General features: G+C 33.4%; 6 protein-coding genes and 1 long non-coding RNA gene across 15 annotated transcripts; 4 read left to right on the plus strand and 3 right to left on the minus strand.

The window, feature by feature from the left end:
• Positions 1-2137: 2137 nt before the first annotated feature.
• LOC126810728 (pro-neuregulin-1, membrane-bound isoform) lies at positions 2138-73479 on the plus strand. 3 transcript variants are annotated; one of them, XM_050535951.2, is made up of 8 exons: positions 2138-2264; positions 41634-41799; positions 45707-45816; positions 60593-60698; positions 65776-65846; positions 68550-68652; positions 70286-70442; positions 71637-73479. In XM_050535951.2, exons 1-8 carry the CDS (start codon positions 2243-2245, stop codon positions 72672-72674), a joined length of 1773 nt encoding a protein of 590 aa, XP_050391908.1. In that variant the 5' UTR covers positions 2138-2242; the 3' UTR covers positions 72675-73479. The 3 variants fall into 3 exon arrangements, with proteins under 3 accessions (XP_050391908.1, XP_050391907.1, XP_050391906.1); XM_050535950.2 differs by lacking the exons at positions 2138-2264; positions 65776-65846 and adding exons at positions 15201-15732; positions 62604-62668; XM_050535949.2 differs by lacking the exon at positions 2138-2264 and adding an exon at positions 15201-15732.
• Positions 73480-79847: 6368 nt separating this feature from the next.
• On the minus strand, positions 79848-81713 carry LOC126810739 (uncharacterized). Its single transcript, XR_007675284.2, has 3 exons — positions 81579-81713; positions 80711-80795; positions 79848-80235 (listed from the first exon to the last, which is right to left on the minus strand). It is a non-coding gene; the product is annotated as an uncharacterized LOC126810739 (long non-coding RNA).
• A 2314-nt stretch (positions 81714-84027) lies between these two features.
• On the plus strand, positions 84028-111936 carry LOC126809639 (TATA element modulatory factor). Of its 5 annotated transcripts, none has more exons than XM_056098500.1 (25): positions 84028-84140; positions 86679-86902; positions 87260-89284; positions 89947-90023; positions 94329-94361; positions 96502-96605; positions 96773-96890; positions 97243-97298; positions 98714-98784; positions 99333-99429; positions 100190-100275; positions 100445-100506; positions 101181-101245; positions 101596-101752; positions 102604-102696; positions 102969-103023; positions 103253-103354; positions 104166-104358; positions 105102-105171; positions 105539-105631; positions 106035-106145; positions 106715-106870; positions 107393-107518; positions 108292-108402; positions 109102-111936. In XM_056098500.1, the coding sequence occupies exons 2-25, from the start codon at positions 86770-86772 to the stop codon at positions 109123-109125; spliced, it is 4218 nt and encodes a 1405-aa protein (XP_055954475.1). In that variant the 5' UTR covers positions 84028-84140; positions 86679-86769; the 3' UTR covers positions 109126-111936. The 5 variants fall into 5 exon arrangements, with proteins under 5 accessions (XP_055954475.1, XP_055954474.1, XP_055954477.1 ...); XM_056098499.1 differs by having other exon boundaries at positions 84036-84175; XM_056098502.1 differs by having other exon boundaries at positions 84036-84175; positions 87260-89050.
• A 706-nt stretch (positions 111937-112642) lies between these two features.
• Positions 112643-116780, minus strand: LOC126810737 (ATP synthase subunit d, mitochondrial). The gene is made up of 5 exons (XM_050535969.2): positions 116611-116780; positions 115126-115222; positions 114645-114722; positions 113399-113461; positions 112643-112956 (listed from the first exon to the last, which is right to left on the minus strand). The coding sequence occupies exons 1-5, from the start codon at positions 116730-116732 to the stop codon at positions 112795-112797; spliced, it is 522 nt and encodes a 173-aa protein (XP_050391926.1). The 5' UTR covers positions 116733-116780; the 3' UTR covers positions 112643-112794.
• Positions 116781-116785: 5 nt separating this feature from the next.
• On the plus strand, positions 116786-135352 carry LOC126810736 (BTB/POZ domain-containing protein KCTD5). Its single transcript, XM_050535967.2, has 6 exons — positions 116786-117237; positions 125506-125614; positions 126295-126386; positions 126598-126693; positions 128077-128202; positions 130806-135352. Exons 1-6 carry the CDS (start codon positions 117031-117033, stop codon positions 130833-130835), a joined length of 660 nt encoding a protein of 219 aa, XP_050391924.1. The 5' UTR covers positions 116786-117030; the 3' UTR covers positions 130836-135352.
• Positions 135353-139611: 4259 nt separating this feature from the next.
• On the minus strand, positions 139612-159733 carry LOC126810732 (3-phosphoinositide-dependent protein kinase 1). Its single transcript, XM_050535963.1, has 15 exons — positions 159613-159733; positions 154624-154812; positions 152343-152385; positions 151483-151620; positions 150336-150480; positions 149531-149628; positions 148805-148907; positions 148152-148220; positions 146310-146406; positions 145776-145952; positions 145262-145314; positions 144417-144531; positions 143718-143815; positions 143190-143244; positions 139612-142903 (listed from the first exon to the last, which is right to left on the minus strand). Exons 2-15 carry the CDS (start codon positions 154744-154746, stop codon positions 142811-142813), a joined length of 1407 nt encoding a protein of 468 aa, XP_050391920.1. The 5' UTR covers positions 154747-154812; positions 159613-159733; the 3' UTR covers positions 139612-142810.
• A 6-nt stretch (positions 159734-159739) lies between these two features.
• LOC126810726 (myocardin-related transcription factor B) lies at positions 159740-239547 on the plus strand. 3 transcript variants are annotated; one of them, XM_050535942.2, is made up of 12 exons: positions 159740-159790; positions 162733-162788; positions 165356-165420; positions 210674-210916; positions 215269-215334; positions 215565-215620; positions 227007-227082; positions 228641-228835; positions 229269-231330; positions 231486-231636; positions 231857-231959; positions 232116-239547. In XM_050535942.2, exons 4-12 carry the CDS (start codon positions 210778-210780, stop codon positions 232913-232915), a joined length of 3648 nt encoding a protein of 1215 aa, XP_050391899.1. In that variant the 5' UTR covers positions 159740-159790; positions 162733-162788; positions 165356-165420; positions 210674-210777; the 3' UTR covers positions 232916-239547. The 3 variants fall into 3 exon arrangements, with proteins under 3 accessions (XP_050391899.1, XP_050391898.1, XP_050391900.1); XM_050535941.2 differs by lacking the exons at positions 159740-159790; positions 162733-162788; positions 165356-165420 and adding an exon at positions 190121-190514; XM_050535943.2 differs by lacking the exons at positions 159740-159790; positions 162733-162788; positions 165356-165420 and adding an exon at positions 212613-212653 and having other exon boundaries at positions 210780-210916.
• The last annotated feature ends 18422 nt before the right edge of the window (positions 239548-257969 follow it).

Genomic DNA, 257969 nt, shown 5'->3' on the forward strand with positions numbered 1-257969 from the left:
TCAACCAATAATTGTACTGGTAAATCGTGTTGCTTATTTCGTGTTATTGGTAAAGAAAGGAAATGCAATGGGGTTTAACATTTTACTTCCCTGCTAGCCAATAAAGGTGGGTTTACGCCGTGCTGTATGCTAGGGGGTAAATTTTATTTCGATTTTCAACCATCAGAAAACTCAGGGGCGTAAATATAGGGGTGGGGTGGGGGTGGTACGGACCACATCAGAATTTTCCAGATGATTCATAGACCATGGTCTGTGACGTGCCACGTGCGTAGGTTACACTCGTGCATAATTCTTGATAAATAACATGAATTCCCATGCGTACTCATGTTATAAGTGTTTTCTGGCCATCAGAATTCTGCAAAATCTTCCCCTAAAGTCCAGGAAATGGCATTTCTGGACTCAAGATTCAAAAATTTCGGCTCGGTTCAACTCGTATTAGTGGCCTGTCCATCAGTCGATCTCATTTTTGCTACCCCCCCCCCCCCCCCCATGCAAAATCGATATGTACGCTCGAGTTCCGGCTTTGTGACATTCGCCGTGAGAAAATTTTGATATTTGGATTTTATATAGTGCAATGTCAATGTGCGTGGGACTCAAATTTTAGTGGAATAGTTTGATAAATAGATATAGTTTTCTATTTCAAAATGAATTATCCTTCATAAGACCGGCGAAACAATAAAATAGGATTGCAAAATCTGATCTACTATGTATTATGTTGCCTTTCTGAAAAAAAAGATTTATGAGTAAGTGCAATGGTACTTTCGAGGGATGGTACAGGCATGCATTCGAGAAAACATGGGTATTTAGGAGCTTTATTTGGAGTCTTCTCAGACGGTGCTCTAGATAACTAACTATAAGTTGTATTTTCATTTAGACATAGGTAACGAACACAGTGTATTTCGTTATCCGCGGCCTTGTCGTTCACTTTGACATTTCGTATCCGTGTACTTTCTGTTGTTTATTGCATATTTATTGTCTATTAAAATCAGTCGGTGACCTTGAGTACGGGTCCTGAATAAAGGTGTATGTATATGAATGTATTTATGTTCCTGGCCATTACAGGAATGGGGTGAAATTGGGTTTAGCGTCCCATCAACACAAAAGCTCGGCCATTTTGAGACTAACGTGTGATTAGTTAGATTTCAAGACCATTAAAGGGGACGTTTAAGATTTTGAGACTAACCCGTGGTAATTTAGATTTAATACTATTAAAGGGAAAGTCCCGGCTCTTGGCTTAATTTTCTAAGTTACAATAATATATCTTTGATGTTATGCAATTAGACATGGTATAAGACACGTAATATACAGTGTCCAGTAGTTCTAAATCTAAGTCGATCAGAGCTTTAGCAAAGTTTTATATAAAGCAACGTGTAACTCAATTCTCGGCTGTTATAAATAAAATGGTTCCAACTGGAAAAGAGGGCCAAATAGGTATCGAGCTAACAGTAACACGTGCCCCTATCAAACCGCGATACAGGTTCCCACATGTCAAAGTTAACGCTGTTGGGGCTGGATGACATTCGTGGAAATTACGTTTTGCATAGAAAATTCGAAGAAGTGTGTGAATCGTGTCCTGACAAATATACACGTATGCTGGTCTCAAAAACATAGTGTTTTCGACTACACTTTTCCTAATAGAGCACTCGTAAACAACTTTCTTAGTAACAGACTCCCGGGGTTTAATAATCTTATTAGCATTTATGCTGAATAGCCACTTAATTGCTCCTTATATCAGATTGATATGAATTAAATATTTATGTTGATAGAAAAGTTCCAATAATCGAATAATTACTGACGATGTCTTACTATCGTGACTATGGTCAATCAAATCAACAATTATGATCAATGCCTTGGTTGCTTCGGGAATTACAACATTTTATAAGGTCTCATGTGATCAAAACGTCGATATGATCTACATAACGGTCATGTATGTAATCCGTGTGAGGTTTACATATTATTACATAATTACCTGTATAAATAGTTTACATTATAATATACTTATGTACAGTATGATGATATGCACATATACACGGATATAGATATTATATACATTGCATGCAGAATATTTAACGACATCTGTAAAGGGGGTCAAGGATACACTCTGTTGCACAAGACGGATAGTATCTCCAAATTGGTATTATAGTTTAATGGGCTGGATATAAAAAGGTTTGGCTGCGAAGAAATTGTTATACAGATAAGAAAAGCCACACGTTTCAGTTACATTATTTATGTATAACGTGTTATGAATATGGATATATCTAAAGGTAAGTGATGATACAATTATATTAAACAAATATACAGTAATAGTAATTAGTCGACATATGAATGGTGATGAGTCTATTATTAATGTTAATGTGGATTCATTAGATTTACTAATTCACTTACTGTTGTACATGTGTCTTTCTAACACGTGCGCTTTATATCTGTCCTTAAAACACGTGTCGTGGTTACGATCGTAGCTACCAGCATCGGCGGGTTTCTCCTGCAGATTGTCCAGTCCACCCCACTGCTAAATGCTGAACAGTAGGACATAAAACCCCATTTTATTTTCTTTCTGCTAAACGATCACCGCCCTTCCACCCCTCCCTCTCTTTCGATCTCTCGATCTCGATGGTTTGACAGCTGGGTTATAACAACATCGGACTATTGGGTTGTCGGGAATTTAGTTATCAAGGGTGTTTAAAATAGACCGGTGGTCCCGAAACTTTCTGAGTTGCAGCTCAAAATAAATGGGTCATCCCTTTAAATCAAAGGGTTACCCTAGACTAACCGAGTTTAACAGGAACCAATATGGCATCATATTAATTCTTTTAGAGATTGACTTATAGAAAATATAATCTTCAAAAAAAAAAAGAAACGCACAGTGAAATTTCGTCGTCGGTATACCCTCGCTCTACCATCGCCTCGTTGCAACAGGAACCGCGACTCGTCACTGGACCAAACTGCTCCCCGTGTTACTCTGGTCATGCCCTGTGTGTCTGAACCCATTGAAGTCGGATTTGACAGTATCGGCGTATTAAAAACAGAAGCGTTTACGGATTGTCTGGTCTGAGATCCTACGATGTCCAGGAATTGCTGCTGTAGTAAAGTTGTAACTGGATGTCACAGCCCATGGCAGATGGGGTCGCCGAGATGTAAATAAGGTTAGGGCACGTGACTGTTGGCGAGATTGTGGGTTAGGGTTAGGGTAAACATTGGGGCTAGGTCCAGGGTAGGGTTAGGGGTGGGATTAGATCTAACCCTGTCAGTGCCTATCCCAAAGGCGAGAAATAGTACTCTGGGAAACATTCAGCAGTCTGGCTACATCTGTCTTGGATTCTTCTGCTTGTAACCGACTGATAGCGTTGTTGCGTTGGTCTTCGTTCAGATGTGACATCACTTGGCTCGTTGAGTGTTAACATGTGCAACTGATTTTGAAACCGAGAACCCCAGGATTTAAAAGGCCTTAGATTTGGGTTTCATGCGAAAAGCTTGCGAAATTGTTAAGCCCGTTCAAAAAAAATGATTAAAATTGGGCTATGCGTTTCTTTTTTTTTTTTTTTTTTTTTTGAAGAGTATATTTTATTGATACCAGTAATATCGCAAAATTAATAACGCCAACGTTGTGATGGGTTTATTATAGATTTTACTCAAATCTATAGACGTACTTATGTTGCCATGGTCTGTTTAGTATTCAACATATTTCACAAATATTACATCTCGGTAGACCCAGACGAGATCTGGCCAGTCCGATTTATTAAATGATTCATAAAAAAGATATGACAATGATTATATTTCGTGCGTAGATTTGGCCTGGCAATTCAGGCATACATTTTTTAAAGATCGCAAAAGAAATCCTCGAATTCTTTTAAAATCGTTATATTTGGTTGTAATTATTGGAATCGCCATTTAAATTACGTTTTAATTTATCATGTAACTCTCTTACACGTGGTAGAATTTGATCGGAATTATGCCGTCCTTACTGCTAGCCATTCTTAACGACGATATAACAAGCGCGACTGTCCATCTTTGGAAAAAAACCGAAGCCGATCAAATTGGTATTTTAACGTAAGACAACCACTTTTATAAAGCACCCTTCTTTAAATTTTCATAATATGTAAGTAAAAAATGACTTGAAGATTTAAAGAATGTTACGGTATTCATATCTGATTTTACTAATATAACCAGTGAGCAATGGTGGCTCGTTGATGACGCCACTGGCGCTTTAATCAGGTCCTCAATATTTTCCAGCCTTGTTTCACCATGTCAGTGGTGCATGCTGGAGAGCCGGACAAGAAGATACGTCTAGTACAGTTTGATCTAAATATTAATGTCACCTGCAGAATTCGTCACGAGATGTAATCAGGGCTAGGGCTAATCCTAACCCATAATCCTCGGCAACAATCACGCGCTCAAAGCCTGTTTACATCTCGTGATCTTGACGAAATCTGCAGGTGACCATTATATTTAGTCCCGTGTGTGCGATATCACCCTAGGTGGAAGCGGATGTTAAGTCCAACATAAAGACAAGTCAAGGTCCCGTACCTTAAAGATCCCTTGACAGTTGGAAATCGAAATATCACTCATAAAACATGGCATGAAGTGTACCAGTCTTCAAAAGATACCGAGGCATTCAAATTCTAATCGTGGTATCTAGTATATTTATTTATGCTCCCAGTCACAACGGATCGCGACACTCATGGTTGTGGTATGGAGATACTTATCAGTAGAAGAAATTAATATACAATGTACACACTTAATGTATTGCATAAAGGGAAATTACACCCACCTAGTTGTGTGTATATATATACTGTATATCAACCAACAAGTTATATTTACGCGTACACTATTGGCTTTTGCTTTAAATGTAGTACGTGGATATAATATACCAGCGGTATTGAGGCAAAGGTTAGGTATCCACTCAGGAACATAAAAAGGGTTAAAACGTAATACGATACATCCTACTTTTCTGCATGGACTGGTCAAATGAAGACCGGGCAAACGCCATATGGGCTGTGAGGGAAATATTTGCCCTGACAGTGGTACTACGGCCTACTCTTATTTCGAATTGCATCTGTCCAGGGTTCTTTTACGTGCACGCCAATGTGTACACAAGACCTCCGTTTTGGATCCCATCCGAAAGACTAGAAACTATTTATTGACAGACCCTCCGTCCTGCACACCTGACAAGAGGAAATCATGGTTTATGTTAAAATACGAGCGGTCTATTAATTTCAAGTACATTTAAATAACAATTCAATTTGAATCGTCTGCTACTAGACAACTTTGCCCAATCTTCTTTGACTATAGCCATTTTTCTTCATTTATTCTTGTATTATTAACTATATATATATTTCAAAGAGAATATGTAAAAGAAATTCTAGAACAAATGGTAAATGACTGATGATATTTCTATTCAAGAATACGTAGGTTTCCTGAAATATCGGTTTTTATTGACCTGTGTGACCTATGTAGAAATAATCGATCATGCTAGAGACAATATGAACACTAGGATTCTATAACCCAGTATAATAAATAGTACTATATGAATATCGTGTAAATAGCGCCCTTGGTTTTATTTCTTGTACTGTAATGATGGTTCTTATTAAAGTAACTATTTAGTTATAGTTCACTGGTCTCGGGTTGAAGAGAAGAAATACAGTATTTTAGCTGACATAATTTGGCTGGGTATAGTTAATGTTTTAATCGTTCAAATTGGACAATGCTATTCATACTATGTTATATAACCATGTATCCTTTCGGGTCCGAGGTGCCGATTGTGGTGCCAGGGGCTAGGTGAGAGGGACGCAATGACGAGCTTTGCGTCATGGTTTTGAGTTTTTGCGCCTCCTTGAGTTTGCAAATGGCAAACAATCACGCGGTTTCAATGCGGTATTCAACATTATAATCATAACCATAATGCTTAACCAGTGTCAAACATGTATCGTGGGTCAGATATGATACAAATCGACTCTAGCATGTTCCACACAGCCCAATGGGATCTTGTTCCTCATGCAAAACCATGGGTCACCACGCCCCCGTGTGGTGCTGACAAGAAAAGTGTATCTAGCCGTCTAGTGGGACGAAAACTAGACCATATGTATAAAATTACAGTGGTTTTAAAGGACAATAAAGGACAGAATAATTTTCTATCTCGCATTGTCATATCCTGTCTCAAAATGACCGAAGTATTGTGATGACCGCAATTCTGGCTTGATAATATTAAGAGCCCCCACCCCCCCCACCCCCCGACTCCATTAAAATAGGCCCTGGCATGAACACCAAAATAATGAGGGATGGGGTATTTTAACTAAAAATATCATTTGTTTGCGTTTGGATGTCTCCCTTTAAAATCTCCAGATCAATCATCTCGGACCGTTGATGAACACCCCAATACGGTGACGTACCCAGACGTATTTTACACAACTAGTCTCGCTAGATATCGAATACAAATAAATTCTGTCTGAATTGTCAAGTTTACTCTAGAACTACTATTAGTAATCTGATAGGTTCTATTTGACCAGCTTCTAATCGGTGTTTGTTAGTATAGGTTATAGAACAGTGATTGGCAGAAATGCAAGATTTCTGTATACCAACGTCAGCAAACCCAACCGCCAATAAGAAAGATTTAGCAACAAAAACAACCAAGATAAAAGAAAAAAAAACCGCTTAACTTCTGATGATTTTGAAGTTCCACAAGGAGCATAACCAAATACAATATATCGAACGATTCACTATCTTGGGGGGTTTTCATATTCCTGAAGCTACGGCCCGAGAAATCCCTCTCTAGGTCTAATTCAGTGGTTCTCAACCTTTCTTTGCCAACGGCACACCTTGGAACACATGAAAAAATAGCGGCACACCTGGCTAAATCTATATGAAAAATATTTAAAATTTTGCAAAATAAAACCATTGCAAGTCATACGGCATACAACCGTAGACGGAGACTAGTCATAGACATATAGAATGAACCAACCTACATAAAGAAAACACTTATCAGTAGACACCAGTGAATACTCATTTGGAATCACTGGTTTTCGCATTTTCATAGGGGATGCTCGATTCACAGTCCAGAACGTCCCGAATTGACAGAATTGCAATCGAGTAACGCGGAATTCAGTCCTGTCACAGTTCTGTCACACTGTTAGAAATTTTTGTAAAATTACAGTAGTACAAGTAGTTTTTGTACCTTAATTATCGGTATGTTCACCACAATGTAGTAGTTTTACCAAGTCTGGCGTATTTTAACGGAGTTTCGTGTATGTTTACAGAGTTTCGTGTCTTTTTTTACAATAGACGGTGATGAAATCAAAGACACATTCAAAATCAGTAAAAATACATTCTTACATATGTAATATTTCCAAACTGAACTCAAAATAAACAAGCATGCATGTAATTTTACAGATCTTACGTTTATTCACATTATTTTGTAAATTTACTTTTAGGTTAGAAATATAAATAAAATTACAGCAGTTCTCACTATAATAGTTAAAAACTAGATAATGTAAAGGCAATATGCTCAAAATTTCTGTCAAATTGATCCACTCGGAATCGAGATATTAGAGACTGAATGTTAGGCCTAGCCTCGATCATCATTACTTATTAAGTCAGTACGATAAAAAAAACATAGTCTTGATTATCTATTTTTGAATTTAATCATTAATGAGCGTTGAGCCCCAGATCGGACTCAAATCCAGTGAAAATCCAACACATAAGATGGCATCCATGAGTTGATTATGGTCTTTTCATGTTAATAAATGTCTAATTCATAGTTTATAGAACATATCAGGCCTAAAGAAAGACCTGCAATAGGCAGATTTAGCTCTTGCATAATATATGTTTAACTTATTGGTAGTTATCGTATTCGGTAAATTTATTGTCTCTTAGCAAGCAATTTTAGAGATTTTACGTTTATTTACATTATTTTGTAAACTTTCAGGTTAGAAATATAAGTAAATTTACAGCAATTAAATTTTTACCAAAAATGTTCGGAATGTTTACCAAAATGATGTATATTTACCAAGTTTCATTCTTTTTTACAATAAACTTTGATGAAACCAAAGGCACATTAAACCCTGGTAAAAATACATGCGTAATATTTCAATATTAGGTAATATTACAGATTTACGTTTATTCACATTATTTTGTAAACTTACTTATTGGTAAATTTACTGTCTCTTATTTTATTTTAGTATTCCATAGCAACGAACCATTCCTAATAATTATTTTCTTATAGTATTCATTCTAATTTATTAACCATAATATGGACAATCACATTTTGTGAAATTTGGTATATTGCATGTTATATATATTTAATTTTCTTTATTTATACGATCTAAAACGTGTATTATTATTCATCGTACGTTGATCAGATTGTAAGTATGTTCATTAACGTATAAAAAAAAAATGTTTTGACTTTCTTGTCATAGATTGTATTATCTCGTAACCAAGGTCAATTGAAGACGGTTAATTAAACCGATTGGCCAGTGTTAGCCTGACTGTCTCTAGAGCAGAGTTACAATGCCTGCAGTAGACAGTACCACAAGCTTACATCTAAAATCCTGGAACGGAAGTTAAAATCATTGTGGGTTTTTTTAACATTTGTCTGTAATTTTTCATTTACTGCTTTTAGGTAAATTTACATTGGGAAGTTTAAAAACAAACTTACTGTAACCGTTCATTTACTGTGTTGCGGTGAATTTACAGTCCAAAGTTAAAAAACATTTACTGTTTTAAGGTAAATTTACTCACAAAGTCAAATTACAGAAACTCTGTAATATTACAGCTGAATGTTTATTTACAGTAAATTTACTGGCAACTTTTGCTGCCAGTAATTTTCATGTAAATTTACCAGATTTTTTCTAACAGTGCAGTCCCAACAACGGAGGTGGTGTGAGTAGAATCGTGACGTAATTAAAAGGTTTCGGCAGCACGGTTGGTTGAGATATTTACTTATTCAGTCGACGCATGCGCTGAAGGCCGAAATCCACCTTTTCACTCGATTGTCACTATTTTTGGAATTGAACGAATTCAATTCTGGAACGTTCAATCGAGTACCCACTTAGTGTGCCGTTCAAAATTTCGCGGCACACTTAGGTAGATCTCGAGGCACACAGGTGTGCCGCGGCACACTGGTTGAGAATCACTGGTCTAATCAAACAAAACACTGGGACGAGTATGGGGAGTTTTGTACTTTGCAATCTTATCCATATTTTATTTCAACGGGCTTGTATATCTTCATAATTCTTCATAGGTAAAAATATGTTGTGTATACCCGAGTGTGAAATAATTCAGTTTGTTATGGATGCCAGTCTTAAGATACGGATGCATCACGGCCTTCTTAAAGGGTCGAACCACGGTGGCTCAGTAATTAAGGCGCTGACTACCTAACCGGGAAGTAGCAGGTTCGATGGCGTTGGCCGACAAAGTGCTGTGGATTTTTCTACACGGTTTCCCCTTTTCAGTGGTGCAGGAAGCGGGGTCTAGTATGGAACAGTGTCTTATCACTTAGATGGGATTAACACCAAGGTCCTGTGTATACTTTGTCGTGCACATTAAATAAAACTTGATAGTTGGAATTCGAAAAGTGCTACATTATAATCCCCATTTGATTGCATTTCATAGTACACTGCATGGTGTATGCCCGTCTTCATAGCCCGGTTGGTGCAGAACAGTAAGGTGTAATACTTTTATTTCATTTCATTTGTTAAGAGGCTATAAAGCGATTGTTTGAGGTTTTGTAAGTTGCTCTTCGTTGTATGATCTAGGATGTTATCAAATCATTTGTATTGAAACTGCGTGTATATTCTATAAAAGGTGTGAAAGTTTCGGGTTAAAGATGATTTAAAGGTCATGTGGTGTGGACAAGTCCATAAGAATTGACAAGCCTTTATTTAGTCTTATTTATGTAAACAGTTTTAATTTACATTATACTTGGCGTTTGGGCGTTAATGTGGTTCTTTCTTGGACAGGGCGCTTAGTAAGCCATTGATGAACCAATGCAAGACTTAACAAACACTTGACGGTCCCGCGACAAATACGGCTGTACATACATTTGATCTTACTATTTAATAGTTTGTCTTTTAAGTGTATATATAACGCTTCCGTCCATTAGCTATTCAACACTTTGTGGTTTTTTTCCTTGTAAGCTTACATTTCAACCTCTTAATGGCTCCCAGGGACAGTATATTGGAATGTCAAACAGACTAAAATTTGTTCTTGAACAAAATTGCTTGTCATTTAATCAGATTTCTGTCTTTTACAAGATATTAGTTTGAACAAACTGTTTTGAGTAAACGTAATAAAAAGGAAAACTGGGGACAAAATAAGCATTACAAAATATATATGCAGCATAAAACACAATTTAATCGGGAACGTGTTAGTTTCGTATTCCAGCCATGTAAATTTAATTTGCCAATAAGTAAATTTAGACGCTTAAAATATTTATAGTTAGCAAAGACGACCGAACAGAAACCCGTAGAAAATGTGCTATATATATATTGTATAGAAAAGGTATGGGATTTATTATTACTTTATTTTCTCAGAAAACAACAATGGTGTTAAAATATCAACAGAAATAAATGTAAACTTCAAATGGCTATCTTTTAAATTACAATTGATCGAATTTGTTAATCTGTCCAGTAATAGTAACAGTACTTCAGTCTGAGTATTGACTCTGTGGACTCCATACACAACAGTACTGAAAACGTTTATTAGCTATATGACTCCTCAATTGAGAAGTGGTATCAGGTATTCTCAAAAAAATAAGCATATACTGCGCCATGCACTACACTATACGTATAACTAATTGAAGCGTTTGACTTTTGTTGTACATTATGTAACTATGCCTAAATAAAAAATATGTATAATTTAGTAATTTTTTTTTAATTTTTTTTTTTGAAAAGAAAACCTTGACTTTTTATTAGAAAATGTAGAAGGCCGCGTCAATTTGACCTTCAAATGTTGTTATACGTAACTAAGATGGAGGATAGAACCTACATACATGTATACCACCAAAATAATATGACTCATGTATAAATGCAGTGTACAATTTGTTTAATTATACATCATTCGGAGTTATTATATGCATAATAAAGTGTGAAACAGATACTTTAATTAATATCGGCCTTTATATTAAAGTTATTATATCTACACATATGTAATATAGTATTACTTGATCGTGACGTTATTAAAATAGCATAATTTTAACTAATTACTGAAGTCCTCTGTAAAACATGGTTAAAACGGATGAGATTTAGCGTATGTTCAGTGTCAGTCGTATCTAGATGTTAACGTTATATTTGAAATAAACTGGTTTGTACTCTAGGACCGACCTTTCCACAGCCTCCGGCCAGGGGATTGACTGTCATAATAATATTTTAAATACAGGCTTACCACTCCAAATCCGATTATCCAAACGGAGTTATGGAATTGAACAGGAACAGTTTTTCTGGGGGGTGTTATTTCTCGTAAGGGTCTGGTTTAGTTACGCATCAGATACAACACTAGTCACATAGGTGTGGCAAAAAATGTATCACGAGAAATTTTAGAACGGTATTCGTTTTGACTGACACCTAGACAGGTCTCGTTATGCCCTTGCAAGCGCCCACCATAATGGAAACATTGTCGATGTTGATCCTGGATCAAGTAAAAACATAGGCTTGGCTTGGCATTCCCGATCAGGCGCCCACAATAGCGACAAAATCATCGGCACTGGTCCTGTCCGCCGATCAAGTTTTAAAGCCACACCTCCAATTTTACACAAATTCCTGCAATTTGACCTCTGTCCTGTGTATTTCGTTCACAAACTTCAAATGTTAAAGCGTAACACTCCGGGATCGAAAAGTTCTGAATATTGATAGGGTCCCCCGAGAACGACCCCTGTGTATTTAAAAATAACAAAACGCGAAAATAAAATTGTCCCGGGCGTCTTTTATCATTCATTAAGTTAACTGGAGTGGTTTCAGTTCCTAGCTTGTACGTGAGAAAGAGTAGAGTCGCCTGTCCAACCTCTTGGGTTTCCCCCGGGTCCTCTGGTTTCCTCCCACTGCTAATAATACGCGCAAGCTATGTATTGAAATGTGTCGAGTGGACGTTAATCCCCTATTTCTTTGGGTACATGCCCAACCCCCAGGGACAAAGCCACGCCCATTTTCTTTTTTTTATGTCTGTGTGTCGCCTACAGGCCACAATTCTTAATCAATCGTCTTGAAAAATTTTCTCTATTGCCGCGACAGAAATACGAAGTCGGCTAAAATTGCAACCCTCGAAGCAGGGGCGTACATAACGATTTTGTTCGGGGGGGGGGGGGGGCGGTAGCCCAAATGCTACCGACTGATACACATGCCCCTAGTACGAGTGACGCAGTACAGTAGCTGATCTAAAAGCTGGGAATAGGAGGGGGTGGGGCGGTTCCAAATCTAGGGCGCCTTCCACAATCCCACCCCACAATAAATGTCAACAAAATACTGGCTATAACATCGAACGTCCCGGTAGAACATAGATAGTATTGTACACCGGTAATTATATAGTACGTACGTTGTTCGCCGATCGTTGCCTCGCCGGATAGCAGTTTTATTTAAGTTGACATAAAAGTTCATGTCATATGATGATTGTGGCTATAACACTGAGAAACCTGAGAAATTTGGAAAAATTGAGTCAATATCCTGGCATAGCGGGTCATTGCTGGGAGAAATTCTTGTGGACCAGAAATGTGAGTTAATGGGACAGAATCTCGAGATCTGTCCCTGTCCATTTCGCCTGTTTTGCAAGAGTTGACAGAACATTTGTACAGTCTGACGCCCCACGACCCACACACCAGTGGTACTAACTGGGCAATTCACTATAACCGTGAATATGATTGTGCTAAGATAGTATAAGACAACAGAGGAGAGGAAAAATGTTATTATGAAGGAATCCAGCGCCAAAGGCTCGAAAATATTTCAGATATGTAACTGAGCTTTTAATTTTTGGGGACTGGGCCTGAAAATTTTAGTCAATGTAATGGCAAATGGAACCAATTTCTCGTTAACGAGAGGATAAGAAATGGGACAGAATTTTGAGGCCAGTCTGTCAATTTCGCCTGTTTTGTGAGAGTAGAAAAAACAATTCTACAGTCTGTCGCCCCATAGACCGGGAGCCAAGGGGGTCAACCTAGCTGAAAAGTGTACCAATTTTCTCCTATATGGTATCAATGTATGTATATCTGGTATCATCAGAATGTAAGTCTGCCGGGTTTCTGGTAGTGGGTGTGGTATTTCACGCCCTAAATGCCATGATCCCCAACTAGGCTAGATTAGCTCAAAAGTGTACCACACGAAAATCTTACTGCAGTGTACCGTACATCTTCAGGTATTACAAAAACACTCATTTTTTTTTTGACAGACATTTCTAGTGGTGGGGTACCCCTGACAGAGCTATGTAATTGCCAGACATTTGTAGTGGTGGAGTATCCCTGACAAGAGTTATCTAATATTTTGACCAAAGCTAGGCTAGATTAGCCGAAATCTGTACCACCTAAAACAGCTTTGGAGTTGTTCAGTACCACCACAGGTGTTAGTATTCTACGCATCCTGGCACAATTTTTAATTTTTTGGACCACAGGAACAGTGCCGACTAATCTATCCTAGTTGGGGGTCGTGTTATTTTGGGCGTGTCTGTTAGGGGCAACCCACTGCACAAACTGTCTGGCAGTGGTCATTCATGATTCCTGTGGTGGTACTGAACAACTCCAGGACTAACACATGGTTAAAATTATATTTCAATAATACGCTTGCGCGTAGGGGTCTTTAGCAGTGGGAGGAAACCGGACGACCCGTAGAAAACCCACGAGGATGGATAGGCGATCCTACTCCTTGTCAAGTACAGTCGGGGAATCGAAACAACGCTAGATCATATGATACAGCGCGCACGTCCTAACCATTCGGCCATCTAACCACCCTTGATTTCAAAAGCAAATCATTTCAGAACGGTTTCGTTTCACTTTCGTCTGCCCCCCACCCGCCACCTTTTAGTTAAATGAAGGCTAGCTGACTTTTAAAAGAAACACATTGATATTAACATGCTCGTGACGCTCAACTGCTATAGTATTACCTAATACAATATCGCCTCGCTTTGTACCCCCCCCCCCTTTCCCTGCACCTCCCCTTCTCAACTTTGCGTGAGTAAATAATATGGGGTACCAGAAAGAAACCAAGGGCACTTATATACCAGTATTCATTTTTTTCTTTTCTGTATAATTATTTCCATATAATACAATTTTAAAAAACATATTATTGTTAAAAATAGTCGGGTGTCCAAATTCGAGTAAGTCGGCGATAGATAATGCCGCTGCCCTGTTGATGTCACTCTTGCCAAGGCTGCGGTGGTATATAAAGCTTACAAAATGAAAAATACCCTGCGTGTTGTATTCCATTGTAGTAAAACACGAGATCTCATATTCCATTGACTTTATTTTAATTCATCTTTCTGCATTTTGAACAAACATCGTATGTAGGTCGATATTCTCTGATATAGATGTTAACTAACATAATGACTATTTGAGTGATTGATATTATTACCATTATGAATAGAAGCTTGCTTTAACTTGTATCAAATTAATTTGGATTTTAATTTTAGTTTCCGACGCATAAGAAGGCATTTGATATCTATTCATATAGTAATAGTTAAACCAAATTTGTCGCCATACGGATGGTCTTGTGAATAACACTATATATAAAGGTGTGTAAGAGATTATGTCGCTCATCGTTCATTCATCCACGCGTTCTCTAATTATATCGTCCGAATAACCACATGTTCTTCCCGTTACAATTTTTACACTACAGTGCCCTAAAATTTACAACTTTGGGCTTATGTAAATTCCTATCGTTTTTAGTATGATAAATACATCAAGTTTTTGCCAGGTATAAGTATGTAATTCATTTATAAAAATTGTAGAAGAAAAGGGACGTTTTAATGATTAAATTTATGTTGTCGATTACTATAGAAAAAATAATATTCTGATGGCAGTAGCCTACTATAATTATTGTCCATTGTTATATATTCTTGATATTAAATTAACAATCAATTAATAAATGAATCGACATAGTTATTACATGGATAAAATTATTAGTTGCTTATTACATGGATAAAATTATTAGTTGCTCATATATGTATACTAATAATGCCCGGTCGACCAATCACTTGAAAGCTATAATGCGCAGGCGCTAGTAGGTATACTACAGTCGCTTCTACTCTCACACATCGCCGACATGTGATCGCCTGAGCATTATTCGTCCAAATGGTGAAACTAAAATAAGGACATAGTTATGGGTTGGTGCCGCTATCGCCTCCTTGTATTGGGGCTACTATTATTAATTGTTCATATGAATTGTGACAGTTGCGGGACTAAATTTGACGACGTTCAGTCCAGTGCGATATTTGCAGATGTCATCTTTGAAGGCACACTGTCAGGTAAAAAACAGCCGGTTGACTCGAGTAATAGGTATAATATAACAGTTAAAGTACACAAAATTCACAAAGGTAAAACATTTTTAATGACAGCGGAGTCTAAGAAGAGAAGGAGATATGTGGAACTCGGTGTATTCGGACCAGAAGACAAATATCTGTGTATCACGGAAATTGAAGAAAAAGTTAAATACCTTTTCTTTACACGGAATACTAGCAGTGAAAGATATTTTGAAGTGAGCGCGTTGCCTATTAAACAAAGTAAAAAATCGAGTCGTGCTGTTCGGAAAATATTGTGTAAAAGATGTGGTAAGTGAATATGTTTGGGTATTTATTTGCATAATATTATTATCTACATGGTAGTTAAGATTGTAAGTAAGGCAGTGCTGTAAAGGAAAAAGTGTAAACCGTGTCTTTTATACAGGTGCGAACTTGTTTGGAACCCCCTGTCAAAAAGACATTGTCGTATTTCTTAGGCTGTGAATATTAAATTTATAAATCATAATATACCTATATATTATTAGCCTTTCAAAGTCAACACTTCCTTGGGTAAACATACTATTCATTATTAGGCTTCGTGTGTGAGTACATTCATTCACTGTCATATGTACACATTTACTATTCTACATGTACCAAGTCTTTATCTAATATGTCTATCTTAGAAGGCATACTTTGATCTATGTTAGAATTATATTATGTAGGTGTAGTTTATCTCCATGTGTACTACTTGTACATACCTTTTACACAAATTTAAGAACACGTGATTACTATTGTTTTTTGCTTCATGCGCGTACACCTTCTACATTTCGAAACCCATGCCTGGGTTTTTAATAATTATTCACGCTAGTGTGAATAACGGTATATTTTCCAGGTACCCTTACTACGTCTTTCAAGACATGAAATAATACCCTACTAATATTCGTGTTGAAAGTTAAGTGTGCATTGCATGCACCCTTTCATTGATCTTTGCACCGACTTTATTATACCATAAAGCACCAAACGTTGGTGACCGGTGTGTATTATAGCCATCCATATTCCACGCTTCCTTGGTGCATTTCTTTTGGAATCTATTTATGTTAGTATTTCTTTTTATTTCTACATCATGTATAAATAGGTAAAATCAATTTTAATCATATTTTACCAAAAGAAAATAAAAAATATTTGGGATATTTCATGTGATTTATAACATTAAAAAAGAAATTACATAATAAAAACCACACAAAAATAGGACACCACAAGACTAAAAAATACAAAGAAACTTAATAAGCTTGACACTTTCTAATAGACACTAATTAAAGATTAGTTTATAACCAATTGTCTTTGAACATTTAAATGTTAAAGACACTCCTTAAGAGATTACATCAAGTACATTATTATATGTAAATGTTTTTATTAAAGGTAAAAATCTTGTGATATGCTAATTAAATAGTTTGTTATTTCTCAAGGCCAAGAGAAAGAGAAGTATTAGATTATAGATAATTAATTATATATTGTTTGATAAATCAAAATTAATCTCTAGATTTCAAAAAATCTGTTATAAATATGATTGTCTTTGGGTTTGAAAGGACATAATCTGGACATTAATACTTAATTTATAGTGGAATCAGAACTAATTTTACCAGCTTATTGGGGCTCAAACACTGATGTCTAGTCCTGTATGCGAATAAAACATCAAATTTGACCTACCAGTGTTTTTTCGGTTAGGACACTCAACTAACGAAGAGGAGGTCCTGGGTTTGAATCCCTGCGTGTGATTTTTCAAGCCCAATTCTCACTTGCCATCAGTGGCATCTGCTGGGATTGAAGTGCAAAGTGTGTCTGGTCAGGCAAATGATACCAAATTTTAAGCCACATGTTTAAATTAATAATAGATTTAAAAGGTCCTTGGGCAGTTGGAATTCAAAGGAGAGTAGGGGGAATCTGGAAATGTCACTGTTAAGGCAAAAAGTCTGATAAATTTCACTGCAGACTCATGAACATAAAATTGGATTAAAAAATGGGTCAAACTGCATGCAAAAGGAGCTTTCATTTACTGTACTAAGCCGTGCAGTTAACTTTCATTGTCTGATTCTAAAATATGATTTATTACAGTGTGTTATTAATTCATATCCATTCAAATATTTGACAATTTGTATTGCAAACACAAAAACTTAGTTCTATGTCAATAACTATTGGTTCTAATATCCATAGAATGGTTGGATATCAACCTTGTCCACATATATAATCCAATATTGAGATCTATTCCTGGAAAGATTAATCTGTAATGAATATCAAACATCATGGCAGCAAGTTTTACTAGTGATACTTGATAACAGAGAGAAAGAACTTGACTTGCTTTACAAAGTCCACAAAATTAAGTTAATGTATTGGCAAATATTGAACATGTTTAGGTTTATTAGTGGAGTTATTGACTGGAATGTTAAGGATTATGCTTGTATATATATTTATCCTAGCACAAAGACACTAATAATGTACTGCATGTACATGTATTAATATACCATACTAGAAGTCTAATAATGACTGTAATATTTTCAATGTCTTGGAATTTATTTACGACAACGGCTTGTTGCGTTTTCGCTAAATGTGTACTCAGATTGATTATATAACATTTTATTAAGAAAACAAAATCAAAATATTAACGCTAGATAATCTCTAGACTTGGATTCAGTTGGATTTAAACTAGGCCCATCATGTTTCTCCACTACTAATAAAAGATGGCAGTGTCTTGTTATAGCAAACAGCATACCGTAGATCAATGAAATTTCAATTTATCATAACTTTGTAAATACTGAACAGAATAGAACCAAGGTATTCATATAGCGCTAAATGATGCATCAACCCTTAAGCATTCTTTTAGAAATTTCATGAGAAACCATGACTTTGTTCAATTGTGCATTAAGACAACATTTATCTGCCAGTTTATATGATGAAAATGTGTGTTTTCTGCTGAACAGGCATTTTGTGTGGGTTTTGTTTTTTTTTCAACCAAACCAAAACTCTGATATCATGACTGTAAGCTCTACTATATACTCCCACAACCATTTGACCCTAGCATACCTATCCTAAATCAATATTAAACTGTTGAGGATATCTGACTTAACCGCCCAAAACCGCTCTAAATAGGGCTCCTTAGATTGCCCTGTTACGTTGACGCCCCCACAAACTAGTAAATGGTCCTATAATACGGAAAGCTATTCACATATCTCAAGCGGTTTGGGGCAGCAAATGATGAGTGACGAGAATAACTAACTTATCACGAAGAGAGCAACTGATCTAATCGCAGAGTGTGCGGGTTTTCACACCGGCTATGCTACAATTAGCTGTGATGTGCGGGTTTTCACACCTGCTATGCTACAATTAGCTATGCTACAATGTGTGAGCTGAACCAATAAACTGCCTGTGTTAAAATGTTCCATACATTTATACATTATACTCCCACAACCATTTGACCCTAGCATACCTATCCTAAATCAATATTAAACTGTTGAGGATATCTGACTTAACCGCCCAAAACCGCTCTAAATAGGGCCCCTTAGATTGCCCTGTTACGTTGACGCCCCCACAAACTAGTAAATGGTCCTATAATACGGAAAGCTATTCACATATCTCAAGCGGTTTGGGGCAGCAAATGATGAGTGACGAGAATAACTAACTTATCACGAAGAGAGCAACTGATCTAATCGCAGAGTGTGCGGGTTTTCACACCGGCTATGCTACAATTAGCTGTGATGTGCGGGTTTTCACACCTGCTATGCTACAATTAGCTATGCTACAATGTGTGAGCTGAACCAATAAACTGCCTGTGTTAAAATGTTCCATACATTTATACATTATGGATTTTAAAGATAAAGTATCAAGAAGATTAACAGGTTTCCAAAATAATATGGAAGGATGCATACCTTTAATTTATGTTATTTCCACAGTAAATCAAGATTTGGACTTAAAAGAATTGATATGATTTATGTTACTGATAACTGAAAATGGTATTATTTGTAAACAAGATAAAAATATACTCATTATCAAAAAAGTTTGTTTTGATCCCAGCATGTAGACACATATTTACATGTTTTATATAAAATACTCATTAGAAGACCCATAAAATAAAATCTCTATGTACATAAATAAGCATGAAGTTGTCATTGCCAGACAAACATACTTACTGCTAAAGATATGAAGCTATTGGCCACAAAACATTAAACTGTGTATTTATACATGTGTGTGTTACATAGTACTTATTTATAAACTTAGAGATTTTTACAGTAATAAAGTATTTGTGGCTGCATTAGTTTTGATTCAGTTATGGTATGTAATGAATGAAAACATTGAAGTCAGTGGGTGGGGTGGTGGTGGTAAACTGACTTCAAGTCGTCTGAATAATTATAATGAAAATACTGCTATTTCCAACAATTATTTCACCTGTGATTCTATTCAGTATAATTTCACTTAGCCCATTACAAGAATTCACACCTCCATTTGCACCCATTTCTCAAAGTATTGCTAATTGACCTATCCCTAACATTGCATAGACTAAAATTTCAGAACATAGCAAACACGAAATGAAGAAACATTAAAATATCTTCCAAAATCTTTCAGGTCAGCCAGATGCACTATTTCTTTTTACAACTTTTCAAAAGTTTTTATTAGTGGAATCTTAGCAGACACAAGTACGCCCCCCCACCCCCACCCACCCTACATTCATCGAAATAATGTCAGACATACGTTTGAAGTATTGCCACCATTTTGGCCTTCCTCCACTCAAATTCTATATGTGTGTGCCATATGCACCAAAAAGAGCAGAAATATTGTCTCAGAGCTTATAATTTTATAAAATTTTATGGTAATCCTCCAGACCTCACGCCAAACTTGACATTGTCTCCACCCCAGATCCGCCCCCTCGCTGCTCAAACACACGAACACTTCTCTGCTACTATTCTACTTCTTGGATCTGTGTAATTTCTAAGTATTTGGTTAATGTTTGATTGGTTATATTTGATTGTTTTAAAGCATTTGAAGTAGAATATAAAATGTAATATAAAAACGGTTTGAATTGTTCTTATGTTAGAGAGATTGACTGAACATTAGTGCTTGTAGACACTAAATAGGCTGCCATTTCCAAGGAGATTTCCTCTTAATGCTTACAACAAAATCTTGATTGCTTGCTTTAGATTAAATGGTTTTCTCGCATGTTCGGTCAGACATGATTAGTTACTGAGCCTGACTGAAAATGGAAAAAATATAATTGTGATTTATCTTCTTTTTGAATTTTTAAATTGTGGTTGACCACACTCAGCTTTTGACTTCTTCTATTTAACAAGTATAGTCTACAAGTACTTTAGGATGTAATGGATGAGAAGACTTGAATGTGGGTTGTGGGTGTAGTAGGCTAGACTCTTTACATTAAGTAGATTTATGTCGAAATGGACAAGAGTCCACCTTAAAACTTATTAAGAAATACAGGTATTTACATACCTTTTCCGTTACACCAGTCTATAATGTTACACCCTATGTAACTAATATTGGATCAGCTTTGTAAGATTTTTTTTTAATCTGTTGTGAGAACATTCATCCCAGTTTCAAATGAAGATTGATTTTCATGTCTGTAGAACAAGAATTTCTTTCTTTGACAGATCTTAGAAAGTTAAATGAGGTATTTTCTCCTCTTTGAAGATAGACAATTTTCACGCCACAAGTGTCATGCAATTTCTGAGGTTATTATATATTTTTGCTTTGTTTTCTTGATTGAATTGTATAAAAAAGAGATTTAATGCCAATCTTCCATTTATCAAATTGTCAAAAGTTGATGTAAAAGACATTTTAATTCAATCCATTTACATTGATAATGATTTCTAACCCCCAAAAATAGACCTCCCTAAAATTCACAGTAGAAAACATTTATTATTAAATGTTTCACAGAATTTTGATTGATCTATGTTCTTAATGTTCTTAATGCCATGGTATTCAAGATACAAAATGAGTTTTGATCATGCTAATGGTTAAAAAATTGATGGAACTCTGTAACTTGAAATTGAACTCTTCTCATGCATTTAAGAGAATTAATTCAAAAATGAGTATGTTCCAAAATAATATTATGAATAATGTTAAAATTCACCCATTAGAAAAGTTTTTATTATTATTTCACAACATTTTTATAAAGTGCACATCCTTCATTCAAGTGTTCAGAGGTGCTGTACATGTTACAATTATAGGCAAGGCAAATCAGTTTATGTCTACATCAGAAATTGTTTCCATTCAATTTAAAAACACATCTTTGGAGTATATAATTGTTATTTATAGATGCAAGATAGAAATATGAAGTTGTTTCATAATTCATGTTTTGAAAACCTATGGTCTTGATAATGTATACAGTATTCTATTTCAATGCACCTTTTGACCAACTACAAACCGTTGCCTGACAGTTTGACTAACATTAAACATTTTATTAAATATAAGGCAAGGTGTTTTTTCTTTTTATGTACAGGTTGAGATGAGTACACACTGAATGCTACTGATGATGTTTATTCAGATAGGAAATAGTAAGCCCGTCGTTATTACTAGACTAACTAGAAAAACAACTGCCCTGTTTTTCCCATATATATACTTAGCCAAAAATAAACAATTTCTACGTCATAATTCCCATATTTACATCATCTGATTTTATGCCCCACTCCTTAGGCCCCCCATCATTTTTCTCAGAACAACATTATTAAGAAACAATTCGATATTTATAGAATATAGATTCTTTCCAGTATTTTCTTTTCTGGTCAAGTGTTTGCTGTAGAACATATTCTGTATTAATGATCCTTGTTATTCATAATTTACACGGAACAAAAAAAATGAAGATTAACAAGCTGTTGTTAAAAACTAACCGAATCAAAGTAATCGTAATTATCAGAAACATACATACCAGTACATTTACTTTAGATAAAGAAAAGATTTGGCTTGTTTTCATTATTTTCCGGGTTTTTTTCTCACTAGGTACTTCTCTTTATCTTTTTTTTTCTCAGAAAAAAGTCAAGCGTATTGTTATATAATTGACAATTATTGCTCATAAACTGTTTATATGACAACTTCAGACGTTCTGTCTATTTATTAATAGATCTACATAGTAAATCAAATATATATAGATTGTGAATGTAGGTGTTTCTTCTGTAGTGCTACTGAAACTATGGTGTGATCACTCTTTGAATGATGCCTATAGTAGCATCTAGTAATGTTAGTTGATTTTAAATGAAGTTTAAGATTTAATTTTCAAGATTTCAACTTTATTTTCTCTGAAGTGTCAGGACTATACACAAAAGTCAGACTGAACTTGGGAATGTAATCATATTATTGTTCTGCCATATAGAAAACGTAATACTCTTGTAATTATATATTTGCACTGGGTGTCTAGAATTTAAAGTTAATTGTTATTCTGAACGAAATTGTAATAAAAATCGTGCTTTGCTACTTAACTGAGAAGACGAAGAACATCTGTTTTCTTGAATAAATGTCACTAGTGGTTATTAACTATGAATTATCAAGATTTGAAACAGAAGAGTTAGACTAATAACTATAGCAATTATTTGTGTTGCTAAATTTAAAGATACATTATCACTTTCTCGAAGATATCTGTTTTATGTCTAAATCATCAATAGAATAACCATAGACCCCTGTATTATAAAACTCCATCTTTACATGTACAACAATTGATATTGTGAATGCATCACTTATCTCAATGAATAATATCATTCTATGATTTTGACCATATACTGTAGTAGTATAAATTTGCGGTTGTATTTTGAAATAGATATCGCGCACTATTATAACAGAAATAGTTTGTGCACAGTTATGAATCACAATTGCAAATTAATAGGACTTTTTTAAATTGCAGATCTTTAATGCAAGGTACATGTATAAGAGAAATGAAATGACTTTTAATATCTTACTTTTCAACACCATCTAAGCTGATGACGGCGGTGAAAATTTGGCACTGACAGCATCGTTTCTGTCTACTCGTCTTCGATTTGTTAGCGCCAAGGGTTATTTTGCATGCACGTCAACATGTACATTGGACTTTGGTTTTTCGTCCCATCCGAATGATAAGCCGTTGTACTGAATAATCTGGTGGAATATATCTCGACCAAGACTGGAATCAAACGCAGGACCTCCTTATTAGTGAGCCAGCGGTTTACTCACTGAGCCACTCAAGCACATGACAGTATTTATATAACATCTATGTAATGTGTGCTGCAGTTGAAATTGTGGAGTAATCATGGTGATCATTGCAGATCTTATCATATATTGAGGCCATCGTAGCAATCGTGTTGATCGTATCGAAACGTAAACGAACGTATCTGCACGTACTAGATCGTGGACTCAAAAGAGACAATTCTATCATAACGCATCATATGGTAGTGGGAACATAGCATAACTGTATGACATTGTATTCCATTGTCAACAATAAAATAACCTTTTTTTTATTTGCTTATCTGACAAATTAAATTTAAGGTATTCAAAATATTTTTGTAAGACGTAGCATTCCTTTTTAGATATGTATGTTCAATTGATTAAAGCAGGGGTCACCAAACTTTTTTCATAGTCTGCCAGATATAACTAAAATAATGCTGAGCGCGGCCGAATAAATATTTTGTTCAATACAATACAATGAATACAGAATACACTGAATGTACACAAAGAATAAGGATAGTCATTCTATTTATTTATCAATACATGAAATACACAAAATAATAAAAACAATAAAATATTTTAATATTACCAAAATGTCACCAAGTTAAAACATTCATTATCAACCTTTCCCTTCTTGTAGCCATAATGGTGGGTGAAAAAAACCAAAAGCAGATTTAGACGTACGTGTCAGATATTCTCATTTCAATTGTTGTCACTAATAATTGACTAGCTTGAGCCGCACATAGTTTCTGTAGTTAGTATTGTGGCGCACGAAATGCATACCAGCCAATCATAGGGCAGCAGTGTCACTGGTCTGTAACAACCCTGCACATAAATAAAACCTTGGCCTAGTAATAACGCACACCCACAGCATGTGACGTTACTGACTCAGTGTACGATATGTGCTATGTAAGAAGTGTAAGAAGCTACAGCATGGGTTTTTTTTCAGCATGAAACAGCAGGTCGGACAAACTGACATCACAGTCCTTAGTTTGATGACCCCTGGTTTAAAGCATGTGTCTTTGAAATATGATTTTTGTCACTGAGTTATTCAATCTTTTTATTGAATGTATTACTAGAATAGATATATTTATCAATTAGTGACATGTATATGTAGGTTCATATCGATTTTGTTTGGGGAAGGGTGTGTTTAGCAAAAATGAGACGACTGATGCACAAGCCCTTAATACGAGTGACGCTGCCACAAGCTGAGCACTAAGGCGCAGGCTTTCTAGGAGGGTCCAGGGCATGCACCACCAAAGAACCCTTAAAATCTGGATTTTGCAGAATTCTGATGGTCAGTAAACACTTATAACATGAGTAAAATTGAGTACTATGCATGGGATTTCATGTTATTTATTAAGAATTTTGCAAGAACATACAAAGTACTCTGAATCTGTGACAACTTATAACTTATGAAAGTGATAATTACATCATTTACATGGACCTATATCTTCGATCATTGTTTTGGTGAATATACATAAATTAGCAAAGATATGACTATAACATCATATTTTGACCACTGATCGGCGATTGTGTCAATATCGATTGTGTCCGTCAGGTCAAGCTCACACGCAAGAGTCAATAGCTTTTTGAGGATTTCCTATTTTATTACTGAATGCATAACAGTTTTTACTCATTTTAGCTTTGAAAAAAGAACTGGCACGTATTGTGATATTCAATTAAACATATACACAGATATATTCATACATATATAAGTATTTGGGATTTTTCCGTTCTATTTTGGCATTGTTTGTTTACTTCATTAATTCATTTAGTCGCTGATGCATAATTTTGAGACCGACTATTATTTTTCCTGGTACACAACTCACACCCCTCCACATTTACGCCCCTGTGTAGGTTGAAGGTATTTTGAAAGGTGTGCATGTATAGCAAACTATTCAAACTATGTGAATTGAAGTAAAGGATCTATTGAGGTATGTCAGGGTGTTTCAAGATATTCTTAAGTGTAGGTGTAGTAAGTTACTAAACAACTAGAAAAAAAGTCCTATAAATAGGTGGGAACCAATATGACCTAAATAGAGCCCTGTTGAACTGCGATAAATGTCTCCTCACCCACGTTGTCTTACCTTGTTCATTCACTCAATAGAGTTTTAAAATAGGTCTTCCAGTCCATTCATAGATAACATATCTACACTAAATGCTTGTAGTGAGTTAGTCAACCAACATGTATTTGAATGCTTTATCAGCAAATATAAAAATATCAGAGAGCATACATTTGATATTTAATCCTGTCCTGTTTAAATATCAAGTTAATGTTTTTAAAGGCTGTAAGACACTACTCAGTATATGATAAATAAGTAAAAGGGGCTACATGCTTTCTGTCTCGTAAAAATGATATACAAAATACAACAATAAATATATATTAATATATAGACCGGTATATATTGAAACTATTGAACCAAAAAGCAATTAGACAGCACTTCAGTACATAAACACGTTGAGAACTGGTGACAACATTAACCTTTACACCAACTTTAACTTTAAGAAAGGACTTAACATAAAATATTATACAGAATAACACACATAGATTATATTCTCTATGTCTTTGTGTTAACAAAAACACAGATATATGTACTATAAGATAAGTCAAAATTTGCATTAATTAAAAAACCAACATTTAAGATTAATATCAGATTACATGAGCTCTGGACTTTGAATTTAGAATAAACTCTTCAAAAACTAGTATAAAATATCCATTTTACATTAGATTAAATAAGAAAGGTCAGCAAATTATTAGTATGCTCAAGATATTGCAGGATGTTGTACAACTCTTTCATGATAAATGAATGAGGTAATACTGGTATGTGGGATATAATCCTGATTTACAATCCAACTAGTGAATCCTACACTGATTCTGTGTGCTCCAGGTTCACACAAGGCATTTGTCTAAAAGTCAAGGTGGTGTCTCACTCAGTGAAGCTGGTGGTTGGCATGGGATCACACTCATTTGCCCGTTATGAGACCCTATTTTATCACTGTAAAACAGAATCAATTTTCATGATTTGTACTGTACATGTCTGTAAACTATCATTTAACTTGAATATGAATGTAAAACGTTGTTAAAATTACAATCTGTGGCTTAATGTTAAGTGTAATTAATATTCGATTACTTTTCCATTAACAAATAGAAGTGATTGACATTTATGTATGTATGTTCTACCAATAGGCCCACAATCAACGGGGTATTCCTTACTGACTAGATCGTGACATTAACATCATAGTACAAAGGCCAGAAGAAACACTCGTTTATTTTTCTATGTTGGTAATGTTTAAATCTGCAGCCATCTTAACATTTTAACAGGTTTAGCCTAATACAAACTACACTAAATCACCTTGGTTTTTGATAAGATGGAGAGACTAGAAATCTAATCTTCTTATTTTTAGAGAAATAAATTTAGTTTGATTTATTATTAAAAGTACATGTTTCAAGACCTGAACCTACAAATCCAGTATTTATAAGCAAGGGATTGTAATACCCTATTAGATCAAGATTATTACATATACACTACACCTATATAGCTACATGCCTAATCGTCTGCTTAAGATTGGCCAAGCATTGGCAGATAATCTGACAATTTCCACTTGAGAATTGTACCTTAAAATGGAAACATATCTGACTACAAATTATGCTATTTTTTTTTTCATCCAATATGTACGTTTCAAGATTCCTTTAGATTTGATTCTGCTAACATGTACGGCTGTTCGATGATCTTCTGACAATCAGCTGATCAAGCATACAAGTAGGAGTGTGTAAAATGAGGATCCACTACAAAGTCATTATCATTGAATTTTATCTATTAACTGAAATGTTTATCCATAGCTAATTTTATATTTTGCTAAGATTATGAGTTGCATGGATCAATAGGGTAAATCTGTAATCATGCAAGGTATTTATTAACTCATTGATGTTTCTTGCATAACACAACCAACTTCTGTCGTTCTGAACAATAATATATGATAGTATGTAATGTAGAAATAAAATGATAAAACAAAATAAAGATATGATTTTGATTAGTTTATATAAACAAAAAGAAGTTAGACTCCTCATGGTTTCCAGTGAGTTTTGTCTAGTGGCAATCATAACCGTTAAATGCGGTCAAACATGACCTGTCTCAAGGAAGAGAATAATATAGATGTAGATCTAGCTTTTTTAATATATATTGTCCAATGTTGGTTTCACACTATTTTTTTTTTATGACATTGTCACAATGTCAAACACTTGTGTTTGATCTTTTCCAAGCATGTCTTGAAATGATTGACAGAAACTGTTGATGAATGATAGGGTAGGGTAGTGGTTAATGCATTAAAGTACAAGCTAACTAAACACCTTAGGCATAAGACATGTATGATTTAATTTATTTGCTCTTACAAATTTCATGCTGTCACAAGAATAGAAAATTGCCCTGGAAGGAATAGATCTTTCATATTTGGAGGAGTTCTTATAGTGCCATTAATATAGTTCCAGCAGCATGTAAATAGATATCTACGTGCATTCATGCTTGATAAGACATCCCAGATTTAATCCTACTCTATCATAGGTTTATTGATTAATAACATGAACACGATAAAACTCTGTTACAGTCAATCTCTATTAAAGGTTCTGTTTGTTCTATAAATTAGTTTTATGCTTTTAATTGAATAATCATTTTTTACCCATCAGCATTAGTGCTATATTGATTGAAGTAGTATTTGAAATCGATGAAATAAAATAGAGCGGTAAATAAGAAAGATAATACAATAGACATCGATAACATTATATATTCTGACATTTCAGCCACATACTAACCAGAGTCGAGTATCAATATTTGGAGAAGATGTTTTAGTGACAGGTGGATCAGAATAAACTTTATGACTGATCGAAACGGGTCAATGAACTCTTTTCTCAATCTATGGTTAGCTAGGTGTGATATTACTCTTAAAAAAAATTACAATGAATTGATCCATATAAGCAACAAAAAAAAAAAAACCCACATAAATGTTATAAATGAATCTCAAACAATAATGAAAGTGTTGATAAAATCTTAGTTTTCATATCATTGTAGGATGGAGAACACATCTGAGTATGTCAATCTATTAAGTTGAGGTCAGAAGCTGATCAACAGCAATCCATTGATCAGTCAGGTTTCTCAATTCATTTTGGTTAGTCTGGTGGATCTGTTAACACAGAACAGTCGGTTAAAATCTCTTGACCTTCTTCATTAAGGCATTTTATTTATTCCTGTATTTCCTGATCAAATAAGTTGATGGTTGTTTGCAAAGAATATTGAACTCTCAGAAGAAGGGAGAAAGCGAAATATGTATATATATACACTATTTGTCTAATCTTATGTTTGATGTGTTTAATGTACATTTCCTGCGCTTACTATATGCTATGCATCTTAAAACTGGGCGATGGGGAAATGTAGGTTAGTTAGCAAACAGGTTAGAAGCTTGTCAAAAAATATTGCAAATTAGTTTAGATTACATTACATATGAAAGAAATTATTTAATTACATTTTATGATTTAAAATCTACATGTCATGTCACATATTTATTCTGTTTAAAATGTGTGAGGTGTTTATATACAGTGTCCGTATGTGAAGATAATGCCAGATAAATACCAGATACTCATCATATGTAGATCATTATTGATTTATTGATATTACCATGATAACCAAGTCACAAATTATTGTAATCTATGCATGGAAGCTGTTTGATGTCACATTTTTGTAACACCTAGATTTGAAGAAAAAACACCCAGTCAGGTCTAATTTAACAGACAGTGAATGGAAATGATGCAACCACAATTAAAGATACATTATCCCGAAAATATTTATCAGGTGGTTATTTCCAATAAAAGTTTGGCAAATTTGGTATATGGAAAGTATATATAGATAATTAATGCACAGACTTTAATGTTACTTAACTACCATCAATTTTTATATTTTCCCTCAGTACCCACCCAACCTCCTTCTCTTCCTCTTTCCACAACATGCACACAGAGTCACCACTTTTAGACTATGCTGCTATGTCATCTTGAATATGTAACTGTTGAAAAGATCAAGTTCCACATGTTCAAACCTGCTAAATTATAATTTTGCCTGTCATAGAATAATCGTGATTGTCAGATCAGTTTAACCTTTTCAAAAGCATTGAGTGGCAAACAAAAAGTATAAGTGCAAATTTTATTTCTTGCTTGACACGCAGTGATCAAAGAAATTCTTAGAACCGGTGTTATTGAGCTATAAATCAAAACCTGTCATTATTACATAAATCATATCAAATTCTTGCATATTTCTTCTTGTATCTAACAACCAGTAAAATGAGAGGGTCAAGATTCTCAGCAGTTTTTCATTATAAATCACAGCTATTGGATAATTAGAAGTGATCTGTACACCACAAGTTCCAGATTAGAAGGCTCGCATTATGATTAGATGTCTGATTTGCTATTAAGATTACTTATTGCTTTAGAAATGATTAAGCAAGATAGCAGATATGAAACTGTGGAATTTTGACTTAATATTGTAAATTTTCTTCAAGTTTATTACTGATTTATGTTGATGCCAAGGTTAATCTTAAAGACTTGTTGAATACATGTTTGCAACTTCAGCTTGAAAATTCTTGCATAAAGTTATTATCACTTTGTATGATATAGCTAATTTAAACAGCTTAGTATTTTATTGCATTAAAAGCCCCTGATCATCATTTGCATTTTTCTGACAATTTTTAAGTTTTCACAGATATTCCGTGATAAAATATACTCAAATTGATTATTTATTAGTTAATTATGAAAAGAAAACAACATCAAAATATTAACAGTAGATAATCTCTCAACTTGGATTCATTTGCATAGAAAATAGACCCTTTAAAAGATAATCCTTTTAAAATTAAATTGTTATGGACAAAAAAAGATCAAAAGTTTTTTGGGGGCCATCGATGTGGATTATGTATTTATATTAGCATCTCATGTTACTTTCATGTCAGCATTGTTTATTAATAGACATCCACAAACACATTGTGGTATATTGATCATGCCTACCTGTCTTGGTAAAGTAAAACTCAATCAAAACAAAACCTATTGATTTATTACACTGTACTGTCTATGTGTCTATACTTACATTAGTAAAGAAAATCTCAACAAGTTTGGCCTAATTACTGTAGTTTTGTTGATCTTACAAAGAAGCACAATCATCTTTGCATGTTATTTTCTTTACAATATTTTTAATCGAGGGAGGAGAATGAGCCACCCAGTTTTGCAACCCTCTTAATCAACCTGATCATTAATAGAATACAGCTGGGGACGAATTTCTCGAAGATCTGGCTTGTTTTCACATCCCAGATTTATTTATTTATATTATGTAAATATTTATTAAATATTATCAGTGTTAAAACAATTCCAATGAAATGGGTTCTCTCCTCCAGAACTGCCTGCCGTCCAAGATTAATACAGTTATCACGTCATACATTTAGATTCTCTTTTGCCTTTTTTTCCGAAAGACTGCAGCAAAAAATCAGATTTTGGATTGAATTTTCCATGATATAGCCTATGATTGATAGTCGAGCATGTCACATCACATAGTCACGTCACCTGCAATGTACCATTTCAAGGTAGTAAAAAGAGATTATATTTTGTTAGAAGCAGTTTGCAATTGGCAAAAGAGTTGACCTTTCGTTCAGACATACAAATATACAAAAGGTATTGTCTTCAGGATAATACATATAATACCGTTGAGAAATTAAAAAGATACAAAGTATTAATTTTGATATATTAAATATATGTAGGACTGTAGACAGTTTACATCGAAATCTGTTTTCATGTATACTGTTCAGTCATTTGACTGTCAGTTATTAATAAAACCTTCATAGCCAGACAATCTTTATACATAACATAACCCAACAACCTTTTAACACAATCAATCAACACTACTGATCATCATTTCATGCAATTTGATAAAAAATATCATATTTATTTTAAAGGTTAAACCCTTGCTAGAAAATTAATGATTTGTTCAATATGCCATGGTCTGACTAATCAATAAACCGCCAGGTAAAAGTGTAAATTCCTGTAATCAACTAAAAACTTTCAATGAATTATTCAGCTGTGATTGGAAATCCTGATTTCTAAAATGGAGCATTATATTATTCTTTCAATTCACTGATTTTTTTTTAAATAGCTCTGTTTTATGGACATCCATTATTTATTTTTTAAATCTTGCTACATGTATACATGTATGTGAACATCATTTTATTCATGTTATTGTCAAAGGTTGCTTAATGCACACTGGCTGTAAATCATGACACACTTATAAGGAGGACTAATGTCTGCCAAGCCAAGAAGCAACGTGTTCCTAGTCATTCAGATAGTACCCCAAAAAATTGACGTACTAGCAAAAGATAGTTCTTCATTCATTCATTGCTTCTACATTTGTATCATATTATCACCAGAATATACATGACCTTCATTTCCAGGATGTTGTCAATGCCACCATATTTGTGGTTCGAAACATTCTGAATATCCTTCTGTGGGTTGGTTACTCTCCTCATTTTATGTCATTGGTCATCATTGATCAGTCTGCTATTTATTAGTGGTAACTGCATGGAGTAATTCTGGTTGCCAAGCACAGAGTATAGTTTGAATCACATGATTTAGCAATGAGAATGATGTGATCCATAATATGATTGCAGTTCAGTTTGGTGAACCTGTGAACTCTTTTCTACAGCTAGTTTACACAATGATTAAAATCAACTGCACTATTTTATTGGTTTCTGCCAAGCAGCAGTCAAAATACAACCATTTCTTATATCCTTTGACTACAGTGTTTGTGGTCTATTAAATTCATGAACATGAAGATAATTTCCACTTCAAGCAGATCAGATAACAAACATGCATATTAGAAAGCTATGAATGCAAGTACAACACATTTCAGGAAATGCCATCTGGGATTGTGTAATATTTTTCAGTTATAGAAAATCATATGTTTATATAATGTTTGTACACACCTGCACTTTTACTATGTACTGCCCTACTACATTTGTTAAGTATTGCATGTTAGGCAGATTGATCTATCCAGAAATGAGTTTTGTACTTTATATTTCTTATATATGTACATTACATGTACTTACATTTATGTGCACTTAGCAACAGCAATTAATTAAGAAACTGAGTTTCTGATCAATACATTTAGTTTGCCTTTATACTGTAATTAATAGGTTTACAGATTGGTTCATAATTTTAATTTTTTTTATGATGTTTGAATAAAACAAATTATTCTTAAACTCTCAAAAAAACCATGACTAATCATTGGACTTATTTGTAGTGCCTCTGCAGAGTCTTTACACAGGCAAAATTATCCTCAACACTTTGGACTTTATGCAGTGCCATATATAATTAAAGTACATATAACAGTCTGGTTTGTCATTTGGACAAATTAGATAAAAAAAGATGAAACAATTACCATTCAATGACATTATTTTAACACTGCGAAAAACAGAACATTGTTCATGAAACATGACTGACTTATGTAACAATTATGAGATAAGTCTGCAATTAAAAGGGTTTTTTTCAAAATCGTTTTAAACATATCTTTCCAGGAATTGTTCATAATCATCTAGATGTTTAGACTTTTAATTAGCTGTTATGTATTTAATTGTTCATTTACAGCTTGAATCCAAGAGAGAGAACTTAAATACATAAGGTGTATAATTATCTATTCATTATAATCAGTTTTGCCATGACCTATAAATTACTCAAAAAAGGGAACTTGTTGACGGAATTTTGATTAGAATATTTTCTCACAGTAACCGTTATGGTAATTGATAAATTGAAAATAAGCTTTGACTGCCAACTTTCTGATAATCTCCAGTTCTTTAATACAATCTGTTTCGTTCATTCAGAAAATATCTAATGATAAGGAATACCTTTGAGTTGGCTCGGTTACTGAACTAATCTGAAGCTTGTTATCTTTTGAATTATTTGCAATTTGATTAGCAGGAACTCGTTAGCTAATTATATTGATTATATTCATAACATTCAGATTATTTATTATAACCAGTAACAGATAATGCAAGTATAATCAATTACCTGTACTGTATCCTTGTCCAGTATTTCATTGGCGTTATCAGTGCGATGATTGACTCTTATTATGAAATGAATTCTTACACCTAGTGTAAGTTAATGAAATAAGACCCTCCATTCTTTAGCAAGTTTGTGTGTTTACAGAGCAAACTTAATGTCATTCCCCATTATAGAAAATTCTCCTTACTTCAACAAAGTATTGTAGCTGTAGTAACTTAATTCCCGGCTTTAATTATTTTCTCTCATGATGTTCTTAGCAACATATTGGTCCTAACTGTTACTTGCAAATTAGGAGGAATGATATAAAAAGCTGAGAGTTTCTGTTTAACAAGCTGTTCAGGCATTTACTCTTTGAAGTAGTCACATTTTTAAAAATTTCTCTCAAGCATTACCGGTACATGTGAACACCTCTTATCCTCCTCCTCCTTCCCACACATAGTTCTCAACTCAACTCAACCAACCAAGCAACCAAATATTTTCCAATAGCTGCAGTCTTGAGTTATAAGATGTTGTGCAAATGAAAATGTAATGTTTCATTTAGTTTGTATGCTTATGTAAAGATACATTATGGGAGATTCGATAACGAGTTGGCAGTTCTCACTATAATAATTAAAAACTAGATAACGTAAAGGCAATTTGCTGAAAATTTCATTCAAATTGATCCACTATCAACCAAGAACTAAGCGAATAAATTTCTGCCTAGCCTCGGTCATCATTACTAAAGCCAGTACATTAAACAGCATTGTCTTGATTATCCATTTAATCGTTTAATCGAAAAGGAAAGTTATGCAGTAAATCGGATCACAATCCACTTAAGATCACAGGCTAGCGATGCCATCTAGAATTGATTATGGTCTTGACAAGTTAATTAATGTCAAATTAATAATTTTGATAACATTTTAGGCCTAAAGAAAGACCTGCAATAGACAGATTTAGCTCTTGCATAATGTATGTTTATGTATTTAGATATCCGAGCACTTCAAAGATATATATTGATAAAAATGTCACCTGTATACTACATGTACATTCTTCTGTGAAATTAAACGACCAACCTGGCTAATAAAGTCGCACATATGACATTTATTGTGCTATGAGTGATGTTTCTATCTTCTCTGCATTAAATTCCTTCTGTCAAAGAGTTCTTTACCAGGAACTCTGGCTTGCACCACTGACAAGAGGAATCCGGACAGGAAATATTCCGAGAACCTTTCTTGGTCAACACCAGAATCCAATCTGGAATTAGTAATTAGTTATAAGCTGTCGCCTTACTTATAATCTTACTATAGGGAGGAGTAGGAGGCATGTGTTACCTAGAAAAAGGTTCAGGTTCACCTCTGATGTATTTAATAATTGACAATCCCTTCCTGATTGGCCTGAGAGAGAGTGTAGAAAGTTTGAGTTTTAAATCCTGTGTTTATACATAAAGACTTTATTTTGGTTGATCATACACTGAATGTGAACCTGTTTTTTTTTTAATTAGCTTGCATGATTAGTGCAGAAGAGTAGGACGTTAAACCCCCATTTTATTTACGTAATGGGAAGTATGTAAAATGAGGGACTAGTATATATATTTTATATATCTATTCTTAGATTAATTTTTCTGAAATAGTAAACATGTTCTTAGAAAACAGTTGGTTAGAGTATATAGTACTGGTACACATTTTCTGAAGAAAAAAAAAAGTAGGTTATGCACTTGGTCAAACCACAGAATATTTATCAAATATGCAAAAAATATTCTAGACTTCCAAACTTGTGTACATTATCTTATATACAAGAAGACTACCATCTGTACAAATATTTTCATTAATGCTATAATTTACTTTACACATTCAAACCAGACTACATTCACAAGTAAAATATCTCTTTAATAACAGAATTATGAATGTCTGTTCACTCTAAAGGAACTGGGTTACGATCTAGAGATCTATCAAATATTCTAGAAGAGATTATTCAAGCTTCATATAGCCGTATTATATTGGTACTTGTTCGGGGATTTGATGAGATCAATATTGACATTTCATCTATGGAGTTGATTTCTGATGATATCAGGTTGTTCTAGAAACTATTTACAACTAATCTTGTTTATGACACAATCAACAATATTTGATCACTTCTACACAAACTGCTTACAGGCTGTTGTAATGTGTATATTTCATTGTTGATTTATTGTGGTTCTGTCAGAGGCTAATAATGGTTTCAGCCTTTATCGTATATATAGGTTTTATATTCTTTCAGTTCAAGCATTTGCAATATTCAATAAATATTAATTTTGGTCCATTTTCTTAAAAAAAATATATATACCACCACTTCCAAATGATCCAGTGAAAAATTATTTATTGCTTTGTACAATTTGTCATATATTATATAGGCCATTAATGTCAAACACAAGAGTTAAATAAAATGTAATTCCAGTTTCAGACTAGCTTATTCTAAGACATTTCTTGATCTGTGTGAAATAAGTAAGCCAACAATGTAATTCTCTCAGGGGATTAATTTAACCTGGTATAACCATGTTTTTCTGTGCCAATTTTTATAGAACCTGGATCTAACCATTCTAACCACTGTGATTAATTCTCTAATCTTCGATCTAATTAGGTGTCACTATACATGTAAGATCATAGTCCAGAATAAAAATAACTTGCTGGTTCTTGGCCGGTGTTTCTTCATCTGTAATAGACAGTGATAGAGTATATAAAGCTAGTATTAACTGATTGTTCTGTCAAGATTTAATGACAATGGTATGTTACTGGAAAAAGAGACTGTCATTCCATAGTCTTAAGGAAAGGTTAAAGGTTGGCAGTCAAAACTGTCATTTTATAATAGAATGGGCTTTGACTTTGATATGTCCTTGATGCTGGAATTAGAGACATTGTGGATGAGGATCCGGAAAAGATCATAGCAATTCTTAGTACTCTTCATAGAATTACAAGTGCCAAAGGATTTTGTATACGGTAAGCATTGTCAATGAGTTGCTTGCCATAACAGCATACATTAGACCTACAAGTTGATAATTAGTGGCATCTTTCTGATTAATTATCATTAACTAGGCTTCTTTCTTTTACAATTGCATGATAAAAATTAAAGAATCCTATTTGAAATTGTATTCCCTAGAATTATGTCCTGTGATATACGTTAGATCCTTTATGTGTCTATTCTCCGGAGTTCATTATTCAAATCCATAATTATACTGATCTGATAAAAAGCATCTAATGGCTTATTATGACTATTCAATAAAATCAATTTAAAATGAGTTCAGTTTTTAAAAATGATATTTAATAAATCGTAATGATTTATGTTAGTGTATTCTATAAAACAGATAATTATGTTGTTTGAAGCCATTGCTTGTTAATAACAATATTGGTTACAGAATTAATTTGAACTGAGAATTATATTTCCATATACGTTAAGACTAATTGTACCAATTTGACTGTAAAATCCAATCCAAATCAGTATAATTTAATCATTCTGTTTTAATCTTAGCTACTTTTTGACCATTAAAATAGGATTAGTTTAGCTGTAATCTAGATATAATCTGTTTGGAAGATAATCAAGTGCTATAAATGTTTTGTTACAATGAAATACTATGAATAACACAGTAATTACAAGTCTTGATAGTGTTAATGTATAATTATTGAACTGGACTTATATATAATAATCTATTTCTATTTTTAATCTCATAATTTCAGGATACTTTTTAGCCACTCAAAAGAATAGTGCTATTGTTGAGCCTGAGGGGTTACCATAAATACATTGGTTTCCAGGCTAGGAATAGATTTATTAAATGCTAAAATGGTCGATTGAAGCAAAAAAAATGTATATGTAGCACAACTAGGTTGAAAGGAAATACTTATGACATTGTTATTTTTACTTCACAAATAAAAAATATATAAACATGACATATTGGAGCAGAATATTCTTACATTCCAAATTCCATGATTAATAAACAGCAATTCCATCTTAGTTTTGATGTTTCCCTGTCTGTTCAGACAGAGATATAAGCTAGTTTAAAACCACCATTATTTTTAAGCCAGGAAAGTGTCATGTTCATGCAGACTATGTATCATGTTCACACAGACTGTAAGTGATGGAAACTTGCTCAACTATTGTGACATCTACAGTTAATTACATACACACATATAATAAATGCAAATTTTATATTTTAAATTGATGTATATAGACAGAAAAATACAAAAGAACATGATAGCTGTGTGAACTCCTCAAATAAGATGTGGTATAGGTGGTCTAGAAAGATTAAGCATACCAATCATTGGAAAGAAAGTGCTTAAGAGCATCTTCTGCATTAGGCAAGAAAACATTAAAAATAAATTTGTTCAGAAAATTAAACTTGGAACAAGATTAAAGTACCTATTAATTATGATAAATTTGTGGAGGAGTTTTCACCTGCTGAATTCTGTGGTTCTTATGTTTAACATAACTACTAGAACCTGTCAGACATTCAAGAGGTAACTGTAGACAATATTATCAGAGAAGTTTAGAATGGTAGCAGGGACCTTTGGCTTCCAGCCTGACCTCACACACTTACTGATATCTAGATTATACATTCCTAGACAGTCATTCAGCACATGGTTGAGAGGAAGATTTAAGGCAACCTGTAAAATACTTGCCACTTTTCTCTCATTTACAAGGTTTAAGATTTCCTACATGTTGAAAACGCCTGTCACTTTACAACATTCTTGGTGGGTTGTAATCTGGGAAACAGCACATATTATCAAGGGTATTCGTTCTGTTACCGCTACTTTATACTGAGCTACAGAAGCCAAGTGTCATTATTTTTTCCTAACCAAAATAATGATTCATTCAACAAAGTGATTTTTTTTTTTAAAAGACAAAATATTAAAAAAAAAATAGTATGAAATATCATTGGGTGGGTTACAAAACATGAACAGGTGTCATTTTATGGCATCACCAAATGGAATTGTTAACACCCCTTTTCTCTTTCTAATGTTATACATTAAACCAGTTTGTATTTTTGAGTATTCATTAGATGTTTAGAAAGCAAGGTACAGAACAAGCCTCATCTATGTTTGTCAGAACTAAAATACAACACATCAAACTTATTTGAATGTCATGACTTTTATTAGGGAATGTGCTTGCCATATCTTTATTCAGCTGTTTCAACCAATTAAGAAGTTGTAAAAACAATAAAGCAGACCAATTATCTCTTTAAAAGAACCACAATATACATGTTAATTACAAAGAAAGATGAAAATTGTTATGTGTCTATTCATTTCAAGATGAAAGATGAATATAATACAGCATCATATACATGCAGCAGCTGTTTATGGTTGGGAGTATAAATGAAGGGAGAAGATACTCTCGTTAGCATCGTCTTTTCTTCTTTATGTTTTCAAAACCTTATTACATATTTTTTAAGTTCCTTCAATGGTAATAATTGTTAAAAACACTTCAAGAATTCTGTCATATAAATTAGACTTATTTTAGACATTAGAAAAATAATAAAACATATAAATTGTTTAAGTATAAATCAGTAGTTTATATCCAGGCTTGTTTTTATAATATTATGCACGAAAGTAGAATTATATTTATTTTTATCACAAATGCTGTGCTTAACCTTTAATCACAAAATACTAAAAGTTGGACTGGGATAGTCAACTCCCATATATCACTATCAGCTGTGTTTTAATATCTTTCTAAAATACATATTTGAATATAGACCTACACAAGGTAAAATACATATACTGTTGAAGGTTTATATCAGGAGTATCTAACTGCTTCAGTTCAGTTTCGCTTACGAGTCTGTTTATTGTGAATAATTCATCATTCGTTGTCTTTATATCATTTTGATTGATATGAACAGATATTTTATTACCCCAAAAATTCTTGAAGAAATCGGACCATTGTCTTACATCACTGTCAAAATAACATTGTCACCTGATATCTGGTATATTATATCTTGAGGTCATGAAACGGAGAATGGGTTTGAAAGAATTGATTCCGATTTCTGATGGTTTAAAAGAAATAAAACAGTTGTTGTACAATTAATAGAGTATATAAAGTTATAAAATTATTTTATTGTGTACCGTTTGTAAAAGGATGGAATAAAATGGTTAGTGAGCTATGATCCAACGCCTTACTCGTTGAGCTCTATGGCTCCCATAGGATATCGTAGAAAAACACTAGGGATGAATGTAGGGAGCAGGGAGCATTTTTACGACATTGGGAAAATGACCTATTGAAACATTATATATGTAGTACACCTTTTAGAAGATTTTATTGCAAGGAAATGAAAAGAATGAAAACCTAGATATATTCTGGGTTTTGCACTGCTAAAGACTCCTACACTTTAAGCACAGTCACGCATTTTTTAAAGTAAAAATGTTCCAGATTTTAGTCATTAGAAGTTAAAGTCCCCCTCTTTCTCTCTTCCTCCCTGTCTGTGTGCAATCACAGAAACCACATGTTGAGTCGAAAGTACATAATTTTAATTAGAGTGATATAACAGTAATGTAATTAGAATCATTTATTAGAAATAGTCATATAGTCATGATTTACTCCAGTCTTAACACATTATCTAAAACCAATTATTAGTATGTCCATTACATACATATAGTAAATTAGATTCTTTTAAAATCTAACCAGTCAACTGGTGTAGCTGATGTAGATAAAATAACAGGAAATTGCTCTGGAGGAGACTAAGGCTGTGTTCACATAGATATTATACAGACCATACAGGTGTAAATCAATGTTTTTGACAGCATTACAGTATCATCAAAATTTGTGCGGTTGACTAAATGGATTAACCTGTAATATATCATTCAATCTCAAATGTTCTAGCTCTAACATGGATTAAGGATTTATTGTGCTTACATTTTGTTCTACTCAAACCTTTTGATCAAGATCTTACTTTTTTAACCAAAGTATTTGGTATTCAAAGGTAATTCAGAAACAAATCTAATGTGATGGCAGTCTCAATCTACATCCTTTATCTATTGTTTTGGAATTTCAAAATTTTTTGTACCAAAGTGTGGTTCTGAAACCCTTTGCCCCCCCCCCCCCGGAATACACTTATATATATATCGGAACATTTAAGATGGAGGTATATATTTATTCTTTAATTTAACAAACCCCAGACATCTTGAAATAGAAGTAGATATAAATCGTTAGGGTGTCAAGTTTCATTAAAAAAAACTAGTTTTCTTATCAAATATTGCTGATTATTCAGTCATTTGTAATCAGCAGGAATTGTTAATGGTATTTATCTGGTGTTGTATGTTGAAAGCTGAGAATATTGTTATTGATATCAACAGATATTCATGTTACCATGGTATTAAGAAAAAAACATGATTTATGTCATGAAATATTTTCCTATTATTTCTTTTTCTATAGATATTAACATGTATACTTAATAACTGAAGCATTTACATAACAATATAAATAAAACAGTTGCTGTTAATATTACAAGGAGATCTGAGCTGTGATATTAGCTGTTTATAGATTATTTTAGCGTTTTTTTTAGATATTAAAATCTGCTTAACATCTTCTCTGTATCAAGTTATTTACATGTGTTTATTTAACTTATGCATGAATCTGAAAGGTGATGAATTCCTAAGTTATTTTTCATGCCATTAATGCTATCTGAATATGTCAATTTTTTCCTCTTTTATTGCTGCAGTGTTCATTTTATGGTTGTTGCGATCAACCCATGTGGTGTTAGGGAACATTTTTACCTTATTGTTTAACAACCAGAAAGATCTCACAAGATTGCCATCGATGACCCAAACATTGTAATTTTGACCTAATTTCTATTTTGATAGGAGAGGAAAGAAATCTGTCATGTTTGTTAATTTCTCAGTTGATACTATCTGACTGTTCAGATAAGACTGGTTTGTTGAACAATCTCACAAATATACAGTTTTTAACACACCATCTTTAATTTCCTCCTTTATTATCTGTTGAATAAATTGAATTTCTTTTCTATTTACAGCCAAACAACCCAAAATAAAAACAATAAAAGACCAAAAAAAGAAAGAAGGAGGCAAGGTTAAATTTAGATGTTCTGTAAAGGCGAAACCACGAGTTATCAAGTATACATGGTATAAAGACGGTGTAGAACTTAAAAGGCGGAAAGGTCTCACTATGAAATCGGGAAAGTAAGTGTACAAGTATTCAAATGACGAAGAATAAGCTAGATTAAAAGGAAGCCCCCTGATTTCTCAGGACGCCTTGAACATAAATGGGTTTAAATTTTAAATATATATATCAGTCATCAAAATGTGACAATTAAGCCCATTTAACTTTTCTGAAAATTTTAAGTCCAGATATTGAACTGTTTAGAAATGATCACTACTAGATTTCCATCAAGAGTTTATGTAAATCATTTAAATATTTTATTCTTCATTGGTATATGTCACTGGATTTTCATAGAAAATCACTTATCACTATAACTTTGGCAAGTATATAGTTGTGATTATCAAAAGACATTCACACATTAATTATAGGGATCTATATATGACCAACCCCACATGAAAACTGAAAGTTTGTGTTTGTTTGAAAAAGTGTAACAGAGTCCAACCTTCAGGTAGCTGCACAGGACAAGGATGAAGTTTTTTTCAAGAGACTTTCACCCTCAAATTAACCAGTTTATTGCTTGTAGAGTTATGGCCCTTGTTTCATCTGATATGTATGAAATCCATATATACATTATTTAGATTAGTAAAACGAAGAATCCTGATGAATTTCAGCAATTTCCATTAGTTACTTCTAGAGTTATGGCCCGTGTTTCACTTTGTTGAACTCCTTGTCAATGCTCTAATGACAAAAGTTATCATCCAATCTGTATTAAATTTTAATGCATTATTGAGATTAGTAAAACTAAGAAGCCTATTGAATTTGAGTAATTTCTGTCAATAACTTCTACAGTTATGGTCCTTATTTTACTTTGTTGAACATTCAATCTGTATGAAATTGATATCAATGTCTTGTAAATGCTCCTATGACAACCCTTGTCGACTGCATGGACGATTTAGCCTCTGTGGGTGTATGTTTCGGTGTCTGGCAACCTATCTTTTTCACTAAAATATATCTTCGCGTTTTCCTTTAAAATTGTCAGCAAACTGTCCCTTTATGCAATCTTACAAAAGGTAATTTCCTTCTTAACATGTTATACTTGGCTGATAATGGTGCAATTCCTTAAGGTATTGTCTTAATTATCTTTAAATTAAGTGTAAATAGCTGTAAGAAGATCTTAGCTTGGTATGGCAAATGGAAAACAATTGTGATCTAAAGTAATCTGTAGTCATTACATTCATTGTTTCTTGATTGTTATCGTGGGTAAATTGAAACAATATTGTCTATGGAAACTTAAGTCAATTAACAACTTTTTAACTTTTTTAGGCCAATTTGTTACATCTGTAGCTATGGAATTAGTTTGTTGATCTTGGTGTGGTCTCACAATTCCATTCCCTCTTGATTTTTAAGAGTCTTTTTGCCAACAATGATGGCCATTATCGCCTACATCTCAATACCACAGACTTGAGATCATGCGAAAGCAATTGTTACCGCCAAAACATCTCATTAAGTAATGTCATGGTGGCTATATTCAGATAGTTAAATACTTCAACATAGTGAAAAAAAATGATGTAAGAATACATAGAAATTATGAAGTTGATGATTGCACTAGCATTATTTTCAGTGTAGTTTTATTCTGGAACTGATCAAGACACAGTGTATAATATAATTAATGTTTCAGTATATATTAGAATACAATAAAAATTGCTAGCTATGTAATCTTTCCAAACCCCACAATACACTGCTTTATACACCTAGAGCTATAGTTGGAACTTGGCTTCAGAAGCAAAATCATTGTATTATAAAAAAAATGTCATTTCATTTTTTTGAATCGCTTTAAAATCTGTATGGAGGGTGGAAACCCTACTTTAAAGAAACTTGTACTTATTGAAATGTTAAATGTCAAATTTAAGTATGGCAGCGCTTTTGGAACCAGGTTAAAAAATAAACACCTTATAAATAATTGCTGAATGTCAAATACTTATTCGATTTAAAATTTTAATATTTATAAATAAATGGTCATGAAATTTTTAAATGAAGAAATTCCAAATCCTGAAGTTGCAGACACCCTTAAGTGTTTTAATTTCTAGCAATACTTTGTGTATATATAGATACTTATATGTAACCCAGTAAATATTGATTGTTTGATATGTCTACATGCCGATTTTTATTGCCAATAGCAGACATTTGTGTTAATTTATTGTTACAGACCTCAAAGTACTTGTATTACACTTTCTTCTTTTCATGTGTGATTTATCGGTAGTGTTTTCTTATTACATAAGAATATTAATAAGCTTGTAAAATAATTACTTTTCTCCAATGTCCTCATTGCTCCTATTTTTTGTGGAACTATTTTTAGAATATTACATTTGAAACTATGTACAGATGTCTTTAGTCTACTTTATTATATGTTAAAGGAGAAGTTCCAGATACATTTTGCTGAACAAAATTTGTTAATTCGATTCTTATAGTACTTTGCAACTATAGGAAGCTCTGTGGTATATAATGAAAGAAATACAAACTTCCAGTTTTTATTTTTCACTAACGGCTAAAACACAGTATTTGTGACAAAAGTGTCTGATCAGAGTTAAAAGATAAATTGTCTTGCAATTCTAAGTATCAGTAGTTCAAAAATTTATCCTTTTTTCACTTCAGTTCACTTCAGCAACTGTTGCAAATACACTTTTGTGAAGCTTTTTAAGCATGGGTCACTTTATGGTTACAGACACTATTCAAATGAATAAAAAATATTTTAGATTTTCAGGGAAGATAAATGGGCTATATCATTTGATACATACTTAAACCACCGTTGTTTAAGGTGCTGTACGTCACATTTTGCCTATTGAATTTACATACTTAAACCCATTGTTTACTAGGTGATTTACATATTATTTACTAGGTTTCCTGTGAAATCTGTGACTTCCACTTTAATAAATTCTGATGATATTTCCATACCAGACATTAAACTATTTTTGGCATCAAATCAAAGTTCATAAAACTGATAAAATTGACTCTTTCAGAAATGTACCTTCAGACATGCATGTGTGGGAAATTGACACAGAACATGTACCATTCATGTTGCAGTTATCTTGGAAAGTTCATTTTATATAATATCAAATATGATTAAAAGCAAATATTTGAACAACATTTTAATGATGGGCCACCCAATGTCTACAAACCTTAAAAATTACCCTGGTACATATGTTATTCTCCCTAAAAAAATCTCTTCTTCAGTGATGTTATTTTAACTTCGCTTTAAAATTACTTTTTGGGGTTAATAGTTACAGATGTTACCACACAGTAGAGATGGAAATTTCCGTTCTAATCAAAAATATTTCTATTCTTTTGCTAAAAAGTTACCGGTAGATAAACTTATATACTCTTTTACCTGTGCGTCTAAAATACCAACCAACACCTACGCATACATGTATGGGAATTAATTAAGTACAAGTTAATTTCATGAATATGGCTGATCTGTATCAGAGAAGACAAACATAAACATTGACATGTGAACAGGAAGAATCAAGATTTCCTGTTAAAATACTCTAAGGAACTCATTTCCATACCAAAAATATACAATAACAGCTTTATACATCAACAGAGGTTTGGAGATAATTTGAGTGATATTTCTTCTCTGTTGTATGAGTGGCAGATTTGGGATCATACTACCCCCCTCCATCCATCCAATTCTTTACAAAAAAATAAGGTTCTTTTTACTCTTAATCAATTAAATATGACCTCCAACTTCTTAGAATTCCAGTGTTTTAAGGGATTTGACCCACTTTACCCTGACAAAGGCTTATTTTCACCCTCACCACCTCCCTCCCTTTTTTCGAAAGGGTAAGTACAATAGATATAAACTGTCTTTTTAATATTGTATAAGCTGTTTGGATCTACCAGAAAGTTTTTCTTTAATGCACTTTAATCACTATCAGAAAACAATTGAAATGAAAAGTTGTATTATCGCAATATTTTCTTTCCATATTCCAGGAAGTCTTCTAGTTTACAAATAAGAAATTTAAAAAAAAGTGATGCTGGTCAGTATAAGTGTATTGCTAGCAATGCAGTTGGAGAAGATGAAAAATTTGTTCGTCTTGAAGGTAAGAATTTTGTAATGATTTACCTGTCCTTACAGATGCATTGTGTTTTACTTATTGCAACAGTTTTACAATATTTTCTGATCACTCTTCAAATCAGAGTTCTTCTTTTTTTAAATTTTCAGGGATTGTTCATTGCAAAGTAACACAATGATATAAAGTGTTGTCAATAGAATTCTTTTAAAGTGGGTGGGAATTTTTCATTGGGGCATAAGTCAGAATTTTTCATTCACATTTTTACTGTTAAGCCTACAGAAGACTGATACAGGAAAAAGTTCTCAATGGAAGTTTTTAAAAACCCCGGTGGGATTGTCCTTTTGGACATTGGTAGGAAACTTGTTGAATTTTAGAACAATTTTCGATTAGAAATTTCGTAGTTAATTCCTTGTGTATTGTTAAGGTAGGGTTGACAATGGAATTTGATCAAACCTTGTGAGTTTGTTTATTGGGGCTTAATGAAGAACCCTATCAAATTATAAGAGGGACCTGACAAGCCCCAGTCTATGTTTGAACCCACCCCACCCTCCAAATTACTTCATTATCCATATTCTAAAAGTATTTTAATAAAGAAACACAATCATGAGTTCATTAACCTGGTTAGTACAAACACATATTACCTTATGTCTTAGAATGCATGTGCTAATTAAATTCATCAAAGCTTGTCTGTTTAAAATGGTTTTAAAAGCAAAGTGGAATAAATTAGACTTTTTTAAATTTGTTTAATGACTGGTTGAAAAAAGCTTATTCTAATAGACATTGAAATACAGCCAAGATTGGCAGACATACCACCATTACTAATCATTGTCATACGAAATAATTATAATACAGTGTATAACTTATTACTCTGCACATATAGTCCTTTTGTATGCTATGAGAAATTGGCTATCATGAGAAATTGGCTATCATCAACATTAGAGAATCTCAAACTTTCACATTTTTAAGTCACAGCTAAAAACTTATTTATTTAAACACTCTTATACACATTAGAAACCGACTACTTTGTGTTTGTTTTAATTGTAGATAGACTCGTAAATGAATGGATTTCAGTGCACTATACATTTATTTATTTTTTGGTACTGCATACTAGCTGTTATGAGGAAATATATCCTTGTTGGTGCCAAATTTACCAAATGTATATAAAAAATATATATTCTCAACTATAAGCTAAATTGATTCTTAACAAGGATAACTGAATCTATAGATTGTCATGATGACGTAATTCTGACTATTACATGTAAATAAGTACATAACTAATAGTATTAGTATTAGTACATTTTGCTTTTCTCTAAAGAAAAACCCTGGCATGATTCTTTCTTGTTGTTTTCATGGATCTTAGTCTTTCTTACCATCAAAATCAGATGAAGATCAATATGTTTTAACCAAAGGACATCTTTGAGAAGGTTTACCATTCATCAGATACTCTTTAAAACTATCGACCCTAGCTAGATTTGTGTTTATTCGTGAAATGGCCATTCATCCTGAAAACAAGAACCATGAAATATGATTAGAAGAGAAGGAAGGAGTCATTTTTTGTTTCTCATTAAAGGTTAAATGATGAGATATAATTTACGTTTAGCGGATCTGAAGACAGGAATTCAGGAATTTAGTATCAATCAAAATGACCTTTTACGATTTTTCAATGCAACTCTATTGAAATTAATCAAACGTATTAAAAAGCGTATTTAATCAATCATTATAATGTATGGAGAAGCAGAGTAGCTCCTTGTTACTACAATGCCTCATGGGACATTTTCTTTAAGGAGATTTATTAGTTCAAAGCTACTTAAGTGTAGTTGGGGAAAAGAAAGCCTTTTCCTATATTTGGTAATGGTGGTTATAAGCAGCTTATTTGTGCTTAATGCTTCTATTGTAAATTATTCTTGACTTTCTAAGTGAGGATTTAATTAAATCCTCCCCTGCATGGTTTGGATATTTTTCTACAAGTTATCTTTAAGCATAGGGTGATGACCCATCACATAACTAAAGATTCAATCCTGGGTTCTTAGTTTGATTCTCAGAACCTTTGGAACTTCCAAGTCTGGTTTGGGGAGAACGCTTGCAAGGCTGGCAGGAAAAGTGTTCAGAACTCCAATGTACACTTTATTAGTCAATATAAAAGATCTTGTGACAGTTGGAACTTGGAATTTGAAAAAGATGAGATGGTATCCACCCTGTTGGGAACACATACCTATTATCACAGAAAATGACCCAGGTCATTGTTAACAAGTGTTTTTAAATCCCATTCCATTCTATTTACAATGTGTGTTATTGAAGCAAACATGATTATTTGAATGGTGGGAAAACATGAAAGTTAAATTATTAAAGTTGTTTATAAATTTATAATGCTGAAGAGAACAGGTGGTTTTAATTGGGAAGAGAGAAATCACTGCTATCAGCTGATAAACTATCTAACCTTGTATGTTAAAGGCAACCCAGGTACAAATACACGAACATATTAACCTTACAGCTAATTGAAGGCTATATCACATAAATATTGTTAACATATGATGTAAATATTTAATGATTTCTGATTGGCATCATGATTATAAGACAGTTGTCTTATGTTCCACTGATTTATCCAAACAAATAACAAAGTAACGAAAAGCTATAAATCACAGCATTAATCACAGTTGGTTCCATTCATATTGAACACTATTATATTGATTGATTGAAGTTGTGTATGATGACATGGGGTTAGTCACCACCTAGGTTACGTAAAAGTAACAAGATTGGAAAACCTTGGTTATTGTTATGAAACTAAAGTCGATGTTAAGACGAAGATTAATGCAAGTAATTGGTTTTAAAATAAATAAAATCCAGACGCATATTTTCTTTGGCGAGTCGTGAGGCGGTGCACGTAAAGTTGGAAGGGATTCAGAAGCTGAGTCATGCCAATTGAAGCGGTTTAAGGAAAACAGATCGCAGAAGGCCACATTACCGTGAATTGGCCTTAAAGTATAATCACACACAGATCAAAGTCGAAAAGTGCAGCAATGAATAGGAGTCAAGAGATTTACTTGAATACAAAACAGATGCTTCTCTGGTTTTCTCTTAGTTAATACTTCTATCAATTGTTAACATACAGTCATTATAGGTCGTCGATCTTATAAATAAACACCTGAAATTGGGTTAGAAAGGGCTTCAGGTAAATAGGTAGTATATATAATAGACTGTACATCTCTATTGGTACTATATGATTTGTCCTTCTGGGTACTCTCTGTTCAATTAAATCTAAGATTTACACTACAGTACAAGATCTTTATGAGGCCAAACATGACCTCTGATTTGATGAAGATTTAAAGTAAAATTTCCCTCATAGCTCACTGCCTGGCATGTCACTTTAAACACAAATTTATATATTTCAGGAAAAGAAACATTTGCTTATTATTTGGTTTAGAAAATATTTAAGGTTTTAATAAAAGGTTATAATTATATTGAATTATAAAGTCTAAAAGGATGGGGAAACTTGTTATGGCATTTATGATCTTTTGGTTATATGATTCTTTGAAGAGGCATTACAAGAATAATATCATATTCAAAATAACTCTAGACATGATTAATTATTGAAATTCTTAAGAACTGGTCTATTTAGATCAAAACATATTGTTCACAGGCATCTGTTGAATGTCAGAAAACCACTATAAACGTTAAAATTTATATAACATTGATGGATTGAGAGATATGTCTCAAATTTTGAATGCAATCTAATTTGAATACGTCTGATATAACTGTGTAATGAAATCACAGTGTGTCAACCAGCGACGATCTCAAATGTCTCTTTAAAAGATATTGTCCTATAATCAGTTTTAGTTTTTAAAATAATTAATAGAATTTGAGGCATTGCATCAAGTAAAATATTAAATCAGTAATTCCACTCTATAAAATATTCAGAAAAGCAAAGCTTACCTGTATAACACTATGACCAGACATGACTTGACATATTTACTAGACTATAAAAAAGAATTAGCCTATGTGACCAATAAATGTATACACAGCCTTCATTTTCTTTTCAACAATAAGTTGATATCAAACATTATTTGAAAGAAACTCTGGGGTAGTAAAGAAAATAAATATTCCATTGAATTATTCCTCCCTTGTAGGGGGGGGGGCAAATGGTTGGTGTGTGCGCACTGTATCATAAGGTCTGTCATTGAGTCAACTGGCGTGGTTTTGATTCCCCGGTTGTACATGACAAGGAGGAGGGTCGTCTGTCCAACCTCGTGGGTTTCCTCCGGGTCCCACTGCTAAAGACTCCTACGCGCAAGGGAATTATTGAAATAAAATTGAACCATGTGTTAGTCCCGAAATGACCTATTTGTGTCTAGTGGACGTTAAACACATTTCCCTCCCTCTCTCTCCACACTCGAAGATTGTTTAGTGAATTTACCGAAAGTAGTCCTTGTGATATTCGAGTATAAAATGAATTGACCAGAATTTATTGAACAATGCCAGTTGGGAGTAATTATTATAAATCACAGTCCCAGAAATAATTAATTAAAGTGGGCAAACTGTTCAATGGTTGAATTCATTAGTGAATATAGACTATTAAATCATATAGAAATCAGCTGAGAAACAGTTTTGTACTTTTGTATTTGGCATCCTGTAACCATGATATGAACCTTTTATTTGTAATCCACTTGTTGCTTTACAACACATTTAACATCCATATTAAATAACCCAGACAAATCTAGAATGTGTTTTAATTCGGTGACAGACATGTCAATGACACATTACCGACTTTGATGTTTTCCACACACCAATTCTTCAATCATTATAAGCTGATACAACAAGTTAACTCTTATTTACTTTAAGATGTAATGATATAGATGTTGGTAGGTAATTAGCCAGAAATATTTGCACAACATTTTGTAACTATTGTCGAGTCACAGTGCTAAATTGCAAATCCTACAGTTGGTTGACAAACAAAATAATGTGTTTCATTATATTACAGTCTCTGAAGGTCTTTTGAGGGATTTTTAATCCCTTGCAAATTACAGTTTTGTGGAGGTTGAATCTCTAAAAGGAATATTAATTAAAGAAATGTCAGTATATACACAAAGATATGATAAATTCGACAACCTCTGCAGACAATATAAACAAGATATGATTAGGATTTGTATTATATTTTATTTAAATTTGACTTCCCTATAACTTAGCAAGATTTTATGTTGGAGCTATGCTATCGTAATGGAATATTGTCACATAGACTCTTGGCTTATTATATTATTATCATGAATGTTCATTTTCATGTCATTTAGAAATAGATTTATCTCAAAGTATATCATCATTGGCTATATGCAGTCACAACATGTTGGACAGAATCGTAATTTATTGTCTCCAAACCCCCAATTCCCAGTGATTATCAAGAGAAAAGTAGAAACCATTTCCAATATACTTGCTTAATATTCCCAGAATGAAAATAAAGATGTGTTAGTGTCTAGAGACATGATAGATAAGAACAATGTTTAAGACAGTTGAATGTAATTAACAAATAGTTCAATGGTCTGAGAATTGTGTCTCATGTCAGGAGAAAAATGATTTGATATAAATTATGATTAAGAAAAATAAGGTTTTATTAAATTTATATGTGGCTTTTTTTTTCTGATCATTGTCTTTAAGAATTAATTTTGATTGCATGGCTAGGAAAATTGGTCTAGTTGTTTGGATGGAAAAAAACTGAGATCTATGTACTCTTGACAGTTGATGAAAAAGGCACTGGTTGGGCAAAAATTCCCCCTCATAGCATACTCCGTCTGGGGGGGGGGGGGTTGGATGGCCGAATGGTTAGCATGTGCGTGCTGTATCATACGGCCTGACATTGAGTCAATTGGCATGGTTTTGGATCCCAGGTTGTACGTGACAAGGAGTTGGGTCGTCTGTCCAATCTTGTGGGTTTTCTCCGGGTCCTCCGGTTTCCTCCCACTGCTAAAGACCCCTACACGCAAGCAAATTATTGAAATAAAATTAAACCATATGTTAGTCCCGAAATGACCTAGTTTCTGTCGAGTGGACGTTAAACCCGATTTCTCTCTCTCTCATACTCCATCTTGTATGCTCATCTTCATAAGCACCGTTATATAGTGCTAAAAATTAAACTCATTTCATTTAAGTTGAAGTTGACAAAATATTTGGTTGCTGACCTATTACCCAATTTGTGACTGCACATAATTTTAGCTATTAAAAGTTGAGGGCTAACTGTAAGAACAGGAGATGAAGCAGTCCTAATATCACTTGATGAAATGTTCATAATGATTCCTTCTATTTGCAATCATCCGTGAACTGATGCTGATGAAGCTACATTGTATCTTGCCACGGTTTTATTTATTCTGTCTTGGTGCCTGTATATAGTCAATTAAGTCACCATGGTATTTCCTCGTTCAGTCCCATAAACAGACTCTAGGTGCCTATGTTATTTATTTTAGTTCAATGTCTCTGTGGTTTGAAATTATTTTGTATTGTGTTGAAGCAGTAGATGATTGGATTATGTAAATAGATGTTTAAGCTTATCAATTACACTTAGCCGTTAATCAATCACTAATCACTCTGTTGCTATTTTAGTTTAGTGGTGGCTACAGATACATGTAGGTCCTGGAAACCAAACACCAGCGCTACACTGTGGCAACAAGATATAAAAAAAACTATTGATCATTCCAGAGGGTGCTAAAAGTATTCTGTTAAAATATCAATGTAATGGATTAAGTGTTAAGTATCATATTAGTGATTTGGTATAAAATCACCATTGTTTTGGGTTGTGAACAGAATATTCATTACCCTAGCTGATCTAAGGCTTGTGAAATGAGGACATGTTTGGTTTACTGAAATAGGAAAGACACAATTTTCACAACAAATGGACTTCACCATAAGAGTTTCTATTATTAAGAGCAGTTAATGAAGTATATAGCTGTAAAGGTATGTCTGGCGCATAGCATATGAAAACTATGCCACGCATACGCCACAACTGTTGGCCTAATATATGGAAACCAAATACATTCATTCAAAATTGTTTTTATTTTTAGAAAACCTGGCCTAGGTAATATATGAAAGTACTAGTTCTAGTGTCATAGTCTGTTTTAGAATAATACATAGATTAATGGTTAGATTCAAGGTAATATGTAATTAGTGACTGTCATTAGCCAGCTAGGCATATTAATATCATTTAGATTTATGTGAAAAACTAGGAAATCCTTCTTCCTGAGGCTAGAATTTGGGCAATGGCTCTCAATAATTAGAGATACATAATCTTATATGTTTGGTGTAAAGTCAGATCCAATAGATGAAGCTATAAGCAGGATGTGCAAATGTTTGGTATTTACAGAAGAGATAGAAATCATTCTAGGAAGAGATCTAGAAATAATACTAAGAATTCTTGCCTGAGTTCAGTGTATAAAGATCATTCTAGAAAGAGATCTAGTAAAATAGCAAGCAATTCGTGGATGAGTTCAGTGTATTTTCTGTGCATTAATAGCAAGAAGAAAAATACTGTTGATAAAGGTGGTTGGATTGGTTAACTTTTGATCATTTAATACATTTCTGAAAGTGTTTCTTGTGTTGCTAAATGTACCAAGAATAATAGTTTGTGTGTATGTAGATCACTAAATTACAGTCAATTGTCATACCAAATCAAGGGGAAGCCATTTATACATACATGTATGGTTATAATGAAAGTTTATGATAAATTAGTCTTTGTATATGATGTTTATTTTAAAAAATTTAAATTTTGCATTTGTCATAATGGAAAGCGTCACATTTATTTCTATTATCAAACATTAATATAAAAATATCACACATTAATATATTATTGTGTGCAAAGTAAAAGTCACAAAAAAAAACCATTTTATCAAGATAATGTCATTCCACTTTTCACGAAATGCTGAAAATATGATTTATTATCGTACTGCCTTTCTAGAACTAGAATATATATATGTCGAAAGATACCAAAATAAACAGATAAGGGAGTTGAAAATATGAATATAAATACATGTGATATTAATCTCAAAACTTATCCATTTTTCTAAACGCGTCATGCACTTGTAAGTTATTTGTACATGAGAAATTTATCTGGATGTATGTTTAACGATACTACTTTCATGTGTTACTATAGTTGTAGCTGTCGAACGGGTTACGTAGTACATGTCATCATAAAAGGTGAATCTTGGTTTTTCAATATCTTTTGGTAACACACTGTGTGTTTTATGTGCATTTTTAGTATTTATCTTAAAATTGTTATCCTAGTGAATCGTTTATCAGTGCAGGTTCTCATCTGTGTAATATAGTAGATAAATACATTTTATTCAGAATAGACTGCTCTGCCAGGATGTTTGGCATAATTATTAAATGAAATGAATGGGACTATCAGAGATCTTTCTTACATAAATTATTTAAGTTTGATAGGCAACAAAAACATAAATATTTTTTTAAAAAGGTTATATAATACGATAAATGCAGTCTGTATAGAGTTCATAACTGTAAACAGCAGACGGAAAATGCAAATAGGATGAATATCAATATAAAACTGCAAAATGTGAAGCTTAAAAAAATGTTATTATCATTATGGTAAAGCTAACCATTATTTCTTTAATTACCATACAAATTATTTAAATTCATAAAAAATGACATTGAAAAATAATCATTGCCTATTTATTTTATCTTTAACTTGAAAAATAATTAACCATTTACTAATCTCAAAATAACCAAAAATATTTCTCTCCTATCATTTTGAAGAATTAGTCATCATCAAGCGCATATTTAGGTGGTGAGCTGAGTAAGCACCTCTAAGATTCACAAAAAATTAAACAAAATCTGTAACAATCATAATATGACATGAACTTGTTTTCCGGTGAGATAACGATAGGCGAACAACTATATAGGCGATACGTTTTATGCATTTGATTACTTATGTTGGAGTGTGGATGGGACCCTAGATTTGGAAATGCACCCACCCCCTACCCCACCTCATTCACAACTTCTAGATCTGCTACTGATCATCATGAATAAATGTGAAAAGACACAGTTACAGATATGATTTGTGTTGAAAACATTTAAGAAAGGGAGTAGAATAAAAAATTAACTAGTCAATCGAGGCTGAATTAACAATAACTTAATTCTTGTGTGTTTGATTGGTAGTTTTATTTGTTATAAAATGTTAAAATTGTTTGGATTATTGGCGCCAAAGTTCAGTTTGTCTGGATTACCAACAAACATAAATCTGGCCCTGCTTTTAGATTTATTATGACTAGTGGAGTAACTAGACTACAGGTGTGAGGAAGATTGAGATGTTTTCTAGTTAATACTATCAGTTGTACTAGCTGTAGTTGTAGTACCCGTAGTTTTATAGTAGATGTTGTTATGGCTTAAAGTATGGTTTTCACATTTACACGTTGATGTGCCTCAGAGACCGGTCATCATATACAGATTAATACTTGGTGGTATTTAATGGTTCTTGTAGATCTCCTGATGAGCTTACCTAAACAGACATAAGAAACATTATGTCTGCTACCATCATTTTCCAAGAAATTGATCCCCATGAATTTTAACATATTGTCAGTAGTTTGTCTTAGAACTGCTTTGAACTTGATGCCTCCTGGAATTGTCAGGTTCTCTGCGATATGTGGTTTGACGCTTGTACTCTTACTAATGGCAGGTGAACATCAACTTTGTGCCAACAATATAGTATTAAGTATTTTGTTGCTTTTTACAGTAAGGCCGGTACTTAAAAGATCTTTTATGGCCCTAAATTGCAATTGATGAGCAAAGTGAAAAAAAAGTCTGTTATTTTTGCTAATGTTTATGAATAAAGCAAGAAAGAGAAAGTCCGTAAAAGATGTTTATTGTGACATTTATCTTGACTATAAAACACTCATAAAATATTCATGTACAGTAATTTTACAACTGTTCACACAATGTACAGCTCATGTTTTTGATATTTATTTCATATGTATGTTATTTTCACATGGTTTCTTCATTTATATATAAAAGATTTTCATTTTAGCAAAAAAGCAATATTTGCTTTAAACAAGTATATAAAATGTACATTACCAAGAACTAAACAATATACCTGAATGGACTTAATATAAACATATATTAAGTACTGGTAATTGTTATATTTTTATTAACATTATATAATAATAACTGTAAATTAATGATGTGTAGTTGCTTTTTACTCCAAAATAAACATGCTAACAAGACAAACATAAAAATAAAATGTGTGTTGCTTGTTTTCCTCTTTTAACATTTGTATCATAGTTTGTTTTTAGGATAATTGTGCATTGATACCTTCTTATTTGAATTCAAGAAAAATTAATCATTTTAAATAGTTAAGTTTGGTTGGATAATATTACACAGTTTTATCATGGAAATTGATATTTGGATATTCAGTATGATCTTATTAAAGTCAAGTATAAATCTAAGGATACAATGACTTGGTCTGCTGATTTTCTTTTTGCTTGTGTAGTATGATTTATACACCCGTATATATGAAATAGATATAAATTAATAATTGGTAATTGGGAACATACAAAATAATTTGAATATTATCATACTTATTATCAATGTTTGATATCCTGCAGGCATTTTTGTTTCACATATAAAATAAATAATGAAAAATATTATTATATAGATAAGGTCACCCGTTCTACAGATGGTGGAGATGACTATAAGTTTTACTCTTTTTATATAAAAATTGGGAAATTGTTAATGTATCATCAAGTTGTTGTAATCATCTTATAATTAAGGATGTGTAATACTACTGGTGAGTTATTAAACTTCTAATCATCAACTTATGGTTTTATCTATGAAGAACAGATGTAGAATTACCTTCTTTTATTGAATTGGTTGAGGCTGAGTTCACAAAGTAATATGATTGTAACTTTCGAGTACATTCAGCTTGTATAGTCATTGCACAATGTCCTCATGCTTCTTGAGAGGTTGGTGGCTTGCAGGTCTAAGGTAAAGTTCTACAAGTCTTAGGTATTTTACCTATGAATATGGTATTTACCAAGATGTAGCTTTGTTAGCTATAAAAGAACATGAAATTAGTTGATATTTTGGTCTGAAAATTGACCTAGCTGTGATGACTGAATACTATTTCTCACTCTCCTTACGATATTCCTTAATAAGTTGTATTTATCAAATTTATTTATTTATTTTGAAAAACAAATACTGGGGGTTCACAAGAACACTTGTTGAGAACCCACTGTCTATAACTAACTAAACCCCTGCAGTTTTTCTAGACCATTACAGCTTTCTGAGCGATAAGAACAGTAAAGGTGTACACGTTTTACAATATATTGGCAAAATTTGAAAAGATTAAGTTGATAGATTTGATTTATCTGGTCTAAACATCTTGAAATTCAAGCAATATTTGTTATTACACACTCACAAAAAATGAGGATAGTTGAATTTTGAGTTAATTTAAATTTTGGGGTAGGATATAGTTGATTCTGTTTTTTTAAAAAAAAAAGATTTTGTTTAGTCTGGAGTCAGTTTATGATTTGTGTGTGTAGTGAGGTATTACTTAGAAATATACATGCATGTAGACATGTTGTGAAAGGAGGAAATCATTTCATTAACTTTTTACCAGATATCTAGACAGATCATCTGTCTGCTTCACAAAGCTTCAAAAATCTGTTCTGTGCACCTTTTGATGTAATTTGAATAAAATGGATACAGTTGATTACTCTAGATTATTGTTCCAACGTATATAAACTTCAAGGTATGATTTGATACCAACCATTAAGCATTTACCTTTTCGCTCCCAAAGATAATGTAAAAAAAAAATATTTCAATAAGTGGCCTATCTTTTTACTGAGATTTTATCAATTACGAACTTAATTCTTTATATTAAAGTGATTTTGATTGCTCTTTTTGGGGAATGAATTTTCTCTAATAAAACATTATTATTCTGATATCGAAATTCCTGACAATGGTCTCTTGGGAAATTAAATTTGCCAGACAATATTTATAAAATTCCAATTTCCTCAGTACAAAATTTACAAACTTTTCAAGTTGAAGATTTTATGAATTTTTTGTCACTTTTATCTAACAAATATGAAGTCCATTAACATATCAATTCCATTGAAGTTTACTTTTAAGTCTGACAAAGGTGACAAATGTTGCCCCAGACTGTGTCTGCTTATTTGAGTAAAGTGCTCCATGGAGATTTAAATGGTGAGAATGTTTATAAGTGAGTCAGGCTGATTTTTTTTTTCAAAATAAAATTGATTATTATACTGTATTCTGTCTGTTAATATTAATTGATAAATCATGTTTATCTTGCATGATAAGTAATTTTAATAAACATTATTGTCAGATTTATTCGGAAGAATTATATAATGCTTTTTTGTTAATCGTCATATCATAGCAGCTTCAGCATTTTTAATGATTTATTTATTATTTTTGGGCTTACGATTTCATGGAGAATGTTTTTTGTAGGCAGAAGTAGAGGTAGTTATTAAAGCCACATGTTGTAAAATTGGAAAAAATGATTCCAACATGTTTATCATATCAATATGTTAGTTTGACCCGAGACTTGTTTCATTATGGGATGCTGTGGTTTGAATTTTCTTTTACCTTGTGTTTTTTGGCTCTCATAAAACATACTGTGTGGTTGCCTTTGGTGGGTCTTGGTTACCATGAAATCTGAATGTTGGATTAAAAGTAGACAATCTTCCGATCAGGTTTCTCAGTAAAATAGGAAGAACCAGATCAGAACAGCGAATAACAAGAGTTTGACGTTGGTGGTTTAATTTGTACTCTCTGATCTCCAGCTGTAGACTATCTTATAGCACCTTACCATAATCAACAAATATTTTCCTTCAATCATATTTATTCTCTATCATCACTTTCTGATGTCAGAGGGACGTTTTTAAAAATCTTGTTCCTAGAAAATCTGGTTATCAAAGAACAAAATAATAAAGCAATCTTTTAGAGTTAGATATGAATGATGATGATATGCACGCTCTGTTCTTCTTCATTATGAACATATGTTCATTACTGGTAAATGTCATTTGTACAATTTTCCCCACTTACAGTAATGAGGTTGAAACTAAGAACAATGTGATCAGTTTAGTATCATGGAAATAAAATTCAAGGGACTTTAACAGACCCTCAACTTTATTTTTTTGGTTGAACTTAAACGGGGATAATTTATACTCTTTTGTTAAGGTATCCTATCTTTGAAGGGCACTTTAAGGATCTGGTGTTTTCATTTTAGTATTAAGATGACTAAATTCATAGGGTTTCAACTAGTCCTTTCATCCAGAAAATATTCTATGAATATTAGTCTGGATGCATTGTCAACATTTGAGAATAATAGGTCATTGGCTGGATTATCCGGTATTTTACATTATTATTAATAAAGTCTAAGGGAGCTAACTAGTCCTTAATAAGATATGTTGACACCCATGAAATTAATTAAGAATGCCATTTCAGAAAATCCATTTGATTGCATTGCCAGTTCAATATCCAACACTCTTATTTTTTTATTGTAAAATTTCTCTCTTCATCTGCCATATCAATGTTTTTTTTTAATTAATCCTAATTCTTCATCACGATTCATGTTTGTTTATATCAGTGCAAGAATTATGGGATTTATTGCGGGAAGGGGCACAACTCTTACTTGACTTGGCCAAAGATACTGGATAATCAAAAACATAAAAAAACAAACTCCTAGTTACGCATGGGCAGTGGAACTTTTCGTCAAATATTGACAATGGTCCCAGACCCTTCATACGTTGAAGACTAGGAGGTTCTGGGTGACCGAGGCTAGGTTTTAACAGATTCTCAACGCTAATTTTTGACTATTTTTTTTTAAACTTGTTTTCTTTCGCTCCATGCATTAAGCTGAGGCTAACTTTGTATCCTATCTTTGAAGTGCACCTAAAAAAAGCATTATGTAAGATTTAGATAGCTATTCTTGCTATAATAGTTCAAAAATAGATAATGCAAAATGAATATATTGAAGGTTTGACAAGATGTGTGCATTGATTGTAACCATTGTACTAATTGTTCAAATCTTAGCCTCGCATGTCCATTTTTAAATTAAATCATTAAATGGCCGAACCATTTGAATCTGCTTAATATCAGAGATATTTGATGGTATCGAGGGTTGATTATGGTCTTGTCATGTTAATAACTACATGTAATTAATAGTTTATGTAACATTTAAGGCCTAAAGAAAGATCTGCAATAGGCAGATTTAGCTCTTGCATAATGTCTGTTTAAGGATGTAGTATGATTTTGCTCTGATCACATAGTTGAAAATGTTCTATTTTGGTTAATGTATATAAGATGAATTAAGGTGATTTAATGTGTTTCAAATCATGGATTCAGAATTCAGATCAATATGTACAGGTTCTATTAATTGAGAGAAATCGCACAGTTTAACCAATTGGCTTGCTTCCCAAAAAAAGTGTAAAGTCAGTAACATTGGTGAGTTATCTTTGCTAGAAATGTTAGTTCATTTACGAAGCAACACAACCTTTTGATATGGAAAGAAGTTTCCGATTAAGCTACAAATATGAAGTTAATATGTTTGATAAGCTTCAAATGTAGGAACGGTTAAATGTGTTTTGTCAAATATAATTGAATTAGTTTGTGATTTACAGACTATTTTGATAGAGAATGGCTATTTCACATAAAAACAACGCCATATCATTGTGTTCATTTGTTTTGGATTTTAAAAACCACTGCTACATTTATCTCATGTTACAATATAGAATGTCAGATTTTTGTCAAAGGCTTGAATAGATGAATAAGAAATGAGTTATGTTTTATATTTCAGTTAAACCAAAGCAGATGGAACATTTATTGTGTGATATTCAGACATATTGTCTCAATGGTGGTACCTGTCGATACATACCAACTCTTAATAACACCACATTTTGCGAGTAAGTTAAAATGCATATCATAGTGCTTTATCATGTAATATACTGAATAATTACCACAGCTAGAAACAATATTTAGTGTAAAAATAATGTAACGATTTTTTTTTATTGATATATACATGTATATTTAAAATTGGACATTTAACTGTCACAATTTATTTTCCATTAAACTTCATATTTTTTGTTTAATGTTGAAAAGTTATGATTAATGATATATATAATAAATGGTAGTTTTACTGACATTTAGATGATAAACTCTCATGTAGGTGTAGGTTAAACCAGCTGTCCCATTTTACTGAGCATTCCTTATATAAAAGTCTTTGAATTTTTTGAATAACCTACTTGGAAATTAAATCCTTTATGGCCAATTTTGCAAATTTTAATTCTTATGGAGGAATGCCTGTAAATTTCAATCTTGAGACAAAAGTGGAGTGGTTGTTTTTATATGGCTTCTACTAATCTTTTAAAATAAAAATGCTACTAGTCATACATGTAGATATTAAAATATAAGGTAAGTATAGTAGACCATGATCACTTTCCAAATACATCAATCCACGGATATCCTCTACATGTCAATTTTATTATTCTTCAGTGTTCAACTGAATGCAACTGAAAAAAGTTGACCTGAGCGCCTCTAAACTAGTTCCAGTCAGTTGAAACCAGTTGCCCATGTTTAACTTTCTGCAACTTTCTTCAACTAGTGGCAGCTAGTTGCCATGGACATGAGCGCTTTTACAACTGGATGCAACTCGTTTCCATGGAAATAACTTCACATGATAAGAGACATGTGTCATGTGACTTTATAAACAGGCAAAATGGAAGCGAACAAAGGCATCAACTTTTGAAATGTCAATTATGTTGACAATAATGTAGTAATAGAACTGTGGCAAGACTGACCATGTATTTTGGGTTCTTCTTCTAAGGTATTCGTTATTTTGTTGATCACGTGATAAATAACAGTCACATGCTAAGTCCAATTGCTATCATGAGCGCTCCTAATTCAGTTGCCCTCAGTTGCTTTTTTGATGGGCATAAAACCACTTGAAACTGGTTGACATAAGCCAGGCTTTATATGGTAATACCCCCGCCCAGTATAAAATTTCGTTCTGAATGGTGGGCAAGGCATTACACAGACAAATAGGTTCCACAAGTTGGTGTGCAGATTATAGGCTGTAATAAGCATCAACATCAATGATCCATGTAATGTTTTGTTTCTGGTACAATATACCACTGTTATTTGAATACAGTCTAGGAGATATCATTTGACGTGTAGAGGATTCTGGTGAACAGTCCTAGTTGACATAGACATAGTGGTTCCCAAAACCATTTAACAACCTTATTCTTTATCTTATTTAAGCAAAAAACATGATAATAGGAAGATAGAAATGATCTCATATGAAGCTTCGAATGTTGTAGATCAATGTGATTTAGTCTATTGACTGAGTTTCATATATTTGCATTTGTATTAAAATTTTCAAAAAGGGTGTTGTAAAATTAATATTTCAGACAATAATTTCACTGGTTTTCAGTTGGCATGGCATGTCAAGGGATGGAATATTAAAATTTGGGAACCACTATTATTTGTATAACCAAGTCTGGAAATAAGGCAGCTGTCTGGCACAATTTCAGATTTGTCTTTTTTCTGTGTTTTTAATGATAAATATTGGCTGACATTTTGTCAGGTATGTCTAAAATCATCATTTCCAGACTTGTATATGGCCTTAGAGATTTGTTTGTAGTTTGGCCTTTTAAGGGTTTTTTCCCTGTCTATTTTGCAGGCACTTTAATACAAACATTATCAATATTATAGATAATAAATTTGATTAATGGGAGTGGGATTTTTGGTATCTTATTCTATTTTTGGGGTTTAATGTTTCTGTCTTCTAATAATCACTATATCCTATACAGATGTCCAAAGGATTTCATAGGTCCACGATGTGAAGAGCGTGCTCCAGACGCTGTTGAGGATTTTGGTAGGAAGCAACATTATTTTCAGCATTATCGTTGGACCAACTCACCCGTTATCATCTTTGTGCATGGCATGCTAGAAACCATTGATCACATACATGTTTTATGGCGACTTCAATAAGATGCTAATTACTACTGCAACAATTCAATTTTCATGTTAATAGTGAACGTGTAGTCTAACTCTACTGAGATTCCAAAACACAGAGAAAATGTAGATTTTTTTTCCATTTCTTTATCTGAGAACTTGATTAAGTTGGTGAGAGAATAGTTTGTTGAAATAAGTTTCAAAAAAGAGCAGGCAAAGTTAATTAATAATAAATAGCATGTGAGTTTACAATTTGTGCATGGTATTTTTACATTTTGAGAAAATTTAAATTAAAAAATAAATGACATTTATAAAATTTTAATTTTTGAATGATTAAATTTGCTGCATGAATGTTCAAATAATTCAATTAATAATACATTAATTTAACACCTACCAATAGTTTTGGGAGAGTGGGTTGGTTTTTTTTTTTTACCTTTTATTGTTTGTGTTTTGAATTGAGTTTTTAAAAATTGATAACTGTATGTGATATGGTGATCTGGTGTGCCATGAACAAGGATTGGGCGCTCTTTTTGGAAGCGCAAAGTTATGCATAGCGTAGTTTAAAAAAACCTGGCGCGGCTCACATTTGTGTTGTACTAACCACACTATTAACAGCTTTCTGGCACTGCACAAGCAGCGTCCTAATAGTTTTAAACATTAATGGAATGATGGGTTGATAAATGTACCGTAGATATAAAAAATTAATGTCAGTAATTGTATAACATTGATAGTAATTAAATAGTAATGATAGAAGCAGATCTAGATGGGAATAGAAATTATACCATATCAGTGTATATATGTACAGATTAACATGTCCCAAATAGATTAGTACAAACAGATTAATGATTAATGATGATTATATGCCAACATTAATAATATTGGTCATGTGTTATTATAACAATGTTCAGTAATCCTGCATATCGTAGACTCCTTGTGTAGTTAAATAATGGTGCATGGTTTTTGATTTGTGATGGAAATTTATGTATTAAATCATTTGAATTATCATTTATAGATTTAACGATCATCATTTATACCACCATTAAGTCTCATATCATTGTCACCTGATGTAAGCTGATTGCTAATGTTATAATGATTGCTCAAGGACATTGCATATTGGATATAATCCAGTCCAAAAGAAGTTACATATTATTTATAAAAATTCAGGAAGTGAAGTCATTTTCTAATGTTATCCTGATTGCTCATGGACATGGTGTATTGGATATGATACAGTCTAGAATAACTGGCATGTCAATTATGAAAATTCAGGAAATGAAGTCACCTTTGTCTTTCTGAGTGAACAATAGTATCATTGGGCAGCATATTCTTGCTTAGCGACATTTCAGCTATCAAAACACTTCAACATCCTGCCAATGTCATTAATGCCATGCTTTGAACAAGAAACTATTCTCTTGTAAAAGCAGACTGAAATCAAAATCAATTGCATCATCAGTCAAATTATTGACTATCCAAATGGGTCTTTTCAACAATCTGGAGAAATCAGATGAGTTAACATTCTCTCTGAATCCAATTTATTAATTTTCTGAAAAGCATTTACGTTTGTTCCACAAAAACATGGTTAACCATTATCTCTTTCAAAAGAGAATTGTTTGCTAAAACAAAAATCTATAATATAATCATCAGGTAATGGCGGATGAAAAGGCACTTTAATATTGCACTCTCTGAGTCCTTACACACAAATAAAAACATGGACCCGCTATACCGTCTCGAGAAATATATCCCGTTTTGAGATCACAGATGGGATATAAAAGTCAAAATTTAAATGGGGAGATGCTTTTGAGGTTTGAGGATTCACCATTAAAAAGTTGGGTTCTGTTTTATGTCCTGGGCTGTTGAATGCAGATTCGTCTCACACACTGTAGAACTTAAAACCTGTTATCTATGCAAGTCATGGGTTTTATCCCAGTGAAGTATGTGGGTTGCCTGCTTAACCTCTGGGTTTTTCTGGTTGGTTCCCCCTTATCAGTGCTGACCGATGTAGGGCTTGACAAGTACAGTGCCTAGTTGTTAGGTTACAAAAACCTAAGGTTCGGTGAACATGTTAGCATGCACGTAAAAGAACCTTTTATTTTATTCATTTGAAAACTATTGAACAACAGGCAAGGCAAGTTGACAGTTATATTAATTGCTGTACATGTATGCTGTATGCCCGTTTTCATTATAGCCATGTATATGCAGAAAAGTTGCATGTTAAGCCCCATTAAGCCCCATTACATTCATTCATTCTATCTCTGTTTCCATGCCACAAATTTCCATAAATGTCTCCACTAAATGACTCATTGAGTATAGCACTTGCTTGCTAACCAAAGTTCCCGGATTTGATCATGGTGTTGACAGAGAAAGTTCCTTAGGATTTTCCAGCCCGGTTCACACCAATCTCAGTGGTGCAGGACTGAGGGATTGGCAAGGAAAGTGTCTAGTCATTGAGTCTGGACAATAAATAGAGGTCTGGTGAATACCATAGACAGGACGTCCAAGATCCCCTGACTGTTGAAAGTCAAATTAAGAGTAGGCATTAGCACTATTGTCAGGGCAAAATTTCATGAATAGCATGTGGTGTATGTCCATCTGCAATAGCCCAGTTAATATAGAAAAAAGAAACATGTTAAAACTTTTTTCCCACCAAATTTTTAAAAATGTCATGCTCCTTAAAACAGATGGTAATTAGCAAAAAGGTGACATGATTTATAAAGATGTTAGTTGGTGGTATATATGTATGATTGATTTATTATTAAATAAAAGTAAGCTATCAAATACAGACCTATAAATAATATATGATTTATGGTAAAGATTTATTAAGTATTTTCTCAACCATCATTCTTAATGTCTAGAAATATTATGATGTTGTTTTAATCACTCTCATCTTTTTGTAGGTTTTTTCTAGCTACAAGTTATTTACATGGCTTGTAGATTCCTCCCTTATTTATTTCTATATATGGTGTTAGTTAAATTTTGTTGTAATGTCACACTGTATGTACATGTATCATAGCCTTGCGATCTCAATGATAGGTGCCCTGTTGAGTGGGGAGGTAGCCGATGCGAACGATGGGACAACTACAAGCTAACCCGAGAAAGCAACCGTACGTATATAAAATGTCTGACTTTAAATCATATGAAGGATTTCTACTTACAATGAGTTTGATCTTGCAGAGTTTTTCTTGCATGAAGCAAAATCTGGACTTACAAAACTATCCTACAATAATTTAGGGAAAATCCCTAAGCATGCGTCAACTATAACTCACTGTCCAAACATTCAATATTGCATGAACAACGAATGGCATTTAAGCCAGTTCTTTATGGTAACTTGTACCCAAATACCTAGAAAAGGCATGATTCCTAACTCTCAACTCCAAAATATATATTTTCATCATTTCATTTTGACAATCTATCAATGCTTCCATCTGTATATCAGTTCTTATGAAAATATATATAATCTGCTTATCAATGTTTATTGCAGTTATACTAGGTATTATTAAGACTTTATAGCACTTTTTTTTACTAGTAAACTTTGAAATTACAGAATCTTTTAACATTCACTTAACTTCAAATAGATATACTTAAATCCACTCTGAAGTGGGAATTTAACTATTGGATCTTCACATCTTAAGATATTCTATTTTACACTTTAGCTTAATAAGCTTCTAATTCTTGCATATGAATCACCTGCTAATGAAGACAAATTTAAGTACCTTGACCATTTTGAGCTTGGCTGAGGCAATCATTTTGTCTAATAGATTTGGATGGTAACTCAGGTTAATTGCCAATAGGTACAAACTGAATTAGCACAGTGATATCATGTATATCTTCTAAAAGCGTTTGATTGACCTTACAAATAGAGATTATTTTTTCTACACATTAAACTTGTTTTTGGCGATTATACAAAAAGTATTGGAATACAATAGTCTTTCCTTTTTATATATATAGTACATTTCCGATTAAAAATACTAAAAAGGAATTATAAAAGCCTCTCTTCTTCGCAGCACTTTGGTCAGGCCTATAATAATTACCTTTTGTCACCAGAAATCCATCAATGGTGCAGTCTTGTAATATTATTTCTGTAACAAAAAATTAGTATATTTGCATCCAAACTTGTTGCATGTTTGCTGTGCTGTCAAAGTTTTACATGGCACATTCTTTTTCCATGTTGTGTATTTGTAAATTTACATCAAACCCTTGTTGATTTCTAATTAACATTTTTATTGTGTGAGTGATATCTCTTTAATTATTTCAATAGGCCTATTTTTATATATTTATTGTATAGTCCTAACTGATAATTGTAAAATTGCATCAATTGAATCATCATCAGATAGACTTTCAGTTCATACAAAAAGTAGACTTGCCAAAAAGCAAATTTGACCTCATCCTTTTCTGTCTTATAACTTCAGTCCTGCACGGAAGGATAACTCATTTTTAGCCATAGACATGGAAATCAATTAAGATGGCACCAAACCTAGTTTTTATTAAAAGAGCACATTTTTGCCCACATTTTTGTTAGATTTAGATAAGGAAAATGCCTTTTAGCCTGGAGGCTTTAATAGTTCTTCTGTCTAGAAATAGCTGTGCTTGATGAAGCTATTCTCAGATGATGACATTTCAAATAAATATTCAGATATACTATCAACTTAAATTGCTGTGATTTGCTGTTTGTATAGCAATACAGTAATGATACAGTAAGACAAGCTAAAAGATTTCTCCAGATTGTTCAAGCAAATAGAAAGATGCATATCCCATTTCTTTCTTGTTGATAACATATGTTGATCTTGGAATAAATTGTTAAAATATAAAATAAAAATCCAGTTGTTACGAGTGTGTTACTTTCAGTTGAAGCAGAATGTGTTTAGATAGGATTGGGGTGTAGTAAACATTATTATGTCCGGGTGCTATGAAACGTGCTTGCCTACAGACAAATAAAAGATTAAGATGGTTAACTGGAAAGTGATTTAGACCCAGTCAGACTATGAAAGTTAACCTATATTTATTCTGAAGAATAACATAAGAGGGGATCTGGTATTTTGTTTTTCATAAAATAAAGCCAAGATGGAAAAGGATAAAATCAACTAAAATTACTGGGTCATGATAAACCTAGACATCTTAAATACAAATACTACCTGTATTACATGAGCTGTTGTACTTTAAACTCTTTCACAATCCAATATCTAATCTATCCCTTATATTATTATAAAAACACATTCATAGATAGGATGTCATCTGTGCATTTTAATTACCTAATTGCCTCCTGAGGTTACCCCTGTCTCTGATACAGATTCTGTCCCATTTATTTGTTCTGATTTAGATTTAGTAATGCTTGATCCGTAAAGATACTGAATTTATATACTTAAAATGACTAAGTTGCTTGCCGCTTGTTTTGCTCACTTCAAAACGCTTCTCAATTATATATACAAAATTATTAAAGTGGGGACTTGTTGTTTAAGGCTACATAAAAGCTCTCTCACGATTGATATAAATGCAATGTACTTTATTTAAAAAATTGTTATTTAATTGAATATGAATATTGATAAAAAAAGGGATTATTTATTTAAAAAAGTAAAAATTGTTAAAGAATAATAATTGTCAAGAAATAGAAGTAGAGTAGATAGGTTTCAATGCTTGAGGATTGATTTTTTTGATGCAATTTAACACTTATTGATATTATTACAAAGTGAACAGAATTAAAGTAAATTTAAACTGTTGAAAATAAATACATATGCATTGTATAAAGCAATATAAATTCTTATTAGACATGGTTTTAAACTCTTATTTATACATTTTTTTCCCCTTTACAGGACAAGCCAAGATTTTACATGATCGTACTCTCATCATCGTTGGCATTGGCATATCCATATTGTTTTTTGTTATCATCTGTATAATTTCCTACTTCTTGTCCAAGTAAGTTACCATTGTATCACACAAATTCAACAGGAACCATGGTGGCTGAGTGAGTAAGACACTGGCTCACTAAGAAGGTTCCTCAGGCTTTACGGATGCGGTTTCCCCTTGTCCGTGGTGCAGGATGGATGGCCTGGCAAGGAAAGCCAAAGTCCTGTGTACATGTTGGCATGCACATAAAAGAACCATTGATCTTTGGAATTCGAAATAAGACTAAACCGTAGATCCACTTTCCAAATAAAAATTCCCTGATACATAGTCCATAAGCCCAGATTTAGCAGAAAAGTAGGAAGTTAAACCCCATTTCAATAATCTGTCATATACCTTTATATTTTTATACCCTGGCGTGGTTCCCCCCTTGTCAGTGATGCAGGACGGAGGGCCTGACAAGGACAGCTGTCTAGTCCTTCGGATGAGACGAAAAACCGAGGTCCAGTGTATACATTGGAATGCATGTAAAAGATCACTTGGCAGTTGGAATTCGATATAAGAGTAGGCGATAGTGCCGCTGGCCGGGCAAAATTTCCCTCATAGCCCACTGTATGGTGTATGCCCGTCTTCATTAGCCCAGCATAGGAGCAGAACAGTAGGACGTCAAACCCCATTGCATTTCATTTCATTTATATTTTTATACAGAAGATAGACATTTGTGTGATCAGAGATGTATTTGATCAACTACATTGTTGCTGCACAGATTAGGTTTTTTTAAGGATGTAGGTTAGGCATGCAGAAGTTGCAGGGCTCACGCTGTCAGTGTCAGTCGCCAAAGTCGCGATTTGCAATAAAGATATGAAAGTGGCGATTCAAATTTGATTTTTGGGTACTAGCGATTCTTTTTGAGAACTGGCTGCAAAAATCCTCAATCACAATCAGGGGGGGGAATACTATAAATTAATCAACTCGATGATAATCTGGATTGTGTCAAAAGAGTAATACCAACCAATTGTCTTGGATTAATGATTAGTTGATTGATAATTGCCAATGATATATATATAAAGCCCATCTCAAGTCATGCTACCTGAAAATAACCATAGGCCTAGTGTACACGCAAAACATAAATTTATAGAAAATTGGCAATACTTGAATGAGATTTTACGTGTAAATACTGAAAATATATTGTGCAATACAGTGTGCTAAAAGACTGAAATCACCAAAAATAAAATTTGATCTTAGTAAATCATCTCAAAACTGGGTTAATGTATTATGTAAAGACGGATTTTGTAATTTGTTGGATATTATATACCGGTAATTGTTTTGTAACAGACCTACCTGAGAAATAAAATTGTTACATGTTGTCTTTTTTATCACACATTTTTGACAGATAAAATATTCCAGTTGGCGAAAAACAAATATTACCTTTTTTTAATATAAAAATTATTATCCATTTTGCCAGAAAAAAATTGAAAGCCAGCGTGAGCCCTTGTAAGCTGGCATAATATCCAAGAAACATGTGATTCTTCATTACCAATTTTTACTCACTATTTGGTACATCTTACTCACATATGCCTCCATTAATTTTAAACATGTTAAATATGTCTATCTATGAGATAATATCAGACTACAGCTCTATGGTTTCATGATGACTATACAAAAGTTTGATTGCATTTTAAATATTACATTCTTTATTTGGCAGACGTCAGCGTAAGAAGTGGGAAAAAAGACAGCGCTTGAGATCATCAAAGAAGAACATTCCAGATTCATCTGTACCATTACTGGATGATGTGGATAGTAATTTACCCCGTCAACCACCTAGAGCCTTTCCCCCAAACATGCGACCAACAATTCACAAGGTCTGATTATTATATTTTTAATTTAAATTTAAACATGTCATGCCAGTTATACAGAAGGAGAATTAAGTCCAGCTAATGCTGATTGTTTGTCCAATATCAAAATTGTCTCCACATAGAACCCAATGACAACATGTGATGTTATAGGGATAACTGTCAGACACTGTTTATAAATAAAACCATGTGCACATGCTATAATAGCTATTCTTGGTACTCTGTAAACATGTTGAAGCTGAATACACCAAGAAAGTCTTTGTATTCAAGACTAATATAACACATGCTTATTGCTTTTTATACAGAAGATGACAACTATGATTTTTGATTTTTAATTGACGACAAAAGGATTGACAACAATCTTAAGCATTTTATCTGAGTGTGCTAAAAAAAATTACAAACAATATGTATGTTGTTTCATTAGGGGTTCCCAAATATACTCTTCAAAAAAAGAAACACAGCCCATTTGTTTTCGTTTGATTGCACCAAGACATGCAAGTTAAACAACTTTGCAAGATTTTCGCATGAAACCCAAATCTAAGGCCTTTAAAATCCTGGGGTTCTCGGTTTCAAAATCAGTTGCACATGTAAACACTCAACAACGCTATCGGTCTGGTCACAAGCAGGTGAATCCCAGACAGATGTAGCCAGGCTGCTGCAAGTTTCCCAGAGTACCATTTCTCGCCTTTGGGATAGGTACCAACAGCGAAGATCAACAATCCAAGCTCAGGCCAAACAAGATTTATCCAACCTGTTCTGGGTCATCACATCCGGTTGCGTCATTTGCGGAAACGGTTCATAACAGTGACTTCTACTGCAGCAGTAATTCCTGGATGTCGTAGGATCTCAGACCAACAGTCTGTAAATGCCTACGTGAAACCCGATTTCGAGCCAGAGACTATCCTTTAGAACTGCTGTTTCGAAATACGCTGTCACCGTCAAATCCGACTTCAATGGGTTCAGACACACAGGGTATGGCCACAGCAACGCTGGAGAATTCAGCGATGAGTCGCAGTTTGTGTTGCAAAGAGGCGATGGTAGAGCGAGTGTATACCGACAACGAAATGTCACTATGCGTTTCTTTTTTTGAAGAGTATATGATCAAAGGAATTTTGAATACTCAAAGACAAGAGCATATTTGTCTTTTGCTTTATTAAATATTAACATGACAGACATATTTATTTTCTTATTTCCTTATTTCAGAACACACAAACTGGGAATTCCTTGGCACAGATTTACCCCTGTATAGAAACGCACAATGAAACCAGTTTGATTGAGACCCCAGTAACCAACTCAATTGAAAAAGTTCAAGCAATCCCACTCAATAATATTCCACCTTCCAACCGCAGCAGAGCAGCTCGTGGTTCTCGTTCACGTCTTAAAGCTGTGTCTCTGGATGAAGCTCCAGAAAATGAAGCAAAAAGGTCATCTAAAAATCAGCCCACGAGATCTCGATCTGAACCAGATTCCACATGGAGTAAGGGTCTTGAGTTTTCTGGGAGCACACCCACTGACAGGGAAGCAAATATAACTATGCAAAATCCACCACTTTTCTCTGTTCCCAAAGAAGCTGACATGTCCTTGGATGAGATTGATTATCCAATGGAGCTAGCAGAAGAGGATGCTGATACTAATTATGCTGATCAAACACCAGGTGTCATTGATGTTCACGTCATGAATGACTTTCCCGATGAAGTGCCGAGTCCCATTACTGACCGAAATCCTCTTCTACAAAGTGATTCTGACAGTGATACTGAGGATGATCAGAGTCCGTTACCTGTTTTATACATCAGTGAGGAAGACGTACGAACATCATTAGATGACTTGCAAAACTTAGAAGCTGACTCAGATAATGTGAATGATACTCTCAGTGACCAGGAATTCCTGTATACAAGTGATAGTAATCGTTTTATGAATGGAACAGACAGTGATGTTGGTTCTCGTGCTAGTAATAGTAGTGAAAGTGCAACATCCTCTAGTGCTGCATCTGTTCGTTCACCCAGCTATATAATGTATAACTCTTATCAAGATCCCAATGTTGCTACAAGATCTTGGGATGAGCAAGGGATGCCAGTAGCAGACCACTTTGCTTACAACTCAATACCAGGTTCTGATTCAAATGTAATCGAGGATCAGTTTATGCACAAGCCTCCTGTTAGTCCTTCAAAGACCGATAATAAATATAATGTATATAAAAAACTTAAAGACATTCGTGATGATCAAGATGCCATACCTATATAAATATTCATTTCACATCTTTCAAATGTTGATTATATAATAAATAAACATCAGATGTTATATTGATAACATTGTGGTGCTGTATCAGTGAAATCCATCACCTGTGTAGTGTGTTATTATATGTACATGTATTGATAACAGCAGTTATAATTCTAGAATAGAATTAGTATGGTGTCAAATTGTGCGTTTAGGCTTATACTGCCATGTCATTTGTTTGTAATATTAGTTATATATTGTTTGTATTATTGTAATGCTTGTAATAAAAGACAAACATGTATACAGATATATGCATAATAATAATGTCATAATTCCTTCTTTAAAGTAGATAGCATGTTTAATAACTGATTTGATTCATTATGTTTCAGTCTTTATCTATATATAACAATTTATGCAAGTCATTACTTCATATTTTATTGATATATTCCATTCGAATCAAGATATTGAATTTGTGATTAGAATTCCAAATATTAGTCATTTATATCTGGCTATATTTGTTACAGGCATGTATAGCTAGTTATGAAGCAGCTGACTTGGTAAATATTTTGCATAAAACAAAATTACATAATTTTAACTTCTTAAATAATGATAAAGTATGACATTAATAGTATATGAAGAAGGACCACACTATACGTAAAGCAAAACGAACAAGATAAACTAAAAAGACATTGCAAGAAATAAACAACATAAATCAAGTGAATAGATCCAGGGTCAGCTGTAATCGTCCACTGCACTGTACAGTCCTGGGCCTGTAATGATACAGACTTCACTCAAAATGAAAAAAAAAAGAAACGATTTACAAGAAAGACGATTTACAAGAAAGACGTAACAGAAATAATGCGATCGATCTTGACAGAGATATTCTCTTGAATGGCGATAATCTGCCTGTTGACATCATGAGTTAGAAAGTCAAACAATTTTAGCAATAATCCAGATAGAATCTTGGAAAATGCTAAAAAAAAATACTTAAGTGAAGGTATATTGTCTCTGCTAAATTATTCTTTTGGCTGATATTTAGACAGCTATTATTAGAATCCTTGGTTTTATGAACAAATTACCTTTGAAGGAATATATCTTTAATGTTTCATTTAATGTACATAAAATAGTAATTGTATCATATCTAAGGATCAGTGCCAAATTATATTCAATATCTAATAGACTTGAATGTATAACTGAATAAGGAGAAGAGGTTATCTTTTTGTCTCCTTTTTAAAAGTACTTAAGACATTTAATTTAATGAAATTATGTCAACCCTTGAATATTGAGAATGGGTTATCTTTTTCTTTCCTTTTAAAAGTACTTAAGACTTTCAATTTAATGAATTTATATACAACCCTTGAGATTCATCAAAACCTTTGTTTAATATTGAATATAAAACAGTAATTGGCAGTGATCCTTTAAAATGAATGTTATTAACGTTTATCATCCCTACTGATTGAATTTATTATTGTAATATAATTTATTTAATGATTATTATGTGTATCAAAAATGACAAAAGATGTATTAATAAAATGTATATACTGTACCTGTGTTATTAAACTTGCTACTTAATGATTTCTTATCTTATGTTTGTTGATTGTTTAGAATGATATATCTAAACTTTATTATTGTACAGTACATTGTATATATATAACATGTTGGATATATTAGTAAATTATTTATTGTTCTGATTTATTGATTATTAAATTTGTATATTATTTATCTATGAAATAAAACAAATCAAGTGTGTTTTAAACTGGCATTTTGTTCTACAGTTTAAATGTTGTAAATGTTTTGTTATAAAAAAATATAATTGAACTGTTATGCATAAATTATACATTTTTTTGTTGATTTTTAAATATTTTTCTGTTTGATCATCAGAAAGTCAAAGTGCAAATGTACATATATTATGATTGTAACTTCATCTGTCAGTTTAATGTTGTAAGGGTATCTAATGAAATGTAGAATTTCCAGTGTAATGTATAATATCCTACTGATATTAACATGCTATCAAGGCTGTAATTGTATCAAATTTTCCATTTATTTCTATATATGTCAACTAAGAAATTTTTATATGCCTACATTTTCATGTGGACGTATTATGTCGTCACTGTTTGTCTGTCCGCTGTTCCCATTTTGTTTGTGGAGATTCTACAGGTCAAAATTTTTATACGATTTTGACGAAAATTGAAATATAGGTTTATATCCCAAAGTCTTGTTTCCTTTCGATATTGGCATGTATCGGACGGTAGCTTCATGGATTATGGCCCCTGATTGTATGTAAAATCCCATTTTTAGCTTGTGGACCCTCTTGCAAAATATGGGCGTATTTTGCATGGCAACCACTTGTTTATTGTGCGAGAGTGGCAGTTGATATGACAGATGATGAATTTGTCTAAATATTTCAAAATGTAAACAAAAATTACAAGTATCTGATATATTTAATAATGTAATATTAATCATGGTAATTTTTCATGAGCTGATATTATAAGGAATAAAACTGTAATATAGCAACTTAGATTAGAGAGTGCATAGTTACATGTGATAGCATTTAGCATTATATAACTGTCTCAAGCAATTACATGAATGAATGCAGAGAGGGGAAAGGGTGGGTGTGATGAAATCATCATGGGAGACTGTCATGGAATACAAGAGAAAAACAGTTATAAAGTTTGAAATATTTTGAATTTCAATGATTATTTTTTGAAAATCATGATCAATACTATTGAAAAAATGGGAATATGTAGAATATTTTAGTTTATCATGGTGTAACTAATGGTTTTCTTTTATTTCCTTAAAAAAATACAAGTGAGTAAGGATTATTTTTCTGCTGGCCGAAAAGAATTCAAATTTTGATAATGTGCATTAACTGATCTAAAGAATCATGTCATCAAAGATAATAAGTTAAGATGTTTTAACCTAATATAAGAAACATTGTAAATTATTCTAAACACAGCATTTATATTAATTGTTAATTTGGATAAAAGCTTTCCAGAAACAGGCTCCTTGTAAATTATTATGTGTACATCACTGCCTTTCAGTTTATATTTCAGTGTGCATAATTTTAGATATATGTGACATTCCTATGAGTAATTAAAGTTAAATTGTAATCATGCTCATTATTATCATGTATATACTATTATTATTATTTTTATTTTATATTTTAATCATTATCATCATCTACATCAGAATTAGCATGTTAAACATTTAACCACAACTAGAAAGATCAAACCTTACGAAAACATATATGAAAATTATTTAGGCATATTTTTTAAGTTTCTTGTGGAACATTTTAAAGTTATTTATTAATAAATTATGTTTTATAAGTTCAACAATATTTTTAGAGTTTTAGTGCCTTTATAGTTTAAGTTCTTAGTTAAGTTTTATTTAACAAGATTTATTGTAAATCTTTTTTAAAGAATCAGATCTTTATTATATCTTTAGGATTGAATTCGGAACAGTTTTTATTTTAAAACTTTAGAGATAATTAATACGATATATTATCTATTAACCATTTCATGTCTATATATATAGATAACTGAAATTAAAACATAATTTACCAACAATTTTAAAGTTCATGCTTTTTATTGATGAATATAGTAAAATGCCCAAACAGAGAGCAATGGGGTGCTCCTGATTTTGGTGCAAGTTGTTGTTAGATTATTGGATCTATTATTCAATCTGTCTGCTATAAGAAGTGGGGCATTGTGGCTGAGTGATTAACCCAGAGATTCCAGGTTTTATCCCATTGATAGCTAAACAGAAAGTTCCTGGAAAATTTCTAGCCTTGATTGCCATTGTCAGTGGTGTAAGACGAGGGGCCTGACAAGGAAAACATTCTACTCATTCGGGTGTAATGAAACACACCCATATGCTCATTGGCATGCTGGGGATCACGTGGCTAAGTGGGTAAGACGCTAGCTCGCTAGCCTGGAGGTCGGGTGTTCGATCCCTGCATTGGCCGAGAAAGTTCATCCAGATTTTCCGGCTTGGTTCTCCCTTGTCAGTGATGCAGGACGGAGGGGCTGACAAGGAAAGCTGTCTAGTCGTTCGGATGGGACGAAAAACCGAGGTCCCCGTGTACACATTGGCGTGCACGTAAAAGATCCCTTGGCAGTTGGAATTCGATATAAGAGTAGGCCGTAGTGCCGCTGTCCGGGCAAAATTTCCCTCATAGCACACTGTATGGCGTATGCCCGTCTTCATTAGCCCAGGTTAGGAGCAGAACAGTAGGACGTTAAACTCCATTTCATTTCATTTCATTTCATTTCATTGGCATGCTCATGAAATAACCTTCGAATTTAAGGCTAATTGAGCAACATTTTCTTCATAGAACACTACATCGAATATGCAGTATGCTAAACCTTACTTCTTTTCAATCTCTTTACCATAAGCAGAGTTTATAATTAGGCTACTGCAGTACAAGTTTTGAATTATTGAAACTGACAAGTCGTGTATCACATGTACGTTTTTTTTAACCATGCTCCTAATGTGACTTTTAATATTGAGTAATGGTTGACTAAACAAGTTTCTTGTAGATGTTTTCCATCTATTCCAGAAAATAGAAATTAAGCATTTTATCTAATATGGTAACAGAACAGAATGCAATCCTTATCATTTGGTGTAAAATAAAGAAATTCTTGGGGCCATTTTAGAACCTTTCCACAGCCTTCTTTTAACTGCTGTCCCATAAACATGAGCCTTCTTCGTGAAATACAGGTAATTGGACGAAATCTATTCTGGTTGTCATGCAAGATACGCTCATATTTTGCAAGAGATAAACGGAGAACAGTGACATTAAATAGGTCGCATTCATTGTGTCAATGCTTCATATCGAATTTGAAAAATAAATCAATTTAAAAACTGATACAGGATTTACCATTATAATCTATTCTGTCATACTTATAATCATACACATTCTAACAAAGGCTCAGGTGTGTCCTCATTAAGCACGGCTACTGATATAAACATATATTTTAAGGTTCATCAAAATCGGATAAAAAATGTAACCTCATTGCAGAGGGTCCACAACCTTGGTATTGCATACTTTAACACTATTTCCTTACACCGGTGCGGCCATTTTGTCGGGGTGTGTCACGAAATTCGAACTCAACCGTCAATATGGTGTAACGGTGATATATTTGAATGGTTTATATAAGGGGGGTCCACAAATTAAAAACTCGATTTTCCGTACAATCAGGGGTCATAATCCATGAAGTTACGGTCCTATATACGCCAGTATCGACAGAAACCGAGATCTTTTTGAGTTATAAACATAAATTTTAAGTTGAATCAAAATCGGATAAAAATTGTGACAAGTAGAAAGTTTACTTGCTAAATTCGTACAATAAGGATCAATAATCGATGAAGTTAACTCTCAAATACGTGCCATAATCAAAAGGAACCAAATCTTTTAGATAAATAGAGAATCTCCTACGAGTCTTTTTTGATATAAAAAAAAGAACGAGTCTTTCAAAATAGGATAAACATTTGTGACCTGTTGAGGGTCCACAACCAAATGAGAACGGGTGGGCACAGGGACGGACAGGGGCGACGACATAATACGTCCACGGGAAAATGTTGGCGTATAAAAATGAAATGAACCTAGCCTAATTTGATTTTTAACTGGTGCAATCTTTAGATTCTATCACTCAATCTCAAGATCCCTACATTACTGACCTATCCAAATTAATATGACAAAAAAACCCAGAACATTATACATTCTCTAATTTACCAATCGGTAGTATTCCCTGTGTGGTCAGGGGGGTTGAATGGCTGAATGGTTAGCGTGCGCGCGCTGTATCATAAAGACTGTCATTGAGTCGACTGGCGTGGTTTCGTATCCCCGGTTGTACGTGACATGGAGTAGGGTCGCCTGTCCAAACTCGTGGGTTTTCTCCGGGTCCTCCGGTTTCCTCCCACTGCTAAAGACCCCTACGCGCAAGCGAATTATTGAAATAAAATTAAAACCATGTTAGTCCCGAAATGACCTAGTTTGTGTCGAGTGGACGTTAAACCCCATTTCTCTCTCTCTCTCTCCCCTGTGTGGTCACCGGATACAGAATTAATTCCACATTATATACAGTTTAGTAGAAATCTGTAAAATGCAGCACTTATTATGCAATATAAACTTGGTATTATGTGGTTAAAACCCGATTGTGTTACATGTTACTCTATGTAAGTTACAGTTGAAAAAAAAACCAATGCGTCCAATTTTAGATTGTGTCACACCTCATGATAAAGCACACCTGTATGTATCTCACCTCAGATTTTCTTATTCTGGTTTTTAAAACTTTACCCCAAGCATAACCAAATAGTTCTGTGCAGACACACTGGACGATTGTCGTTAAAATACGTGTTTCTCTTTCCCAAACTATGTTTTCAGCAGGAATTTCATTAGTTGACTGGTTTCCCAGAGGTCCTTTTTTCTCTTTTTTGAATAAGTCCAACTATATGCAGATTCGAAAGCCAGAATTGTCTGTGCTGTCAGCATAGGCCACACATATTAGCCTGCTCAAAAGTGCTGGCATCCTCCTTCTTTGTACCTGTTTGATGTCTAAAACGTGAAATTAATTTTGTTAGCTACGCGAATTCCCAATAATGTACAGATGCATGTTGAGATGAATATGATAGCGGGTTGTAAACCTGAAGTATTACTTAAAAACAATTAATATGTGGCATATTTATATATTTACGACAAAATGGCAATTTACAAAATCTGCTTTCTAGAAAGGGTTTTTCTTTTACAGGGGTAGTAACTGTATTATTTACACCCGATCGCAAAAACTCATTTCTTACGTTGCTTTTGGGACTGGTTTTCCTTCTTATTTTTCTCGAATCGTGACGATTGTTGTATCGTGGCATATACTCAATCTTGGACATTCGATATCACTTTTAAATGGGCTTATTAATCAGAGAATGTCGTGTGGCAGGTCCACTTATTTTGAAATTCGGTCTATTCTGTTACTTCATCAATGTGTTTTATGTTGTTCCAGATGGCTTTGCCAATTAATTTTGTAATTTTGGATTGTCTGTGCTGTTCTGGGTTGTTTTTGTGTTTGATCCGTTTCTTCTGCATTGTCTAGGCCTATTTATAAAGAAACCAAGTTCGAGTTTTGGGGATCTAAATATATATTTATATTAGAAATGGGATACATGTACATATTTTTTTATTTATAATGAAATAATTTATATACAAAATTGAAGAGTTGTATCATTTAATACACGTAAAATCACGTCTTCATATTTTTCACAAACCGTATAAAATAGCCTAATATGTCACTTTAACGGACACTTTCGTCATTTTGGCAGTGTCGATGCCCATTTTTGATTCCTTGGCACACGTGGGAATGGGACATGTTGTTTCCTTAAGAAATGGTTATTCTCCTTGCCGTCTCCCAAATTAAAAAAAAATGTGTAGGGTTTATGTACACAGTCTAATTATAATATTTAATTTCCCGTCGCTGCAGCGAAACAACAACATAAAGTAGCATAGCAACAGGCTAACAAACAACATGAAGCAGCATCTTCCTCGTCACGGTGATGGTCATGGTGGTGGTGATGATGATCGTTCTCTTTCACAACATATCTGCCAACAGAAGATAGTTAAATTGTTTAATTTATATCTCCGTATTGTATAATAATATAACTATTAAAGTGACTTTGTTTCCAGACAATGATCGGGCTATAATGCTACCAGAGGATGCCACTGTGGTTGTGTGCTGCAGACAATGGGCTCGGTAGAGTTACTTGAAAGATCCTTGTCAGTTGGAATTCAAAGAATAGTAGGCAGAAAGGCCGCTATCCGAGGGAGATCCCACATTGCACAATTAATCATAGAAATAAAAGATATATGTCAGTCTCAAAATTACCTACGTAAAGTGTCGACGGAAATTTAAACCCCATTCCATTTACAACGAGATTAGTCAGGACGTCAAAAAAATATTTTTACCTGGGAAAAATGTTAAATTTTATCACTCATCTTATATGGAAGAACTTCAATCAAAGTAAGACCAAATTATGTGTTATTGTGTTTAATTACAAGAATTATACAAAATACTTACACTGTTTGTGGTTGTTGTTGATAAGCAAACTGTCCCTGTGGTGGTGGGGGTGGTCCATAATTTCCTTGTTGATAACTCATGGTCACTATTAAGAAAATATAATTAATTAACGACAATGTCGCCAAGAACGGGATAATGATCTTATAAGAATTTCAATGTCTTATGTTGAGAATGGTCAAGCATGTTCTAGTTAATAGGTGTAGACGTTTGATGAACCCCAAAGATCTAACATAGATACAGTCCTTAAGAGTCCCCATTTTATTACAAATATCAGTAATTTATGTTTTATATATTAAATTTGATTCTTACAAATAATGGGGGCTGGACCATCATTGTTTGACATTTAATATCTATTTATTAACATGTTTACATATATAATATTTATCTAATATGATAGGGGTGGGTTTCTTATTATGTGACATTTGATATGTATCACATAAAATGTTTCACGATCTTTACATCAGCCTATAGCTTATACGTATCTAATCTACTGTCTTCAATCAGATAATTTTTCTCGTGCTCCGAAAACCCTAAATATTTATCTCAAATTATCTTTATATATACCTCCCATCCACAATAATCTAACTTATTCCAAATAATATATCCATATATTTTTCTCTTGTGATATATTATAAGATGCGTGTACAATTCCCAAAATGTATTTTTCTCTAAGGATTCATTATTTACGAATAAATAACATATAAAAATAATTATATAGATGTAGTTTGATGTTTTTGCGATTAACGATCAGCATGTTTCCGATATATAAGCGAGCTGGTGGAACTTCAGCTAGTATCAACAATACTGTACTGTATTATTATTGTTATAAGTATATACATTGGTCCTGCTGATAACGTTTAGTACTTACATTATTATTGGTAAATATAGTCGCTTGTGAGAAAACGTCTTCTAACATCCACCCACCTCTAAGCGTACTTTATAAAGGATGCTGGTCAGATGAAATGTAGTGTTGCAATCCTAACCTTTGATTACTTCTATTAATACTATCTTAGTAATTATTATCTCGGTTAATACATCACGTGAATAAAACAAACTGATAAACTTTAATAAACAAACAAATGTTTAAAGTAATGTACCTGAATATAGTTTAAAGTTTCACGTCCAGTGAGGAGTCGCGGTGGTTCAATGCGTAAAATGCTGGTTGGCTCACTAAATGCAGATGGTCCTGAAAGTTCTCCGTCAAACTATTGCAAACTGTGGCACGTGACGTCACCAAGTCCCCAAAAAATTAAAAAGAACGTCTTCCAGTGGCAAGATTATGCATGTGCTCTGGGGTTTTGGGGGGTCATTTTTTTAAATCCGAAAGCGTAACCATGATAGATCATCTAAGACGGATTCCCCCATAAATGGCGCATATTACACAGATGAATTACGCAGGTTGTGTGATCAAATCAAAGAAAAGAAAAGCTATCTGACTGCTCCAGGACAATGTTCTAGTTCATATTGCCCAAGTTACAGTGAGTGCTGTACGTATTGGGTTGTGGCTTCAAGATCCTCCCTCACCCTAGCCTGTTCTCCAGACCTATCTCCCTCTGACTTATTCTTCTTCCCAGAACTCTATCTGTCGCCAGTGGATGCAGATTTGGGGACAGGCGGTGAAATCCCTGCTGTGAAGAAGTCTTAGGGTCACGTGACAAATGTGTGGGCAGGATTTGATGAAGCTTCTGGTAGGGGCGATTAGACCCCGGGCGGCTGGAACTGCGGGGTAAAAATTAAAACAGGGAGAGGAGGTGTTTATGTGTGTGTGTGTGGGGGGGGGGGGGGGGTGATAGTGGTATGATTATTCTTATTGTACTGTATATAAATCAACATTGTGATATCTATAAATGTCACCTATTCCGTCAATGCCCTTAACCTGCGGAAAAGAAAGTAGATTTGCAGATTATTTATTGCTGCTTTTTAAAGGAGCTAAACCCTTATTCTTTGGCGCCTAGAAACGACACAAATGGGTCGCAACGCATATGCAATATGAATGTTTATAAACTGATTTACATTCAGTCGTTTCTATTATAACTGTAATAGACCTACCGGTAATTTCTAATCAGTTGTTTGGCGAAATACAAATGAAAATGAAATGAAATGGGGTTTAACGTCCTACTGTTCTGCTCCTATACTGGGCTAATGAAGACGGGCACGGAGAGTCCAAATTAATGGCAGCCTCTGGCATCTGGCCATTCCAGTCTGCACCCGGTAGTATTCTCTTGTGGGTATGTTTAGCCTAGTTGATCGAGTCACTTCATTAGAAATGGAGCTCGAAAGCATTCTGGCGCGCGATTCGTGTGCCAATTTTAAAATTTTCATTTTGTCATAAATATTGGATATCAGAAGCCCATCTTTTCACGGTAATATAACAACATCAATGTTGATTTAGATTGGCCAATAAACTCTTGTTTGCAATGATGAAGACTGTGGGCGATATACTGAATTAAAGGAGCTAAGTCGCTAATATTTGGGACCTAGAAATTGACACAAATGGGTCACAACGCATACAATTACGTAATATGAATGTATATAAATTGATTTACATACAATCGTTTCTGTTTTTAATGTAATTTCTAATCAGTTAGGTTCTGCGAAATACGCCAGTATTCTCAATCGAATTTCAATCTCTATAGCGTCGGTTATTCCAGTCTGCGCCGATGTAGGCTATTATTGGGTATGCTCTCCAGATAAGAATATAGCGTCACTGTTTGACATGACTTGTGGAATATGCCTAGCCTCGTTTTTCGAGTACCTTATTACGAGTAGTGCTGAAACGCATAATGGTACACGATTCGTGTACCAATTGTAAAATGTTTATTTTGTTTTAAATATTGGATATCAGAAGGCCATCTTTTCCGGGTAGGATCACAACATCGATGTTGATTTAAATTGACAAATAATTAAATCGTATTTTCACTGTCGAAGATTTTGGATGATATTGAGTTAGAGACTTAAAAACTACTTTAAACTTGCCTCCTTTAAATAATAATAGACTAACTGATGACACCATTTCAAGGTCTACAGATCATCAAATCTTCTTTGAACTGTGAGAAGAGTATTTAATTTACCATTTACTTTTGGATCAGGATATTTTTCTCTTTACTTTTTTTTATTTTATTTATTTTGTGTGTGTGTGTGTGTGTGTGTGTGTGTGTGTCCATTAAATCCAATGTATCCAAAATATTTAAAATCTTCGCCTTGACCTGCGGCGACTACGCACACACACAGACACGACGAAAGATTTTAATTATTGAAGGGAGGGAACTATATTTTGACTCCAAAGTAACGTCCCAGTTCTCGTTTGCTTCGAGATATGAAACGTCATCTGTCATGGCCGACTTTTCAGATAAAAATGTCAACACGTACTGATTCGACTGATAATTGAATGCACTAGTGTCGTTTACTTCATTTTCTTGTAATACATTTAGTAAGTTTCACCCATGTTTCACCTGGATTAAACAGGTATGTTTTCAAAGACAATACTGTATCATGAAATGGGTCTTGGTCGGAGCCAAAGTAGCGACGTTTTTATACTTATACTGTAAAAAAAAAATATATATTAATATATGAATGGCAGGATTTGTGTGTATACATGTATGTATGTACGCTGAGCAAGACATATAATAATGTTGAAAAAAATCTCCCATTGCACGAATATAACACATAATAAAACATCAGACATTTTAAATAACTGGCCAATTCTAGGGTGACCCGTGCACCGTACAGAAAGTTTAAAGTCGGTCTTGACACCGCGAATGTACACGCTTCAGTGGCTTATCTTGAACTTTCTTGAAGTGATTTCTCGCATACACTACGCACTATGATAACAGCGGAAGAGTCTATGATACTATAAATAGCCGTCGCACGTGCAATTCTCCACACATCTGTCAAACATTACAGCCGTAAAAAATCTATTGTTGACGATTCTGAATAGCAGTAATATTTAGCTTATTGGTTATCACAGCAGCTTTAGAAATTATGTTCGTTTTATTTTTTAAATTGCTTTATCATAAACTGTACCATTAGGAGCGGCATCTTTTGGTTTAGTACAAATAATATCTCAGAAATACTTGTGTTGAGCAAGAACATGATACTAGCAGTAGTTTCATTTTACTGTTACAAGGTTCTTAAAACAATTGTTGAGTTGCCCAACGTGCATGTTTCTAAATTCATTTTATTGTTCCAGCTTTCTGTTATGTTTCGTAAAAAAGTAGTCTTGATTATCCCGGCCTTTTAATCAAATGTAGACAGGTTAAGCGAGACTACTTTCAAAACAAGGCCATGTAACCTATTTTTTACTCACATGTGCTTGGATGTTATGTCCGACACTCGGAACCATCTTTCAGTGTATTATTTATGGATGATTAAATGGTCATGGCTTATCAAGTACAGCATGACCGTTTATTTAGTGACTATAAATGTTTGAAGCTGATTTAAGGCTTGGTGTATATTGTGGTGTAATTGTCGAGATATTTGGAGATATTTATTTATGGTGGGGCAGCCTACCTATGCCCAGTGATCTTTCATTGCAACACTGTACTGTTGTTAGTGTTATAATACTTCACATGTACTACCAAGCGGTCTGTCAACAAGCCTATTACTTTGTTGGCCTGAAGACATTGCATGTTCACATCTACACATCCACATTTTTAAGGCAAAGTCAGGGTGTATTCATGTTATTCCCATGGGCATCCTTTGATACTTTTCTGTTACTATGCTGAGAGATATTGACAAGCAAAAGACTATCATTTTATCATAATTTCCTGATGCCAATATGCAGAGAGGTCAGGTTTTTATTGTCCTTGTACATAAGGGGCTACACCACTTGGCTTCTAACTTAAATGGTTTTACAGCCCAAATATTTACAACTCAATAGAATAAAAGTGATGATTGTGGAATTAAACATTGATACATATTTTTCATTTATATTGTTCTTTATATGGAATTTTAGCAGCAGTTTACCATATTTAATACTGTTCTGCACAGGAATACCTGACAACTCATCCCAAAGACAACTCATCCCAATTTAAGACATCTCATCCCAAATTAGAAGACAACTCATCTCAAAATAAAAGACTACTAATCCCAACCTAAAAAAAAAGAAACACTCATCGCAAAATAGTTTTGTTTGTTTTAAAACATGGGTCAAGATATATGACCACTCGGACCAAGTTATGAAGATCACAAATAAATATACCACAACAAATATTGTATTTTATTGATCACATTTTTCTATCCACACTAATGACGGCAATTTCAGTAAGATGGACCCCCTGTTTTAACCTGTTCTTTTATTATGACGAAGGGAGAATATGACCTGCCCTCTCTTCTCACGACAGCGATTTTTTATAAGCATGTTTTAAATTGACTTTTTGAAATAAAAGGACTCTTTTATTTTGTAGAGATGAGTTGTCTTACTTCTTGACCCATGTTTTAAAGTTGGGATGAGTTGTCTTCTAACTTGGGATGAGTTGTCTTTAGGATGAGTTGTCTGTATACCTCCAATACCCTGCACAGACTGTGCTAATGAAGATGGGCATACGCCATATGAGGGAAATTTTGTCTGCATGGCGGCACAACAGCCTAATCTTATTTCGAATTTCAACGGTCGAGGGTTCTATTATGTGCACACCAATGTGTACGCAGGGTCTTGGTTTTCCATACCATACAAACAACTATACTTTGTCCCTTGCTAGGCCCTCCGTCCTGCACAACTGACAGGGGGGACCGGGGAACCATGTCGGAAAATCCTTGTGAACTTTCTCAGTGCACCTGGGATCGAAATCAGGACCTCTGGGTTAGAGAGCCAACATCTTACTCACTGAGCCACTGCAGCTCCTGAAGATATAACAACTACATGTACATATTTGTTGAAAAGTCAAAATAAAATTTTTAAACAAAAGGTATGAATCAAGAGAAGTATGAGTTCTTTAATACATTTAATACATCTGGTTTATTTTTGCAGTGAAGCTGTGTGTGAAGATGCCATATGGTTATTGATATTATTTAGATGTAAAAAACACTTGTAAATTTAGATCCAAACAAAACACCGGAGAATGAGTTGGTGGAAGGCAAGCGGGTGGACTGACCTGGCGTCTCAGGCCATAAAAAATGCCCAACAGAAAATCGATAAAGTACTTGATATTGATGAAGGGGGACAGCCTGCTAAACCGAAAGTTGAAAGTCCAAGTAATTATTTCAAATATATTATCCATCAATATGGAGCCATGTTTTAATTGTCTGATGTAACTATATGCGATATTGGAAGATTCAAAATGTGCAGCAATGTTTTGAGACACCATAAGTTACTAGATCAAATTAGATCATTTTAATGGAGTGTTGTTGTCTTAATTGATGTTGTTTTACATATTTACATTAAAGAACACCTGGAATTATTGAATAATTGCTTGCATTGGTAAACAATGTCACATTTTTGGGTGAATTACTGTGTTTTTAAAACTGAGCAAATATGGTTAATACTGTTGGGTTTGGGTTTAGTGTTGGAGTGATTGGTCACAATGTAGTGTGTATTTATTTATTTTCCAGGCACATCAACACCAAAATCTGAGGAACCAAGCTCTGAATTCTGGAATTCATGGTTACCAGCAGCTAGTGATGCAACAGATAAACAGAAAGCAGGTGTAGCCCCCAGTCCAAAGTCTGGAGATCTTCAACCAATTTCGAAGGATGAGTCATCCAAAATAAAAACCAAGAAATCAGCCAGTGAGAGAGATAAACAGCTTCCACTGAGTAGAAAATCATCAGATGAACGTATCAAACCCCAATCTAAATCATCCTCGCCTAGAACAAATATACAGAAAGTGACTACCCCTCCTAAGAAGGAGGATTCTTCATTTGGGGGGTGGGGATTTAGTTGGGGTGGTGTTGAGGATGATGGAAACAGCAGCATTAGTTCTTGGGGGTCCGTTAGTTCTAAAGGGAATGGTAAAGAGGATACCAATACAGCAACAGAAGCTGTTAGTGTACTGCAAAGGGAAAAAGAGTTGGTAATGAAAAGTGAAAAAGACTTGGCAATGAAGAGTGAAATAGACTTGGCTCATACTTGTGACAAAGGCTTAGGACAAAAGAGCAAAAATGAATCAGCCCAGAAAAGTGATAAAGAATTAATGAAGAAAAGTGAAATAGAATCAGAGCTAAGTAGTGCAAAGGAACCTGTACAGAAAAATGATTGTGAATTGTTTCCTTTAACTGATCCGGAATCGGAGCAAAAATTTGAAAAAGATGTAGTGCAGGACGAATCAGTAAACAAACCAACTGTAGTTTTTAATAAATTTGATGATAACCTAGCTTCTGAAAACACTTTAACCGTTTCTGATGATCAAGATTTATCTGTTACAGACAAAGAAATAAACAGAACTGATATTTCAGATAGCTTGTTTACTGACATAAAAGTGGAAGAGTCTGATGTTTCTGAATCGAAAGATTTGTCTGAAGACTCCAATATAGAATCGGTGACTGAACAGTCAATGACAATAGTTGATTCAGACAAAACTATTGAAATAAGCGCCGAATCTGAAATGAACCAATTAGAAAAATCTTACTGTAGCTCAACCAACAGTATAGAAGTTTGTTCTGCCACAGAATCAAACTCATATAATTCCTCACCCATTGATCACCTTCTCAAAGAAGACAATCCTTTAACTGAACCTTCTTCTACATCTGATATGGATTCTGTAGTGGAAACTACAGATCCTCTCTCAGCATCTGATACCACAATATTAACTTTATCAGGAACTGATTATCAGCAGACATCACTCATTGAAGAAGATGATTCCCCACTGTTGCAGGAACATATTCCCATTGATCCTTCAGATGGCATTCATCAAGAAGTGCCTGTCGATGCAGGTACAGAAAAACTCTCAAAAAATGATAGCATTACTGATATACATTGTGATATAAATACGAGTGACAGTGTTCTTGATGACACTGAACAAAATGTAAATATGGATGTGCAAAACTGTGAATCATTGTGTGATAGTAGTAAGTTGGATAGTAGTGTGGAGACAGGTACCTCCGGAGATACCATAGTTGATCCACAAGATATTGGTGAAACCAGTGAGGGGGTAAATAATCAGGGCATGTTAGAACAAAGTTATGAAAGTCTTGGAGGTTCTTTTGTTAAGTGCATGATTGAAGAAGCAATGGAGGACACATCTAGACCAGATGATTCTGGTAGTGACGGACATTCCAATGGTGAAAAATCTGAAAGTTCAAAATTTGAATCTGAAAATGATAAAAGTGGTCATGAAAGCAGTGATGAAATAGAAACAACAACTTCCTCAGACATTGAAATTATATCAGCTCCAACACCTAATGGTGAATATAAACTCTTTGATTTATCTCCCCTTCGAATAGCCTTACAAAAAACAGTCCAACGCGGAAGTACATCCCATAGACGATCTGATAGTCAGTCTAGTTCTAGTACATATAGTAAAGCTGGGGAAAGTGATCAGATGAGTCCAGGGAGAGATAGCTTAGAAAGACAAGATATTGACTCAGGTGATGATTATGATACAGAACATCATAGAAGACCATCACAAGATGAACTCAGTAAGATATACAGAGTAGCATGTAGTTATAATCATTACAATATTTTTACTCTTATAAAACAGAGTTTATTCTTTGATGGCAAATGCAGAAGCACGTCATTGCTGTACAACCTAATGTGACTTGCTAAATATTTCTGATGTTCTAAATCTCATTTGTCATTGCCTAATCTACTGTAAAATGTATTCAATTAAGAAAATAGAACCAAAATATCAAAAGGAAAAATGTAGATAATCCCCCGCTTTGATTCAATTAGATTAAGAAAGGGCCCATCAAAAGATTTTACCTAACACTCTTATTAGAGGGCACTGGCTTGATTATATTATCTGCATCAAATGATGAATGTTGTGAAATTTTCAGTTCAAGATATCTTTATAAATACTTAATGGATTTGAAGTATTTTTGGAGCAATTTTCCTGTTTTTTAATGATTCAACCATCACCATATTGTAGTTGACAAAGGATTCAAAATGACTCAAATGATGATCAATGAATTTATCGCCAATTACACATGATTGCACATTAGTTGATTATTATTGTCTTGCCATGAAGCTGATATTGTCTTTTTGTCATTTTTTTGATTTAAAACTTTATGATTTCTTAGTACAAGTACATGTATGTCCTTACTGGTGTACATGTATTTAAGGCTTCTGTTGTATATTTTAGGACACAGGGCACCAGAATTATCAGTAGTATCAGAAGAGAGTGGTAGTAATCCATATCAAACTGAAAAGTTATTAAAGGTAAGTATTTGTGGGTGGCAATAACCTGCTTTGTGGTGCTTTTTTTCCTACCACTCTTTCTTTCTGCTGTAGTATAAATATCCATGTATCAAGATACCTACAAATTAATGGCAGTCTATACTGTGAGGATTTTTTCTTTTTATTGGCAAAGAGCTAAAATCTGGGCATGCTTTGTAGTTCTTTGTCATTGAAAGGATAGTATCCTGAAAGTTTTTGTGAATAGTTTTATTTTCTGTAAGTCTTTTACAGAAAGAATGGAGCTGATATCATTTCTCTGGTTGCTTTATTTCCATTTTAACAATTCAGAGGAATATGGGCCAGGTCAAGTACCTGTACAATAAAAGACTTCCTCATTGTGGTGAAATTAATTCATTTTTCTTTGGGTGTACACATGAATATGTAATTTAACACTTGTCCTCAACCTTACATGCATATTGTTGGTCACATCATTATCACCAATAATCTTCCGTTTGAAAACTATAGCAATACAAGAGTTAGTATATAGCTAATTTTTTTTTAAAAAAAACTTATGAGAAACAAACAAGCACATAGATTGATCAGGGATACAAAACAACTCTGATTAAAACAGATAGTTTCAATGGCATTACAGGACACGATTCTATGGATTAGAATACAATTACGGTTCTTTTTTTTTCATAGGATATTTAATTTAAGTAATTCAGGGATAACTCTTTTTTGCTGTAGTACAAGTAGCTTGTTGCCAGGAAATCAAATTTAGTGCCACATCCACTTACTAACTTAATCTTATAAACCTTACCCTGTAATATTTCTGTAGGGTTAGAGTTAGAACCTCTTTTCCTTCACTCACAGTAGTACACACATTTAAATCTTCAAACATTAGCAATTGGGATTATTCAATTCATAACCTTAACAATACTATGTTTCACAATTACCGGTAAGTCAAGCTGAAAATGAGACCAGGATAGCTGTGCATTACTGATTTTCTCTCCAGGAAGAGATATGTCCCATCATTTACTTCATTGTTGCACAATCCTACTGCAATTGTTTAAATTGGTCAATTCCTCTTTTTTTTTGTGTGTGTGTGTTTTGTGTATAGTTAAATTGAATATTCATGAGCTGAGTAGTATACAATTTGAAGTGTGTGTGTGTGTAGATGTTGTTTTATTAAATTTACACCAATTTCTATCAATGCACTAAATGTTTGTCTGGTCAGTTGTAAAATTGTTCATATTAAGCATTACATTATTGGGTCTACTTAGTATATATACATGTACATATATTTAACCTTTGGTCTACTTAGTACCTATACATGTCTGACGAGCAAAATTTTGAAATAGCATTCCTGACATTTTAACTCAATTTCGCACCATTTCAGGCAGTTGCTGCAATAGAAATGCTGACCACGTTTTATGGTCGGTCTAGGCGTATATTATCACCAAAATATATCCTTTCGAGGTAGCTGGATCCATTCCCATACACATTTTGGTGATTAGTTATACCGCGGAGTAAATATTGGGAACTAATTCCAGATGGCGGCCAGTTTTGGCGGGAAAATTCGAATTTTACAAAATTACCACATTTGGTGTCAAAATATATGTTTTGGAGGCAGCTGATCTCATTTTTGACACATTTTTGTCATCTTGGTAATTAACTGGTTCCCCTGGGTCAAAATAATGGGAAATCCCATTGGATATTTGGGGATTACAAGTGGTCGAGTCCGCCTGAGATCTAATACGATGGCATTCATCAAGCATCAACTAAATTTCATTTAGACGCTCTGGTCGACCACTGCTCACTAGGGAAGCAGCGTAGCAGACATGATGAAAGGGGTCACTCTCAGCCCACTGTGGACGCAGTGTCGTGGGTGTGTCCGATTTCGATCACCAACCTCGAAAATTGAGCCAAGATGGCCAAACCTATTGAAGCACGTGGCGAATTTATTTAAGAAAATGATTCAAATGTTGAGACACAGATGGATACAATATCGCCTGTTTGTGAGGTATGCAGTGAACTGCCCATCGTCATTCCCAAAATGACGGAAAGATAACGGGTATTGGAGGCCGACAATATTGAGCCGATTAAGATTCCTGGCTTACGTTCAGTAATGAGCGGAGATACCAATTTCAATGGCATAGAATTTAAGACAGAATAAAACTTGGTGTAAAGTCATGACTAAGTTCAACAATAAGCCAAGGGCGTGCTAGGGCCTCCGAGGGTAGGCAGACCAAACTTAAGGCACTTTAGGAGGGGGTAGGATCGGGGAAAATTTGAATTCTGTGGCACATGGTAGAAGCGATTTGACGTATATGCCATGACATACCATACATTGACAGTTGGTTAAGGGATTATGATTAAGATCCGAACATGAACATAGTTAGCTGCAATCAAGAACTAAACGACCTGTGAGTAAAGAAAAACAAGCAACAAAAGGGACTGGTATTCCTTACAAAGGGTACCTGCCAAGTTTCATTCGATTCTGTTCCCTGATGAGGGTAGGGGTAGGGAGTAGGAAGTAGACTGACAACCCCAAGAACGAGACGACGATCAAAATACACTTTAAGCCAGGCCAAGGAAGTTACTGGTGACATTAAATGTCATTTGTTGTGACGGTTTGCTTATTGGCCCTGAGTATGCTAACCGGCAATTTAGGGACACCAGCCTCAATGCTGATTTATTAAATACAACCAGATTAATGTCAAGTCGTCATTTGAACTGTCTTGGTTTGTCCAAAAAATAGGCATTGCGCGTTCTACTGTTTACTGTTGTAACAGCGGTCACCGATTATATATGTCTGCTAGTCTTTCCTACAGACCGTGTAAAAGACAACGGTCCGCGAAAATGAATTTTGGCACGGCGGACCCTCTAGACCTGGATACAGACTTTTCCACTTCATTAACCTTAAAACATTGACCAATAACTATGGGTTGTTCATTGTTAAATGGTTCACTACATATCTGACAAGCAGGCGATACTGTATCCATCTGTCTCAACATCTGAATCATTTTGTACCATGTGCTTCAAAAGGCAGAACCAGCTTCCGCAGTGACCCGAGAATGACCCCAGTCGACATACCCCTATGCTGCTACCGCAGTGAAGTGGGAGACACTCCAAATGAAATTTAGTTTGATACTGGATGAAAGTCATTGTATTAGGTCTAAGGTAGGAGTATCATTAATCTCCAATCCCTAATCGGAAATCTAAATCCCAAATTGGAATGTCTCCTATATTGACACAGGCAATCACTTAATCACTAAAATATGTACAAAAATAGATTCAGCTACCTCGAAAACATATATTTTGACACCAAACTTGATCCTTATGTAAAATTCGAATTTTCCCGCCAAAACTGACTACCATCTTGAATAACCCCTAATATTGACTCGGTGGTAACATTTATCACAAAAATGTGTATGGAAATGGATTCAGTTACCCCGAAAACGTATATTTTGATACCAAACTCGATCATATTGTGATAATTGGGTGGAAATTGGAATTTACAAGCCAAAAGCGGTGGCCATTTTGGATTTTGGCCAATTTGACCCATTTGGACACGGATTTCGGACTGGGACTTTTTTTGGTCATAATATACCGACCATAAACCGTGATCGGCATTTCTATTGCAGCAACTGCCCGCACTTTTGCTATCTTGCCTGGACTATAAGCCAAACTATTGTATTTTGCTTTGATTTTAAAAGCTACACAAAATTACTAAGCAAGTAATATACAAATTTGATTGGGCACATTTGAAATCGGTATCTTAATTTGTTTTTGTCAGCAGAACTTAATAAAAGCGATCAAATCAATTTAAAATGCTTTTTGCTAACTGCACGTATGCAAATATTTTAATATACTGTCTTTATGTTTATATAGATAATATCAAAATAAAAAATTAGCAAATTTGTCTTGTATATGAGATGCACTACATTTTACCTAAAAATGTTACAAAAAAAATGATTGATTGGATTGTTTATTAAAGGATGAAAAATTATTTTGAATATTTACAACAACAAAATGAATATAAAAAATTTGCATAGACCTACATTGTAAAATTGTCAACCCCGAGAGCTAACTCATGTGAAATATAGATAATTATTTATAGTCTTTTTGTAGATTATAATTTTTTAAGTACCTGTATATTAGTATGTATACATACTATTTACAACAAGAAAATGAATATAAAAAAATTTGCATAACAATAACATCCTCAATCCTGAGATTGAATTCATGTGAAATATAGATAACTATTATGATTTTAAGTACAGGTATATTAGTATGTATACATATGTAGTTATTTTTATGTATTTAATGCATGCTGATTTTCAGACTGCTCAAAAACAAGATCAGCAGTTAATTAAGGTAATATCCGTTGATAGAATTTATCTGATTGTGTTATGTTTTAATGTTCATTGTCTGTTATTACGTATTCTGACTTGCATGAACAAAATGAGGTGGCCCTTTAATTTGATTAGCAGGTCCCCAATTTAGGCTACTCAATATACACACCTTTTCAAAAAAAAAGGTCCCCACAAGGTCAAGAAGTAACATCAAAATATTAAGTATTGGTATTGATTTTGATATCTTGATCGACCAATCAAGCCTTTTTTAAAGATCAATATCTGTTATTTGTGTTTTACTAAACTAACTTTTTGAAACTAAATTCTAACATCTAGATATGCTATTTGTTTTTTTCCAAGAAATAAGATTACTTAGACAGGTGTGGATACAGGATTTTTGAAAAGTGTGTAGGGATTTGCAGACCAAATTATTATTGTAGGAATGCAAACAATTTTATGACCTTTTCCAGTGATTTTTGTAACCCAAACATAGAAATCTATACTTTCACTTAGAAGCTTCATTATTATGTAATTACGGATATGCCAAAAATATAGATCCCATTGTTTCATCAATAGTAAAGGTGAATAAATGAATGAAGAATAGGGATATTGCAAGTTTATACATAATTAACAAATAAATTGATGAGGACAGTATATTGATAATAGTGTTAATCCCAACAAGTGTTCCTCATGTAATGAAGGAATAAAAGAAGAAACAAAATTTCAATAGAAAAGGGTCGGAGGGCTGTAAACCTCTACATGCCCCTTTTCCCCCATCCTGTATCCATGTCTGTTATGTCAGATGAAACAGTCTTTATGTACCGGTAGGTTTAATGCTTTCAATTACTTAAAACATTTTCAAGATTTCTATCAAAATAACTCCTTTCTTCAGTGCCTATTTTTGTGTTATATGAATAATAAAATTGTTTTATTGGCATCCTGTCATGTTGCCTCTGTAAATGGTAAACTTTAAACTGTTCGAGAAATTACTATTTGATCACATATTGATATTTAAAACATTATTTATGACAGTGCAACATATTGTATTATACCAATAAAACAGAGTCTCTGTGATATTAAATGTCCTGCTTACATTAAATTATATATAATTATTATTCCTCCATGCTTCTTACAGAAAGATAATACAGCAATAACATGTCACAAGTTACAAACATACATCATGTACATGTACATACAATATAAACAAGATAAAACAAGACAAATGGTCTACAAAAGGGATGCAGGTTACATGTTAACTAAAACATTAGCTTGTTCAACATTAAACAGTGTTCCCAAGAAATTTGATAGCTTGATTCCTCTGTGCTTTAATCACACCTGGCATGTTGATCATGCGTTAACATCAATCGGTGATAAACCTGCACATGAATCATCTTCCTGAACTCAGTCTTCATTAGCCCAGTCAGAGCAGAACAGTAGGATGTTAAACCCCATTTCATTTTCATCCTGAGCAAAGTACATGTGCAAGTCAAGAAATGAATATCCAGATGAGTTTTGATGTATATCTGATCACCATTTGCAGTATTTGATCTTTGTAACAATGCTGAATAGAGTCTAAACAAGTGTTAGATATTTCGTACTTGTGGTTTCATTGCCTCTCAATATATTTGGTTGTCATTTTTTCCTTTACACTAGATCTTGAAATGATTTAATTAACGAATTATAAGATATTATCCATACATGCAGGTATTGATGAACAGAAAAAGGCCTTGTTAGTGAACGAATTGAAAAGAAACGGGGAATAATGTCCTACTTTTCTGAAATGAAATGAGATTTAACTTCCTACTTTTCAGCACTGACCAGTCTAGTGAAGTCGGGCATACTCGATACAGTGTGCTTTGAGGGAAAATTTGGACTAAAGCAGCACTATGGCTTACTCTTATTTCAAATTCCAACTATCAAAGGTTCTTTTAAGTACATACTAGTGTGTACACAGGACCTTAGGTTTTTCATCCTTTCTGAATAACCAGACACTCTTCCTTGTCATTCACTTCGCCCTGCACCACTGACAAGGGGGAAACCATGCCCGAGAATCCAGAGGAACTTTCTCAGTCAACACCGCAACTCCCTGTTAGTGGAATCAAAGGTGTTGTTTGTAAGGTGTTTCATCCATTAATGTTATTGCTTTAATTTATCTCTTACAGAAGTTGGCAGAAATGGCTGAAGTTCTTCAAGCAAGAGAAAATAAATTGGTCCACCTCAGTAAAGAAAATAATGATTTATTAGAAACTAACAGTATTTTAAGAAAGTAGGTTATAGAAAATCTACAAATATTTGTTAGATGTATACAAAAGTTGACTTTTGAGTTTTCCTGATGTATGGCTTCATGTACTAAGCAGATAAAGAGTTACACATTATATAATTCATGTCCTGCTATATTGTGACTCAATATTGCATTTTTTTTTGTTTTTACAGTCAGTTACAGCAATCAGAAGAGGCTCATGAAGCTAAGATGGTAGATGTAGATACATTAACGGAAGAATTTAAACGGCGTATAACGGAAGGAGAGAAAAAATTAACAAGTGTAATAAAGGTTAGTTATTCTCTTATATAATGCAAGAAGATACGGTAAAAAATAAAACCTTTCTTCAGTTCCTGAAAATCATATAGTAGTAGTTGGTGTTGTGATTAACTCAACAGGTGTTACTTTCTTTAAGATAATACAGCGATAGCAGCAATTTGCAGGAATATGTTTGGTGCCCCTTTAAAAAGGCCAGAAATCTGAAATATTGATATACACATGTATAACAAATTCTACCTGGTTCTCTGATTGATCACCGATAAATATCCAACCATGCCATTTTAAGTTTTTATCATTTGGAAGCAGTCTTCATTAAATAATGTAAATTTATTAGAATTTATTATTTATTTTATTTCTATTAAAGGAAAGAGATAATATAAAGAAACAGCTCAGTACAGTACAAGATGAATTAAACAAAAAGTAAGTCCTTAATTTTTATATGCACACATACAAATCCCCCCTCCCCGTTTGATGTTTTTTTTTGCATTCAGGTTTGTCAATTTTTCCCCGTTGTATTTGTATAGAATTTGATAGTTTTTATACGCCCACATTGAAATGTGTTCGTATGTTTGTTTTTTTGCATTCATGTTTGTCAATCTTTCACGGTTGTATTTGTATAGAATTTGATAGTTTTTATACGCCCACATTGTATAGAATTTGATAGTTTTTATACGCCCACATTGAAATGTGGTCATATATTGTCGTCGCCCCCGTCCGGCGTCCACTGACTTTAAGTTTATACACATTGTTTAAGAGTCAAAGAAGCTTATTGATTTTCAGCAATTTTCAATAATTACTGCCAGAGTTATGGCCCTTGATCACTTTGAAAAATTATGTGGATGCTCTAGAGGCTAAAGTTAATATCCGATTGACTTTAAATTTATACACAGTGTTTAAGTTCATGAGGCAAAGAATCCTATTGATTTTCAACAATATCCGATAATTACTGTCAGAGTTATGGCCCTTGATCACTTCAAAATATCTTGTGGGTGCTCTAGAGGCTAAAGTTTATATCCGATTGACTTTAAATTTATACACAGTGTTTAATTTCATGAGTCAAAGAAGCCTTTTGATTTTCAGTGATTTCCGATAATTACTGCCAGAGTTATGGCCCTTGATCACTTTGAAAAATCTTGTGGACGCTCTAGAGGCTAAAGTTAATATTCGATTGACTTTAAATTTATACACAGTGTTTAAGGTCATGAGGCAAAGAATCCTATTGATTTTCAATGATAACCGATAATTACTGTCAGAGTTATGGCCCTTGATTACTTAAAAATATCTTGTGGACACTCTAGAGGCTAAAGTTATCATCTGATTGACTTTAGATTGATACACAGAGTTTAAGGTCTTGATGAACAAATATATTGATTTTCAATGAACAGCTAAATCCATGATATTAAATGTTTCGTATACTAAACGTTGCCATGGGGCAGAACTAAAAGCTAAACAAATTCTAACGATTCTCTGATAATTACTTAATGAGTTGTTACTCTTAATATGATTTTAGTGTATGATAAATGTTTCATTACCGACAATTGAAAAAATATACGACAACTCTTGCTGACTGCTCGGACGACTTAGCTGTTGTGGGCGTATGTTTCGTTGCCTGGCAACCTGTCTTTTCAATATTTTGTAGATACACATAATAATAATGATAATATATCCATTTATATAGCGCCAAATTCACAAAACATACTCATAGCGCATACAAAACTATATAATGTTATTTGTTTTATAAAGAATTTTGAAAAGCTGAGTTTTTAAGCAAGAGTTATAGATTATATGTCTAAATTATTTCTGATCAGAAACTGAAATTATTTTAATGTTTCCAGAATTTCTGATCGAAGTCATCTCAAGTTAATAGAAGAAAAAGATGAACAGATAAATGAGTTGTTATTAGAAGGTAGGAATAAAGTGGTTTCTTGTGTTCACCATGATTCTATAGTATTGACACCACAACTAAGTTTACTATTCAGATACATTCATGGCTGGTGAATGTAGACCTATTATAATTAACTTCTGAATATTCATTGGGTTAAATAAAACAAACTAAATAGAAGTGATGACAAGGGTTAACATGGCAGCATTGACTCTTATTAGTAGAAGATGTGTTTTGTTATTCACATGTAATATTGTTTAATCTGAAGCAGAATAGAATGGGGTTTTATTTCTCCTCATCTGCATAAATAGGCAACACTTTACTTGTCAGGCCCGTAGACACTACACATGACAAGTTGGAACTAGGCTTGAAAAATCCTGAGATAGTCCTCCACCCAACCCCCACATACTGAGATTCGAACCCGAAACACTTCAATAGAGAATCTAGTGCCCTTACCTCTCAATTACAACAGCTCCTATCTGTAGAAGAAGGCGGCTTTTGAAATCTCACATCAGTAATGTTACATTTAATATGTTGATTCAATAATCTTAAATCTTATCTGATATTTATAGGAGAAAAACTGTCGAAACAACAACTACAGAGTAACAATATCATCAAGAAATTACGTTCTAAAGAAAAAGAAAATGACATTTTGATCACATCTCAAAAGTATGTTTAGTTTAAACTTATATATAAAATATCTTACAGGATAATGTTATCATCAGATAATAACTGATATTAAGTGATTATTTTGTCATGAAATGGCTAAAAAAACAATTTATGGCACAAGGAGAAGAAAGACATGCCAGAGTGTCCCCCCCCCCCCCACCCCCGTGCCCAGTGCCCCTACTTTTTGACTACTGCAGTCTCTTCAAACTGCATTGAGTCGACTGGCGTGGTTTCAAATCCCTGGTTGTACGTGGCAAGGAGTAGGGGCGCCTGTCCAACCTCGTGGGTTTTCTCTGGGTCCTCCGGTTGCCTCCCACTGCTAAAGACCCCTACGCGCAAGCAAATTATGTAAATAAAATTTAAAAAAAAACAACATATGTTAGTCCCAAAATGACCTAGTTTGTGTCGAGTGGATGTTAAAACCCATTTCTCTCTCTCTCTCTCTCTTCAAACTGGAGGGTTGGGTAGCTGTATGGTTAACGCGTTGTATCATACAGTCTGTCATTGAGTCAAGTGACATGATTTCATTTCCCCACTTGTAACTGACAAGGAGTAGGATCATCTGTCCAACCTCATGGTTTTTCTGTGGGTCCTCTGGTTTCCTCCCACATCTAAAGACCCTTAAATGCAAGCGAATTATTGAAACAAGATTGAACCATATGTTAGTCCCAAAATGACCTAGTTTGTGGTGAGTGTACGTTAAACCTCTCTCTCTCTCTCTCTCTACAAACTGTATAAATGTATTTAATTGTTCATTCAGGTCTAAAATAGACGATATGACCAAAGAATTAGATCATCTAAGGAAAGTCTGTGATGTTAAAGATGACTTGGAGAAAAAACAAACAGGTCAGTGTTTTGTTGTTTTATGTTCACTACATTGTTGAATTTTAAACTATATTTGATGGTTTTAAGACATTCTATTTGATTTAGGCATTAATGTGTATTTGGTTAAAAAATTTGGAACATTTGTTATGGACTGTGTGTGACATGGATATAATTTGTATTATTGTTTTAGATGCTATAAATCAGTTAAATGCTGCTGTACAGAAACAAGAAAAAGAATTACTCAAATACAGGGCAAGTATAATATTCACAATAGAAAATAACTCAACACAGTGTTGAAGGAGCTAAATCCCACGCCCACCCTTGATTTAGTTTAAGTGCTGAATAAGATTGATCTCATGTAGTGATGGAACAAACTCTACCTGATCTGTTGTAGTTTCTTTTTGGCTTAAGCTGTCGGTAGTGGAACACAAAATATGTTATATCCCAACAATGTCTCTATGGACCAAACATTTTGTATATTGGCAGATATCCACATTACAGTGTAAATCAAAACTTAATAATAATATCAACACTTTGATTTTTACCCAAATCTGAGAGGTCTAGCCTGTTTACATTGGGAGCCACAGTGGCTCAGTGAGTAAGATGCTAGCTCGCTAACCTGGTGGTCCCGTGTTCAATCCCTGTATTAGCCGAGAAAGTTCATTGTGGTTCCGCATTGGTGTGCATGTAAAAGAACCCTTGACAGGTGAAAATCGATGTAAGAGAGTTCGTAAGGCCGGTGTCTGGCCAGAATTTCCCTCATAGCACACTGTATGGTGTTAGCCCAGTCGAAGCAGAACAGTAGGTCATTAAACCCCATTTCATTTCATTTCATATTTACAATGTTCATATTTACAATGTTCAGCTCAACCATTTTTTACTATGTTTTGAAACCAGCATTTTATGTGTAATGTATCTCTTTTTAGGGGGAAGAGGATGATGTCCAAGATAAAATACGTAGTTTACAAACAGCTCTTGATAATTCTTATAAGTAAATATTACTTTTTACTCAATATTCTGTATGTTTGTTAGGATTTGTTCAGCCATACAACTGATGTTCAGAGATTTGAATTTGTAATCAACTGATCATATCCTTTATTGAAAATAATTCAGCATAAAAAATAGTTCTTAATCTCAGATTTATAAATAGAATAGACTTCTTATGTTTTACAAATATTTCACCAGAAAGGTCGAGTTTTAATATTGATGTTAAAAATAGGTATTCAAGATATCTGCACATCAAAGTTAAGTGGTGTTCATCGACTCTGTTTTTGCGAGTTCCTAGTCATAAAATGACCCAGTTGTGTTAAGCTGATGTTTTGATTTTTTTTTGTCATGTAGAGAGATAGCAGAACTTCATAAAGCCAATGCAGCACAAGATAGTAAGGCCAGTGAAATAGCTTTAAGTTTAGAGATGCAGGTACGCGAGGAAGCCAAACAAACTATGAATAAAGAATTTCTAAAAGCTAGACAAGAGAAAGAAGGTCTCATAATGCAGGTAAAGCAACGGATTCAATCAAATATATTTCACCATGGAATTAGTGAAAAATGATTTAGATGACAGAATGTTTAACACTGACGTTTGATTTCTGTTCATTAAGACCCGTCAAACTTTACGCAGTCGGTACTTATCTACCTGTCTTTCAGATGTTTTAGATAAATATTTTTCTGTTTATTCCATCTAAGTTATATGTACTCAAGGTACGCATTCTAATTGTACTGTTTTCATTCTGTCCTTCTTTTGTTCTAAAGTCTAGATAGGACGAAAAACCTCAAGTTCCGTGACAATTGGAATACAAAATTAGAGTAGGCCTTAGCTCTGCTGTTCGGGCACAATTTCACTCATAGCACACTGTATGACGTATGCCTGTCTTTATTGTCACAATTGGTGCAGAACAATAGGACACTAAACACTTATTTCATTACATTTCTTCAATTGTTCTACAGTTATCTTGCATTCTATATATCTATAGTAAATGCAGGAGGACTGCACTACACGCAAACGGAACTGAAACAACATATAGCAAATCAAGTGAATGGATCCGAAGGCCAGCTGTCAGCATCCAGTGTGCTGTGCAGTCCCAGGCTTGTAATGATACAGAATTCACTCTAAATGAAAAACAAAAAAAATGATTCACAAGAAAGACACAATAATATGACCGGACTTGACCATGGTCGTTTCCAGATGATGATAGTCAGTCTGTTGACATCAGGAGTTTTAAAATCAAAAAATCAATACGAATAAGGGCATTGATTTAAATAAAATTTCCATAAAACTATAAAAAAAATAATATGTGCACAGAAGAAGATTATTGTACTGTTCACTTTCTATTAATATATTATTTTTAGATTGAAGATTTAAGAATTAGTATGTCAAGATTAGAAAAAGAACATAGTAGAAAGGAAGACATGTTGAGACAAGAAATAGCAGATTTACAATTTGTAAGTATAAAAATATGTTAGCCAATTTGTAAGCTTGAAGATATCGCATGGAAAATCATTACAAATAGAATAAAGGGAAATAACTCCTCCTAAATGTCGCTAACACAATATTATCTCCCCTTTGACCACATCTTTGTTAGTATTATTTGATTGCATTTTATTAATCCATCGGAAATAACTCCTGCTAAAACCCCTTAGACCACATTCTTGTTTTAATAATATAGTTTTAAATCTTTTATACTTTTCAATATCAGAACTGTTATTATTTATAGCAAATGCAAGCTGATGAAGAAAGAAATCAAGAATTATCACAGAATGTTTCCTCTAGTAAGTGTCTATTCAAACATTTGCATTGCATATATGTTTTAAGATAGAGAGTTAGAATTAATCCAAGGTGATCCATATATAATTTTAATCCTTTGTGGACAATATCTTATTAGTTTAAATGGATATATAATGCTAGTTGTCTGGATGACACCAAGAAAGAAAATACAACAATTTTACCAAAAAGAAGTATATGTATAACTTCTCTTTTATGATCATACCTTTATTTCAGCCACAAGACCTTTATTACGACAGATAGAAAACCTTCAAGCATCTTATAAATCACAAGCTGCATCATTTGAAAAAGTAGAAAAAAATTTAACAGATAGATTAAGTAAGTGATAGTATTAATATCTTACTTGATTGAAATTACTATGGAAAATAGTTTAAAGGAGCTAATTCGCTAATATTTTGGATCTAGAAATTGACACAAATGGGTCGCAACACATATAATAATGTAATGTGAATGTATATAAACTGATTTACATTCAATCGTTTCTGTTTTTACTGCAATTTCTAATCAGTTATGTTCCGCGAAATACGCCAGAAGTCTCAATCCAATGGCAATCTCTAGTGTGTGGTTATTACACTCTATACTGATAGTATTTATTGCGCATGCTCTCCAGATAAGAATATGACGTCACCGTTCGACATGACTTGTAGAATATATCTAGCCTCTTTCTACGTTTATTTTGTCTTAATTATTGGATGTCAGAAGCCCATCTTTTCACCGTAAGATCACAACATCAATGTTGATTTAAATTGACAAATAAATCGTGTTTTCAATGCCAAAGATTTTGGATGATATTGAGTTAGAGACTTAGCTACTTTAAATTAGTTCTTTAGAAAAAACACTATTTGATTTAGGTGAATAATCAAATTACATTTTTATTGAATATGATGTGTTTGTTTTGGAATCTTTTTATTGCGACAGTCAACAGGTCAAAAACAAAGATAATCTACTACATGTAGTCCATAAAATTTTAAACATTTTAAAATTGTGAGTAATAATTTGAATTATCTGCTGCAATTATGTACTGTAAGGAGTTTAAAGTTGCACATTATAATCATAGTTACTTTTAAAAATAGATGATACTGAAATCGTATAATTGTTAAAAAAAAAACTTTATTTTGCTTTCTTCCAGCTGATACTCAGAATCAGTTAGCTATTGCTGTAGAAAAAGAAAGAACAGCTACTGAAAAACTGATAGATATAACAAGTAAAATAACATCCCTAGAAACACAAAATTCACGATTAAAACAAGAAAAATCACACTTAACTGTTCAAAGTGGAATGGATAAAGCAAAAATAGAGTTGTTAGAGGAAGCCAAACAAAAGTATGTACATATTTAGTTTCACAAGACTATTATCCAGTATATTTTTGTAATAAAAAGTATGGTGAAACTGATTACTTTAACCATATATTAGTAAAAGGTGGTGAAACTGATGCCTTTAACCATATTTTAGTAATAGATGGTGAAACTTATGCCTTTAACCATATATTAGTATAGTATGGTGTAACTGATGCCTTTAACCATATATTAGTAAAAGGTGGTGAAACTGATGCCTTTAACCATATATTAGTATAGGATGGTGTAACTGATGCCTTTAACCATATATTAGTAATAGATGGTGAAACTGATGCCTTTAACCATATATTAGTATAGGATGGTGTAACTGATGCCTTTAACCATATATTAGAAATAGATGGTGAAACTGATGCCTTTAACCATCTATTAGTAAAAGGTGGTGAAACTGATGCTTTAAACCATATTTTAGTAATAGAAAGCCCCCATATTCGTCTGGCAGAATGTTCTAAATTTTTAGATTGTCAGAGAATGTGGCATCAATTTTACGGCCTGACAACAGACAATGACACAATCTGATTGGTTAACATGTTTATACATCATACAGAATGAATGACATCAGGGATAGGTTAATTGCCTTTCTAAGAACTGGTTTTAAGTAGCACACTAATTCTCCATCTGGACAATAATTATAAATATGTTAATAGAATTTACTAAAATATGTTTTGATCAAATGTATGGGGCTGTAATTAAGATGTAATTTAATCCAACAGTGAAACAGCTCATATAGAAGCCATTAAAAATCAGGCGGCTAAAGAAATAACTGAATTAAAGAGAGACAAGGTAAGTCTAAAATTTTCACTGAAATAATGAAAATTAATATCATTTAGTTTATTTATTGACAATATTTAGACTATATGTATGCACTCTGATATATAAATAGTTCTAAAAAATGATCTTTATTGTTTTTGAGCTATGGTGGGTCTATGACTAACTCACTGGTAGAGGTTCCTGGTTCAGTGTGGGTGTTGGACAAGAAAGTTTCTCTGGATTTTCATGGCTGATTTCCCCTTGTCAGTGGTGCTGAATGGGTGGATCTGGAAAGGAACATTGCCTAGTCATTTGGATGGTACAAAAATTCTTATGATTTGCCATATTGAACTCTGATGTGTTAAATCAGTAATAAACTCTATATTTATTTTGTTTGCAGGTGTTTTTAGAAAGTCAAATAGAAATGGAGAAAAACAAATTGGAATCTGAAAAAAGAAAATTAGCTTTAGCAGAAGAACAGATAAAAATTCTAGTATGTAACTTTTTCTATCAGACACACTTATCAATGAATATGTTATCAGCAGAAGTCTGTATTCTGAAGCTATTTAAAGATTCAATTGCATGCATATCATCTATTTTTGGATTCTTTTAGGTGGATTTTCAGATTATTAGAAATATGAATTTTTCAAATCAACATATTTTCCTTGTCTAATTTTGAGTTTTTTGGGGGGTTTTCTTAGTTGATTTCATTAAATTGATATATTAAAGATATCCTATTTGAGACAAACAAACTGATTTAATTCTGTTTTGTTTAACTGACATTGAATTATGAATACACAAGAATTAGTTTGATTAAACATGAACAATTACTTGAATATTTGTGTGGCCATTCATAAAAGATTAGTAAGAAAATAACAACTTTTTATGTGTTTTAGGAAAGAGAAAGACCTAAATCTCGTGGAACACCATCACCTATATCTGTATCTAGACAAGAGAGTATCGCCAGTTTTACAGACCAACCTCCATCTTTCTTATCTTTACCTCAGGTATTTATCATTAACTATAGTTTATATGATCTTTACCTCAGGTATTTATCATCCAGTAGAGTTTGTATTATACTGCTCAAAATGTAGTTAAGCAAGGGATATTGAAATGTTCACATCAAAATCTACCAATTATTAAAGAACAAGAAAATCCACCCCCAGTTTCAAATTGATCGTTTAACATTTAATTAAGAAAACAATTATGAACTATCTTACAACATGAGGGTTATATCGTGTATATTCTCTGTAAGTTATTTTGTTAATAATACACAGTAGACTGGAGAATATTAATGTATATTTTGATAATTGTTCATTGTCCCAAATATGGGCTAGTTCTTTAAAAGTATGCTATAGCCTTGACCATCAAGGTCATTATTTTTAAAACTGGGCCTTACATAATAAGAAATTAATACAAATGAAGTATTAATAATATACGGATTGTATATTTTAACCACATTTAGCTGAATTATCTTTCCATTCACATTTTGACTGTTAAAGCTTGTGCTCCTGTTTAGAAATAGACTATTTCAGTGAATAGACATGTACTTTTACACAATTGATTTGAATTACAGGAAGATCTATTAGAAAGAAGTCTAATATTATCACCACCTAACAACAGTAATAAAATATCTCTATATGAACAATTACGACATTCGGGTGCTACAGCTTTAATAGAAGGTTTACAATCACAATTAAAACTTAGAGAAGGTGAAATAGTTCAATTACAGGTAAATCTATTTCGTAGATAGCACAGACGGTAAAGCCATTGATGGGGGTATTCTTTTTGAGGCCAGTCATTGTCACATTGTTATTTATTTGTTTTCAAATATTTGAAGAAGTACACAAAATGTAATCTTATAGACCAAATTGAATTACATGTACTAACTAGAAGAACCTGGGTTCCATCCTGGTGTTGTCCGAGTACTCTGGAATTACCTGCCTTGTTTTTACTTGTCAGTGGTGCATAATGGATGGCCTGGCAATGAATAAGTGTTTAGTCCACCTGTGTACTCATTGGTGTGTATGTAAAAGAACACTTGACAGTTAGAATTCAATGAAGAATAAACAGAAACTCTGCTGTTGGGGCGTGTGCCCGTCTTGATTAGCCCAGTTGGTGCAGAAAAGAAAGGCATTAACCCCATTTCATTCCATTCAAATTTAATGAAACCTGGCAATACATGTATAAATATTTACTTGTAATACAGAGGAGAACCATGACAATATATAAAATATTCTGTTAATATTAACAGAGTGAAATAACACAGTTAGAAAGAACCAGAGAATCTATGGCTAAAGAACTCGTAAATCTGACCAATCATAATGAAGAATTACAAGACCAATTAAAAGAATATCCAGAATTACTTACAAACTTTAAGGTACTTATACATGAAATCCAAGTCTACATGTAGGATCATATGCCATGCAGGAGGCAAGGTATGCTGACTCTAGAACACCTGATGCCACTTTCTATTCTTAATTAACTCTTGAGTTTCCAGCCTAATTTCCCTGTTTTAACGGTGCAGGATGGAAGCCTTGACAAGTCACATGTGTATACCATTTGCGGCACGTTTAAGATCCCACAGCAGTTGGAAATCAAAATAAGAGTAGTCCAGTGCCACTGCCTGGGCAAAATTTCCCTTATTGCACACAGCATTGTGTATGCCCATCTTTATCTCTCTCAGGGTAATACCCTGGTTGGTGAAGAAGCGAAAGATGGTACCTCTTGAAACTATGCATACTTATTCCTTATACCCTAAGGATGATCCCTATTGTTTTTGATGAATGCCCAACCCACAGGGGAAGAGCCACACCCTTTTTTTTTTTTCAATGTGTTGCCTACAGGCCACAGGATCAACTTGGAACTTGTCATAAGTGTTGCTTATAGCCTAAGGACGGCGATTTTGATGCATGTCCCGACCTCAGGGGCAGAGTCACGTCCAATTTTTCTGTTTACTGTTTACAGGACGCAATTCTGAATGGTTCATCTTGGAACTTGGCATAATAATTCCTTATATTGTGAGGACAGCAACTATTTATTTTGGTGCATTTGGAAAAACAAACCGAACGCTTAGCCTTCTTTGCCTCTTTGTCATATTACAGTCATTGTAGCCATTTCATATTTCATTACATGTCACATTTAATTTTTTAGGAATTAGATGGTAGATATAATGCTATATTACAAATGTATGGTGAGAAAGTAGAAGAAACAGAAGAGTTACGGCTAGATTTAGAAGATGTTAAAGAAATGTATAAACAACAGGTACAAATATATTTATATCAATAAATATATACAATGGTTACTCACAGACTATTGATCATACTAATGTCCAAAAGAAAGTATACACTGAGCATTTCGTCCTGCTTCAAACAAAGTCATTTTTCCATTGTATGCGGTATTTAGGTACAATGTCCATTTGTTTTGCCTTTTATTTGGTTAGAAATATTGAGTTTGGACGCACGAGACATATTCAGTGTAGTTTTATCACATATTTTTAGTGTGTATACTTTCTTTTGGACATTAGTATATATTCCAGTTATGGGCGGTGGCAGGTTTTGGTGAATATCATATAGGGCATTTAATATGTAAAATACTCTTGCATACTTTAATCATAGCACTTCACTTGGCACTAGGATTATATACAAGTATTATTTTATTCCATGTAATTAACTTATCCCTGGTGTCAAGACCGTAAACACGAAGTCACTCAATCAGATTACATCACGATCATAAAAGTGTCAGATTCTCAAATTTTAACTTATGCTTTCTAATCAAAATATAAAGAGTAAAAAAATGTTGGCAGTATAAATAAGACATACGACCAGATGAATATGCATAGTCACCTTGTTTTCAATGAGGTGTGACTGAGTGTGAGCTGGGAATAGAGTTAGAAAAAATAAACACAAAAATATAATGTTTTCTTTATACATGTAGTTATATATTGTATTATTTTAATTTCAGATAAATCATCTTCTTACTAAATGAGATATCGTCCAACATATTTCATAAACTTAGAAAATAGTTCGTTCTCATATAGACTCGGAGAAATAGTTTTACTATGTGGGCTGCAAGAGAATGTTAGAGGATTCCACCAAATATCAAGAAATAGATCTATACAATTATCCAGTATGAATAAATGTGTATTAATCATGTTTATAATGAGTAACCAGTTGAATCAAATTTTGTGTTACCTATGTGATATGAATATATCGTTACTGACTATTATATATTTATATGAAGCTGAATACTGTTAAAATTATTGTGGATAAAAATACGCAAAACAGATGATAGTGGGAAAAATTGGCACAGAATATTCTTGGGTGTTTTTTCTTAAATGTTGTTTCAGATTTTTAAAAGTTGAACCATATCAGATCTTTTTTTTTTTTCAAAGGAAATCACATATTTTTATAGACCTATGAGACCATTGATATAAAAAATCATAAATTCATAATATTGAAAGATATTTCATGGCATAGTCTAATGGCTCTCCATTGAGCATAGCATGTTCTTTTTTATTTCATAACTTATACACATTTACATAGCACCATCAATCCATTGAGGAAAGAAATCATAAATTCATTGTATGGAAAGATATTTCAAGACACAGTCTAATGCTTCTCCATCAAGTTATTCTAATTATTGTTTGCATATAATGCATAGTATCATTAACACGTCATTCCTTATAAACTCATAATCTTGATTTAAGCTGTCTGTTTGAGATTCAATATATTACTTTAAAGAGGTGTTATAGGGATATTGGGCCATGTAAAATAATTTTGTAATATGTCATAAGGGCTGAAAAGTGCTGTTTAAATATAATTTAGATGATAAACAATGTAGGTCAGATATGGACAGAAATCACAAAGTATATAACATCAATATGAACAAGTTGCAGATAATTTGAGTTGAAGTATGGGTCAGCTTATATTCTTAGTAAAAAGCAACATAAATCTCTGTTGCTCTTCTTTAAAACTTTTAGATCCAAATTCTTATGTTTTGGAATTTTAAACAAAACATTGTTCATAGGACTCAAGTAGCTATCTCAAGACCTTAAAGAACTATGAAGAGAAATGCTTAGAAATGTTTGGCCACAAGATAAAATATTCAATTCAAAATTATATCAGTTATTTCCTTTTGACATGATAATTACTTAGACCCAGTACAAAAACTGTATTAAAGTTATTGTATATTAGGCTACAATCTATTAAACTAGGATATATATACATACATAACAGTAGCCCTAATAAGCTATGTTGGTATAGTTAAACTAATTTATGTAAATGTATAGTGGGTGCATATTTATTAATAATGAATATATAATTTATAAATGTAAATAGTGGTGTATATTTTTGTTACGATCTATAAATGATCATTGTTAAATGTGTGCATAGAAAATTATTGTGTGTTGCATCAGTGGAAAATGTTAAATACATTTTTGACACATTGGGTATTGAATTTCATTACATCTGGTGAAATCATTGTCAGGAACATCTTTTTTAATTCACAAGACTTAATTCACATTTTATCATGCCTAAACCAAACCTACAATACTTGTAGTTTGAATTCTCAAAAAGTTAAACCAGCAATTTTGTTTCTGTTTAAGAGTTTAGGCATATTTTAATAACCCCAGAAATCAATTGACATTGAAAAAAGTAAATGAGTGCATTGCAAGTAGCTGGATGCTATATTGTATTTCATTAATTATTGATAAATCTATATTATTATTGTTACTGGTATACATGGGGTTAAAGTTTAACAGTTAAACAATGTTGAGATAATGTACTCTGTCAAGAAGAAATTAAAGATGCATTATGTAAGAGCCAGATCTTTCGTTTGGCTGCAAATGTATAAATCATTAATTAGGCATTTATTCCCATGCCAAGCTCATAATCAATTCTCTAGATCATCGGTTGGTTTAGATTTTCAACGGATTTAAATACAATTGCCAGTTAATAATTTAATGGATAATCGAGACTTTCTTTATTATTGTAGCAATGACAATTGAGACTACACGACCATAACTCCGCTCAGAATGAAGTAATTTGACTGAAATTTTCAACATATTAACTTTCACTTAGACAAGAACCTGTTCTTTTCCTGTCATTAAAAGCTAATTTGCAAATATATTTACTGTATCATATAACAAAAGATAATTATTAAACATGCATTATGCAAGAGAAAAATCTGCTTATTATAAGTCTTTCTTTAGGCCTGAAATGTTATCTAAATTATCAATTAGACATTAATTAACTTATCCAGACCATAATAAACTCTCGATGTCAAGGCTAGCCTTCGATGTTGGCTGGATTAGATTCCTATATGCCGCTAACGGCCATTGATAATTAAATCAAAAAAAGTGGATAATCGAGACTATGCTGTTTATATTAATGATTTTAGTAATGATGACCGAGACTATGCAAAAATTTCACCTGCTTCATTCTCGGCTCATAGTGGATCAATTTGACTGAAATTTTCAGCAAATTACCTTTACACTATCTAGTTTTTAACTATTATAGCGAGAACTACCATCTCTTTATCTTATCTCCCATAATGTATCTTTAATCAATTATAAAATACAATTTTACTTTTTGTGGAGTAAATAGATTCATACGTATTTGCATAACTGGAAATTGTATGTCAGCGAATAGAAATTGTATATCAATTTTAATAGTTTGTCTTTCAAGCCTCTGTGATGCAAAATTAATAGTATACATAACTGACAATGTCATTTTAAAAGAATTGTTTATTGTATATATGTGGTTATGAACAGAATATATAAAAATTACAATTGATTAACTAGCCGTTTTCTTTTTAAAATATTGATTTGCAAGCAACCAGTGTCTGTCAGAAGAATAAAGTTTCTTTTAAAAAAAATGCAACGGGAAATAACTATCTCCTCTTGGACCATATCCCTCCAATAAAGCATATTTAACATCTTTTCTGCACAGAACTGGATAACGAATAGCAGAATTTTACCCGGACAGTGGCATTTATGACTACTCTTCATCGAATTCCAATGACTTAAAAGATATTTCTTGTGTCGGCCCCACCATTCTGCACCACTGAGCCAGTGCGTTACTGAACCAGTGTGGTTCGAAAGAATGACTAATGACCTTTAACATTGAAGACACTTTTTCAGTGATATTGGGGGGAGGGGGGGGGGGACAGGCTGGAAAAGCTCTAGGAACTTTCTTGATCCAACACTATGACCAAAACCTGAACATTGTGTGAAGTGAGCCAGTGCCATTTTCGTCAAGCCATTCTCATGGCTCCCAAATAACCTCTTTAACCAATATAAATATTTCACGACTTGGGTGTTGGTTGCAGGTGAATAGGATATATTTGGAGGGAATGATTACCGGTCTGTACATTGTTCTGATCAAACGATTCGAAATCCGATGTTATTCAATTACATTTGCATTTAGCTAGTGTATTTTTATATACCCATGTATTGTGACCAGCATCCTTATTCTTGAATAAGTCAAAAGAGACAAACAACTAATAAATTGAATTATTTACTCTATAATAATATACTAACAATAAAATTAGTTTGGACAGCAAGACTGATATAAACTTCAATAAATTTTAGTTCTGTCTAAATATCAAATTTATCAGCACTGTTATAAGACTTGTTCTCTCAACCATCATACTTGTTTAATTAATAAACTTCATATCAGGGTGATCAGGTTGTGTTTCAGGTGTGTGTGGATAGAATGTTGGTCTTGAAACAGGATCCAATGCCTGATCGGGGAAATAGTAACTATACATTTCCATTGTCATTTCTTCTGGTGGAGGTAATTTATCTAAACGGTCAACCTACAATAAAAAGCTACAGTTGAATGGATATAATAATTTTAAGCCAAATTGTTTTTTTTTAAAAATAAAACTGGTGATGGCATATGTCTTAAACTCTATATTAACCTATATTCTGGCATACTGGTGTTTTTAACCCATTATCCTCGCATGTTTACATACTGGCTAGGTAATTGAACAAGTTCCTGCCCCCCCAAGAGCTTGTCATCTTCTTGTTGTTCCTACTGGCGACACTCATCAAAAAAAAAAAAAGCCTATATGAGTAAAGTCAACATGAAACTGGGCATGGACAATTATGCATCGATTGACGGACTTCAATTTTTGATATGTCACAATTCCAATAACATCATGCTCAGTTCCTGGTCCATGTAATACTAATGTACTTGTTTTTATTAAAAGAAAGCCCAAAACAGTTGCCATCTTGACTATTATAAATTTTACTAACCAAAGCTTTAGCAGCCTCTATATCTTTCTGTAGACCTGTTATATACTGTTTAGATTGTGCTTCCTGTGAAAAAAAAATATGTTTGTTAAAATTACAATACAAACCCAAATGACTTATCTTTGAATACCGTACCCAGTATGTTTTGTGTGCTTCTAATAAAGATATTTAATATTTTAAGAGCTACTGAAAACTAACATAAAAAAGAAACATATTATAGCGAATATTGCATATTTGATAGTGAACCCAAACCCAATGTATGATACAATAAAGAGATAGAGAGAAATGGAGTTTAAGTCCACTCGACACAAACTAGGTCATTTCGGGACTAACACATCGTGCAATTTTATTTCAATAATTCGCTTGCGCGTAGGGGTCTTTAGCAGCGGGAGAAAACCGGAGGACCCGGAGAAAACCCACGAGCTTGGACAGGCGACCATACTCCTTGTCACGTACAACCAGGGAATCGAAACCAAGCCAGTTGACTCGACGGCAGACCTTATGATACAGCGCGCACGTGCTAACCATTGTGACCTCTAGAGGGACTACAAGCTAAAAATGTGATTTTCCGTACAATCAGGGGCCATAATTCAGGAATTTACAATCCGTTCATATGGGCAGCTTATCTGACGGCTCATTTCACTCACAGAGCAATACACTGTCAATAGTGAAAATGGACCTTTTTAATTTTTGTCTTAATAATGAGTAATTGCTCCACCAATCCTCAGATATTCAGCAATTCGTCGTGGCATGCTCCTAATCAACTGTCCAATAACGATTTGGGGCAATCTGACCCACCCCTCTTACAGTGCCACGGCAAATTCTTGCAGTGTTGTCGGTTGACACTGACGAACACATCTCCTGATCAAATTAAACATAACACACTAAAGCAAAGATACGCTAACCAGTAAATCTTATGCAAGAACCTTTAGGAAAGCAAACATGGATAGGATAAACCAGCATACGGCAGTTTTCATCAACCCTTCCTTGAAGTGTCAAATTTGACAATGAACCCCTCCCACATGTATGGCGCTATTGTGTGTCGCATGTGCAGCTCGGTGGTTCTGTTGAGGCGATAAGTTCTTCATATGTGAACATACTCTCAAGCATGTCAAGTGTCCATGACTATTTATCATATCACAACCTGCATAGGTATTTGCATTTCAATATCCCTTACTTTTTTTGAAGAGTATATATATAATACTAAAGATCCACATCCTTAATCAGGGAATTGGAAATGAAAACTTACAGCTGCCTCTCTTTCAGCTTCAATAGCTTTAATCAAATTATTTTTATCCTGTGGATACTTGATTTCTAAACTCCCGTACTGAAAACAAATAGATATCTAAATGTAAGCCTCCATTATACAAGAATAAAACAATATTAATCAGATTTTAAAATCAGCTTTGATAAAAGTACTGACTAGTATCTGGTAGAATTAGTGAACTGTTTGATTTGTGTACACATGTTGTGAACCATGTATTGGTGCCGACAAGAGTTCCAGACATCTTTACGGAAATGAGGATTTAACAGGTCAATGTAGATTTCAGAACCTGTACAGTAGACCTAGTTCACCAAATTTTACTTACAACCCTTGTTTATACTGATGTATATAATACAGGTGGTGGACAGATCCTGGTATATGTACCTATATTTCTTGCCTTATGGTCTTGTAAATCATGCCTACTAAAAGTATATACTCCTTATAAGATACTTAATTATTTACTTACCGATTTCTCGAACTGGTCTATCATAGGAAGACTACCTAATCTACTTTTGTAAAAAGCAAAATCTATCTTGGGTAGGTTTTCAGGATATTGATGAATTCTAAAAAAACAAAAAAAAGACAATAGAAGTATGGTATTTAATTTATGGCTTGTTTTCAGATCCCATCATTACGTAACTATGTAATGAATAAACAGTATGCAAGAAGTCTTCTAAAAAGCTAAGCATCTAAATGAAGCTTGCAATCAAATTTGCATAATCAAACAAATCTGAATCAGGCTTCAGCTGATAATGCATAATCAGAAGTAACTTAGAAGAGTGTGAAGTACTTAATTGGGGATTAACCTATCAGTTGATCAATTAGTACTCACTCCATCCTTTACCCAATTTTCTGGGTTGGCATTAGCCTTTTAATTCATTATGTTGATTAGCTGAAATCATATTATTCCTATCAAATGAATAAAATTATGGCAAATTTATTGAAGGAAAACTAATGTTTTGTAATACATGTGTATCAATGTATTTGGCTGTTTTGATCAAATTATGACCATTTTATGGCTGATTTGACCAAATTATGGAGGTTATGACAAATTTTTTTGCTGTGTTAAGACCGAAGTTAATTTTTGCCGCTTTGGTTTAAGGCCATTTGAACACATCCCAGATAATCATGAGTTCATATTTTCACCATACGATATCACTATTGACTGAAATGGACCAATAATTTGTTTTTGTAATGTCGATGACACTGCATAATACGGAGTTAAAGCTTTACTCCTTAAATCTCTAAATCTTTTCTTTCTTTTTTTCAACTAAGAAATATGAATCTATACACTACTACTAGTGCAGAGTCGTCAGTGGTAACACAGAAACTTTCAGAAAGAAAGACTCGAAGATGAACTATTGAGCCACAGTTTTTTATTTTAAAAACTAAATCCCATGTTCTTTTAATAACGATTATCGCATAATTATTGTGAACTGTGTGGATACCAAGGACGGTGTAAAAAAAATTGAATAACTTTCAAATGACATTTCACATTCAATTTCTAAGCGTAGACATGTTGTTTGAGTTTGACTTTGAGAGAGAGAGAGAAATGTTGTTTAACGTCCACTCGACAGTCGACACAAACAAGGTGATTTCAGGACTAACACATGGTTCAATTTCATTTCTATAATTCGCTTACAAGTGCGTTATATAGCCTTATAGGGGTCTTTAGCAATAGGAGTCTGGAGAAAACCGGGGGACACGGAGAAAACCCTCGAGGTTGGACAGACTACCCTACTCCTTGTCACGTACAACCGGAGATTCGAAACCACGCCAGTTGACTCAATGACACTGTGACAGACCTTATGATAGCCTACAGCACGCACGTGCTAACCATTCGCCATCCAACCCCCCTGTTTGACTTTGAAGTTTGATTCTCATTTCCCTGTACTGTAGTCTTGTGAAGCGTGGGCATTTTTATTACCGAATTATTCACACAAAAACACACCTATTAACATAGCTTTCAGCTTTTGCTTTGAAGGACCTGTACACTTCTTTTTGACCAGCAGGTACCCGTTCGGCAAAAGCTGCCCAATCCACAGCGGTCTTCGAAATCCTTCGAGCTGCCATTCTTGCTGAAAATATGGCGAAGAAAATACCCTTGACCTTGGAGTCGGTGGTTCTCGCTAAAACTCGTTCACGACGAGATACAGTTGGATAAGGGACACAAGCCAGGGATGTTCAAAATCTGAAATGACTGTGAAGTATTATGAGCGAAATATTAGTGAGACCGTTCTTAATATATCATAGATAGATAGCCATATGTCTCATTAATTAAGTGTCGATATTTTTACAAACACAAGCTTTGACTCGAAAGACTAAAGCCACCGCATAACTGAAACCATCGGCATATTCACCTGCTCTTGAGATGTCAACTAAAAAAATGGAAATAAAACAGGGGGAAACCAGCAATGGACATGAGGAAAAAAATAAATGCAGGAAAAAGGCATGGGTTAAATTGAACGTAGGTGGAACAGTATTTTTGACAACAAGAACAACCCTAGAGAGAGACCCTCAATCTTTTCTAAATAGATTAGTTCAAGATGATGCTGATAATGGGTTAAATACAGACAAGGTGAGATTAGAATTTATTACCCAAATGCTAATGAATGACAATGTCTATTCTAGAATAATTTATCTCTACAATCTAGATTTACATTAATGTATACTGGAAATGAGGGAAATCTGTATGGTTTAGTATTTTCCATAAGATGCCACACGGCACAGTTCCTTGCATATATATTTGTAATTGGACTTGAGTAAAAACTTACTTGCCAGCATGTTACCATAACGTGGCGTTAGCCTACCAGTTTTTCCTACGGTAAACTTACTGTCTTCTATGGTAATCCTACTTATTTTATAATTGATTGAATATCAGAATTGTAGGTTATTTGTGTCGAGTGAAAATTCAGTTATCACTATGAGTATGACAATGTTGACCATTTTGTGTTTTGACTTTTTTAATTTATTGCACTAAACATGAAGATTACTCCCGCGTTTGCGAAACTCTGTCAAATTTCTATTGACTAATCTGTGCACGTGGAGTAAAGTCTGTCTAGTGTATTTAATAGATTACTGCAATGATAATCCGACTATTTATTAATTTATGTATTGTTGCTTACAATAATTTTAGTGGGAACTGACCAAATTTTTGCAGTGTCACAGCCCGACTGGCCTTTGAAAAATTGGGCCCACAAATACACATACACGTATCTGAGGATTTATGTTCACATTACCAGAATTCAGGAACGTATACATTGCACTTCGATGAAATTTTGAAAAATCTGTCAACTGTTTGTTATAAATGTATTTTATTTATTTCAATACAAAAATACATTGTAACTCTGAAGTTTACCGTAATTACATGTACAGTAGCAACTGTTTTTGGACTTTCAGTCTTGTGATCAGTTGACATAAATAAATAGCGAAGATTATGAGATACTGCGGACTCAAGTTTAAATCTTATTCTTAGCACACACACACACTCATTATGCATCTATGCATCTTTAAAAGCATCGAAGAGTAATCAGCCCAAAGTTGAACATCTGCACACCAGTTTGATACACGCAGATACAATTGGTGTGCACAGGCAGGGTGTACTCTGCAGTGTCTGCACAACACGGCCATGCTGAGATTGCAATCTGTCCGAGGGGTGAAAAATGTGCCCAAACTATGTGAGACAAGATATGAAATGTAAATGGGCACTGGCAGTATCATTTAAATATCAGGGTTACTTTGAGTTGCCTTGTACATAGGTTTCAGTAGATAGGCTCTCATTTCAATCATATTTGACTGACTGGTTGACAGTGAAATTGACCAGCGAGAGAACTTCAAAAAATTTAACCATAAAACACAATAAGAAAGCTTTCAGTTTAATTGGCAGAGACTAGTAGTGAATTTGACTGGCTAGAGAACACCTTTCACTCCTGTCAAGCAATGAACAATATGCCATAAAATTAGAATTTAAAAAAAATTAAACTTAAAACACAAGAAGTACAAATTTATGTTAAAAATAGGATATTCTATATAATGTCATATTCTACATAATCTGAAATCTGAACTAAACAGAATACTTAAAGTTTGCACATTCCTTGAAAATCCTGGAAAAATGAAAATGTGATTTCCAGTACTGAAAAATCCTGGAAAAACAAGATTACAACTTGAAACTCCTGGAAAATTAACATTTGTGGTTTAGCTATATTTTAAGACATAAAACTGAACGTAATCAGTTTCTTCAAAAGTTCACGAGTTCGTCGCCGTAAATGTTCTTTAAGCGTACAAAAATTACATTATGAATGATGTAGAATTCTATACAGGGACTCCTGGAATCTGGTAAATAACTCCTGGAAAACTCCTGGAATTTTAAGTGTTCTGAGTTCTGCACACCCTATTTGAAGTGAAAGCCTTGGTAGATACATGTACCCGTAGACTGGACAAGTGTTTACTACCAATGCATCAAAATCTATCATTTGTGACCCGTGCTGGCATAATGTGTCGCAATGAGGACATTTTGAAAACTGATTGTTGTTTTCACATTCTCCGATTCAATACCTTTCAAAATGATGTGTGGTTGGTTTGATTCGGGCAAAAATTTGAAGCTGCTCAAGTCAGGAAAGTAAGTTTTGAGTAAAAGTAAGTTAAAGATGTTGGTACATGTATGTTCCAAAACAAAATCACATAGCAACCAGGCAATTTATTTGCTTTATGACAGTGTTACAATTTAGAACAAATGAGAATACTCCATACTTTAGTAATCCATATTTTGTATATTATAACTTTTATGAGAATAATTTCTGTTAATCTCATCAATTAAATAGCAGTAGCACCTTTACTTGTCAAGAGATTAAAATTGTTTGTTGGGTTATAAAGTTTAATTTCTTGAGAATCAAAGAAGCCGCCACAGCTATATGTGTGTTTTGTTAACTTCGTCACACGATTGAACTAAACCAAGGTTTTGCGTGTACATGTTATTTTCAGGTACTGTAAGGGTATCTGAATCACTGATAGAAATTTCAATTTCATTTGTAAGAGATGCTTACGTTCACTTTAGGGCCTTTTGGTATAGTGAAACAAATGGAGAATTTTCGGAACCTTGCTGATAATAAAATTTGAAACAATAATATCCAATTAGGCATGCTTGTACATTTTATATGCCATATTATAAAGCCACAGTAAACAAAATTCAACTATTCACATAATCACTGCTTGAATTAATTATTCAGGGTAAATAATGACTTGAAAGGTTTCATAATGATTGACAATTATCAATCAACGACTCATTAATCCATGACAATTGATTAGTATTTTTCAATAACAAGTTCCGGGTTTAACCTAGTTGATTAATTCATGATATGCCACGTGGGACATCTGGGCCAATCGGCGAAAGAGTTATGCTGCCCTGACTTGAAACAGGCTATGGTTGTTTACGTTTTTAAACTCGTTTGTACTAGATGAAACGGTAGTACTTTTGTCATATTTATAAACTAGAAATTCAACGCTTCACAACGATGCCAAGTATTACGCAAGGGGATTACCTGATCTTCCCACAGCAAGCGAAGAAAGATAAACTAATTCGCTAAGAATTGTAAGAAAAAAGAACAATTTAGGAATACGGTACTCTCACAAAACGTCCAAATAAAGGTGTTGCAAAATGTTTTATTGCTATTTTGAACCTTTACTTTGATAGATAATATATTTATAGACTCATTTTTGTGAAAATTCGCAATTTCGACCAAAATCATTAGTTTTGTCTATACTATAGCTCAATATCAGAATTTGCGCATTCCGACTCATTTAGCCAGCACAGGTCACATTTGTGACAACTGACAATTACTGATTTCTGAAAAAGGAGTACATGTTAATAATTACATGTTTCGGACCTTCGGTCAAAACCTGTATTGTTTTTGTAATGGTTTTATTAATGTTATTACGTGTTTCGGGCCTTTGGTCGAAACACGTATTGTTTTTGTAATGTTTTTTTTTTTTAATAGTCACAAGTTGCAGCCAAAACTGTGCATGGTGCATTCTGCCAACGTAGATACTGTTGGCCTCCGTGGAACTAAATATTAAATACTTTTTTTTATAAATTGGGTGATTTTTGACAAACAGTGTTTTACAGATGGGACAAAAAATAATCTCAGATTAGTTTTAGCATCAGAGATTTGCTAAAGTTTTCTTCAGCATTTTTTCGATGTTCAAGAGGGCGTATCTCCTGTAGTATTTGAGGTATCAAGTTGAAACTTGGTAGGAATAATGAACACATTGATGCCTTGAAATTGGCATTATGAAGAATTTTGTGAAGGCCTCCGGAATTTACCGAGGCCTTCTTATTTTTCACGAACATGAATAGTTCTCTCCATTTTAAAAATAGACCAAAAATAACATATGGTAGTGTTAGCCCCAGATATTACCTTTCATTTTCAGAGACCATGACCCATAACATTTTCAACCGTTTGGTCGCCATATCGTATTTTACAAAAAACCTTCAAATCGATATTCAGCCTCCATATCGATTTCGATTTTCGAAAACTTTTTTTTGTTTTGAACCTACTTTAAATGGCAACAATTTTTATGGTGCCGATTTTTGATTATTGATTTCGTTTGCTTCCGGTTTCACTTTGAAATTTTTTTCCGACTTTTGACCTTCTACCTGTTGACCTAACCTTTCAATGACCCTTGACCTTTGTATATATGATGACCCTGATGTCAACTAACAGTAAATATCAAAAAGTTCGGTCTTGAAGTATAACTTCCGGTTTTATTAAAGAGTTCAATATGACAGGGTTTTCCACATTAATGAGTATTGGATGTTACATGTACTTTACTATACTTTATAGTTCAGAGTGTCACGTGATTGTTGGTGTGACATAGCGTGACCTGACATATCGAAACATGTCAGTACTCCTTCAGAGTTCTAGTTTCATCTGTATTTTTATTGGATTGTACATGTACATCACATTAGGATTTCAATGCACATGCGAATGTATATTTCTCAAGTAAATTTATTTGGGTAAATAATAGGAGCCCGATCCAGTGTTTTTATTACATGTATCAATATAATTTAAAGGAGAGGGAGCTGGTTGTCTATATCATGGGTTTCTAATACTTATTTTGAGTGACCCCAGGTCCGACAGACGCTCAACTAGCCCTCCCGCCAGAAATTGTTTAAAAAGTGACTCCCGGAAACATGTTTTGCAAGCATTTGAGAAAAAACATATCGTGCTCACAAGCAGACGATGAAACTTAAAATCAGTCATGATCCCATGGCAAGTGGGTAACCCTATCGAAAGTATTAAGTAACTACCAGAAATGCGTTTCACAAGCATTTCAGAAGAAGAAACTTACTCATCGATTTCATAAATAGACATTGGAACTCAAAATTAGTAACAACTCCATGGCAACTCTGCGATCCTGTCGAAAGTATTAAGCGGCCCCATGATATCACTATATCATACAGATATTCTAATCTAGTCAGTGTTCACAGAATTGTTGACTGGAATCTATTTGATTTGAGTTATTTTCCAGTTTGAGGGCATCCTTAAAGGACAATATTGGTGCCAGTCATTATCACATATGTGATAGAACTAATTAAACACGTTCCAAATATAATTTTATCACAGAGATCAGTGCTACGATAGCTGAGTAATACAGGTTTCCTGAATCGGAAGTGACGAACGCCAAAGGAAAACACGAGTCATACAGATACACGGCCTAATTTTTGCTCACTACTAATTCCTTCCTAGACCAAAAGTTGTTGTGTGAGACTGTGAGAGGATATCTGACAAATTATAACAAAACACAACACAAGGTATATGGATGTAACTACTTCTCTATTATTTAATAACGATGTTTCGTAACACATACAGGTCACGTTTTCAAGTTAATTATTATTAAATAATAGAGAAGTAGTTACATCCATATATACCTTGTGTTGTGTTTTGTTATGATTAGTTAACCGTGCTTCTAGATGTCATTTAAGGAAAAGGAAAGGAAAAAAGAAAAAGTCTGTGCATTACCATGTTTATATAAGGTATAGAATGAATATAAACAAGGGAATATACGGACTATTTCTATTTTTCTCGTGTTCTCTTATCTAATGACATTCAATTACTTTATTGAATTGTCAGGTATCCTCTTACAGTCCCATATAACAACTTTTGGTCTTCAAAGGAATTATTAGTGAGCAGAAATTTGGCTGTGCATCTGTTATCACTGGTCACATCAGTCAGTTATATAGAGGTATGACTCATGTTTTCCTTTGGCGTTCGTCACTTCCGATTCAAGAAACCTGTATTACTTAGCTATCGTAGCAATGATCACTGTGTTAAAATTATATTTGGAAGTGTTTAACCAGCTCTATCACATATGTGATAATGACTGGCACCAATATTGTCCTTTAAATGTGCAGTTGTCTATTGAACAAGACTTTAATTTGTACATTTTACAAGTCAGAACTGTGAATTCATGGTCAGTAATTATTAGAGTTAAGTTTCTGAAAGAGCAACACATTATTAGTGTTTGTCATGTTTTTATTGATATCAGATTACAATATTGGCATTTAAATCTACACAATGCATGCCAGGATGTAATTACCGTACATGATGTTTTTGCTAAAGCTTTATACCTAGAGAGTGATACAAATCTGGAATTTAAAAACACTAATTTTAACACACTAGTTATCAGAAATTGATCCAGGAAAACTCTGACGATTAGTTGAAATTTAATTAAAGTACAATGTCTAAAACAGAACTTGGTATTTTGTAGGCCTGTATCGATTTTATGACTTAAGAAATAAAATAGCTTAATTTTGAGAGATTAAAATCATTGATTTAGATAAGACTCCTATACTGTATTGACATTTATGGTAATATAGTCGTTGAATATTTCAATTTTTTTTAGAACCAATGCATGTCAAGGGATTTGTTCAGTGCTCTCATTTGTCCAGACAGCATTTCGCTGTCTAATAATATAAGAAGCATTGGACCAATTTTACTTGCATGTGATAAAAATTTGAGAAGTATCGATGCATGGTAGGTTTTTGGTAAATAAGTAGGGCTGCAACGATACGCCAGGCCACGATACGATGCGCATCACGATTCATAGTCTATGATATGATTAATATCGCGATATAGGAAATAAATTTTAAAAATGCTGTCTTTCACTGTGAAAATTCAAAGGCCTACTTTTATGATTTACATTAAATGTGGTGTTTTCTCGGTCAACTGACTGGATTTCATTGCTGTTATGCTTAACGGGAAATCCTTAAAACTCCCATACTTTAGTTGTGGCTTATATACTTGGTATGGGGGATTTCGATCTCGATATTGCTTTTGTTGATCTTGAATTCCTAATGAAAAGATTTCTGCTGGCAGACTCGTATTGCCAATGAAAAGCTTTCTCGTTTTCAGGTCATTTATAGATTACAGAACAGCAAAGGAAATAACATTACAAAGATTTTAATATCGAATATTAATATACATTGAAATGAAAATGTGCTGATCAATGTATGCAGTATGTACAAAATCAAATCACCATTCTCACACCGTAATATTATCACAAATCGCATATTACGGACGTATGATATATTAATATGTTGTTTTTCTCCGCATATTGTTCAAGTGTGTAATTTGAATGCAACTTAATTTCCAGCACGACTTGCTTAACCAGACTGATATTTTAATCTTGACGAAATAGCTATAATAAGCCACTTCATGTGTAGAAAACACCTTAGGCTTAACACTCACTGAAAGTAAAAAATTATTTTGCTCATGGACTTATTTACGCATTTAAAGGAATATCAGTCTATTTTTGTGAAATTATTATTTGAATAACGAATTGCGATACAGCCATTGATTGTATCGTGCATCGTGGATTTTTAAGACATCGCAGTACATCGATTCATCGATGAATTGTTGCAGCCCTATAAATAAGTTGTTAAAAGACCGAAAATGCATCTTTGGAAAGGTAAATTAAATGGTTCGGTTTTCAAGCAGTGTTTAATGTAATAGTAAGTGCAGGGGGACTGCACCACACAAAATTTATACAAAAACAAATACACGGACAGGACATCATACTCAGGAAGACACAAACATACAGACAATTCAAAAAAAAAGTGAATGGATCCGGGGGCTAGCCGTACGCGTCCACTGCACTGTACAGTCCCTGGTCTGTAGCGACACAGACTTCACTCAAATTTGAAAACAATTAGGAATACAACCCAAAGACAGCACGAGTCATGATCTGCTATATGCTACACGAAATACGAATGTAAGCATATATAGTAAAATTCAACTATACAAGTAACCACATCGGTGAAATGTATAAAAAGTAGTCTAAACTCTTAAATTCAATAAAGAAACGCTTCAGTATTCAATACATATAGGTGTCACTGATGAAAATCACAAAACCTATAAGAAATTTCTCAAAATTCTAGGGATAGAGTCAGACACTTAGGATTAGTATAATGACTAAATTAGCTAAGATCAAATAGATAAGATAAATTTTATTGCATAAGCTATGAACCATTGATGTGACTGAAGATAGATTTTGTCAAGGCACTGCATTATCAGAAGATAGGTATCACTGGCACCTAATCTTCCTTCATTCCTGTTAATGTAGTTCCCAGGCTAGAGATTATAGAGTTAAGTTTATGACATTATTTTCTCCTCTTATCTAATTAATTATTTATATACTACACTTTATTGCTCTTATAATGGACTGGTCATATACCATATTATCCCTATACAGGCTTCTGCTGCTATCTCCACCATGCATTATTTATTACAGTGTATTGTAAGCTGTGACATGTACCCAGTACTCTTATATAGTAATATTTCTATTGTAGGATGAAAATGGAGCCTATCTTATTGATAGAGATCCTACATATTTTGGACCAGTACTGAATTACTTACGCCATGGCAAGCTGGTTTTAAACAAAGACTTGGCAGAAGAAGGTCTGTTACAGTTTTTATACAGACTGTATATTTATATAAGAGTTATAAAAATAGTCCAGATTTCCCTATTAACATGTTCAACATCACCTTCCAAAAGTTTTAAAGTTTGTAAGATGAGATTTGACACAGGTTGCTGAACCCATAACAAGAATGTGTTTAAACATAAGAACAAGTATTCCAGATATCTAATTGAGTAATTCATTTAGATTCTTGAAATTCCTTGATATTACTATTTGAAATAAAATGGGGTTTAACGCCCTACTTTTCTGCACCAACTGGGATAAAGAAGACGGCCAAATGCCTTGAATAGATTGTTTACGGTCATTAGCAAATAAAACAAAATGCAATAAAATGTGAGGAAATATCCATCCACTCCTAAAATTAGTGATAGAAAAACCGGTAGTTCTTTTAAATGTGATCTGAGATGGACAGACTGGTTAAATTATAAAACAAAATACAATAAAATGTGAGGATAGATCTTCCCACTCCTAAAATAAGTGATAGATAGATACAGTTCTTTTTTCTGTTTGATACAAATTTTTAATGTGATCTGAGATGGCCAGACTGATTAAATTATTTAATAAATATTTTATTGATTCTGCCCGTCTGACATATAAATTATTTTATAGATCTTACTATACTGACATATTGAATTATTTGATCAAATTGTTTTAATTTAGGAGTTCTGGAAGAAGCAGAGTTCTATAATATTACTGATTTGATCAAAATGATCAAAGCAAGAATTGCTGATAGAAATGCAAAACAAAGTCAGGTAGGTCGTGAAAAATCGAAATTTTGTTAATAATTGATTTTTTTTTTATCAACTTGTATGTAGTTTGGATTTTCAAAAGTGATTTTATGGAATAAACTTAAAGAACACAACATAATATAGGGCAAAGCTATATTTTTGGTGATGATGAAACAATTTTGATGTATTTCCTAGTGATATTAACTATTTTTAATTTACTGGGTAATCGTTTTAGGCATATATGAAGAATGTGTATAGAGTTTTACAATGTTCAGAGGAAGAGCTAACTCAGATGGTTTCAACAATGTCAGATGGCTGGAAATTTGAACAGGTAAATTCCATAGCATTTGATAACTTATGATATAAATTAACATAAAAGTTCAATGTTAACATATACTATTCAAAAAAAGTAGGGGATATTTGATTTTGGGGGCATAATACTAAAATATGCAAATGACTACGAAAAAAGTCACAATAGAACCTAACAGAAGAAACATTTCCAGTTACATGTGACGCCCAAACGCACCAATAGCTACCGCATGGAATGCAGGTGATGCTTGGGATCATCATGGGGGTCCAACCCAAGATTTGCACGACTCTGACTTTGAATGTTACAGTCATTGTGGCATTGAATTACAGGGTGGAAACATCAGTTTAATTGTTTTAGTGACCAGAAAACAAATTTTGATATGCGTCGGCTTACCCAAAATGAAAGGTTACGTGCCCTTGGCATGCTACAGATCGGCACAACACAGGCGGTTGTGGCGCGGACGATGAATGTTTCTCAGTCTGTCATAAGCAGGCTATGGTCCAGATACCGTGATACACAATCTGTACAGGACAGACCACGCTCAGGTCGACCAAGGGCGACAACTCAAGCCCAGGATCGATTTATCCGTACCTTGGCCTTGAGAAATCGTGTCATCACAGCAAGAACGGCTTTACATGTTGTTGCAGGGCGTGTTACAGGCCAGTACTACCGGGACAACATCTTGGCAGTCCATGTTGTGCCGTTCGCACGACGTCATGGCCGCCGTTTCATCTTCCAGGATGACAACGCAAGATGTCACAGGGCCAGGATCGTTACAGGTTACCTCCAACAACAGAACATCACCACATTACCTTGGCCAGCACTGAGTCCCGACCTCTCCCCCATCGAGCATGTCTGGGACATGCTTGGACAGAGGTTACGTCAACGTCAACAACGTCCTGCCAATGTCCAAGAACTTGCTGCTGCGTTGCAACAGGAATGGGACAATCTGGACCAAAATGACCTTAGACGTCTCATTAGGAGTATGCCACGTCGGATCAATGCTTGTTTGGCAAACAGAGGAGGATTTACCCGTTACTGACTTGGTTGTGATGCTGTGGTAACTTTGCTGTTTGACCCCGGGTATCATTTTACCCTTATAATGGTCAGTCTGTGCCTTACTTAGTCTAACGATCATTTGGAATAAATCGATGAATGTGAACTTCATTTCATTTTGTCATTTGTTTCTTCGTCAGTTTCATTAGGTGACTTTAATAACACTTAAAAATCAAATATCCCCTACTTTTTTTGAATAGTATATATATTTAAGGAATGGAATATACCTTAGATTATATCATAAACGGTGTGCCTCCGTAAATTCTCAAGTGATAACTTACCAATTGAATTGATAATCAAATATTTTGTAACATGGCATTATTCTTGTTTCAAATGTTTTTATTTTAGCTAATTAATATTGGATCTCAGTATAATTATGGTTCCGAAGATCATGCTGAATTTCTGTGTGTTGTCTCTAAGGAATGCCCGAGTATAGTTAATGGTCAAGAAAACGAACCGTCTGACAGAGCAAAAGTAAGTATTTTAGTTGATTATATGATGCAAGAGTACTACAGAATTTGAGAAGTGGTATAAAGCATTTGTTTACGTCCACAAATTGTTCTTTTAGGCAGTGAATACTTTATCTGCAATCATATTGCAAGGGGGTGATTTTCTTCCTTCAAAATATGAAAACAAAAAGAGGTTTTTTTTTGTTTTAAGGTCAGGTTGTGATGCTCTCATTGTTTATACCTTATTATCTTATATAGCTTGATATAATTAATAATATATTTTAAAGTCACGACAAGCAATAAGTAAAAAAAATGTGGACTATTGTAATGCAAAGACTGTTTTTATATGCCCACATTTTCATGTGGACGTATATTGTCATCGGCGAAGTCCGTCCAGACAGTTCACAAATTTTGGCCCTTGATTGTACAAAAAATCGTGTTTTTAGCTTGTGGTCCCTCTAGAAGTCACAATTTTTATCCGATTGAAAGAAACGTTTGAATATATCACCATTACATCCTAATGACGATTGAGTTTAAATATATGGTATATCAAGGTTGTGGTCCATCTAGAAGTCACAATTTTGAACCGATTTTGATGAATCTTGAAATATATCTTTATAACCCAAAGATCTTGGTTCCTGTTAATGTTTGTGAAAATCAGATTGTAACTTCCTGAATTATGGTCCTTGATTGTACAAAAAATAGATTTTTGTTTAACTTGTCCTTTATCCATCTCTTGCAAAATGTGGGCGTATCCAGCCTGGCAACCGCTGGTTTAATATTAAATTAAGCAAAGTATAAAGATTGTATGAAAGATCAATAAGAAACCAATGTTAACTTTAAATGACAAATAACTGTCATTTAAAATTTTTTAATCCCCTGCAGATTAAAATATTGTGAAAGTTGAATTTCTAAAAGGCATATTTCCAAAAATGATTCAATTTAATTCTGTGTCTACAGAGATGTAATAAATTTAAAGTTTGTCAACGGCACCTATAAGTCATTAGAATTATTTACCCTTGATATTTTGATTTTCATTTCATAATAAAATGTCAAATAATGAGTTTGGGTATATTTTAGCATGGATTAAGAATTGAAAAATTGAATATTGTCCGAAAAATTCAAATGACAATCAATAACTTTAAGTTAGAATTGATCAATTTATCAATTTAAATAATTTTGGGGTGTATATCTGGTTTTATCAAAAGATCACTTGTTTTTATATGACCTTAAATTCCATATTTAATCTTTATTTGGGCACATAGGGGTTTTAAAGTGAATCTGTACAATATATAGAAAGGGTAGAGCCATGTTAAATGTTTCTATATATACCCACCACTGTCTTGTTAGGGTAGCCTGTATGTCAGGATAACCTATATTTGAGTTAGCATGTGTTTAGGTATTTAGAATGACAAACATGTAGCTGTACTTAACAGTTTGACATGATCCGCATGTGTTACAAATTAAAAAACACGACACTCATATATATACCCTTATTATACTTTTATAGTTCTATTTTGTTTCTGGGGGGTTGGGTGGCCAAATGGTTAACACACGCCCGTTGAATCATAAGGTTTGTAATTGAGTCAGACTTCCTGAGCTTGTACGTGACAAGGAGTAGGGTCGCCTGTCCAACCTTGCAGGTCTTCTCCGGGTCCTCCAGTTTCCTCACACTGCTAAATACCGCTAAGTGCAAGCAAATTATTAAAATGAAATTGAACCAGGTTAGTCCCGAAATGACCTAGTTTGTGTCCAGTGGACATTAAATTTACACTCGGTAAATAGTAGGATAATTTCGAGAACTATTTTGATCCATGCCAATGTGAACACCGTAGCTGACGCTGTGAAATTACATAGTGTCGACTGGATACTAAATGTGTGGATAAATGTATACAAGTGAAACTTTACAATCTGTCAACAGATTATTCAAAAGTTAAATTTAAATAAAGTTTCAAGTCGTTTTCAAATATTTCCTCAATTTTTATATTAAACTATTTAAATTGAAAAACTGAGTCAACATTAATAATAGTATGACTGTTCTACAGGAAATAATTAAAATCTATTTATAAGTTGATTAATATTATAATTTATAATAGATAAATTGACATGGGTTTGTATAGAAATCAAATAATATGGGAGGATAATGAGTGTTTGTATTTGATCATTTGTATAAAGTACAAATGTAATAGATTCAAAATAATTTAAAATATTTTTATATGTTCAATAAGCCCACTGTAACTTCACACTAAGTACAATTCTGTATAATTTAGATCTTGGGTCACTAACGTTTATTATTACCAGGTAAAATAACATTTATTGAATGCTTTTTATCCAAACACATTAAAACTTAACACAAGTTAAAATTTTATGGCTACTACTAAGTTTAATACTGTGCTATGTTTTGACGAGGATACTCTTGTCTTTATCATTTGCTTGATAAAGACGAGAGTATTCTTGTTGAAATGTTGCATAGTATTAAACTGAGTAATTGTGTATCCATAAAATTGTAACTTGTGTTTCAATTACTAAATACCTATCAAAGAAGTTACATTAGAACTTGTCTATTGATTTCAAAGAGCAAGATTTTATTCATGAAACTGAACAAGTTTAAAAAATTTTTTCTTTCAGGTGTTACAACAGAAAGGATCAAGAATGTGATTTTCTTAATGTAGCATTTGTTCCAGCAGTTTGTCATGTATTTAATTTCATGCATCGTTTTGTTTTTTTAAGATCATAGAAACTTTGCAATCTCTCTCTACAGTCTACTCAATGTATCTATAATATATAACTGCCCACATTCACACAATTTCATTGTTTTATGTCTCTGCATTATATTCCAATTCATGATGTATATTTTTTTTGTACTGTTTTTTTCTCCTTTGTGAATTCAGTGCTAAGTATTTGAGAGTATTATGTCAACATTTAATTACTTATTGAAAGCTTATAAATGTTAAAGTTAGTTAGCAAAACTTATTGTGTGAATGTTCAAACCCCATGAAAATGAATACTCTTCACCTGACTTATTATGTTGTAGATTATAAACAAGAAGCCTGTTAAAAAATATTCTTTATTTAAATTACATGAATGTATTAAAATAGTATTATTTATGTTCTAATTAGAAGAAAACATTATAGGGTTTTCCAGTGAATGAAATCTGATAGAAATTCAAGTATGTGAGAAAAAAAAAAGAATGTGTTAAGTTATTCACTAACAATATGTTAACAGTGAATTTACAAAACTTAACAGCTTTTTCATTTGAGTAAACTGGTTTTAACATTTTTTGAACACAATTATACTTCTGTTTGACTGTGACTTTGTGGTAAATCTATCTTGTAAGTGTCTACACATGATTTATGCGCAAAATGTTTGGACTTTATGCTTGTCCCCGACTTTCGAAGAAAAAAGGGAACCCATTAAAATGGGTCTGTCTGTCACACTTTTTGGAACACGATAACTCTCCTTCTAATTGAGCTAGGATGTTCTAACTTCATGTAGGTGAATGCCTTGATGGAGAGTTCAAAGATGAGCATTTTCTGCTTAGGCTATGCAGAGATAAGCAATTTGATTGGTTGATGCTATGGGAAACAAAAACTTGGTTCTAATTAAGTGAGAGTGATGAAACTTGGTGTATAGTTTCATTATATCAATACCATGACTGATTAAGTTCGATAATGACCATTTTCTGCTCAGGGTAAACAGATCAATAAGCAATAGATTGGTCAAGACATTGGAACATAACAACTCTGCTTTTAATTGAGGAAGAATGTTTAAGCTTGGTGTAGATGTTCATTTGGTGAATGTCTTGACTGAGTTCAATGATTAACATTTTCATCTAAAGCTAAGCAGAACTAAGCAATGATCTATGCTTTGGAACAAGACAACTTTGATTCTGAGTGAGAATGGTGAAACTTTGTGTATAGTTTTACTACCAGGTACTTCAAAACCTTGACTGAGTTTTATCATGAACATTTTCTGCTTAATAGACTAGGTATCGACAATCAGTTTCATTGCTCAATTTTTTTCAAGAAGATAGATGTGCAATTAATTAATATGTGTCATCTATTTATTTTGGGATTGCGGCGAGGGACATCAGCCTCATTTTTTACTTTTTGATACTGCAATCAGCCTACCTGTACGGATTATATTGATAAATCAGTTAATTAATAAATGAAATTTATTAAATAAACAAAACATGCAGTGAAGATGGAAATTTTCATTTTACATGGATATGATTTATTTTTTTTTTTTTTTTTTTTTTTTATAAATCTTTCGGAAGTATATCATACCAAAACAATAAAAGTTGTAATTGGATGAATTCACAAATCAAATCTTATAAGTTAAATTAAATATGTACTGTAATGTAACAATATAATTGTGTAATTAGGTTGTGTAATTAGTTTCATTTAGAAACAAAATATGAGACAACAATGTAATTCAAAGTTTATCACAAAAAAGGATTTTTTTTAAATTTTTAGTCAACTTCAGATATTATTTATTTATACTTAAAATAATATTTAGCTTGAATGCTTGAATGTAAAGAAAAGGCTATTTACTTAATAAACTATTATGTTTCATGCTTTGTGAATGAAATAGAGTAAGTGATGTTGTATAGTCCGTATGACAACCCTTCTTCTCTATATCCATTATGTGTTGGTTAAAGCACATGATGTAATGTATGTACTGTATTTATGTAGGTAATTAAATTGCTTATTTATGTAGATAATTGTTTTTAATATATGTTCTTGTGAATGTTTATAATGTATTTTATTAGAAAAAATCATTGTCATAGTGCTGTGAAAATAATTTATATACTTTCTGTTATTTTGAATATACTCAATATTCAGACTTGCAGGTAGAAAACCAAAAAGATACAAATGTAGTAGAGAGTCTTTTAAAATAGTTATATTTGCCATCTATACAAGATGCATTTAGATATTTATTGTTTTACATGTGTCTACTTATCTGTCTGTATTAATAACATTCTTTTATATTTGTAAGTCTGTAATATTTATTTCTAGATCTGATTTATTCTCACCTCATCATGCCCAGATTATTGGGCCAGAAAAATAAAAATAAATTTAAATCGCTGACCCTGTATCCATGTAGGTATGAAAATATTAATTTATTAGTTCAATTAGTTCTATCCAATCTATTAATTAAAATAATATTCTGGTAGGAATCTTTTTTTTGTTATAAACTATTTTAGAACTAAGTGTACCAAAGATGTCTCTTGATCATGTTATCTGTAACTTACTTTTATATCATCTGTATGTCTACAACCATAATTTACTCAAAAACACATCTTTTATCCAACATTATCTTTATTTCCTTTCTCAAAATTGTGACCTGAAGACAAATCTGACATGAAATGAATTACAACCCTGATTATTTGTAATTTTAGCATAAATATCATACTTGTAATTATGCAGAAGCTGTATTAATTTTTCTTCTGATCAAATGTGAACGAATATAGTGCAATATGTTGAAATGAGAAGAATTAATCAATTATAAATATTGTTAAAATTCTACTTTTTAAAGTGTGAAGAAAAATTATGTATAAGATATCCCTTAATCTATAACTTGCATTTTTCAGACAAGGTCTAATATTGTATGGCTTAATCCATACTGGCAATGTGCCAATTGTTCATTATTTATACTATATGAAATACGAAATAGTACTTTTAAGTTGTTTAACATCCTTGTCCAGTATCAATATACTTAAAGGGACAATAACACTCTTGCTGGCTTGAAAGCTCCAGAAAATAAATAATATCTCTATCTAAGTACTAGATGTTTAAGTGTCCTACCTGTTGTGTAAATTATCCATTACATCCTATTTTACTTGTCCAGAGGGTTCGAAAATATTTTTAAATTGAAGTTTCATTTGAAAAGGTTTACGTTAGACGTTTCAAACCATTATGTTGGATTTTTCAAAACTTTTAAATAAGGTGTGTTAAGATGAAATTTGTATCATCAATTAATTGAAATATTGTAAAATAGTACAATTTGTTGACCAGAATAAAGATTGGGACATATTATTCAGTTACAACAAGAGTGGTATTGAGCCTTTAATGTTTAACTTTCGACCATTTAACCAGACATAATGTACTCAAATGGAGTATTTCACATATAATTATATAAACAGTAGATAATCTTCGTACTTGAATTCAGTCCAATTAATAACAACCCCATCAAAAGATTTACGGTATCCATAACTTATAGGTGGCATTGGCTTGTTAATATTGTCTGCAGAGAATGCTGATTTTTTTTTTTTAATAAATACTGAACGGGAATTATACCATTCTGTGACTGATATTCCTTTTAGAAATTCAACTCTCACAATATTGTAATTCAAACAGGATTTAAAATTCATCAATGGATGACCAGTGGCTTTAAAAAAGATATTTTCATTTATACAACAATGCATACCTCTTCTATGTCTGTACCTTAAAAGAATGCTCAAATATGTGATTGTCATTGCAAGAAGAAACAAATGACAATCATGAAATATTTTTTCACTGAATATAAAATATAATTTCATATTGTGAAGTGTCACTAAAACCAAACATACCCACACTATTTTTATTTACTTCACTAGTCCATCTGAAAATCGCTCCTCCTAGTCAAATTTAGTAAAACTTTTCATACTAAAATGATATCCTGTATTTTCATCACCATTCCAGTTTCAGAAACCCAGTTTTTATGTTTTGTGACATAGACGCTATTCATTTGTGGAATACAGAAGCTAAATTTCATGTTAACAGTTATTATTCCTTGTAATCCAACAGTCATTTTAACACAACATATATAAACCTTATAACTCCTGATGGAAAAATTCTCTTTGAAAGGTGTATATGTACAGTGTATGCTATCTTTATACGAAACAAGCTAGGATCATAGTTCTTAACCCTCATGTTCTATGCCAAAATATGTTACGACTTGTAAGATTCATGCATGTTTTCTATCCTACTTCCATTGTGTCTCTGTTTCACAAATTTATTCAGGGTTTTTTTTTTTAAAGTGAAAATATAAACTATATGAAATAAATGAATTGTTTTGGTACAACACCTTATTTATTATTATGTGTTGTCAAATTTATTATTGTGAAATTGTATGATTACTATTATTAATCAGTTAACTGAATTTAGTATGTACATAAATAAAATATTAATATTGCCAAATTAGTTTTTATACTATAGCCCAACTTGTCTATATATTGTCATCATCCCCATTCATTCAAAATTACTTGTAAAATTTTTATCAGAATAGGACGAGAGAGAGAGAGAGAGAAAAATGGGGTTTAACGTCCACTCGACACAAACTAGGTCATTTCGGGACTAACGTGGTTTAATTTTATTTCAATAATTTGCTTGCACGTAGGGGTCTTTAGCAGTGGGAGGAAACCAGAGGACCCGGAGAAAACCCAAGAGGTTGGACAGGCGACCCTACTTCTTGTCACGTACAACCGGGGATTCGGAACCATGCCAGTTGACTCAATGACAGGCCGTATGATACAGCACGCACATGCTAACCATTCGTGCATCCAACCCCCCAGAATAGGACAGAAATTGTGAAGTATTCTGTCACTAGAAGTCATTTTATTGCAATTAATTATACACAGATGGCGTTGATGTTTTCAAACTTAAGCAATGGACACACTAGCTGAATTCGGCCGATTCAATCGGCGTCGAAATTCGCCTAGTGTGTCCACTGTCATTCGCCGAATCACCACTCGTCATCCTCTGATATCGAGAAGTCACGTGATTGTTTGAAGACATAGACGCCGCCATGTTTAATAATGTGACGTGAAAGATCATGCAATCGACTGGTAAATCGAGCGAAAGCATTCGCCTAGTGTGTCCACCTATCCACCGAATAAAATTTGGCACCGAACAATTCGGCTAATGTGTCCACCGCTTTAGTCGAGTGACTGTGATAATGAAAGTATATTTTATCACAATTCATTCACAAGCAGTAAAGTTACTGCATTCAATGAATCGACCAATCAGATAGCATCGATGTTCGAACATAGGCACCAGAAATAAAGTTACACTTTTTATACGCCCACATTTTCATGTGGACGTATATTGTTGTCGCCCCATCGTCCACAATTGTTTGTGGACATTCTACAGGTCACAATTCTTATCCGATTTTGACAAAACTTGAAATATAGGTTAATCTCCAAAAGATCTCGGTTGCTTTCGATATTGGCATCTATCGGACCGAAACTTCATGGATTATGTCCCCTGATTGTATGAAAAATCACGTTTTTAGCTTGTGGACCCTATAGAGGTCACAATTTTTATCCGATTTCGTTGAAACTTGAAATGTTAGTTTATAACCCAAAGATCTCGGTTCCTTTCGATATTCGTGCATATCGGATAGTAACTTCCTGAATTATGGCCCCTGATTATACGAAAAATCGCATTTATAGCTTGTGGACCCTATAGCAGTCATAATATTTATGCGATTTAAAAAAACGTTTGAATATATCACCGTTACACCCTAAGGACCAAAACTGACAGACAAAATGGCCGCCCCTCGTACTCAAATAGCGTGAAAATATGGAATATCTATGTTGTGGACCCTCTAGAGGTCACAATTTTCTTCTGATTTTGATGAAACTTGAAATGTAAGTTTATAACCCAAAGATCTTGGTTCCTTTTAATATTCGTGCATATCGAATAGTAACTTCCTGAATTATGGCCCCTGATTGTACGAAAAATCACATTTCTAGCTTGAGGTCGCTCTAGATGTCACAATTACTATCCGATTTAAAAAAAACGTACAAATATATCACTGTTACACCGTAATTTTGGTTGAGTTCGTATTTCGTGAAAATCGGACGAATACTGCCAGACAAAATGGCCGCCCCTTGTACACAATTAGTGTAAACATCTGGTATATCAAAGTTATTACCCAAATATCTTGGTTCCTTTCGATATTCGGGCATATCGGATAGTAACTTCCTGAATTATGGCCCCTGATTGTATTAAAAAAAATCATGTTTTTAGCTTCTTGTCCCTCTAGAGGTCACAATTATTATCCGATTTAAATATATCACTGTTACACCGTAATGTTTATTGAGTTGGAATTTTGTGAAAATCGGGCCAAAATTGCCGGACATAATCGCCGCCCCTCGTACGCAAATAGAGTATAGCATCTGGTATATCAAGCTTGTGGACGCTCTATAGGTCACAATTTTTATCCGATTTTGATGAGAGTTGAAATACATGTTTATAACCCAAAGATCTTGGTTCCTTTCGATATTCGCGTGTATTGGATCGTAACTTTCTGAATTATGGCCCTTGAATGTACAAAAAATCATGTTTTTAGCTTGCTGTCCATGTAGAGGTCACAATTTTTATCCGAATTAAAACAAGCCAACAGTGAGGCTGATGTCCCCCGCCGAAATAGGAAAATAATTAGAGGACACATATAAATTTATCACAAATAAGCGGAACGGACAGACAGACAAACAGACAGACGGACGAACCCATTTTAATAGTTCCCTGCTTTCTTCGAAAGGCGGGGGACAATCAAAGTAGGAGAGTTATTGTTTTCCAAAGTCTCGACCAATCAAATTGCGTATCGCTCTGCTTACCCTGAGCAGAAAATGCTCATTATCAAACTTAGTCAAGGTATTACTGTAATGAAACTATACACCAAGTTTCATCAATCTCACTTAATTAGAACTAAAGTTATCGTGTCCCAAAGCATCAACTAATCAAATTGCTTATCTCTGCTTACCCTAAGCGGAAAATGCTCATCTTCGAACTCCATCAAGGCATTGACCTAATCAACACATACACCAAGTTTGAACATTCTAGCTCAATTAGGAAGAGAGTTATCGTGCCCCAAAGTATCAACCAATCAAATTGCTTATCTCTGCTTACCCTAAGCGGAAAATGCTCATCTTCGAACTCCATCAAGGCATTGACCTAATAAACACATACACCAAGTTTGAACATTCTAGCTCAATTAAAAGTTATCGTGTCCCAAAGCATCAACCAATCAAATTGCTTATCTCTGCTTACCCTAAGCGGAAAATGCTCATCTTCGAACTCCATCAAGGCATTGACCTAATCAACACATACACCAAGTTTGAACATTCTAGCCCAATTAGGAAGAGAGTTATCGTGTCCCAAAGCATCAACCAATCAAATTGCTTATCTCTGCTTACCCTAAGCGGAAAATGCTCATCTTCGAACTCCATCAAGGCATGACCTAATAAACACATACACCAAGTTTGAACATTCTAGCTCAATTAGGAAGAGAGTTATTGTGTCCCAAAAAGTGTGACGGACAGACAGACGGACAGACAGATGGACAGACAGACGGACAGACAGACAGACAGACAGACGGACGAACCCATTTTAATAGTCCCCTGCTTTCTTCGAAAGGCGGGGGACAAAAAAAATTGTGAATAAATAGAGAATCGCCTACCAGTCTTATTTGATATCAAAAAATATCAACACAAGTTGATAAAGTAACAAAAAAAGAGTTTTTTTTTACTTTATCAACAAGTGTTGATATTTTTTGATATCAAAAAAGACGAGTAGGAGATTTTATTTACCACCCAATCCCTTCTTACATGCACAAATAGATAAATATAATTTTTTGCTGTAGATTTCACTTTTACTGAACATTACGGCATAGTGATATATCATTTTTTGACAGCAATTCAACCATTGCAAAGTCCTTTATATTGACCCAGTGTTTCCATCAAGGTCAATTGAATAACAATAGTTCATTTTTAATAAAAAAAAAAAGTAACTTTGAAATTAAAAAAAAGTAGTTCCTTTTCAACTGACCAATCAAATTCATGTAGATTATGAAATATATCACACAAGCGATATCTACTGTAGAATGTATTATTGGGTGATAAATCATCATTACACATCTAAGATCTTGATTCCTTTTGATAATCGCGTATATCCGAACGTAACTTCCTGGATTATGGCTCCCGATTGTTTGAAAAATCACATTTTTAGCTTTCGGATTCTCTAGAGGTCACAATGTTTTTTTCCAATTTTAAAAACCGTTTAAATATTTCACCATTCCACCATAATGAAGGTTGAATTCGAATTTCGGGAAAATCAAAATGAAACTGCCACTCTTTGTACACAAATTGTGTAAAAGTATGCAATACGAAGGTTGTGGACACTCTAAAGTTCACAATTTTTATCTGATTCTGATGAAACTTAAAAAAATATCTTTATATCCCAAAGATCTCAGTCCCTTTTGATATTTGCGCATTTCAGACGATAACTTTCTAGATTATTTCCCCTGATTGTACAAAAAATCGTTTTTGTTTTTAGCTTGTTCTCTATCCATCTCTTGCAAAACGTGGGTGGTTAGAGTTGACAGAAGGATGAAACATAGCAGGATCCTCCCCACCTTTCAGCATAATAATTAAACAGATTAAAATGGATTGATGATATCTAACAATTTATTTACATACAATAGACTCATTCTCACATATTCACATTAATGCAAATAGTATAATAAATATATGTAATTAGAAACATTAACTAATATTTCGTTAATAAAACAGGGAAGCCAGACAACTCTATACACATATATTGAGTTTTCTGGTTGGTATTACATAATTACACACATCCTACAACAAATCATTCAGGACATAACTTTTCATTTTAAATTTTTTTTTTTACTTACATATTGAATTATTCAAGCATTGAAGTTTGCAAATAAACTAGGTCGGTCTTATTCAAAATTCGATGACAATGGTTTTTTAAATCAAGTAATATACAGTCATTATTTGATCCAGTTAGAGACTGTCGCTAAATTTCAATACCTGCGTCCAACCGAATAACAATCAAATAGATCTCAACCTTCCCATCCCCTCGAGAAAAGAAAAGAGAATGTTGACATGTTACCGTCCTCGATTAAACATTTAATTTACAACTTTCTATCTGCAGTGTTGTTCAACCCACCTACCCAGTTCTACAGGTTATTCTTTGGACGCAAGTGCTGAAATTTTGCGATGGTCCCTTATATGTATGTTTAATCATGTACATCTGTTTTTTCTACAATATTATAACCGGTATAGTGTCATTATCACAAGCATATAAATAATATACAAACAAAATTCATTATAGTCATTAATTTTTTTAATAATATGAATGGGTTGATCAAAGATCTATACAATAGTAGATGAGACAGTAGTACATGCTTGTTATCCCCTTTAGGTTTTCTTTTTACTACTGGAGATTATAACCACACAAAAAAGACTAACAAAAATAGATCAAAATCTTATGCAAGACATTTTCCCAAATTTCAGGTGATCACTGACTGAAAAAATATCTACCAAAACATTAAACAGATACAGATGCACCGAGCCTACCCAAGTTATATTTGATTTCCCAAGTAAAATAGGGTTAAATTTGCTCTGAGGCAAACTCAAGGTATCCCACTCCTGTTATACACATAACTACTTCAATTAAAGACTGTGTGTCATTTGCATTTTTAGGGAAATATGAAATATTCCATGCTTAATACATGCTAAAGTGTACACAGATTGATTATTTAAGAAATCAAGATATCAACAGTTTACAATCTCCTGGCGTGGATTCAGCCAGATTAGGAAGAGGCCCATTAAAAGATTCAGTGAAATTTGTCTTGATTTTAGTCTTTATATCGTAGGGGGGTTGGGTTGCTGAATGGTTAACACGTGCGCGCTGTATCATAAGGTCTGTCATCGAGTCAACTGGTGTGGTTTCGATTCCCCGGTTGTATGTGACAAGAAATAGTGTTGCCTGTCCAACCTCATGGGTTTTCTCCGGTTTCCTCCCACTGCTAAAGAACCCTACGCGCAAACGAATTATTGAAATAAAATTGAACCATGAGTTAACTCCCAAAATGACCTAGTTTGTGACAAGTGGACATTAAACCCCATTTCTTCATTCTACTTTATATCATCTGCCTAATATTAACAAATTTTCATCAAATGACAATCAGAGACTTTATGTAGTCTTACATCTATTGTTTTGTATAGATCTTTGTTTTGATTATTTCTATATTAAGTTAAAAATAATATGATTTATGATCATTTTTAAGATTTGATTTTATATGAAATTTCTCATGTGAAAGTACACGTAGATATCAGACATAAAAATTTCTCCATCTAACTTGGTCAATACTGTAAATAATGTATTTAGCCACCGGTTCATCTAATAATAATCAGAAGTATGCAAAATGATAAATTTTAAATGACTTAATTAAGAGTATATGGATAATCTTAATTGTTTTGTTTTTTTAAACTAGTGAATATTTCATAAAAGGAGAATGATAATTATCTGAAATTAAGATAATTAACAGCTTGATGTGTCATTTGCATTTTAGAGACAATTTGCATTTAAGGCGGCTTAATTTATGCTAATATGTACTCAGATTGATTATTAAACATTTAATTAAGGAAACAAAATCATAATCTTCCGGCTTGAATTCAATCTGATTTAAACTAGGGCCATCAGGTTCCTCCACTACCAATAAAAGATGCAAGCAGCATAGATCAATGTAATTTCGATTTATCATAGCTTTGTAAATACTGAATGGAATTTAACCATGTTTTGACTGATATTCCTATTAGGGATTAAACTTTTACAATATGATAGTTTGCAAAGGGATTTCTATAGTGCTAAATGATGCATCATGCCTTTAATATTTTGATAATATATATAGTATTTGTCAAAATATACACTGACTGTTGGCACTAACTTCTTATTGTATCCAAGTTGCGTAGAACTCTGTATTTGAGAATATTGAACCTATAAAATAAGTTGACCTATGATGAAAAATCAAGATAGGTAGAAGACAATGAAACATACGCCCACAGAAGCTAAATTGTCCAAGCAGTCAACAAGGGTTATCACATATTTATGCTTTTGTAGGTAATAGTAGCATTTCATACAGATCAAATGTTCACAAGATTCAACAAAGTGAAACAACAGTCATAACTATAGAATGAATTAACGGAAATTACTGAAATTCAATAACTTCTTCATCTTATTAATCTAAATAATGCATATAAATGTAATACAGATCGCATGATAACTTCAGTCGTTAAGAGTGTTCACAGGGTTCAACAATGTGAAACAAGGGCCATAAGTCTAGAAGTCATTAAAAGAAATTGTTGAAATTCAATAGGCTTATTTATTTTACTGATCTAAATAATGTGTATAAATTTCAGACAGATCGGATGATAACTTTAGTTGTTAGAGCGTTCACAAGTCTTCTTCCTTTTACTAATTTAAATATACAATATGTAAATTTAATACAAATCGGATGATAACTTTTTTTAGTTGTTATAGGTTCACCAAAGTGAAACAAGAACCATAACTCTAGAAGTAATTAACAGAAATTGTTGAAATTAAATAGGCTTCTTCATCGCACTAATGTAAACAATTGTGTATAAATTTCAAACTTATTAGATAATAAATGTAGTCTGTAGAGTGTTCACAAGAAATTGATGGAACAGAGAAGATTCAATACTCTGTATGTAAAATGAAAAATTCTATAAATATTAAATAGATAACACAACAAGATGGTTTAACTCCATACAGTGTACAACAAGATTGTTATGTCTAACTATAGTAACAATACTTCTTTTCTTATCCATAATATCTCTGCCATACTTCTTGTAATTTTTTCACCCATTCTTCAGACCGGGAGTTTGGATCTTCTAGGTAATATGTTCGATTTGGCTGTAAGTAGAAAAGAACAGTCATATAAAACTAACACCTGAATTGTATCCCTAAAATGTGTTATAGATAATCCCTTCTGTAAACATGTTTTACTACACAGAATGAGAGGAATATATCAATTACAAATAGCCACAATTACAATTAGGACATTTCTTCTTTTCTCCAGCTGTATAATTTATGTTAATTCTCAACTACTCATTCTAAGAATAACTCAGGGAGTATAAATACAGCAGAGTTCTGATTTTACTAAATATATTGTTTAAGATAGTAATAATTTCATTTTTACCGTATGTACAAAAAATATTTTAAAATTTTTGGCTTCTGGTCTTAAATTTTCTGACCTGAAAAATCAAATAAAACACGTAAATGAAATTATACCAATCAATGTCAACATGACAGTATATAAAAAAAGTTTGTTATTGGTATAGAAATTAGGTTTAAACTTTTACATTTAAAAATGCAGTTACAGATTTGACAGTATTTGTCAATAAGTAAGTAAATTAGACATCAAAATGTCAGGAAACAGTTGAAACATGTTACATGAATGATTCAGTTGTTCACTAATAAAAGTTAACAGGGCTAACACTGTTTAACATGGTTACATAAGCCAAATAAAAAGTTGTGACCTGTTGTTGTAGTAGAAACAACAGTATGGCAAGCTTTTAGACATGGTTATCTAGACTCTTATTACAGGTGGAAGATCAGAAGCTTGTGGGCGTTTGTATTTCAGCCACTAGAATAGTTATTTCTAGTAGTCTTTCAAGCATAATTCCTATATTCAGCTTCATGATCAAATATACTGAATAAAACTAACCATGGCACCTGCCCCTTCAGCACTTTATTGACAGGATCTACATAGTATAAATGAGGTCCCTCTGTTAATAAAAACATTCTTCTTCTGGCAAACAGTCCCTAAAATATAACACAGAACAGACATAATGTAGACATGTTCTGAGCAGAATTGTGAAATAAGGGCTATGAGAGTCTTGGACACCCAGACTGTATATCTAAACAGGTTAAGTATTTGTCAAAGGGATCAAAGAAAAAAATATTTTGGTTATTGAGAGACTGTAGACAATATAGTTATGGATAATAGAGACTAGGTGTAGGGCATATAATATCATCAATTCCTTTTTGACTAGAATATATACCTAAGCCACAGTAAAAGACCATTTTATCAACCTCCGTAAAATTAAGACAATTTAGTAATCAGTTAATGTCGACCATTCAAAAGTTTACTATGTATCCGAACGGAAAATGGCCACAAACAGTACCCATGGAAGAAATTGGTATGGGATTACCCAGTTGATTTCGTTTTTGATGGTTACATGTAGATATGGATTAAAAAATTTTTGAAGTAACAGCAGTATTCCTACTAAAATGTATTCTACTCATATTTCATGTAGCTCATCTCATTATGCTATATGGATATTCAAACATGTTCCAGACTATAGACATTTAAAAAAAGTTTAATATGAATTATCTCTTAAATAAGTTAAATTGTATTGCAAACCTTTCGTTTATCAATCAATCCTTGCTTCAGAATTAGATGTCCTTCCACAAATCGATGATATTCATTTTCTTTAGATTGTTTTTCTAATCTTTTCCTTCTTTCTTCTTCTGATATACTAAGAATCATAACAGAATCATAATTGCAACTTTTCAAATAAATCTATATTACTTTCTCTCTATCAGTACAAGAAAGGAATGGTGCTTTAAGTTCACTGTTATCACAATACTTTAGTCAAATGGTGTTTAACCATACAGGGTCTAATGGCCACTCCTGTTCTGTTCTTTCTTCTTTTTATCTCCTCTTCTAGTGAGAGAGAGAGATAGAGAAAGAAATGGGGTTAAAGTCCACCAACACAAACTAGGTCATTTTTGAGGAAGGTTGGACAGGCGACCCTACTCCTCGTAGCTTACAACCGGGGAATCAAAACCACGCCAGTTGACTCAATGATACTATTGATAGACCTTATGATACAGCACGCATGTACTAAACATTCGGCCATCGTATCCAACCCCCCTCCTCTTCTAGTGTACAGTTCGTTTGTCACCTTAATCAACCATTCATAACCATAATCAACCATTTATGACCAGAATCAGCTGTTCATGACTCTTAACTTCTCAAATCTTGGTGCAAACCATTGGGGTGTTATAGAACTAGTTTTTGCTATGACTTAATGAACAAAGCAAGGGAGAAAATATTGCTTGGACAACAGAATTTCTTTCAATTCCATGTGCACTTTTAAGGAGGAGAAAGTTGCCCAGATGGCAGTATTTTCACCTTTCAATTGTCAAGGGCTGGTGTTATGAACTAGTTAGAGAAATATGAAAAGCTGGAATGTTATTACTTACTCGGTTAGATTAGTAGTGATGAATTCTACCATTCGTTTAGCATCAAACCCTGGCTATAAATACACAGACAGAAATAATTACTCTATAGATTAAATATCTATCTTTAATTTTCTCTCAATAATTGTCTGTAAGTACCGATTATTTCCAAAACTATGTATTTTTGTCTTATCAAAACTTGCAATTACCCAAATAATGCACCATATAAAACTTAGTAAGGCTAATGGAAATACACAGTATGGATTCATAAAACGGAGTCAGTTATTGTTTACTAAGTGACTCTGTATCAAAACTCAATCTTTTTAGTGTTAGAGTCCAACATCGTTTCAATGTGTGAATAAATCTTTGAGATTAGACAGAAAGCTTTACTCCTTGTTACGTATAAACCAAGGACCAAACTATAACTTGCATAGTTTACAGTAACAGAAATAAGAAATGAAATTTACGTAGTAATGTATGAGTATCAGGGATAAGAATGATTTCTAGCTCCATCTAATAGTAGTACAAACAGACTTACCACTTTATTACTCCATAAATCAGGGTTACCATGAGCTGCTGGTAAAAATGGTAGTAAGGTAGGAGGTTCTGTTTCTGGCAAGTTTTCCCAATCAATGGATCGAAAAAATTCATGGTTCTTTAATGGGTTGTAGCCTCCCATATCTTGACAGCCCAACCTCTGTGTAGGATCAATCACCTAAAATTAATTTTACAAAATTTAAAATATTTAGGTTCCAATATGAAAAAAATATCAAATAAAGGAATACGTCCAGTTATGGTTCAATTCTGTTCAGTATTTACAAAGATATGATGAAATGAAATAGTTAGCATTCTTTGCAGGCAATAAAAACAAGACAGTACCAACTGTAAGTGTCAGATAAAATATTTTGATGGGGTTCTTTTTAATCCAATTTAATCCAATTCGGCAGATCGTTTAACATTTGATATTTTGGTTTTCTTTTCTTAATTAAATATTAAATAATCAAATGACAATCATCAGCTTTAACTATTTTTGCACTATTACACTACATTTTTGAATAAAAAATCTACTTACTAATAACTTTGATACAAGATCCTTAGCAACTGGATTAAAACCTTCTGGAAAATCATAATCAAGTTTACTGATTTTCTGGAATATTTGGTATTCATGGCTAAAAAGATTATAAACATATCAAAAATTACAAGATCTACATTTAACAACAAGTCCACAAAGAAACTTAAACATACATTATGAAGAGCTAAATATGCCTATTGCGGGTCTTTCTTTAGGCCTGAAATTTTTTCTTAAGTATTAATTAGACATTAATTAACAAGACAAGACCATAATCAACTCTTGATGCCAAAAGATGCTTACGATTTTCATTAGATTTGAATCCGATCTACCATTCAACAGCCACTGATGATTAAATGCAAAAATGGATAATCAAGAGGTTTTTTTTATTTTTGAGACAAGGGCAAGAAATTTCTTGGCTTAGAGTGAAGTAATTTGGCTGAAATTTCTTGGCTTAGAGTGAAGTAATTTGGCTGAAATTTCTGAATATTCCTGATACATTATCTAGTTTTTAACTATTATAATGAGAACTGTCAGCTCTTTTCTAATCTTCCATTATGTATCTTTAACTTTATACACATATTTTAGGTAGGGCTGTACGATATTGCAAAAAGGGACGATATCGATATTGGCATTTCTTTTCAACGATATAGTTAAATATCGCGATATTTAATAATAATGTCACTTTGCTATTAAATAAATTAAATATAAATGCATTAAATGCATAAGAATTGTGGGTAATAATTGCTTTATTCATACACTTTAAACTTTGCTTTTTTATAATATAGATTTATTAAAATGAACAAAACAACATCCTTTTTGGATAAAAATTAAATACAACCGCTGATGTTTAAAAAGCGTCTGCTTGTGACCTTGTGTAAGAAAATTCTCAAATATCCCGTGCAGTGGAAGTAAGTAGATGCGGTCTTCATGTCTTGTATTGTAAGTTCAAACAGTTTAACAAATACTAAATGATCCGGACTATCTTCCATTCAAGCATTTGATTGGCTGCGGTATTCCTGGCCTAACAGGGACAGTAATCTATTTATAGATCGTTTTATTCTTGCTTTCAGATATTAAGTTTCGTAGAGTTTTCTAAAAAGATTCGTTTTTTAAAAATATGACAACCTATTTATAGCCTGGTAATTAGCTGCGGTAGTGGGAAATTTCAGGCGTTTAGTAGGCCAAAGCTTTACATGTAGTAACAACTGACAATTTATTGTCGACTAAAAACAAAGTAAAGGTAACGCATACACGATGCAGTGAAAAATGGCTGCGGACACTGCGCAAGTGTTTTCGACATTTAACGATTCTCAAAACATTAGTTTTATTATAGTTTATTGCAGTCGGCTAATTTCAACTGCTGTATAGTGTATTTATTATCTATTTTTATGATAATTTTTTTCGATATTTGAAGTTTTTGGCGATATTCGATAAACCACTATATCAACGATATTTGGCCACATGATATCGTAGTTGGGTCTGAAAATACCATATCGCGATAAATGACTATATCGAGAATATCGAACAGCCCTAATTTTAGGCCTTATAGAAATAAATATTCTGGTTGTCAGATAGCGCCATATCACTTAGAAATGCCATATACAGTTTTATTAGGCATGTGAGATGGGCTGTGCCAAAATTATCTTGAAATGATTTCAAGCTGGCATTTGTACAAATATCTTGCACACATATACTATCATGACAGCACTAAAATTTGCATACAATGACTACTAACAATTAGATTTTAGAGGAAACATTGGTTATAATCTGAAGTCATCAGAGTAAACAGTGACATTCAACTTTTTCTTAATATTATGTTCTTAGTTAAAATCTTTAACTTACCCTCCACGAAATGGTGGTAAACCTGATAAAAACTGATATATAATACAACCAAGAGCCCATAGATCAGAACTGAAAAATAGATAAACATTATAGCTCAAATCTAATCTAGTAGCTTTCTTCTCACTAGTAATTTACTAAATATTTTCACACGAAGAGAAATTTAAAGGATGTGACAAGACATGGATTTACTTAATTGAGAGCAGACAAAACCCCATAAATATACGCAAAGTCCTCTCCATAATATGAAAGATATGAATGAAACCCCTATAAATAAATAATTTTATCCTGGATTCAAAAAGAACCTGTGCATAGAACCTGTGCATGTTCTGGTATCCTAAGAAATGGAGTTTGCACAAAAGCTGGTCATTTTGAAATCAAAATAAACATTACTTTATTATTTTCTCTGTTTGCAATATGAGGAGGAGATAATTCTGCCTAGCAAATGTTACTTTTACCTGCACTTCTTCAAATTTCAACGGCCAATTTTTGGATAAATATCATGACATTAGCCTAGTTGGAGCAGAACAGTAGGACGTTAAACCCCATTTCATTTCATTTCTTTTCTGTTCTCAGACATTTCTCATGCTCATCTCAACATCTACTAATGCTGTTCACTATTTACTTTATTAAATTAACATAGTGTATATAAGTACCTGTAGTAAGCATTTTTACTACCGAGAACTTCAGGTGAAACATATTGTGCTGTACCAACAAAAGAATTTCTTCTTCCAGAATCTGGAGTAGCATTATCTAAAGCTACAAATAAAATAAAATAGAAATTAAACCTTAAAGTTGCTAATTGTATCTGTTGGTTGTCTATTTGAGTTGTTAATAAATCTGTATAGAATGTGTATGTATCTGTTTGTGTATTACTGCTGTTTAGAAAATGTGTATAGAATGTGTATAGGACTATAACTGTTTCCTGTTTATTTCAGCAGTTAATAAATGTGTATAGATTATGTATGCATCTGTTTGTGTATTCCAGCTGTAAGCTTATAGAAACATGTATAAATTGTATATCTGTTTCATGTTAATTTGAGCAGTATAGATTATGTATATATTGTTTGTGTTTAGAGCTGTTTATAAATGTGTATAGATTGTACATGTGCAAATAAACCTGATAATAAATGTGTATAGGTTGTATATTTATCAATAAAGCTAATAACAAATGTTTATAGACTGTATATATATAAATAAAACTGATAATAAATATGTATATATTGTATATTTGTTGTTTGTTAATATTAGAGCCATTAAGAATGTGTACAGATTATCTATAACATATCTATAAATTATACATTATATAAGTAATTTGAACAGAAAATATATAACCTGCAAATATTAATCTATAATTTAAATACAAATATAACCAACTTTACCATTACTATCACTATCTTCTAATATTTTAGCAGAACCAAAGTCTGTAATTTGAATATGCATCTTCTCATTGAGCAGAATATTCTCTGGTTTTAAATCTCTACAAAACAAATAAATATTTACAATCACATGTTTAACATTTCGGTTAAACAGCACTAGTGGCATCAAGCACTGAGACTTTTTTGTATATTAGGGATATACTACACAAAGGCTGTTAACCCTTTAGCCCTTAGACCACCCAAATTGCACTAGCTAGGGTTCTTTAAACTGTCTGAAACTGCCCAGTCATGTGCACAACTGTGGTGCCTGCACCAATTAGTAAATGGTCCAATAATGTGTTAAGCTGTTCACATGTCTCAGATGGTTTTAGGCAATCTAAGGAACAGCAGTTTCGGACTGTTTTGGTCTGTTCAATATTTACATGTATGTGAAATCAAGTAATAAAGAAGAGTTATAAAATTAGTGATCAAAAACATATTCACAATTGAATAGTATTTTGAGGTTTTTCAAAGCGATTATATAGTCTTCATAATACAACATCAACCGAAACTAATAAAATTTGATCAAATTTTTGACTCCTATACGATTTTAATATTAAAAAATATATTGATTTTAAAGATTCACAACTTTTGTAATTGTATGGAAATGTGAAATAGTTGTATTAGTATACAAAAAAGGACATATATTTTAATATATGAACAGTATAACCAAAATAGTTTATATTCTCCTGTAATAGTTAGCTGGGATTTTATAAATAGTTTTATAATAGCAATTATATTCTAATAAAACTTCTTATGAAGAACTTACCTATGTATAATCCCTAAACCATGTAGATATTCTAAAGCTAAAACAATTTCAGCTGCATAAAAACTAGAACACCGATCATCAAAACATGCTAACTTATTCAAATAATCTAATAACTCTCCTCTACTAGCATAGTTCATAACAAAATCTATTTATTTAGTTAAAGAAGTAAATATGGTTTAACATCAATTCAACACAATAAGTCATTTCAGGACTTTCTGTTATCGGGTTTTGTCCTTATGAGGTTTGTCTGATGGACTTTTGTTTTGTGTGGTTTTGTCTAATGGAGCTCTGTGTCTGTCTGATGAAGTTTTGCCCTTTTGGAGTTTTGTCTGGTGGAGTTTTTCCTTGTGGGGTTTTGTCTGGTGGAGTTTTTCCTTGTGGGATTTTGTCTGATGGAGTTTTGCCCTTGTGGAGTTTTGTCTGATCGAGTTTTGTCCTTGTTGACTTTAATATAACCAGACTTCAACAAGGGAAATTTTGCCTGGACAGTGGCACTAAGGCCTACTCTTACATTAAATTTCAACTGCCAGGGGATCTCTCACGTGTACACCAACTTTCGACCCTTCCGCTCTTGTGTATTTAAAAGAACTTATTTGTATCCAAACACTGTAACGTTTAACAAGGTCATTAGAAGTTATCAGACTCAACTTGCCAACTATGAAGTCCAACAAAACATATGGGGATAGAGCATTTATGCACACGCACCAAAGGCTTTGAATGATTTACCTGTTACAATTAGAAATATTGAAAGAAAAATATGAGTCCTTTAAATCATCGTTAAAAAACGTTTTTATTTAAAGAGTATTACCATCAATTTTTAAATGCTTAGCAACGTTGAAATAATTTACTTCAACTTCTACCCACAACATTGCAAAGTGCATTGAGATATTTGTATATTGTAATGCCCTATATAAGAAAAAATTATTATTATTATTATACCATGTACCTAGACAGTTGTCCTTGTCAGGCCCACCGTACTGCATCACTGACATGAGAAACCACGTTGGAAAATCCCAATGAACTTTCTCAGCCAACACCGGGAGTGAAGCCATTATCATAGCCACCTTGGCTCCCAGGTGCATTATAATATACTGTAGTATAAAAGATTATCAAATGCTGGCAACTGACCATATTATAACAAGGATACATAATCTGTCTGCATCTTGGAAAGTACAATACAGTCGAATAAAAAAAGGGTGGTTTAATTTTAAAAGTACCGACTTTTCTCTCATAACATAGCCACTCTTTCTCTCTCTTATTATATGATTTTTCTCTAAAACTTTAACTGAAAAATAGCAAACAGGAAAATACTAATAAACAGAAGCTTAAGTATGTCTCTGGACAAAATATTTTCCAGACAATGAACTATTTTTATGGCAATGTATTTGTTATAATTATCAAGGATAAATTTGAAATGACAGCTAAATCTTGAAAAGCGAGTGAGAGAGAGGGATAAATAGGGTTTAAAGGCCACTCAACATGAACTAGGTCATTTTGGGACTAATACATGGTTCAATTTTATTTCAATAATTTGTTTTAGCATTGGGAGGAATACAGCGAAAAGCAAGGAGGTTGGACAGGCAACTCTACTCCTTGTCACGTACAAGCTGGGAATCGAAACCACACCACTTAACTCAATGACTGACCTTATGATCTGTGCAAAAAAAAATAACAATTACTGCCTATCTAAAGCATTTAAATTTCTCTGTAAATACTCATCAAATCTTTTAAATATGATATATTTTTATATGTAATGTAAACTCACTCTCCCAAATTCTGTGTTTGCCTGGGGCAACAATCACTGGTTTATTAAACACATTAGTATCCTCTAAATGTCATTGTGCTGGATAATGATAAGAGGATACTTATCGAAACATCGTTCCTGTGTATAATAAACCAGTGATTGTTGTCCCATATACATGTAACTGTGTCAGTTTTGTTATGTTTCCAATCACTAAATGCCAATAAAGAACTATTATAGGAAGACTACTAAATTATTTTACATACTTGCATATTCTTTCCCCGTTTCCAATTCCTTAGCCAAGTATACCTACAATAATAAATTAAGATCTCCTAGTACAAAAATATCACCTGATAAAACATTCTTTTAAAGTCGAAGATCGTCATTTGTGAGACTTTAAATCCATTGCAAACTACAATATTGTAAAGCTTGATTTTAAAAGAATTTCAATACAACAATGGTTCAATTTTGTTCACTATTTGCAAAGATACAATGATATAAACATTTTGCGATATTCAGCATAAATAATCCAGCGTGTTATAAAAGTGTTGGGTAAAATCTTTTTTTGCACCTCTTTTAATTGGATTCCATCCAAAAAGAGAGCATTGATATTTCGGCTTTGTTTTACTAATTTAAAGATACTTTCCCATAAAAGTATTTATCAGGTGGCTATTTCCAATAAAACTATAGCAATTTTGGTGTATATGGAAAGATACACCCTATCTTACAAGAAAAATAATGGATTCCTTGAAAAACACCCATGGAGTGCACACTGGACAAATATGAGAGGGTGTCATTAATTGGCAGTCTGACGATTAAAGGCCGTCTGTTCAAGTTACGTCAAAGTTTGCACACGTAGATTGTCTGGCATCTTGGCATTAGGGCGCGCTTGATGTATATGTTGATAAACTTACTAGCCAGCAGACGTGGAAAAAGTGAGATACCTAAAAACATACAACAGTTTCTACGGCAGGGGATCATCCGAGAATTTACTGACGCTACAATATTTATGATAAATGGACAGCAATTAAAGACAACATTGTCTTTTATAATATGCAGTGAATTCTCAGGCTTCGCACTTGTAGCTAGTTACCAGGGCTGTCGGTAATTTTTCACAGATGATTAGCAGCACTGCTAATCAAAAAGTCCAATTTTGCCAAATTTGATTAGCAAATTTAAAAATTGATTAGCAGTTTTTCAGTTTCAACATAGAACACCTAAATAACAAGATTATTTTAATTTATAACAAATGATTAGATTTCATTTTTAAGATTTTTTAGAATTTTAGCACTGCTACAGGTAACTGTGAACATTTCTGAATGTAGACTTTTGGTTAGGCCTTATGTCTGAAGCCAATTCTTGGCAGCGGCTTCCGAAGTCCCACTCATTTTAATATAAACAATAATATTTTACGGGAATTCTTACTTTGTTATCTCATTTTACAATAAGTTTGCACGTATTTATTTTTTATATTTTATTTACAATACGTGGGGGATGCACTGAATACTGATATAATTACTCGAAATTGATATTTCTCGCAACATGAGTGGTACTACTTGATTCCCTATTTCCGGTTTAATAGTCCCAATTCATAGAGTTATGTCCCTGTATTATATAGTATAATGAATTGAGTCTGGGTAGTTTGAGAAAAAAATGTCACACGGAGAATTCAGTTTTGTTTATAAAATGTATTTGATATTTTATACACGTTGCAAGTGTTGAGAAATGTGGATAAATCTTCGTGTCAATATCCAAAATGACAGGCATATTAATGATTCGCAGTTTGCACGTATTTATTTTTTATATTTTATTTACAATACGTGGGGGATACACTGAATACTGATATAATTACTCAAAATTGATATGTCTCGCAACATGAGTGGTACTACTTGATTCCCTATTTCCGGTTTAATAGTCCCAATTCATAGAGTTATGTCCCTGTATTATATAGTATAATGAATTTGAGTCTGGGTAGTTTGGGGAAAAAAATGTCACACGGAGAATTCAGTTTTGTTTATAAAATGTATTTGATATTTTATACACGTTGCAAGTGTTGAGAAATGTGGATAAATCTTCGTGTCAATATCCAAAATGACAGGCATATTAATAATCAAAAACGTTAAGATTTTAATTTTTGATTAGCAACGGACAAAATATGTATTGCAAATTGCGCTGCGATACTGGTTGTCGGCAGTCCTGCTAGTTACCATGACAGCCAAGTCACGTGACACAAACATGACCTCTGATAATAGATTTTTATAGCATGGGATATTTCCTTGCGAATACAGTGTTTTGAGAGGGAATTGAAAATTTTTTTGGATAGATTAATTAGTTTGAATATGTTTTTAGTCTAAATATATCATCAAATGACCCAGTTTGTACCCGGGAAGGTGTCTTTAAGGATAAAACATGGACTATGCTGTGTAAAATTAGATATTGCTTGATAAACGCAAAAGATGTGTACTGGTACCAAAAAACTGCTATTAACTTTGAATATCATGTACATAGTGTAGTTTTCAGAAAAAAAATATGCTAGTTAGCACTTACAGTTGAAAAGGATCCTTCTCCAAGCTGACGACCAAACAGAAAGTCATTTGGAGTCTTTTTAGTGGTTGTAGTTGATGATGTACTGCTAGTGCTTTCTGACCGCATTGCCACTTGTGAAGCCATGGCAACAGTACTATTCTTGTGTGCCCCTGTCCTTGAAGGACACAGTTTTACATATCAAGGCAAATTCTGAAAAACGAAAATGTCCTAATTAGAAATTTTTACAATAAAAAATAAATGATTCAAAAGTTTCTGTAAATATATAAAGACCTCACTAACACATAAAATAATTACTTACTAATTTAGGCTAAAATATAATGCTACATGTAACTTGAATTGATTGGTTGTCTGGGTAATTTCATCCTACTAATTATAATTCACAGTGTAGAGAAAGAAACGGGGTTTAACGTCACTCAACACAAATTTGGTCATTCCAGGACTAACATATGGTTCAAATTTATTTCCATAATTCACTTGCGCTTTAGAAGTGGAACGAAACCGAAGGACCTGAAGAAAACCCACGAAGTTGAACAAGCAACCCTACTCCTTGTCACGTACAACCGGGGAATAATTCACAATGCAACTCAATTGATCAGACTCCATATGTTTAAATTTTCGTTAAGTAGGATTAAGCCGATTACTAGTATTCATTTAAATTTCGTATTTGGTTTGAAATGTTGATATCTTTTGATACAAGAAACAGGGCTCGAAATCTTTGCTGGTCTGTTTGTCGCCGACAAATACATGTAGAATTTACCTCTGACGGATAGTGAGTAGATTTGTATATTTGCCAATGTCGAAGAAACAGAGATGTTTTTATTCTGATACTCTATGGATAATATATGTGATGCATTTCATAATGGATAATTAACAGTGACGGGGTAGTTACTGAAGAGTCGTCAAGTATGAAAAAAGATACCTATAGAAATTTAGTAATAATAATAGATTGAGTCATTAATCATTAGTACTTGTGGTCTTTTTGCTTGACTCACATTAATTAGCTAAGGTTATGTGTAGTGGCAACACAGGTAATCAACATGACATTGTCTGCTTCTCTCTTTGACTTTGGTCAAAAATCGTCTGTCTGGATACGTTTAATGTATTGATTTCTTGTGACCATAACACCGCGGATTTAGTTCCTTTGGGAACTGTCTCTGATCGGATGATGTCTGCTGTCAGTTCCTATCACTCTCTACATGTATATAGCTTCTATTTTGGAACCCTTACCTTCTATTTTTCACCGTGAATGTTTATTTTTTGCAAAAGGAATCATTTCTCGTCATTTCTGACACAAATTTATAATAGTTCAACACTATGTTCAAGTGTCGGCTGTGGCAAGAAATGATTCCTTTGGCAAACAAAGAAGAATCAGGGTGAAAAATAGTCGGCAAGGATCCCAAAATAGCCTTAGACCGGAGGTGGAGATGAGCGGTATTTTCATATTGCAGCTATATAGAAAGCGATAGGAACTGTCAGCGGACATTGTCTGATCAGAGACAGTTCCTGAAGGAACTACAGCGGATTGGAGCCATTATGACCATGACAAGAAAATTTAAAATGTGTATGCATATATTCAAAAAATCAGAAAAATTGACAATCACAAAGATTAAAAAGTTACATGTATGGCCCTGTAGTTAAAAATGTCACATGATGAAAATACCTTAAGTAGTAATAATGGTATACAGTTATACACAGGAGCTTTGTTACATGTAATTAAAGGCAGTGGCTATTTGCCACATGTGGTAAGCAAGAATTTCAATATAGCCTTACGACTACAGACCGCAATTGTTACCCGATTTTAATGAAACTTACAGATTATGATAACATTGATAACATCTCTGAGTGACAAAACTTTCGGCCACTTCCGAGATATGGGGGTTACCACACATTTCATGTGGCACGGCTACAGACCACAATTATGAACCGATATCCATGACACTTACAGAATATGATAAAATTAATAATATCTCAGAGTGGCCAAAATTTCGGCCACTTCCGGTTAGCAGTTTCCGAGATATCAGGTTACCACACATTTCATGTGGCACGGCTACAGACCACAATTATCAACCGATTTCCATGAAATTTACAAAATATGATAACATTAATAATATCTCAGAGTAGGCAAAATTTCGACCACTTCCGGTTAGCGGTTTCCGAGATATCAGGTTACCACACATTTCATGTGGCACGGCTACAGACCACAAATATCTCAGAGTAGGCAAAATTTCGGCCACTTCCGGTTAGCGGTTTCCGAGATATTAGGCACGGCTACAGACTACAATTATTAACCGATTTCCATGAAACTTACAGAATATGACAACATTCATAATATCTAAGAGTAGCCAAAATTTCGGCCACTTCCGGTTAGCGGTTTCCGAGATATCAGGTTACCACACATTTCATGTGGCACGGCTACAGACCACAATTATCAACCCATTTCAATGAAACTTGCAGATTATAATTACTTTAATAATATCTCAGAGTAGCCAAACTTTCGGCCACTTCCGGTTAGCGGTTTCCGAGATATCAGGTTACCACACATTTCATGTGGCACGGCTACAGACCACAATTATCAACCTATTTCAATGAAACTTGCAGATTATAATTACTTTAATAATATCTCAGAGTAGGCAAAATTTCGGCCGCTTCCGGTTACCGAGATATCAGGTTACCACACATTTCATGTGGCACGGCTACAGACCACAATTATCAACCGATTTCCATGAAACTTACAGAATATGACAACATTCATAATATCTAAGAGTAGCCAAAATTTCGGCCACTTCCGATTAGCGGTTTCCGAGATTTCAGGTTACCACATATTTCATGTGGCACGGCTACAGACCACAATTATCAACCCATTTCAATGAAACTTGCAGATTATAATTACTTTAATAATATCTCAGAAGTTGGCGAAATTTTGGCTACTCTGAGATATTATGAAAGTAATTATAATCTGCAAGTTTCATTGAAATCGGTTGATAATTGTGGTCTGTAGCCGTGCCACATGAAATGTGTGGTAACCTGATATCTCGGAAACCGGTAACCGGAAATGGCCGAAATTTTGGCTACTCTGAGATATTATTAATGTAATTATAATCTGCAAGTTTCATTGAAATCGGTTGATAATTGTGGTCTGTAGTCGTGCCACATGAAATGTGTGGTAACCTGATATCTCGGAAACCGCTAACCGAAACTGGTTAAAATTTTGGCTACTCTGAGATATTATTAAAGTAATTATAATCTGAAAGTTTCATTGAAATCGGTTGATAATTGTGGTCTGTAGCCGTGCCACATGAAATGTGTGGTAACCTGATATTTCCGAAACCGCTAACCGGAAGTGGTCGAAATTTTACCCACGCAGAGATATTATTAATGTTATCGTTATCTGTAAGTTTCATTGAAATCGGTTGTTAATTGCGGTATGGGGACTTGCCACATGTGGCAAATAGTCTCCGGATTGTCTTACCACATGTGGCAAATAGCCCCAGCCGTAATTAAATCACACCTCTTTACACATTTGTTAATTAATAAATAATAAACCAACAAACAATGATCATACAAAATACCCAACACCTGGCTATAGTAGCTGGAAATACCCATTTAAAGTAATTGATGTAACAATTATGTTCATAAGATTTGAGTAAATTTCTTTTTTAGGCAAAGTTTATATTTTTATTGCTTTTGTACACATCATTTATTTACTTAATAATACACATGGGGTTAATATTCCACTGCATGTGTTACTAATATTTATAGTAAAATGAACTACTAGGCCTACATCGATTTGTGTGGCTTACCAAAATGTAACTTTGTGTGAATAAAAGTACAGATACCTTTTCTTAGATAAATGTTTAAAATCTCAGATTTTAGGGGATTTATTTATCACTGAATCCCAATAACGACTGTCGACCAAATATAGAAATGGTTCTACTACTGTAGTGATGTCTTGCTCCAGCCACTAGTGGATGTTTCTGAAGACTTCCTTTGAGCAGGTTTTGTCATAATTTGATGACATATAATAAACCAATTCCCATTGAAATAAAGGTGAAACCATACCGCCTAATTATATGATTTGATAAAATCCAACAGCTACACGAAATTTCTGTCCATTTTTAAAATGGCCACCGAACCTGAATTAGAACACTCACATGATTTCACGTCACCTCCTAAATACAAAAAGACTGTTTGATAAGATAAGATTAAGATTTCAGTGTTACACTCTTCACTATTTGTAACATAGAATTACTTATTTCTATTCATAAAACACAACACAAGTTATATATGGATGTAACGACTTCTCTATTATTTAATAACGACGTTATGAATAGTTAACCGTGCTTCTAGATGTCATTTAAAGATTTGTTACTTATTTCTATGCTAACCCTGATTATATGTGTTGAAAATTTTGCAACTGAACCTATTTTTACTTGCGCAAAGCCTCAGAAAAGTGTGTCAATTTATTTGTAGATGCGGACAAGACTGGACGTGGATACAATATTGCAGCTAAACCATATAGTGGTCCCAAATCTTCCAATGAGCTAGAAAAATGTGTGGTCACAAATCAGCCATGCTCCCAATCAGATCACATTTGTTTATTAGATCATAGAAGAATAGATGTTTGCCAATGTCATTAATTAAACATAATCAATTGGCTGTACTGTGTTAGTGTAACATCAAGTCTTATTAATTTGAATAAGTAAATCTATTTTCAAAGTTTTCACAACTCAGTAAGTGATTATAAAGAAGATTAAATAATGAATGTCATGACAGAAAGCGTCAAATCAAGAGCGCAAGTCAACAAGTGAAGGTCTTATTAATGCGACAGCTACCGACATTTAACATGGGCTATTTTAGCCATACTCATCGGCCACTGATCTCTTTGCGTTACAGAAGTAAACCATTTCTGTTCAATATAATACAACAGAACTATTCTTTTTTTCATCGGAATTAAAGTTTCTATAATCTTATCATTCATAATGCTTTTACCATTGTTTCTGTGAGACTAATATTGCTTTTATACTGTGCAATAATTCGATGATCAACAGGGAAAGAGAATTTGTCAGGTGCTACAGGATACGAAAACAGCGCATGCGCAACAAAATAAAGATATTAAAGTTTTGTCGCTTCCGGGAAGTTTGTCAGATGGAATGATCGGTAATTAATGGTAACTACTTATGTATATCATATAATAATGACTCTTTTGTTCGCCTCATAGTTAACTTTGACCATTTAGCACATTTTAACTTTGATTTAGCACGTTGGCATTAATGAAACGTTGCATCGCTTTGATGTAATGGAAAGTACATCCGGGCATTTTATTTTTCTACTCTGCCTTTTATTTACTTTCTGATAGCTGATTATGATTGCCAATAATCATCAGACGTGTTCATTGACGACGTCTGCTGTTTTAAATGACATTTTGAACTACAATGTAAGGAATGGTTATTTGAGTTATAATTACACACTGCCGCTTCGTGAGATATAACTGACGCACTTGTATTTTGATATGTTGGCTTTGTGAATGATGAGTAATACACCGTCATGATTGACAGCTTGCCTAATAGAATCTTCTGTTCTGTATTAGTATTAGTGTATTACATTTTTAAAAATACAACAGTGTCTGTAAACATATCAAGCTGTAAATAGCTTCTTCTTAAAAAATGGATAAACAGATAAATGTAGGCTAAATGTGGCATATCGTCAAAAACTTTTATTACTGCCAGACACACATTGTGACATAACTGTCACATGTTTAAAAAATGTTACTCAGCAGATATCTTTTGTTCTAAGCCTAGCTCTATAGAGATAGCTTGTCTGGTATTAAGAACCAATTTCTATCAAGGGAGAAATGGGAGTGCACTTCATTGTGATTGTAATACATACATGTTTATGTTAATTTGCAAAAAAAGAGATTGCTTTGTGTCTATGGCTGTCGTTGTTTTTTTGGTATTTTAGAGGAGAACCGAAAAAAAGCCCCCCTTAATGAACAAATTGAAAAAATCGCTCTCCCAGTTTCGATAAGAATAAGAAGAGTGATTTAGAAATTAAGGAGAGTGATCTGATATTAAGGACACTATACATGCTGTTAAAAATACATCCCCTCCTGCTAAATTTCGTTTCGTCTTATGTCATATATGGCCAAGTTACGTAAATTTGTACGTTACCCTATATTTAGATTTCAATGGCTTCTGCCAAGCTGTTTAGCAGGAGAAGGGGACATATTTTTAACAGCATGTTGTGTCGCATACACTGACTCTAGCGAGGTAAGCAAGGTCTTATTTTCTCACTAAAATGTTCCTTTATACTGTGCAGGCGTTCACAGGGACTGACACACAACTGTTTAGCATTAAAAAGTTGCACAGCAAAATTGACTGGGGTTCGAAACTTTTTTGACAAGGATTCAGTAGGGCAGTTCCTGAAAGTTTAGGGCAAGTGTAATGAGACCTACATTCGGAGCTGAACTAGTGTACATTTAACTAGGAGTCTTGGCATAAGGCACCTGTCACAGACTTTGTCAAGGACAAATTATCACAGCGTATATGCCTTGAATATATGTTGTGTACTAATTTGTGTCTGACACTGTGACAGACCTGCGTGCCTTTAAAATATGTCCAGGCTTGTTTAATGCCTAGTCCTTTATGCTTTAGACAAATTACTCCTGGAAATAATAGAATATATCAAGGGATGCCAACTAGACTTAAGTAGACTTAGTAAGAGTTACAAATCAAAGTATAGAAATATCTTATTTATTGTGGATAATAATATTATTAATTTTTCTGCATGTTATAATAATACATACATTAAGTTCAACATTATCCTTGACTTATGGAACATAAGCTTGTGTTATTTCAGCCTACTACAAATTTAATGTAGTACATTTGTACATTTAAAAACATATCTTTCATGTTACGGTTCTGTGCACATCAGGACCAATACAACATAGGTGGGATGAGTTTATACAAAACAGTAAGCTTACGTAGGATTTGGTCTATAGATTGCATACATCATACATGATGTACAACAATGGGTTAATTGTGATTATGCTGATGAGTTGAATGTCTTTTTAAAGTCTACTCTTAGCAACACTTAACCACAAGAACAGTTTTTATTTTGTAATACACACTGTTGTTTTATATATTGGATTAATAATGTCTTCAGTGTGAGCAAGGATAATTTTACAATTTTCTGAATCGGTTATTTTATTCTGATTGTTGACTTCAGTCTTGTATTTTAAACAACCAGTGCAGTCCCAGACAATGCTGAAATTTAAACTTTAAATGTAAACTCAGTACATCTATATATCATGTGCTATCATAATATCATATTTGAAGTTGAACAACTGGAACTTCAGATAGATGTTGGATTTTCAAAACTATTTCAATTTTTGTTTGTTTTTTGTATGCTTAGAAACAAGACACCTTTCAAAAGCAGACGTAAAAAAGACACATTGTTAATGCTATATTGTTTATCTTCCCTCAGAGACAAAATATTAAATTATATGCACCATTTGATTGATTACGCTGGCTAGTTTTATCTGATCATGCATTATGCATGAACTCAATTTTCCTATTGTAGGTCTTTCTTTAGACCTTAAATGTTATCTAAATTATTAATTAGACATTAGTTAACTTATCAAGACCATAATTAACTCTCAATGCCATCAGATGTCTGCAATATTTAGTGGATTCAAATACATTTTCTGGTGGATGCGCTGACCATAAAAATGGATAATCGAGACCTTGTTTATTATTGTAACAACGGTAGTACCAGTAATGGCGATCAAGGCTAGCCTATAAATGAGTTGCTAACTAGGCTCAGAATGAAGTAATTTGACTGAAAGCTTCAGCATATTCTCTTGTCATTTAATCTATTTTTTAACTATTATAGCGTGACATTAAAATTACTTAACTTGTAGGAATTTTGCAGTTTCTTTGATAACAACGCAAAGATAGTAGATGTAGTTTTATGGATGTTTATTCTTCTAAAGAAAAGGGATAAAATTCAAAATTATATGTTTCTGGGCAATACTTTGGAATTTTTTGCACGTTTTTAAATGTAGATTACAAACAATTACTATTATTATAAAATAATACTGTTTATCTACAGATTGCAAGTTAGAAGCATATGCCTAGAAAATAGAAATATTGTATGAATTGAGCTTGGTAAGTACTAGTGTGTGCAAGAAAATATAACTGTTTTATGAATTGAACTTCCCATTTGCAGTTCACATAGCTAACACATTTTTGTTGTATTTGAGCATAGAATGAATGAATGAAATGGTGTTTAACTTCCTACTGTTCTGCTCCGAATTGGGCTAAGGAAGACGGGCATACGCCCTACAGTGTGATATGAGGGAAATTTTGCCCGGACAGCGGCACTACGGCCTACACTTATATCGAATTCTAACTGTCAAGGGATCTTTTACGTGCATGCTAATGTGTACACGGGACCTCGGTTTTTCGTCCCATCCAAATGACTAGACAGCTGTCCTTGTCAGGCCCTCCATCCTGCATCACTGACAAAGGAGAACCACGCCAGAAAATCTGGATGAACTTTCTCGGCCAATGCAGGGATCAAACACCCGACCTCCAGGCTAGCGATCCAGCGTCTTACCCATTTAGCCACCGTAATCCCCCTTCGAGCATAGAAGTGGGTAGGTACTAACTACTATTGTCATTTAAACATTGCCAATCTCAATAATTTATTGGTGCGTCTTAGATCATTAGGTCTGTCATTTAGTCAAGTGGCCTGGTTACAATTTCCCGGCATGTACTTGACAGGCCGTAGTGTCGCCTAACCTCATTGGTTTTCTCCCATAGCTAAAGACCAATAGGTGCAAGTGTATTATATGAAATAAAATTGAACCACATGTTAGTCCCAAGGTGGCCTAGTTTGTGCTGAGTGACTTAAACCCCATCTCTCTCTCTTTCTCTCTCTCTTTCTCTCTCTCTTTCTCTTGCTCTTTTGTTTTGGGGTAATATATTATTGGTCAGAGGATAAATACTTATGGCTGAAGGTTGGAACAAAGAATTTGTTTCCCAAATACAAGGGTAATTTGAATGACCCCTTAAATTATTCAACAGCCAAAATTTGTATTTGAACTGCTAATTGATGGCTAGCAAGATAAAGACAGGATGAAATGTTGTATGTATAGATATCTTTCATGGTCATGTCGGCCTAATTATACATATATTGTAAACAAATTACTAGGAAAGGACTATGTATTTCGAAAACATCTTAAGAGATAATTCAATGAAATATTTTGTTGACTATCTTTAAATTTAAATGGAGCCACGGTGGCTTAGTTCAACTACAGAGTAATTGTATACAGGGATACATGAAAGACGGGTTTCCATTTCGAGTAAAATTATGATTCCTAAATGATGAAATGAAAGTAGCTAAATACTAAAATAGACAGTAACAAAACCACACGATATCATTCAATATTTCCGATTTTTATGAATAAAAAGATGAAATACTTGGATAACTGCAAAATTGTTTTTAGTTTGTGTTTAGTATCAGCAAATATCGGCTTTTCCGTCTTTTTCCGTGTGAGATCTCAAATTCCGTTTTGAGTGGACAATTCCGCGATTTCCGCGTTTTTTCCGCGATCACAGAAGGCTGGCTTGTTAGCCTGGTGGAGGTCGCAGTTTCACTCCCATTGTGGTTTCCCTATGTCAGTGGTGCAGGACAGAGGGCCTAACAAGGACAGCTGTCTAGTTGATCAGATGGGACGAAAAATCAAGGTCCCATGTACACGTTGGCACACATGTAAAATATCCCTTGGCAGTTGGAATTCAATATAACTTATAAAAGTAAGCCGTAGTGCCGATATCCACTACTCGTATTTATTAAGGCAGTCGGAGCAGAAAAGTAGGACACTATACCCCATTTCATTTCATTTTAAATTTAAATATAGCTGCCATTATGTTTTTGCAAGGCTATGCATAGGGACACATTTGTTGGCTCTCAAAAATTATTACTTTAACTTCTTTAATCTATGGGGGTTGGATGGCTGAATGGTTAGCGTGCGCGCGCTGTATCATAAAGTCTGTCATTGAGTTGTCTGGCGTGGTTTCGAATCCCCGGTTGTACGTGACAAGGAGTAGGGTCGCCTGTCCAACCTCGTGGGTTTTCTCCGGGTCCTCCGGTTTCCTCCCACTGCTAAAGACCCCTATGCGCAAGCGAATTATTGAAATAAAATTAAACCATATGTTAGTCCCGAAATGACCTAGTTTGTGTCGAGTGGACGTTAAACCCCATTTCTCTCTCTCTCTCTTTAATCTATAGACAATTTTGAGGCAGTAAAGTAATTTTTCCTGGTCATTAGAAATTAAAAATGCATACAAAAATAATGGTTGAAAATGTGATTGTGAATGAACTTATTATGCTCAAAGGTTAGGATTGATCTATTTGGATAATTTTTGGACTGACTTACTTTTTAATGGTTGTTTGACTGAAATATTGTGTTTTTAAAGTCTTTGAAAGTGATTAAAGAGAATTTGAATCCCTTGCAAACTACAATATTGTAATGTTGAATCTTAATTTGCATAGATATGTCGAAATGGGGTAAAATGAATTCATATATTGTCTGGAAAATACAAATGGCTATTGGTAGCTTTGAGTAATTAAGAGCAGCACTTTTTTTTTTTAATTTCCATTTTTCTTCAGCAATAGCCTTCATGTGGTTAGATTTAGAAAATAAAACCTTATTTCTTTTTTCTTTCAGGTTAATAATATTGAATTTTGTTTATGGACTTTTGTCTATACAAGAATATTTATTAGCAAGATTTGGTGAGTAACATTAAAATTTATTTACTGCCACCTAATAATAAGCCTAGAATTCATGTTTTAAAAAAAGTAGAGTGAGAATAGCATTTGTAAATTTACCATACACAAACAAGAAAGAAAACTAGATCTGTCAAACAATACATAAACACACCCCATACTTGATTTTATTCCAAAATCATAAAAAATGCAATAACTTGGTAAATCTTTTCTTTCTCACACAGAGAATAATTTATCAGTGATTCAAACATTACATGATATTAATTTCATCAAGATTTAATCTTTTTTTCAATTATTCATCACCAATTTGACCAAAAAATAACTTACATGTAATAGGAACAACGAAAACAATATTGTTTTAAAGAGTTGTGTCCCTTTTATTATTTGACTTGCTGTAAATCAGTTTGGGTTGCTGCTTTTACAGCAGCCATTGCACAATCAATTACATTATACATTTAGATCTACAAGTGCTAATTTTTACCTTGTGATAAATATACTGGTTACTGGTAATATTGAATTACAATTTTAAAGAAATTATGTCAATGTGAATTAAGATATAGACCAGGATAAACATAAATTAATATTAAATTGCAGATTGTATCTTGTTTTGATCAAGTAAACCTTTAAATCTAGTGAGTAAGGATAAAAATGTCAAGAGGTTTTTTTTTTAAATAATTTCATAATGGATATTTCTATAAATTGTTACTTTGCTGAGAATTTTTCTCCAAAATAATAAATAAAAACTTACTGAAAACAAAATTTTATGATAAACTTGACACAATTGTGGGGAAGAACATGGGGGTTTTAAGATACCTTTTGTCTGTTTGCATTAGGTGGGTATGTTCTCCAGGTTAACATTATCACACATTGTATACCACACCTTTCAGGTCAAGTGAGGTCATCATGGCCTGTACCTACCTGTAAATACTAATGTAGGTCAATGACCCAGTTTTTCCATGCTATCATAATCCAAATAAAAGGATTAAAAGTGCACTATTCTTTTTTTTAACCACCTGTATCAGAATTGTAAAATTTCAAAATCACTAGCTTCATTCAACAGCTAAATCTGCTTATTGGAGATCTTTTTCTGGCTTTGTGTCAACCATTTTTGCAATGAAATTTCAATAATAAAAAGCTGTTGTCACTTTCATAAAAATGGGTATGGAAATGATGTTGCTGATGATAAGATGCATCATGAATGCATCTCTAATAATTCTGACAATCATCATGATGAAAAAAGAATCAAGGTTATGTTGAATGGCAAAAGAAAAAATGGTTGCAAAAATGGTTGCTACATGGCATCAAATGTTATATAAATTATTATTTTAAGATGTTTATTCACATGAGAAGCCCAAAATTCTCCTTCAAGACTATTGGATGACTTACATGTAAGATATTTAATGAATTCGACCATCCCGCCATATAATCGGTTAATGTTAAAAGGACTGACAATCAAGACTTCATACACCCATAGCTTTGCTGAGAAAAAAGTAATTTGGCTGAAATTTTTCATTATATATTTTTGAACTATTATAGTTATTGCAAGAACAGGCAACTCTTAATCTAAATCTTACATAATGCATCCATCAAATTCCAGCTCCATTTCAAATCCTTTTCTACAATGCCCACTTTCAACCACATATAGATTATTGTTCCCCAATATGGGACTGTTGTGACGCTAAATCTCTTGACTTGACCATCTTTCTCGACACCAAATAATCGCCTTAAAATTATTTTAGATGTTAAACATACCGCCAACATTTACCCTTGACAAGACAAATTGAAAATTCTTACATATCTCTAATCAATGTATATTTATTTATAAAGTTCTGTTAAAACAATGTCCTGATTACATATTTGACATCTTACCTTATTATCAAACTCCTTATAATCATCTTAACAATAAACTTACTACTCTCAAGCCAAACATTAATATATAGTTAAAAGCAGTATATGCTTTAAAGGGTCCAAACTCTGGGATTCGTTACCAGTCTCTTTAAAAACTACAAATAATTTGAATCTTTTCAGGAAAAAACTTCTTCTTTACCTTCAATCAACTTCAAATATCTTCTTAAAACGTTTCTATAAGCTTATCTCTTATGATATGTATTCTGTGTATCTCCATATTATATATATTGTATGTTTGTTAATACAATGTACATGTATATATTGTATATTTGCTGATACATGTTATATCTCTATAGATATGTACTCAAACTTTCTGTTGCATGACCTGCATATATACTTTAATTAATCTTTTAACTGATTTGTAATTTTTTTTTCCTCTATTGTAAATTATTGGGGTGTGATATTTAATCTATTAGCTATATCTTTTGTATTATATTTCCTACGAAGGGCAGGATGTTAGAAAGGCTATAAATAGCCTAATCTTCAAACCCTTCTTAAATAAAGTCATTATTATTATTAATATTTAATCCCTGATTATTTTAAAGAAGTGGATAGCATTTGAATTGTGGTAACGCTGAACAAGGAAAAATATATATAACTCTGTTAAACTGTGTATTCATCGACTTCTGTCTGTAAATACTTTATCTCAACATAATAAAATTAATGAATAGATAGAGTAGTTTTTATACGCTCACATTGAAATGTGGTCGTATATTGTCGTCGCCCCCGTCCGTCCGTCGGTCCGGCATCCACAATTGCTTGTGGACGCTCTAGAGGCTAAAGTTAATATCCGATTGACTTTAAATTTATATACAGTGTTTAAGGCCATGAGACGAAGAAGCCTATTGATTTTCAGCGATTTCCAATAATTACTGCCAGAGTTATGGCCCTTGATCACTTCAAAAAATCTTGTGGACACTCTAGAGGCCAAAGTTAATATCCGATTGACTTTAAATTTATACACAGTGTTTAAGGTCATGAGACGAAGAAGCCTATTGATTTTCAGGCATTTCCGATAATTACTGCCAGAGTTATGGCCCTTGACCACTTCAAAAAATCTTGTGGACGCTCTAGAGGCCAAAGTTAATATCCGATTGACTTTAAATTTGTACACAGTGTTTAAGGTCATGAGACGAAGAAGCCTATCGATTTTCAGCGATTTCCGATAATTACTGCCAGAGTTATGGCCCTTGATCACTTCAAAAAATCTTGTGGACGCTCTAGAGGCCAAAGTTAATATCCGATTGACTTTAAATTTATACACAGTGTTTATGGTCATGAAACGAAGAAGCCTATTGATATTAAGCGATTTCCGATAATTACTGCCAGAGTTATGGCCCTTGATCACTTCAAAAAATCTTGTGGACGCTCTAGAGGCGAAAGTTAATATCCGATTGACTCTAAATTTATACACAGTGTTTAAGGTCAAGAGACGAAGAAGCCTATTGATTTTCAGCGATTTCCGATAATTACTGCCAGAGTTATGGCCCTTGATCACTTCAAAAAATCTTGTGGACACTCTAGAGGCCAAAGTTAATATCCGATTGACTTTAAATTTATACACAGTGTTTAAGGTCATGAGACGAAGAAGCCTATTGATTTTCAGCTATTTCCGATAATTACTGCCATAGTTATGGCCCTTGATCACTTCAAAGAATCTTGTGGACGCTCTAGAGGCCAAAGTTAATATCCGATTGACTTTAAATTTATACACAGTGTTTAAGGTCATGAGACGAAGAAGCCTATTGATTTTCAGCGATTTCCGATAATTACTGCCAGAGTTATGGCCCTTGACCACTTCAAAAAATCTTGTGGACGCTCAAGAGGCGAAAATTAATATCCGATTGACTTTAAATTTATACACAGTGTTTAAGGTCATGAGACGAAGAAGTCTATTCATTTTCAGTGATTTTCGATAATTACTGCCAGAATTATGGCCCTTGATCACTTCAAAAAACCTTGTGGATGCTCTAAAGGCTAAAGTTAATATCTGATTGACTTTAAATTTATACACAGTGTTTGAGGTCACGAGGCGAAGAATCCTATTGATTTTCAAAGATTTCTGATAATTACTGCCAAAGTTATGGCCCTTGATCCCTTTGAAAAATCTTGTGGACGCTCTAGAGGCCAAAGTTAATATCCGATTGACTGCAGATTGATACACAGAGTTTAAGATCTTGAGACGAACAAGTATATTGATTTTCAATGAATTTTTATGACTTGGAACAGCTAAATTCATGATACAGTATTAAAAGTTTTGTATACAAAACGTTAGCATGGGGCAGAACTTTATAAAAACCAACAAAATTCTAATGGTTTTCTGAGTTGTTGCTCTTAATCAGATTTTAGTGTATTATAAATGTTTCATTACCGAAAAAAGTAAAAATATGCGACAACTCTTGTTGACTGCCCGGACGATTTAGCTGCTGTGGGCATATGTTTCGTTGCCTGGCAACCTATCTTTACAATGGAAATTAGCTTCATCATTGTCACAATCATAATGCACAGTGTAGGCCAAGAGATAACACTCTTTCTTTATTTATATATAAGTGCAATGATATTAGCATCTGTATCAGGTGTTTAAATTACACATACATGTAGAGTAGAAAAGACAGGATAGTTTGACCAATAATATACTCTCCAGAAAAACAAACAGACATTCTTGGGTTGCATACAAGTACAGGTAAATCTGTAAAAAAAATCAGATTTTAAATTCTCTGTGATATTTTACATGAATATATATTTTTTTTACAGAGTCAAGTACATTTATAGTTAATACCATATTTATAAGTAAATTGAATACATTTTTAATTATATCCAACTTTCATTCTAACCTGACATTAAATAAGGCATTCAACCCAATTATCCAGTACTATTCTCATCTCTAATCTGGTTGTATGAGAGAAGGAGTAGGTCGCCTGTCCAACCTTGTGGGTTTTCTCCGGGTCCTCCGGTTTCCTCCCACTGCAAAAGACCCCTACACGCAAGCGAATAATTAAATGAAAATTGAACCATGGGTTAGTCCAGAAATGACTTAGTTTGTGTCAAGTGGACATGTGTCGAGTGGACATTAAACCCCATTTCTCTCTCTCTCTCTCTCTCTCTCTCTCTGGGGATCAGTGGCTAAGTGGGTAAGACGCCGACTCGCTAGCCTGGAGGTCGTGTGTTCGATCCCTGCATTGGCCAAGAAAGTTCATCCAGATTTTCCGACGTGGTTCCCCCTTGTCAGTGATGCAGGACGGAGGGGCTGACAAGGACAGCTGTCTAGTCCTTCGGATGATACGAAAAACCGAGGTCCCGTGTATGTATTGGAATGCACATAAAAGATCCCCTGGCAGTTAGAATTCGATATAAGAGGCGATAGTGCTGCTGCCCGGGCAAAATTTCCCTCATAGCACACTCTATGGCATATGCCCGTCTTTATTAGCCCAGTATAGGAGCAGAACAGTAAGACTTAAACCTCATTTCATTTCATTTTTCTCTCTCTCTCTCAATCATCTCTAACCTGATACAAAAAGAACTGTCCCCTGTCGATTTGGTTTCTTGTTTATTATATTTTCTTCATTTATTCCAACACCTCTTGGATTTATTTTCCTGAAAACACACAAACATTGATGATTACATGAATTTGTTGGTGGTGTAGTTGTGGGCTGACAGTGTGTTCAAGTATTTTGCAGTCTGTAACAGTGTAACCAATATTGACAAGGATTCCATAAAAAAATGTCCCAGGATTGTACTTGGCAGGTGTACCTGACTATCTCTGGAGTTTTCTCGGGGTTTTCTTCAACTGCCAAAGGAGTGTAAACTAGCCCTGTACAAAAAACTTATGTTAGGTCTAAAATGATCTGTAGTTATATTAAGTAGACATAACCCTTTATCACTTGGTCTGCCTGTGACTTGGATGGTCCAGTGAGCAGTAGTTCAGGCAGTTTCAAAAGTGTACTTTAAAACTCAGTCTAATATTGTCTTAATTTTTTCAGAGAACTCAGGTAGTCAATAAGATTAAACAATTTTCTCTTCTACCTTGTTTGTTTGTAGCTATTTATAAATGTAAGATATTTTTATCAATGTAGGTTGAACGTGTAACATTTTATAAAAATAGATGGTTGGTAATTCAATTAAATTTAATTAACCTATCTTTTTACAAATTATGTTATGATTTTATTGCATGATCTGTTTTTGTAACATTTTAACATCATTAGGACACGCCTCTTCACATTCAAAACTTCTAGAATTGTCAAACCTTTCCATCAAACTAAATATGACTCAACTTATTCTGACGTTTTAAGTTTCTCCCAGAAGCTTTCATCTGTTTGGGTTTTTTTCTTTTGAAATAACAAAACATTTAGAGTATTTTCACTCAAGGTACCATTTGTAGTGTCACTAACATACTTTGGTATAGATTTTACCCTTCAGTTTTGATTTTTACTGTAAAGTAGTTACAGATTCAAGTCTGTATTTTATAACAATATGTCATCTTTGTCATTTTGTTTTTAGATTATGGCAGCTGGCATTTCTGAATAATTTACAGTAATTTCCGATGTCTTTCAATTTATATTGGATATCATGAGAGCAGACGGGTTAAACCAGAAAGTAGGAGAGGTTATATCTCATTGCATGATGAGACCTAATAAGCTATAAACCACGATTGTGGAATAGTTTGATGAAATTTCATGTATTTTCTTTACTACTTCCGTCAGTGTATGCATGATATAAGTTAGATAGTGACTTTTTATGGAAGAAAAACACATACAACCGGTATCTGTATAATGGTCCCAGCCTTAATTGTAGGCCAGTAACTGATTAAAATTACTCTTGTCGAATATTGTTCTTTTATCACCCAATAATATATTCTACAGTAGATATCGCTTGTATGATATATTTCATAATCTACTGCGATATCTCCTTAGGAGATATCGCTTTACATTAATTTGATTGGTCAGTTGAAAAGGAACTACTTTTTTTTTATTTTCAAAGAACAGTTCATTTCTTATTAAAAGTAACTTTTTTTTTATTAAAAATGAACTATTGTTATTCAATTGACCTTGATGGAAACACTGGGTCAATATAAAGGACTTTGCAATGGTTGAATTGCTGTCAAAAATGATGTATCACTACGCCGTAATGTTCAGTAAAAGTGAAATCTACAGCAAAGAATTATATTTATCTATTTGTGCATGTAAGAAGGGATTGGGTGATAAATAAAATCTCCTACTCGTCTTTTTTGATATCAAAAAATATCAACACTCGTTGATAAAGTAAAAAAAAACTCGGCAGAGCCTCGTTTTTTGTTACTTTATCAACTTGTGTTGATATTTTTTGATATCAAAAAAGACTGGTAGGAGATTCTCTATATATTAGTTTATGAAATCAAAATTGTTATATACTTGTATATAATTATAAAATATAAAAAAAAATTATTAGGGACTGTCACAAAATTTCAACACAGTGCTCAAATGAATTACTCACAGAACTGGACTGAGTGGGTAGGTTGAAAGACACTGTGGATAGAAAATGCTAAATTAGATGTTGAATATATCAACATTTTCTTATTCTGTGGGTGGGTGGATTGGACGAGATTTATCCACATGTTAATTGTTGGGACCACGGGTTACATGTCATCCGTATATGACGGTCGGGGACTTTGGAAAATGACCGAAACTGGATCAGACCCATAGGTCATTTTGCACGCCGGAAAAATAGCAGTTTGGACGCAAGTATTGAAATTTTACAACTGTCCCTAACTGAGTAAAAGTCTTGAGAATTGTTGCAGTTGTATATCTGGTAAAGGATAATTACCTAAACACTTGCCTCTTAAATTTATGAAATTACAAAACTAAAAGTAAACAATACATGCACTTATGTAAAATTCCATCATTTTGATTGAATGTGTAGAACCTTGGCAGCCAGATAGTGACGATGGGTGTCTAGTGATTTAAAACAAAGACTACAGATATTACGTCTGTCATGGATATAGCCACGAGTTTGCAGGAGTGGAGTCATCTACATGAACCTGTTTCCTTCTTTACAATACAGAAATACATCTAATGTATTTACATGGAGGATGAAGGCATGTTAAAGAAAATAATTAGTCACAAAATCTTCAAACCCTTCATTGGTTACCAGTCGTAGCTTGGATAAACTTTGATTTTGAAGTAACATATCAATGTGTTAATGTACCTGCTTCTGATTAGCTTTGTGAATTAATTCCTAAGTATATTCCTAAAAGACAGATGGCTTCAAAAAGTCTTAATCAGGTAGTTACCAAAGTGAAAACTAACAACTTTTACACAGAAAGCTTATCTGCTGCCGCTGTAGAAAGATGGAATTAAATCCCAGTTTCATTTTGTTTTGTGACTTCTTTTAAAATTCATTACAAGAATCAACAAAAAATTAACACCCAAAGAACCTTTCTGTATTAGTTTTGTCTGTGCTTTGAGCACGCTTAGTGGATTTTGCAGCGATAGAGCTGGAAATATTATTAATTTTATCAATTACAATATCGTCCCTTTTTATACTGAACGCTCTGATGATTTCATATAATTATTAAACATAGGTGGCACAAAACCCTTTTAATTTACTTTTATAACAATCTCTTAATAGCTGAATCAACAACCTTGACAGCTACCAATTGTTTATCACTTTTCTAGAGTTGTTAAATATATTCATTTTGCCTAGCATTTCTGCTGTCTGTCTTTTGTCAGGTAATTTCTGCCATCCATAAACACCAAGGATTCACCAGAAAGCACACTTCTTAAATGGAAGAGGTAATTAAGACATACCAGGCCAAGTTTTCAATTTTCACATTTTCTACTCCCGGCAAAATAAATTATGGAATTGCCATATACCATTAATGGGTTTTATGGTGTTTTTTACCTCGTTAAAGGTAGCTGAGTTTGGTCTACCTTTATCAATTACTTATCTTTAACTTCAGGGTTAAGTATTCATTGTATTTATTAATGCGAATGGGTTATCACTAGTTTCAAATAATTATCTCCTACAAATTATTTGATTATCAGTCCAAGCCATTCCTGTCATTGTTGGACTCTTTTTTTATCTTTATCTTGCTTTCCGACCTAATCAAAATATTTGGTCGAAACTAAGCAGTTCTTTAAAAATTTTACATGAACTTGCGCGGTATGTATTTCTAATGTTTGCAAATAGCACCAAGCATCAAGATTCATTTAAAGCTTGTCATTTGAGGGATTTTGAATACCTTGAAAATTACAATATTGTGAAAGGAATACCTGTCCAAAAAGGAATATCACACCAATAGATTGTTCAGTTCCATTCAGTAATCAGTATGTACAAAGATCTGATGAAATCAAAACATTTGGCATCTACTGCAAACAATATAAACAAGGAAGATAAAATCTTTTGAAAAATGCAATATCGGGATCAGCAAATTGTTAAGTTTGTTGTCTTGATAATGTTAATTATCTATCCTAGAAATGCATTTGTGCATCGTGTACTTAAAGCATTGATAATTCACATTTGCAAAATTGTTAGTAACAAATGAACATGATGCCGACTTGGTTCAGAAAAGTAAGACATAAACCACACATCAGTTCATTTCACAGCATTATGGGTTTGAAATACGACATAGGGTTGCAGTTATTGTGGAGGGATAAGTATATTGCAAGCTTTATTTAAAAAAAACCTTAAATACAAATATAAATCAACTAGACTCTTTGATTAGTATATTTGTTACTTTCAACTTGTTAGGGGTTTCACCAACAAGGTTAACTAGATAAGGTATGCCTAGTTTGTCAGAATTGTACAAAAAAAATTCAAGGGCTTCAAACTAGGCAATATTCGCTGACCTTGTATTTCAGACATAACCATAGTCTAGAAATAACCTAGTGTCAACGGAGTTAAATCTCATTCCATTCTCTAATGAATTCTGTAATCAATTTGGTAATAAGGTATGTTTTGATTATCGCCAAATGTTAGGTGCAATAAAGTCAAGTTAATGCTGACATGCCATTACACATCATTTCATATATTTAATTTTTTAATTACATACGGTTTAGGTAGGTAGGGATATAACAGGACATTGCACCTGACTTTGTAAACATAGTCAGCTATTTATTGGTTTATTTTTACACAAGTTGCTTGCACTCGGGATGTTATTGATGAACAGTTCCTCGCATACCTGTTGAAATCATCATTGTACCTATCACACAGCTCTTGGCTTCCAGACTTGCATTCCTAATTTCTGCTTCCTTTCTCTATTAGTGTGCTTTAAGGGCATAAAAAAACTTTAATGATGTGTGCTATTATACTGAAAAATAATCAACTACAGGAGGCTGGCAGAAATTTTTCAAGCAACTGTTAACATGTGGTAGCAGTAACTCAATAATATGCCGACTAGTATCATCTTAGTTTCTCATATTGTTGAAACAAACTCCTTTCTACTTACATTTTATTATTTATTACATCATATATGTCAATTTACTGGGAAAGTTTTCAAAATTTAAAAAATATGCAAAGTTATATAGGTGTTTTTTTAGCCCTTTAATAAAGATTGCATTCTTTTAAAGTTGCAGTAGCTATATAGTTGCATAAAAATTAAATTTATGGTTCAGGTTGGACAGAAAGTATTTTTCTAACCACTGTCCACCCGAAAACCTCTATTTTTGATGGTAGCCATGTGACCAACTCCACTTACATAATGTCTGTTCAGTTAAAGTAAAAGTAAGGTATTGACTTGGTTTCAATTAGTAATGGGTTCATCAAGCTCTATATGATCTGATTTTTGTTAGGAGAGTTTAAGCAGAGGTTGTTTGTTTGCTAATTTTAGTTTAAGTTTTGGCATTGTGTCGACAAAGTTATAAAAGACGATTATATCTCAACATTGATGTAGAATTCTGAGCAAAGACTGATTGTCATGTCAATTTTCATAAAAATAATTATGTTATGATACCGGGACCTAAATTGTTGTTCAAATTAATGTTATGGTACTAAAGTATGGTAAGTATGTTGAAATGTAAGGTGATTTATAATGAATAGAAGTGTATAGGTTCTAATCGTGAATTAATGTTGTAACTCCTTTCTTTCTGAATGTATACAAGCATTGTACTTCATTAGCAGATACTATTTAAGAATTTACAGTAAAGCACACATGTTAATGCTGATAATTCAGTAGTTCCATTATGGATGAAGAGATATAACTAATGACAGAAACTTAGAGCATTTTACCACCTTAGATATAAATCTTGGAAAAATTTTCTAGGCATAAACATGAAATTCACTCTTTTATAAAAATGTTATCTGGTCTATTATTTCATCTTTTCACAGTTTACATTCTAAATCAGTGGCAAATGAATTATATGTAAAGCCTACTTATTTTGCCCTAGAAAATAACTTTCCAGATTACTATGGATTAACCTTATTCCTTTCTTCTTGTGTTGGCCCAGAAGAAAGCTTATCATGATTGGGGGCTGGGGCTGGCATGAGACACTGTATGGTTGGGACAAAAAAAAAGCAATGTCCCGTGTACAAATTGGCATGCATGTAAAAAGACCCTTTACAATTGGAATTCAATATCAGTAGGGCATGCTTTGTCTTGGCAAAATTTTTCGCACTATACCCGTCTTCAATAGCTCAGTCTGTGCAGAATAGTAGGATGTTAAACCCAATTTCATTTCTTTTCTTTCTGATATCTTTCACTTTTTCGAATGTTACATGATCTGGTTGAAATTTATATGCATTGTTGAAATTAAAAAATCAAAGAATCCTATTGACCCAGAACAATTCTTGTTGATTACTTATAGAGTTATGGCCTTTGTAAAATATTGTTGAATGCTATAGCAACAAAAGTTCTTGTCCTTTTTGCTTGAAATTGTGTCCTAGCATCTGTTCAGCATGTTCTGATATAATAAAGAACAATATAAAGATTTTGCATTTTATTTACTTCAAAATTCATAGTGAGACAAAACTTCTGGGTGTATCTTAATCAAAACCTGTTAATTTGTTTTAATAACAAAAGATGATGGGATATATTCATATGCAGGATATAGTAATAATAACTGTTTCCTTAGTTTTGTGATAACAGCATTCTGATACAAGGGTCACAAAAGTATAGGCAAGTCAAAACCACATGTAATTTCTTATAGTGATAATTATTTTATGCATACAATAAATAGACAATGTAGGAAAATGGCCAAATGTCATTGAAACATTCACTAGTTGTTTTGACTTAATACCGGTTACTTCAGTCATAAGTAATCTTGCATTAAAGATACATATTACGGTTAATAGCAAAACCAGATTCAAATCTTCTAGAACCACTCAATGGATTCCAACCAATGGTAGGTATGTTGCATGGGTGGTGATTATTTAGATTTGTTCAGCTGAAGTTAGGTTCACCTTTAAGGAGAAAATTTAAATCTTACGGTTATTTACCTTTTTGTGTAACATTTTGTAGATTAATTTGCTTAAAGGTACTGAAAGAGAGAGAGATTTAAGTCCAATGACACAAACTAGGTCATTTTGGGACTAACATATGCTTCAGTTTTATTTCCGTTATTCACTTGCACGTTGGTGTCTTTAGCAGTGGGAGGAAACAGGAGGACCCTGAGAAAAGCCAAGAGGTTGGACAGGCAACCCTACTCCTTGTCACATACAACCGGGGAATCGTAACTACGCCAGTTGATTCAATGACAGACTTTATGATACAACACACACACGCTAACCATTCGGCCATCCAACCCCCGAAAGGTGTTTATAGAAATATTTATAAAATATAGTTGCTAGATCCAAACAACATGCAAATGTAGACATCTTCTCATAGATGGAGATATTATTAATACTGATATCCTAATTCAACCCACAGAGTTATGGCCCTTGTTTCACTTTATAACACCTTGTGAACAGTGTAACGACAAAATTTATCAACAGGTCTGTATGAAATTTATATGTATATTTTAAATTAGAATGCTATTGAATTTCAGCAATTTCCGTTAATTATCTCTAGAGTTATGGCCCTTGTTTCACTTTGTCGAACCCTGTGAATGCTTTAACAACAAAGTTATCGTTCGATCTATATGGAATTTATGTGCATCATTTAATTTAGTGAAAGGAAGACATCTGTTGAATTTGAGAAATTTCTGTCTCTTGTTTTTAGAGTTATGGCCCTTGTTTTACTTTGTTGAACATTGTGAATGCTCGAACGACAAAAGTCATCATCTGATCTGTATGAAATTTATATACATTTTTTGAATTAGTGAAATGAAAAAGTCATTTGAATTTTAGAATTTTCTGTTAATTACATCTAGAGTTATGCTCTTGCTTCACTTTGTTAAACCTTGTGAAGTTATCACCTGATCTGTATGAAATTTATACGCATCATTTAAATTAGTGAAATGAAGAAGCCTATTGAATTTCAGCAATTACTGTTTATTTCTTCTGGAGTTATTGTCCTTGTTTTTATTTGTTGAACCTTTAATAAATGCTTGAATGAAGAAAGTTATCATCTGAACTGTATGAAATTTATATGCATCATTTAAATTACTGAAACGCAGAATCGTATTGGATTTCAGCAATTTGTGTTAATTACTTCTAGAGTTAAAGGTCCTTGTTTCAGTTTGTAGCAGCTTGTGAACCCTCAAAGAGGTAAAATTATTATCTGATCTCTATCTTGTCTTGTAAATGCCCCCCCATTACCTACAAAAGATTAAATATACAAAAACCCTTGCTGACTGCTCGGGCGATTTAGCAACTGTGAGCATATGTTTTGTTGCCTGGCAACCTATTTTTGATTTTGGCAATCTGATTACCTTTGAACATGACTGCTCGAACTACTACTAATCACACTATTTTTTTCACTGATATCTCGTACTTACCACAACAGAAAGTTAGTTACATTAGAGAACAATGAAAGTAGCCTGTGCACCATAATTTTTTTTACTTATCTTGTCTATAAACGCAAGAAAATCTATCGTGATCATCTTATTGGGCATTTTTGGCAAGTGTGGTACTTGAGTACGGTAAGCGTGTGCTTCAAAATGCCTTAAATATATTATTTTTTACGAATAGCTATGATATTTTCAGCATGCACTTTTGAGTGCCATTTACAGTACTTTGATTGTTCCTATCTTCAATTTAATTTAATTGAAATGCTTGAAGATATGAAAATTTATGGAGTAAAGAAACATATAGGTTTTTTTATTCATAAAATTGTTTTGGGGAAGATTTCTTTTACCAAAAAGTGAAAAAGTTCAGTTTGATCTTTTTATTTTTACACTTTTTATTTTGATTACTAAATCATCACCAAGAGTTCACTGGTCGAACTATTATGAATACTCTATAGTCAACTTAGACTAAAATTAGCTCTCTGTAAATGACTGTCTAAGAACCAAGATGTTAAGATAAAATAAAGATGCTTAGTTTGGAGGTAAACATATTTACCATCTGAATACACAGTGAAAGTACATTAGAAAACACTGGTTCAAACATTAGTCTTTTTTGAAGTGCAGATATTTGTTAGTGTTATGGTAACAACTTGTGAGTTATTTTGTGCAGTTTATGGAATAAGTATATTGACATAAATAATTTCTACATACAAATAACAACACTACATTCTTGTAACTGCTAGTTTATTTGATGTTTATTTCATTTCAATTTTCATTCCTTCTTATTTACCTGTGTACTTTTAGCCAATAATCACCCCATCTGTAGGATATATATTCTTATTCCTTGACCATTAAATGCAAGACATCATGCTTGTAGGACTGCTTTACCATAGTCGAGTTTACTCCTACTGGGTGTGCTAAAAGTTGTGCATGCAATCGAAATAAAGAAATATACATTACATGTATTTGCAAAATGAGTTATTTCTGTTGAATGGAAGTTAGCCCAGTTGTCAAACTACTTCAGCTTCAGGACATTGTAAATTAACTATCATAAACTTAATAATGTCGGGCCTATTTTGCATTAGATTACAGAAGTTTTGAGATTTGGAGTTCCTTTCTTCAAAGACACATATTGTAGTGCAGGGGATTTTTGTATATTTTTTTTTAGAACAACAAACTTGGACATTGGTTCCAAATTGAGTGGTTGACAAAAATTGAAAAGTGTCAGGCTTTATTATTATAAGTATGAGCCAAGTATTTATTATCAAGAACCAGTTTTCTGCATCTGAAAAGCAACAATATAAAAATGCAATTTGCCAACTATATAGAAAGCCAGGTATCTGCACAGACGCAGACCACTAAGAAAAGTGAAATATGGTTATCACACACTAAGGTTTTTTTAAATTCTGACATGTAGCAATAAATAGACATTGATTGCAAACAGATATTGTTGTTTTGTTGTTTTCTGGGTATTTGTCCATTAGTTATTACAGTTAATATATTTATCTTAAAGATAGTACAGAGGGAAATGATAAATGGAGGTCGGTTGTATTGACAGAAAACTGTTAAAAGTAAATATTCTTAGTTCTTGTTGCAGACATACAGCTGTAGAAGGATATAGAGTTTCAAGCTATATATGATAGTTTTTATTTATCTTGCACAACACTGAAAGATGCAAATACCAATGCAGTGTGATTTAGTATCTACTGGAGAGGTAGTTTGTTTAGTCCAAATTGTTTTTTTTTAGACTACCTGTATATTTAATTGACAGAACATTTGCTACGCACTGTTTTTTAAACTGGCAAACATGTTATTTCAAGGTGAGACTGGGTAATCCTTTGTCCTCTCATAAGATTCAGTTTTTCAGAACAGCAGTGGGAAGACAAATGTTACATTCAAGATTTGAGCAACAAAGACAAAACTTTTAATTCAAAATGGCTCATTGGATTTCAGTCATTGTAAACCCAAAAAATAACTTTGTTTGAATAAAGCTGGGCAATCTGCTACTGGGAAGGACCAACAAAAACTGATCAATCAGAATAAACCAGCCGATATGTATGCATCTAAAACTAGTTCACAACCAGTCATAGACTGTTTTTAGTGAGATGCTTTTATATCTACTTTGGTGACTGGTTGCTGACCAATATTATCCTGTCACAACTGATATACATAAGTTCATCTGTGGCTGTCATGTTTGATCACAGGCTGAGCTAGTCATTAGAAAATAATTTACCCCATCTCAAGATACTATTGGAAAAATGTGAAAACCACCATGGCTGCAGTTACTATAACGGATGCCGAGGAAGGCAAGCTGGCGACTTGAGCACAGTTACAAGCCAAGCCTGACCAACAATTTTAATCAAAAATGATTTTCCTATAGCTGATACAAGCTAGCATTTTTTTTACGCCTACATTTTTATGTGGATGTGTATTGTCATCGCCCCAGTCCGTGCAGACGTCCACAATTTGTTTATGAACACTCTACAGGTCACCATTTTTATAGGTTTATCTCAAAGATCTTGGTCCCTTTCGATATTGGCATGTATCGGATCGTAACTTCCTGGATTATGGTCCCTGATTGTACGAAAAATCACGTTTTTAGCTTGTGGACACTCTAGAGGACACAATTTTTATCCGATGTCTATAACCCAACGATCTTGGTTCCTCTCCTTTCAATATTCGTGCATATCGGACTGTAACTTCCTGGATTACGGCCCATAATTGAACGAAAAATCACATTTTTAGCGTGTGGTTCCTCTAGAGGTTACTATTTTTATCCGATTTAAAAAAAACTTTTAAATACATCACCGTTGCACCATTATGATGAATAAGGTTAAATTTTGTGAAAATCAGACCCAAACTGCCGCTCTCTGTACATAAATAGTGTTAAAGTATGTAATATAAAGATTGTGGACCATCTAGAGGGTCACAATTTTTTTTCCGATTTTAAAAATCGTTTCACCATATTAATCTTACACCTTGATGATGATTGAGTTCAATTGGCTGCTCCTTGAACACAATTGTGTAAAAGTATGTAATACCAAGGTTCTGGACCTGTTAGAGGTCACTTTTAAATACATCACCGTTGCACCATTATGATGAATAAGGTTAAATTTCGTGAAAATCAGACCCAAACTGCCGCTCTCTGTACATAAATAGTGTTAAAGTATGTGATATAAAGATTGTGGACCCATCTAGAGGGTCACAATTTTTTTTCCGATTTTAAAAATCGTTTAACCATATTAATCTTACACCTTGATGATGATTGAGTTCAATTGGCTGCTCCTTGAACACAATTGTGTAAAAGTATGTAATACCAAGGTTCTGGACCTGTTAGAGGTCACTTTTAAATACATCACCGTTGCACCATTATGATGAATAAGGTTAAATTTCGTGAAAATCAGACCCAAACTGCCGCTCTCTGTACATAAATAGTGTTAAAGTATGTGATATAAAGATTGTGGACCCATCTAGAGGGTCACAATTTTTTTTCCGATTTTAAAAATCGTTTAACCATATTAATCTTACACCTTGATGATGATTGAGTTCAATTGGCTGCTCCTTGAACACAATTGTGTAAAAGTATGTAATACCAAGGTTCTGGACCTGTTAGAGGTCACAATTTTTATCCGATTTTTGATGAAACTTTAAATGTATGTTTATATCTCAAAGATCTCAGTTCCTTTGGATATTTGCACATATCAGACCATAACTTCTGGATTATGGCCCCTGATGGTACGCAAAATTACATTTATTTATTTCTTAGCGTTTTCTCTATCCATCTCTTGCAAAATGTGGGCGTATCTTACTTGGCAAGCGCTGGTTACTGGTTTCAAAGAGGTTTGTCGTGTCATAGGGTTAGGTCTGGTTAAAATTTGGTATATTTTCATAATTAAATATGGGTGTTCATTTAGAAAAAGGAGATTTTAAATCTTATGTACTTTCTTTAAATACAGCTTTAAATTATAGCTGGCTGATTGCAATCTAATGATTTATTCAGCTTCTGAAATGTGTTTTTGGGAACAATTTCCAAAATAAAATGAAGGTGATAGCAGACATTTTGGCAAACATTCTGCCAGCAAGAAATTTCTTGCTGTGCTGTTTTCCGGCCTGTTGATAATAAAGTAATATGTTTATACTGTTAATTTTGTTTTATCTATAATTATTTAATAATTGTAGTATCAAAAAAAGTACAGCAACTATAATGTCAAAACCACTTGGGGGTTGGATGACTGAGTGGTCTAACACAACCGTTTCAGATCATCAGGTCCGTCATTAAGTCAAGTTGCATGGTTTTGATATAACAAGGAGTAGGTTAGTCAAATTACTCTGCCTAACCATGTGGGGTTTTTCCAGGTCTACCAATTGCCTCCCACCGGTTAAGGTTCCTTTATGATTACACAATATTCAAATAACTAGTTTGTTTTGAATGGACCTTGAAATCTTGCTTTGCATGTTTGGGTCTCTCTCCCTCTCCCTTTCAACATCATTCTTTGGTCTGACCTAATAAAATATGTTTTCCACAGAAGACAAAATACCGGGAAGTATACCGGGTGTTCGATCCCTGCATTGGCTGAGAAAGTTCATCCCGATTTTCCGGCGTGGTTCCCCTTGTCAGTGATGCAGGACAGAGGGCAGGGATCTTAATCGGCTGTTTTTTGTCGGCTTTAGCCGACTGATCTTTAATCTAGCCGATTGGTAAAACAATGAACCGGCCACTAAGGTATCACAAATCAATCTACTTTCGGCCAATTTGCAAAGAATTAATTATCAGGCCGATTGGTAAAACAATGAACCGGCCACTATCATAAATCAATCTACTTTCGGCCGATTACAAAGAGTTAATTATTACTCGTCGATTAAGAAACCCATCAAAGAGTCAATCATTACAATGAATACCTTCGGCTTATTTCATAAATAAACAACTTAATTGAGGTAATTATGCCAAGTACTTGAACACCTCGCAGAATGACACCAGGAAACGTAAACGAGATTTAACTGAAAATAGAGATGGCGGCGTTGACCTTGAACTTCAAGCATGCACGTCGTCAATGGAAATTTCAAAAGCCGGAGATCCTCCCACGTCCAATATAGGTCAACCAAATTATCGGCAATAAAATACCATATTAATCTGACGATCATACCTACGTAGCAAAGAAAGACGATGGCAGAACAAAGTGTTTAATTCCTAAATCTATAGAAATTATTTCAAACCGGGCGTTAATCCGAAATGCGTATTTCATAGCAAAAAGAAACATTGCCATCGAAAATTATGATTATGAACAATAATTAAACGATTTGACAGAACGGGACATGAAATGACAAAAAAATTATATCGTGATTTTAATTATTGTGGTGAATTTATTTCTTTAATATTCAGTGAAATTGAGGAAGAGATCCTCTCAGATATCCGAACGAGTCCTGCTGCGTATACTGCTAACACTAAAAATAAACTAACCTGAATCACGACAATTGGCCACGTGACCTTTCGTACGTACAGCATATTTCCGAGTTCTGTCTACACGGAAACTGATTTTTGCTACTTTGTTATTTATATACTTTTTTATTTTTATATATATTAACATGTGCTTACGAATAATATAATTTAAAAAAAAAACATTTGTATGTACTTGTAGTTTTTACTAATTTATAACTTCCATTTAGTTGGATGAAAGCAAAAGTAGGAATATGCAATGCAAGTTGCTGAAATAATAATGACTATAAATGTTATTATCCCGAATACGTTATGCAATTAGTGAATTATGCAATTACTGTCGTGAATAGAGTATGAATAAACCAACATGTTTGTTGTTGAAAAGACGACTATCCGTTAGGCCTACCCGTGGCCGGTTCATTTCAAAATGGATTAAGAACCCTGACAGAGGGCCTGACAAGGATAGCTGTCTAGTCATTTGGATGGGATGGAAAACCGAGGTCCTGTGTACACATTGGCATGCATGTAAAAGATCCCTTGACAGTTGGAATTCGATTAAGAGTAGGCCACAGTGCCGCTGTCCGGGCAAAATTTTCCTCATAGCACACTGTATGGCGTATGCCCGTCTTCATTAGCCCAGTTCTGAGCAGAACAGTAGGACATGAAAACCCCATTTCATTTCATTTAGATTAATCATTTTGTAGTTTAAACTGCCATTCAACTGTCAAGGATTACTATATAAACTACATGTACCAGTAACAATAACACTGCCATCTAATATTGACACATCCTCGTAAGCCCCAGTGGTCTCATTCCATTCCACTCCACTAACTGCTGAGTTCATCCATGGGGGAGACACATATTCAAATTATCTGCCCTTGATGATTGTGTTATTTCTATCGTTAAATACAGATAACAGTATGTAGTGGTTCTCAACCATTTTTTTGCCAACGGCACACCTTGGAACACATGAAAAAATTGCGGCACACCTGGCTAAATAGATATGAAAAAAATTTGAATCTTGCAAAATAAAACATGGTAAGTCATAGACAGCATACAACCGTAGACACATACTAGTCATAGATACATAGAATGACTCAAGGTAAATAAAGAAAAACACAGCTATGAACTTACCATAGTTGGATCGCCCTTCTTTCACATTTTCTTAGTGTGCTGTTCAAAATTTCACGGCACACTTAGGAAGATCTCGCAGCACACTCATTGAGAATCACTGCAATATATGCTTGATGGCATAATGACTAGCTACTGCCTGTTTGACTGACATAAAAACATCTTTCCCATCAAAAATATTTTTTAGGGCATCTTTTTGTGTGTGTCACTTTTATATTATATTTCTTGAATACTTTCTCATAATCAAGCAAACAAGTTGCCATAATTTTGTGTGAATGTAAACAATGAAGCTAAAACTGGTTTGTAAACCAGTTTTTTGGATTGGTTTGTTGAATCAAGCTATGATCAAGGGCAGGTAATTTGAATACAGGAATACCCCATGGATGAACCCCAAGATATAGTGGAATAGAACTACAAACTCTTAGACCAGTTTTCTCAGACTTGCTATCATTAATCATTTTTATACGTCCACATTCATAATGTGAACGTATTATGCCGTCGCCCCTGTCTGTGTGTGTGTGTGTGTGTATGTATGTATGTGTGTGTGTGTGTGTGTGTGTGTGTGTGTCTGTGGTTCGCCTACAGGGCGCAATTCTTCATGGATTTTCTTCAAACTTGGTATACTTATTCCTTATACCCCAAGGAAGATCCCTATTGTTTTTGGTGCATGCCCGACCCCCCGGGGCAGAGCCACGCCCATTTCTAGTATTTGTTTGTTTGTCGTCTACAGGCCACATTTCTTAACTAATAATCTTGAAACTTTGCATACACATTCTTTGTACCCTAAGGAACATCCCTATCGTTTGGGGTGCATGCCCAACCCCCAGGGGCAGAGCCACGCCCATTTTCTTTTCGTGTGTCTTTGTGTCGCCTACAGGGCGCAATTCTTACTGGATTTTCTTCAAACTTGGTATACTTATTCCTTATACCCCAAGGAAGATCCCTATTGTTTTTGGTGCATGCCCGACCCCCAGGGGCAGAGCCACGCCCATTTCTAGTATTTGTTTGTTTGTCGTCTACAGGCCACATTTCTTAACTTATAATCTTGCATACACATTCTTTGTACCCTAAGGAACATCCCTATCGTTTGGGGTACATGCCCAACCCCCAGGGGCAGAGCCACGCCCATTTCCCATTTTCTTTTCGTGTGTCTTTGTGTCGCCTACAGGGCGCAATTCTTACTGGATTTTCTTCAAACTTGGTATACTTATTCCTTATACCCCAAGGAAGATCCCTATTGTTTTTGGTGCATGCCCGACCCCCAGGGGCAGAGCCACGCCCATTTCTAGTTTTAAAAAGTACCATATCAATCAAAGCAGGAATGTGGACGTATATTGCAGCGGTAGCGATGCTCTTGTCAACTCTTACCTTTGCTTGATTTTATAAATGAGTTGAAATGAAGAGAATTTGCTGAAAATAGTAGGAATTTCTTTTTTTACATCGTAAAGATTTGCCGGATTCAATATTTATTAAAATCCTTCTGATATTAGCTAGTCACTGTTCCAAAACAGAAAGTTTGACCTAATGACGCCCACCAACACTAAAAGGAAATAAGCTTACAGTGAGAGTGTTCAAATTTCATGTTTAATAATTAAACCAGACTCCTTCAGTCTTCATCAACCAAAGTTAATCATTTCTTTTAATCTCTCAACCTTCACATCATTTACTGTAGTCTAATATCTACAATTTTGTAAAACAAAAGATTGTGATCAAGTAGTTGATCAGATAGATTCAAATTGTAGAATGATGATTTAGATCATCAATTAATTGTTGGTAGGAGGTAGAATTTGTAATATTACTTAGTAATGATTGTCAGAAAAACTAGGATGATGTTAGTATTATTGTTACAGTGCTGTTCAGTTTGCTTATTTATACAAAAATCTCCTCCATATATCATATCCATAGCGATCATATATATATACATTGTTGTCACGGTACCAACTATCTATCTTTACTTATCAACATTATTGCCAGAACAAAAATACTTTTCTCTCCTCTTTTTAATGGTAGTGTCATCATATATTACTTTCTTTATCTACTGGTGTTAATGTAGGTACTGGAGACAATAGTCTTACTTTTCCTCTACCCTTCTCAAACTTAACATGCATATGTCGGCAAAAAAACATCTCAACATAACATTATCAAGATCTATTGGTAAGAGGAATAGAATTTAAAGAATATGTTAACAAACAACATGGTTTTACGAGGTTGTTAACTTGTTAGATTTCTAGAGATTAGCTACATTTATATCATCTGATGAATTGTTTTGAAAGATATGTAGGTGCTTTATTGTTGTGCTAGTCCAATAGTAAACCTAAGACAGATACACAGGTCAACAATGAAATAAATAAATCTGGATGTATATCCTTGTCACCTCTGTCTGCTTATGAACACTTTACGGGACATCATGTTACTTGACAATTTGTTTGGGGTTGGGGTTTTTTTCCAAATTAATCAGGTCAGAGGGACCAACGTTTCAGTCTTGCAAGTTACCAAGTTTACTTTCAAACTTACTAAATTCCTATGAACATAAACCTCAACCACATTTTGCAGTTATTTATCAGAGTAATCGTGACATTTTAAGGTTTTGAACTGGTTATAGGACAATGTTCTGAATGTGATTTCTAAAACAACCCCATTGAAATTAAGGATTTTCGACAAAAAATCACTGATTTATCCTCCTATTTACCGTCTGGTTAATGGGATTGGTCAACAGGAAAGAATTTTTTAAAACTTGGTAAGCCTGTTCACTGGTGCATAAGGCAGCACCCTATTGAATTTTAGATTTTGCAGAAATCTATGACCACAATGCTGGCAAAGTTACGATTTGAATTTTTTTTTAAACTTGGTGAAATTGTTCATTGGGTCATAAGGAAGAACCCAATTATAATCAAGAATATTTTGATTATAAATCATTGAGTTTTGAATGCATTTTGCTTCTATGGAAACCCTATTCACGACAGAGTTCTCTTTGGAATTTGATCAAACTTTGTTGTATTCTTTAGAACTTGCTCAACAATATTTGTTGATATTAATGTTAGACTTAGTTGGATTCTTAAGAACTTGCTCAAGAGTATTTTTTTATATTAATTTTAGACTTTAACAAGGACAAGAAAAAGATTTATGAATCTAATACAATGCTGTAATAAAATATGTGACACTTAAAGTTGTAAGCATTAAATATTATGTTGGTACTTTAAGAATAAGCTTACATGCTAATTTAAAACTTTTGGTGTTTTTATTGTTGATTTATTCCCCTTCATATATCTGTAATTATGAACATTGTATTTTTGTTAAATAACTTGATTGTTTCATCTGGTATACTTGATACTTTTTTGTCTACGAATAATACAGCTGCTCTACATCTCAACTCAGACCATCCAAAATGTCATTGTTCTTGGAATCTTCCTATCTTGAAATACGCAATATATATATTCATCTATTAACTGATACGTATATAAATAAAACATGCGTGTATTTTACCCATTATTTATAAAAAGAATGGTTATTTGGTGTAGTTGATGTATGTGAGTACATAACTATTGCTTTACATGGCATGAAAGGTCTTTAACTTTTCCATAAGTTGGGTATGTTGAATTTACCGTTATATTAATAAATGCAGATTTTAATCTGTGTTTGAGAAAAAAAACAGATCTTACATTATTAATAAGAATGAATATTTTGTTGGATGAGTGATATTTCAACCACCAAGGTGTAAAAAAACCCCAACTATCTTTGCCGAAAGGGTATTATAATTCACAGCTTTGATTTTAAACTTGTTTGTAAATGTTAATGTTTAAATTACCAGCCTGATAGACTTTATCTTTGTTTTTAATTAGACATTTTAACCAATGTTTTATTACATATACATGTATGTATATAATTTTGTACTTATGGTATTCTGGGTATTCATCATGTACATCAATCACCATTACATCTATCAATATAAATATGTGCACATATTGACTAGATTAATATTCCAGTTGTATAAACAAAAACAATACTAACATTCTATTGTGTTGGCATTGGCTATTTCTTAGTTTCAAATGTTTTCTCTTTCTTGTATTGTGATTAAAGTGCTAGGTCAGATATTAGAAAGATTGTTGGAATTTTAACAAGTTGTCAGTCTGACCCCAGATTGAAAGGACATATAAACGACTTGAAATCATTAAGTTGATTGTTCTAGTTTTAACTTCTCCCCTCACTCCTGTGTTAAAGATAAGAAACAATGATTGCAGAAGGGAATCCCCAGGTTTTCATCACTTTGGACCAGGTTTGCCTGTTACTATTAATAGCCCTGACAGCTGATTAATGGAGAACACATGCCTGGTCGGTTTGGCTTTAGCTACTAGTAGTGAGAGCATCTTCACATTATGGACTAGATCAGTGAGACATTCTGGCTTGCTTGTACTTCACATATCCACCTCCACACTGCCATCTATTGGCTGATCTGACTTCAGGCTGGCAGGCTAGCCCACCGGTAACTACAGGGCTACATGTACCTGAACTTCACTCGTTTCCATCTACTGTCTTAAACTAATCTCAAATTCTTGTTGAGCAGCTCAACAAATCTAGCCAAATATCATGAAAAACGAGTGAAATCATTTACAGCTATTTGCTGTAAATATTGCAGCTGAGCTGTGATTGTTTAAGAGAGTGCAGTTTAAGGGGTTGTTGTAACTTTGTGGAATCGTTCTATAAGAGTATAAGCAGACTGGCTAGTACTGTCAGTGTAAATATGGCTTGTGTTATACAGAATTCTTCCGTTAGTGGTAAGTTTTTCTTTTTAGTTATGTATCAAATTGATGTTCATAGTACTTTTGTACCAGGATGTATTTTAGTTTTATTGTGCATGTTGTAACTATCCCTCATCTTGACCACAGTAGTTAGCACTAAACCAGACACAATTGTATTGAGTCAACTGTTATACGGTCTATGCAGACATCCATTAGATTTAATTATGAAAATCTGTAATGATTACTAATAGGCATTACAACCGAACTGTTACTTTCATACAACACAGTCTCCAGCAACTGATTAATTGCAGTGATTTCTTTATTTTGCCTGACTTAGAAAAATATATAAGATCTATTTCAGTAATGTCAATAGATTTTCTGTATAAAATGATATATTATTCATTATAACATTACAATTTACTAGACGCATACTGCCAATGAATATCCCTGTTAACAGATTTACATGTATAAATGTACATCAGCTGACTGCAGATTTATATTTTATGTAGAACCGAAAGAAAAGCTTCACTGATGGCATTCATTTCAAATAACAGCTGATTCTCTTACTTTCAAGCATTATGGTTCCTGTATAATGAATTATATGTAATTGCAGTTCCAAGATTACATACAGAACCATTCTGAACTAGGGTGGATAGTTCAAAATAAGAGTTGACAAAATTTCAGAGGGATGGGAGCTCCATTTATTACACAATCAGTACTTTTATGATCATTTGAGATTTTATTTGCACAGGTTAACAAATTGAGAAGAATTTATCCAAGCTGTTAAAATAGGTTAAAACAAAGTTTACTATATTATATTATAACTACATTAAACTTGGTACTACTTGGTGTAAGTGTAGATAGAGATAAGAACTTATTTCCTCCCCATCTTAACCATCTTTGTTTATCATGTCCGTCTGTCTGTATCTTCTTCCTTTAACACTTTGCTTTCAATAATTTATTAAACAAAATGCAGCTGTAGTAAGGTCTGCGTAAACGTCCAATTTTATATTAGCATCACAAATGATCCTTTATTTTTCTCTTACTCAATCTATTTAAGATAGATTTAGGGAATCTTGGAATCGAAATAGTGCTTAGATTTTCATAATATATGATGACTAATTCCGAACATTGTTACTTAAAGTAAAATATTATCTTATAATGATCTTAGTCCCTAAGAGAAATTACTTACAACATACAGATATCTTTTACTTGTAATAAGAGAAGTAATGTTGAAAGACAGAATGGTTATGATTGATGATAAGCATGGCTAAGCTTGTTATTATTGGATAATACTTTGACTTATAAACCTTTCTGGTATACCTAAGAAAGATTCTGCATTTTCTAAAGATTTCAATTTTGATAATACAAGCATTCAAAAAGAATATTATGTAATCGGTCAGTTATAAACAGTAATTGTATGTCACAGAATTATACGTATATTTATTTGTTCAAGTAACTATGCCCACATGAGTAATTATAAGTTGATATTAATAACTAGTTTGGATTATGATAGTTGTATATTTGTTATGAAATTTGCATATAATTACTGTAATAATTTACCAGGTTGTAAACCATTGACACCTATCATCAAATTATCATCACTTTTTATGACACTTTAGATGTCAGCTTAAAATCTCCAGATTTAAAGATCATCCCAAGGATATACAAATGGATTACCTATGATGATCTCTCCCTTTCTTAATAACATCAGCCTTTGACAACAATCTGTGGAATATACAATTAATCCAATGATACACATTATTTACACATCAAGGGGTAAATCATTTTAACACCTTTTTAACTGAAACCCCAATCATCATTTGACACATAAATATACAAGATAAGTAAATACAAGATTATCCAAGCACTTAATTTTAATCCAAATAAACGATGTTTGTCACGATTTAAATAGTAAAATTGAGAATGGCCAGGACAAGTTGAGATAAACGTTCACTAAGGACTGTATGCATATAGAATCAACTAAAGACCATTATGAAACATACAAAAGACAATGGAAAGACGGGCAGTTGTAAGGCACAGACACAGTGTATTTAATTTTCTCAACAAAATATTAACAATAATGAAACCTCAAATTTTTTATGCCATTATATAAATTAAAATCAGGCCTCGAGTTCACAAAGCATTCTCAGACTTAAGATAAAAATTTACTCAAAATTGTTCACCTTATTTCAACTAAAATATAGCCCTTTATAATACTTTTGTTGTATTAATGTATCAAATACATCAATAAGAAACTATGTGCAAAGTTTTGTTTCTGGAGCAATGATATTTTTGATTGAATGCTTGGTGAACTCTGGGTCAGGATATTTTAATGTATGAGAAGGAATTGTGTAAGTTTAGAAAATTGATTAAAATATTATATGTAACAGGATTTAAAGTTACAACCTACAAGACGATGTCTGTTGAAATGAAGTTTAAAGCGTGCAGTTGTTTTTCCTCATTAATGGCCACCCACTATTTTAGTTGGAATAAAAGACTAGGCATATGTTGGTTCTTTGGTTACCTCAATCGTAGAGTGTTGATCTGAGGTTGGTGTTACATATTATTATAGAATACAGTGTAAAAAAAAACTAAGAGTAGAATGTTATATTAACAACTGCTTCATTACAGTTTACTGTTTAAATAAAACAACCTGTAGCAACAAATAATAGAAAAAATACTTTAAATCTGCACATGTCAAGTTTTTTCTTAATGTGTAGACTACAATTTTATAATCTGAAAAACAAGGTTTGCAGCATCCGTTCTACATTACATGATTTGTACAGAAAACTATAAAAATATTATCTATTTTGGCAGCAGGATGTTTCTGCACACAGAAATTAAATTTATTTAATTGATCAGGATATCAAACTTTATATTGATCTAGGCTGGAAAATAATTCATATCAGGGTCTGTAATCATTATTATTGTAAAGAAAGAATTTTGATTTAAGATAAGGGTTTGAAGAGAATTTATCTGTGCATCTTATCAAATTGATGAAGGAATCTGGACTTGGTCATATTAAGTAATCCCACCGTAGGTGGTCATCATCTTGTATAACATTCTGTTGCTCCTGTACTAGTTAAACTTCCAGATTATCCACAGGTACTATCAAAATTATCCGCAAATTATTTTAATTGGCATTACTCTCATTTGATCATCAGAGTTAAAATCTAATGATATAATACACTTAGTGTTTGTCTTTATCATAATCTTAAAGACTCTTTAATCCGGCACAAAAAGCACTGCAACAACATGAAGGGAGTTCTTTGTCTTAATGTGGACAAGGGTACACAATAGAACTATAATGGGTTTCAGGGTGTTTTACAATAAGAACTAGAATAGTTCTTACCCAGATCTTAAGATCTGTTGACCTTCTAATAAGTTTTATATCCCTTGAAATTGCAACAAGTCTTGCAATTGTATAAACTAATAATGTTTGATGGAGATTAACCCCTAAGGAGTTAATATATCTTAAAATGTAGGAATTTTATCAAGTAGGAATTATCGTGTTATAATATAAGCTATAGATCTGGTAGGAAATGATACCTCTGGTTAAAAATCAATACTCATTATACAACTGTCTGCAATGTTAATATTGGCCTAATTTCTTTTTTCCTTGAGTTGGCACGGCATTACATTGGTCTAACATAATAGTACCTTTAAATATAGAAGAATGTGTTTTCAGTAAATATATCTGACAAATTATATCACGATCAATGACAAAATGTCAGTCATCAGACAGTCAATCTTTGTGATAGAGGAATCAGTTTCATGCTCTGTGGATTTGTTTGGAGTTTGGCACTGATATTGTTTTAATCTGCTATCCAGTAAGAGTCTGAAACATTCAGGTAAAGAACTAACGTAATTGAACCATCTCATTGACCACTTGTGCCTTGAAACGAGGAATCTTGATAAGGTTTCATTTAAAATAACAAACCATTTGCCAATGTTTTGTTTTTCAATGAAGCCTTATACTGTTTCTTAATGTCATGTAAATTTAAAATAAGACAAGTGTAGTGTGTGTTCTCTGGTGAAGTGAGTTGGAATGTGGAAAAGACATCTTGACTTGCATACTGAGTATATCATTAAGCTTCCATTTCATAACATGCATCTATGTTGATGAAGCAATTGATTATTCTTTGAGATGATGAACAAAATTCCAGGAAAAAATGGAGTAATCATCTAATATATGTAGGTGTAGTTTGTTGAGAAAATAGAAAATAATAGTAAAATGTTTAGTTGTTAAAAATGTTAAATGTGATGGCAGAGTTTATATTAGGTTTAGGTACATGTTTAATGATGGTCACCAGATGTTGTAGAATAAACCACTTATGTAAATAATTATACATGGAAAATCTAGCACCTGCTGCTGCTAGTAGATCTCTTCTACCCCCATCCTTCATTCACCTCTGATCTTTCTGTGTTTTTTTTCTTTCTGTTTGGTGACATTACATGACATCAACAATTATACTGGTCTTTGATAGACTTGTATAAATAGCTGAAGTGTTACAATTAGCAACTAGATACCTGTGATTCCTCTATAAAGAGCAACTTGTACAAAACACTTCTCAAACATTTCATCTTTTAAGTGGCAGTCTTCAGCCAAAATGTTCTTACAATTTTAAAGTACATGTAGGCCTACTCTTTTTGAATTTGTATTTAGTGGTAAAAGCTTTCTTTATTCATTTCGATGATATAAATCCCAATGATTATATATGTTTTATGGTTCAAACTTCTATTATTTGACAATTCATGACATTTCAATTCCAATTGTCATTCAAACAATATATATATTTCCAGATTAAGAAGTAATTGTTAATTGTCTTCTTTGTGACACTGTGCCAATTGGAACTTGTCGACAAAAATTGTTCAAGATTGGAAGTTAAAATAGTTACAACAAAAGATTTAACAATTTGTACTATTCTTTGGCTTCCTCTTATGATATATCTTGGAACATTTTCAATTTTATCATTCAAAGTATGAATAAATAAATGAAAGGTGGAGATAGAGATATATGTATAATCCAGACAAATCAATTTAAGATTGTTAGAAAGCACTGAGAACCACAAATATCTTTAATGGAGCAAATGCCAAAAGTGATTGATTAAAATAAATATCAATGGTGACCCAGGTGTAAGTTATTGAAATGATATGGATATTTTGACAAATTAATATTTTATTTGTACCTTACAGCTATTAGGGTAAATAGATTTTAGTCAGTGGACAGGTCAAAATGCATGATAAGTTTAATTGAAGATTAAATATTTAATGTCTTATAAGACTCAAGACTTTATGAAACTTCTAGATTATGTCAAAAGATAAACTATCTCTAAAATATGTTGGGTTTAGGATTATTAGAACAGTACAAGGATCTCTTTCAGGTAAGATGGTAGTTTGAAATTTAGATGAACATAAGAGTGTTTCTAATATTAATGAGTTCACACTCCAGGAATTGGAAGGGCATACAGGTCATACCATTACTGAAGATGATGGATATTCCATCTGGTTTATAGCCATTTACTGATAATAATAGTAGAATGCAATGAACATCAAATTTATGTCAACATTCTAAGCATGTTTGATATTGTAATAAAACAAAAATTATTATTAAATATTCAAGTAATTCTAAAAACGAGTTTGTATGTGGAATCTTTAAGAAGTTCAGCAGATGCTTGTACAAAGTCCTTTGCTCTTAGTAGTTCAGTGCTTTATTTCCTATTGTTCGTGAGTTTAGGTAGAGTTTAAAACTATTTACTGTTATGTTTTGGTTTAAAATTGTACTGATACTGCTTTTTTTTCTCAATGAGCTGATATGAAAATTTTGACACTGTGGCTAAGTGGGAAAGACGCTGGCTTGCTAGCTTGGAGGTCCCTGCATTGGCCAAGAAAGTTCATCGGGATTTTCCGTGGTTCCCCTTGTCAGTGGTACATGATGGAGGGCCTGACAAGGACAAATGTCTAGTCATTCGGAAGATACGAAAAAACAGAGGTCCTGTGTATACATTAGCGTACACGTAAAAGATCCCATGTCGGTTGGAATTCGATATAAGAGTAGGTCATAGTGCCGCGGCAGGGGCAAAACTTCCCTCATGGCACACTGTATAGCATATGCCCATCTTCATTAGCCCAGTCGGAGCAGAACAGTAGGACGTTAAACCCCATTTCATTTCATTTCAAGATAAGTCTATATTTCATTTGGCTACATTCTAACTTTTTTAAAATAAATATATTAATCTCTATATATATAACAGAAGCCGGTTGCAAGTAGACTTACCTATATAATTCCTGTTTAGGATGAGTTTGCTGTTATCTTCAGAAATTAATTTATAATACTTTCAAAGATATAATATAAAGACATTACTTGGAGTTCTATCAGATTCTTTCATTACACTTGAATGTTAAGATTGTTTTTAGAAGAGTTTAATGTGATGTACAGACTATGTTTATGTCATACATATAATCAAGTTTGGGTTAGACTGACCTTCCTTAAAATTCGTCTGCTGTTAAACTTTTAGCTTGCCAATGCCCAGACACTATAACCAATTTGATGGCGTTTAGGGATTCTGTTCTGTTTTCTTTAATGTTGGAATCAGTAAATAATATTCAGCTAAATAGTATTATGTTGCCATGAAAAATAAGCTTATATAATCTGAATGTATTATTATAAGTTTTAAATAGTAGAATCTATTTTCTTTTTCACACATTAAATTGTAATTGTACAAACAAGTATTTGTACTTTATTGGATCTGGGATGTCACAGTGATGCATGTTCTTATCAATCTTAGATAATAAGTCCCTCATATACTGGTACTTGTTCCAGAATTAAGACACCCGGGACCTTCTGTGCTCAATAATCATATGGCAATCAATATAAAAACTTTACTAATAATTATTGATAGCAGATAAATTTTTTAACCTGGGTTCTGTTCTATTGTACCTGGAAAAGTAATGGGTTGTTTACAGCAAAATATTTTTTTTTAAATTGGTATTCCTGTTTAGATTTATAATACTGGATAATTTGATAAAGGGTATCTCAACCCAAAATGTTATATTATTAAAATATCTTGACATCTATCAAGTCTTTTGTGCTACTTTTGAACGGGGATTCTTTAATTTATTAGATTTATAATAGATGTATGATTATTGATATTGCAAGGCTCGCTTTGAAGCATATAATTTTATTCATTTACATTGAAATACTGTCACCCCCATTCTGTCGGGCTTGCCTGGCAAGTTGTCTTCATTAAAGGTTATGGACCTTCTAAAAATTAATTAATAACAACTTTCAATTAACTTTTCAAGTACTGCCATATACATTCATCTGTAATAATTGTATGTTGTTTATTGCTAGAAATGTAATTACTGCACTTACATCTTCACAAGTTCTTGATAATTTGAACAGTTTTTATCATTGGCTTCTAACTTTTATCAGGAGGTGTTGACATATTTAATAGTGGGGTGAGAGTGGTCTAACACGTGTTGTAATTATCGGTGCTAGCTTTAGTGATCAGTGATGGAAGTCTTCTGGTCAGTGATAGAAGTTTTGTGGTCATTATCAGTAGGACCAGCTGCTGAACACAGCCTCCCAGTAATATACCATACATACCAATGGGTGTGTGAGCTTGTTATAAAAATTGAGCATGCAATACAGTAAGATATTTTTAAGGACCTTTGCAAGGAAGTGTGTGAAATTGAAACCATTTGTCCAAAATTAAAGCTTGCCCTCTCTCCCTCTTTCTATCTTGCTCTCACTCTCTAGATCGGTTTTCAGGTTTTCGGTACAATATGGTTATGATTTGACATATTTCACGGTAGGTTTGCCCTATATATTTGATCTCTTTCGTTGTCTTGTAACTTTCTTAATGAACTTCATTAACTGAAGATGTAGTAAAAGGAGAAGTGTTATTAGATTTTACACATGGTACTACTTGTAATTAGTTTATTAGTTTGTACTTATACTTAGAAAAAATATCATACTTCTCACACTGTTCACTTCAAAGACAACATGTAACGTTCCATTAAGATTTTTATAAGATACAAGTAATTTCAAACATGGTTTTTATTATCTTTTGGTATAGGCCAAGGTGATGAATTAAAGCTGCTGATTGTCATTCATATTTTCCAGACAATTTCTGATATTCCATGCCTTTATCCCCATTTAATTACAAAAACAAAATCAAAATATCAACTGTAGATAATATTCCAGGTTGGATTGTAATGTATTAATAAGAGTTTACCCACCGCTTACCAGAGAATACCAAATAATGTTTCAATTCATAATGTCTTTGCACTATTATCGGACTGATGTTTCTTTTCGAGATTCAACTTTCACAATATTTTAGTTTGCAAGGAATTGTAGATCTGTCAAATAACGATCAGCGGATTTAATTTATTATTGAACTTGTGGCTACACGGCAAAATAATATATCCGAAAGTGCATGGTGATGTTACATGTATAATCAGACAAATTCAATACCATGATGTATACAATGTAACTTGTTCACATGATAAAAAATATTTGTCGTCTTGTTCAATCTGTATGGTATCTAATTTGTTTCTGTTCATTAAATATAAGATACAAAAATAAAAACACAGCTTATATTTATGTATGGGTTGTTTTTTAAACAGAAAATTACATATACTAAACACTATGTTCATGTTATGTTGGTTTATGTAAACTAAAGGACAGTATATCTTTGTTTCTATGATGATGGATCATCTTTTAATATCACAGTAGCTGGTTTGTTTAATTATACTGTTGTAAATAATTGTACTGTCTGTTTAGAAAAAGACTGACCATGTAAGTGATAATGATTAGTATAATGAGTTAATAATAAATGAGGTTGGCTACCGCTAGGTGTCAGTAGTAGTAAAAGAGTTCCACCTACTGTTTAGCTTACCAGGAGGTCTGTATTTATTTGAGTTGGCCACATTTATACCTACAGTCAGCTATTGTTTAGTACTTCCAGGTCTTAAGCATCAATAAATTGGTCTACTATGTAATTATGTTATTCTTTGTACAATTAATATAGCAAAACATTTTGATTGGCAAAATTTGTCCTGAATTATAGAGACATCAACACAGAATCTGTTTTTCTATAGGGACATTATCACTTGAACCACTACAATGAGATAAAATGTAATTTTGCATACAGTCTGATTTGAACATCCCGATATATCTGTAAGTCAAATCAAAGACCTGGCCAAAGTGCAAATGCATGTTTGAGGTCTTTGTTCTCAATTATGCTGCTATCACTAAGATCAGTTTCATTGTAATTTCATTCAAGAACAACAACAGAACAATTTATCTCGTACATGTGAAATTAATTTAATCATGTATCATGTCCATGTGCATTACAGTAGTAGAAACTACAAGAATAATCATCTTTACTGATCAAATTGCAGGTAAACTTTTAATGTTACCTGGATATAAATGCCATTTGGCAACAAGAACCTTTGTACTTATGTAGTACTTGAGTACTGTATGACATATGAAGTTTGTGATACTCTAGTTGACTATGGTTTGTGAAAATTTCATGATAGATGACCAGTGTGATTAAGAAGACTTTGATGTTTATTGATGAGTATTAGACTACTTGTACTGATTATATACTTATTATTACAGTAGGTGGTTAACCTGGAATACATCATCTTTACTCTACAGCTCCACCCACCAACCTTCTTCCATCAAACCTCTACCTTTGATCAATCCAGTAGAAATTGTTTTCATATGGCAAATTAGTGGGCTGATTCATCATTAATTTGTAAATAATTGGAAAATTTGTAAATGATGTGGACAGTAAACATCATTTAATAATACTTACAAGTTGAATATTAAAATGTACATGTAAATAAATTTTGACAGCTGATCTTTCACTTAGACAAAGGGGGCAATGTGTTCCCATGTGCATGATGGCAACCCTAGCAGAGGAAAGTGGCTAGTCATTTGGATGAGACCAAAAATTGAGGTCCCTTGTATACCATTGGCAGCATGTTAAGGATCCCCTGGCAGTCAGAAATAAAGATAAGAGTACTCTTATAGCACATTGCATGACAAATGCACCATTCCATAAGCCCTGTTGTTGCAGAAAAGTAGAATGTTGAACCCCATTTCATTTATTTGAAAAAGTAACCTTTATGTTAGAACATACCTCAAAATACCCTAAATTTCATAGTTTATCCTAGCTCTTATTACTACTACTGCTACCAGGTGCTTTAATGTTTGCTTCCACAGAAGTGATATGGCAGAAGCTCTTATTACTATCCCCTCTCTTTAAAACTGTTTGTTTTATTAATTGATGGCTTCTTTTATTGATCAACTTAACTATTAATTAAAAAAGAAACCTATCTTGATTACTGTCAGTCTTTTATAGTAGATGGTCAGTTATAGAAATGGAGATATATTGGTATCAGAGATTAATTAATGAGTGTCAAAGCAATTTGCCATAAAACATCCAGCATTTGGTTAGTTTACTCTGTTAATTCATTGGACTCCGGCAAAAAAATTAAAATGTGCAAAAATGGATAAATTTAAATCAGAATGGATTATATAGATACACAAATGCAAGACAGATTGAGGTAATCTTAAGAAATTTAGAGTGAAGAAATAAGGTTTGAAACAACTTCCAGTTTAGTGATTGATAGGTGAAGTAATTGAAAGCAATGATGGTACATGTCTAGATATACTTTTAGTAACAGTTGTTAAAGTATTTGACTTGTGAACTTCGCTATAATATACCCTTAACCTATCCCATCACTTGCACCAGATGTCAGGTTGCTGGAATTTCAACTTCTGATCTATATCAAACTTATTACCAGTGATGTGAGCATGCAGTGAGGGGGATCATTCCTATAGCGGAGCTTCTTTATCTTAGAAATAGATACATAGAACTATCCCCATACTTTCAAACAGTAGGGGACCTGATCATTACTACATATTGGGCTTTCTTTTCTGGTTTGGCAACGAAATAAAAAAAAAATTGAGACAAGGTTTAATGTCCTACAGTTTTGAACCAACAGGGCTTAGCCTATGAAGATGAGCATGCAATGTGTCATGAGTGAAATTTTGCCCTGACAGCAGCATTTCCACCTAATCTTCGTTGAATTACAACTATCAGGGGTTCTTTTACGTGCATACTAACATGTACACAGATGAGGACACTGGTTTTTTTTCATCTGAACGACCACAAACTGTTTCTTGCCAGGTCCACTATCTTGCACTTCTTTTCACAGGGAAACACCGCTGAAAAATCCAGGATCGAACCGCCTGGTCAGTGATTCCACTATTTGCCTGCCTAACTTTTCAAGTTGTCACAAGATTTTCAGGTTTCCTCACACACCTGTTTAAAAGGCCTACATACGTGACCTAGTTGCACTCTTTTTCATTATTGTTCATGTTTAGGTTTTAAAAAAATGCACTCAAATTGGAAAGATAATAAAATTGGTTGTTTGCTATTAATTATGAATTGCAGTTTGGTGAAAGTGTATTTATAGCCATATCTTATCATGAAATCCATGTAACTAATTTATGGAAGGAATGTTAGTAATTAACAGATTATATGAAGTTACGAAATTTGAGTGTCTATAATAACCTATACTAAAGGGTTTACTTAAGGCACTTTACATTGTTTTGAATAAGTCTCAATATTCTGTAATTATTATATAATGTAAACAGTCCAGTTACATTCCCTAGAACCAGATTATATGGTAGATATATATACAAATTAAATTAGGTTTTTGTAAAGTCAGAATGGTAAGATATAAACAGTAGCCCTTCTACAATATGTTTATCTGGAGCATATCAGTCAACACGGGTAACTAATGGAACTACATCCAACTTGTTTGTCTGTTCTTCATTGAGATATAACATGACGTCAGCCATTCTTACAGTATGACTCCTTTACCCATCATGGGCATTCCACTAGAAATACAGCCATTAAAGTGTAGTGTGTTTTCTCAAAAAATAAATTAAGGTTAATAGGTTTAGCTATTTTGTTGCATATGTTTATCAGAATTTTCAAAACATAAAAATCAGATGTAACAACATTGTATATTACATCACGTACCGAGTTCAATGTTTGGTTTGCCCAGCAATAGGAACATAGATGTGTATTATACATATTTCATCTTGATTGTTTCGAGAGTGCCATTTTGCTGGCTCTGTGGCAAAAATAAAATCATTGCTTGGATGTCGATATTATTAATTCAATGGGAATTAAATATTTATATATCATTTGCAATAAAATTCTTTCATGTATATCGACAATATCTAATACAGTTGCCATTTGTATGATTTGAGGTGGCTTGGTGAGTATGGTGCTTGCTCACTAACCAGTGTTCAATCCAGGTGTTGGCTAGGAAAGTTCCTCTGTATTAGGGAGCCACAGTGGCTCAGTGAGTAGGACATTGGCTCGCTTACCTGGAGGTCACTTGTTGATGCTGCGTTAGCCAAGAAAGTTTATTGGGATTTTCTGGCATGGTTCCCCCTTGACAAAGGTGTAGGACGGAGAGCTTATCAAGGGACAATCTATAGTCGTTTGTATAGTCATTGGGATGGGATGGAAAGCCAAGGTCCTGTGTACACATTGGAGTGCATGTAAAAGAACCCTTGATAGTTGGAATTTGAAATAAAAAGTAGGTCATAGCGACACTGTCCTGGCAAAATTTTCCTCATAGCACGTATGCCCGTCTTCATTATCCAGCCATGTTTCCTCTTGTTATTGATGTAGGACTTGCATGGAAAAAGCGTCTGGTTGAATATAATGATATACCGTGGTTCAACTGTGTACTCACTGACTTGCATATTAAAGAACCCATGGCAGAATCGAATTGTCTTTATTATCCCGGTTGGTAAAGAAAAGTAAGACCTGAACCCTATTTAATTTCATTTGTATGAGTTGAAAAAGATAAATTTGTAGTCTTGATCATTGAGTTGGTTTAGTTTAAGAGAATAAGTAGAACATGGATGATTTAAATCTATTTAATCTACAACATGCAGCAGTTTGACATTTTGTTTACATCTTATTTTCATGATTTACATAATCACAAGTAAGGGAGTGTTTTTTCAAGCTTGATAATATTAAGTAAAATTGCAATCTGTCACATTTTGCGCCTGGACTTTTTCTTCTAGATTGCTTGGATCTGAATAAAGATAATATGTGGTGTAAATAGAAAAATTTGAATATATAAGTAGTTGGAAAAGATGATTTTAAGATTATGACTACACATATTATTTTACTAGCTTTTCTTGTAGATCTCATCATTCTGTTTACAAAAGCTTGTATACAAATTCAAAATAGGAAAACAGAACTTATTTTATGGAGCTTCAGAATTGTGATTATTTAACTTTGATTTTTTGGTGAAATTGTCATTTCTGAAGGTTTTATTGTGATGTTCTATTTCACTGGATACTATAATTATCAAAAAAATTGAGATGTACGAGAGCTGTAACATACAGACAAATGACTAGTCACATACCTATTGAAAGTTCAGGTTCAGTATATTTTGGTTCATTAAAGGGCTGTGTTTCTGAACATGCAAGTTGAATTGAACAGATTTCAGATAACATGGTCAGCTCACTTTTAAAATGGTTTTACAAATGAGATTAGTTATAGAATACACATAATAGATCCTCACCAATGATTAAAATGTCAAGTTGAGTGGTTGAATATGATAGTTTCAGGATCAGTTCCAGTGAACTATTTTACTTTAAGCTGTTATTCTCAAAATTACCTTTGAAGATGATCTGTTTCTATTTCATAAATACATTACATTTGAGTTTCATTATATAACATTGTCCCAAAAAAGTTGTTTATTAGAATCTGACTTAATATAAGATAGACATCAATCACTGATTCATACAGAGCATCAAATTCATCACACCTTTCCTCTTACAGTCTATTCACAATAAATACTGAAGGATAGAAATAGGTTGATATTCCTTCTGACTTGTTATGCGGAATTTACAAGACACTGTGTTTAAATAAATATGCACCATCCTTTATAAACAGATCAGTCTGGAGAGAGGCGACAAGGTTCATTGGGTTCACCTCACCATATGAGCTGGAAAGGTACATAAATAACTCGGCACCAGAAGGTGAACTAGGAACACATCTCCCCAAATTCTTCTTTAATTTTTTGAATATTTGTGCAATTAGTAAGATGTTGACGAGTATCAGCTTTCCATTATCTGATTGATCATAGTGAATCATGTGGACAGATCCATAAACAAGTCTGCACTTTTATTGTCCAAAAAATATAGGTAGCAGAAAAAACAAGGTCCTGTATGCGCGTTGGTGTACACTTAAAAGAACCCTTTTCTGTTGAAATTTGAAATAAAGATAGATTATAGTGCCACTGTATGGGCAAAATTTCCCTAGTTGCACACTGCATGGTGTATACCAGTTTTTCATTAGTCCGTTTGGTGCTGAAATGTAGGTCGTTGTACCCCATTTCATTTCAGGATGCACTTTACCAGTTTATATTGGCTGGGTACAAAATTATATCGAACAATAGGCAATTAAGAGAATGTAATTAAGAACAGGAAACATTAGATTTCAATTTTAATCTTGAAATTTAGATACATGTAATTTATGCTTATCTTCTACCTGCTTTAATAAAATGTTATTGCCAGTAATAAAATTGGTAATTATTCATATATTTATTTTTCACCACATGGTTTTACTAGAAGTCATGCATTGTATTTATTCTTCAACTTCCTGTATGTGTACAGATTGATTGTATGTCGAGTTTTAATTATACTGTACCTGCTGAATTGACTTTACTGGCAGATATTTAAGTTTTTACTTAAATTAATTTATAAGTGAAGATAAGAACAGGTGCTTCGTTTATTGATAGACATATCAGTTTGTTTAATTATTTGCATGAGGTAGGGTATGCTGCTCACACTTCTTAGACCATCCGATACCACTTCTCATTTAAGAATTTCACATAGGTAACACAATTTTCATGTATTTTTATACATAAAAAAAAAAGTACAGTATTAAATCATATTGTTTTAAAAGTGTTCATATTTTGTGCAATAAATTTATAATAACACATGTTTTAAGTTTACTACAGATGGTTTATAAATTTCCCTATGTAAAGTTACAGCATAAGGCTTGTCAAAATGTTGAAATGGAGAAAGATGGTGAAAAAACAATTAGTGGGACTTGTTTACACTTAACAGCAGGTTTTCTTCCACTAAACACAAGTTTCATGTTTTAAGTATCTTAGGGGCAGCTCTTGTTTAGATTGTCTTCATAGTTTGTGTCTTGCATTCTTACCATGTGTGTTTGTTGGTGTTGCTCTAGGTGATTAGGTATAGAACAAGGAAAATTGGTGATGACTACAGCTACACCTGCTAGACAGAATATTAATTAACCAACTTCCTATATTTACCATGGCATGTGCTAAGAGTTTTGAAAACAATATCTGTTCTTATTGAAAATGCGATGATAAAGTTCATCAAATGTAAATTGTTTATGTTTTGTTTCACAGGTCAGTTTATGCTTAGGGCCCTTGTTCACAAAAGACTAGAATCTCTTCACACAAGTAAAAAAAAAAGTTGTAAGCTAAATGAACTTCTTAAATGAGAATTTGTATCAGGTTTTCTTGGAGTAGCCTACCCTGTGCATGACATCCAAAATTGCTTATACCTAACTGGATATGTCGGAAAGGTGATAGAAGTAACTTGAGTTGGGTGGCCTAATGGTTTACTCATAAGGTCTGTCATTGAGTCAAGTGGCATGGTTTCGATTCCCCGCTTGTACATTACAAGGCGTAGGGTCACATGTCGAAACTCGTGGGATTTCTTCAGTCCTCCCAAATAACCATATGCACAAGCAATTTATTTATTGAACTACATGTTAGTCTCAAAATGACCCATTTTGTGTCAAGTGGCCATTAAACACATTTTTTTTTCTCTCTCTCTGGGTGTAAATACATGACCAAAATCTGAAAATTAATTGCAAATATATATCAGCAGTTGATTAAAACTGATTAAATAACATTCTAAAATGTGTTTTGTAGATTACATAAATAGTTTCTTTATTACGTCAGTTCTGTTTTAATGTACAGTTCATTCTTGATATAAAACCGGTACCAGACTAGAGAAATACGAACATTCTGCTCTATATGTAAGTCTGGAGAAAATATGAAAACTATCCATAGTAAAGATTGACTGAAAGGTCGAAATAACCATCAACATGGGAAGAAGGCGGTTAATTGCCAGCCAAGCGAATACCAAAGAAAAGATCACAAATAAACTAACAGGTACACTGCATGTACTGGTCGATCTGTACAATTGTACACAAAAGTTTGTAGTACTATATCTATTACTAGTGTTTGCTAGGGACCAACATTAAATGTAGGTTAAAAAATGCATCAAAACAAACACACCATCTAACAACAGTCTAGTGTAGGTCTCTATAAAATCTTGTTCATGTGGTCTGGCACTGACTAGCAAATAGCAAGTCTTTCGAAAACAACCACCCACTAACACATACAGATAAAAACAAGTTAAAAATAGAAATGTAAATTTGTAATTTTCTGTCAAATCATATGTATTTAGATAGATTTAAATGCAAACCTAAAAACAGAAACAAGTCATTAAATTTGGACTATCCTATTTATTTACGCAAACAACATAACATACCAATAAATCATTTTAAGACCTCTTGTCACAAGCTTTTGAATTAATGCTGCTGATCATCATTAGCATTTTTTGGCCAGTATCTAATTTTTTATAGCTTAATCCACACTAAATGGTAACCAAATTGATTTGTTCATATCATACGGAAAAAGAATCCCAAAAGTATTTAATTTCCAAGCTTGGATTCAATCGGATTAATAAGATTTTTTTCGCATTGGTTTGTTTTGTCTATTTGCAGAGTATGCCAAATGTTGACAAATTTGCACTAATTTTTAACCGATATTCCTTTCAGAAAGTTAACTTTCCTTGATGTGATTTTCCTACTTAAGCCAATCTTATTTATTAATTTTATTAATACTAGTTCTTATATCTGCATTAGAAGAATGTAATTTGTCCAAAATTAGCTTTGATTCATAACAGACAGACAACACATCTATATATCCTAAACTCCTAAATTGTTATAAATACTGCTAAATGTAACATTGTGTTTTCAATTAGCTGATATTCATGTAACATGTATTTTGTATGGAATTTAATTGGAGATGATAACCTACTTTAGTATTAATGAAAGAAAGATATGTAGTACTTGTAACATGAGTATTGATACACTCTCTACTTACTCTTGATTAAAGTGCATAGTTTGGAAAGATGCCACGATTTAATCTGATCCAGTTTTAGTTTTACAGACTGACATGAATTTATGAAATGCCATGAAATCTTCATATTTTTAGTGATGAACTAAATCAAGGTGGTTGCCATATGGCTGGTTGCATCACCAGGTAGCTATGAGGAATCATCATATAAATAAATTATACCCTTTTCTCTGACATTTTACTGCTTTAGATACCTGAAAATAATTAAATGACTCAATGGTTGAAGTTTGTTTTTTTCTTGGCTTTATTTCCTTCCTCCACATTCTTTCTAGAAAATGAATTTTAAAGTCTTCTAGAATAAACAAATGGGGAGGGATAGAGTTGAACACCTATGCAACTCAATTTGATCAATTCGAAACTAAGACATATTTTTGTTTCCATAATATGGCTTACCGGTAGGGTTCTTTCCCAGTGGGAGCAAACCAAATAAAATGCTAGGAAAAATCAAAAGTCCAACAGGTGACCCCAATATTATGTACAAATGTAGGATCAAAATCATGACTTCTATTGATTACTGACAATATGATCTACAATCCACATGTTATACCACTCGGCCACAAAACAAATTAGGATGAAATAAATCTGTGTGCACAAAGTACCTAAGTTTATTCTCCAAACAAATATCAGTATATTTAGTTAGAATAATCTTATTACAATCAGGTTTTGATGATTGTTCTTTGATTAGCTATTTGATGAATTGTATGATATCGTATAGAAAGAATAAGTTAGTAAATGTTGGCAGGTTGAATATATTTAGTAAATATCGGGCAGGTAGTAGAGTTTATAACAACCAAGTCTATCATTCTCACCTGTACCTACTACATAGAAATCAGGTCAACTTTGTTTTCACTTAAGTATCTGATCATCATACACTGACCGGCTGGCCTCAATTCCTACAAATAAAACAAGAGAAATATGAGGTTTTGTCTTGTTCCGATAAACAAGCTAATGTCAGCACCCATGTGGATGAGCTGTTGTCTTGTAAGTAACATATTGCGAGTATTTTACATATGATTTCACCTTTGAAGCAAGGTATATGGTTGAAATTTGTGTAGAACTGTGAGCTCATCTATGAAGAAAATCACCTTGTGGAGGCGGAAGTTAGTGGAGAATTTTTATCTTCACAAAAATACTCAAGATTTTATCCTATATCAAAGTTATTCAACAAGTAGGGCTGATGACAATAAAAGGATGAAAATCCCCTGAAATATGAACAATCTAGGTCAAAACATTGCATAATTTGTAATAATAAAAATATTGTGTCTATTTATAAAGTGCTAAATCCACAAAACGTGCTCATTTTTGCAAATCAAAATAAAAACTGTCTTTGCTCATATTTAGTAATGTTCAGGAATTTGATTTTCATCGTAAGAATTAATTGTGTGTTATGTTAGGAATATATATTTGTAACCGAATGTTTATGACAATTTAAATGTTATTTTTCTGGATCATGTAAATGATGGTAATTATGTATTAATAAATAGTCTCTATAGTATTTGCTCACCATATTGAATTATGATGGTTGTTTTCCTAGTATAATTGGTTTTATTGGGGTACTTGTTTATTAGTATTATTCCTGGTAATTACTACCATCTGAGCTTGTTGGTAATGCATTAGAGTCAAAGAACCCGTCATTCCAATCTCAACAAAGTGCATGTATGCCTTTCTGAAAGTATCCAATCTCATTATAAGGGGTTAGTTAAAGAAACAAATCTTCTTAAATGCACACCATATGTCATTACTTGCCTTTCACAGATGCATATCATGTGGTTGGAGGCTATTGTTTTGGACAGTGGTCAGTTGTACTTATAGTATTTGACCATCAGTAATGTAGATGGATACAGATCTAGTCTTGACATATTAATCAACAAACCTACCCATGATAAAACTAGGTACAATAAATACCTGGCATGCACATAACCCCCTGTTATCTTCATCTCAGTTACCTAGGCTTGTACTGGAATCATTTCACATAAATCTCAAAAAGACATCCTCCTGAATTATAAATACATTTACCAAGTTAAAAATAGAGTTGACGTTTTTTTCTCTTTAAACATAGTTCTAAATAGACATATATAATTTCCACCTAGATAAGATTGAACTGTGTTTTTAAATGGGCGAGAAATGGTTTGTTTTGAAATTTAAGCTCAACTGTATCAAAGTTTGGTGCAGAGCTAATTTCATGGCCCGTTTTCTGCTGTTAAAAGAATATGAGAATATTAGTATATTTAGTCAGTTGTCTAAACAGAAGATTAATGTACCGTTCTTTGTGTTTTTAAAGTAGCTGGGTTGTCAGCTGATACACAGGGTGCAGTTGTTCTGTGTTTATTTGTTTCCTTTGGTGTCTGCTCACATGTCCACTCTAAGCAGACAATAAAAACAGAATTCAAAGGAACAGAAGCTTTTAATACACATCATAATGAAGATAAACAAAGGATTACCTCCATAATTGTTGGTATAATCTAGTTGAAGAGGATTTTATAATGTTTTTTGTGGAACAACAATAGATTTATTGTATGTAAATTTAAACGACAATCTAGATATGATTTAATGTATGATTTGGATGAGAGTTAATTTCAATAATTTTGGTAATATTCAATTGTTTTTATAACACTTGCTCGTTTTGTAGAATTCTCTAAATGCCCAAGCAACGGAAGTTATCATCCAATCTCCATGAAATTTACTTCTCCAGTTATGGCCCTTGTTTACTCGGTATAAATTTGTTAACAGGGAAATTTAGAATGGACATAGCTGGTTGTGGGCGTATTGGGGCCTGACAAAGTTCAGCACTTTATTTCCACCAAAATCCAAATGTAATGTTACAAAATTATTCAATTCAAAGGTAAATATGACAAATTATATATATATGTGATCTTTCTTTTCAGATTCAAACAGCAGCAGTGCTTGGACACCCCTGTATGGGGGAGGAGGAAAACTTGATAAAGACGCTATACAGTTAATCCACAAGTTTTACTGTAAAGATTGTCAAATGGAAGAACAGGCAGCCGAAAGAGCTAAAGCGCAGTCTTCTAGTAAAGCTGCTGCTAACTCCCCATATCACAGAGAACCAACTAGTCCAGTACTTGATCAACATTCCCTTACTCAAAGTCTGGATAAAAACAAAGAATGTAAGTAAACATCTCTGATCACTGTTATTAATCTATGGACAAATGACTGGAGACATTTTTTACCAATCAAATCCTAGTTTTCATCAGTAGTTTAACTCATATCAACCCATTTCCAACATCAATTTCTGTTTAAAATTTGAATCTGGAAGATGACCCCTTGGTAAACGAAAGTAAAGTAGCATGGATGGGTCAAAGAAACCGGTGAAGTGTCTCATGCAAGATCCTCAACCCCATCAATTCAGTATTAGTACAATGTACATGGATTCAATAAGATAAATCTGTTTAACTAGTTTATTGGTTCAATTTAGGACATTGAAATGTGGTCATATACTGTTGTTACATCCGTCCAATCAGTGATGTGTTCATGAGATGAAGAAGTCTATTGATTTTCTGATAGTTACAGCCCGATAGTTGTGGCCCTAGATAGTTACAGCCCGATCGTTGTGGCCCTAGATCTGGCTTGGTAAAATCTTCTTAATGCCACTACATACAAAAGAATAAAAATGTGACAACCTTTATAGACTACATGGACAATTTAGCTGTTGTGGACGTATATTTAGTTGCCTGGCAACCTGCCTTTTATCTTTCAATAGGTCTATAGTTTTGTTTACAGTTTATTTGTTTGAGCTATTCTGAAAACATCTCTCGTTATAAGAATAAGTATAATAATAATTATGATATATAGTTTGTACTTACTGCTTTGGGTAAGTAAAAGTAGATAGTGTCTGATACTGTAATTAAATTACTAAAACATGTTGGTAAGTCATTAACAGACCTACAGATAGCTTATACAAGTTCCTAGATTTCTGCTTGATTTACAAAATTACCCATTTAGACCTGAAAGAGTAAGAAAAAACAAGTCTTTAATGGAAATTGGAAGTGATGTTGGTTAGCTTTGAGCAGTGCAGAGTTTTGCATTAATCTTTATTATAAAGAACCAAGTACATTTCCTCCACTACCAATAACATGACAGTTTTATTATCATTGTCAATAAAACAGATTGTAAAATTAATTGTGGCTATTGACAAATGACACTAACTTCAATGGCTACACATCAACAGAAATCAGCTGACTTGCATGTTTTTTTTTTCTTTCTGACAGCCGTCAGTACAGTACAAATGATGGCCTTGCACACAATGGCGTACTGCCAAAATTAGGTAGAAGAATGTTTGGCGCTTACTTCGTCAGTTAGCAGCAGGCTGTCTGCCAAATGTGTTTTTCAATAGAAGAGAGTTCCAGATGCTCATACTGATCAGTTGAAATTGCTTAAGCACTTTGAAGTTTTAAATTTGATAATTTCAACAGTTAACTGTAGGTGTCCTTGATGAGATCACAGATGACTACTGATTTGATGTTAAAATACATGTCATGGCAATGATTATGATAATATATACATGTTCTTTCACACTAAAACTTTTTTTTGATAAAAACCTGTTTTCCCCTTTTACTTTTATACCAAAATAAACTTACAGATTAAACTAACAGACATTTGTTTACATCATAGAAATGTCTTGAGTTAAAATTAAAATCTAGCATTTTTCTAGACCTATTCTTAAAGAGAACAAATTTGGAATAGAACGGTTTTGTCTGTGTATGAAAACCCGAAAAGAAGTTGCAAAAATATGCATTATCAAATGAAAATATAGGTCCCAAATAATATCAGAATTTTTGTAGAAATATTGTTTTATATCTAAAGGTGTGAGGAGAACTCTATAAGCACTAAAGAATGTTTATCAAGTGAGTTTTTCTGTCAAATTTGGATTCATTTGCATTGTATTGTTGATATTATGTTCCTGGCTTTCACTTAGTTCAAGTGATGGGTTGTAGAACGGCTTTGGTTTTTCATGATTTTGATTGGCTAATCTTGATAATGAACATCTAATTTTCAATAAATTTTGTACAAGTTTGGAGATCTTAAAAGAAAAGCAATTTTTGATGTAAATAAAACAAATTTCTGACCAGTCAGTCAAAATCATGTAATGGGTATTATTGTTAATCTTGGTGATTTCTAATCTTATGTTGATTTATTATGTTTAGTATCTTTGGGTACAGTTTAGTTTAGTTCAGTTTAATGTTCTACTGTCTATGTTCAGCGTTCAATTTGTCTTCATGTTCTACATGCTATATTTAAAATCTGTTTATTTTCCTTTCCAGCTTTTGCTAATATAGGTGTATGTGCTTTTTCTGAAGCTAAAATTTGATTTGATATTCGTTGGTATACATCTACTTAGATGTCATATTGTTTTGCAGGATAGGTCAGATGGGATCATGTTGCTTAATTGCTGCACCTGTTTTTATTTGAAGATCAGGACAGACACCTGCCTCCAAATGCTGTTTTTGTTACATAACTATCGAATTAGTTTTCTTCTTCCATGACTGATTCCTCCCTCGGTACCCTTCATTCCCAGATGACCAAATTTGTCGAAATTCTAATTTAAAGACAATCTAAATCTGTTTTAAGGTGAATCACTTGGGTAATACTTATTTTATACTGATACAATAATAAGGGTGTAGCTGAGGCTAATTTATCAAAAATATTTACATGACAGATCATGGCAGTTATTGACTCACCAACTTCTTGAAACTTTTAGACAACTAAATATTTTCCTAGAACCTTGGAATATGTTTTGTTGTTAAATGATAGCAAGATATAACTGTTTATGTTTATTCTGCTTGTGGTGTACAGCTACATAATTTACTTTACACTAGATATATAGTTACTTATCATGACATAAAAGATACCATGAAAAAACACATTTAATGAGCAGTATAAGTTTTTCTGCAGATACTTAAAGATCTCCATTTCATTTCAACATTTTGCAGGAGTAAAATAACTACTACATTTTTCATTTTCATGCAAAACTTTCATATTGATTTAAGTCAAATGAGTAGTATTTATTCTATAAAAAGCAACGTATCTGCGTATTCTCTAGAATAAGAAGCTTATCTAATTGGTAATAGCAGTTAAATTAGATTTCATATTGGGAGGTTGCTTTTCGTGCAGGTAGATGAGCACTGGGTGGAAGATAATTGGCAACTGAACTATCCTTAGAAATGCCTTAAAACTTTTGCAATAATCAGACTGAAAATATGAGAAAAAAAACGTGACTTTACAAATTAAGATAAAAGTATTTATGGAGTTTCTGAGTTTTTATGTCAAAATTGGAATAAAATGACGCAGTTTATGGCATTTGCCATCTGCTCCTACGAATTATTGCCCAACTGTCAGAGTTAAGATTTTACTATTGAAGTTTTATCTTATCACAACCTGTAAACACTAAATATCTAAAGAATTCTGCTGGCAGCCGCCAGATTCTGTTTTTCTATGTTTCTTCCATGATGGTCATGTAGACATTTATTTACTAGTATACTTTGAAAAGAATTTGCCATGGTCTAGTGTTATTTTATAGTTAAATAATTATTTTTTTCATCTGGTTGCCACACATTAGTTGAAATATGATATTAAATACATGTATATTGTTAGCAATGGTAATGGACCAGTTTCTTTATATACAGATGTTGCACATTCGATTTTCATCCGACCTTGTTACTGTTATAAGTTTCTTTCATAAAGCTCACTTTAATCATTATTTATGACCCACATTTCCTGAATGGTGTTACCTTTTTTATTAACTTTTATTTTTACCTATAAATGTGGATTGGTAAGAAAGTAAAATAAAAATATAAAAGGTCAAGTTCTTTTCTCCTTTTTTTTTTTAAAGAAATATGGCTTTCAGTTTATGAAAATTATTTGAAGTTTTGTTATATGAAGCAATTTCAAATGATAACAATCCCCCAAAACTGCCAGGGTTTAAAGAATATGTTGAATGTCCAATTCTAGGTTAACTACTGTAATGACTTTTATCAGATAAGAGGTATCTAGTTTCCCTTAACATATGATTGCCTCTGCTACTGTAACATCAACTTCTGATGGCACCTGTCATGGTCAAATGTTTACTATGAGTCGTTTATTTGGGTTGAAAGATATTTTAGTGTCAATATGATAAAATTAGAACAAGCACAGTTTCTTTAACAAATTCGATATTAAAGATAATGTGAACAGTTAACCTCTTTAGCAAAAAGGTCTGTATTTTCTTAGAACATCTGAATAAGATGTCTTATTTGTATTCATACTGACTAATATATGCTTTTGTAGAAATGCCTTTAATATCAAGAACATTTTTTAGTTTCAGTGTTCTATCTTCTAAAATCTTATCATGTACAGCTGCTCATCAATTTTATTTTGATTAATTTTCATCTCTACCTGTCTTTTATTAAATTCTATGTGTCAGCTGGAAATTCTGTAAAATATTATTTTATTTAATGGTTTTTGATTTTATTTATTTTTTTAGCATTAAAGAGGAAGTTGATGCTAAGAAGATCAGTAACTGAACTAGCTGATCGAGGCATATATCCACGTAAGTTTGAACTAATGCTTACATGATATTTATTACAATTAGATTTCCGTCATGCGCATGCCATCATCAATTATCCCCTGTTTGAGGCCGTTTTTAGTAAGGTAATCTGTTGGCTATGTAGAATTGGCCTTGTACTGATAACTATGCTAATAAAATACAACCTGATTCTGGTTACACAGAATGAAGCAGGTGAAAACCCAGTGATTTATTTCTCGACTTCTATATTACAGCTCTGAAAACACCTCCAGCCTATTCTGAACAACGAAAACAATTAGAAAGGGCCAAAGTAAGTTAAATATATGTACTTTTATCTGATTGAACTTGTTACCTGTTAAAGGGGCCCCCAAATTAGTTGATGGACAATGATCAGCATATGCCCCCCCCCCCATTGTCATAGGTTATGCAAGGGCCCAATAACGTTTTCAGCCAGGGGCCCCACACAAACTTAATCTGACCCTGCTGTAACCTAGAATACTTTGCGTAAAAACACTATTCATATTTTAAATGAACAAGATGGCCACAAATATTATTTTAGTCCCTGCAAGTTAAAAGTTGCTGCTATCTGAAATGGTTATTGTTGTTTGTATAGTAACAAATCTGTTGCAATATTTTTAATGAAAACCAGAAGCTCATGTAATGTTAGATTTGGAAACTGAATAGTCATATGTTTTATTTGACCTTTTATTGAATAACGAAAAATAATAAATGAAGATGAAAAAAATAGAAACTGCAAATGTGAAGACAATTTATTTCTGAACCACTGAAGCAAACAAAAAACATTTTGTAACTTTTTGATGAAATCTGGATTTTCCATCATTTGATTTAATTAGCAAAAAATATGATGCAGTTTGTAGAGTGTTTTATAATACGATCTGTCTCCCATTTATGTCAATTGAATATAGTCTGTAAGTAGTTATAAAATCTCTAAAAGTTATGATAACACAGCGCATCATTAAATAAGAAATTGTAAGCTGTAAAGAAGAGGAGTTTAGTTAATGATTGCATGGGGAAGGTATTAGCTTCATTATGTCAGCGTATTCTATTATATGTCACCTGTTGATGTTTACAACCAAGCTCTGTGGCATTAACAATTGAATCACCCCATTCCATTGTATCTGAACTCTCTACATCTCTACATATTTTCATCCTACAACTTGTTTGTTTATGAAAAATGGCACATGTTGGAGATAAATCGTCATAATTTTTGGGTATTAAGTTATGACTTTATCACCTAGAATGTGCTGCTGATTTCTTACTCTAACTTCTGTACTGTATCTAAAATAAGTGATAAAACTAATGTACTACCATTCCAAATAGACATTTTAGCACCACAACTTTTTCTCTTGATTGTAAAGCTGAACCACTCTTATTCCACTTATGTATTAAATTATCTATGGATCACGACATGATCAAAAGATTTACTAATATAATATATAAGTTATTTTAGATTACATGTATTACATCAGTGCAAATAGATCATTTATAGTCTTGGATCTTAACTATACTTTTATGACATTATTGAAAAAATATAGTCTGAAAATGCCTATTAATGTATGGTACTGCAAGTGCAATTATGAGCTAAGATATTTCTGTAAACTGATACTTGTACTAAAAAGAAAGCTTCAAGGTTGAGGTTCCTTATACAAATGTTGTGTCTTTACATTCTAAAGAAAAAAGGAATAAAAGATTTTTTAAAAAATGAAATAAGCTTAGTGATACAAATTTGTCTAGAACAGTTTGACACACTGTAGAATTTAACAGGAAAGTGAACAGATAGCAAACAGGAAGTCAATTCTATTTGACTACAATCTGTTTTGTTCAGTTCAATCCCTACCTTTCAAATGATTATCTATGAAAACTAGGCTGTTGGAAATAATTGATTTTAGAGCTTATAACACCATTTGTGGCCCTATTTGGAAATAAGGGAACTTATATATCACATGATCACAATTTTGCACCAGAAGTAGTTGTGAATTACCAAAGAAATGTCATATTCAAAAACCTGCTAAAATAACTCCCAGGAAGTCTTCTTATATGAAATATGAATTGCAATTGCTATCTCGATAAAAAATAATTGCTGTGGTTCATGATCTAATTGATCTTCTAAATTAATATTTGATTACTTAAAAATGTAATGTAGCTTCACATATTCTCAAATGCAGGGACTAAAAGATAATATTTTTTAATTATATATGACCTTGGGAGACAGTAACTTTTATTTCCTCATGGATTAGCACTTCTAATGATATCTACCTCTTGAATGTTCTGTAACTTCTCCTTATAGTATATTTATTAATCAATCAGTGGATTGATTACACATTATAATGTGCCATTTACTTTTTACTCAGTCGAATTAGATTTCCATAGACTGTAAATCGACACATTTCCTGATCAAGTAATAAGATAATGTAAAGTTGCTTAGTCCGTTAATTCAGTTTGAGAAAATGTGTCACGACAAAGTAGGAGCAGGTTGAAATAAAAATTAAGCTATTATGCTTACAATTGAAATGAGGAAATAGAAATAGCTATGAGAGGTAAAATAAAAGTAAATTGTTTTTTAAAGTTGTTTACAGTGTATATGTGTTCGATGAATCATGTTTAAGATGTTAAAGTTATTTTGGAGGGTAGACGTGTTGTCTTATAAATGGTACTCCTACAGTTTTTGTCCCACTTTTACCTTAATACATATGGCTTTGACCAGATACATCAAATTCTTGTTACTGTAAATAGATATACACTGACTTCTAGTACATGCAATGATGCAGGATTGGAGGCGATCTGTTATCTTCAAATGTTATACTTGATTCTTTCAGCTTATGTAGGCGCTATACTGATATCTGATGTACATTAAACATAACAAAAGGATATGTTATTTTATGTTTCTCTAATGTGTGATATCTAACATTATTCCACTTGTTAAATAGAATAGAAGAAAGTTGTTTTTGGCAGGGACAGTCTGTTTTATTTTGGTTTAGGGTAATTGGTTTTAAAGGAATCGTGAACATTAAATTAATGTTTCTACATTACAGGAATAGCGTAAATAATAAGGAAATTTGAGTCAATATATTTATTTTTAAAACATTAGTACTTGGCTAAATCAATTTAATTTTCAATAAAAACTGGATTATCTAATCCATTTGTAGATTTAATATAGTCAGGTGTCCAGTAAATAGCATTTAAAGAGGCATTAGGCAAGAGCTAAATCTGCCTATTGCAGGTCATTTTTAGGCCTGAAATGTTATTTTAATTATTGATCAGGTATTAATTAACTTACCAAGACCATAATCAATTCTTGATGCATTTGCATGGCTGTGATATAAGAGGATATAAATACGTTTTGTGGTCAATGCGGTTACCATAAAAATGGATAATTGAGACATTGTTTATTATTGTAACAACAGTGGTAATGACAATCGAGGCTAGACTATAATTGTATCACCAATATCGAAGCTCAGAATGAAGTTACACAGGATACAATTTTATGGATACACAATAACTGAATACTACTCACATATACCTTTGTATCCTCGTCGAAACATCGCTTAGTATTAAAGTCAGGGCAATTACTAGATGCCAGATTGAAGTAATTTGACTGAATTTTTCAGTATATTTTCTTTTCATTACCTAATGCTACTTTAAATGTCATGTATTGCTGTCACCCCAATCCGTGAACACTCCACTGACTAAATTTATCATCTGATCTTTATAAAATTCATGTATGTTGTTAGCATTAGTAAGACAAAGAAGTCCATTTTGTGTTTTATTTAATTAAACATTCACAATGCAACAACCTTTATAAACTGCTCAGACACCTGTGGCATATGTTTTGTTTCCTGACAACCTATCTTTTTAATTAATTTTCATCCTTTCGGGCATTCACCTTTAAGGTATAATAAAGAACTGACATGAATATGTGTTGTTGAAATGTTAGACATGACTTGCTTCTGTTAATGACAACTAAAGTAGAAGGTATTTTCAGCACATTTAGGAGTTCTGATTTCATCTTTAATGACAATTTTATTACCTCTATGGTATCTAGTGTATCTACTTATATCAGATGTGCATTTGCCACTGATCAACAAATTAACAACATTTAGGCTATCAATTTAAACTACATCAATGTTTTCTTAAAACGAAAGAAAAAAACAAACAACGTCTCATGCAATGATTTTCTACAAATAATATGAAACTGATGGCTATGCAATGAATTTAGATTTAGATTAATGCATTGAAATACAGTATATAAATTATGCATGATCATTAAACGAAAATAAACTTGATATGACATTGCATTAATTTAAAGAATTAAAGTTTATTGTGGAGTCAGTTTGCTCGCTCTATTTACAAACTAATCAAAAAATTCAATTAAGAAGTTCAGAAATTATATCTTGAGAACAGGATAATACCTACTTTTTAGGAAATCACAAAATAAAAGTAGGGTTACCGGTACTTTTTTTTTTTTTTTTTTTTGAATCGGATCAATGGCAGAATGTTTATTATGATATAGTATATTGAGTTGTAAACATGTGATAATATATAGTAGGTGTAAAATCTTATCATGACCAGGTGGTAATATTCAGTTACACGACTTCATGATATTACAAAGGGTTCTAATTATTCCTGATGGTCTAATAGATGGATATATAGTCTGGTGTACTTTAGTGAATCCTTCTCACCTCCATCGCCTCCAGTCATTAAAAATATCAAACACTTTCAGACCTGGTTGAGTGATAGGGTGGAGTTAACAATTTTGGCAGTGGTCAGAGATTTCAATTTGATTGGGTGCCAAGATTTGGTTGCATCATAGTATTTGTCGTCTTATTATTCTTTAATATAGATTTATTGAAAGAAAAGTGTACCGTATGTTAGTCCCTAAATTTTTTAGTTTGTGTTGAGTGGACGTTAAACCCCATTTCTCAGTCTCTCATGGGTGGTCGATTAGGAACCTTGTACTGTCTCTATGGCTGATTAATGTTGAGACTGTGGAAGTATGAAAGTGTGTATATTTGAGCTATTGAGACTATTGAATTACATCAATAATTTGTATGTTTTTTATTGAGTGCAGTAAGTAATGAGAGATGAGATAGATCAGCTAATTAATATAGAGATGTTACACATGATATGTTTTACTACTGGTCATATGGTATTATCATCAGTACAGTTTATAACATATGTTTTACATTTTATATTCATTTACTCTTTCATAAAACATTAACTACATCAACAAAACAGGAAGTAAACAATCACATAGATTGGCTTTGATCAGGCCTTGATTTTGGGTGTGTATACCTGGCATTTTTGACTTTTTGCTGAACATTGAATATATCTGTGCTGAACATTAAAAATATTAATTAAAACACAGGAAGGGAAAACGTTGGACCAAACAACAGATATTGGACGGATTGTACCAGACACAAACTGAATTTGAACTCATTTTGAGTAACAGGTAGCTTATTTATAAGCTAGTCTTTAATCTTGAAATGCATGTAGTGAAAGCGATCTGTTGTGTAACTTGTGTCATATATCAGGCACATATCTAAATCTTTCTGACTTCCAATTATGAATATCTGCTACGGTATGTAAGGGGTGCAAAAGGAAGAGTCAACCTGCTTATTTGTTTGACTAAAATTGGAATGATTAGATGATAATACTGTCCTGTTTCTTTGATAAAAAATTTTGTTGAATAATCTTAAATATGAAATGGTATTTTGTATCAAACTGGATTCCAGGAAGAGATGTTGATCTATGATTTGAGGAAAATAAACAAGGTCTTCTCTTCTAATAATTTTCTTTCTCCCTTTCCCCCAACTTTAAGCCTGGCGATTTTTGTTGACTATTTGGTTTAATATACATTTTTGCCCAGATTTTGATGGATATTCATGATTTTGAGGTGGAGAGATCAGGAAGTAGGAAAATACCTACTAAAATGATGTCACAACCTACATAACCAGATCTGAAAAAAAAAGATTAAAAAAGTTACTCTTCTTCAATATTTTCATCAGACGATTGTGACATCACAGACTCTTTGTGGTTAGAAAGATTCAGTCTGATTAAAAGACAGATCCAATTTCGTTTCGTTTTTATAGTTCAAAATTTCGATTTTACTTGTCTTTACTACACTTGGATCTGGAAGCGTTGTTATTTAACACATGTTCTGCTTGAAATGAGGGGTCAGCCAATTCAAATGGTCTGTCAAATCGAGCGTTTGACCTTTTTTGCACGGAACTGTGGGTAGACGTTAGTGGCAATAGAAATCAAAACAAAGCAAAAGTAGATAAAAAATACAGGGCAGTCGCTAATTGGTTAATCGAATGACTGACGTAATCGGATCAAATGTCGCTTGCTTGGTACCTTGCGTCATAGAACGCGAACTCACACTATAACTTGTTAGATCTACATGTAGTGTAGGTCATCGAAAGTAGAAAAAACGAAACGAAATATAGATCTATATTTTAATTAGATTGAGAAAGATTAAGATAATCGGAATCTGAAAAACATATTTTAGGCTAAGAAATATCATGGATGTAACATTGAAGACAGTTGGGATAGAGTTACTAGAACCCATGTAGTGCTAATATACTTTCGGGCATCTGGTTGTAGTTAAAGGCTGGACTGTATCATATCTGCTCATTATATCAGTTTGGGAGAAACAGATCACTTATAAAATATGTATCATATCAGAAATTTACAACCATCCACTGCTCAATATGAGTTAAGCAGAATACCTTTTGATGGTCAGGGCTTGACCTACTCACTCATTTTATCCTACCAGATGTACATAATATACATTCAGCATAATGTCAAATAATGCAGCTGTTGAGGTCAAAATTGTTTACATGTTCACTTTCAGTTTAGAGATAATGAAATTTGAATTTTATGTATTATTCCAGTCTGCTGTCTTTGCCAGTTAATAAAGTCGATAAATACCTGAATTGTTATGAATGTATATTTATCGTAAAACCAGGTTTTAATAAAGTTATAAGATATTAATCCAAAGATGTATTATATAGACTGTGTTAGTTCCCTTTAGACATATTCCTTTAAATTGAAACAAAGAACATAATCATTCTGATCTTTCAACAACAGGTTGGAAACAAAATTAAAAATTGCTGTCATGGCACATCATAAATCAGTGCCTATTTTTGGATTGGTATGAAAATAATCATCACCACAAAATATAAGTTAATAATTGCTTTTGTCAGGATATATTCCGAAAACAAATCTCTCTTGAGAATGACACCGTTGATGATCAACCTATTGAAGATATTTCAGTACAAGCTACCAGCTTAATATCTTTAAACTCCAATTTGACTTTAACGTCACTTTTCGATATAAATCATTCTATATTTGGATCTTGTTTGTGTCATAGAATTTATTTTGAGATGAATCAATTTTAAATTTTGCAAATATCAGGATTCTGATAGAGAATAATTCAGTCATTTCCCTTTGTACCAACTGTTTCACATGTGCTCAAAATTTTGTGTGAAAATTTTCTAGGTTATTTGTATTGTACTATAGAAATATTCTGTGGAACCAGCAGGGATATTTGGTTCTATTGTTCAAGGGATTTTTTTCTTCATTCACCTAAAATGTTGTTCAAAAGTGAAATATTGTTGAGCAATCATTTTGACACTTGGATCAAAAGTAAAAGTATTTTTCCATGGGCATTAATAAAGAAATATACTTCAAAGGTTGGTGGTATATATTTGAATGTTATTATTTTTTTGTGAAATGTTGTAGTTAATTTGTATGTAAACTGTTTTCTAAAGTGCCTTAAAGACGCATTAACTTATCAAAACTTCAAACACTGATAACTTCTCTCAGAATATATTTTCATTTTCATTATCTATTTTTGAACTATTATGGAATGAATGACTGTCTCTTTATCTAATTCTTAAATAATGCATCTTTAAGGAGTGGAATTTATCTGAGGGGCAGTCATTTCATCGTACATTTTAATAAGAACATTTGTCTCTGACTACATTATTGAAAGATCCTTCAAAATTTTCTTTGTAGATAAAATGCCCAAATTTAATTCTTTTACTTTTTTGAACACATTTTTCATGAGGTTCTTTAAATAGGATGCCGTAACTGAAATTGTAAAAGTTTTTATTCTCCATTTGGAATGAGGTGCTTTTTTTCGTTCTTCAGTAGCAATTATAAATAAATCACAAAATTAAAAAAACTGTTTTCTCTGTGAGTAGTCTTCCAGCATTGACATTTGGAAAATCCAATCTTGGATGACATTAATTTCAAACACTGGATTTCCTTCCAGATTTAGAGAGTTTCAAAAAAAATTATTAACGACTTTATTAACATTAGATCTTTAATGAGCAGTGTGTTGAGGTTTATTCCAGAAACTTTCAAACTATTTTAGAATTCTATTTTGTAAACTATTAAAAAAAAGACACCCACATTGATGAATAATCCAATTTTATAAGTTGTTTATTTATTTGGGTGATTTATTTTGATGGAAAGATAAGGCTAGTGGTTGACTGTGCTGTTATTCAAGAAGATATATTTAATGCTAACAGTTGCGATGTTACCTCACCTGTTGAGTTGATTAGCTCACTAATACCCACCTCAAGGGCATCACTAATAGAAAAACAAGCACACAAAACATAGCTGTTAAAATTCCATCTTCTGTGACTCACAGATCATTCTAGTTGTCGGCAGCAACTGGAGCACATTAAATTTTGTCTTCCAACCCACACATTATGTTATCAATATTATAAGTTTGCATATTACCTTCACCTTAAGGCTGAATGTGTAACCTAATGCAATAAGTGGTAAAATAATTATATATGATGATGTTCCATCTTATGCAAGAGTAAGATATTTTAAACCTAATATACTGACAATGGAAATCTCCCTCCAACATCAAAATCAAAATTGTTTTTACATTTTTTAATTATCATTACAAAACAAAATGTATTTCATGTAATTTTTAAAGGTGAAAGATCATTATTATCATAAAGAATTGTCCATCTTTATTAGCCAGGTTGGTTGTGAAAAATAATATGTTAAACACCATTTCTTTCATTTAAGTGATCTTAATAAGAGTAAAATAATAAATGTGAATGTAGTCTTGTGGTTCCATGTCTTAAAATTAATTTTCATATAGAATTAATGATTTAGTAAACTTATTAGAATAAGATTATAAGATTAAATTTACAGAAGTAGAACTTTATCTGTTTAACCCAATGATATTTTAGTTGATATCACCATCAACATTATTGGAAAGGTTATAATTACATATATTACATATTGACCATCAGGATGGTATTTAACATGTTCGTGGTGGTTATCTCTTGAAAATATCCAAAACTGTTTACAGAGAGGAAGAGAATTAGTCAGGTTCAAAGCCTTCCAACAATACTCAAGAGCATTGATCTTTTACCTTTAAATAGGTTTAACATACTGTTTCCATATTAGACAAAGCAAAGTGGGTTATTCGACTGGTTTGAGAGTACCTATAACTCTTTCATAACAACTGGACTATACCTTTGGCATTTATTCTTGTGGAAAAACATTGACCTTTTAACAAAATACAATTTTAATGCCATCTTCAGATACTCATTGACGATATTTTTAAGTTTCTTGTGTATATGATAAAAACATTAAACATACATTATGCAAGAGCTAAATCTGTCTATTGAAGGTTTTTCTTTAGGCCTGAAATGTTATCTAAATTATTAATTAGACATTAATTAACCTATCCAGGCCATAATCAACTCTAGATGGCAGCGCTAGCCTGCGATCTTTAGTGGATTGCGAGCCAATTTACTGCATAACTTTCCTTCCCGATTTAACGATTAAATGGATAATCGAGACTATGCTGTTTATGTACCGACTTTAGTAATGATGACCGAGGCTAGGGGGAAATTTCAGTCGCTTAGTTCTCAGTTCATAGTGGATTAATTTGAATGAAATTTTCAGCAAATTACCTTTACATTATCTAGTTTTTAACTATTATAGTGAGAACTGCCAACTCGTTACCGAATCTCCCATAATGTATCTTTAGAAGAAAAGTTTTGTTTTTGTACAAATGGGTGATTCACAATTTCAAAAATACATCCAAACTTAATTACAATTATTTGTTATTTTATTGGAATTTATTGATTTCTGTTTTGATTAAAAATAATGTGATATTATGATACGATTTTATTTATAGCGATAATTTCTATTTATGGTGATCCCTTCTGTATTCCATTAACACTTCTGTTCAGAAAGAAAACTTAATCTACATAATTCTTATCCCTAAAGTAAATTGTGTTTTTAACAGGTTTTGCTAAGCATTCATTGCGGTTTAAATCATGTCGGATTATTTTTATAGCAGTTTTAATGTTGACAACTGAAAATCATAAATAGAACTTGATCCTGTTATGAACCCACATACTTCTGTTTATAGAATAAAATATTATTTTTAAGACTTAAAGAGGCATTATTAAAGAGCTAAATCTGCCTATTGCAGGTCTTTCTTTATGCCTTCAATGTTATATAAAATATTAATTAGACATTGATTAACTTGCCAAGACCATAATCAACTCTCGATGCCATCGGAAACTCTAGATTTTAAACAGAGTTTATTGCGCGACACATGGCCAAACAAGCTGGAGCCGGCGATTTAAACCAATTTTTATAGAGGGCCAAGAAAAACCTTCTCAATGACGGGTAGAGAGTTAGGTTTTATTTGCCCCACCTTTGCGTTTTAAACCAGTTTAACTTGTGCATATAGATTATCACCATCTTTCACCAAGTCCTGGTCTTAGTTCTGGTACTATAATATCTGAAGCTAACAAATATCTGGTATTATAGGATGTTATTCTGTAAGGTCAATTAGTGTAAATCTTGTAGATATATTAATTATATTCTGATGGCAGCACTAAATTCTTCTGGCTGCTATAAATTATCAGTTGCACAACAGTCTAGACCAACAACAGGGAAGACATTGCATTAGTGATCAGTTCTGCTGATATCCATACTTACATAAAAACTTTAACAGAATATAGACATTAAAAAATTGTTGTGGATCAAAACGCTACCTCCCTCCCTGGGGTTAGAGAAAAGAAGTTGTTAATTAAGGAACAGATCATCTGGCTTATTCGTTTGATTTGAATGAAAAGTTGGAGATTAATAAAGTTGTTATATATCTTAAATATCTGCTGTTATTTTGGCTAGACTTTAGGATCAGTCCACCAATGAGATTGTCACATACAGTATCATGTTGGGTAAGGTGTAGTCAAGGCTGGAAATAAGACACTTGTCACCAATAATATCAGGCACAAATTCAGGCTTTGTCAGGCATATTTCTTCTGGTGTCTATGCTTTTCTCTTTGACAAAGATGTGTCGTCCATCTGTGTTTTCGTTAATATTTTTAATATGTATCCAGCACAAAGTTAAAAATGTCCTGTAAACTTTCTTAATCTCCAATATTTTGTCATATGCAATCAAAATTGTTTCTTTCAAGGTCTGGATATATTAGAAAAAATTTTCAGCCTTATTCTGTAATCACTCAGTTATTTTCTGCTTTGGCATTCTCTCCTACACACTTATACCTCTTTGTTATTGCTGTTTTATCATTCAATTTACTACCTAGCACTATCATGTGTTTACATGTAATCTATCAATAAACTAACACTGAGGGTGGATTTCTTCTTTGTAATTTCAGGCTGGTGATCTTTTAAGAAGAAAAATACAACAAAGACCAGATAGACAATCATTAGTACAGCAACATATTTTAGAAGGTAAATTTTAAGAAAAATAAAAACGTTGCAGAAATTTGATATACAAAGGCAATTTCAGCTAAAATATATCCACATTAAAGCATATTTCCATTGGTAGTAACACATGGAATATCTATATAAATGTACTTAAATCTGTTTACAAGTTTAAAAATTTGACAACAGTGTTATTTTCTAGTGTTGTTTTTTTTTTTAAATGTGCAAAATAATTAAATTATTTTTGCTAAATGGTAAATGTTAATGGCTTTGAAATATTTTTAAAAATATTTAAAAGTTAATAATAAGACTAATACTTTACAGATATATAAACTTGTAAAATATCAGTGATCATAAGTTAGCCTGATGCTTCTGCTTTCTAACTTAATCATCTATGAATATTAAAAAAATTACTGTTGGCAGACATAAAGAGGTTTAGTAGACATTATCACAGTATCACACTGTTTTTATTGTAAAGTTAATTGAAACACATAATTGTCTCTTTTTTATTCTCTTTCTTAACATTTTAATAAACAAAATACTACTTTATCACAAAATGATATTTTGCACTTTATTTATGGAATTCGAAAAAACAATTAATACCTGTTAGGCACTTAATATTAGCACCAATAAGTCCTTTATGACCTGGACAGAAGTGGTTAATTATTCAAAGAGCAATGTCTGCATGATAAACAGAGTTTTATATGACATTTATTTGGCAATGGGCATAAAATGCAATTAGATAATGAAAGAATTAAAAACCGAGATGAAATCGAGTTTAACGTCCTTCTTTTCTGCTCAGCCTGTGCTAATGACGGGCGCATGCCATGCAGTGTGATATACGGCCTACTCTTTATTTTGAATTCCACTGTCAAGGATTTTGTATTTGTTTGAAACTTTGCACACTTATTCCTTATACCCTAAGGATCCCCCCTATTGTTTGTGGTGCATGCCCAACCCCCAGGGGCAGAGCCATGCCCATTCTCTCTTTGTGTATCTGTGTGTTGCCTACAGACTGCAATTCTTAAAGGATCGTCTCGAAAACTTTTCATACTTATTCCTTATACCCTAAGGATGATTGCTATTATTTGGTGCATGCCCGACCCCCTGGGACAGAACCATGTCCAATTTTTGTGTCTGTGAGTTGCCTACATGCCAGACATTTTGACATACCTATTCTTTGTACCCTAAGGATGATCCCTATTGTTTTTGGTGAATGCCCGACCCCCCAGGGGCAGAGCCACATCCATTTATTCTTTGTGTGTCTGTGTGTTACCTACAGACCCCAATTCTTAATGGATCGTCTTGGAACTTGGTATATGTATTACTTATAGCCTAAGGATGGCAACTATCGATTTTGCTGCATGTCCCAACCCCCAGGTGCAGAGCCATGTCCAAGTATTGTGTTAGTCATCTATAGGCTGCAATTCTGAATGGATCATCTTGGAACTTTGCATGTTTATTCCTTATACAGTAAATACAGCAATTATTTATTTTGGTGCATGCCCAGACCCCCTGGAATGTGGATGTATATTGCAGCGGTACCGATGCTCTTGTTTAATCATGTTATTATCGTGTATTTCAGATACCACAATAGCACCATCACTACAAGAACGCCAGAGACTTTTGAAGAAATCAAAACTTAGTGATGAGTTGAATGAAAAGATAGCCCATCGACCTGGGCCACTGGATTTAATAAAAGGAAATATTCTGCAGACGGATAAAATGATAGTTGATGCCATAAAAGGTAATGGCCCAGAGACAAATGATGTGTGTTATGGTTAGTTGAAATTTTATCCTTCACTATTCATCACTTTTTAATAAATCTGTTTGATTGAAAGATATATTTCTTTGGCAGTCAAGATTCTAAGTACACATACTTCAACTCTTCAAGCGAAATTCAACCTTGTACATAATAAGGCAGTCAGTGAATAAGAGCTATGCGACGATAGCAGCTACTAAAATAGTTGTGGACATTCTGTAATAATTCACGTAATATATAGTGGGCTTACTATGCACTGCTGTGTGTCTTGTGGATTAGAAGAAGAAAATACCTAAAGATTTGATCTTGCATTTAAAAGATGCTTTGGTCATTGGAATTTGAGAAATGTATAAGAATATGTAACGATCGTGATATTTTAGTCTCAAAATCTTTCAAGTTTAAGGTTCTACAAAGAATATACTTTTAAATTTTTTTATTTTTTTTTCTGTAGATGGATCAATAAATGGATCTATTGGTTTTGATGATGTTGAGGGTTCTGATGAAGATGACCAGTCACGTCATTTTAACTTTGATAATGATACTAGTGGTGCTCCGTCACCACAAGATGACTCCAGTATGTCAGAAATGGGAAGTCCACTTTCTGTTACCTTACCACCTATTTTGGGGATGCCTTCATTTCTCCAACAAACAAGTCCAGTAGCGATGCCTCAAGTGTGTAAAAGTCCACAACTTGGTTCACCGCCAATCATCCCACAAACAAGCAATGTTTTGACAAAATCAAATAGTGGCAGTTCCAACAACAACAATAACAACAATAAATCACGACCAAAGAAGTCCAAGCCAAAAACGATGCCAAAGGCAAAAATAATTAAATTCCATGAATACAAGGGTCCACCTAACATTGTCAAAACACAAAATACATCAGATAAAGATTCAGAGACACCATATCACGTAATGCTTCAACAACAACAGTTATTTTTACAATGGCAACTGGAGTTTCAGCAGAAAAATAACTATCTGATTGCTCCTAATGAGCCAGAAGATACTCTGATACCAATAGCACCACAACCTGCTCCAGGAACAAGTGTGGTGGTAGCTTCATCCACATCACCTCTACCAGTCACAGCACAAGCTGTACAAGCTCCAACAGTTGTACAAACATCTACCCCAACATCCATAACAACATCAGTTCCTCAGCAAATAATACAAACAGTTCAGCAGAGATGTGTTACCCCACAGATACCTGTACCTACCATGATGCCTAGTAAATCACCATCACCACAACCAGTTCAACACCCACCACCACCACCAACTCCCCCAGTAGCAATCAAAACTCCCAAAATATATGGGAATCTGGAGGATTTAAAAGTTGCTGATCTGAAAGTGGAACTGAAGAAGAGAAATCTGCCAGTATCTGGTTCTAAACCTCAACTTATTCAAAGATTGAGTCCGTATCATGAAACAGGAGCTAAATCTCCAGCCCATACAGTTATTACTACAGTACCATCTCCAGCATCTAGTATTGGTTCTGTGGAACCTATAGGTTCTCCACCTGTGGCTAAGATTGCACCGATTGCAAAGATAATCAGTGTTCCTCCCCCAAGGGTGAAAGAAGAACCAATGTCAAGGAATAATACACCCCCAACTTCTCCAATATTGATGGACAGTAATCCTCTATCACCTGACATGATGGAGGTCACCTTGCCAACAAGCATCTCTCTGCCAACTCAAGCTAAACTTCAGATCAGTCCAAACCCCACTCCAGTACCTACAGCTCCACAAACAACTGCTATCACAATGACTAATGAAAGCATTGTGCCAACATCAGTCGTAAAATCAGAAGCAATTCCCATGGATATTGATCAAGCTCCAACCCTGGAATCAAATAGCTTGAACACAGCATTGATTAATCAACAACTTCAGCTACAGATGCAACAATTTAAGCAACTGATACAACAAACTCAACAGCAACCCCAGCTTAGTCAGGAGGATTTGGTCAGACAACAACAGTCACAGATAGAGGAATTGCAGAGACAACTTCAGGAATCTCAGATGAAGTTGAAACTTCAGGCACTGCAACAGCAACAACTTCAGTTACAACAACAGAATCAAATGTTACAACAGAGTAATATCATGCAACAGCAGCCCAACACCTCACAATCTACTCTGATCAACAACCAGTCTAATATGATCACTTCTCAACCTCCATTAGTAAATGCAATACAGATTAATCTGAGACCAGAAGCTAAAATGTCCCAGATTCAAAATCAGCAGCCCAAGCAGATTCAGATTCCTGCAAGTTTGTTACAACAGACATCAGTCCAGAATAATAATCAAGGTGTCCCTGCTGTTATTGTAACAAGTAATGACGAAGTTGTTAAACAGAATAAATCAAATCTAGCTGAATATCTGAAACTACAGACTTTACAAAACGTGAATAAGCAGGATATATCTATAGCAGCCCCGGTTAATAATCAACCGTACATATTTACTACTGCCAATACCAACTCCAAATCTGTTCCAAATCAACTACCAATCAATGGTATTCACAGGTTAGTACAATCAAGACTCATTAGTGTAGTATTATCTTATTTTCTTGAAAATTTTACATGTTATAAAATTTTAGTGCCACTAAACATTAGATTCTATCTCATTGTATTTCTTGAAGGAGACAATTTATATATTCTGTTGTTTTGGGTTTTTTCAGAACCACTTCATTACCAGCAACAGTAATGGAAGGTCAGAAGGTAATAGAGAGAACTCAGTCGAATCCTTACTTCTCAGTGCACCTGAAGGAACCACCAAAGTATGATGAAGCTATCCGTAGTAAACAACAAGCTCAACATGTGAAAGATGAGGTAAGTAAGAAAAGATGCTTGAATAACTATATTTTTCAGAAATATTTTTATTTATTTATTGTTAAGGTATATTTTATAACGAGCAACATTGTCAAGCAAATGCAGTGTCATTGATAATGCAAAGAGTAGAAACCACTGTTATCCTTTTTCTATCCAGGTTTAGCATTATTTTCGTCAGGTTGTTTTTTTTTACAAGATATTTTGTTTTAATCCATTTTAGTCACTCCCAATTGTTCAGCCAAGTAGTCCACAATTATCACTAGCAAATCTTAGTAAGAGTCAGGCTATGGATGATGTATTAGAAATCCTGATACGACATGGAGGTGAGTTAATACAATATTTTAGTAAAACACTTTGTAATATGCTGAAAAAAATAACAAATGTCTCAATTTCTTAGACAATTATGGCCGGTTACTGACAAAGAAACCAGTAGATTCTTCATTGTTTCACGCCTATTTAAAATTGTTTTGTATTTTCAGATCTTCCTCCAAATGCTGCTGAAGAAGCCTTACCAACTCCAAAAACTACACAAGCTCAGCCTATTCCTTCTGTTAGTCCAGTTGCTATCTCAAGTTCAACATCTGCTCCTTTAAGTCTAGAATCTATATTATCTTCTAGTGGTATTAACCTGTCGACACATACAACGTTACCTATGTCTTCATCTTCAGTACATCTACCAAGCTCATCATCTACTATAACAACATCTTCATCTAATCCTCTTTTTTCCATTAATCCAACAACAGATACTAAACCTCTGCGAATGGATTCACCACCGCCACCCACTGTATCTATGCCTTTAACAGACACTGGAAATGAACTCTTAGATTTATCAGAAATGTTGGATGCTGGTATGGATTGGACAAACGAGTCGGCGTTCAGTGGTTTAGACTTTTTTGCAGCAAATGTAGTAGAACAACTGAACACCCCGAATGTGAACAAATCATTCTTGTATGTGCCACCTGCCAGTGAACAAAAAGCTGGTGGTAGTGTTCATGGTTCAGAGCCAGATCTTGCCTCCCTCGGCCTTGCCGATCCGGATGCAGCAAATAACATGCAAATAGACGTTTCCGAATGGTTAGATGTTATTATGCCCAGTACCGGTTTGACTCCTCTAACAACTAACGCACCTGTGTCTTTCTCATCCGACCCCATATTAACCCCCAAAACCCAACAAGAAGTGCTGGAATTATTCAATTTTGATGAAAGTGACTTTAATACCTCAATTGATCCATCATGTGGGTTAAATTGGGAGAAATTAACCGAACCTGGTACAAGTTAAAATTAGTTGTAGTAGAAAGGTGATGTATATGTAGAAACAAGGTATCCCTTCTGCGCTTACTGCTGTACCGTTGGTTAGCCTAGTGATATATGTGATTTATTTTTGGAGTGAACATTATAATGACATTATTATTATCATTAATGGACCAAGTGCCTATATTTGGAGACTGAAGTGCTGAAATCAGTTTAATAGAATTGTGATGTGTGAAGAAAAGACTCAGTGATGTTATCTATAATGAAAATCTGGATAAACAAGTCAAGAAAATGGAGAGCGAAACAATGTTCTTGATGTTTTTATTTTGATTATTAGATTATATTGACACAGTGAAAGTGACATTTAGTAATATAAAAACATATTATGTTGTTCCCTCCACTCCAATTTTATTCAGTTTTCTCAAAAAATTCTAACTGAAAAGCACAGTAAATACAAGAAATTTCAAAAGAGACAAACTGTTAAGATGTAACATGGAATATCAAAATGCAAAAAAAAAATGATATATTTTTTAATATTCATTTACAAACAATCTGACAATTTCTACAAGAAAAACACATTTCTCAACCTGTTTAAAAACTTAAAAAATAACAAAAAAGATGTGAGATTTCTAGTTTGCCAGTTTGATGTATGTGCTTCGTATAACTAATGTCCTGGTGTGTGTTCTCCTTTAACATTAGCTGGTTTGACTGCACTGTGTTTATACATATTATATATAATGGGTCCATCAATCGGATTGTTTTCAACTTTGAGGTATTGTGTACCTTAGATCAAATTCACTAGTTTCAGATCAGTTCATTAATAAAATCATTGATTTTCATAAAATTAACTCATCAAGTACTACATGTATGTACTCTACATGTCAATAGTATATTTGCCTCGGCCTAAAGCAATTTGATGCATTCCATAAAAAAAATGTGCAATGACTCTTCCCTTGCTTTGAACAAAGTCAAGATAATTTCAGTTCTTTTCACAAAGTGGTAATACCAGGGTCTACATGTTTGGGGACCATTCATTAATCCAAGGGATGTCTGCACAATGCATGTAATCTCAATTTAATAAATGGCAAAAATAAGAAATCATTTGCACACTCTAGTTAACACCATATAGTGTCTTTTTTATGTATAACACAGGCATAATCTTTCCAGCATACTTCATTAACATTTAAATTATTTGTCAATTTCTATCCATTCCTTGAATTATAATTTCCCTATTAATTTAAAAGAACACCAAAGCTATAGCTTACAAATTATGTGTTGGGGGATATAAGACAATTAGTTGGTATTACCATTTTGTACTTATCATTGTGTGATATCAAATAAATCTTTGTTACTAAATCATTGGAAGTTTAGATTCAGGTTGATTAGTTTCTTGTAAGCTTAGCACACTAAAGGCTGATTTCTTAACATGTTTAAATACATAATTAACTTATGTAATGTTAATGTTTTAGGGTCTTCAGATGAAAAATTGCATAAAAATGTAAGCTTAGCACTATATGCCGATTTCTTAAGATGCCTAAATACATAATTAACATGTATTAAATGTTAATATTTTTGTGTCTTCAGAAGAAAAATTGCATAGAAATTTTGTCCTAAATTTATATGATAGTATAAGAATTGATATCACATTATATTGTTATATATTGTCTATAGGTATTATAAAAGCCTAATCATAACATATTGAAGCATACCCAATCATTTTAATACAATGATCTTCCTGTAAATCCTCTGCTACTTATATAGCTTCTAATATTAGTGCTTTGGTTTTTGTAGTCGTGTTTTGTGTCATTCCTTCCTTCTGTGATAAAAGTTAAATAAACAATATGAACACTATTTAGTTTATGGTCAAATTGACTTCAAAATTTACCAGTGAACTAAATAATAATGGTAAAGAAATATCATGGGAGAAATTCCTGTATTGATAGTAGTTTATGGTATATCCACACTGTAGCAATGGGCGTCCTCGCTGAAGGAATTCCAACCAGGTGTCGCTAGTAAAAACTCAGTTCCACGTGACCTTATCGATGGTAAGAGAACCGTATTGGTATTAAATTCCATATTAACGACAAAAACTAACGTTTGTCAACACATGAGTTCGTAATAAATGTACAGGAAAACTGTGCTATAAGGTAAACAATGAGGTCACGTGGGATCGCCTCGCCAATAAATTATGTCCCTTTATCTCTATCGAGGACGCCCATTGATGTAAATTAAAGTTTAAAAAATCTTAAAATAAATAGAGATAGAAACTTGTAGATGAAAGTTATTAAGGCGAGTAAAGATTAAGGATTAATTTAAGTGAATTATAAGCCAATTTGTTATTTTATGGCTCAGCTAACATGTATTAAGATTAAGTACTCTTAAGCCTAGCCATAGCATATTGTATATTATATGTTTAGTAAATGGTAAAGAATACCCATTCAATCTTTGAAGATCTATATTATACATACATCATATATAAGTTAATAAGACCAACTGACTACCGGTACTAGTCTTTCTGATAATGTACATGTTTGTACACCATCTTTCTAAACTCGATGAAGTTACAAGATTGTCATATATGGTAGACATCTTGTTAACTGTGGTGATGTGGATAAAATAATAATTGGCGTTTGTGTGGACCAAAAAGAAATATTTATGTTTGTATAATAGTAATAGAGAAGAAGCAGCCATTTTCAGTCGTGAAATAATGTGTGATCATATCAAGTCTGCTGATTGTTGTATGTTTACTTAATATAACATAAGCTAAACAAATGCCATCATGGACTGTATGCAGGTTCTTGCATATTACTGTTATAATGGTGATTTGTGGCCTGTTGATGTAATTTTTTCTACTGAACTTTTTATTTATTATCAGGTGTGCAGTTATTTCATATGTTTGTTAAGATTATTATAATATATAATTTAATACAGAGAGTTTGAATTTTTTTTGTATATTGATTAATATATTTGCATGCTATTTATGTTCAGTGTGTGGTTAATATTGTCATTTGTTTTTATTTAACTTAAAATATTATCAGTGATTTTGTTTATTTTTGTTTCCATGACAACCAATGAGATCAAATAGTTCACCAGCATCATTTAAATAATATATGATTTACTGTATTCAAAGGATCAGCACACTTTAAAATATTCACAAAATTTGACTATCTTTGTTCTTGTCTCTTTGGCATTATAACTCTGTCAAATTTGTCAGTTGTAGCTAAGAAAAAACAGAACTGAAAAGTGGCCCCATTTTACATGTACTATGGGTGTTAATTTGAACAAATACAGTAGTTCATTTCTGTTTTAGTCGGCAGTTTCATTTAGTGAATCAGGTGCAACGATCTGCATAGAATATGGTATATGATTCATAATTATAATTTAAGGAAGTACAAGATAAAGACATTAATGTACAAGATAATATTTTGTTAAATCTGCAATCTGTTCAAATTACATGATTCTAATTAAGTTCTACCAGGTAAATCCACACCCTGGTTGTTAACCTTGCATCATGTTTTCATTATGAATCATACGTTAGTGCCATTTAAATAACATATCATTTCTTTTTCGCACACTATAACAAATAATATGTAACTTCAAGATGTTCATAGTTGGAATTTGTAGTGGGGTTAGAAAAATAAAAATTCAAAGAAAGCTTTTTGGGGAATATTGGGTGGCCCCCGTCCATTTATAGTATTACCATTTACTCTTTAATTTAATTGTCAGGAATTTGTTTTGTAGCACAAAACTCATATAAAATATGCAACTAATCTGTTCTGCTACTTTCATCACTCTGTGATCGCAAAATGCGAACAATAATGAAAGCCAGTAACAAATAAAAGTGAGGTATAAATTTTTAATTTAGGGGAATTAGATATGACCATTTATAATTTTCTTAGAATTCTAAAAATAAACATTAGTTTAGAATTAAAAACTATATAAATTTTATGATGCCAAGATGTTTTAAATATATATTATATATAGGTTTATCACATCTTTCTGTAATTTGTATAATCTGTTCTAGAAATTGTATTAAGTGAATATGTGAAAAATGAAGGTGGTTATCAGTTGTATATGTCTGGAAAAAGGAGAAAAAAGATATATATTGAATTAAATTTTTTGATATTTGTTATAAATATCTTTATAAATCTGATAAGTAGTAAAGGAAAGGATGTAATGTTGAATTATTGATGGTTAGAGGACCATGAGTTTACAACAAACTGTCAATAAATCAGGCTAAGAGAGAAAGGCGTCTATATTGTATATGTTGTATATATATATATTTGCACTTGTTAATAGTATACATGTACTAATAAATAATTTGCTGCTTGAAATAATTCTACTTATTTGTATTTATATCAGAATATGGGAGTTCAACTAATATATAAAAAAATTATAACATGCAAAATACAAGCATAATACACATTTATTATCTTACTAATCTTATTATTGCTATATTCACCTCTTTATCCTTGCCATCATGTTATCCGGCTTATAAGATTTTAAATCAATAATTACCCTTTTCATTTAAATATTCTATTTAAATATTCTGTATTTCAAATTTTAAAAAAAGAAACCAGCTGATTTTGACTAGATTTATTTTATTATAATATTTTGGATTTCAAATTTAAAATCGAAAACGCCACTTTCACTAGATTTATTTTGTGTCCACCCCTTCCAGCTAGATTAAGATGATATAATTTATAGAGTGTCTTTATTTAAGTAGTAGCCGACTAGAAACTATATTGTATATTTATTTTGTAATGTCTTAGGATAATATAATGTTAAAGAATTAATTTATTTATCTATCTGAATATAAGAATTCCTAATATACAGTGAGTACAGTGTATATGTAATTATATTGTTATGTTATATCAAAAGTGTCTTCCATTGTTCTCTACCAAGAGACACTATTAAATAGTTAAATAGTTAAAAAGTTACTGGTTTTATTTAGATGTAGCCTACATTTACAGATGACATTTAATGTGTACATAATATTTAGAGACCACTATACATGTAGAAGAATTAAAGATTGTAAGAAGGCTTATATACATACATTCTAACTAAGCTCCAGTTATCAAAAATAACATCTTTTAAATGACGGCAAATATAGGCTCAATGATCTAGGCATTACCAAATTTATTGATTATGTTAATGAAAATGTAAAGGTACTATACCACGAAAATTTAGTCCTATATACCAATATCAAACATTCCACACTAGATCTAACTTGATATGGTTTGAATCTCTGACAGAAATAGACTAGAACTGGACAGATTTGAAATGATAAATTTATTGCAATTGCTTTGGCTTAAGTTCTAATGTGTAAACAATAGTCTGCATTTCAATTATTTGTTCCCTTTTCATTATCTATGTTTACTCATCACTGATATGTCCATCTTATATGACCAGTCAGGAAAATATACATATATATAAATTAACTACATGCTATTTGAATCAACCTTCAAGGACTGCAGTTAAACAAATCTGTCCTGCAACTAAACTGAGGCACAATGAAGAACTGGATTTAATCAAATTTGATTGAAAATATATATATAAATATACACAGTATCTGTTAATGATATTAACATTTGAATTTCATGTATATCATATTCAAAATTAAATCTAGCACTTCTTATCATCTTAATGTGTATTTTAAAGTTTTTATGTAAAAGCTATGGTTGAAACCTGAACTCTATTTCTGATCATCATTCAAATATTATCAAAATATTTTCAAATATTTAAATACACTTAGGCAACACCTAATCAAATTGTTGTTTCCTTAAATGCTCTTTATATAAGAAATATTATATATTATATAAAATATTAAAGATAAATGTTGAGCAACTGTTTATATCTCATGACAAGTGTTAAGTCAGAAATATATCTAGATGAAAATGTTAGATAAATGGTCTTTTTATGCAAGGGAAGTTAATTAAAATATTTATATCTGTAAAATTATAAACTCTTAACTCAAGGTTTATTGCCAGTTGATTCAGATTTAAAAAGTCTAGCTGTATATAAAATTTTATGAATTATGCTCATATGCCAATCTTATTACTGCTCCTGTGCATTATGAATATTTGGTACCATTGTGGTGCTGTTGATAATCAACAAATCTCTTGTAAACTCAGTATTCATGTATGGTGTATTATTCTGTAGTAGAAATTGTATTACAAAAGCATTACATTATGCCTCCTTGTAATCAAAATAATTGTTATATTATGAAATTGTTATCTACCATTTACGTCACTAGATAATCATGTCACCCGTCACGTCACGGCTCATTAACATCATTGGCACATTGATAAATAGCTCATCCATTCAAGTTCAAAATCTTTCAATATTCAGCCAAATATTGTATGCAAGAAGTTACTTTCTCAGGAAATTGTCCTTCTTAGCTGCAAAGTGCATATTATAGTGCGGCCTTTAATCATGTTGGGTGTTTAGAGCTCATAGGCATATACTAAACTCTTTAATGGCTATGTTCATGAAGACAATGCTGGATATTAGAAGACTCATTAGCCTGTTTTGAATGATCTGTTTCAATATATGTGTGATTGTATATAGGTTTCATGAGACTTTTGCCCTGTATATGCATACAGTGATTCTGTCTAGATCTTTAACTGAAATAAACAAAAAAAATGCTTGAAACAAAAATGTGTTGATGTGTTTTATGTTATTTAATAAACAATTTGGGGGAGTACTATCAATATAAACATAGGGAATGCCATGACTTGTGAATTACTTGGGTTCTTTTAAGTTTTCATACTCCATTGCAATGTATGATCCAAAAGCACTCAAACCTCCTTCTTGTAAATACCTGGAACATGGTTCTTCAGAACTTAAATGTTATGTAGAGACTTCGTTTTTATGACATACATTGGAATGGTCCCCCCCCCCCCCTTGTCAGTGATGTAGTTCAGAGGGATTGTCAAGGAACAGTGCTAGTCATTTGTATGCGACAAAACTTAGGTACCTTATGACACATTGCATAGCATAAGGATTCTGCAATGCACAGTTTTAGCCTACAAACAAAGGTACCAAGAATTATTATACTTCAGACACAAATTGGGAAGGCACCTTATTTTTATGTTATGTCACTAGATCTATTTTGGGTGAAGAAAACATTGGGGTCTTCAAAGTAAAATTTCTTATGAATTACAGTGTAGATTGCTGCAAAACACAAAAACTTAGGTACCTTATGACACACTGCATAACGTATGGAATCTGCAATGCACAACTTTAGCCTCAACAAATTATTACTATATTTCAGACACAAATTGTGGAGGCACCTTATTTTTATGTTATGTCACTAGATCTATTTTGGGTGAAGAAAACATTGGGGACTTCAAAGTCAAATTTCTTATGAATTACGGTGTAGATTGCTGCATAACGACAAAAACTTAGGTACCTTATGACACACTGCATAACGTATGGAATCTGCAATGCACAACTTTAGCCTCAACAATTTATTACTATATTTCAGACACAAATTGTGGAGGCACCTTATTTTTGGGGACTTCAAAGTCAAATTTCTTATGAATTACGGTGTAGATTGCTGGAAAACTCATTCTTTAGCTAGGGATATGTCTTCAAGCCAAATATTTCATGAGCCTCACATAATCAATTATCAATAGCAAATGAGGTAAAAAAAACCTAGTATTACCAGCTTAAGCTAGAATTAATTTAGACACCAGATAGTACGCCATTTCAACCTCTAAATTACTTTGTTTTAATCTTGTCTGAAGGTCACTACCAAAGAATTTCGATTGTTGGTGAACTTGCAAAAATAGTTGTGGAATGAATTTTCCTGTTCTTCTTTAGCAAAGAGTAATTCAGAAGGTTGTAACTTGGTGAGATTAAAATTGTTAATGTATATAAATAGAGAATATTTTTTCACAAAAAAACCAACATGTAACCAACCTTACATATGAAATGATGTTTAATGGCAGTCCGCACCAACCAGGCTATTTTGCGCCAAACAAACAATATATGTAGAACAGGATATTTAACATCCTCTCAAAACAAACTAGGTCATTTCAGGACCTAGGGTATAATAATAATTCGCGCTAGCGCAGGAGTCTTAAATAGTGCGAGGAAACCCACAAGGTTTGGCAAACAACCCCTTACACCCACTACCCTCACAGATAATGCACGGTAATTCAAGGGTCCTAAATGAGTATGCAGATCCAACCTCGTGCTTGACACACGCAGAGCGTCTTCTACTTTTTCACTACTTGGTGTATCTAGGTCCACTTTGTTCGGTTGTCGGTGGGGAGTATGCAGCTTTCAAGTTTAGATTATATTTCAATATCTAATTTCTGATACATGTATTTTGAATTTGTGATCAGCACCATTATTTTGAATCATGTACATGTATATGGACAGAAGATTTTTGTGGTTGTATGGAACCCTGGCTATGTTGGTGGTTAGTTTCTTGTATACTTTGCCACACTTCACTCATCACTACCACACAAATAATGATATAAACACTAACACCAGTTTTTCATATATCGGCTGTTTTCGAGAATTATCAACCCTAAAAGATATATCTTACAAGACAAAAGCAGCAAAAATAGTGACATTGGTAAGATATAAATATTGGTTCATTTGGGCAGACGGCCAAATATGATACTAGCCAGAAATACCTATTGTCGAACAGACGATCATTTTTGTGATGCGTTAAGTAAAATATGACAAATACATCAGCTGAGACTTCAATCATTTACCACAAGGTAAGACTTGGTAGTTAACTACCTTTGACATCCAACAATAGATTACATACTTCTACCAAAGTACAAATTACTCAACCAAACTCATAACATAGATTTGGATATAATAGCTAGTCAATCTTGGTTATACGTCCAAGCCGACAGTGAATTCTCCAATTCTACCATATAGACAAAAACAATTATTGACCCAAAAATGAACAATTTCGAAGATTTAAAAAGAAATCAAAAAACATCATTGATAACTCCATCCTGTATCGGAATTTAAAACACCGACCAGGATAGTCTGGTGCTTAGCGGTCCGTCTCGAGAACTATATATATTTCACAAGAGGTATCAATGATAAATAATTGTGAAGTTAAGACTCTTTGTGATATAGGTCAGACCGAATGGACAACGGTGTTAAATGGAAACGTTTTCAATATTGCTTTCAGATCCCAGAACAATCAGAAAATGCGGTGCAAAAACTAAAATACATAATGACAAAGTCAATCAAACTGTTAGCTACATTAACTCACAACAAGACGATATCCATCTCTGGGAGCAAACCCACGTAGCATTTGATTTTAAATTGCCAATTTTTTGCCAAATTATCAGGATTCCTGTTATGCAGTATACAACTTAAAACAATTCGGACCTTTTATAGTTACATTACGTCAAATGGTGCATTGCAGAATGCAATAACACACTGTTAGCGTTTCGTATCTTTGATAATTGGATGCCCTTTTCCAAATTTCCAAATGTGTAGACCTACAGGATAGGCCCTACCACATTGACGTTGTTCAGATGTAATAGTCTGGTGTTGCTCTGGTTGTGGAAGATACTAATGGAAGTAATGTCGATTTTGAACAATGAATATACACATACACATATACATTTGATTTTTTCAATTTCCCATGGTCTACGTCTCCAAAGCTATCCGGTTTCCTCCTGACGCAGCAACTCGGCAACCAAGGCTACGCTACGTATATAGATGACCGAAAGTATCGATGGTGAAGTGTGATGTTTCAGGTAGTAACAAATATTGCCACGAAAGAATAAACTGGGGCAAAATTTGTACATACCAAATATATTGTTAAACAATTGGTGGGACGGTTGGGAGAAAAGGAGGCAATACCGAGCGACCGTAGGTCTGAAGGTTGAGTAAACCAGTTGGGGGTCTGGGAAACGTTGTAAGCCTCGGTGCTGGTCAAGGATTGAAGCCCCCGAAATCTTTGCGATTTTGAACCCGTAGAAGAACCCTTTCAGTTTCTAGGGCTTACTCAATGAACCACCGCCGCATTTTTACTAGTAAATTGGTCTAAAAATTGCTTAAATTTTATTTCCCAAGTTTCTGGAAAGCTTTCAAATTTTGGATCCGTTTTGCTATTCATATAGCTGACAGTTGAAGCCTGGGGCAGCTTTCTGTGGAATCAAATATTTATCATTTTATTCCACCATCGACAACTCATGTAAAGAAACAAGCGTGACAAATATAAAGATTTGATTTTCCGACATATAATTAGATCATATAGCAGCCATATAGCCAAGAAAATAGAAAGCGAAATTCAAACATAATTTTTAATTGATATATTAGGTAATGGTTATATCTGTGCTAAGTTAGTATAACTCGGGGCGCCTTGGCATTCAGCTATATAATTGCATACGTATATTTCGACCAAGTATTACACCTCTTTGGTCTGTTTGTATATTTTGAACAGGTGTATAGTTGGTTATGTGGTGGTGTGGTATTAACAAAATATGATCTTAGGATAAGCATGGTGGGTAAACGTGTTTCGCTCAATAAATCAAGCAAAACATATTCCTAGGTACTAGCTGTCGAGATATTCAGATTTTATTAGCGGCGAGTTGACGAGGAACCTTGACTCTCGTCACTGATTTATCATTTTAATCGAGGTTCTAAATTTAAAAATAACATGTACACTAAATAGCTTCAACGATTCTGCTTATCAGATTATTTTCGCAAATTACAGTAAATTAAGATTGATATTTTAACACCCAGGACCGGATTTATAAGAGGGCAACGGGGGCAATTGTCAAAGTGGGCCTTCAGACCAATATGAAATTATAAAATTAGTATTCTTATATTTGTTTCGAACAAATCAATCATTTTTGTTAGTCATGTTATTTAATTTCTATGTTACAGGGTCCCCGTGCCCGAAGTGCCACTGGCCCCAACCGTCTAAATCCGGCCCTGATAATATCAATTTAATTCATCACTGATGGTGTAACTGACAGTAACACTGTACATTTCTTCACTTAACGACCTATCCATAAAAAAATGTATAGTATTTGATTAATTCGTTATAGGGGGTATTTCCTGGATTACCTACTAATTATATCATTAGTCAACCTGTAATCATCATATTCAATTGTTAAAAATTCATATAAGTATTGAAATGTATGCAACCCCTTTAAATTATATCCCTTGTTTATCCCGGTATAACATCGCTTGATATATATATATATATCCAAGAGTAAACATATACAATATAATAATCATCTACAGCTCACTCTTTCCCATATATATATATATATATCAAGCGATGTTATACCGGGATAAACAAGGGATATAATTTAAAGGGGTTGCATACATTTCAATATATATATATATATATATACAAACATCATTTTGGTTTCCAACAAAAACTAACTTAGGATATTCATCATATTCGACTTTTATAATATTGTTGTTTTTGAGAAATGTGGAATAATTGTAAGTGGGAAAGAGTGAGCTGTAGATGATTATTATATTGTATATTTTTACTCTTGGATAATTGTTGTAACCCTTGGTTATTTGTGTAACCGTCAGCAAGTCTGCCCACAATTCTTATAAACTTCCTTCAGGTCAGAGTTTTGGAGATGTTGCTTCAAACTTATTGGGATTGTTTGACAAGTTCGAAGAACCCTTTTAATATCCAGAGCGGCGCAACGAAACAATGCCAACTTTCTTCGGGATGTTAGTTTAGCCAAGGATTTCAATCTGGCAAGACTATGGAAGACACAGACTACTCCGTCAATTGTTTTACTAGAAGTTGGTGTCCCTGACGAAAACAAAATATACTCTTTTGGAGTATCTATTCGCAATTATTTGCCTAGTCGTAAAAAGGAACAATATTGCAACCCAAAAGTTGAAATTGAAGTATACCCTTAAAATACGAACTGGTAATGACTACGGTAACGTCCTGGAACCTTAAACTACATGTAATCCGGTAATACATGTAATCCGGTAATATCAGAATATTTTTTAATAATCTTACAATGTAAACTAGATATAATCCTTGATGACTGGTGCTCTTTACAAACATAATATTTGTTTTGCTTAAAATCATCTCACGGTGCAAATCGGGTGTAGGCTTCAGACTACTTCTTGGTGAGAAAATACAAAATACAATTCTCACCTGTTGAAATTCCACCAGGTTCAAATTTATATAAAAACACTTTATTTAATTATTAGTCAATTTTAAGTTAATTTTTTTCAAATTGACACTAACCACAAATTACCTATGGATGTAGCCCAACATGTTCAAGTTACTTTTTTGTATTATTTTCCAATTATGTCTGTGCTACTGTATGAATTATGGGGTGTTTATTTTATTTGCGGAGGGATGTTAGTTTAGCCTATACGTGTTAGATGTTGATGTAATCTTAACCTTTTGGTCATTACTTCAGAAGACAGGTGTTGAGGGACAAAGATCAAGATTGCTCTATACAGCCGCCAGGCCGCGTTAAAACATTGAAATATCCCTATCTTGACTTAAGTTTACCTTTTCATATCCGATGTTTTTTCTTTGGGACCAAATGTTGTGCGTGTTTCATCGTTGGTCCTAACGTTCTAATCTATAAAGAATCTCGGAACTTTGGGTGCAGAATCACTCCTTATAAACATACATCCTACATCTTTACATTATGTTGATAAAATGATTTATACAATTTTTTAAAAGGGTTGTATTTTTTGTTAAATTTTATTGCAAAGTTTAAAAGTAAAATAAACTGTAGATCATAATAAGATATGTAATAAGGTTTGAACATTTTGAAGGGATACATCATGCAGAATTTGCCTTCGTTTATTTTTATTCCGATTTCCAACTGTTAAAATATTTTAACGTGTTGTCAATGGTATACATAGGAAGTCTTTTTTACGTCACATACGAATGACTATATAAATTTTCCTCCCAGGCACCACTGACAAGGGAAAATCAGGCTGGAAAATTAATTAGTTCTTTCTCGGCCAACACCTGCATCGAACACTGGACCTCCGGGTTAGTGAGCCAGCACTACACTCAAACAAAACCCCACCCTATCATTGGTCGGAAAGAAAAAGGTCTGCAATTGGAAAACATCGAGATTTTTAGCGCCTAACGAAACAAAGACGAAAGTAAAAGTTTCTCTTTCGCTTTTTATGATCGGATACCAGTCAGACCACCAGGGGCGTTCTACAGGCCCAGATACCCTGAAGGTGTCGAGACTCTCAAGTGGGACGAGGCCGGACCGGGGACCCTCGGATTATAGTTTTTAATTCACAAATTTTCAAAAAAAAGTGGACTGACAGAATTCGATTCTAATCCTACCCACGTCACTAGATACCTACATTCTTCTACTTGACGATCAAGTAATGGTTCCTTTTTTTTAATTAATTTATAGCAATATTTTTTTTAATCATTACTTGGCATACCTCCGGACCCCTCTAGGCTCAGTTCTCCTGGAAAAGTGTCCCAGCTGTCCCCCTATCTCACGGGCCCTGCTCACTAGTCTACTGACATTCTCTTACAGGTAAATCCTATTTATCCAGTGAATGGAGGGTCATTGACCGACAAGGAAAGTAGAACACAAACCGATTATTAATAATTCATTAGCAAGTGTTCTTCTTAATGACAACAAAGAGACGTGAACGCAATATCCAGAAGTGTAACTGTTATAGATGTGTGAGATAAAACTATAGCCGGTGCCAGTATAAAACATGATGATAATCTCTATCCCCTCACAACAATAGATAAGTCGACATCTGACAGCCATCCGCCACTCTAGAGCTTAAATATACGCTTACACCCCCACCCCTACCGTTCATGTATAGCAGTTGCAGCTCAAAGTTAGGCCTAGCAAATGTATTTTGGGTATCGGTAAATGACATCGTACGGATGACACTATAATTGTTTAGTTAACATAAACAGACAATAATAAAAAATAGGCCATGATGAGAAGGAAAATTAAATACAAGAGAAGATCAGTAAAAAGAAAACGAGATAAAATACCTGAAAGTGCCAAAGCAAACCTTGAACATTTATCTCAATCTTTAATTAGCGATATTTACTGCAACTGTGTCGGGTAACGCTGACGATCTTGTCTTCTGGTTAAAGCGACATTATATCTTATGAATGTATTGTTTGTTCGGATTTATTTGTTGAAATTCAACATGCCTCATTAATAAGCATTATCCGCTGCATGGTCAAGGTGGGTAATTCTCCCAGGAGAAGACTTTCAAACATGAGGGGAGGAATTTTAGTCAGGGATGGAATTTCAAGTCCGGAGAAAAACTCCAAACTGGGAAAGAATAGTTAAACTAGCTAGCTGAAAATTCAAAATGGGGAAGGAATTGAGGTAACCTGGGGTCACAAGCGGAGGCAGATGACCTTGGTCTCTGACTAACACTGGAGAGCAATAACCATATAAATATATATATAGGAATCACCAGGTTTCATCTGCATGGTTATTCTTTTATCGATCACGGTTTGGGATAGAGTTGTTTGTCCATGGAGTAAGTGGTCAAATTAAAGAAGATACCAATTTCATACAGTGGTGAAAAATTAATATTGCAATGAACAGTTGATTATCGTTCATAGGTATCGTTTATAGATTCGATAAAACGGCATCATTCTGATTGATTACTTGCCTGGTGGGGTGAGGCCCAAACGGAGTCAAGTCAAGACCCCCGAGACCATGTGCCCACCATCTAGTTACTAGGTTGGGAATTTAATTAAATGCTAACTTCTAAATACAATTTCAAAAGCTTCAGAATTTTAGCATATTTACTTCTCTCATTAAGGTTTTTTAATATAGCCGTTAACATGTTTACTAAACAACAAGAGGGTCTGACTAACAATGTGGAGTAGTTTAAAGAGCGTTAAGACGCCAAGACAATAAAAAGATAGCAACAACAAAATAGTTTGATATGAATTATGATAATTCTTCCCCACGCATCACATTTTATATTAGCCCGCACATCAAGCGCCTGTAAATTGATTTGGTTTGTTTGTTCAGGTTTGATTAGCTGAGGTACAATGAACTTGGTCAAGTTCCAGAGACTCATCAATATTCCTGAAAATAATGATTAAAAGTTACTACTCGACAAAAAGTGACCTCCTCGACGCCTGCAAGTCTCCAGGCCCGTTCAGTGGTAACTGCTATTACTTTCCTACAATATATCGAAATTGAAGACATGGTGGTTTTTTCGCCTACGCTTTAGATAATGGCGGATGAAGTTGGAAGCCCTAGCCCCCCCCCCCCGAAATAATATCAAAAATTCACTTATCATTCCGTTTCTACAACACATGTAATTTTGAACTTCTGTTGGTTCGTTTGGGTGAGGTTTTATTTATTAGCGATTAGGAGGCCCATTCAAAATATAACATTCATTTACTATACTGCTGTATAATAAAGTTGCAACTGAATGTAAAATGTAATGAGAGAAATGTAAAATGAAATGAAAAAAAAAATCCACAGCATTTTCCAATAAAACTTTTGTCATTTGACACATTACATTTGACCTTTGACCTTTTACATTTAACTTTGGCATTAGAGGTATTTTGACTTCATCATTACCTGTACTAGGACTTTGCACAGCCCTAAGACCATCTATGTATTATAATCAATGGAAAAGACATTTTAGCAGAGCATTTATATTGGCAGCGATACCCTTCCATACACTTGATGATACCACGGTAGGCCAGGATAGAAGCACCGTGCCCTTTGCGCAGTGTTGGAGTTAATCGCCCACATCTGGTCGAAATCATGTTATTGATAGATTGTGTATTATTTATTACTAGCTTCAGTCGATCGGTTGTTACGTCAGTAAATTAAACTTTTGAGATGTCAATCATTATGAAAAACTCCGCATATGATTTTATTCCTGATCCGTCAGTCCTGTCTATGAGAAAAAAAAAGAATGACCAACTAAAACATCATGAGATAACTCCTTTTTTTTTACTAGAGATCGAGGACCAGTTTTCCGGATAACACCCGACATTGCATACGGGGTATTTTTCTAAAATGCCAAACATATCTGGCAGCTATACCTGGTCACATGTCTCAGAAATCCTCTCGCGGGCACTGAAAGGATGACCGTCATTCATTCATGCGGTTAGCCGGTCTCCACCTGATACGTTCTTAAATAAAATAAAATGAAATGGAGTTTAACGTCCTACTGTTCTGCTCCGAACTGGGCTAATGAAGACGGGCATACGCCATGTAGTGTGCTATGAGGGAAATTTTGCCCGGACAGCGGCACTACGGTCTGCTGTCATATCGAATTCCTACTGTCAAGGGATCTTAAATGTGCACGCCCATGTGTACACGGGACCTCGGTTTTTCATCACTGACAAGGGGGAACTTTCTCGGTCAATGCAGGTATCGAACCCCCGACCTCCAGGCTAGCGAGCCAGCGTCTTACCCCGCCCCCCCCGTTCTTAAATATATAAATATATACATTATTAAAACCTAATGGCGCCTATAGGGACAGACAGCTATCTGGCTTATGATTTGGTGCATATCATAATGAAGGTGATTGATTTTTTTTACCTGGACGTATTTTTTACTTATTTATATATTTATCTACCGTAAACATGGAAGTAGTTTTACTTTATCTACTTTAATATACCAATCGGTTCCTTTTAAAACTGTGTGGTATACCGGTATATAGATATTACCTCTATTAGGCCTATTGCCAGACTTGGAACAGTTTAATCTTCACCAAAAAGATATGAAGCATGCAACAATTGTCAGGTAAATAGCTTTTGAGGTACTCTTTTCTACATATAACGTGAAAATTATGAGGCCAGCATTCAGAGGTTATTTAACACCCGATCTTTCACCAAGATGCAACAATTATCTGTTTTACCACTAGATCTGGCAATTTCAAAGATCACATATCCCACTCCAGGTCCACAGGTAGAAATCGGAAAAGCACGTGAATTTGAACATGTTTCGTAATAGACATTTGTCATTTTATGTCATAAATAAAGGATATAATAAAAATCCTAAAAGTACAAACATAAGAGTAAGGTTATCGTTTGGCAGTTGTTCAAAGTCAACGTGTTTTATAGTTTTTGGCTGATTATACAGTTTAAGTTATATCTGTATTACCAACAGGCCTATGACGAGACACAGCTTCCATTATTATGATCTAAAGCTATCTCAAATACTCCGAAATGTTTTCAGATATAATTAATTAAGGGAGTACGTCTTAAAATGTCATTTTTTAAAAGAAAATAAAGAAGTGATTTATTTGTAAGCACCTAGAAACCCTGACACTAGTACATGTGATATGGCTGTATAGAATTTTATTTGAATTTAAAAAACAGATAAAGAAACAGATAATATTTCAAGACAGATCTAAAAGTCGCCTAATTGATCCTGCAAACTTCAGAAGAATGATGTTGTCAACCAGAGACGTAGCCAATAATTTGAATGACAGAACTATCGAGTTTGTTAACGGTGGGGTGGATAGTCAATATGCTTCCTACCTGTTCCAGAAAAAACAATGTAGAGTTATGTATGACATACACATCTCTGCTAATACATTTGGCGATAATAATACACCAAGTGACCTTGAATATCACCTTAAACCTAAGCAGACCCACCAAACCTCTTTAGACAGAGTTCCGCATGTTGCCGATAGCTTCTTTGAATCAATAAAACGACTAGCTCTTATACCCCCCCCCCACCACCACCGTCCGGTTGATTTGTCTCCATGTTTGGACAAACCCAACCGTTTTTTTTATGAAGAGTTCAGGAGTTGGGCATTTACACTGTCCAATCCTACAGAAACAACCATGGCTTTTATATTATATATTATCCATTAAAGATACATTATGGGAGATAAGATAAAGAGATGGCAGTTCTCCCTATAATAGTTAAAAACTAGATAGTGTAAAGGTAATTTGCTGAAAATTTCAGTCAAATTGATCCACTATGAGCCGAGAAAGAAGCGGCTGAAATTTTTGCATAGTCTCGGTCATCATTACTAAAATCATTAATATAAACAGCATAGTCTCGATTATCCATTTTTATTGATTAATTATCAATAGCCGTTAGCGGCATATAGGAATCTAATCCAGCCAACATCGAAGGCTAGCCTTCACATCGAGAGTTTATTATGGCCTGGATAAGTTAATTAATGTCTAATTGATAATTTAGATAACATTTCAGGCCTAAAGAAAGACTTGTAATAAGCAGATTTTGCTCTTGCATAATGCATGTTTAAAGTAGCTAAGTCTCTAACTCAATATCATCCAAAATCTTCGACATTGAAAACACGATTTATTTGTCGGTTTAAATCAACATTGACGTTGTGATCCTACCGGGAAAAGATGGCCTTCTGATATCCAATATTTAAGACAAAAAAAACATTTTGCAATTGGTACACGAATCGTGTACCATAATACGTTTCAGCGCTATTTGTAATAAGGGACTCGAAAAACGAAGCTAGGCATATTCCACAAATCATGTCAACCGGTGACGCTATATTCTTATCTGGAGAGCATGCCCAATAAATACTATCGGCGTAGACTGGAATAACCAGACGCTAGAGATTGAAATTCGATTGAGAATACTGACGTATTTCGCCAAACCTAACTGATTAGAGATTACAGTAAAAACAGAAATGATTGAATGTAAATCAATTTATATACATTCATATTACATTATTGTATGCGTTGAGACCCATTTGTGTAAATTTCTAGGTCCCAAATATTAGCGACTTAGCTCCTTTAAACTAACTGATTCAAAATAGAGACACGTCCCTGCTAAACTTACAGTGGATTTAAATATCATTGAAATATGCACTCCACTTATAATCTATGATATAAATCAACAGTGACCAAAAGCCTTGGGAAGAATGCTCTGTGACGTAAATGATTAAAAGCATGAATGAGGTTTTGTAGCTGCCAACAACTACACCTTCATCTTAATTTATCTTGACATAGCCAGATCCTAACACCATTGTTGGAACATGGCCTAATTGAATAATCCCAAAAAGCAAAGTGACAGATTGATTCACACGATACAGTGTTTGTTGTTTTTGTTTTCAGCGAAACAATCTCGGCGTTAATTATTTGGTAGATTTATGTGCCACAACAGGATTTTGCGAGTTAGCTAAAAAGGCACAGAAAGGTTTCAGAGCTTCAAGAATTTTTTCTGGAAAGGCCATTTCAGATATTATTTGAGAAATGGTTTCAATACTTTAAACATGTGTCCATTTTGAAATTAAAGTGGTAATATGCATGAACTGTTGTACCGTGACCCTAAACCAGTTTAATCACCAATGATACACTCGGATGTTGATCAGTATTCGGCCATCTAAAAACAAATAAAGCAAGAGTCAATTAAAACTGTGTTCTAGTTGGGGTTAGGATAAACATAGTTGACACCTCTCGGGCAGCTTGGGATCAGATCTGGGATGGATGTGGACGTTCCGAACAAAAGCACCAGTTGCTTATAGCTTTTTATTTTTGATAGGCACTACTTCTTCCAAATATATTATTGCGGCCATTTTGGATCTTCAAAATTTCGGCTGTGTAAACACCTATGCTTACCAATATTTCAGCTTTTAAGCCACTTGTCTACGCCCACATTTCCAGGGTCAATGTACACAATTACACTATCTATAGAAAGGGATGAGGGTGTCGTATCTATATCCAATAAGTTTAATACCCGGACAATTGCCCATTTTGGGAACAGCGGCTACCACATTTTTCCCTGCATGGATATGTTCACCATTATTTGGTCAATATTCCTCTACGCCTAATAACAATTATCTTGTACCGAAAAGTTAAAAGTTTTTGTTATCACGAAAGCTTTGGATTAAATATGAAAAACGTTTACGGCCTATAACAGTAACCTTTTTCCTATCCTTGGTAGGTTAAAGTAGCTAAGTCTCTAACTCAATATCATCCAAAATCTTCGACATTGAAAACTCGAATTAATTGTCGGTTTAAATCAACATTGATGTTGTGATCTTACCGGGATAAGATGGCCTTCTGATATCCAATATTTAAGACAAAAAAAACATTTTACTATTGGTACACGAATCGTGTACCATAATGTGTTTCAGCGCTATTTGTAATAAGGGACTCGAAAAACGAAGCTAGGCACATTCCACAAGTCATGTCAAACGGTGAAGCTATATTCTTATCTGGAGAGCATGCGCAATAAATACTATCGGCGTAGGCTGGAATAACCAGAAGCTAGAGATTTCCATTCGATTGAGACTTCTGGCGTATTTCGCCGAACCCAACTGATTAGAAATTACAGTAAAAATAGAAACGATTGATTGTAAATCAATTTATATACATTCATATTACATTATTGTATGCGTTGCGACTCATTTGTGTCAATTTCTAGATCCCAAATATTAGCGATTTAGCTCTTTTAAATATTGGGATAATAATTATTTCAGAAACGATATTCTGACGGAAATTTGTTCCAAGAAAAGAAAAAAACAAAACCGCCTATGGATCAAATTAAACAAAAATCATATTAGCTCTAATGAGCCGACACAATACGTTACATTTCAAAGAATGATAAGCAATAAGCCGACCAACCGCGAGACAAACTTCGGTGTCAAATTAACAAAACAGTTGTAAGTGTAAATCTTCTAGATTTTATGTGTTTGGTATATCCATTTTAATTAGCAGTTTAAAACAATGAAGACACGACGAATGTGAGGTTAAGCATTCACTATACTGAAATAACACACGATTACGATTATTTGCATCGCTGCATTGGGACTTGGAGCTTACTTTTTTTCTTAGCAGAATCTAACCCGACACCGTGTTGGATAAACAAATCTTTCGGTAATCTAATATTTATTATGGCTTCTAAAACACAAGAGTCAAATTAGAACTACATGTAGGTGGGCAACAGTTACAAATGTATACCAATATCTTGTGAATCATGTTCCCACAAGCGGAACCCTGGAGAGGGTTGGGAACATTCTTCAAAGCTGGTTGGGGGGGGGGGAATTCCAGGAGGTGGAGTTAGACACCCATAAGGGTTCGGTTTAGGGATAGGGTTTTGGGATACCTAAGATGACCCCCCACGGTGTTTGGAGTTCCCGTATTTGGAACGTTATAATTTAAGGCGGGTACCCACACTTTTCACATAAATCCTTCATAAACCAAAACATGTGCCTTCTTAGTAGCCACCCTGATCAAAAGATTGGTTTCCGGGCAACAAAAATACGCCCACAGCACCTAAATCGTCCAAGTGATCAACGGGAGTTGTCACATATTTAGTCGTTTGTAGGTAACGGGGAGGGGGGGGGGGTCATTTACAAGAAAAGAAACAAGGGAATTAACTCTGGAAGTTATATACAAAAATTGTTGAAATTTGACAGCCTTTAAATAATGCGTATAAATTTCAAACAGATCTGATGATGACGTTTGTCGTTCGAGCGTTCACAATGTTCAACAAAGTAAAACAAGGGCCATAACGCTATAAGCATTTTATGCAAATTGCTGAAATTCACTAACACATCACTACACATCTGATAACTTTGTCGTTAGAGCGTTCACAGGGTTCAACAAAGTGAAACAAGGGCCATAACTCTAGAAATTCAATAGATTTCGTCGTTTAACTAATCTTAATAATGCATATACATGTATAAATTTCATACAGATCGGACGATAACTTTTGCCGTTAGAGGGTTCACAAATTTGAACAAAGTGAAACAAGGGCATATCAAAAAGTGATACGTTACGACCAACCTATAAGTCAAGAAGATGATCGCGGTTCTAGATTTCAGTATATTTCAACTTGTGTAAAGGTTCGGCCATGTATTACATCTATGTCGTATATAATTTATAATCAAATTGATAGATATCTAAATCTATACAGAAATGACTTCACCGTACGGCTTCAATGTGCTTTACGTAACTACAACAAAATATTTGAATGATAAATAATTTCAAAAGATGAATGATAAACACAAAGTCCAAAAAATACAACATAGTAAGGAGTATATGAATATCAACTGAAAATCTGTAAAAATAAATAGGTTTTCAAATTTAAAAAATAACATTAAATTGATTTTTACGTAAATAAAAGGAAGACTATTCCATGGTTTAGAAGCTTGGCCACTAAAAGACCTATTGGTAATGGATAATCTAGAGAGTGAACGTAGAAATCGACCAATGCTACCACTATTAATAAGAGAGCTAGGTTCAGGTTGTTTCGAAACTCGCGTACAAAATTTCTACTATGCTAAACGAGTGGACAACGGTGCCCGATACTCTGAACCTTGATTCTTAAGTTCTTAAGTCCCATGGGGTGGGGGTCCGACAAAACGTCGAAATTTCGAGTTTAATTCGACTTTTGCGTATAACAATCAACTTTCATGCATAAGTCGACCATCTTCAGATGTCGCCAAAAACACTGCTTAAGAAGACCCCCACTATTTTTCGTTAAAAGTTTCACTATTGGTCCGCTTGAACATAACACTAACTTAAGAACGTGAAATCCCCTTCTATCCCGGATAAGAACGATAAAACGTGGGGTCCATGGGTGAAATGACCAAAATAGCGATTTAATTCGACTTTTGCGTACAATAATGAACTTTCGTGCATACGTCGACCAACCTCAGATGTCATCAAAAACACAACTTATAAAGACCCACGACCCTTCCTTCCTCCCTTAATTAAGAACACCCCCGTTTTGTCGTTCTTATGCGGATAGAAGGGGATTTCGCGTTCTTAAGTTAATGTTATAGCGGACCAATAGTAAACTTTTAACGAAAAAACTAATGCTGAACGCGGAAGTCGAATTAACTCATCTGTCTGGGGGGTAACGGGGGGGGGGGGGTACTTTTTACCGCCGACCACCGCCGACCAATACTTTTACCGCCGACCGTCGTGAAATTACCGCCGACCAAATACTTTTTACCGCCGACCGTAATATAATTACCGCCGACCAAATACTTGTTACCGCCGACCAAAAGCTTAATGATTCCTTGTTACCGCCGACTATATAAAATTAATTAAATTATTAGTGACAAATAAATAGATTTGGTTAAATCCACAGAGTTTGATAAAAAATATAGATTTTATTATATATAAATATGGTCGACAACCCTAACCCTAACCCCCGCACTAATAGAAGATAGGCCTAAAATGTTATTTATTTATAACCAGTAGCTGAAACAATCTTGATATTTTTTTATTTTTAATTGTAGTTTGTCCTTCCATATTCTTTAAAATATATATGAATGTTTTTCGACAGTTGTACGTGATTACACCTCAAATAAAAAATAACATTCTTGTATTCTTTTTATTAAAAAAAAACAACCGTAAAATAGTCGGCGTTAACAAGGAATCATTAAGCATTTGGTCGGCGGTAACAAGTATTTGGTCGGCGGTAATTATATTACGATCGAAAGTCATTACAATGCGGTCGGCGGTAAAAAGTATTTGGTCGGCGGTAATTACACGACGGTCGGCGGTAAAAAGCATTTGGTCGGCGGTAGTCGGCAAAAAGTACCACCGGGGTAAGGGGGGGTATTCTTAAAGGAGGAAGGAAGGGTCGGCGGTCTTCTTAAGCAGTGTCTTTGGCGACATCTGAAGTTGCTCGACTTATGCACGAAGGTTGATTGCTGTACGCAAAAATCGAATTCAACTCGAAATTTAGACGTTTTGTCGGACCTTCCACCCCCATGGGAAGGGGACCCGCAACTTAAGAATCAAAGTTCAGAGTAGCGGACACCGCTGTCCATCATCTAGCATAGTATTAATTTCTTACGCAATTTTCGAAACAACCTGAACCTAGCTCCCTTACTATATACAGTCGTATTACCATTCATGGTCGATCGTACTTTATTTTAATCAAACTTCATTTAAATACAAAAAAAATGTGTTATAACCTTAAATGGGATGTCATCCTTACAAAGTTATTCACCTCAAGGTCACATTAGGAGTGAAGGGTAAGGTGAAAGTAAATTGAGAAAAAAAAGAAACATCTGCAAGTTGATGAAATCAATGAAGACGGTGGTGAAATATGGAAGAATTTTCATCAGCAGTTTAACTTGGTAGCTTCCAGTACAATTAAGAGCAGAAACTATTAAACACAAAAAACACATTTAACAAGTAGTGTTGAACGCTGTTAACTTCTACAAGTCACTTTTACAGGGCGTTCAGTACATTATATACGATAATTGAAAGAATTGCGCGCATGCTAACCTGTAGGTCAAATAGATAAAATGCCGAGTAAATAAAGACAAGGTCTGTCAAATTGCATTTCATGTCAAGGAATAAAAATGCAATGCATTATTGTTTGGCACAAGGATTTGTTGGCTACATTTAGAAAAAAAAAGATACTCATCTTCACTAGCTTACGACCTTGGGTCTTGACTTAAGGCACAAATTATTTACCCTTGGTAGAGGATGGCTTTATTATATACATTTTATTTTAAATTAATATATTAAGGCTCAACTTTTAAATTCATGTAAAAGTTATAAACGTCATTACATTCCAATTTGAAATACTGAGGAAACAAAATAAGGGTGCATCATCACTTAGTATTTCTATATTCAGAGTTAATATCGCCCAAAGTATTGCAAACAAAGTGACTGACAAATAAATATATGTTATAGATATGCATAGTGTAACTGTAAACACCATGTCCAAAATATAAATTGACGAAAGAAACTTTCGTGGGGGATTAGAGGACATCTGAAAAGTACAAGGCATTGGATCTATATTTTACTACTCTAGTCAGGGTCATTGTCAGGTTATAGATGTATGACCTTCCTATTTGGCATAATGTTAACTGGTATAACTAAACCTAATATTCTGCATATGAACCACCCATTAACCTTGTAAACAGAATGCATGTAATTACATACCGGTAATAATAATAGTATATGAGCTGTTATTTTTATTATCTGTAAAATTAAAACTTCACTATAATAATCACTTGCTGTAAAGTGCATGATGCAGTTAATTTATCAATGTTTCAGTCTATAAATTGTAATGCCAGCTCTGATATTAATGGTTTATACATGTCCAAATTATTTGCTCTAGAATAATGAATGGCTCCAACCACGACCAAAACACAGGATGCGCAAATTGTGCAGTGATCCTTTT

The sequence above is a fragment of the Patella vulgata genome, chromosome 2 (genome assembly GCF_932274485.2).
Source record: "Patella vulgata chromosome 2, xgPatVulg1.2, whole genome shotgun sequence".
NCBI lineage: Eukaryota > Metazoa > Mollusca > Gastropoda > Patellidae > Patella > Patella vulgata.

What these genes read in the sequence shown, in the direction of transcription:
- LOC126810728 (XM_050535949.2), top strand. Translation starts at nt 15,285, where the DNA reads ATGGGTTGGTGCCGCTATCGCCTCCTTGTATTGGGGCTACTATTATTA. An exon ending in AAAATTTGTTCGTCTTGAAG is followed by an intron (nt 45,817 to 60,592) that starts GTAAGAATTTTG and finishes TTTATATTTCAG; the next exon opens with TTAAACCAAAGCAGATGGAA. An exon ending in ATTTCCTACTTCTTGTCCAA is followed by an intron (nt 68,653 to 70,285) that starts GTAAGTTACCAT and finishes TTTATTTGGCAG; the next exon opens with ACGTCAGCGTAAGAAGTGGG.
- LOC126809639 (XM_056098500.1), top strand. Translation starts at nt 86,770, where the DNA reads ATGAGTTGGTGGAAGGCAAGCGGGTGGACTGACCTGGCGTCTCAGGCC. An exon ending in AAGATCAGCAGTTAATTAAG is followed by an intron (nt 94,362 to 96,501) that starts GTAATATCCGTT and finishes TATCTCTTACAG; the next exon opens with AAGTTGGCAGAAATGGCTGA. An exon ending in CTTGGAGAAAAAACAAACAG is followed by an intron (nt 100,276 to 100,444) that starts GTCAGTGTTTTG and finishes TTATTGTTTTAG; the next exon opens with ATGCTATAAATCAGTTAAAT.
- LOC126810737 (XM_050535969.2), bottom strand. Translation starts at nt 116,732, where the DNA reads ATGGCAGCTCGAAGGATTTCGAAGACCGCTGTGGATTGGGCAGCTTTT. An exon ending in AAGCTGAAAGAGAGGCAGCT is followed by an intron (nt 113,462 to 114,644) that starts GTAAGTTTTCAT and finishes TTTTTTTCACAG; the next exon opens with GAAGCACAATCTAAACAGTA. An exon ending in TAGAGGCTGCTAAAGCTTTG is followed by an intron (nt 112,957 to 113,398) that starts GTTAGTAAAATT and finishes TTTTTATTGTAG; the next exon opens with GTTGACCGTTTAGATAAATT.
- LOC126810736 (XM_050535967.2), top strand. Translation starts at nt 117,031, where the DNA reads ATGTCAACTAAAAAAATGGAAATAAAACAGGGGGAAACCAGCAATGGA. An exon ending in GAAATGCAAAACAAAGTCAG is followed by an intron (nt 126,387 to 126,597) that starts GTAGGTCGTGAA and finishes TAATCGTTTTAG; the next exon opens with GCATATATGAAGAATGTGTA. An exon ending in ATGGCTGGAAATTTGAACAG is followed by an intron (nt 126,694 to 128,076) that starts GTAAATTCCATA and finishes TTTTTATTTTAG; the next exon opens with CTAATTAATATTGGATCTCA.
- LOC126810732 (XM_050535963.1), bottom strand. Translation starts at nt 154,746, where the DNA reads ATGGCTTCACAAGTGGCAATGCGGTCAGAAAGCACTAGCAGTACATCA. An exon ending in ATCTTGTATCAAAGTTATTA is followed by an intron (nt 145,953 to 146,309) that starts GTAAGTAGATTT and finishes AATTAATTTTAG; the next exon opens with GTGATTGATCCTACACAGAG. An exon ending in ATCACTACTAATCTAACCGA is followed by an intron (nt 144,532 to 145,261) that starts GTAAGTAATAAC and finishes TATGATTCTTAG; the next exon opens with TATATCAGAAGAAGAAAGAA.
- LOC126810726 (XM_050535941.2), top strand. Translation starts at nt 190,481, where the DNA reads ATGGCTTGTGTTATACAGAATTCTTCCGTTAGTG. An exon ending in TGATCGAGGCATATATCCAC is followed by an intron (nt 215,335 to 215,564) that starts GTAAGTTTGAAC and finishes TCTATATTACAG; the next exon opens with CTCTGAAAACACCTCCAGCC. An exon ending in AACAATTAGAAAGGGCCAAA is followed by an intron (nt 215,621 to 227,006) that starts GTAAGTTAAATA and finishes TTGTAATTTCAG; the next exon opens with GCTGGTGATCTTTTAAGAAG.